At 38.7% G+C, this 246502-nt stretch overlaps 3 protein-coding genes across 10 annotated transcripts in view; all 3 read left to right on the top strand.

The window, feature by feature from the left end:
• The first annotated feature begins 9978 nt into the window (after nucleotides 1-9978).
• On the top strand, nucleotides 9979-74003 carry PTBP3 (polypyrimidine tract binding protein 3). 6 transcript variants are annotated; one of them, XM_039334414.1, is made up of 15 exons: nucleotides 10003-10123; nucleotides 23901-23934; nucleotides 40203-40278; nucleotides 49591-49760; nucleotides 54040-54186; nucleotides 56940-57104; nucleotides 58250-58360; nucleotides 59194-59368; nucleotides 62059-62133; nucleotides 62724-62857; nucleotides 64457-64490; nucleotides 64730-64822; nucleotides 65499-65715; nucleotides 69060-69137; nucleotides 70098-74003. In XM_039334414.1, exons 1-15 carry the CDS (start codon nucleotides 10116-10118, stop codon nucleotides 70228-70230), a joined length of 1650 nt encoding a protein of 549 aa, XP_039190348.1. In that variant the 5' UTR covers nucleotides 10003-10115; the 3' UTR covers nucleotides 70231-74003. The 6 variants fall into 6 exon arrangements, with proteins under 6 accessions (XP_039190349.1, XP_039190348.1, XP_039190350.1 ...); XM_039334416.1 differs by lacking the exon at nucleotides 23901-23934 and adding an exon at nucleotides 41008-41097 and having other exon boundaries at nucleotides 10077-10123; XM_039334415.1 differs by lacking the exon at nucleotides 23901-23934 and having other exon boundaries at nucleotides 9979-10123.
• A 9438-nt stretch (nucleotides 74004-83441) lies between these two features.
• On the top strand, nucleotides 83442-128843 carry SUSD1 (sushi domain containing 1). Of its 3 annotated transcripts, none has more exons than XM_039334411.1 (15): nucleotides 83444-85133; nucleotides 87126-87257; nucleotides 90738-90884; nucleotides 91752-91931; nucleotides 97041-97220; nucleotides 98535-98600; nucleotides 103989-104080; nucleotides 107011-107206; nucleotides 109240-109334; nucleotides 110783-110969; nucleotides 113844-113937; nucleotides 119845-120103; nucleotides 124089-124128; nucleotides 125947-126040; nucleotides 127679-128843. In XM_039334411.1, exons 1-15 carry the CDS (start codon nucleotides 85019-85021, stop codon nucleotides 127698-127700), a joined length of 1899 nt encoding a protein of 632 aa, XP_039190345.1. In that variant the 5' UTR covers nucleotides 83444-85018; the 3' UTR covers nucleotides 127701-128843. The 3 variants fall into 3 exon arrangements, with proteins under 3 accessions (XP_039190347.1, XP_039190345.1, XP_039190344.1); XM_039334410.1 differs by having other exon boundaries at nucleotides 83445-85133; nucleotides 98421-98600; XM_039334413.1 differs by lacking the exons at nucleotides 124089-124128; nucleotides 125947-126040; nucleotides 127679-128843 and having other exon boundaries at nucleotides 83442-85133; nucleotides 98421-98600; nucleotides 113844-113990; nucleotides 119845-119996.
• A 46927-nt stretch (nucleotides 128844-175770) lies between these two features.
• Nucleotides 175771-246502, top strand: part of LOC120304171 (myelin basic protein) — a 133513-nt gene continuing 62781 nt past the window's right edge. The window contains exons 1-3 of the mRNA XM_039334409.1: nucleotides 175771-176212; nucleotides 214279-214351; nucleotides 228516-228609. Coding sequence (XP_039190343.1) covers nucleotides 214304-214351; nucleotides 228516-228609 — 142 coding nt within the window. The 5' untranslated portion in view covers nucleotides 175771-176212; nucleotides 214279-214303. The remainder of the gene's footprint in view (nucleotides 176213-214278; nucleotides 214352-228515; nucleotides 228610-246502) is intronic.

Below are 246502 nucleotides of genomic sequence, written 5' to 3'. Positions count from 1 at the left end.
AAGGACAGCCAAATATTCTCATGTACAGGGCTATAAAGCTAAACAATGTTGTATTGGCTCTGTGTTCATTCCCTTGCACTGCAGAAATTAAAGTCCTCTCTGCCCCATGCTAAATTTTTTTGGTACCCACTGGGGAAAATATAATGGTATTTTCTTATAAATAATATGTTGGAACAACTGTCAATAAGAAAGACAAAAAAGTCTGCATAGTGGATATGGCAGAATCTGGAGACAGCAGAATAACAAGAGTTGGAAGGGACCTTGGAGGTCTTCTAGTCCAGGGGTCCTCAACCCCCGGGCTGCAGCTCACTACCGGGTCTTGAGCCTTTCAGAACCAGGCTGCGGAAATGGCAGGTGAGAGCGTGCACAAGCGCATGCATCCCCACTCACATAAGCTGTGGGTGAGCACATGTCATCCATTTGCATGTGTGCTCTGTGCTAGTGGTGGGTGCACATGCCCGCTGCTCGTACAAATGGAGCTGCATGGGCTTGCCTGCCCTGCCATGCACACTGAACCATCACTCCTTCCCCCCTGCTGGTCCACAAAGCCAAAAAGGTTGGTGATCCCTGTTCTAGTCCAACCCTCTGCTGAAGCAGAAGACTCTACCATTCCAGATAAGCGGCCGTCCGGTGACCTGGACTGAAAATAGAAATAGAACTAGATCAAATGATGCTCCAGATGTTTTGGGATTGCATCTAAGGTGCCTATTACTATTGGTACTACTTTTCTAGTAGAAAGCAAGGATAGTAACAATAGTAATAGGCACCTTAGATGCAATCCCAAAACAATTGGAGTATCACTTGAAAACCATTTGCATTGACAAAGTTGCCATCAGTCAACTGCAAAAGGCAGCAGCTGCCTATCCCATGTTCATTCAGAGGACTCAGTAGGTGGATAGAAATGCCAAATCTAGTCTAAACAACCAATTTCTTCTACTTCCAATAGTATATTTGTTCTTGAAATGCTCCCTTTCATATTGCTTTGTTCTAGAGAGAAAAGTGCCTGGCTTTTCCCATCTAATTTTTCCCAAATGTTAGTTGGGTGAATCTTCCAAAAGTCTGGACTTCAGTCAGCATTTCTGAGAGCACTGAAGCCAGTATAAAATATGTATAATTGTACATATGCATAACTATTAATCATCAAACATAATTTGCAAAAATTATTTGCATTTTACACTCTTGAATTACTTTGGTTCTGAATGGGCCATATAAAAATGCAATTATCAATTTCCCTCTGCTCTTTAAATACAGATACTTAAAGGAGCAAACTGCCCTGTGAAACTGCTGAGTTGCAAATTATAATGAAGGAATAAATAAATATATTTATAAAAAAATAAATTCCCTGCTTCTCTCTGAATAATGACAGTATTATCATGTCTGCTTTCTGAAATACCAGGACTTTATGCAAATTTGATCTATCTGCCTATCTACTTCATCCATGGGTAATTATTTCCTAGCTTTTCTCTCTTTGATTATTCCCAACTGTTGGGATTTCTCTGACAGAAAACTCCACTGAATTCATGGGACATATTTCTCAATAGTCTCTTACATAGTAAGTACTTTTTTATAGCTACAGCTCTACAGTAAATACCAAAAGGAAATAACAGTTAATCTGGCTTCTTTGCTGGAGAGCATTGACAACTTCTTTTTATATACCAAATATAGAAATATTCTCCACATTATTTTAAGTCAGATTTTAAATTTAGCCTTAATAAGAAACATATGTGCCCTGTTTTTTTTTTAAAAAAAAATTCTGAGGTCTATTTGCTAAACTTCTAAGGGAGATTTTTTAAAGATACAGAGATGAAGTACATTTCTTTTTCTAGTGTGCTAATGTCAAAAGCCTGTTTTTTTTACTAGAAAGGGCCTCCAGAAGAGCAACTACAAAAAGCTACCAATTGCTTCTCCACCTCTTGCTACTGTGAGTTTTCATGGAATGCTCATAATGACATCAAAGGTTTTAGATTAGGAAATACAAATGCAGATTTACACATTCCTGAGGAAACTTCTAAAGGGAAATTATGCTAGTATAGTCCATCACAGCAGTTTAATCCTATGTTCTAATAATTTTGAAGCTCTGATTTGGAATTTACAGCCTGATAATGGACACAGACAGAGCTTTTTTTTTGTTTTTGTCATAGAACGCCCAGAACAGAGTTCTGGCACCTATTTTGGATGGAGCCTTGTAGGCTAGGCAAGGCGGGTTGTACAACATGTGTGAGTTCCGGCACCTTTTTTTTTCTTCAAAAAAAAGCACTGGGCACAGATAATTAGCTAGATAGTTCTACCAGCTTAGGTCCTTTTCCAGATTATCCCATTCCAGGTAAAGAAAGCAAATGTTTGTTTTCTAATTCCCTGTTTTATTTTATCTTTGTAAAAAAAACAAACCTCTTTTAATATGTATAAAGTTGGGTTGTAGGGGCATATGTGCAACAACAATTACAGAATATTAACATAAATATTGTAACAGAAAAGATGCAAAGTGGAAGCCATGCATTTACAAATATTCATAAGTATAAAATGAAATAAGTCAAATTCACATTCCACAGTGTGCCTAATTTTGTTTCTGTATCTACACAGTCCTCATTTTGTTCTGATAGAGTATGCTTTCATTCTCAGTTTTTATTTATCTGCTTTTGGAAAACAGTATGATAACCAATGCTGAGTGTGAATATGGTAAGAAATTGGGTAGGTCGATATTTAACAGTCTAATTAATTTATAATACAGTAATATTATTAATTAATTTTGTATTCCCCACTCACTTTTTACTGAACTGAAAAAGCTAACAAAATGTTGACCACGGTTAATGGTTGGATGGGAAACAGCCAAAGAATCCCAGGGCTGCAAATTAGGAGGTAATAATAATAAACCTAACAAAAATATTTAGACAAAAAAGGTCAAATATATTCATATAGTCACTGTAGTTGAGTTTGACCCCCCCCCAAAAAAAATCTACCTTATTTTCCCTATTTTTAAAATTTGCTTGCTTTTGCAGCGCACTCCGATATTCCATTCAAAGACTGGTGTTGCATTCCCTGATTACTAGTTTAAGCATTAGTATTTTTAATCTCTAAAATGTCTTATGTTTCTCTTTATACTACTGTTATTGTTGAACTGATCCCATTTGAAAAAGCATAAACAATTTTTGGTCAAGCACTATTACCTCTAAGCACCTCTGCTTCCATGTTTTATTTAGCAAGATGTCAGCAGGTTTGTTTATGCTTTTAAACATGGGAAGAGGAAAGTAGATAACTGCATACATAGCTACTTCCTTCGTTTGAGTGTTTGTTGTTCAGAATGTCCTTGATGTGCCATAGTTTGAAAAGATTAAGAATATTGCCCATCTGATGATGCTAAAACCCTCAGTCTGAATACCTGGTTTGTTTGTGCACATGAATTTATGCCTTGCTTTGTATTCTTCCCGTTCCACAGGTGCAAATCAAAAACAATTTAAAAATGATTGCCATATATTTATAGCTATTGCTGTAACTGTGTACATGCCTTATAATCAAGCCTACATTGGCTCATGTATTGATGGTTTAACAAACCATTATTTAAAACAAATCCTGGTTTAGCATGATGCGTGAACCACAGTTATGATTGCTTCGTTGGACATTTATCGCCCACTGATATAAAAAATAACTATGCCAGCAAATATTCTGAGTACTAAAGCATGACTGCAATTAAAAAAGAAAACTAAAGAAATATGATTCAGATTTTTAGAACCCTAAAAAGGCTGGCCATTCTGAAAACTAAGCAATCTTGTGGGAAACATTCTATACTAATATATTTATGGGATAGAAGAAATTCAAGGCCCCATTCTTTCTCTCTTACATAAAAGCTTAGGCATCTCTTATCAAAACAAACAGAACTGGCAGCTTCAACAACTAAAATAGTTTCAGACTGAAGCTCCTATCTCCCTTCTGTTTTCTTGATCTAAGGCAGACATCTACCTGCAATTAAGTGCCCATGGGATTCTCTTGTACACAGTCTTTCTTCTTTCAAATGTTCTTTTCAAAAGGCAACTGAACTTTGTTTTTCCTTGAAGACGTTTTGCTTCTTATCCAAGTAGCTTCTTCAGTTCAGTTCCGAAGAAGCTACTTGGCTGAGAAACGAAACATCTTCAAGGAAAAACAAAGAAAGTCCAGTTGCCTTTTGAAAAAGCACCTTTGAAACAACCATGACATTGATGACTATATCCATATTCATTTAGTCTCTCACAGTATTTCAGAAATGCATGGCTCCATGTTCACATTCAGTAAGGTTATCTTTATGGGGGAAAGGACAAAAAGTTATGTGACTACAGATTGATTCTCAACACCACCATGCATTTGAAATCTTTTCACATATCAGGTTTCCGGCCATTTCAATAATTGTTGGATCTTGCAACAATTCTATTCATGGTCGATTCAAGAATCCTACAGATTTCACAGGATTCTTAATCCATCATTTGTGCTACTCTTTCACAGGCAGATCATTTACACACATTAATCTAGGTTTAATTGTGATTTTTTGGGGGCATAATCCAACAATGGATTCGTAACACTAAAGCATAAACTACGGTATGTATTGTAAATTGCAATGCCTAGATTCTCATAAACAATGTTACAACTGAGTTCAGTGTGTGAGTCCATTCTAAAAGTCTGTGTAAATGTCAGGATAGACTGAGCATCTAGCCAAAATGGTATAAAAGTGACAGTGCACACATGATGACATCACATGAGACCATCATCACATCACTTGCCCCTTTATTCACTCCCCCCCCCAAGAATACCTAGAGCCAGGAGTAATTTTTTATTGGAGTAGTATTCAAACATGAAAAATGCAAGCATGATCAATCAATCAACCAATCAATTAATCAATGTTTACTGTTTGACCCAAAACCAAACCAAGTATAGAATTTGTAACTAAATTGTTAGAATATTTTTAAAAAATATTTTAAAAACTGATGCTCTCTTTTGTCTTTGTATTCATTTATTTCAGCCTGGCATAGCTCTTTCACATGTGGTTATGCAAATCCTTATGCATTCTCTTCCCCGTGCATTTGAAAAACAAGCAGAGCGATCTCATGGAGACAAGGCAAGCAAAAATAGACAGTATTATTTATGACAACATAGAAACTTCTCAACTTATCTCAATATTTAGTTCATTTGAATCTTTTTATTAAACCGCATTCTTGTACAAAGCTTCAAAGACTTTTCAGCAGGCTTTCAAATACAATATCTTCATTGGTTAGGTTCTCACAATATAGGAAATTATAGTTTACAAATAATCCTCAGCTTACAACCAGAATTATGGTAAAATGTGCCAGTCATTAAGCGGGATATCATGTGACCAACCTCAATTTTACAACATTTTTGTGGCAGTCGTTAAGAGAATCACCATGGTTGTTAGCAAACACCATGATTGTTATGTGAAGCCATTGTATTCAGCAGGCTGCTTTTGACAGAAATTGGAAGTAAAGGCCAGGTTCTGGCAAAAAAGCCTCATAAATCTTGGTCATGTGATCACAGGATACTCAAATGGCCATAAATGAGGGCTGGTTGCCAAGTGCCTGAAGTACAATCACATTTTTTTGGGGGGGGGAGGTGGCAGCCATCAGAACTTTGAATCAGGAGATGGGTGGCAGCTATTAGAATTTCAAATTAGGTCATAAGTACGTTTGGGGGGGGAGTCTGTCATAACTTTGAACAGTTACTAAGCAACTGTTCATAAGTCAAAGACTAAGCTATATGCTTGTTTACATATAAGTGTCCAATGAGATTAAGATAGTGTAAAAAAAAAAATCTCATAAGCAAATAAAAAAACTGTTGTATAAACCAGGACAGGATGGTTTGCAAACCACTGGTATTATATCTTATCAAAGCATATAAGCAACACAGCTGAAATGTCTTGCTATTGTTCTTCTAGAATTTCCAGCCAATATAGCATTCAGATGAAAATGTTTTAACAGAATAACAGAGTTGGAAGGGACCTTGGAGGTCTTCTATTCCACCCCCCTGCTCAAGCAGCAGACCCTGTATCATTTCAGACAAGTGGCTGTTCAGTCTTTTCTTAAAAGTTCCAGTGATGGAGCACCCACAACTTCTGAAGGCAAGCTGTTCCACTGGTTAATTGTTCTAGGTTGTTTCTCTCCTTCCATCATTTAATTTCCATCCATTGTTGCTTGTCTTGCCTTCTGGTGCTTTGGAAAATAGGTTGACCTCCTCTTCGTGACGACCGCTCAAATATTGGAACACTGCTATCATGTCATCCCTAGTCCTTCTTTTCATTAGAGCTATTTCCCTGCTAAGTATTTGACTACATTATCAAACTGAATAGTCATACTACACACATAATGTCACTGTTTGCCCGTCAAAACAGTACATACATTTAAACTCTTGACCGAACTTGAGAATGACTGCTTTTTTATTTTTTCAGATTTTTATCTTGCCTTTTTCATATAGAACTCATGGTGATGAACATACTAATACTTTTTCCACTTTCTATTTTCTCCAACAACCCTCCAGGGTGAGCTGGGCTGAGGAAGAAAAACTGGCCCAACCAGTCACCAGGCTGCTTTTCATCTCAAGCAGGACTAAAACTCATGGTCTCCTGATTTCTAGGTCAGCTCCTTAACTATTACACTAAACTGGGCTCTCATTTTAGTTATTTTATCATTTTATCATACCTTTATTTATTATGTTATCATTTATATATATTTAATATATTTATATTATTTTATCTTAATTATGAAAATTAAGATTCTGTTACATTTTAGAAGATCATATTTCAGCGATCGTAACATAGTAACCTATGGATCTAACTCTGTAATTTTATAATTTAATAGCCATTGTCATAAACCATGGTTTTGTTATCTAGCATGATACGCAAACTCAATTTCTGTCTCTCACAAACTATAACTTAAGGTATTGTATGGAAAATGTAATTAAAATGATTCAGAGTTCTCTAGTGGAAGCATTTGGGCCCCCTTCAGACATGGTTTAGGCCCAGGCATAATGCAGGAACAGCATCAATTTTTCTAGCTGAATTTTGTTGGGGACCTTGATAGAGGGACTGTATGCTTCTGCAGTTCTTAACCATGGTATCCTTCTGGATTACCTATGAAAGTTGGGGATAGGGGACCCTGTCTTGTTCCTAACTAGAGCAATTCCAATCTCTGGTACTGGGGGAGGAGAGGTCAGCTATTTGTGGTGTGCCCTCGGCAGGTCTTTTTGTGCCCTGAGTTCAGTTGTTGGGATAGGTCATCTGGAGTTCAGGGAGTGATACCATCAATATGCTGATACTTTTTTTTAAACTACCACTCTGGGCCCAGCCAAAGAGCTGTCTGAGTGCCTAGAGCAGGGGTATCAAACTGCCGGCCCACGGGCCAGATGCGTCATAGTGAAACCGCACCCACCCCATTGCCAGCAATGGAAAAAAAAGTTGCAATACATCGTGACATGTCATGTGACATTGTGAGTTTGACACCCCTGGCCTAGAGGCTGTTGAAATCAGGATGGGATAAAATAAGTTAAACCCATGCCTCCTGGTTGCCCGGCCGCGCTCTGCTCCCGGCCACCCTCCTGCCGCACTGGAGCCTCCCCCACGCCACCCGGCCCACCTCCCTTGCCGTCGGAAGCCGCCTCGGCCCTCTGGTGCCCGTCGCGGCCCTGGGGCTGGCGTGCAGGAGCAGCTCCTTCCTGGCTCGCCGGGCTCCGGGCCTCGGAAGCGGCCAGGTGGCGGGCAAGAGGGTGAGGAGGTGGCGATGCCCGCATGTGCGTTGGAGGCCAGCCGGCCAAGCCGGGAGGGGAGAAGCGGCGCCTTCTGAGCGGGAGCTGGCGCTTCAGCTGCGCCCCTCTCGCATGTAACGAGTCGGGGAAGGGTCATGGCGGTGAAGGGCTGCGCAGCATGGAAAGGGGCTCCCACGACCCCGCCGCTGCGATGGTGCTCAGGAGGCTGAAGGAGCGGGCAGGTCCCGGGGGGCAGCTGGGAGAGGGCAAGAGGTGCTGGGATGAGGATGGGGGGCTCCAGGTTGGTGGGTGTGAGAGGGGGGCTGGCGGCTCCAAGGTGCGCAGATCCTCTGCGTGGCTTCCGAGGCCCTGGAGGTGCCGGTGCTTGGCTCTCCGCCAGAGCCTCCCCCTCCCCGGGCAATTGTGCGGAGCTGCTTGTGCGTCCTTGGCAGCACCTGCAGGCAAGGCTGTGTGCCCAGGCTGAAACACCACGCTTTTCCTACTGCTTCTCCTCCTGTTGGTCAAAGGCAGATGTGATTTCCCTTTCCCTTGTTCTTTTCATCTGCGCTGGAAGGGACAATTTGGGCCATTTTATTACCAGTACCTGTTGCTTGTTTTATGACTTGTTGCCTTTGCTGAACCAGGGAAAATTGGTTAAAGTGATCTTCAGGAGCTGCAGAATGCCTCCAAGTAAAGCAGCAGTAATTACCCAACCAATTTTCCCTGCTAGGGCATCTGTGTGTGTCTCCAGATCTTACTGGACTACCATCCCCAGCAGCCCTAAAAAGCACTGTGGAAGAGTGGGGAATGCTGGGAGTTGCAGTTCATCATCATCTGGAAAAACACGACTCTCCAAAGATCAATCCTTCCTTCCTTCCTTCCATCCATCCATCTCCTTCCCTTCCCCTTTAATCTTTCCTTCCTTCCTTCCTTCTTCCTTCCTTCCTTCCTTCCTTCCTTCCCTTCAATCTCCTTCCTTTCCCCTTCAATCTTCCTTCCTTCCATCTCCATCCCTTCCCCTTCAATCTCTCCTTCCCCCTTCAATCTCCTTCCTTTCCCCTTCAATCTTCCTTCCTTCCATCTCCATCCCTTCCCCTTCAATCTCTCCTTCCCCCTTCAATCTCCTTCCTTTCCCCTTCAATCTTCCTTCCTTCCCCTTCCCTCCCTCCCAACATTTTTGAGCAAGGAAGAATAAGCTTCTCCAGTGAGCATTGCTATATTTTTTGTGATTAATCACTATGCTTTAATTATGTTCAATTCGTAACAATGAAAATACACCCTGCATATCAGGGTAGCAAAATTACAGTTACGAAGTAGCAACAAAAATAATTTTATGGTTGGGGGTCACAACATGAGGAACTGTATTAAAGGGTCACAGCATTAGGAAGGTTGAGAACCACTGATCTAAAGACTCAGCTTTTGCAGAGGACTTTTCAAGACTTGCAAATTGTCACAACTTGGATGTCTTTTTAAACAGTGATTGTTGTGTATTATAATTATAAGAAAATACTGTGCTTTGAAGTTTTCTTTTCTTTAAAATTCTGTTGCATTTTAGTAGCAGACCAAAAAATACTGTATTTTTAACATATTCCAATGCGTAGTTATACTGTGAGCGGTCAAGATTTGGAAGCACACAAAAATGTGAAAATTGCTTACACATATTTTAATTTAAAACACATTTTAAAAATTTACTCAATCTGAAAATAAGTGCAACAGTGGAAAAACTTTCAAGATAAATGTTGCGACAGAATTCAGAAGAATGTGTTTTCTTGTAGTGTACATTACTGTCCTCTTTGCTGAGGATTCTTTTTTTTTTTTTTTTTTGCCGTCTGCTATCTATCTAACTGTCTGTCGATCTATCTATTCTCAAAATCCAACGCCCAGAGGGGAAAAAAGCAATGCCCTTAGATCGCACCCCACCCCCCCCGTCACTCCCCCCTCCCGCTGCTGTGGTTGCCGCCTGTTGTTGCTGCCTCCGAAGCGCTCAGGCAAAGCGACCTCCCAGGCAGCCGCGCGCATCTTCTTGCATTTTTCTTCACATTCTCGGGCACGTTCAGTCACGTGCACAAGGCACGCTTCGCAAGGCCGTCCGAGCATAGTCGCCAGCGGCCGGCAAAGCCAGCCGCGCACCTTTCTTGCGTGCTCTCCCTCCCTCCCTCTTTCCTCCCCCCAACGCGGTCGCGCTGATCCCGAAGGCCCGGCGGAGGGGCGGGGAAAGAAGAGGGCGGAGACGAGCAGGGCGTCGAACATCTGTCGCGCATGCGCGTCTTCGGCAACCCCGCCTCCTTTTCCGCCCCTCCTTTTTCTCGTTTTCTTCCTGAGAGCGGCTGTTCGGCTCCCTTTCCCTTCCCTTCCCCCTCACCCTGTCCCGTCCCTCGCCGCTTCCTTCCTCCTGTCTTGCCATGGATGGGTGAGTACCTGCCTCGCCCCGGCCGTTGCGGACGGGCGAATTCTCCCCGCCGCTCGCTTGCTCGCTCGCTGAGGAGAAGGAGGAGACGAAAGGACCCCTCCCTCCCTCCCTCTCCTTCAGTTTCTCGTGGCCGTCCTGCATTCGGTGGCGGCGGCGGCGGCTACTAAGGCTCCGGAGATGCCCAACATCGCGCACAGCTTGAGGGGGACTAGCGGCGGGGCAGGCAGAGTAAGACGCGAGGGAAGACGGCGAGGGAGCAAATTAGGCGAGAAAAAACGAAATGAGGGGGAGTGGAGGGGGGTGTCGTTCCCCTGCCCTCGGATCCTTTGGACTACAGTGCTCATCGTCCACTCCTCCAAAACGGGGGGGGGGAGGCTGAAAAGGGAAGCTTGGGGCCTTGACGTTCTCACCCGGAATAGGACTTAGGGAGTCGAGAATGAAGTCCCCCACCGCCCCTCCTAAGCTCTTGTTTTCTTCCCTCTCCCTTCCTCTCTTGCCCACCGAACCGGGGAGCGATCCCGAGTTTGCCACTTCCCGGTAGGCGTGCGAAGGCGAGGAAGAAACCGGGTTTCCACGGGTTTTTTTTGTTGGTTGGTTGGTTGGTTCCTCCTTTGATGTGGGCGAGGCAAAACCAGACGCGCTCTTAAACTTTCCTCAGGTGTGGCCGGCCAGCCGGCCGGCGCCCATAACCCAGCCCCAAACTTCTTTCGCGCATTTTGCAATTGGGTCCCTCGGTGGCCTTTGTCTCCGTAGGAGAAAAGCCAGCTCCGGGGGTGGGGGGAGGGGGGGGAAGAGCCAATCTCTCTCTCTTTCCTCCCCACCCCGCTTTCTCCTTCCTCTTCGGTTGCGACAATAAAAGGGCGAAGAGTGCGCTGGTTTCTTCCTCCTTCCTCTCCGCTCCCCCCTCCTCCCCCCGATTGTCAGGTGTGGCTTCGACTTTAGTTTTGCTACGGTACTAGGAGTTGCCAGTGGGATCGTTTTCGGAGTTGTGTGCTTGGCCCGGAGGTGCAAACGAAATGTTGGAGCGGTGGGGAGGGAGCAGTTTGCGAAGCAGACGAATGTGGGTATCGGGGATGGGAGGTTCCCACCGAGAGAGCGAGCAGAGTTGTTGTCGAAGCGCGTCACGCCTTTCCAACCGCCAGAGAAGGAATAAGAACCAGGAAATCGAGAACGCCGCCTCAAGTTAAAGGTGGCAGACAGGCCCGAGAAAAGGCTGCAAAACTCGAATCTTTTAAAGTGTTTTTTTTTTTCCTCCCCCGAAAGCAAACAGTAGCTTTCCATAGCAGTATATTGTCCTGCCATGAGTGACAACCGACAAAGCTTGCGAGTGTGATCTTGATTTTTGAACTGAGGAAGTCTGTTAACTAATTGATTGGCACTCTAGTCGCTCATCACCATGAAACTAGACCTTGTTTTTTGTACTTTGGGCTGATAAAATGTTTAAATAATGGCTGAAAGAGAGCTGCTTGTACCTTGGTCTTTGTGCTGCTGTCTTGACACTCCAGTGTTTTGTTTATTTATTCCATTTCTAAAGCTCCTCATCTTGGCCAAGTGACTCCCTGTGACATGACAATTCTAAAACAGTTAAGACAATAAATTAGTAATAAAAGCATCCAAAAAATAACTTCCACTCTGTTTTTGACTGTTTTTAAAATTCATTGAAGTATGTGTTTTAAGTTCTGTAGTTTTTGATAAGCAATATATTTAGGGACCTTTTTCTGAGATAGGATTTCTATTATTCTGAACTTAATTTTCACACTAATATTTCAGTTGAACGTTGTTTGCCTGAGGTGTCACAGTTTTGGCAAGAAAATGGGATTAGAAGCATTTCTGTAGTTAATCCGTTCTAATTCGGTAATACTACAACCTCTTTTCAAATTTATCTAAGCAGGGAAGTATGTTAAGTATAATGAATTGTGAATTTAATTTATTGGTAGTGACCATTAAGTCTAAACAAATGTGAAAATCTATTTTCAAGCCTTGCTGAATATAGGAATATTGTGTATCATATTACTACTTTTTTGTTTAAGACTGCATTGCTAAAACACTTTACTTGAGAAACTAATTATGTAATATGAGATTTCCGAGGAGATAGACATATGATTTTATTATAATTTAAATAAACAGTTTGAAATTCCTGGGTTACCTTTATTGCATTTTTTTCCATTGAACATGTTGAACATTGTATTGCAAAAAGGTAGTATTTCATATTCTGAGAAGCTGAACATAACATACCATCTTGGAAATTTTAAGGAGATATATCAATTATATGATTCGACCGTGTTGAATTTCATTTCTAAAAAGATTCCCAATGTTTTTTGCAATGTGACATTCCCCTTTGTCAACTGTGTTTAATATTAACATAAACATTCCTTTAGGAAATAGAAAACACTAATAAGATTAGCCCACACTTCTTTCCTTGCTTTTTTCCTTTTTTGCATTTTCTTGCCATGTATTTAATATGGCAAAAAAAATAATAGCATGCATGTTTTAATTATTATGCTCTGTGAGCCATCCAGAGGCTACTTGACAGGGAAGTTATATTAAATCTAATAAATAATACATTTAAAGCAAAGGAAGCTGGGATATTCAGGATCTGCGTAAATGTGTAGTGCTTTATCTTGGGGAAGGGTTGTCTAATGGATTAGAATATGTTGCTTGTGCCTTTATATATAGGTATACTGTGGTCCGTGCAAAGAGGAATTGGCCTGAAGCAGGAAATGCATAAAATGGCACTAGTTTTGCTTAGGTAGCTCATTCTAAAATGGGGAATAACCATAAGTGACCTCATAGAACTTTTTGATAATGATTAAACATGATTTATGAAAAATAGATATTTATTTTACTAACGCTGGAACTTTGACAGTCTATTTGAGACTGTGTCCCAATATTTCCTGAAAATCCTAAGGTATAAAAGCCTCAACTATATGACTGATGAGCAGATAGATTTTAAATCTTTTCCTTTTATGAATGTGCTTTAAAATTTGAATGAGGAGGGTTCTTGTATGATTTAGGATATTTTTATGGATATACAGGACACAAGGTGCTTTGCAATTCCTTCTCAAGGAATTCACATGTTATATTCAAATTAAATCAATTAATTATAAAATATTTGTATTTGATGTAACTTGAATTCAGTTTTTTCACTCAAAGAAAATATGCTTTATCTCAAACCTGAAGCAGACACAATATGTTTTAGAAGTTCTGTCAACCTAGCTGGGTAAGCTTGGGTTTCGTAAAACGTAAACCCAGAATGTTTTGGGTGCTTTTTGTTTTAGGCCAAACAAAATCTGGAAGCATCTTACTGAGTGAATAGAATAAGACTAGTGTACCTTGCCCCTCCTCCCTGCCATTGTCTTTGCCCATTTGCTGATATTCTCAAGGTCTTCCTTTCCCTACCCTCCTTTAACCACCAGGTAACTTGACACTTTCTCTTCTGCACATCCTATGTGGTGGCTTGACCATTAGCCTTCCATCACATAGCTACAATTGTTAGCTTTTTCATTTTCTCCAAAACACTTTTGCCAGAATAGATTAGCCTGCACATGGAACACTTCATGGATTGTTTTAATGAGGGTAATGTAGTTAACAAACTGTCATTTATTTCCTTTTTATGTTTTCAAGGTTACATAACTTTCACACCATCTGAAATAAAACATAGTTTTCTTTGTACTATTCAAGGCTATAGAAATAGGTTTTGGCATTGTTATCAAATATTCAGTTTATTTGATCTGTGTTAAGAATTTTAGTGCTCTTATTCTCAGTTCTTCACAAATTCATTTACAAATTTTCATTAGATTAGGTCAGTTTTTGGTAATAGCATTTCAAGCAATCCACTAATGTGTCCTATTGGGCATCTTCTGGGAAAATTAAGTTCTCTGTGCTCTCTTCTGAACAGCTGCTGCAAAATGATTATTGTGAAGTTCTTTTCAATGTATACTATATTGTCTTTTATTTCTAGAGCATTTTGATATCCATATAGGAGGTGCCTAATATAAGCACTACAACTAGGGATGCATAAAACATTCTGGGCATGAATTGTTCTGTATATAGAACAACTGTTTTGGGATGCCTTGTGATCCAACCATTTTAAGTGTGCTTCAGTTATGAGGAATAAAATAGTGTTGTACTGTTTTTTTCCGGAAGCAGATCAAAATGCAACTGATGCAGGCAGAAGAGTTTGTTTTGGACGGGGGGAGCAGGAAAAAGCCAAGACTGAGGGGTTTCTTTGGCAATCATTCGTGTGGAGATTGGTAGTACCAATAAATTGGTAGCAAAGAGAAGGGAAGGCACTGGGTAGATTTGATAAATAATGCATTGGACATCAGTGGTGTCTGAGGGGAGGCAGGAAAAGAAGAGGCTGGGAAATTGGGTAGACAGGCGAGGAAGGTGTGTTTTCAGTGTACAGCCTTGTTCTACCCATTCCATAAAATCACTGGGAACATCTGGATTTTGGCCAAAACCTGGAACAACCAAAACATTTGGATTTTATTTCTTTGCCATGGCTGAATAATACTGGTTAGGCAGAACTTCTGGAATGTAGTTTTCCCTTTTACGTGACCTATAACCTCAAGTATATTCCATTAGCCTGAATATTAGTTTTCTAATTCTAAATGTATTCTCATCTTTTATACACTGGCAATATTCTCTGTAATAAACTTTGTATTAGATATTTAAAATTACTTTGAGAGTTTGTGATAGTCTTTTCTGTAAATATTCAGCAACATGTGCATTTTCTGATTGTTTCAGTAAGAAAAAAGCTGGTTCTTTGATTGATAGACAAGGACAATGTCACAGTGGATATTGCTCTAGCCATCCAGATATAGGTTAGCTACTATTCACTAGATATTTATATTCTACAATATTATACTCTGCTGGGTGAATTGACTGAACCCTATCATTGAAATCTGCATTTTCAACTATCTGGAGAGTTGGTCTATAATCAAATTAATTAGTATTTTTTATGAATTACAGTTCGTGCTACAATTTCATTACAATATTATTCTGTAAGATGGATTTTCTGTTTGCAGCTAGAAGGATAAACTTCATCATCTGACATAGGTGATGTAGCTGGAACACTGCTATCAGATAACTTTGAAATAGAAGACAATAAGGCTCCACTTGACTGAAGCAGCAATTCATAATCCTTGAAACTTTTGAACATTTTGGGGTTATTTCATTCAAGCATCCTGTCCTACTATTTCATTGCTCCATTATTTGCTCTTTTGTGCAATTCTCTGTGTCACCACATAAGCAGCATATTTATTACAATTTCCTAAAAGTGATATTTTATGACCTCCTACCTTTGATTTTAGTCAATAGAAAGCTAACTTCAGGGCTAGAAATTTCTTTCTGCACTGCAGGCAAATGTATATTTTATATTTCACCTTCTTTTCTTCTCTTCATCTCTTTTATAAATCCAAAGTGTATTTCCATTTGAAACTTATACAAATGTATTTTCAAATACTATGCAGTGGTTTTTTTTTTGAGACAAACCTTGCCTTGAGCCTATAATCTAATAGTAAAAATGCTAAGAGTTTGAAAGCAAGCAAATCTAGGCATGAGTTCTTAAAATTCTTAAACTGATTTACAGCAGTGGTTCTCAACCTTTTTAATGCCGTCAAGGACTACTCAACCGGTCGTAAGTCGAGGACTACTCAACTGGTGCAGCACCGTTTGCAGAATGGGACTTTTGGCGGGCTCAGCAGGGCAGAGACAGCCTGGACAATTCCTATTGGCTTTTGAAAGCCAATAGAATTAGACTCTATTCAAGAGAGTCTATTCTATTGGCTTTCAAAAGCCAATAGAATAAAAGGGAGTAGCACAGCTAAGGAAAAGGGGGAAAAAATGGCGGACTGCATTGTTTGGCGACCCCCGTGAAATGGTCGTTCGACCCCAATTGGGGTCCCGACCCACAGGTTGAGAACCACTGTTTTACAGTGATTCAGTGCATTATTCCTGTGAAGGTCATTCTGGCAAAAATGTCAGTTGATTCTAACTGATCTGGAAAAACAGGTTTTGCAGTTTGCCTTCCTCAAATGCAGCTGGGTGGAAAAGATGAGCAGCTTGAGGATGCAGTTGCTTCTTATAAGATTGCAAACAGGGTGGATAATAATTGACGATTTTTTAATTTTTTTTTAAAAAATCATATTTTTATTATCAAATTTAGTTTAATAAAATGCTTTTGGAGTAAAAATTTAAATATAGTTTTCTATTTAATATACATTAACAATTTAATTTACTCAGGATGAAATGGAGCTTAGTTATGTAGCATGAAGCTGTATATTCTGCAATGTTTACATTTTTGGTAAACTCATTCAATGAATCCAAGCTCTACACGCTGAGATAACATGCACTGGATTGATGCATTCACAAAATTTCACAGTAACTATGAGATAAATCATAAAACAAAGCTCAGGAATATTCCTTTATCCCATTGTTTGCAAATCTATGTACATTACAAACTGTATGATTGTTTGAAGAGAAATGCATATGTACCAGGCTCTAAGTGTTTAGTTAAATAAAAGAATTTGAGTAGTTTTCCAAGTATGTGTGATTAACCTAAAATTGGATCTGATATTGCTGTTTTACTAACCTGACAGCTTATTATTCTAAATAGGAAACTTTCATTTTCTTTGCAAATAATATTAAAGATTCTAACTACCAGCAAGAATGAGTTCTTATATTTAAAGAGCACCTGTCATTTCAGATCCATCATGGCAGTTCCTGTTAGCGGGCATCCACTCATCTGCTGCCCGCCACGTCCCTCACCTTGTTGTGTCACTGCTGCATCACCAGCCGTCCCATTAAAGTGAATGGGACTGTCGGTGAGTCAACAGTGGGTCAGAGGAGGAGCTGCTGCGGGTCAGAGATGACAGTTGCTCTTTAAAAATTATGATTTAAATCGAGTTATTTAAATCAAGCCTTTTTACTAGTGATTTAAATCGTGATTTAAATCGACTTGATTTAAATCAAATCCACCCTGATTGTAAATCTAACCATGTTGCAAAATGTGTAGTGTACTAAATTAGCCAGCTAGTTTGAAAATAAATTCCACTGAATATATTGGCATGTTAAATATGATAACATACTTTAAATATCATTTCATTTTCACAACTATAGTTTGCTCTAATATAATCACTTTAATGTGATTATGTGTATTATTCAGATATATTTAATTTTATAGAACTATGATTATGAGACTTGGTAGCACGGCGGATTTGATTTAAATCAAGTTGATTTAAATCATAATTTAAATCATGATTTAAATTACTAGTAAAAAGGCTTGATTTAAATCATCTTGATTTAAATCATAATTTTTAAAGAGCAACTGTCATCTCTGTCCCGCAGTGGCTCTTCCTCTGACCCGCTGTTGACTCACCGACAGTCCCATTCACTTTAATGGGACGGCTGGTGATGTGGCAGTGACACAACAAGGTGAGGGACTTGGCGGGCAGTAGGTGAGTGTATGCCCACTAACAGGTGCTGCCATGATGGGTCTGAAATGACAGGTGCTCTTTAAATGTAAGGATTCATTCTTGCTGGTAGTTAGAATCTTTAATATTATTATTTGCAAAGGTTTCCTATTTAGAATAATAAGCTGTCAGGTTAATAAAACAGGGATATCAGAACCGATTTTAGGTTAATAGATTAATCATACATACTGTGTTTCCCTGGAAATTAGACCTACCCCAGCAATAAGACCTGCCCTGATTTTGTGGGGTGGGCCTAATATAAGCCCTAACCCCAAAATAAGCCCTAGTTAGGACCCTGTCCACTCTGTCCCACCTCGCTGCTGCAATGGGGCAGGAGAGCGCATGTTGCGCCACTGCTGCCACAGTGAGGCAAGGCAGCTGGGGGAGGGGGTGGCGCTGCCCCACACACCTCACATCCACTTACTTCAGGCTCCCCCCCCAGCCAGGCCACTCCTTGCTCGGCGACCTTCCCTTTCACTCCCCTCTCGAGCTGGACTATCATGCTACAGAGGATGGGCGGGATAGGCCCGGTCCCCTTCCGCCATTTCGGAGCCAGGAGGAAGTAATGGCGAAAAGCTCCGCTAAAAAAACTAAAACTAAAAAACTTCAGTCAGACCTTCCAACTTCTCATGGAAAAAAAAAAAGATCTCGTGAGAAGATGAGTTTCAAAAGGCTAACAATATGATTTTTTTTAAATTATGAAAAAAGCCTTTGGCAATGATGGCTAATTTATTCCATGGCTATAGCCATCTTTAAAGAAAGTCTACTGAACAGGAGTAGCCTGTTTTTAAAATTTGTGAAAATGAAGCCTTAAGTAAGCAAGTTCTGACAAGTCTGTACTATAGTTGTACATGAAATATATATTCCTCCAATATAAAGTGGAGCCCTCCAACCAATATGACAGTTAGGCGTGATGAAACTGTTCAGCATGTCAGATACTTTCCAGGATAGTAAAATCTGCATTATAATAATGTAATAGTATGAATATGAATGCATATGCTATTAAAATGACTCTGTAGTAGAAATAGTTCCTAAGTATTTAAAATTATGAGTTTCATGAAAATGTTTAAAATTATTTCTTTAAACCTTGATGGCCAAAACATGCCATCTGGTTCCTGTGAAATAGTAAATATTTGTTGAGAAATGTAATTATATTTAGTGGATACTTTTAGAAACCCACAATCCATTGACATTAATAAAATGTAGGAAAATGGGATACTGCAAATGTTGAATGACAAAATGAACTTTAAAAGAATAAGCATAATACAAATATTACAGTGTCTCCTTTCCCAAAGGCTTCTGTGTTGCATGGACTGAAGTTTCCATGTTTTATTCTTCTCGGTTCACCTTTGAGATATGTTAGAGTGAAAGAGAATTAAATATTTAGTTAGTATAAGCAAAGTGGTGAATATATTTGTATACCGATTTAAATAATTGGAGCGGTGGTATTCCTCATTCAGAAGACAAATCCAGAGGAATTTCCCCCCACACACACTTTGATTAATTTCCATGTAGGCTATACCTGACCTTCTGAATTAACTGAACTGATATATTTTGTGTTTCTTGCAGTTTTGGACTACTCCCCAATACAAACTGTTCTGCTTACTATATGACTTTGTTAACCCAGTAACAATTTAAAATTACTCAGTCTTTTTTGCCTTTGCCAAAAGGCATGAGATTTCATGAATGGCAAGTCACTTCATCAGATTCATGGAATGGCTAGACTGATGTCAGATTTGAATTGGGGTAAGGGGAGAGAAAAGTTGGTTATTCAAATGCACATTACACATGAGACAGATTATAAATATTTCATCAATTAACAATTGTTAAATTGTGCTAAAAACCCACTTTGTTAAGACCTTTTGAGTTTGCCTAAAACACGTTTAAGTACATGAGTTCATCGATTTCTCCAGCATGAGGATGGATAATCCAAAGATTGGGTTTCCTGAAGTCCCTTCTACCCAATAGACTGAGTCTGAGAGTTAGCCACGCCTCCCGCTGGGCCGTGCTGCCCCAGTTCCGACTTAGTCTTATACCCAGCAGGACGCATTGGTTCTCTCAGATAGTATCGGGTTTTGCTTTTTCAATCGATAAATTTGCCTCCGCTGATGCCTCTTTTGGCCGGAGGGTGCTACAACGTGTGGTGCCATCCAGAGGGACACATGCCCTGACTGTTTCCCCCCCATAGGGACAGTGTAGGCTTTGGTATGTCCCAATCCATGGATTATCCATCCTCATGCTGGAGAAGGGGTGTTGTCTTACCTGAATGCCTTTTCTCAACATGATGATGGATAATCCACTCCCACCCCTTTGGTGCCTGTCAGGTCCTGTGTCAGGGATAGGGGAACCAACACGTCGGACTTCGCTGCTTTGCCTTCGTCGGAACTGGGGCAGCACGGCCCAGCGGGAGGCGTGGCTAACTCTCAGACTTAGTCTATTGGGTAGAAGGGACTTCAGGAAATCCAATCCGTGGATTATCCATCATCATGCTGAGAAAAGGCATTCAGGTAAGACAATGCCCCTTCTCCCTTATGGTGTTGTTAAAGTCCCATATATCCAAAAATGATTCTTCAAAGCTTGCCATCCAGTGTTTTGAAAGGTTGAAATGCTCTGATATTATTTTGCACAACAATTTCATGATTTGTCCAATGTAGAATTCAGAGGGACACGACTGGCATATGATGGAATATATTGGAGGAAAAGCATGCAAAGGTACTCATTGGGGCCTATGGTAGCAAAACATCTGGGTTTATTACAGGATCTGGTTTCCACGTTGGCACCATTTTCCTGGTATTTTTTTGTTACTTGTGAGTTGAGTAGTTGTCTATATTCAATATGGGTCTGCCACCTAATGCCACCCAAGAAAGCACAATGTCATTTTGTACAGTGTGGGGTGTAGCTCAGAGGTCCCCAACCTTTTGGGCACAAGGGACTGGTTTCGTGGAGAGAGGTTTTTCCACGGTCCGGAGGGGGTGTGGTTTCATGTACTGTCTTCATGGGGTTTGCTTGTTTGTGTGGATCGGTTTCTGGCATGCAACAGACTGATGCCGGTCCACGGACCAGGGGTTGAGGATCCCTGGTGTAGCTTATAAATAATGTTTGAGTGGCTTGAGCTGAAAGCTGCAGGTGACAAGGAGTGGTGTTTTCTGTGCTCTGTCTTTTAATAGGTCATCTCTGAAATTGATCTAGCTCTATTGATTTGTCTAATGAGCTCATTGAATGGGTTCACTGTTATGAATGCCTCTTTTGATTCTGTCAATCAAACATCTGTGTCAAATGGGTAGAACAAATTTGGTTGTAGTATAGAGCCTGGCTATAAATGAGAAATTGGATAGCGTGTTCTGGTTGTTTGCTAAACAGCTCTCTTGCTACAAGGTCTATTCTAATTCCAAAGTCCACACTTAAAACTTTTCAAATGTAAGCAGTGTAGATTAAGAATTAAATATCTGGCTGAAATTTCTGACAATTGAATACTTTAACTGACAAAATTTAGCTGCTTTATCCTTGTACAAGTCTTAAATAACAATATCAGAAGAACCAAATCTTATTTGATAGTTGAGCTTGTAGTCATAACTTTACACTTATATAGTACAATGCATTTCTTAAATTTCTAGTTTTGATTCTGGGCAAATGATCAAATTTCTGACAATGAGCCGAGGTGGCGCAGCAGTTAGAGTGCAGTACTGCAGGCCACTTTAGCTGACTGTGTTCAGCAGGTCAGCGGTTCAAATCTCACCGGCTCAAGGTTGACTCAGCCTTCCATCCTTCCGGGGTAGGTAAAATGAGGACCCAGATTGTTGGGGGCAATGTAAATATATATATATATATATATATATATATATATATATATATATATATATATATATATATATATATATACACATTGCTTACTGGTGTACACCGCTTAGAGAGTGCTTGCACTTAAAGCGGTATATAAGTCTCATAAATAAATAAAAATAAATAAATTATTGCAGCACTTCTAGAAGTTCCTGATAGTGTAGACATACACTATAATATTTCTTTAATATTATATGGATTATTTTCTTTAATTTTAGTTTCATTATCATGCTTAAATCTCTATTTCCTGATTCTGTTAAAATACAGTGTTGTATTATTAATGTTCTTGCTTATATTTTGATAATATAAAAAACTGATCTTTTCTTCAATTTTGGCTATAGAAATGTCTATCTTGCCATATGAACGCTTGGTATATATGTACGTCTGTTAAGTCCTTTAATTTTAGGTAGCAAGAGCAAATTGCAAATTCATGTCCTCGACTTAGAATCATTCATTTAGTGACCATTTGAAGCTACATTGGCACTGAAAAAAGTGACTTATGACCGTTTTTCACACTCACAACTGCTGCAACATCCCCAAAATCATTAGATCAAAATTTGGAAGCTTGACAACTGGCAGGTATTTATGAACAGTTGCAGTGTGCTGGAGTCATGTGATCATTCTGACAAGCAAAGTGAATGGGGAAACCAGATTCACTTAACATCCCTGTTACTAACTTGACAACTGCAGTGATTCATGTAACAACTGTGGCCAGAAAGGTCGGAAAAATTCACTTAACAAGTGTCTTTCAACAGAAATTTTTGGCCCAGTTCTGATTATTGGTTGAAATTACCTGTAATACACTTCTTAGACAGCAACTTTTATGTTTTAATTCCTCCTTTCCATTCAAGCCTGAATTTAGTTACTGCATTGTGTACACTAGAGTTTTTGGCATTCATTTGTTAACGATTTATCTAAGCTTGTTACTAACCTATCTTAGACTCTCCTGATTTAATAAGTGTATTGTTGAGATACTGTGTTAAATTTGCTTTAGTTTATGTCGGCCTTGGGATTATTTTTAATTGGTTTTTTTCTTGACAAGGTCCCATGAGTTCCTGACAGAATGGCTAATAGTTAGGGATTATGAAAGAAATAATTGGAAGCATGAAGACCACCACAGTTTGATGATACCTGTTCAGGAATATTCATTTTTATCCAATAAAGCATAGTTATTTTGTTAGTAATTAAGAAAGAGATTGCATAAAAAATTGTGAAACCATAACTGAAATTACTCGTCCAAGAAATGCATACTGGGAACAGATAATCCTCCTAAATCAAGTTTCTTGTTTGGCAATCTCAGTAGCAGTGCATTGTTATGGTGATTTATATTGTATCTATGACTAATAGAAAAAAGTTAGTTGATTGATATTGCATCATATCACAACAACTCAAGTGTTAGATTTTCAACTTCAGATAATGATATTCTAACTCAGGGGTGTCAAACTCGCCACGTGACGTGTTGCGATGTATTGTGACTTTTTCCCCCTTGCCAGAGCTGTGGTGGGCGCGGCTTCTGCGTGACATATCTGGCCCACAGACCGGCAGTTTGACACCCCTGTTCTAATTAAAGTATGTCTGAAAGTACCAGTGCTGACTATAGTTAATTTTATTTATAAAAGCATATTTTATATCTCCATTTTAAATTATATCTGGGTGTAAGAAAACCAGAAATAATTATTTCAGAAATAATTACACTTCTAATGATATTTAACATAGTTGAATTGTTTAGCTTAATATAATTCAGTCTTTCCTCAACTCCCAAAAGAGGAATGGGATTACAACCTCAGCCAGCATTGACTTAATTTTTGATTTCTGCTGAAATATATTTTCTCAGTCTGGCCTTGGATGTATTAGGGACTGCCCTGCTCCTTGGAGAAGATTGTATGACATTGCTCTTATCTGTTATTTTTCTGAAAACATTCTCCCTAATAGAGTATTACTACCTCTTTCCTATTATTTATATCTACCTTAGCTTTTAAGATGTATATTCTGATAGTAATTCAACTTATAGATAACACATAGAAGAAATTATATTTTTTTCTACGTAGTAAATGGGACCATCCATGAAACTGCAGTGTGCATTCTTATTTTCATAGTTCATTAGATGAATAGTGTTTAGTTCTTCTGGTTCTTTATATATGAATGTAGAGACTTTTTTTCCAAAAAAAGTATGGCATATTTTATCTATGTATGTGCTTGGCAGGTAAATTAGAAAGGCTTTTTGTATTGTCTACGTCTAAAAAAAGGGAATCCTTTAACAATAGTTGTAAAAGTTTTATCTGATTGCTCTATCTAAGCCTCTCTTTTTCATATTGTATGTTACTAAACTGTTCCTTTTCCTTTGCAAAAACATTCCATAACTCATTTCATTCTTATATTTTTTCTTTCTTTAGCTTTATTTATCATTGCCTGTACAATAACTGCTTTTCTAACTTTTCCATTTTCTCCCATTTGTTTTCACACAGTGTTGTTACAGATCTTATAGCAGTCGGTTTAAAGGTAGGAATCTTTTTCTGTCCTTTCATATAACTTGTTATCCACATTTTTATTATTTCTGGATAACACATTGAAACTTGTGCATCATATAATTTTTTTTTCTTGTGGCATTGCTTTATTTCCATCCAATTTCTTTCTTCATGAAGTGGATCTTAGCTCTTTAATTCTTAAAAGAGTTCATAATTTAAGTTCCTTCCAATTCAGCTAAGGATATTAATAACTTAGAATGCATATGTACATTTAACCCCATTCCTGTGCTGGAATGCTGTTCAAAGGTAAGTCATAAAAAGCTACAACCCATTTTTAAACTCTGCTGAAATAAAGCAATCCAAAGCATTAAAAAAGGCGCACGTGGAGCACATTAGCCAGAATCTTACTTTTCAAAGTACTAAAGTAGCCAAGACTTTTACAAGGTTTATGTGGTTGTTGGAAAACTGTCTCTAGCTGTCTTCACAGCCCCTTCACTTTTTTAGTAGTCCAAATTGAAGTGTTTCTGGGCATGCATACAAAGGTAATGAGAGGACAGTGTTCAGATTACATGTGTGAGCTTTGCAAAGGTTTATTTGTTAAATTTATTTGCTGCCCCCGGGGTTTTTTTTGTCATAGAACACTCAGAACGGAGTTCCGGCACCCATCTCTTATCAAAGTAATTCTGGGTGGCTTACAGTATTAAAACGTTAAAATCCTAAAAGATAAATGTTTCTAAAGAAATAAAAATTGAAGTCACCTTAGAAATCAAATGTTTTAAAACATTAAAATTAATGTTTAACATTTCAAAAATGGATGATTTCTTTGTGGCAACACTTTTTGTGAAGCATTGTTTTCAAATGTTTTGTAGATCCACATGATGAATATTTCTCCAACTACTCTAGTTGGAAATTCTAGAATAGCGTTGAAATACTTAAGCACCATATACTGTGAAAATTCTATTGTGAGCTTTAATTTTGAACTACACAAAAATTATTTGCATCCTAATCTTTGCTAAATGTTATGAAACTGGTAGCTTACAGATAATCAGTTTTTATTTATTTATTTATTTATTTATTATTTACTTACTTATTTACATGTTCAGTGGATTACCCTGCCCTTCTAATAAAAAAAATGAAAAAATGAAGTTCCATGTAGCTAACAATAAAAATACAACACAAATTAAAAGCATCATTATGAGCTTCATTAATCAAATGAACTATAAAATACCATTATTTAAATCAGCATAGCCAATGCAAATGGATGGTGTGTATGTATGGTTGCATCCCCTTATCTATCCTATGTTTTCAGGAAAATTTCTATACATAATTTACTGGAGCATTTCAGTTAAATAACTCTAATATATGAACTCACACACACATACAGTTAGAAGTTTCGTTGAAATAATTGAGGGAGATGGGTGGTTAAGAAATATGAAATATAAATACAAAACTGAGGCATATCCTCAGATGCAATAGATTTGTGGCCTTAAAAACAAACGTGTGTTATGACTAATATAAAAGCATAGACCAAATGCATGCTAAATTTTGTTTAAGCTATTTAAGAAGGTGAAGCAATTTATAAACTTGAAGTTTTGAATGCTTCTTAAGCATTCTTAAGAGATGAATGAAAAGAAATTATGCATTCTAAAGAAATAATGTTTTTTATTAGGAGTTTATAGCAATTTTCTTTGCAGATAATGTTTTGTACATAAACAAATATAATTTGTTATTGATTTAATTTAATAGAGCATAGGATTTAAAAACAAAATTAAATTCTGATAATGTACTACAGTTTGAAGTCAAAAAGGCATTGCATCATGAGCTATAGAGAGTTGATTAGACTTATTGTACTGAAATACAAATATTATAGTACTGCTAATGAGTAATATGATTTCATATATTTTGTGTTGCAATTATAGCTTTACAGAAAATGATATATTTACACACAAATGAAAGCACAAATATTCAGGTGGTATAGGGATATTTTTGTTTTTAGATAGATATTCAAAGTAAGGCTGCGTGCACAATTGTGTCATCAGATCCTTGTTAAATATTAGCAACCACATAAATAGTCCTTCTTTAGGATGTATATATCATTATGGCACCCTTTGAATGCTGAAATTACCTTAATTCTAGGGATTTATATAGTATACAGTGTCAACAAAGGGTTAGGTGAATGTGTATGTCTCTGGACTATAGACATAGGACAGTGTAATTGACAGCCATAGAGATAAAACCCTCTATTTACTTTTATTTTTCCCTTGTTCACACCAGGAAGTTAACAGTGTATTATAGCAGAGATGAATTATTTAGGTTCTTTAGGTTGAATGGATCTTTACATTAAATGGTTTTAAGTTACAAGATGCTGAACGAAGGGTGGATATGATTGGTCATCAAAGTTCCGGCAGATACAATGCTCTTGCAGTCACATATTCATGATTTGCAAACTTCCCTGCTGGTTTCCCACAAGTAAGGTCAACAGGGAAGCTGGCAGGAAGTTAGAAGGCATAAACACTTAAATTCCTTGCTTAATGACCCGGTACTCACTTAACAATGGTAACTGGGGATTGCTGGAATTGCCATCACTAAGCAGTGCAGTCACCTGATGTCACGCTTTATAGCTGCATCACTTAACGATGGAAATTCCAGTTCCAATTAACATTATTGGAATTACTATATCCATTTGGATTTTGGGAGGAAGGAGTAATATTACCAACAGCAGACATTTGAGTTTTCTAGCATATCAGCGAGAGGAAAAATGTGGTGAAGCCACCAGTTGAAGGGGAGGGACCCCCGCCGGGGAGAGTAAAGAGACATTCCAGGTTAGAGTCTATTGGGTGAGAAAACGACTATATAGGTCTATATTTTCTCTTTCTCAGGTGAAGGCAGACAATCTGGTGCGATTCTTGTAATATAGGTGATCAAGAATTAAGTATCTGTTTGCTTGTACCTGACAAAAAGCTGTAGATCTGAGAGAATAGTTCTGAAGCCTTATGAGAACCTTCTACATCCAGAATTGAAAACGGCTTGGATTGTTGCTGAAAGGTGGAATAACATAATTCCAAAATAGGAAGCATATATTTAGACACAGTTTTCTAAATATGCCTGAGTTTTAATTTTTAAAAAGTGTTCAATGGCTTCGAGTAAGCAACTTTTTTGTATGAAGAGAAGTCCAGCTGTTTCTTTATTTTTGGTAGCAATATATTATTGAAATATTAAAATAGTCCTTTGTCTTTTCAAAAATGGGAGAGAGACAAGTAGTACCATTTCCAGTCCTCTTGTGACTTGTAGAAGTTGTCATCTGTGTCTGAGAAATGTATCTTTCTACTATGTCTGTTGATTATGATCTGGACGCCATTCTTTACAGTTAACAGCAGAGATATGTAACTGCAAGCTCTGTTGATCCTCTCACTATTATTGCTAAAAATTGGTAGCAGAGGAAATACATGAAAACTTGTGGTAGCCTACCATGTTTCCTAAACAGGGCAATCATTAAGCGAGGACTTTTTGTAGTGTGCAGGTAGTCGTCGACCTACAACCATGCATCAGCAACCATTCCAAGTTACAACAGGCTGAATGGTGGTTACAAACAGACCTCAAGAGTTCCAGCCGTCCCAGCATTCCTATGTTCATGTGATTGGGTGTTTGACAACTCTTTCACACTTAGAAATTGGTTGCCAAGCACCCAGTAAATCATGTGACTGCCATTTGTCACCTTCCCTGCTGACTGCTTTGAGGTAAGTCTCCCCATACTTGCACATCATCCCCAGACTCCTATGCTTGCACCATGATGGTTACTTAGCCCCACACATCCTCCCTGACCTGCACAGTGCCTCTTTCGCACGCCCTTATGCATGCATCATCGTGCCTCTTACACACCCTTCCCAACTCTTCCTCGTTCACACAGTACCTCACTCACACTGTCATTACCCTGCCCGGTGCTTCCTGCACCCACCTTGCAGTCTTTCCTTAGCCCTCCCTTATTCGTGCAGTGCCTCTCTTGCATCCCCACCACCACCGCACCCTCACACACACACCCCTCCAATCTTCTCTAGTACATCATCTCCACACCTCTTGCACACCATCTCCTCGCACTCTCTCTTAATGTGAAAATTCCAGCCAGTTTCCCCAGTGACTTCTCAGTTGTGAGTACCTGGCAGGAAGTTGTCTTGCCTAATGACCCTGGGATTCAGTTAATGATGGCAACCAAGACTGCAGGGATTGCTGTTGCTAAGCGACATGGTCGTGCTTTACAACCACATTGGCTATTGATGAAAATTTCTGTCTCCTGTCCCAATTGTTGTCGTAAGTTGAAGAACACCTGTATTTAAAACAAACGAGAAAACTTTTCAAAGTCTGCCTTTCATGTACATGGTCTTACCTATCCAAGTTCTACCGCTTTGAAATTACCTAATGCTATATAATATCAGATCTTTCATTGGGTCAAGAGGCAAAAGGGCTAAGTAGCAGATTGTCACACACCATCTCCCCCACATTCAAGGTCCATCTATTGAGAGCAAGAGTTTCTTTTCCCCTCAAGCAAAAGTAATCAAGACTTGGAAAAGAAGGATACCGTATATGCCGGCGTATTAGGCGACCCGGCATATAAGACGACCCCCGTCTTTATAGCCAGGCCGCATTCCTAGAACGTCGTCTTATACGCCGGAAACTACCAGTATTTCCGGCGTATAAGACGACCCCCGTCTTTGGCGCCGATTTCAGCGCTCGCGGAAGTCGTCTTATACGCCGGCATTTACGGTATATCAGAAATCAAGAACGCTTCCTTTTGCCAATATTCACATATACACACGTACTATTAATCCATCTACACATACAGTTCCTTTCTTTTTTTTCCACATATATGGTTTCTTAGTGTTCTGAGCAATATAAGTGGCAGACTTCAGGGACAGAAAATGTTGTCTGGTGTGAAACATTTTAGCATTGGGGGAAAAAAGGGACCCATTCTGTAAGAAAGTTTGCAGAGTTTGATGGAAAGTTATTGAAATGGATAATTCCATATCCCTGCTTTAAGGTGAAATTCACAATTTAAGAGATTTTTTGCAAAGAAAGTTGACTTAGAGGACTTGAACTTTCAGAAATTATGCATTCTCTGAACTATTTTTCCCTTAATATGATAAAAAAATCCTTACCTCTCTTGCTGTGCTCCTCGCTTGAGAATGTTTGTGTCTGAGTGGAGAATACTGTATTGTCAGGGAGACACAGCAGAAAAAGAATACTGTATATATAGGACCCTTGGTCTCTGCAGGTAGACTGCACTGCCTTTCAAATGATGGTAATTTATTGCCAATAAGTATCTTGACCTTTCGTTTAGGCATACTAGGTGAAAGTCAACTTTTGGATATAATCAGAAAAATAAACAATAGAATGCTATATAGATTACATGTAACTGCTTTTAAAAAATCTATTTTCTTGCTGAACAGAATTTCTTAAAAGCTTATTTTATCTAGTCTAATACTTTTAGTTACATAGGTTCCATCTTTTTCTTGATACCATGAACTTTATTTGTTTGATTAAAGATACATTTTCATTCTAGATTTGCTGGTGTTCTTCAGTCCATTTGTAATCTTCTTCATCCCTTCTGCTTGTTTTAGAAAAGATTTGTTATAATGTGCAAATCTTAATATGGAACAGTGAACATCTTAAAAGAATCTTTGTTCTTTTCTAGCACTAGCATTTTCATAAGTACTTGTTATCTTATGTTGGCAAAGTTGCTATCTTCTTTTAGTATTGAGTTGTTCAGTATTGTTAATTTTATTGTGTTCTAACCTGGAAAAGAACTCTCTGATGGCATGGATTATTTTGGAAGGAGGAATAGGTAAACTGATACTCCAGGATTCTCTTAGAATTTGACTTGTGCCATTCCAAAATAGCAGGGCCAGTAGCAAGGGATTATGTTTTATACCAGTGGTGGCGAACCTATGGCATGAGTGCCAGAGGTGTACTCAGACCCCTCTCTGTGGGCACACACGCCGTAACCCCAGCCTCGCCTCCCCTGCAGACCCCTCCTCACCAGCAGCCCCACCCAGAGGAGAGTCGCCCCCAAGCATGGCCTAACAGAGCAGTGCAGCCAAAGACATGGCATATGGACAGCTGGGACAAGACTCCGCCCTCGCACCGCATCGCGCACAGGTGATGCTGCAGGACGCAGGCGGACGGCGTGCCCACCATAGCACTTCTGGGCGATCTGCGGCGGGCCGTGGAGGCGGTGGGTGGCCCTGCGGGCGGGGGCAGGTTTTTGGCACTCAGTCTCTAAAAAGTTTGCCATCACTGATTTATACAATGCAGTCATCTGGAAAACACATGCCACTTCTGATGGCAGAGTAAATTAGCTGAAAGTTCTCAGTGTGACTTTAGTACTGTATATATAGTTAGAAGTGCAAATGTACCCAGTGAATCTATTGTGAGTATGTGTGGATGGATAAATCTTCAGCATTTTGTCTTGTCAAAAAAAAAAAAAAATCGCCATTGTTAATCTCTAAGGCAGGATTTTTCAGAGTTCTATGAACCCCTAGATTTCAGGGAGAACTTGATGGAATTCTGAGAGGGGAAAATCACTCAAACTGCTTCCAGGAATCTTTTTAACCACACAGGTTCAGCAACCTGAAATTGTTTGAAAAACCCTTTTGCAAAAAAAAACCTTAATGAGCTTCCAGCAAATTATAGTTCAAAGTAGTGGTTGAGATTGAAAGAGCATATTATGATTTGGAGATGTGCGGAGATGCATACCACAGCTGTCACGAACACTGTTAAGGAGCTTTTTATCTTTTTCTGGGTATCTGCTTCTCCCCTCTGCAGCTGATAACACAATTCTGGGGAAAGATGTATTAGGTTATCAAACTAAGTAATAAAGCTTTGTCAGAAAGAGGGGATACGTGCTTAAGAGAAAATTTAATTAGAAAGTGATGGTGCTGGATATGTTTAGAATTTTTCTTATTTTATGATTAATAAAACAAATTTTAAATGAAGTTACAGAGTACGTTCCTATGCAGCCATTTGGGAAAGGTTCAGTTCCTGTCATAGCGTTCCTTATTGTGAAAATTCTTGTCAAAAAAAAAAAATTGGATATGAAATTTCTTTTTTTTTTGGAGATTATTTTTTTTAATTTGGTATTTACTTACTTAGTTACAGCTATAGCTATTTGAAGAGTATATTTTCATCAGTCTTTTAATATAATTTTTATGAAAGATTTTCATATAAGTGAAAGTTAAACATGAAATTATATAGAGTGAAATTAAAAAGGGAAGAGGTAAAAGAAAAAGTAGGAAAAGCTTCTTTATAACAGTTGTAAACAAGTTAATTATCTCTCCTTTAAAGTTAACAATATGAATATTTTCATATTCACTCCTAATATAACATATTTTTTGGAATAGTCAGTTGTACACATAAAATTCATTATTTGAGCTCTTTACATTGATTATTTGATACCTTGCAAAAATCTATTGTGTAAAATCTATGTAGATCTATATAGCAGGCAACTATATTAATATAGTCTATGCAGACAGCAATTAATACAGTTTATGCAATCTCTTGGCTTCCCTTTTCTGGCCTTCATAATGATGAAACGGGGTAAGGCTGAACCTAGAGGAGTCATTTAGGATGCTATTGGATTTCCCAGTTAAGCAAAGCACAGAAGATACTTTTGGAGACGTCATGAATCCATTTATGCCACTGATTCAGAAACTTCTTTGTTTCTTATTTTAACCAATTTGGTAAAAAGAGAAATATTAAGAATATTTTCTCTTTGTGATTGACCATCTGATAAGAATTTCTTGAGGATAAAGTATCTTGATTTTGTTAATCCTATTAGTTTAATATATGGATACTGAATTCATTCCCTCAATGATTGTCATATTTTCTGTGTGTGTCTGTTTAAGACATACCAGATCCTGATACTGATCTAGCAGGAAGCTCCAGTAATTGATCATTAGACAATGGAATTAGCTGCATGCAAACTGTGCCAGTGAGAAAGAAGACTGAAACAGCTGCTCACTCCCTGTGTTAAACTGAGAACCTTGTTTCTAGGGAGATTACTGATCAACCCATAGTAAAATGGGTTGTTGGTTGTTCTGTGAGGCTTGTTGCTAATTCAGGTGATCTGATGTAGTGAAATTGCTTTCTTTGCATAAGTTTAGCTCTTCCACAATATTTTGTTTCTAAACATTTTCTGTATATAGTTACCAAGGCCAAATGTAATGCTAAATGATTCCCCTTTTCATTGAATCTATACCAATACTTGAATGTGCTTCCATTTGGCCCTTCTTGTAAACTGACATAAGTTTAATTTTCTTTCTTCTTCTGAACAGCTTCCTTCCTTCCTTCCTTCCTTCCTTCCTTCCTTCCTTCCTTCCTTCCTTCCTTCCTTCCTTCCTTCCTTTCGCTCCCTCCCTCCCCCCTTCCCAATAAAGTGACACTGCAGTTTACAAAATAGTAAAAAACAAATATAAAATCAGTTAGGCATTCTCTCATACATAGGATTTACTATGATTTGCTAAGTTTGTGGCTGAACCAAATTTCGTTATACAAAATGTAATATCTGTGGAAATAACACTGGAAGCTGTTTACGTGTGTCAAATTATTTCATTATAAAGAGTTTCTAGTTGTCCTTCAAATGGTACAAAAATTAGTGAAGATGGAATTTTTCAATCCAACCATATTTAATTATTAGATTTATATCCTGCCTTTTTTTCAGGAGCTCAGGATGGCACACATAGTATGCCTTTCTGCCTTAAATAAAATAAAATAAATAAATAATAGATTTGTGAGATAATGGTGCATAAGTTTTGAAAAGGGAATTTGGCTGTTTGCATTCTATACAAGTGTTCCAACAATTACAGAACAATTCTTGCTAAATTGGATATTTCTTGACAGTGGAAAACACATAGAAGAAGTCTATAAATGAACACAGTGAGAACGGAGCTTCTTTGATACTTTGTATAATCCATTGTTTGGCACTATATTCATGGAGTATAATGATTGTTTTATAAATTGTAAACTTTTAGATGATAAACATTAGGCAGATTTCCTGAGAAACAAAACTGCAAGTTGTAAGAGAACTATAATGTTTTTTTTTGGGGGGGGGGATTGTTCTGATTCTTCTTTGTCAGAGGCAAGTTCTTTTAGAAATCATGAAAAACGATACTGAGAGTTTTCTTAAATTGAAAATGTAATGCCATGAGCAATACTGAAATGTTTATAATTTTTTAAAGTTCTAAATAGAGAAAAAAATAATTTTATGCCTATATATTCAGATAGTCCTTGGGTTATGATGGTAGTTGGGACCATGATTTCCTCATTAAGTGATCTGGCTGTAAAATGCAGCATCACATGACCACATTAGCTTAGCAACAGAAATCCTGGCTGTATTGGTTGCTGTTGAAAATCCAGGACCTTGCAGGTCATTAAATGAAGACCTCACATGACCGTGTAGGACACGGGAGTCAAATTCAATCGTGTCACGTGGAGTAACAACAACAACAGTAATGATAATAATAAAGTTGGAAGGGACCCTGGAGGTCATCTAGTCCAACCCCCTGCTCAGGCAGGAAACCCTATACCAGTGGTTCTCAACCTTTTTAATGCCGCAACCCCCCAACCGTCATAAGTCGAGGACTAAACCGGTCGTAAGTCGAGGACTACCCAACTGGTCGTAAGTCGAAGACTTTCCCTGCCCAGGAGCGCCGCACATGCGTGGTGCCATCCCCTGCGCCGGCCGAGGCATAGCTGGCAAGTGACAGAGACGGAGCAGGCCGACCACCAGCTGGACCATCAGCTGGCCCAGCCCAAGGGAGGTAAGGCACCTGCCGGAAAAGGGGAAAAAATGGCAGACAGCCTTGCTTGGAGACCCCTGTGAAATGGTCAATCGACCCCAAATGGGGTTGCGACCCATAGGTCGAGAACCGCTGCCCTATACCATTTCAGACAGTGTTTCTATATATCTCCTATCATTTTATTCATTGAGTGTAAAATTGTGAGATACACATGCTATTTTTTTAAAGGACATAGCATGGAAACTTAAATTATCTTTTACTAATTTTTTCTCCAAAATTGTTCTCCAAAAATATTTTTATTGGAGTGTCTTGGAACATTTTAGTTCATTGTTTTAGCTCATATTTTTTTAAATTCCATAAAATCAGTTCAATTTCTTTGGACATACATATGTTTTTTTTTTCTTTTAATCAAAGTATGCAAGATACTTGCTGTTAGAACTCTGCTGGCTAAAGTATTAAATATGTTATAGAAGCGTGTATAACTTATGGTGGTCCAGGTGACTCTTATTGTAGATCAGGGTATAGCAGTAATCTGTGGTGGTTTTGCAGGCCTAGTTAGCAATAAGTTATGTTTAATTGCAAACCTTAAATTGACATTCTCTGCTAATTGAATGTAGATTATTTAGAGCAGTGGTTCTCAACCTGTGGGTCGGGACCCCATTTGGGGTCGAATGACCATTTCACAGGGGTCGCCAAACCACACTGTCCGCCATTTTTTCCCCTTTTCCCTAGCTGTCCTACTTCCTCTTATTGATGGCCACACCCACTTGGGGGTCACCACAACATGGGGAACTGTATTATGAGGTCACAGTATTAGAAAGGTTGAGAACCACTGATTTAGAGCAAAAGAAGTAAGAAAAAAGTAACTGCAACTAATAACTTATGTTTACTATATATTTTTCTTTAATATAAAATTCCTAAAATTAGAAAGAATTTGACCCGTTGGCAAGAGATTGTAAGAATTTTCTTTGTGACAACACATCAGACTAAAGATTGTAAGACTTTTTAAGTATAACTATTTAGAAATAATGCTTTGTAAGCTTCATGAAATAGTGTTGCACTTCATTATTTATCAGTGCCAATGACAAGAATTGATAACTTTTTAATGAATTAATCAACAAAGCTAAAGACTGTAGTGATTAGATCCTCCCCCAGATTTTCTCAAGCAAAATGGAATCGCACACACTATTTGGATGCTGCAGCCAAAGGCATTTGTAGCAGTTTATGTCTAATTCTTCATAGCCGATAGGAGATTGTTTCACTCTGTAGATTTAATATTCTTCAGATACTTTTAGTATATGGTAGCCAGATAATTTCCACTCTTTTTTTCTATCTTTGGAATTGGAGTATGTGTATATTGGGGGGAGGCAATCAGTGGAGAATTTTGTAGTTAATCTTGCATAATTCTGCATCTTCAAAGTTGGAAGATGTTTGATAACCCACGTGGCTTATCTGCTTATAAATCTTGTCCTTTTCTGAATCTCAGTCTCTAATGTCCCTGGGGAGGTTGGGTGGTACTGCAGGCCTTAATTCGTTGTCCTATTTGTACCTACAGCCTATACCCGTGGTAGTGAACTTATGGCACGCATGCCAGACTGGGCATGGAGAGCCCTTTCTGTCGGTGCATGCGCCAGAGGGACGCTCCCCTCCCTCTCTCTACATGCGCCTGACTAGTGGGAACTGTCCACGGCCACCTTCCTCCTCCATCCTCCTCGGTGACGTGCGACCCCCGGCGCTGTGACGACGGCTTCCCTGCCGTTGTTGGCCCATCCATGACCCCCACCTGCCAGGTGGGGAATTGGCAGGTCATCCCGCCGCGCGGCCCCATGCTGCCCACTCTGGGGTCCTTTCCTCCTTTTGCGGCCTCTGCCCGGCGGCCAACATGCCACCTGGCTGAAGCCAGGGACAAAGGCTTCCCTGCTCTCAGCCAGTCTGTGATCCCACCTGCCAGGCGGGGAATCGGCCCCACACTGTCCGCTCCAGGGTCCTCTCCTCTCACGACCTCTGCCTGGCAGCTCCCACCCCTTTTGCTTTTGGGTGCGTTGGGCCGATAGGGAAACTTCCGCAGCTGCGAAGGGGGAAGGCGGATTGCTGCCACGGCCATTCTCTCTGGGCATCCCGAGCGTGGCTGGCGCACCGCTAGGCCGGAGCAAGCATCGGTGCAGTTGCCACACCTAAGGGTCGGCCTCTTTCCACACCACCAGTTTCCCTCCCCAACATGTGGGCCAGGTACCCGAGACGTCCTCCAGGATGGCGGTTCAAGGCCTCGAGCTGCCTCGCATGGCGAGGCCCAGTATTTACAGCGGGCTATGGAGTCCCAGAGTCTGCTGGTCGAGGGGCTGGCAGGCTGTGGCTGCTGACGGACACCATGCACTCACTGGCCTCTGTGCGCGGGGGCTGATAGTATTAGGCAGCACCACTCTGGCCTCTGCCTCACCTTGCCTTGCCCCGTGGCAATGGCGCCCCCGCCCTGCCCCCTGCCTTGCCTCACCCCACAGGACGAGCCTCCTGCCCACTGCCCCACCCACCAGAAACCCCTTGGAACTCCCCCTGCCCAGCTCTCACAAGCGTCCCTCCCCACAAGCAACATCGAGGTGGCCACGCCCACCCTGGCCATATTGATCCAGTCTGCTGTGACCACCGCAGCCACGCCCACGTCCAATAGGACATGCCCACCCGGCACTCAGCGATAAATAAGTGGGTTTTGGGTTGCAGTTTCGGCACTCGGTCTCTAAAAGGTTTGCCATCCCTGGCCTATTCCATATTAAAAGGTTAGGTGTAGGTTATATCCTGCCCCACCCAGCAAAATATAATCCTTCTCATTGATTATGTTTGGATGGCAAGTTAACCCACAACTTTGCTTAGTATTTATCCTCCTCAATATCAAACCCTACTAACTCCTTTAGCAAATAGTAGCAAATTGCTACTTACCGGTTGCAGTGTACACAGTACCCAGAACTCTTATTTGTATCTGTCAGGGAAAGCTGGAGAGGAATGTTAAATCCAAACCCTTGGTTGTTCTTGCTTATCTTGAGAGGAGTAGGCAATAACAATGTGCACTAACATTATGTTTGGTCAACATTAAACAAATTATTGTTTGGTAAAGCTAATACCAAGTTAATATCATGTATGTATGTGTGGCACATTTCAGCCCAAGTAGATTTTATGGTGCTGCTTAAGAATGACTCGGGCTTCAATATTAAAGTCAATTGCTTCTTCAAATATAAATAGGGAGCCATCATTTATTAGTAACTTTGCAACAGTTGTTTTTCTTTTGGAACAAAAGAAATATATATTAGTTCATTTTAAATTGGATTTCTTTCAATTAAAAGTAATATTTTGCAAGCAATATGTATTCTATTAAATCTGGAAATGTTAGTATACTATCCTTACTATTAACACTATATAAAATAAGTGTTTTTGTTAAATACGTTGAATTATAAGGGTCTTCTATGACCAGCTTAATTGTTCTTCAGATAGCAACATTTTTATGAGGATTGTGAGCCTGTGATTTTGTGATTACATAATAAATCCCATGTTATTTACCATTAGTCATATTGTCAGTGACTGTTTTTACAGTTGACCAGCAAATTCGCTGTCCTTGATTTGCTTCCAAGCTGTCATTTTTTAAAACTACACTAATGAGTTTAAATAATTCAGACCTTATTTAGACTATCAGCGTTGCTCATTGAGTTTTGTCCGTTCTGCGTGAGAGAATGAGGATGGGCCAAGATAGAACTGAACAAAAGAAAGCAAATATTGGAAAACCAAAGAAAACTAGTATGCTTGCAGATTCTGTATTATTTCTGTAGGCCAAGAAAGAATCTATAGCTACATATGCAAATAATGCTAAACTATAATTCTTTGAAATGCTGGCTTGTGCTGGTGATTGCTGTTCAATCACCCCAGCTTCTATTCTTCTGCCTTTAGCCATGATGACTGAAGATTAAGGAACTATATGAAGTATCAATGGGAAACTTAGAGTTAATCTTATTTAAAGCAACGTTCTTTAGGCAGATTTAAATCCAGTCTATTTTGCAGTGGGAAAATATAATTTTCTTAAAACTTCAACTTTTCTGGTCAGCTTCAGTGGGCAGCCATTTGACCTTCCACCATTCGTAACTGTGGTGCTTCCCAGCCAAATGGATGTGTAGCAGTTGCATCGTTACTTAATGGACACGTGCCTGCCAAATTCCAGACAGAATGGAGAAAATACTTCTGGTTTACAGGTTGCTAAAAGGAGGACATCCATTATATTATTCATTACTTGTTGTAGAAGGTTTTACAAATCTTATGCTGATTGTAAATTTGATATTTTGCATCTAAATTGTATAAATCTTACAGACATTATATTAAAACATCAAAGCTGAAAGGTTTCTGTTTGCAAAATGGACAGAAACCATGACTTTGGTGGAGATTCGTAATAAAAAATGCATACTTACAATATAATAAGTAGTGCTGTAAAACATGGCAATATTATAATGAGATGTAATTATTGACCAGGAGAAAGTTTAAGCAGCTGGCAATCAAAACTAGGAATTTTATCAAACCTAGTATGGCAAAAAATAATATCATCTGCTCTTTATTTTTAAGATTAGTGCTATATTTTAAAAAATAAAATTAATTGAAGTACGTTTAGTTAGAATTTAGATTTCTAAAGCAAATTTATGCTCATCAGATAAGATTTTGATCTTCAAAATAATTTCTGTCATCTGAGAACAGATCTCAGTACTTTAGTGAAAGTTGAGCCCTTTGTGCTTGAACTTATTGCTCAGATGCAGATGATTATGCATTTTAAGTTTAATTTTAAAAGTTGTTTTGATAATATAAGAATCTTTTTATCATTTATGTATATGTAATTTTAGGATTATAGATTTTTATCTGTGCATTAATTGGAATTGGAATTGTCACCTCTATACCATTGCTGAATAAACAGTCTGATTTTATCCCAAAGCCTCTCTAAATTTATTGAGATCAAAATAGATAAATCACTACCAAATCTTTTGAAAGTATATTGATGCTAATACATGATTAGACATAACTCTGTTTGGCTTCTTTGTAGTGCTGTTATTCAGTTGTTCTTGTGGGAAAACCTCGAATAAGCCACTCCTTTAATCTATAACAAATGAAGCTGGATTCTTCCTCTTTAAGTTTAATGGCATCTTCCAAGAGCAAATCTGTTATGACCTTAATTTTCTCTGAAATGTTAAGCAGTGCCTATAATTTTTATTTAATAATAATAGAAAATCAATTCATAATTTTCATACAGGCACCATAGGTATCATGTATTGTGGTTTGTTGCTACTTAATTTGGTGAATTTGGGATATGGTAATTTTAGTTTCAGGCATTGAACCTTTCCATATGACGACTTATTGAAATACCTGTCTTCTATTTTATTAATATTCACAGCAGTAAGAATTAAAGATGACTTATGACATTATAAGTAGGTACAGTAGCAGCTGAATTGACAAAGTAATTCTCTTGTGCTGATTTTCCTTTCTCTTAGCATATGAAGTTAGATTTTATTATTGTATAATAGATTTCATCACCTGGCATGCTACATGATATATTGTTTCTGTTTCCCTAAAGAGTTGCAAATAAAAGACTTTTTTTTTAATTCAGAAGATTTGTTTTGAATTTTGATGCATCAAGATATTGAAGGAATGTTTTCTTATAGAAAATGTAATTGTGTCATAAAATGATAGCTACATCTCAGTCTACTTGATATTGATCAACAATTTGTACTTCATAGTAATGTTTTGTCTTGCTATATCAAGTGAATATGCATATTTCTGTGGAATATCCAGTTTTATAGGATAGGCAGTTCCCATAAGTTATATACTGCTAGTAGTACGTATACTGTACCAGATAGTTGCTTGTAAAAATAGTAAACCAAATGAGTCAGTATTGCACCATACCTCTATATATCTTGCTTTTTTTTAAATGAAGTGTTGTCCATATGGTTTGTCAGTAATGGTACTGAGATCCCTTTGAGCTTGTCTCCTAATCAGATGTATTGGTAAAAAATGGCAAAAATAGTAGGTTCTCAGGATTTAGAAAATAATTTTGAAATATAAATAGTTATAGAATATTTTGACTTACTTAATCATGTATAGAAGTTGGACAATGGGAACAATGAAAAGAGAACGTGGTATCAGATATGTAGGTGGGGCAGCCAGCTTGTTTGAAAATATAAACCAATGATCAGTTATTTTGAACCAGGAAATAGGAAAAATATATGAATATGGAATCTATTTAGCAAGTACTGTTCCTAAAGTATTTGCTTTTACCTATTGTTCATATAATGTATTGTATTCTTCACCTCAGCATCCTATTTAACTTATAATGCAACACATAATGGAATAAAAATAGATTTTCCATTTATGTTAAATTGCTTTTAATGTCTTTTTAAATTGCATTTCCAACAAAAATGTCTATGCATTAACTTTTGGTAAAAAATATATTCTGTAAATACAGAATGAGTATCAAATATATTTACAATTTTCTTTACAGCGTGGATCTGATGAGCTTCTTCCTTCTGGTATCACATACGGGACTCTTACGATGAGCAATCCTACTCCTACTACTGGTATGATTAAGAATGCATTTTGTGTATGCTCCTATAAATGTTTTCTCAACGACTTAATGTAGGGACAGATAAGGATGGTTGCAACCATTCCAATCTATTTTTTTTTAAAAAAGCAGATGGGTTAGAACTATGGGAAAAATGTCTTACCTGCAAGAGCCGAGGTGGCGCAGCAGTTAGAATGCAGTACTGCAGGCCACTTTAGCTGACTGTGTTCAGCAGGTCAGCGGTTCAAATCTCACAGGCTCAAGGTTAACTCAGTCTTCCATCCTTCCGGGGTAGGTAAAATGAGGACCCAGATTGTTGGGGGCAATGTAAATATATATATATATACATTGCTTACTGGTGTACACCGCTTAGAGAGTGCTTGCACTTAAAGCGGTATATAAGTCTCATAAATAAATAAATAAGAATAAATCAGTGACCATGTTTGTATGTACGGTATCCATTGTTTGCTTATTCCATTATATGAACTGAAAACTCTGGCAAAATATGAGACTGTAGCTTGTTCTTATGTTTTACAAGAGGAACATATCACAATTCTTTATTTTATGAGATGTTAATCATGGATTGAACTAGCTGGGCTAGTGTAGCAGACAGCTGATCCCATAGAATGGAAGCCTAGAAGTCTCAAGATCCACTCCCAGAAGCCTCTGAGTCTTCACATCCTGTTTATGTCTCCTGTTTGTGATAGCAGCTTAGTAGTTCCTGCTTTCCCCATCTGCTTTCCAGGGAGCACTTATCTGGCATCTTCTCCCTAACCTCAGTGTATATGAGTCAGAGGACTACCACAGCCTTTAGTGCTTTTCTGGCTATTAGAAGGTAAACAAAGCAAAATTACTTTAATAGTGTAATCTGTGGTCATGTTACATGGAGATATTTGCCTAGAAACTTCAGTTCACATTTCTTTCCTGGGAAGACAGAGCAATGGAGATATTTTTTTAAAGAAGTAAAATGTAATCCTCCCATTTTCAACTTTAAATACGAAAATACAAATAATTAATGTTGGTAGATATAAATGACATAGCTGTTTATATCCCAGTGATCCAATTATCAGCTTGAAAGAAAAATTATAAAAGTGAATACAGTGTTCTCCAGTACAGGAGATGGATAATCCACGGATGGGTTTTCTCTGTCTGCCTGCTCTTGAGACCAAGTAGCCAAAGCTTGACACGCCCCCACTTCCTGTGGAGTCCATTCTTAACTTGGTCTCTGCTCGGAGAAGACTCGTTTTGGCGTGGCTCTCAGCTTATCAGGTTAGACAAGAAATCCATTGATTGATTATCCCTTGATAATTGGCTTCCCCTTCCCAAAAAATTTCCACCTATAGGAATTTAACCACAAAATTTTCTGGGGATCAGTCCTGATCTCAAACCTAAAATTAAAAAGGGGATTGGTGGGGAGGGAAATTTCCCCACAGATATCAGCCAGCCCCAGGGCTCTGGGGGGTGAAAAGGGGGGGAAGAAGGCATCAGCAGAGACTACTTGCTGAACCTTTTCCCCAACCACTAAGTTTTCCTTGGGATCATCCCTGATCCTATATTAAAATTGAAAAAGGGGGTGTGGGGGGGGAAAACTCCCCACGGATCCCAGTCAGCCCCAGGGCTCTGGAGGTGAAAAAGGGGGGGGGAACAAAGGCATCAGCAGAGACCACTTGCTGAGCTTTTCTCCCCAACCTTCCAAGGGATTTTTTCCTCAAATTGGGGGAAAAAATAACAATCTCCAGGTCCGGATTCAAACTTGAATTCGGATCATCGGAGATTCCCTAGCAGCCCAGGGCAACCGCGGGCGCCATTTTAGTTGCCGTTTTCAGACAACAAAGGCAATCCCTGGCTGGGATTCCCTTAAAACGTCACAGCGCGCCAAATTTAAATCCCCGGGCACAAGCAGCTTCTGGGAGGCTGCGGAGCTTATCTTCAGAGGGAAACGAAGCACAGGAAGGGAGTAAGCCAACCAAGAAACGGAGGCTAGAGAACCCTCCTGGGATCTGCAAAGCCCTTTTTCAGGGAGAAACGAGCTGTGGCTGCCATCTCTTGCCAGAGAAAGGCAAACCGAGCTTAAGGAAGCTCTACATCATATCTGGAATCACTGATAGAGGCGGAATAGGAGCACACAACCAGCGCTCCACCCCCGATACACACATATAATAATAGGACAAAATATAATAATAATAAAAATAGATACATAAATTTTAAAAATAATAATAATAATAATTAAAAAAAAAATTTTTTTTTAAAGCTAAAAATTAAGCGACTGCAGGGCCAACAGGCCTAAAGACAGAACACACAATATTATCATCATCACCATTATTGTTGTTGTTGTTATTATTATTATTATTTTATTATTATTGTTGTTCCTATTATTAGTATAATAGTAATAGTATTAATAAGAATAAATTCCGCTCTAGGTGACCGCCATTTGATACCTGCTGTGTATTAAGTCAGGCCTACAGACCCTTTTGAGGTCGCCACTGATATTTTTTGCCTCCCTTTTCCTTTTTCTACTGGTGCACGTTGCCTGGTCACCTAAGGCCTCCGGGCGGAACCCAAAGAGTGGTTCCAAACGTGCCTTCGGTACCTCCCTCAGCTACCGTGACCTTAGCCCAGAGAGAATATTTTTGTTGTGGTCGGGTGATCAGGGGAACAGTCCTGGTACTTGTTCCAATTTCGCTCCCGCCAATACTTGCCTGCCTGAGCGTCTTCTCAGTTTTTCTGGGACTGCTCAAGCGGAATGGAGGGACCCTCGTTGCCTCAATCCATGAGCACGACCCCTCCACCTCCCAATTACGGCTGCAACACACCTTCTGACCAGAAGGCGGCAGGCAAGTGCAAAGCGAAGACAAAACACTCACTCAAGAGGCCCTCCAAGTTGGCGGAAAAGCAAGCCAGCCGTAGGCACCAGGCCCTGGAGAAGGAGTTCTCCAGAGCGCAGAGGCAGGCCCAATTGGAATTGGTTCAAATAGCGGCCACCGAGATGGAATTACCATTGGGTCCATCCACATCAACCCAGAGCGCGTGGTCCATTCCAGGAACACCGCAACCACTGGATCCGCCATCTACATCAGCCCAACAGACAAACACGGCGGCAGGCACAACCACTGAGTCCAACTCTCCACCTGCGGTCACCACACCCAAAGGTAATGACATAGGGGACATCTGGGCAGATGGACGGCTAGAGGCCCTATTAACCAAAGTGGTGGACCGAGCCCTAGCACAGCGCTCCGCCCACCACGACCAGGGGCCCTCCATCTCAGCCATGCCACACTCGGAACTCCCCTCAGAGTCCTCAGGCATTCAGGAACCCGTCTCCCCGGCCCAGTCCTCCATGAGTGGTTATTCTTCACCACAAGAGGAGGATCAACCTGGGATCTCTATGTCAGAGGATGAGGAACTTCCCCCTGAGCCCCCCTCAGGGGGATTATTTAATCCCAACCGCTTCCTCACGATACTACGCAAGGCCACAGCCATTGCGGACATGGGGACGGATCAGTTTTCTCAGCCGCAAGCGACACCGGCCACCACATCCAGACCCGTATTCGTAGAAAAGGTGACAACGCAACACCATATACCTTGCCCCGCCATTTTCCTGAAAGGGATCAAGAAGCCATGGGACTCTCCCGCTTCCTTCCCATCAGTGAGTGGTACGGACAAAAAATTATACAGCACTGCCACAGACCTCAATGAGGCCTTAGAAATTCCTAAAGTAGATGAAGCCTGGACCCCCTTGGTCTCCCAGACAGCCATGGCTGGGGACCTAGTGGAGGCCCTTAAGGCAGATGACAAAAAGTGGGAACAAGCCTTTCGCAAAACCCACCAGACAGCGGCATGGGCCATCAAAGCAGCCACCTCGGCCTCCTTTTTTGTCCGGGCCACCCTCATCTGGTTGCAACAACTACAAACCATAGTTCCTATGGAGGACATACGAACACACCAGGACCTGGCTAAGATGGTAGCAGCCACGGAATACGCTGCAGACGCAACGTTCCAATCGGCCATTTTTTCATCCAGATCCATAGCATCCAACATAATTGCCAGGAGAATGCTATGGCTAAAACACTGGCAAGCTGACACCAAGGCTAAGTGGCGGCTAGCGACCGCCCCTTACTCAAGCAACGGTCTGTTTGGGGAGGCCTTGGACCCCTATCTTGTAGAGAACAAAGACAAGCGGAAGGTCATGGCACACTTGAACAAAAGGTCAGACAAACGTACCACACCTTACTTTCGTAGGCAGTCCTTTCGCCAACCGACAACCACGCCTATCAGTCAGGCACCCAAGCCATTCACTCCCAGGCAGAACAAACCGTACGGCCGCCCCTACGACAGACCGGGGTTCCAGCCCAGACAACAAAACCAGTCGAGACGACCCTTTCGTGGAACGGGTCGTCCGTACCGGAAGACAAAATGACTCCTACATAGACCTACCCATTGGAGGAAGACTAGCTCACTTCTTCCACCAGTGGGAGCAGACCTCCACGGACAACTGGGTACTACAAACCATCCAGTCCGGGCTGTCCCTGGAGTTCCTGGTCACACCCCCAGACCGACTCATCAACTGCTCGGTCTCCAGGAACCCCACCAAACGCAAACTCATGCAGGAGGCCATCCAACACCTGTTGGACATTCAAGCAATAGAACCGGTCCCAGCGGAATACAGAGGCAGAGGATTTTACTCCATCCTCTTCGTGGTTCCAAAGACTTCAGGAGGATGGAGGGCAATCCTGGACCTAAAAAACCTCAACCGCTACATCACATACAAAAAATTCAAGATGCAATCCCTTCAGTCCATCCTGGGAAGCATCAGAGAAGGAGACTTCCTGGCATCGATAGACCTCACGGAAGCCTACCTTCACATCCCCATCCACCCAAACCACCGCTGGTTCCTACGTTTCTGTTACGGGGGAAAACACTTCCAATACAGAGCTCTCCCCTTCGGTCTATCTTCGGCACCCAGGGTATTTACCAAGATACTAGCAGCGGTAGCCGCCAAACTGAGAAAAATCCCAATACGCGTCCAATGTTACCTAGACGACATACTAATCCAAGCAACATCCCTACAGCTCAGGCGGACGTAAGGACCGTCATTCGCGTCCTCCAATTACACGGATTCTCAGTAAACTTTCAGAAGAGCCAGACAGTTCCCTCGTCCAGGCTGCTGCATCTGGGGGCCATGATAGACACAACCAACTGTATGGTCTATCTCTCCCAAGACCGGGTGGCCGGCATCAGGGAACTGGCTCGCTGGGTTCACAGGCAACGTTCAGTTCCGATACTAACACTTTCCCAATTATTGGGCAAGATGGTGTCGGCCATAGCCATTGTACCCTGGGCCAGGCTCCACCTACGGGAACTACAGTGGTTTCTGCTCCCGTACCAACGGCAGAACACCAGCGCATCCAACCACCTAGTCAGGGTCACGGCACAAATCCGCAGGGCGCTACGCTGGTGGTGCTCTCGGGCCGTGACCAAGGGGTCACCCTTCAAGGAACCAGTCAGAGTTACCATCACTACAGACGCCAGTCTGTATGGTTGGGGAGCCCATCTGGACTCCCAGTTTGTACAGGGACGTTGGTCCGCCACGGATCTGAGAAACAACATCAACTGGCTAGAACTCAGGGCTATCCACCTAGCCTTGCAACAATTCAAAGACAGAATCAGAGGCCACCACGTTCTAGTCCTAACAGACAACGTAGCAGCCAAGGCGCACATCAATCGGCAGGGGGGGACCAGATCAAAAACCCTGATGACAGAGTCACGACTCCTATTCAGCTGGGTAGAGCCCAATCTGAAGTCACTAAAAGCGGAACACATATCGGGGGTCAACAACCAGCAAGCGGACTTCCTAAGCCGCACCACAGTGGACCCTTCGGAGTGGGGGCTACACCCGAACTTGTTCCTAGACATCTCCCGCAAGTTCGGGTACCCGATCCTCGATCTGTTCGCATCATCAGACAATGCCCAGCTCCCCAGATTTTACTCTCGTTACTTCAACCCGCGAGCAGAGGGGACGGACGCTCTGAGAACTCAGTGGCCTCAGGGTCTGCTTTATGCCTTTCCCCCACTACCACTCATACCGGCGGTCATCCGAAAGCTGATTCAGGAGCGGGCAGAAGTGATCCTAGTAGCACCATATTGGCCACAGAGACCGTGGTTCGCCGACCTGATGAACCTGTCTCAGTCGCCCCCATGGAACATTCCCCCTCATCAAGTGTCCCTACACCAGGGAACCATCAGTCACCCGGAACCCCAATGGTTACAACTGACCGCCTGGCACTTGAGCGCCAGATAATGGCACAGGAACTATTCTCTCCCGGGGCCATTACCATAATTCAAGCTTCACGCCGTCCGGCAACAAACCGCATTTATGACTCCACTTGGAAAAATTTTTGCCTTTGGTGCAGGGAACGGCAGTTTGACTTACACAAACTCTACATCCCTCAGATAGTAGATTACCTCTTGGAGGGACTAGACAGAGGCCTCGCCCCCGCGACCATCCGCAGGCAAGTGGCGGCCTTGTCCACCCTCCTCACCTGCACGGATTCGGTTCCCTTAGCTCACCACCCCAGGATCCGCGCCTTTATCAAGGGCGCCTATAACACCAGACCTCCAGTAATTCACAGGTACCCGTCCTGGGAACTACCGCGAGTCCTTCACGCACTCACTCGGTCACCATTTGAACCATTGGCGACCGTTTCCTTGCGACACCTGTCGCTAAAGGTGGCGTTCCTGATTGCCATCACATCGGCCAGACGAATTTCGGAACTGGCCGCACTGTCAGTCAGAAACGACCTATGCATTTTCCACAAGGACAGGGTGGTCCTTAGGTTAGATCCTGCCTTCATACCGAAGGTGAATTCACTCTTTCACAGGACACAGGAAGTAATTCTCCCAAACTTCTGTCCAAATCCAACACATGACCGGGAGCGGCAGTGGCATACATTGGACGTCTGCAGAGCCTTGCGGCGTTATATAAAGCGTACAGAACCCTTCCGCAAATCGGAGGCCCTATTTGTGTCCTTCCAAGCGGGCACCTTGGGGCGGAAAGTTTCCGCGGGCACCATTGGAAGGTGGATCCGAAGCTGTATCGCAGAAGCTTACAATGTATCATCCCTGCCGCCCCCAAGTCATCTCACAGCCCATTCCACCCGAAGCGCTGCAACTTCGGCGGCATGGGCTACCCAGGCGTCAATCGAGGAAGTTTGCAGGGCCGCGACATGGTCCTCGCCTTCCCCGTTTATACGACACTACAAGATAGACCGCTTTGCATCGGCGGACGCCTCCTTTGGTAGGAGGGTCCTTCAGCAAGTTGTCTCAGAGATCAATCTACCGGCCTTGATCTGTTTCCCACCCCTTGGGACAGTGAGGCTTTGGTACGTCCCATCCGTGGATTATCCATCTCCTGTACTGGAGAAGGGGCGTTGGTCTTACCTGAACGCCTTTTCTCAGTACGGAGATGGATAATCCACACCCACCCCAAGGCCAGCAGGCCGCTAGTAGGGAGCTGAGAGCCAATACCTCGTCAATCATCAGCCAATTCGCCCTCGTTAAGAATGGACTCCACAGGAAGTGGGGGCGTGTCAAGCTTTGGCTACTTGGTCTCAAGAGCAGGCAGACAGAGAAAACCCATCCGTGGAGTATCCATCTCCGTACTGAGAAAAGGCGTTCAGGTAAGACCAACGCCCCGTCTCAGCAGACCCCCATATAGCAATGGTTGCATACAAATGGCATGTTCACTCTTGAGAGAAGAGATACTGCAGTTTAATATTACAGGGAACAGAAAGATTGTAAATAAAACAATTATCTTCATGCTCACCCTGAAGAATGGGAAGAGGTGAGGATGTATACAGAGAAATATAAACACCCAACTTGACTTAATATCACAAAAGTAAAGAATCTAATTGAAATTCCTGGTTAGATCACGGCCAAAATAGCAATTTGCTGAAGCAAAAGTTCATCTTGCTTCATTATTTGAATGTACTGCAGCTTTTGAGGGAGATTCCTCTTTAAGCAGGAGCTGTGAAAAAGATGATGTATCCCAGTTAAATTCAACTTCAGTCCACGGATTCATGACAAAGTGTTTACCTTCAGGTCTGCTCCTGGTTTAGTAAAAGGACAAGTCTATTTTTTTCCAACAGAAAAGCAGAAGTAACCAGACTCTATACAGGACCCTGAGCGTGCATCTCTCCCAAAAGGGAATGTCTATTGTACATATGAGCCTAGGAAAATGAATATAGGTTTCTGTACCCACAGCTTGTGCAGGCTACAATCACAAATTACTGGAAGATGGAATGTTGTTTTGAGAATTCTATATACTGAAGTAGTCAGAATTTTGAAGGCACTCTATTTGGGAAAAGAGGCTGTGTTTAACCTTGCAAATTAAATGAGAGAACCTTGTTATAATAAAAAATAAGTCTCGGAAAGCATCTTCACATGTAGCAAATACTACATTTTGAATCCTCTCTGTTAACCATTTGGAACGTTAAAATTTGACACAAAATGGTTTCTAAAGTTCCTGGTCTGATCCCAGGACAGATTAGTCTGATACCGTCAGACACATGTATAAACCACTTCCAATTATTGTATTTTCTCCTCGGTAATTTGCTAGCCAGTTTTCTAGGCAGGTTGAGCAGCAAATGGAGTCATTTTCATTTAAATTGGAGACCTTAGTAATGGCAAGCTATTTCCTGCAAAGGCAACCTGTGATTACTGTGCATGTGCCAAGTATGCATTTCTGGCAAAAACTGACAATGCTTGCTATTGTATTCTTTTTCAAGATGCACAAAACCTTATCTGTTGGTGTAGCCATACTACTGTATATTTTAGCAAATGACCATAATATTGCTTAATCGCAGTTAATTATTTTTTGATTTTCTCATTCTTAATCATTTAATCACTTTGATTTTTTCCAGCACTGTTATTCCTATACCTATGTTTAAGTCCCCAGAAGACAATCAAATCACTACATCCTATACTTGTAAATATTTCTGTAGAAGAAGACTACTAGTAGCTGATTCTGCTTTCATAAATCTTCTGACTGTTGGTTCAGTCTGTTTGCAAACATGCCAAAACAAAACAAAGTTCAGTGAAATATGCTGTGCTGCTTAACTAATCATAACTAGAATTGTAAATTTCTTGTGTTAATTTTTTTCCTATACTAAAGCAAAAAAAAAAAAGGTGAACAAATTAACAAACAAGGTACAAGTTACTATTATTGATTCTAGTTAATCTGAACCAATTTTAAATTTTGGAGTTTACACAGCAATCACCCTTTGTACTAGGTATACTTTATATGCTGAAGCACTTTGTGTATATGTTTTAGCTAATGGGAATGACAACAAGAAATTTAAAGGAGACAGATCTCCCTGCTCACCTTCTCGAGTTCTTCATCTGCGTAAAATTCCAAATGATGTCACTGAAGCAGAAGTAATTTCTCTAGGTGTACCTTTTGGCAAAGTTACTAATCTCTTGATGTTGAAAGGAAAAAGCCAGGTATGTGCAATGTTTCGCATCATATAAGCAACCACAGAAAATAAAGTGATGAATTTGGCTGATACCTTTGGAATTATTAGTTTTCACTATCACATCAGCAGTGGCACGTAGGTTTTGGCTCAGATAATAAGTTAAATATCCTTACTTGAAACTCGGAAATAACTTCTAAATGAAACTTTATTTTTTTAAAAAAATATCTATTTTACTTTATTTTATTCAATTTGTTGTTGTTAGTTGCGAAGTCGTGTCCGATCCATTGCAACCCCATGGACAACGTTCCTCCAGGATTCAATTTGTAGGGCTACTCATCTCAAACAAGTGACTCTGGGCCACGAACGATCATAAAATAAAAATCTGAATTATAACTACAATCCTAAAAAATAAATACATACAGTGGCCAAGAAAAATATTTCAATCTGTAGATATTAACATAAACAGGAAACGGGGCCTTTCACATACATGGGACCCCACACTTGGGCACATTAGTGGTTTTTAAGACATTGCAAAAGGCCAAAGGGATCAGGGCCATCCTAATAACTCAGAGAATGTTTCCGAGGGCAGGTACCACAGCAGAAAAGCATGCCTCCTGGTCCCTGCCAGCTGACATTCCTTGGCTGACGGGACTTGAAGCATGCCCATCTTGCCAGACTGGATTGGGCGGATAGAAATAATTGAGAGAAGACAGTCCTCAGGTAACTTGGTTCCTGTCTACAGGTAGTCCTTGACTTACAGTCATAATTGAGACCAAAATTTTGGTTGTAAGTTGTAAGGCACTCACACATCCATTTTGCTGAACCACTGCAATCCTGATTCTCCTCATTGCAGTCATTAAGCAACTGTAAGGCTATTATGTGGAGTGCATAGTGCCAGAGTGGTGGAGGTGCTTTGCAAATGAAAAGGTGCTTTACAAATCATGTTTATGCAGGGATGTCAAACTCGCAACGTCACGTGACGTGTCGCAACATATCGTGATTTTTTTGCCATTACCGGCAATGTGGGCGCGATTTCGCTATGATGTATCTGGCCCGCAGGCTGGCAGTTTGACACCCTGTATTAATGTGAATAAAGATCCTTTTTCAAAGCATTGAAGAAGTTGCATCTTTTGGAAAGCTCTTTGGTACCTTAAAGTTTCTTATTGGTTCTTAGTACGTGCAGTATCTGTGGAGTGCCCAGCTTCTTCAATTTGATGATAATCTCAGGCAACCCAATAAAATATCCATGCAAATCTGCTAAAAGATTTAGCTCCTTTAATGTTTGAAAGGGGCAACTTCACCAATGCCTAGACAACTAAATCTTTCATATGTTTCAGACTCCCTTATTTATTTGGAGGAGACTGGATCCAGATTTACACCCAAACATTTGTTTTGATTTTGTGAAAAGGTATCAGTTTCAGCATAGTTATTTGATTTTGAAAATGATGCTATATATTCTAGCCCAATGTTTCTCAACTTTGGCAACTTTGTAAAACTTGTGGATTTCAACTTCCAGAATTTTCCATTGGCATGCTGGGGAAATTCTGGAGTTGAAGTCGATATGTTTTAAAGTTGCCAAGGTTGAAAAACACTGCTATACCCAATCAAATAGGTGGCAAGAACTTTAAATCTAATTCAAAATTAGGCCAAAAGCTATCCTAAGAAGGGAATCGGAATTCAGCAGTTGCTTCAAATATTCCCATAAAGTTTATTCTTCTGGAATATAGTTCCATTAAAACTATTAACTGCTTGTTACGTCTAATTTGTGAACATTTTTATTGTTGCTAAAAGTTAACAGCTACCAGCTTCATGAATTATTTAATTGTATTTAAAATATTCAGTGTCTCAACTAAAAAAAACACATAATTCATGATTTGAAGCATTCCACTGGAATAATTGCAAACTGCATTTTGTTTTCTAGTTATGAAAGATGTTAATTAGAATGTACAAAATACTGGGTAGATTTCATACAAAATGAGAAAATGTGGTTTCATATAATTCATGTGTTCCAAAGCTTAGTATTGAACAACATATCACTCTTTCTTCCTGTCTACAGTAGATGACAACCATGAAGTTCAGTATTAGTTATAAGATACCATCTTATAAAATAAAGCACCATCCCTTCAGTATTTCTTACAAGAAAAAAACTAGGTTTTTTGTTCTATTGCAGCAAATTAAAATTTTTTTTGCAAAATCATTCCTGCTGTTGTTTTACCATTTAGAATTGATTAAAAAAAACCTTCATTAGTTTTTAGTAATGCCCTTTTGCAGCATAATATTATGCATTTAGGATTGAGATGTGAAAGTAAATTGGATTTAGTTATATATTTATAAATGTGTATTTCCATAAAAGCAGCCTATGTGGCCACGTCAGTTTGCTAGATGTCTACTTGGCATAATCAAATACTGGCTTGGCCAAGTTTTACAGCTTTGCTTTTTTATTTTTTAAAGAAAATTTTATTGATTTTCTAGTTTTACATTTAAATATTTGAAAAGCAACGTGCAGCTGAATTGATCAATAATCCAATAACATTCAAATATCTTTAGTACAGATCACAAACTATTACATTAAATATTTCCTCTCTTTTGCCCTTGGTATTTACTATCTCATATTTAAATTAATACAATTCTTATTATATCAAATAAATAATAAATTAAATAAAAATAACTTTCTTACATTTATCAATAATTTTTGGTTTGTACATATCCTAGTTATTTTAACATTCAATCTTTTTAGACAATCAATGTCCTGGTTAGTTTTTCCCAATTTTAGTTTCCCATTAATATTTAAATTTAACGTTTACTATTTATAATTTCCAAGTTTTAAATAACCCCAATTCCCTTTATTCATCAAAGATCTAATGTTCACCATCTTACATCAACTGATTAATAATACAATATAATATTCTTATTTTCTGGTAATTTCCAAATATCTTAAATTTAGTAACCAAAATTTATCTTATTTCAATATTTAATACTTCCTCTCCTTTTCTCTTAATATCTACTATCTCATATTTAATTTTTATTATTACCACTAAGTAAAAAGATATTTATAACATTCATCGATAGATTTTTAGCTTATATATATCTTAATTACCTTTACATTTAAACTTTATAAGCAAATCAATGTTCAAATTTAACTGTTAATATTTATACTTCCAAGTTTTAAATGACCGAAATTTTCTTTATCTCAACTCATAACAATATCTAATATTCAAAGTACACATCTTATCTATTTGAGTATATTCTATTTTAATTCTCACTAATAAGTCAAAACCCCAATTTTCTTCAGTCTTATTCTAGCTTTCTTTCTTTGCCAAATCGTCTTCCATGTCCGTGCTTTTGAGTCATCAAATAAATCTCCCTGTGTTGTTACGTATATTGTTTGACATAGAAAAAAACATCCAGCAGCCATTTTTTTGAGAGGACTAACAAATCGTCTCTCTATTTTTTCATCTCGACATAGTTGTCTTGAACTGTTTATCTTCTCTTCAGTCTGTTCTTCTTGATCCTCAGGTTTCTTCTGATTTATGTAGGAAGTCTTTTCCCCTTTCCATATTGTCAGTCCCTTTTCTGAATTTTCCATTGACTGTATTTGTTGATCCAGTTGAATCCTCTGTCATAATATTTAATTGTTTCACATTTTCTGTTATATTCTGTGTAGTTGATTTTTTAGTTGTAATCAAAGTTTTGAGTTCATGTATCTGGGCTGACATCTTGTTCTTTTCTGTAACCTCTTATTTCATCAGTAGCAGTAAGAATAGTTTGGTAAATTGCTTTCAACATAACAGGTTTTACAGCTTTATTATTTATATCGCTAATAAAGAATTGAGAGCCAGTTTAGTGTAGTGATTAAGCTAGAAATTTGGAAACTGTAAGTTCTAGTTCTGCCTCAGGCAGGAAACCAGCTGTATGACTTTGGGCCAGCCCTAGGAAGGAAGCAGTGGCAAACTACCTCTGAAAAGTAACTATTTGAGGTAGTCACCACAAATCAACACTGACTCAAAATCAGACTCACAGCTCCAACAATCCCCCCCCCCGCCCCCGAAACTTTCTTTTAGGCAACTACATTTTTAAGTGAGAAAAAAATAGAATTAACTTTGGGGAGGGCTTGATGGTAATACTAGTGCAGTTTTTGCTACTTTATTTCTATCCTTTATGAACTGCTGTAATTTGTATTGACTTATGGTACCTTAGAGCAAAACAGTGTCATACATGACAGTACTGCAGATGACACCTGTATGTATTGCATACTTCCCCAATTAGGGTAGTGGTTTTTCAGTCAAGATATTTCTCTTGTCTTTCAGGCTTTTCTAGAAATGGCTTCAGAAGAAGCTGCTGTTACTATGGTGAACTACTACACTCCTGTTACACCTCACCTTCGCAGTCAGCCTGTTTATATTCAGTATTCCAATCATAGAGAACTTAAGACTGACAATCTACCCAACCATGCTGTAAGTATGCTACTTCTGAGTAAAGTATATGACAGTGATGGCGAACCTTTTAGAGACCGATTGCCCCAAAACATGATACTATCATACAAATGTTGGCATTGTATACTTGCATTCTAATTTCTGATGCAAGTAATAATTTATGCTATTAGTGTGATAATAAAGTCATGCATTTTGCATCATTTCTACCACCCCAGCAGATGCCTTTGATTGTATATTACTAAGAATGACCCACTTCATTATCATCATCATTATTATTGCCACTTCATCTTCTTTTTGGATCTGTGTGTGTGTAGGGTCTCAGTTTACCAAAAGGGTCATGAATTATCAAGAAGTGGTAATTCTGTTGCTCTAATTCAGTGGTTCTCAACCTGTGGGTCGGGACCCCATTTGGGGTCGAATGACCATTTCACGGGGGTCGCCAAACCACGCTGTCCGCCATTTTTTCCCCTTTTCCCTAGCTGTCCTACTCCCTCTTATTGGTGGCCACACCCACTTGGGGGTCACCACAACATGGGGAACTGTATTATGGGGTCACGGCATTAGAAAGGTTGAGAACCACTGCTCTAATTGCTTGTGGAACTGAGAAATTTTACTATTTGGTATTTCATGTAATTATTTTTGCTTCCTGTTCCAAATACCTTATTTGATGTAACAGTAATATTTCATTATGGAATTCAAGATATCTAGTCTTTCTTGTCCTTTTTTCTTCTCAAATTATCTGTTCAATATATATTCAGTTTTGTTCAATCCAAATTCTGGCAGATTACATAAAAGAGAAATATACTTTGCCCTCTCAGATGGATGAAAATTGAAGAAAAAAGACTTAGCTACTTGAACCTGGAACTGAACATCTTTGTGAAAGTATGCATTTGGGAATATACCTGCACCAGGAGAAGTTCCATTTTAGCTTGTCTGAGAATAATATGTTAACCAAATGCCTATAAGAAATTTATGTATGTGATCTGGAGCATCCCATAGTATCCAGTTCCTATATGTGGATGATCATCTTTGCCCTCAAAATAGCTTTACTCCAATTACCTCAGCCACATATTAAAAGCAAACTGCATGGACATATCTATTCAACACGGCAAACAGACAAAACTGTAAAGACTTTGAAGACTTAAAGTAGTAAGCAGTGAATTAATCAGGAAGACAATTTTCTTTCAATTCAAGTGTGAAGGTTCTAATAGCATTCTTAGGAATTCTGTCCTTTTCACTTTATAGATCTTTTATGTATATGTTTTGTTCATTTGTTAGCATACTCTCCCACCTTTCATTCTGGAGCTTAAGGTGGCATGTGAATTGCTTCCTCCTATTAATTTCCCACAACAACTTTATTATGGGGTAATACGTTGGGCTGAGAGAGAATGACTGACCCACCCAATGAGCTTCCATGACTGTATGGACTTGATGTGGATCTCACTGACAGTCACCCCAACACCTTAAATACTGGTAGTTCTTGATTTACAACCATTTCTTTAGTGACCAAAGTCACAACGGCACTGAAAAATGTGACTTATGACCAGTTTTCCCACTTGCGACCATTGTGGCATCCCATGGTCATGTGATCAAAATTTGGGCACTTGGCAACTGGCATGTATTTACGAGACTTCCATTGTTCTGTGGTCATGTGATCATCATTTGTAACCTTCCCAGCTGGTTTCTGACAAGCAAAGTCAATGTAGGGGAGGCCAGATTCGCCTCATGACGGTATGATTCACTTAACAACTGCAGTGATTCACTTAACAATTGTGGCAAAAAAAGTTGTAAAATGGAGCAAAACTCAGTTACCTGCCTTACTTGGCAACAGAAATCTTGAGCTCAATTGTGGTTATGTTGAGGACTACCTGTATTACACCTATTAGGCCTCTGTTATATTAGACTTTGAGAAACAAAAATATTGCATAATTGGTATTGGGAAATGCCAAGAGGAACAGTGACAGAATAAGTGTGGAATTTGAGCAGGGAGCTTTGCGTATGTTTCTGTTCAGGAACAATTTATTCTTATTAAACTTTAGATAAAATTTGTGCCTTGGCTATGGTGAAAAAAATCTGATGAACAATGAAGTTCCATATTTTTGGGAACTAAGGTGAAGCAAAGTTAACTATTCTGCTGGAGGAAATTTTGTTATTTGTACTTTTATCCCACCAATTCAGGAGAAAATGGAATTTGCAGATCAGTTTGAAATAGCCTTAAAATTCATATTCTGCTGGAGTAATTGTCTTATAGCAGCAAGTGCTTTTGGCAAGAAACCACTTGAAGATGGTGGATCATAGCAGTCTCTAAGATTCATTGAACATAGCATTTCAAGATGATATTTGGAACTCAACATGGAAATAGAACAGGCTGTAGCAGGCCTCTGATAAGTCTATTTCTTTGCTAGAGCAGTAACTCTATCATCTGTAGCCATATTTCTTACAACTTACTTCCTTGTGTTTTGCTGATGAAGTTGATGTAGGAGAATGGTGCTGATAGGGCACAGTTGAATAAACTTTTGAGCAAATCTTACTTTACCTTATATAGATATTCAATTATTCCAAAAGCTTAGAACATGTTTGAGATGTTTCCATAAACGTGAGATGCAGCAGAATGAAAAATTAGTAATGTACTATGACTGAGGTAGATGCAAAAAAAAGGAAGCATAAAACCATCTCCTGGAGTCCTACTGATTCCTGTAGGATTTTGTTCTGACCATAATCTGTATTTAATGTTCTTAGCATATATAATAGATAAACTTTTATCTCCCTCTCAGAGAACTCAAGCTGCATTGCAAGCAGTGAACGCTGTGCAGTCTGGAGGCATGGCCCTCACAGGTGCTCCAATGACTGAAAGTGGTCTGCCTCCTGGTCAGAGTTCAGTTCTTCGAATTATTGTGGAAAATCTCTTCTATCCTGTTACTCTAGAAGTGCTATATCAGGTATAAACAAATGTTCTTCTTGTTGTAATTACTTATTTGGATATATTTGGCATTAAGATATGGCTATTTAATTGTGTTTTCCCCTTACCAAATATCTTAAGCCCAGAATGAGTGTCCTTCCTCTAATTCAAATGAAAAAGTAATAAAAACCAATTATTTACTAGAGAATAACTTGCATACTGTAACAAATATCACAGACAGCACTAGTGATTCAACCAGCAGGATCATGTATATCTATTTCCTTCTCTGTTTCTTGTACACTCCATATTAAGTATTTGCTCATGAATTGAATTCAAATCAGGGAGCACAATGAATACATAATAATGCGATTCTGTAGAATTGAAAGGAGAAACTGGAATGAATAAATTTTGTTAGATCATAGCTTTAGGGTACATTTAATCCCAATACTATATTATTGTGGGTTATTATGGTGGTGGAAAGCTTTTGAATGGCCAGGTTGCAAATATAATACCTCTCTTTGGATTATTATAGCAGCCATGACCAAGAGTTGCATAGCAGCTTTGAAAACCATTTCTGACAATCTCTGCCTGTTTGTTTTGTTTGCTTTACAAAATGGAAAGCTGCTTTTTTCCCCAATGAAGCCAAGCAGATGTTCACACACATGCATATGGAAACAGCTAGGAATAACTTCCAAAACACCTGCATGAGGCTTGCAAAGGACACAGCTGCTTTAGCTATTCAAAGAGAGATTCTGTGTTTTGTGTTGCAAAGCAAATCCTTTCAAACGTAGCCTTGTTTTGTCATTTGTACATATTGTCAGAACTGCGCTACTCTTTAGTCTTTAATGTGATTATTTACCTTATTTACATTAAATATTGGGGGGGGGGGAGCCTTTCAAGCTTAAACAGTAATGTAACTGGCCAGTTTAACTAAATTATGTTTAATTATAATTTGTATATATTGAAGAAAAATCAGTCTTTATTATTTTTGTTTTTATTGAGAGAACTGTTTCACTTATGAAATTTGTTATAACACCCATTAATACCATGTTCAGAGTGCTACACTTTCAAATTACAATAAAAATCCTCATGCCTATAAATTTAGATTGTTTGAAATAATCATTATATCTCAAACTCCCAAGAAAGTATTAATGCATGAAATGACTGTTTGAACTTTTTATTTAGATCTTCTCCAAGTTTGGAACAGTTTTGAAGATCATAACCTTTACAAAGAATAATCAGTTCCAGGCCTTGCTTCAATATGCTGATCCTTTGAATGCACAGTATGCCAAAATGGTAACTTTGCGAATAGACTCCTAATATGCTTGCATTGTAACCGTTTACTGCATGTGAAATGCCTTATTTTTCTGGTGCTATGTCACAGAAGTATTATGCTGCAATTTTACAGTACAAAAATACTGTGCAATCATCATTTCATATAGCTATTTCTTTGCATTACAGTATAATATATTTCTTTGAAATTCAGAGACTGCATAAACATTATAAACCATTTAAATGTTGGTAGAGTAATGTGTGGAATGCAGCTTTCCAAAGGCCTATTTCACTGTCTGTCAGAGGTGCCTACAATTTTCTCCCATCCTTTTTTCCCCTTTACCACTGCTGCAAAAAGAAGCAGATGCTAACATGATTGTTCCAGTTTTGAAAGATTACTCTGGCAAGCCTTTAGGACTGATAGTAAAAACTTTTCAGAACAGCTCTGCAAGTTCTAAACAGGTGCTCCACGAAGGCTATTTGATTAATTATTCAAATCTTTCAAATTTTCTAATAGAGCCGTGTACCATCTAATAGCTATATTTTACTAACTTGATAGCCTCAGTGATGCAACATAAACATGATGGTGCGTAGTCTCAAAGAAATGTAATTTCAAAATGATACTTTGTGTATAATTTAAGTATAACAGAGTTACAAACTTCTGGCAATATGGTCCCTTTAGTTTACAAAGCACATAAAACAATGGGCCAAAGCAACATTGAGAATATGAACTCATTTGCCCTTTGCTTCAACCAGAATGTATGTTCACACTGCAACTGTGCATGTATTTATGTGATCTAAATTCCAAAAAATCCTGGAAGCATTTCACAACCTCAACTTTTTTTATATCCCCATAGGCTCTGGATGGTCAGAATATCTATAATGCCTGCTGCACTCTTCGCATTGATTTCTCCAAGCTAACAAGCCTTAATGTAAAATATAACAATGATAAGAGCAGAGACTTCACACGTCTGGACCTTCCTTCAGGGGATGGGCAGCCTTCACTTGACCCTAATATGGCTGCTGCTTTTGGTAAGAACTCTTCCTTTGTCGTTGGAGATAGAACAAATTGCTCCTGCCTTTTACCATGGGCTACTGAGGTTTTTCTTTACACAAAGAGACATACTGTTATAGATAACAGCAAAATGTGCTTCCCGTCATTTGGAAGAAGTGGCTTTGAAAAATATTGATTATTAATATAGGTTAACTGTATTAGATAGGAGTAAAATGAGCCGTCATTTGGAAGTGGCTGAAAAATATTGATTATTAATATAGGTTATGATGTTAGATTAATAATTATATTTTTTTAATTGTAGCACTACTGCTTATGAATGGTATCTCAGTTATGAAATTGTTAAGAGCCAAAATTGAGATTCTCTTTTTGTACTTTTTGTGTCCTATGCATCACTGAGGATATGAAAGAGAGTTTGTCAAATTTGGGCCTTAAAAAAAAGTGGGGGGACATTTTCCCCTGTGTATTGGAAGTAATGGGCAAAAATTCATTTTTACAATTTTGCTTTGTTCATTCTTGCATAACCTTTTGCCAGCATCTGTTGGAAAACACCACCAAACTTTTCTTCCTTAACTAACCCAGAAAAACAACGAAGATAAATTTTGCTTCCTCTTATTTCAGGGGAAATTTTATTTGTAAAAAAGTGAAGGACACTGACTCTTTACACAGTTCTGATGAGGCTATAATCTTACAATAATGTTACTGTACTCTAGAAGGTAATTATTATTGTTGTAGAATTTGGAACGGAAGCACTGATGGCTTCTTGCTGTCCCGTCCATTTCCAATTGATAAAGGTGTTGAGTCCAGCATTGAACTCATAAACATTTGGAACTGTATCAAACTTTATCTTTATCCATACATTCTCAGTGTTAAGCAATAATCACTGTCAGCCTTGCCCAGAAAGAGTACTTTTGAAAATAATCGATATACTGTATTTTAATTATATTTAATATATTGGGGTTTAACGTATTGATCTCAAGATAGCTCATAATAAAAACATTTTTTAAAAAAGTCTATTTCTAAAGTAGGCAGAGAAAAAACTCTTAACCCTTTCTTCTGAAAGGGCAGTGAAAACCATTCCCCCTTGCAGAAAGGTATTCTTAGTTCTTTTATATGGAGGTATTCTGTAGAAAGATATTCTTAGTTCTTTCTCTTCTGGTTAGCCATGGTATTCTCTAAGGATAGCCCATTAGGAATTGAGCTCAGGAACTAAAACAGGAGCTTTAGGAATTTAATCTTCAGAACTAGAACAGAACCAGATTATTGAGAATGATATTTATCTTAAATTTAGCCTGGGCTTTGTAGTTTTCTCCGTATTCATCCAGGCAGGTGATTGATTGCTACAGACTTACTCAGTTGGGAGCACCAGATGAGCAATGTTCAGGCAGAAATTTGTCCTGGAAAGAATTTCCCAAACCTTGCATTTGTATTTTTGTGAGCAAGGTGCACTCTGATCCCAGACATTTTTGCTCACAATAGATGAATGCAGGATTTTGTGAATTTTCTTTCCTCCTGTTCATCTGTTTCTATGATTAAGTATCTAAATACACAAAACAGCTTCAGTAAACTCTGAACCTAAGCTTAAAGAATTAGAAGAACAGGTAAATAGCAATATTAAGACGAGAAAACATACTCACATTTTCTCTCAAGCAGCCATATGTTGACCCAGTGTCAAGTGAATTAATTAATTTGTTAAGCTATCCATTTGTGTGATACTGCAAAGAGAGTTTACATGCTGTATGCAAAAACTCTCTTCTGTTCTTGGGTAGAAATACAAGGTATTGTATGTATTTGATATCAGTATTCACGCAGGCCCTATCTGGCTGAATAAGCTCTTTGTTATTGAATGTTTGCATAATGAATTATAATGGAGAGCAGAAGTGTAAATTAAATGATGAATGCCTATATTGCCAAATACAAGTCACAATACCAATGCATGCTGTATTATAACTATAAAATATATAGTGTTTTGCAGTATTTGTGTAATTGCCATATTGTGACTAAAGATAAGAGGTTTAGGAAGCTATTGAGTTCAGACAACATGAAAGGTTGTAGTCCTGAATGTGGCAATTTCCTGCTGTTTCCAAAGCATCATAGCTGTAGCATGTGAATTGGCCTCATGAAATAGAGCCTACTTGATTTCTTTGCTCAGTGCTTATTTCCACAAATCATATTCTATGTTTTGTATAAGTTGCTGTAGTTAAAAAGGGTACTTTCAATCAGTTAAGTAATCTTCAGAGAGTAAGCAATTGATAGCATGAAACAGCTGCTATATTTTTCCTGCTATTCATTGGAGGTGGGGGAAAAATGAATAGTATTATCTAATTGTCTGATTTAACACAAAAAGAAAAATGAAGCACTTGGCCCTTGTTAATAAACTACAGACAACATTTTACATGTGAACATGCTATTTGCACTTGGGTTTTGGTTCTTAAGTGTCCTCTCAGAGAAGCAGATCCTAAAAGGCCTATTGGAATTACACCAATATTGAGGAAGAAGGTTGTACAGCTATTATTCATCACTTAATTGCCAATATAAGCTTCAATTAGAAGCAGAGCAGAGAATCACACAAACTGAATTGAACAGGGGATATATTCATCCCATGCAATAAGTCTAAGACAAAAATCTGTTCCTTAGGAGTTGAATAACTTTTTACTTTCTCTAGAAATCAACCTCCTGCAATCTGGGCTAATTTGTTTTCTTTTTTCAGGCACTCCAAGTATCATCTCCTCACCATATGCAGGGGCAGCTGGCTTTGCTCCTGCCATTGGCTTCTCCCAAGCAGGTAAAGTCTTTCTTAGTATCGTAAATATCTGATTTTCTTTCTTTAATATTTCATTTAGGTTTGTTAAATATTTATATATGTATTAAGAACCAAAAGCTGACAAATGTGTTGGCAGCTTTTTAATGGTGTGGATCACGTGTTGTTATTTTATTTAACAGCACATTAATGAAGCACTAAAAATAAAGCTTTTAATATTGCTTGACTATTTTCCCATTCCTGATGTTTTGAATTCCAGTTAGAAAATTAAGTTATTCGATTGTAATTGGGCAGGACGATATAAGAGAATGTTTTATCCATATCTAACTACTAGCAGGAAACACGAGAATCAAAGTCTTGAGTAATATGGCATTTTGAAGGAATCCTTCTTCCATAAAACACGGGGAGAAGTTTAAAAGATTGGGATGAGAGTTTGATTTGATTCAGTTTGCTGTTTCGAAATGGAATTTAGACATAAGCTATGATATTTAATCCAGTGAGGAGAAATAGATTGCCATGCCTTTCCAGATTAGATTTACTTTTAACATGAGAAATAAAAATGAAGTTACCTTTGTGTTTACTGAAATGCTTTTTGGGACTCTTGGCTGTTCCAGGTTTATCGGTCCCGGCTGGCGCACTTGGTCCTCTTGCAATTTCCACCTCTGCAATGACTGGGCGGATGGCTCTCCCAGGAGTTACAGGATTACCTGGAAATTCTGTGTTACTTGTTAGCAATCTTAATCCTGATGTAAGGCTAACACATGTGCATATGCCACAACTCAAACATAGCTTTTGTTTTAATCGTTTTTATTCTTTTGAAAAAGAAAAAAAGTCATAAACCCACAAAAGAATATATATCTTAACATTGTAAACAAAAAACCTGATATGTATATGCTAATGTGACATTCATGTCCTTAATTAACATCTGCCAGGGCACTTGAAAACAAGGAAAGGGGGTAATTAAACATAGAAACTAATATATACAAATATTAAGTAATCCTCCGAGTTGGACTCCTACTGAAGTATTTGCTCAAATAAAGAAAAAGAGGTAAGCTCTTCACATCATTGGATAATGCACTGAACATGAGAGTCATTCCAACCCTGTAGTTATCAAGGTTTGTATATGTATGTGCGTGTGTTTATAAAAGCAGTGACATTTTCCATTGTCTTCCTATCACTTTCTGAATAGCTGGTAAAAGACTGTAAGCTTCCTCAAAAACCACTGATTCTTTCAGAACAAACTCAGTATATTAAGTAACTTATTTTCAAAAGGGAATATGATAATGCGTATCCTCATTGTTAACAACCCATTATACTTTTACTATTAACTGAACTTGCCACTTTTTTTCCTAAAAAGTTGTGACATGCAATAGTATTTTTTAATTAATTGTAAATGTATAATAACGTGACATATAGCCAGAATGGCCTTTATTACATTGCTTTACCAGACATTCCAGTTTCTTGTGCTGTACTCTTTTCCCAATAAAAATGCATTTAAATTCAGCCATAGATATATAACAAAGCTAATTTTAATAACATTGCAGCCCCCAGTATCTCATTTTAAACTTAGTTGAACTGCCACCTATTATAATTAAATTTATATTATTTGTTAAAATCTAAATAATCACATGGCCTTACCAATGAAAAACATGGATAAATGATGTGAATTATATACAGTACTACAGTATAGAACAGTGATGGTGAACCTTTTTGAGACCGAGTGCCCAAACTGCAACCTAAAACCCACTTATTTATTAAAAAGTGCCAGGGCCGCATCAGTATTGTGGTGCCCTCAGGGGGTGGGGGCGTGGCCCACTGGGTGGGTGTGGCTGTGGCGGTCATGGCAGACTGGGCGTGGCCGGAGTGGCCACCTTGATGTTGCTCATGGGGGGGACGCTTGGGGCTGGGCAGGATTGGGGGAGATCCAGTGGATCTCTGGTGGGTGGGGCAGTGGGCAGGAGGCTCGTCCTGCAGGGTGAGGCAGGGGGTAGGGCGGGGGTGCCATTGCTGCGGAGCGAGACAGGGGCAGCTGCTGCCTGACACCATCAGCCCCTGCACACAGAGGCCAGCGAGCACATGGAGGCGTACTCTGCCACCTCGAGCTTGGTAGCCAGCTGCTTCACCTCCTTTATGCTGGGTGAGGCTGCTGCTCCAGGTGCCAGCGGCGGCCTAATGGACCTGCGTGAGCTGGTGGCGGCAGGTGTGCCCAGAGAGAGGGCTCACGCGTGCCATAGGTTCGCCACCACTGGTATAGAATATGTTAAAACAAACATACACAGTAACTATAAGATAATTCCAGATTTACGAATTACACAGTACAAAATTATTGTCTTGTTATTCTGTGCAGGCAATCACACCAGATGGGCTTTTTATCTTGTTTGGTAAGTTTAGTTTCTATATACAGAAAATACATAACATTGTTTGAGAAGCTAATATTTCATGTTGAAATACAAATTGTAATTGGTTTGTATTCTTAAAAATACTGGGTGACATCTATATATTTGTTGGTCTATGTATAGGAACCTGATTCTTTTGTAAATAATTAGAATCTATCTGACTTGTAGATTTTCATATCTATGTTGTTTTGTATATATGAATTCAAATGCATTTTACTTTGCAGGTGTTTATGGTGATGTCCACCGTGTAAAAATCATGTTTAATAAGAAGGAAAATGCCTTAGTTCAGATGGCAGATGCAACTCAAGCCCAACTAGGTATGAACAGTGCTAATCAAATATAGTGTGATTGCATTGTACAAACTGCTTATTTCATTTACTTTATAGGAAACATCTATGATTTTCCTTTTTTAAAAAACATACAGCAAAACTCTTAAGAATTGAAGTTAAATGTTACTGCTACTTTTACCTCTACAACAAGATATTGATTTTCATTTGATTAAAAATTCATTTGATTATTTTTTTCAACTGAAGATTCTTTAATGGGAAGTTAATGCACGCTTCATTTTCTATACTTTATTAATTGTGCATAGTGATCTGCTTCTCTCATAAATAATAATTAGAGTACACCTGATCCTAATTCAGAAACATTATAAAATGAAACAGCCATGGTGGTGCAGTGGTTAGAATGCAGCATAGCAGGCTGACTCTGCCCACTGCCAGGAGTTTGATCTTGACCGGCTGAAGGTTGACTCATCCTTCCATCCTTCCAAGGCCGGTAAAACGAGGATCCAGATTTTGGGGGGCATTATGAAATGATATATAAACCTAAGTGCTATTGCTATTTTTGCTATAAGCGTAGTTGAGAATTAGCAAAAAGTGAATCTAATATAATAACTGATTATTGGAACAGATCTTTTAAAAGTACCCCTTGGTACAGTATCTTTTTATTTACTTTCCCCCAATCTTAACTTCATTGTCTTAAATACTTCAGCCATGAATCATTTAAATGGACAAAGACTATATGGGAAAACACTCCGTATTACACTCTCAAAGCATCAAACAGTACAGCTCCCTCGTGAGGGTCAAGAGGACCAGGGTCTAACTAAGGACTATGGCAATAGCCCTCTGCATCGCTTTAAGAAGCCCGGCTCCAAAAACTTCCAAAATATCTTCCCTCCATCGGCCACTCTTCACCTCTCCAACATTCCGTAAGTACATCCAGATATAAGGAAGGGCTTGCTCAAGAGGGCTGTTGTTTTCTCCCTCCTTTCCATTCAGCCTAAAAATGTGATTTGTTGCCCTCTTCATCAGATGTTTGACGGAATCTGCTGCATCATAGGCCAGTTCAGGATATGAGTAGCTGATTTGAGAGGTTGGTAATGGTAACACGCTTCTGAGTTTATGATAGGGGCAAAAACTCACACTTCTGAGTTTTAAGAGAGCATTTCAAAAAAGGTGTTTCTCATTATATTTGGAGCATCCAGAGACCATTGTATTATTGTCCTGCCAATTTTATTACCAGGATATGATAATATTGCAAAAAAAAAAAAAAACACCCTGAATTTAAACATTTGCACATGGGGTTGTTTCATCTGAAGTTTCTTTTTGCCAGTAGCAGTTTGTGCTATATGAGAGGAAAGCTTATTTGGAAAGCTACAGGTATCTGAATCACAGAATTCTTGTGCCTGTTTATAAGTTGTAGTTTCATGTGCATAAATTAAATAATTTCTATAGTAGATTGGAAACATCAGAGTGGTGAAATCATTAATGCCAAGAACCTTTTTTTATTTTTTGCCCTAAATACGACTCAGCGCTGTCTCATTGCAGTGTTTACCATAAAATGTATTTATAATGCCACAAGCCTATAAAAAGCTTTAATTATCTGTGAGACAATAAATAAAATTTCAAAGGAGTTTATTTGTTTACAGTCAGGGACCAAAAGGAAAGCAGTAAAACTTAGCTAATAAAACTAGATGAGAAATTAGCATATTAAAGATGGTAGACTAGTGACAATCATAAATATTGACAATCTTCTGTGCAAGGCATATTTAGCCAGAACATCCAAGCTTGAGCATAATTCAAATCCAGCATCTTCTAACAGCAATTGCACTTGAACAAAATTTGACAAGTTTTGAGAATAGAAATATCTCACTAGATTGATTTCTGAGGAAAAGGTGTGCAACTTAAGATCAGGCTAACCTGTACATTTAATAAGTAGGGAAATATTAACTTGGAGTGTCAAGTGCTCCTAGGGTATAAAGGGAAGCACAATAAGACATTTAACATTGTTGCAGTGATCTCATTCAAACATGGCCAGTTGCACACTCTGAGTGTGTGATGCCTTTTATACTATAAATGTAATGGCAAAAACTTAAGCCTTGTTGTAAATATTAAATAGGAGAGACTAGTGGAGAAAATGTTAGGAATAGCAAGAAGTCTACTATATTATAGGCCCCATTTGTAATCTGAGACTTCATCATTCTACATATCCAAATCAAATTTAATTTGACCTGTTTCCCTGGTCTAAATATTAGCAGGGATTGAGTTGAAAGTCTGGAGGCAAATCTGGGGTTATACATTTTTCCAGGAGGCAAATGTACCTACAAGCATTAACCGAATAAGGGACCTATAGCAGAAAATCCATGTTAGTCTATATTGCATTTTCATGCTGGTTTACCCAGAGACACAGCCCAGTTCCAGCCAAAGAAGTACTGTATATGCCGGCGTATAAGACGACTTCCGGAAGCGCTAAACTCGGCACCAAAGACGGGGGTCGTCTTATACGCCAGAAATACTGGTAGTTTCCGGCATATAAGACAACGTTCTAGGAATGCGGCTCGGCGACAAAGACGGGGGTCGTCTTATACGCCGAGTCGCCTAATATGCCGGCATATACGGTACATTTGGCATCGAATGAGGAACATAAGGCATGGTTCTGATACATTACATAGTGCCTTAGCTCAAGGGAATTTGACTCCTACAGGAATAAAGTTGTTTCTATTCTTGGCCTTCATAATCTAAAAACTATTGTTATATTTTCAGAGGGAAATGTATTCATTTGATGCAGTGACAAAAAATCCCCTTGGCAACTTTAATACTAACCCTCTATTACAGGGGTCTTCAGACTTGGCCCTTTTATGACTTATGGACTTCAACACCCAGAATTCCTCAGCCAGCGTGCCTGGCTGAGGAATTCTGGGAGTTGAAGTCCACAAGTCATAAAAGGGCCATGTTTGAAGACTGCTGCTCTATTGTGTCATAAACAGTCATGGATTGGTGTCACTTGATGCATCTGATACTGTAATGGACCTTTGAATTAAAGTGCTATCTACTCATCCTTCAGTTGGCCCAAAACAATGCTGATAGAACATACGCTGTTCCCCAGACCAGCATTTTCCAAACATGGCAATTTCCAGATGTAAGGACTTGCAACTCCACAGTGAATATGGCCACTTATGAGAATGCTGAGAGTTGAAATCTATACATCTGGAAGTTGCCATGGTTGGCAAACACTGGCTCAGGAATTCTGGGAGTTGAAGTCCATGAGTCATAAAAGAGCCAAGGTTGCCTAGCCCTGCCCTAGACAATCCCTATCACTATGCTGAACTTTTCTGAGTTAGTGCTGGAGGTTGTTTTGAACTATGAACAGGCCAATTCTTATAGGCAAGATGATTCTCCTTTCAGTACCTCACAAATCAGTAGGGAAAATATCCACTAATCTGCAGCAAAATTGGACAGAGTCTTGCTGGGTTTCACTGAATTCACTTCTCCGCTGTTCAGAGTAGCTTCTGGGAGAAAAGAGTCAGATTCTGCCTTGATTGTGCAACAAGCTAAATTCTGTCAAAGCAGAAAAATGAACTAGCTGTGTAAAAATCTCCCTGCCTCTGTTTGCATGTGAGTAATTGAAACTGACAAATGGAGGGAACAACAAAATAAGCACACACACAAAAAAAGCCCAATTCAAATTTCTTATTTATGTTCTGGATACTGCAAGGAGAAAAAGTGGATCTGCTCCTTCTAAAAGTAAAAATGCTAAAGGGAAATAATGGGGGGAAAAATCCCTTCTTTCCCCAAATCAAATAGTTGTCCCTGTTCTTTACTTGCTGAAAGCCTGGAGAGGAGTTTTCAAAAATGGAGGTGGGGTGAAAGATATGAAAAGCATTCGGGAAGCAAAAGCACCATAGCCAGAGCAAGAGCTGCGAGAGAAATAGCTGCAGTGCAGGCTGATTAGAGACCTGAGCAGATGGGCCATGCCAGCACATCCCATCACACCCGACTCCATGATAATTGGTAATGATTTTATGTATCTTGAAACTGTATTTAGATAATGCCAAACAAGGAGGCTAAAAATAGAATTTTTATACTGGTCCTGCTCACACTTGCCTTACTTATGGGTTTGCTTATCTAATGAGATAAGAATATCCTGAGGAAAAGTGGGAGATTGATGTCATCAGTACACGGTTATCTTATTAAGTACAAATGGGAAGAATATTTTTCTTTTTAGATTCCATGAATATTTGCTAACAGTTGGGCACTTAATTCTATGTTACAGGCCTTCTGTCACAGTGGATGACCTGAAGGATCTTTTTGCTGGTACTGGGTGTACTGTGAAAGCCTTCAAATTCTTTCCGTAAGTTTCTGTACATTGTGTAAAGAATGCATTCTTGTCATCCATAAGAATAGGAAAAGATCATATGATATTGAATTAATATTGGTTGACCTCTTTGAGGGAGGGAAAGGAACATAGTTACATAAACTTAAAAGCTTGGTTGTATCTTTGAATTTCTTTTTCTGAAATTAAAAACATAGAACTGGGAAGCTGAAAAGTGTTTGCTTTAACAGAATTAACCGTAGCATGCTTTAGCACAGGGGTCATCAACTTGTGATCCACGGCCCACTACTGGGCCATTGGCTGTTGGCCACTGGGCCACGTGAGTGGCTGGCCAGTGCACACGCATGTGCACGCGTGCAACCTCCCCACTCACACTAGCACTAGAAATGCCGTGAGCATCGGGTGGGCGCTAGCGTTGCCATGGGTGCACTCCCCTCATGCTAGTGTCATGGCGTTGTGCAGGCATTAGCAATGGTGTGAGCGTCAGGCGGGTGCTAGCATCCACCAGCACCCCCCCACTTGAGCTAGCGACGTGGCATGCCGGTGCTATTGTCACTGCAAGCACAACATCCCCACTCACGCTATCATCGCAGTATTCACGGGCGCTAGCATCGCCTGAGCATCGCATGGGCACTCATGGTTCCATTTGCATTGCGTACACAATCACGGCCCCATTTGTGCGTGCACAGCCTCGTTTGCACAGGCGTGTGCTCGCATGCATAAAGGTGCCTCCACCTCACCCATCCCCCCGGGCCACCAATCCTGAAAGGTTGGGGACCCCTGTTTTAGCACACTGAAATAGAAGGGGGGGGGGAAATCAGAAATAGTCTAAATAACAACCAAGATTTTTAGCATTGTTTTTCTCTTGCAATGTAAGCAGAATGAAGAACCTTTGAAGATTTTTAGAAATAAGTACTATACAGGCAGAATGGTGCATTATAAATATATGAACTTATTTGTTACCCTTTTTGCCTTCAGAAAAGACCGCAAAATGGCTCTTATCCAATTGGGCACTGTGGAAGAAGCAATCCAAGCCCTCACTGAGCTTCATAATCATGATCTTGGAGAAAATCATCACCTCAGAGTTTCCTTTTCTAAATCTACAATCTGAATCTTATGCATTGAGGAGTTCAACGCGTTGCCGTTAGTTCCAGTAAAAACTTTCAGGCAGAGACCATAATAGGCCAAACCAAGGCGGCATCCTTGAACAATGAAACTTGTGTGCGTCATGTGTAATTCTGTACATTGTAACAAATCGTAGGTTTATCTTTTGCTATAATGGCAAATGGTCCTACACAAAGTTTTCTGTTAATAATCTTACCTTCTTTAGCAGAACCCTTTTTTGGGGTGGGGGGTGATTTCAGGAACATGGTCTAAGCTTTTATTCCCAGACAATATTTGTGTTCCATGTCAAACAATGTGCTTGATCGAATGTTTTAAAAATATTTTTGGCAAATTACTTTATTCATCAGTTACATCCAAAATATTTTGGTGGGAATAGTTTTTTTTTACCAATTAATGTTTTAATCATTCTCTATTGAAAATATTGGAGGAAAGGCAGTGCCTTATTTCTCCTTGGAGTAATGTAATGATATCCAATAAATTCTGTAACTTACACAGATAAATTGTCCTAAGGTGACCCCGTTGACAGTTCTAACTAGGCATTAAATCACGTTTGAGAGATAACTGTTGTTACTATGAGATGAAGTGTAATGAGATATTGGAGAAAATGAAAGAAGAAATATGTCCTGATTTCAAGTTTTGTACATTTTTTTCAGAAAAATAATTGTTTACACTCCTAAAAAAAAATCAGGTCTGTCATATGGTTTGACAAATTTTTAGAAAGGTTATTTTTTTGGTAAGGTCTTGTTTAAACTTATAAAACTAAACCTCAAGGGTTTTTTGTACCACTATAATCTCTAATACTTAAATCAGAATTACTATGTATTTACTTAATTTCTTATGTGCCTTATTATGTGCTTATAAATGATATAATAGTTTAGAGTTTTATCTGAAGTATCTTTAACTATATTGTGGCTTTGTGAAATTTTTTCCCTTTGTCTTAGTTTTTAAACATTTGGTGATTTTAAAGATGTTTTTAATAAGTAATAGTCAAACCAGATTTTGGTGCTTTGGTATAGGGATGGGTAGGTTGGGAATGAAGATAACTCAGTGCACCTGCTTCTAGGCCTCTTCACAACATTTTAGGGGTTGCAGTTGAGAGATGTCCTTGTTGGGCTTTAGAGAATGTTCTCAGTTTCTGGTTGATATCTAACAGTTGATTTATTGACTCTGAGAATATTTTGTCTCAGGATTCTTTTCACCCAACAGTAATGGGCTTGTTGTGCTCAGTGCAGATGGGCTTACATTCATAAATGTCAAAACTTCAGGACTGAACGTTCACTCCTTTTTGGAGAGAAAGATGCAATCTTAACTATTTTTTGTGAAATATAGGTATACTCAAGTTATTTCTATGATTGTAATACAATGTTTTTAGAGGGGGTCTCAAGATGTTACGTCTACTGAAAAAAAATGCATTGTTTTATAAAATATTCCTCTCGTCAATAAGGATGGTTAATCCTTTCCATGGATTTGAAAATGGAGACAAAGATTTAAAAAAAAGAAATGGCATGTGACAATATGAAGCGTGCTCATTGTCTTTGGAATGTTTAGTAGGTCAGATCGTTCTGTGAATACCAGCTTTTGCTTGGCAAAAAGAATTTCACAGCTTTAGATCAATCTCTAAACTCCTTTAAACTGATAAAATTATAAGTTACTTTTGAAATGCGAGTTCCTTACTAACATTGCTGTAGCATGAAAGGATACGCAGTGAGACACTGGCTGCCTTAAATTTATATAGTTGTGCGTGGAAGATAGTTTGTTGATAATCACAGTTTGGACACTTGATTAGCATGTGTATGTTTTGTTTTGTCAACATGTATGTTTCTTCATGTAAAGCTACATTAGTGTCCAGTAAGATCTGAACCCATTTTAGCTATGACTTGCAGCTGTTTGAAAATAATAAGTCTATTAAAACAAGCCAACTCTACAGTAGCAACACATTTTCTTAGTTTAGCAAAGTGATTGAAAGGAGTGTCTGATTCGGGTATGGCACATGAGCCTTAGTATTTCCCTTCCATGCTATCAATTTTAACGAACCATGGCTCAAAATAAGTATGTTCAGGATGACAGCCCCTTAAGCCATTAAATAGCTTCTTGGATTAGAGAAACAGTAAATTTGCCTTGTATTGTAACTTGCTAAATTATTTTTAGGCTTGGTCACCATGTGTTTAATGCTGCTACAGAGAGGGGTGTAGTTGGACTTAATGAATGTAACTGAAGCAGGAAAAAATGAGAGTGAGCATTAACATGTATAATATCAAGAGTGTTTTGTGTGTGTGCGCGTGCGCGCATGTTGTATGTGAAATACCTTATTTTTTATGCTGATAAACATTGCAAGCATTTAATTTATTGATTTTACTAATCTTAAAAACAATTTTGTAGTGTTAAGGGAAATAAATGGTCAATTTAAGATTTAAAAAAATACCATAGTTCCTATAAAACTTCCTACTTTCAGTCTTGAGTTTTAGACCTACAATTATAGTTACATGCTGGCAAATGTTTTGGATTTTATTTTGGATATATTCTTTTAGTGAGGTCTCTTCATAATTCCATTATATTCTGTATAAATCGTGGTTGTAGTGTATGTGTGTTTAACATTTTGAGTTTGATTTTATTTGTTTTTTTCCATCAGTTGCAAATATAAGAAAAGGCAGTACAAACTTTGCGTTTAAAACAGGAATTCCATTTATAGCAATAGTTAGCTTAATTTTCTCCTTCTGTGGAATGTTTTAGAAGGCAACCTCTTGAATTTGGATTAAGATAAAAACAGATACTACTATTTTCTTGTCATTTTATTCGTTTGCTGCAGAACATTAGCAACAAATGTTATCATAGAATAGCAAGTGACTTAATTAAGGATGTGGTTATTGGGTAACATATTTTTTGCAGATATTGCCTTATCAAGCACCTGAGTATAGGAAATTAATTTTCCAAATTATTTGATCATTCTCATCACTTTTTGTTGTCAGGCATTTTTTTTGACCTCTAGAATTTGGGTTGAAGAATTGAAGGTAATTGTTTTTTATCAATGTATAGAACATATTTATACATAACAGCAGTAGCAAAGGTGCCCTTTTAGTAAACTGATTAGTGCCTTTTATGAAGGGGGATTTGCAGTTCCATAAATCAACATTTGTGATGGAAATGCTTTCTAAATAGGGAATTGTGGCACGTTCTTCATCTGATAGCAATGCATCAAAGCTAAAATGCCTTCAGAAACAACCAAGTTCAAACCTCAGGACCATAGAGGGACTAATTTGAAACAGTATTGGCTCAGGTTTTCAATCAAATAATTACCCACAGTCCTTAGGATTCTTATTCCCAGAGGTAAAGCCATAATAGTTTAACAATGAAATGCAAACTGGATATCTTAGACCAGAGGTCCCCAACCTTTTGAGCACCAGGGACCGGTTCTGTGGAGATAGGTTTTTCCGCGGACCAGAGGGTGCATGGTTTTGTGTGCTGCCTGCATTCTGCGGATAGGGCTTTGTGCGGACTGGATGCTGGCATGCCGCAACCCAGTACTGGTCCATGGATCAGGGGTTGGGGACCCTTGTCTTAAACTATGAACTAGGGGAAAAAATAGACTATTTGTTTCTTTCAAAACTGTCTCGAGAATGATAACTGCAGTATGTCAGCAGAGCTGCAATCTCTTACAGTGTCTTCATACCATGCATTCTGCCTTTAGTAATAATTGGTATATAGGTGCCCAAGTTTTAATATGGTTTAATTTCAGTATTGCCCTACAATTTTCTATCCAACGTATTTGCAGGTTTCTGAATGTCAAAACAACATTAATTTGAAGCCTTGCCCCAAGTTGGTTGCCTGTCCTGTTTTTCACCTTCTGTACTCTGACTGTGCTTGAAGGATACTCTGTAGGCTCTGTGTGCCTATATTTTCAAAAGTAGCCTTGAGTTGTCTGTGTAGCACCTTTTCTTTCAGACTAAAAGGCTCCACTTGCAATGGATACTTACTCTAAAGTTTAGCATGGAGGGGAATTTTGTGAACCAAATCCATTGCTGCCTATTTAAGTATGTCCAAGTAAGACCATAGTGGTACTTCTGGGAATAGCAAATCTGAGCTGTGCCATTGCAGTCTTCATCTTGTCACAAATATAATATAATATTATATTATATTATATATATATATATATATATATATATATATATATATATATATATATATATATATATATATATATATATTTTGCTATTTTCAAAGGAGCAGACCTGAGTAGATAACTCTATTAAAGCCATTTTGTTTGCCTTGACACTTTTGTGGACTGGTAATTTTAATTACAACTGCCAGATTTGAATTATTATGCTGAAAACTGTTGAAGTTTGCACAAATACGTTTTTGAAGCAAACTCCTAATTGTCTTTGCAAAAATATGTATGTAGTATATGAAACTGTTCTTAATTTTTAAAGCAAATCTTAACAATTAGGAATTATTTTTTAAAAATCTTAATTTCAGGGTTTTACAAAGAAGAAAACAAAATGGGACCAAAGTTTATGTGCCTTCAGTAGATTCTGTATTTTTTTTCTTTGCTATCTCTCTCAGTCTTTAAAATCAGTACTCTTGTGTTCAAGGAAATGTGTATTTATATAGACTAAAATACCAAATGACCCATGAACATATAATGTCCTTATGTGCAGTTGATTGCTTACTGTTTAAGTTTATAACTCGTTTGCTGTCTACCATTGTAACATGAACCATGCTGCACCATATAGGAGTTCAAGACATCTGGCTTTACAGTTCTCACAATAAGTTTTAACCTGGAAAATAATAAATTAGTGAGGAGGATACTTCATCCTCTTTTGTAAGTGAGCTCTTGCAAAAATTCCCATTCTTGGATTAATGTGCATTATTAGTGAGGATAGGAAGAAAAATCGCTTATGCTTTTAAATTCATCTCTTTGATTGTGTTTTCATTCTTCCCCCCAATTCATTCTCCAGTTTCTGGAGAAACAATCCTCCCACTTTCTCAAGATACGGTTGCTGACCAAACAAAATGTTGCATTAGATTGTCACCTCATTTGCAATGACCAAAGATTGCTTGCTCTGGTTTTACTGAAACATCTTGCCAGTTCTGTCCTTGAGGTATTTTTCTTGAAAGACTCCATGTAAAGTGGCCTTTTATGTGATTGTATGTGGTGAACACACTAATCAATGAAACGAGAGACAAGATTTTCTAAAAATGTGAACCAAATAACATGGTCTAAGGGAAGGGGGTATATTCAGACAAATAAAGGCACATAATTACAGGAGCCAGACATTCCCTAATTTTTCATGTGTTCACAAATCCCTTTTTAAGTTTGTAAAAATATTCATCTAACAAGAAAATGCTGTAAATATTTGTAACAACATTTTTTTACCTGGCAAAAAAAAAGGTTTTTGGGAACAAGTATAAAATGGTTTTATATTATTAATAAAAAGAACATCAATTGTCTTGTATATTTTGATAAGCAACAGTACCAGCTTTTGTTTGTTAAGCAGCTTGTGGCATTGGAAGGGAGAAAGGATTCCGTGTTGTTGAGATGACTTGATGTTATAAATGCAAAGAAGTTGAAATATTAAAGAAACCTATTTTCTAACTGTGTAGTGCATGGTTAATTTGAATTTCTGTACACTGCCGTTTTATTCCATTTCTTTTAATTTTTGTGTACTTGCTGATTATTACTTGAGTATCTACCTAACTCTTTTTCTAAAACTCTAGTTGTAGCATGCCTCTTAATAAATGTCATGACATCTGTACTCTCAAATTTTTCTGCGTTCTTGTCTATTACTTTAGGTTTCCCTTTTTAATTGTTAAGCTAATGTCTGTCTCTATTTGTGTTTCTTTCTTCTATTGCCCATCTATACTTGCTCTCTTTGGGTTTTGTCTCAAGTCTTTGATAGTCATGTTTTCACAAAACCACCGTATAAAAAGTAATATATGTTACAAGACAAATAATTTACTGTTTTGTTTTAATTTGTTCTGGGACAAATACTTATAGACAAAAATAGTGATCCAGTTTAGTTCACACGCCATCTGAGCCTACTTAACAGCAGAGAAAGTATAACAGAACATAGTTCATTCGTTACAAGTTATCACTTGCCACCCCAAGCTAGCAAACATGAGAAACATTTTGCCTCTAGTAAAATATTCTGAATTGTTTTCTCCTTGTTCATTTCAGAAAGTCAGAATTCCATCACCAACCTCTTAACTCTAATCTGTTTCCTTTGGGTGAGTGGCTGGAGGAAAATAGGACAAATATTTTCTTTGCATTGACATTTAGCGAAGTCCCAACAGAGATTATTTTATATTCTTGCCCCTCTCTCTTTGGACACCAGATTGGCTTGCCATTCCACTAGACCCGTGGTTCTCAACCTGTGGGTCGGGACCCCATTTGGGGTCGAACGACCATTTCACAGGGGTCGCCAAACAAGGCTGTCCGCCATTTTTTCCCCCTTTGGCCACGCCCCTGGCACCCGGTGATGTATAAGTGGTTGGGGGTCACCACAACATGGGGAACTGTATTATGGGGTCGCGGCATTAGAAAGGTTGAGAACCACTGCACTAGACTAAAGTCATGCTATTGTATTTGCTGTACACCAATGCTGTGTTGTTAAAGCACACAAGAATAGCTGATTAACTTACTATATGAATATTCCAAAGGTCATGAAAGCATTTGCAAAACTGTTAACAGCAGTGACAAGCTAGCTAGGAATTTATCAAATGCCATTGCATTATCCAGCTGTGGTCACAGGAGACTGCAATGGTGACATATGTGGAGTGATATCGTGCAAATGCAGCAATGACATAAATCTCTCCCATTTCTCCTTTGTCCTCCAGCGCATCCTATTATCTCTTTTCTCAACATTTTTATGTGTCCAAACTCTTGCACACAGACCCTGATCGCCATTTAAAAGTACCCTGTGCTACAAATGTGTTTGATGCTTATTTCTTATCTTGAAATTACTAGGTAACCTGGTTTAGAGTCTTTGCTCATTCTACCTCAGAGGCTGACTAAGGATGACATCAGAAAGGGCTTTTTATAGCATCCCTGTGAGGGAGATGGGCAATTCAAAAATGTGATAAAATAATCCTGAGCTCTTTGGAGGACGGTGAAAGGTATGATATAAATATCAAGAACTGGAAATTCAGAGTTGTGCTGAAGCATGTTCGTTCCCAGCTCTTGCACTCCTGATGTTAACTTTGCAATAAAAAAAGTTAGGGATGGGGAAAAAAGCTGAAGCACAATGGGGCAATAATTACACTGCACAAGGGGTTCTTGATGAGAACTGCAGTGATGTAACAATTGCATCCTGCTTTCATAAGCTGCCCAGTTACAGTATGTTCCAGCTCCTTTAACTTATGGGAAAGCTGTGGAAGTTTTGCAAAGTGTAAAAGAAAAAAGAATAGACCTCTATTTTCCTTTTGTCAACGTTCTATGACTAAGGTCCCTAAATAACCTCCAACGGTATACTGGATATATGAAAATGGGGACTGGGATTAAATTGCAATGTTGGATCATCCAGTTAGAATGCATCCACTATTCTTCTGCTAATTCTGGAGTAGTAATGTTAACTTTAATGTTAGCCGCCCACAATTCACACACACCTACAAGCACCCTTCTTTCTTGGCTTCTCTGTGCTTGTGGGCCCTTCATTCACATGCACCCTATATCATACTTGATAAGCTTCCCTTCACTTGAATATACATCCACCAGCACCTTCCTTTCTGGGCCTTTCTGCACTCCCATGCATCCTGTGCTTTCTTCCCCCAGTCGCCTTGCACTCCCACACATGTACAGATCCACCTGCAACCCTCCTTGCTGCCCTTCCTGTGCTCACAAGCAACATGTCCCTTCTTTCCCAACATGCACCACAGCACCCCCTCCGCCAATTTGAGCACTGCCTCCCTCCATTCTCCCCCCGAACAGAGCTATCTGCACACCATACCAGCACACCATACCAAGCCCAATTTAAGGGCAGAATACAGATATGATTTAAAACAAAGCGGGTATGTGCCAGAGAGAAAGGGACTTATGCCACTTAAGGGCATATATTACATATTTATAATATACATACATATACATATGTGTGTGTGTGTATATATATATATGTGTGTGTGTGTGTGTGTATTTTTATATAAAAATAAATAAACCCATGTTTTCCTGTTTAGGTAAAGAAATATCTCTGAAATGATGACCCAAAAGGTCACAGGTTGTTTAGTAGTCAATTGGAGATTTTCAAGTGCATCAGTAGATACTGGAGCCTTTTTCTGAGTGACCTTGGCTGAGGTGGTAGAAAATAAGAGGAGACAACTGGGCACTTGTGCAATACAGCCCTTGTTCTGGCAATAGCTGAATTGATACACACCATTTTTTGAGAAGAGGACAAAACCATGGTTTCTCCTTTTAGTTCAGTTGTTCTAGCCTTCATAAATTATTATACAAGTTTTGGCACTTTCCATACATTTACAAGTCAAATATTGGAAGGTAAAACTGATGAATTATCTTCTTTTTGCACACGTGCTTTTTGACCCAACATCACTCTGAAAAACTTCCAGAGAGACAAGGCATTCTCTGTGAGAAAGTCGAATAAGGGATATTTCTGTATTTATCATGATTGATTGCCTCTATTGAGAGCTAGTTTGGTCTAGTGGTTAAGGCACCAGGCTAGAAAGTGGGAGGCCATGAGTTGGTCCAGTCATTCTCTCTCAGCCCAACCCACCTCACAGGGTTGTTGTGGGGAAAATAGGAGGAGGAAGGTGTGTTGGATATGTTTGCTGCCTTGAACTATTTGCAGGATACAAATAAATAAATAAATAGAAGCCATCCCAACTTGGTTTGTAAGAAAAGAAAGCCTCTCAACTCTGTTGTTAGTGAAAGTGCACTTTACTAAAGCAGAGTAGCAGAGCAGGATCTGACATTTTGCACCCAAAGCATCTAGTGAACTTTTCCTTCCTCCCAACCTTTCCCTTGGTCAAACAAATTGTTTTGGTAACAGATCCTGGTTTTGAGGGCTAAATGGAGGCACATTCCATTCCATGACCTTGGAACGCCCAGTGGCTCTCACAGGACGGAAGAACTGTGGTTTTGATTCCCCTTATTCCAACTCAGCTTCACCTCTCCCGCAACTCCCTCCCCCTATGATTTATGGCAGACTGGCATCTGCATGGCTGATGCGGCAGGATGGCAGCCCTGACACCATGTGTCTGTCATTCCGGAAGTCCGCTCTGGGACTGGGCAACAAAATATTAGCTACCAGTTCTGCCAAACTGGTGCAAACTGGCTGAATTCCCACCACTGTATGTAACTGTTCTAGAGAGCAGCATTTCCTAGACTGGCTAAATTTCAACTTACAGAATTTCCATCTGTTTGAAAGGATTCCAAAGCAGCTTACGATGTAACAAACAGCCAGCAATTTCTGCTATGGGGCTTCTAATTTAAAAAAAAAAAAAATTACACAAGAGGAATGAAGATGAAGAGGGAAAAGGAAAACTGAAGGGTCAATCGTTAGTGTTTCATAATTTATTTTTTAAATTAATGTTTAAGCTAAACTAAGAGTATAAAAATACAAGCAATCCCCAATGTATGGCCAGAATTTCCCCTGCTAAGTGAGTTGTGCCCAATTTTATGAACTTTTTTTTTGCCGTGGTCGTTAAGGGAATCATTGCAGTTGTTAAGTAAATCCAGCTTTCTCTTTGTTTGTTGGAAGTTGGCCGGAAGCGCGAAGAGCAGTTTTAAGTCACTTTTTTGGGGTGCCATTGTAACTTTGAACGGTTGCTAAACAAATAGTTGTCAGTGGAGGACTACCTGTGCAGATGTATATTGCTGCATTAAAATATAATATGCCTTTAAAAATAACGATAGTAAAAAAGGAGAGTAACTGTCTGAGGCTTAGGTGACTGAAGTATATCTTCAGAACAGACACTGGGGTCCCACAGATAGCAGGCATAACGAGGGAAATGACCATTTCTTGCTTTTAATTCTAAAGGCTGAAACAATAGATGTTAAGGGAGCCTATTAGAGGTCTCTATAGTTACAGTTCCTGCATCAGCATCATTAAAAAAAAAAAAAACCTCACCAGGCTCTGGGAGAGAGAGAGGAAGAACTCTGGTGAAAACAGGAGGAAATTTGAAATGCGCTTACAGAATGCTATGTCCAGCTGTCCCAGGTTTTTTATTGGACGTGGTGTGTTTAGATACTAACTTTAGCCATGTATCCTTGTCTTAGACTGTGAGGGAAGGTTCTTAATAGCTTTGCTGTTGTGTCTGGCTTTGCTTAATATTCCTATATACTGTAGCATCACTAGCTTCCTTTTTCCTGTAGTAGTGTGCTGGCTTCACTTGACGGCTATTTGTACAGTTTAAGTTAAATGTAGCACAACAATTGCATGCTAAGCAATAAACTCTGTCCATGGAACAGAGATGTTGCTTAACATCATAAGGTTTGCCCTATTCCCTTTTCAGTCAATGTTATTACAGGAAAAATGCTCAAGCATCACAATAACCACTGAAGCATTTGGATGGGAACCGAGACTCCAGCCGGTTCCCTCCCCCCCCTTTCACACACATACACACACACACACACACACACACACACTTTTTCATTTCTATCTGCTCCAGCACACTTTATTGCTTATGCTTGCCTGGTTGTCTAATCAGCAAACCAGGAGGCAATTGTTAATTAATCTGATTACAACCAAGCCAGAAGGACAGTATTTGCTCTTTATTTCATGTGCACAATAGCAGTCCTCTCATCATGCTCCACTGTTCTCATCTCAGCCCTTCAGCAGGAAGCAAATGACAGCAAAGCGTATAAAAATAAATGTTAAGTTCCATTGTGAATGGGTAATCTGTATTCACTGGGGCTCTGGGCTCACTTCCATTTATCTGAGTTAGAGAAGAATAATTTTTATTGCATTATTTTTTTTTAAGAAAAGGCAACTGCTGCCCAAACCATTCATGTCTTTCATATTTATTTGGTAGCTTGCAGTGTAGAGATTTATGCCTTTTTTTTTTTGGTTTAGTTTTGTTATTTTTGTTTTTGCTTGGAAGAATGTAAAATGTTGAAGGGCACAAGAGATATTGTTAACTTGTATTATCCTTTTAAAGACAAGACTGTAATGTTTGAACAAAAGGTTTTCTGCAGATTTCAGTGCCAAAGCTTTCCTAAGACTGATTTCAAAATGACCAGTGTTTATTGGTGGGGACATCATAGGGACATTTCAGCAAACTGAGAGTAAACCCCACTCCTTACTAGCACTGATGACGTTCCCTAGCTTGGATCGACATCTACAAGAAAACAACCAAGTTCAGAGAGCACCAAGGGATCTGTCTACCTGCGTCTCAGATGGAAGATTAGATTGAATCTTTCACTGGCCAGACATTTGTGTTAATTGAGGGAGTGGCACATACAGGTACCCCCAAATTAGCATTAGCAAAGTCAAATAATTCTGCTCCAGTGCAATATGTCACGACACAACACAAGAGGGTTGTTGTTTCATTTCTAACAGTGTTGATGAAGGATATGAAGGCTTTATGGAATGTTCTACTGAAACTGGGGAGGTTAGCTGGTAGAAAAATAAAAGGAAAATAGAGTTCTCTCAAAGTTCTTTAAAAAAAAACAAACCGCCCCCAAGCAAAATATTCCCATCCACTCCCTACCAGTGATACCATATCACTACTTTGCCATCTATATCCCCTTGTTTCTGGCTTGTAAAAAAGAGCCCATTCAGGAACTTCTCGCCAGGATGGGGCTGCAAAAGCCATTAGTTAGTTTTCAGTATGTAGAATTTATAATTCTTTACCAGGTGAAATAAAAAACCTTGAGGGGACAATATCAGATTCATAACAACCAATTTTAACCATCAAGATCAGTTTTATGGCCATTTCCTGTCATTACATGTACCTCCTAATGTTCCTAAATTGTCACACTCAACATCTCTTAATGGTAACTAGGTTGGCTGAGGCCGCTGTGAATTGTAGTTGAGTAACAGGGTAAGCCTTATTCCTCTCCTCCCCCCTGAACTGGTTCTTCTCCAATATGGAAATCAATCCTTCCATTTAGAACTTTAGACCTTGGAACTAATGGTTTTGTAAGAGCTTCTTCGGAAGCTTTATTTTGTTGCTTTTATTTTTAAGCACACTTGTAATGTTTTTCTTCTCTTTCTCCCCTTCCTCCATCCTAAATGTCACAACCACTTCTGTACTTGTGATGCAGAACAAATCAAAAACAATGATCAGAACGACAGGAGTAAAAGGGAGTCTGGTTATGCTTTCCAATGCTCACGGCGGAATAGCACTTGGGTTTAGAAAATAACTCAGTGAAATGTGAATCTGAAATCCATATTTTTCCCTGCACTAGTCTGTGAAAGCAAAAGTTGGACATTTGAAGAAACAGAATAGAAAGTGTGTTGATGCTTTTGGACCTTGGTGCTGGAGAACATTCCTGAGAATATCATGGCTAAGAAAGCACATCATTGAACAAATCACTCCATAGCTATCATACTTCAGAGGCCTCATATATCAGACATACTTGAAAAAGACCTACCTCTCTTGAAAAAATCTATTATGCTGGGAATGGTGAAAGAAAAGAGAGCAACCAAAAACAAAATGTATGGACTCAACTACAGTGGGGATAGGTGTACCATTCAAACCCCTGAAGGATAAGTTGGGGACGGATCGTCCTGGAGAGAAAAATCTATCCATGTGCTGACTAAGAATTGGCACTGACTTGATGGTACCTAAGCAAGAAAGCAAGCTGTAATTTATAGATTTATCTGGAACACTGTTCCAGATGACCACTTGACTAAAACATATTAATAATATTGGGGAGGCCATTTGTAACTGACTTGATGGTACCTAAGCAAGAAAGCAAGCTGTAATTTATAGATTTATCTGGAACACTGTTCCAGATGACCACTTGACTAAAACATATTAATAATATTGGGGAGGCCATTTGTAACTTCCTTGTCTCACACTTTATTGGACTACGTGGGGAATTCTTGAGTTTTGATACTCAGCAAAATCCTAGCTGCACCATTCAGGAAATGGCTGCATGACTCTGCAAAGATTGATTGTAGGCAGATCCTTCTTGGACAGCTACTCCTCAGGTACCTACCTGTAGAGAATAAGGGAGATAACCTTGACATAAATACGTAGGAACTGTTACGTAGTCAAGGGGGGGTGGAACATTTTTAAAAACCTGAGAAACAAAATAATATTCAGAAGTGATTTAGGCAAATGCCTCTCTGACTTCCTTCCCTCCCGGATTCCTGGAGGAGAGGTACAGCACAGACAGACTTGAAAATTCTGTCATCAAAGCTTACCTCCATAAAGTGTAATTCTACTCTAACTGTGGAGTTGATTTTCTGCTCTAGTCTATTGAGTGTAGTTAATGTCGCCTCTATCTTTACAGGTAAGATTGTCAACATAAGTTATATTTAGGTACTGATTGTAAACAGTAAATGCAAAAGCTGTTTCCACACTTGTAAAAGGAAAGGTTGCCAAAGGCAACACAAGAGATCCATGAGCAAATTACATTAGAAGTCTCAAAGCTGTTTATTTGTGTTACATCAGAATCCCCACTACCTTTCATTGGATTAGAACTGCACTATTGAAGGTGGTTTTTTTAACACACAAGGCAGCATGTGCTGCTTTCTTGCTCAATTTGAAAACTCTGCTCTAAATCATACTATTATCAGTTGCACCTTCTGGAGAAAGGGATAAGGAGGATAGAAATACTCCCCAAACCTTTAAGAAGTCCCTGACTGTATTAACATGTTTTTTTGAAGTGTGATTATCTGAAAAAGAAAAGGGATTACAGTACCTGCTAGAAAAAGAAATATCATACAGCAATGAAATGTATGAAATCATATAAGAAACCACTATACTATCTTCTTTCTGGCTGGTAGTTGAAAGTAACTACTCCCTTGTAAAGTCAACTGATACTCTTATCAGTACAGCCACTTGGATAGAATGACCCTATTGAAAAATAGTTCAGAACTGAAAGATCAAGATAACATATTTTGTTGTTTAAACCCTTAGCTGGTATCGGTGGGAGAGTTTACATAACAACGTATATTATATTTGCAACTTTCTTTTGGGGAGCTTCATCCTTATTTTTTCCAGCTGATTAATTCTGCTGAAAGGTGAGAATTTCCAATAGTCTCTGCTCCGACACTCTCACTTTAGAAACGGTATTGATGGACTCCTCAAAAGACTTTGGATCTCAAACACTTGGCAAATCGATCCTATTAAAAAAAATGAAAACAGTGCAGCCAGTTCCCAGCCTACTAATTTCACTTTCCCACTCCAGCCATGGGCAAAGTGGGGAATGTGTGTGTGTGTGTGTGGGGGGGGACCTTCCCAGGTCTTCAATTCTGCAAACTATAAAAGGCTTTTGCTGCAGACTCAAGGGCAATAGTTAAGCTCGTTGGGGGCTCACAGAAAAAGAAAGCCACAAAAGGGAGGCGGAAGAGGGGGTACTTGAGTGGCGATGGGGAGCAATTCAGATGCCAGGAGGCTCGGGGGTCTAAGGAGAGCACCCAATGGACGGGGCAGCAAAGATCGAGCCAAACAACTTCCCACGCTCGGCGGGACTGAGCGCTTCCTTCCTGCAACTCACAAAGGGTGATAAGCGACGGGAGGAAGGGGGCAAAGACAGATTGGAGCTGAGGGAGGAGGAAGTAGAAGGTGACCGCGCCTAGGCCGGGCTTCTCTCCTGCGCCAGGGCCTCCCGGAGCCGAGACGAATTGAGGCGGGAACCGGTCGCTGCAGGAGGCGACATGAACTCGTGGCCTGTTGGGGCCAGGCAGGGCCGTCCGCGTCCCGACTCCCTGCTGCTGGTCTTGTGGGCGCTGCTGCTTCTGACCCGCTATTCGGCGGAAGAGAAGAAACGGGGTAAGCGTTCACATTGAATCCAACACGTCGGCTCAGTTTAGCGTTTAATTCGGAGCACCGCTCCGGCTCCAAGATCTTGGCTTTTGAAGCAGCCGAGGCCGGATTCGGCGTAGGGTTGGGTAAATTACAGGCGGAGCCAAGGATAAATTTTGACGAAACATTTGCTGCTTCTCTCTCTCTCTCTCTCTCTCCTCCCTCTCTCCTAATTAATAGAAATATTACTCGTTATGGTTATGGCTTTTTTCAACTTGATGTAAAAAGGCTGAGGCAAGTTATCCCAAGGTGGCAAAATATTTTTTTCCTGACAGAACAACTCATAAGTGGAACGACTTGCCTCCAGAAGCTGTGAATGCTCTAACACTGGAGGTTTTTAAGAAGAGATTGGACAAGCATTTGTCTGAAATGGTATAGGGTTTCCTGCCTGAGCAGGGGTTGGACTAGAAGACCTCTAAGATCCCTTCCAACTCTGTTATTCTGTTATTAAGCAAGGCTGCATCAAGTCCCTAGAACAACATGATAAAGCAACCCAGATGTTGACTTCCAGATGTGAAGTCAAGGCCAGTCACCTGCTTACTCTTCTGCTGTCTGACTGAATAGTGCTGAGAGAGTATCTCTGGTCATGTGTAGAATGCACATGGATAAATGGCTCAAGAATGCATCAGGTGTCTGTTGTTTGGAGGGAAAACCTATCTGAGTAGTATATAACAATGATTTCTACTTTTTCATTACATTTTCCCGACATATTCTATTTTCCCCTAACTTTCAAGCATCCTTCTGTTCAGTGAGTAAAAGTACCCTTAAAAAAAATACAACAGTGTCTCCCTTTTCACAAGATGGGCCCTAATCTCGATAGAAAGAAACCCCAAATATAGCAGTGGCAAACTATGTGGAGAGAGAGAGATGTTTGTGAACCATTGAGCTTGCCCAACATCTCCAAAATGAGGATGTTGTCTTACATGCTAAAAAGTGGGTGGAAGCCACCTAGTACTTCATGCCAAATTGCAAAATTTTCTTCTAGATATGTTATGCAAAACTTCCCCAGTCTGCAAGATTTATATGGGGAGCTTCCAGCAAACCCAGCCAGTTTATCTAGTAGTGAAGGATGCTGGGAGTTGCAATTCATTAACAGAGGATGCCAAAATTCCCAGCCTCCCTTGTTTCTTTAGGTGATTCTAATGATTCCTAGTGTGCACACCTTTTAAGCTGATACTATTTCCAAATCTTGGTGATTTCTGGATGTGTAAACTTCAAGTCCCAGAATTCTCAGCAACAAATATGCTGGCTAGGGAATTCTGGGAGCTGGTCCACATATCTGGAAGTAATCCAGTCTGGGAAACACTGGTGTAGATCATCTTTCTTCCAAATGTGTTGCAGTACAGTTGAGCATGGATAGCCAGATAATCTTTTGGCATGCTGATTGCTGATTTTAGATTTAAGGATCATAATCCAGTGCATTGTATTGTTATTAACTGTCATTAACATGATATGATTTATTCTCACAACAGCCTTATGAAATAACTTAAACTGCGATAAAGCAACTGGCCCATGAGGGATTGAATCTAGGTCTCCTCATCTGACAATCCTAATCTGAGAATCCCTTGTGTGTCAGTATCCCCTGCTATTTACATATTGGGTGCATTTCTCTTACTGCTTTATTAAATTAAATCCTGCATTTCATTGAGCCCAAAGCAATGTACAGAACACTAAAAATTCTAACAATTTAAAATATTTTATTCTAATGCGTTTTAAAATATATGCCTGCTTTTTCTCTTCTTTCCTACTCTTTCCAAGTTTACCCTGTTTTTTTTAGGTTTTCAGGTTTACCCTATTTTTAGGGTACACTCAGTTAATTACTGCGCCTAGAAGTCTCTTATCAGGTCTCTTTTTTGGGATCCTAAGGTTCTGTGGAAAAGTTTGAAAAATGTGGTCTAGGTTACTAAACAGATTATCTTCCCATCTTAATTTACCCCCCCCCCCTTTTTTTTTTTGCAGAAAACACCAGAGATGTAATTTTTGATGTTTGTGCTACTTGCCATGCAAATGCCACATGTGTACAAAAAGATGGCAAAGATATCTGTGAGTGCAACTATGGATTTATTGGAAATGGGAGAACAATCTGTCATGGTAGGTGAATATTTGCAAACTGCATCCACCTTAGAGAGTTCTACAGCAATATGCTTTTAAATACATTGAAAATGAAAGTCAGATCATGGAGGCACAGACCACTGCCTTGCAACTAGGGACCACAATAACATAAGCCAAGGACTACCTGTACCCATTTTGTTATGTAGATTCCCAGCAAATAGTAAGAGTGAGATCAACCTGATCCATTGCTGTTTAAACATTGGAATCGATCCTTGTAAGTCTCTTCACCCATTTCCCCTTAACTCCCTCTCTCATTCGTTCCTAAGGCAAAAACAAGGGCTGTTTTTTTTTCTTTGTCCAGGCACTGGGGATTGTGAGGGTAATTTGTTTTCCATCTTTGATCTGAAAAGTTTTTCTAGCCTGGGCTATTATATTGGGGAAAATGGGTCCTTTTTCAGAGCATCTGCTCTACACTCACTGTAGGTAGTCCTCGACTTACAACAGTTCATTTAGTGACCTTCAAAGTTACAAAAGCAGTGAAAAACATTACTTAACCACCGTTGCAGCACACCCCCCCATGGTCACATGATCAAAATTCAGATGCTTGGCTACTGGTTCGTATTTATGACGGTCGCAGTGTCCCGGGATCATGTGATCAGCTTTTGAGATCTTCTGACAAGCAAAGTCACCGTGGAAGCCAGATTCACTTAACAAACGTGTTACTAACTTAACAGTTTCAGTGGTTCACTTAACAATAGTGGCAAGGAAAGTCATAAAATGGGGCAAAACTCACTTAACAAATGTCTCACTTAGCAACAGAAATTTTGGGCACAATTGTGGCCGTAAGTCGAGGACTACCTATATAAATCTTTGGCAGCCTCCATTCTCTGAGGAAGCTAGGAGGTAATGATGTGATTAGAGGGATGATTATATATCTGGCAAGTTCAATGTCTGCCTGCCTCCTAAGACGGCTTTGCAAATCCTTCCTAAGAAGCATCTCTCGGTATGCTTCTTTTAAAACTCCTAATAAAACTCCTCTCTTTCATTCATCAAAGCAGGCACCTTTATAGGTTTGCCTTTCTGCTTCAGGAGCTGCTCCCACAGATCTCTGCAGGCCTGTCCATGCACATTTTTGGATTTCCTTCCCCCCCCCCCCCGCCCTGTAGATCAGAGGCTATGCATGGCTGTGCAAGCAGAGACAGCTAGGAACAGCTTCTCAAGCTGCCACATGAACCTGGGAAGAAAGTGGCTACTTTAACCATTTGAAGAGAGGTGCTTTGCCTGTACTTTCTTGTGTCATGTCGTGAAGCCCTTTTGAAGATTTCTAAACTAATAATAATTTATTAAAGGTGTATGCTCCCAATTTTAATTGGGCAGTTCACAACAATAAAAAATTACATTAAAATCAGTAAAACGTAAAAGATAAAGGTAGAAGACAAACGATGCTAAGTGAAACAGATGGATGGAACGAAGGGAAGAGTCTCACTCACCTTAGCTTGATATATGTATATGTGACATATGTATATCTGTCCTTTGTGTCTTGATCAGTGCATGCTTGAGGACCTTAAGCGCGACACCACGCCATTAATGTTATTAGTTTCTGGGCAAGATTGTTTAACTTGTACATATTTTAATTTTGTATTTTATATTTTAAATTTTATATTGTATAGTAAGCCTTATTTTAATTGTGATGCTTCTGACATGAACACAGGTATTCCTCGACTTACAGCCACAATTGAACCCAAATATTTCTGTTGTTAGGTGAGAAATTTGTTAAGTGAATTTTGCCCTATTTTTCTTGCCACAGTTGTTAAGTGAATCACTGCGGTTGATAAGTTAGTAACCCGGTTGTTAAGTGAATCTGGCTTCCACATTGACTTTGCTTATTAGAAGGTTGCAAAAGAAGATCACCTGACCTTGGGACACAGCAACAGTCATAAGTATGAACCAGTTGCCAAGCATCTGAATTTTGATCACATGACCATGGGGATGCTGCCAAGGTCATAAGTGCGAAAAACGGTCATAAGTCACATTTTAGTGCCATTGTAACTTTGAATAATCATTAAATGAACTGTTGTAAGTCAAGGACCTCCTGTAAATGGACAAGCAAACTCAAGATTGGAACTTTAGTAGGGCTTTGATGATGGTGGGGGACATTTGTTCTTTTATTTACAGACCTTGTCGAGGACCACATTGCTGGTGTTTTCTCAGTTTCTCACATGTCCAGCACTAAAATGTTTTTTGCTGAACAAATTGCTCGGTAATCATTTCTAGCATGCAGTTTTCAGTTATTTATTTCACTATGTCATCACTTCCTAAAATTGCTGCTTCTTCTTAGAAAGATAGACAAGTTAATTCAATATGGATCTAAAAATAGAGTATAAGTCAGACTTTTGATGTGACAAAATTTCTGAACCATTTTTTCATGCATTGTGGTCAGGATTTTAAAGAGTCTCAAAGAGTCTCTAAGTTCAACGAATGGAGCTTATTGCTAGTGCCGATGCTATCCTCATACACACATAGAAACATTTATTCTCGCCAGCCTGAGACATAAGTTAGATTGAGAGACGATGAATTGTCTGGTATCATTTAGCTTATTAATCAAGAAGGGACTAGAATAGATGCCTCTTATCTGAACTGCAAGAGCCCAGTGACCACTAGATGGCAGCAAAGAGATGCCGAAAACTTTATTCCCTTGCTGCCATTTATGGTCAATAAGATCTTTGTAACCAAGTTCCTGTCAAACACAACTGCCTTCTGCTTTGATATATTTATTTTACTTGTATCATGCAAGCAATCTAATACTCAAGGGACCAATGTCCAAGGAGGAGAAGATTCCTGCTCTTTTATTCACATGGACAAACGGTCTATGGTTTGTATCAGAACAGATCTTCTGCTATCTTATCTTTTTTGATGCTTCCTGTGTAGCTGTGTTTGAAACAAACATTTTTTTTTTTTTAAGAACCAGTCACCTATCTTATCCTTGGGTCGTCAAACGTTTCCATACGTTTGCCTCACCTAACAATTTTTCTCTGGATCATATTTGTTAAGCATCTTACACAATTTTCCCCAAACTCATATCCGGTTCTTCCATTATCCACATTCACCAATCTGTAGATATGACAGCTCAGATGATGCTAGTTTATAATTTCTAACATACATAGTATCCCTTTCATTCATAATTAAGCCTATACTTTCACTTCCCTGAATGTGTTTATCAATTCCACTTCCAAAAATCAGACTCTTTATTCAGAACTATTGTATCCTCTCCTTTTCAGTTAGTTTTGCGCTCTCACAATATACATAGTTTTATTTCACTTGTTAATTCATGCTAATTGTAACAAAATAATATTGCCTACTTGGTCCAGATTAGATGTATATGTATTATACTGACACATATACATGGGATATTTTCATCCATTATTAGAGTGGTAGAACAATATTGGTCCTATTATATAATACGTTGTACTCTTTATTAATTTGATTAATCTCTATTATATATTCTAAATATATTGTCAGATAAAAATGAATGTCTTTCTGGCATTTGTGGAGAGCACGCTGTATGTCATAATACACACGGAAGCTATTACTGTGTTTGCCATGTAGGCTTCCAGGCCTCCAATAAACATGGAACATTTATTCCCAATGATGGCACAACATGTATAGGTAAGTACCGCAACAATAAATCATTCATATGTTTTTCTGTTTTCATTTAATTTAAAGAGCACTTGGTGCAATTAGTTTTTGTTTTCAGTTATGGATTGTTTTCACTGTGTATATTTTAAACTTTGTGAGCAAAATACATTTGTGTCTGATTCTCTTAAAGTCTCATATAATTAATAGATTAAACAGTGAACGTAGTGCAAGTTAAATTTACATCTGCCATATTTAGCAGAAACAGTAAAATATACTTGTATAGTATTGGCACTGCATGGATCCTCCTTACGGAACACTACTTAGCTCTGCTAAAATTAATATATTACTTATTTATTCTTTGGATGTGTCAGAATAAACCACACTAAGTGTATTCATTTCTTTTTCCCTTATTAGTTCATCTTTCTGTTCTTAAGGTTTGCATTCCTCATCTGTCAATAACACATTTCTTACATTTACTGATTATCAGTTATCTAAACATATCAAGATAGAATATATTGGTTTAAAACTGCAGAAGGTGCTCAATGTCTTAAAACTCCATTTAATTTAATTTTTAATTTATTTTTTCTTATATTACCAAGGAAAGCAGTATTTTTTTCACAATAAGTCTGAGTCTGCTACAGATCTGAACCCTGTAGGGGAAAGAACTATTCACATGGGAAGAGAATGCCATTTCCTTCAAAGTTGCTTTTCTTCTTAAGCAAGTGAAATTCTTCAAATTTTGTTCACTTGGTGGCGTTCCAAGGATTTGATTCTGAGGAAAATGAGACTTGGAGTTTTATATTTTCTCTCAGAGAACGCCAGTTGATAGATCTCGGGAAGTCAAAGGAATTGGGGAGAAGCATCTCAAATTTTATTTTTCCTTTCACTTTACTGCAGTTGTGGATTGTGGACCTCCACCTTATATTCCAAATGCTCTGTCAGCTCCTGTGGATAGAACCACTTATGGAAACCAAGCCCTTTATACCTGTCAGCCGAATTATGTCCTTGAAAGTGGGAACTCAACTGCGGTTTGCAATGCCAAAGGAAAATGGGAAGGTGCAGATATGGTGTGTAAAGGTAAAGAGAGCATCTGAAAAATCCATTGATAAATCTAATTATTCCCATGAGAGTATCACTTGTCAGTCCATTTGAAAAAAAAAAATGGTTCCTTTAAACCTCACAGAAATTTATATAATTCCAAGATTTTCTATGTTGTACCTGCCCAGGAAAACCATACAATGCTTCCCAGGTCCTCTAGATTTTTTAAAAAATTACCTGTTATTATTGGGTTTTTACCCGTCCTGTTTAATATGTAATTTAAAGCAGTGAACTTACCTCCTGCCTCTTATATTATTCTTAATTTATAATAGAGGTAGAGATTATAAACAAAACCATGCATTCAGTACTAGAAACACAACTTTTTCCCCTTGTTGTTTTAAAATAGGGATGTCCAACTTTGTAACTTTAAGACTTGTGGACTTCAATTCCCAGAATTCCCTAGCCAGGAGGGCTGGCTGGAGAATTGTGGGAATTGAAGTTCACAAATCTTAAAGTCGCCAAGGTTGGACAGCCCTATTTTAATCTTGGCTGATTGTTGTTGTTTGATTGCCTGTTGCTTAGGCTAGCCTAAGACTGTAATGCGAAGGAGAGAGTTCCCCAAAAATTTTTCCTAGAGAAGCAAAATGATTTGGCAGTTGACTTTTAGTTCAGCATCTCTCTGTGATGTAATGATAATTGAGGCTTTTACCTTTCCTATAGGAGACAATCCTTCCCCATTAGCAGGGTTGAAACTGTGCTGTCTCTGTAGGTCAGAGATAGCATTTTATGATCATTCCTTTTCTTTCTTCTCCTGGCATCAGCCAGCTGAGGCAAACACCTTACTGTGCCTAATGATAGCATCAGCTCTATTTATTTATCTTTATTTCTAAAAACAACTTTTACTATGTTATTTTAAAATTAATTTTAATGAATATATCGTGATGTACTCTTTGGCTCTGACATACTGATCCAGGCTTGTTTGTTTACATACTATTTTCATATTGTGCTTCAGTTATATTCTCACAGTGGTTTTCATAAAGTAGAAAAAAAATTAAATGTATATTAAAAAATCCCTAAACCTATAAAGCACAAAAGCTGTATAAAATAGTTAATAGGATTAAAACTGTATCAAAAAAGCTTAAGGGAAAAATGCCCTTTCCTGAGGCATTTAAAATATTAAATATTAAAATAGCTGTTTTGATTTTTTTAATATACTACAGATTAAAAAAAGCAAATAAATATGCATAAAGCATACCTTCTCATATTGGTTATTATTGTTACATAAACTACGGCCTTTTTGGAATTTGTTTTTACTGATAGACCCAGGATGTTGTCAACTCATAATCTCTACAAAATGATTTTATGTGCAGCTCAGTTAAAATTTAGATGCTGCCTTTGTTTTAATAAGTAATAATTCACAACATTAACTTTTTAACAATAGTTAATGGTTTATTGTTCCAAATATGCCTGATTGCATGAACTGAAAATGATTCTTTTCCAAACATAATTCTCAGAGTTCACTTAGCAATAAAAGGAATAGGGATATAGGAATTCCAGCAAGAGAACTAATTTTTCAATGTGGAACCAATTTCTTTCTGTGTATATCAGGACAAAGACTTGTTGAATCTCTTTCTCGTAGCCTTATTGTGAACTGAAGGCATGGTGGCTCCCTTTCTTGATAACAGAGAAGTCTACAGCTAGCTGTTTACATAACAGTCAATTGAATCTTTATCAGTCTGAGAACCAATTTTTACACAATCTGTGGTTAATCACCACAGAAATGAATTTCCCCAATACCTAATTATAACTATAATAGAAGAGAGAGGACTGATAAAATATAAAAGGTATTTCATAACATGGTATCTGAATATGGCTAGTGCTAAGCTACTTTCAGAATATTTCATGCAGCTTTCTGAAACTCTTTATACCATTTATATTGAAGTAATGGGTATAACAGCATAACTGAGCTTTTTGAATCGAATTTCCTCTTTTGGAAACCTTCTGAGACTTCGCATCCTAGCCCAGCTTTCAGCCTTCAGTTACTTGGTAGTTCACGCTGCCACCATTTCTACTCTATTGTGTGCCTATCCTGGCAACTTCTCTCTAAACCTACTGGGTGTGACAATTAGAGCTCTGTGTTTCTATGCTGCCTGTTATGGTGACTAAAAGGTAAACATGAGGGGGGGAAAAACAAGATTAGAAGAGACACAGCTTCTAGATTATATAAGAACTTTGGTGGTGCAATGGTTAGAATGCAGTATTGCAGGCTGACTGCCTACAACCTGGAGTTCGATCCTGACTGGCTCAAGGTTGACTCAGCCTTCCATCCTTCCGAGGTCAGTAAAATGAAGACCCAGATTGTTGGAGGCAATATAGTAACATTGTAAACTGCTCAGAGAGTGCTGTAAAGCACTATAGAGCAGTATATAAGTCTATTGCTATTGCTATATTTCAGGCCACAAGATATTAATGAAGAAAACAATAAATCATCTTGGTCACAGCCTGAGGGAGGAATAGAAAGGAACACTGAGTTGACCTAAAATATCTTATTTCTATAAGAAATAATCAGAAGAGACAATAAGGGCTAAGAAGCAACAGATAAAGAGGTACATCCTAACACAATTTTCTGCCTAGATTTCTGCTTATTTCCCTGTACTTTAATCAAAATCTCAGAAAAACTGTGTTAGTTATGTCTTTTTCCTAGCCCTGATATTCAACTCCTCACTTTGTTCTCTCTCTGATTCTGCCTCAAGATTTAAAATAATCAGTGAGATTCCTAGGTGAGGTTCTGTGGTGGACCTTTTGTCTCTGAAGTAGCAGATCAGTGAAGTGAACACTGGCCAACACTGATTTCTGATCAGTGAAAGTCTTTCCCAATGAAGGAGAGAAGGAGAGATCGCCCATCTGAGTTCCAAGCAGCTGCTCCTCAGGAAGATATTGAAGAATGGAGGTCTTGTGGTTTCTCATGAGTAGAGCAGCTACTGGGGTCCATGGGAGAAACACCACACTCACACTTGCAGTGCACAAGAGGGAGAAGAGGGAGGAGTTGAAAGCTGACTCCTTGTGCACTGGCCATGTGCACTAGCTATGCTTCACTTGTGGATGTGGATTGAGAATGTCTGTAATCTGTTTAAGAAGATGGAAATTCTGTGCCTGAGCTAGCAGCTTGTGCAAACTGCAGACAGAACATGTAGCCTATTTAAAAGAGATATAATAGGACAACTAGCTTGATGTCATTTAGGAGTACTTGTGAAGTAGACAATCATGCTTAACCTTGACATGCACACATTATTCAGTGAATATGCCAATAAAGGAACATATATCCATGTGTGGTAGACACTGTCCTGCATTACTGAATCCACTTTGCCTCAGGGTTTCTATGGATCACTGGCGTCTTTAAAAGGTCTCTGAAAATGCATCACACCTTGCTTACTGTCCCTTAAACATCCTTGAAGTTGTACTGCAGTGCATCTAGACCATCTGTCCTCCCCTCCACACATGCACCCCATAGTGGCAAGTCCTTTAAAAATTTAGAGAGCTCTGAGAGTACTGTATTGAATTAGTTGTAGTAGAAGACACTCAGCAACTTAGCCTCTTCCTCTCTAACTGTTAAGCGTGCTGCTTATTCTCTCTCTGTCTATACCCAGTCTTTTAAATTCTAGTTTCATTTCTCCTCCTCTTTCCCAATTAATTTTTTTTTAAGATCTCCAGTTCCAATTTTTAAACGTTTTCTTCCATGTGTTCTTTTAAGTTCTATTTTTAAGTTCTGGAACTCAAACAGGACTGTGGTTCCCACTGACTATGTGATAGTCTCAGTCTGACATGTTGTCCTTCAAGATATCTCCTGCTGGCTGAAGAAAAGGACTTTGTCTCAACACTGATCTGGTTATGTCACTGAACCCAGAAGCTAGAAATAAAAGCAACTTCTGAATATTATCTTTGTTAAAAAAGAATTTTTAAAAAAGAGGAAAAAATGTGGGGGGTTTTTGGTTGTGATAGATAGAACAATGGCCCAAAGTTGTATTCAGGATTATGATAAATGATACATTCATCAGTTGAAAAGCAGCTATGATAGTCCTCGACTTAGGGCCACAACTGAGCCCAACATTTCAATTGTTAAATGAGTTTTGACCCATTTTGTGACCTTTCCCCCACACAATTGTTAAGCGAATTATTGCAGTTGTTAAGTGAATTATACAGTCATTAAGCAAATCTGACTTCTTCCATTGGCTGGGAAGATTCCAAATGGTGATCACATGATCCCAGTATAGTGCAACTGTCATAAACACATATCAGTTATCAAGTGCCCAAATTTTGATTATGTGACCATGGGGATGCTGCAAATACTGCAAAGGTCAGAAGTGTGAAAACTGGTCATAAGTCATTTTTTTCACAATAACCAAATAACAGAGTTGGAAGCAGGAAACCCTATACCATTTCAGAAAAATGGTTGTCCAATCTCTTCTTTAAAACCTCCAGTGTCGGAGCACTCAAAACTTCTGAGACCAATTCATTCCACTCATTAATTGTTCTAACTGTTAGGAAATTTCTCCTTAATTCTAGGTTGGTTCTCTCCCTGATTAGTTTCCATCCCTGCCTTCAGGCGCCTTGGAAATTAGCTTGACTCCCTCTTCTTTGTGGCAGCCCCTGAGATATTGGAAGACTGCTATCATGTCACCCCTAGTCCTTCTTTTCATTAAACTAGACATGCCCAATTCCAGCAACCATTCCTTATATGTTTTAGCCTCCAGTCCCCCTAATCAGCTTTGTTGCTCTTCTCTGTACTCTTCTCTTTGTTGCTTTTCAGCGCCATTGTACAGTCACTAAATAAATGGCCGTATGTCAAAGACTACGTGTACTGAATTTTCTTAAATGAAAACAATAGTTAAACAAAAGTTTATATCCATTGGTAATTGTTTATCAGTGGCATGGGTAATGTTGGTGAAATACCTCCCTTCAGCTCTCATAACTCAGATTTTGTGAACAGATTTGGGAAGCAAGAGATGGAAAACAGAAGTCCCATTGCAGTGGCAAGGGTCTATTTATCTGAAGTCAATTATATAAATCAATGTGACAGGTAGTTTCTTATTAAACTATTTGATATGCATTCCATTTTTAATACTCATATTTTTGTTTTATCTTCTTTAGAAATAGACTGTGGAAAACCACCGAGGCTGCCAAATGCAGACATTATCTGGGATAATAGCACAACTTTAGGGAGCACCATATACTATAAATGCAAAGATGGATTTCAGTCTTTTGGAGAACATAATTTTTCAGAATGTAAAATATCTCACAAATGGGAAAACATTACTTTTGAATGCAAAGGTAAATATATTATCTGTTACTTTTGTTTAAATATTCTTTATGGGTGAATAAAATCAAATGTCAGCCCCAAGTCTAGGGTCATACTTGATTCCTCTTCTGCAGCCTCTGGAGCAGCTTCTTACCATACGGTCCAAAATTGGTGACACAATCTTAAGAGAGTAATGCTGAAAACTGCATATACCCTAACAAAGGTTAATATTTTGAATGTATAAAAACACTCCCCTCCTCAATAGGAAAAAACAGAAAATTCATTTCCCACGACATAGTGACGTGACCTTGCCCACATCCTGTCCATTGTCATGGTACCAGGAGGCTGCTTTTACATCATAAATAAAATTTTCTTTCTGGGGGAAAAATTCTCATGATTATTGTCAAGTTGTTCATGTCTGATAACTTGACCAGAAACTAGTTTAGAATCAGAATGGTTGCATGAAAAGTACATTTTCGGCAGATGACTCTCATCCCATCCATTCCAATGGCTGATTCATAGTTTCCATTTTATCTTTGGTTGTAGGCAGATGTTCCTTATCCAGACAACCATATTTTCCTGCCAACATTACATTAATTGTTTAACTGTTAAGCATTAACTGCTGCAATCATCTACCCACTGAATGTAAGTGTTTGCAACATGGAAGCCTTCACGTATACAAGTGTTCATACACTGTTTTCTCTGTCACTTCACATGAAACCCAATGTAGCTTCATGCTGCAAACATTTATGCCGAATGTACGTATCTCTGTGGCCAGTGCCACTGAAATGCTACTGGTTGCAGGGGAGTTTTATTTGATGTTTTTGAAGACTCCAGATAACAAATGTCTAAATGAGGCTAATATTAGGGTCACCAGATCAAGGCTGTAAAATTACAGACAATGGTGCGCCTTTCATAGATATTATTCATTTTACTTATTGTCTTATTTCCACTTTATCCTTAAAAACCAATCCCCAAAGTAGGAAGCTTATTCTTGTCCAAAGCTGATTATAGTCCATTGACTGGGAATTAGAAGGGAGTTTTATAGTAGCGGTTTCTCCACCTTACCCTGCTTGCCACAGTTAGTGGGAATTCGAGACAAATTATAGAACATAGTCCAAATATTGGACTGTTAAAAAGAATCCATTTTAAAAAAAGGAATAAACCCTCATGATGTAGTACAGTATTGCCAAGTGTATTTCTTAATAAAAATTCCTCCTCATCCCACTTAGAAATCACCTGTGGCCAACCTCCTGTATTGTCTTTCTCAAACATGATATGGGATGGGTCTACTCATCCAGGAAGCACCGTAAAATACAACTGCGTGAAAGGTTTCTATTCCACAGGGACAAAAAGTCATTCTGTTTGCACCAGAAATGGATCTTGGGAAATGTTGGATTTAAGCTGTAAAAGTAAGTGCCTAATGAAATCCTTAGTATGATTGTTTTAGAAGTTGTGTACATGATTTATTTTATTTCCTTGTTACATTCACAATGTTACAGTGGGAATATCACTCTGAAAACAGAAGGAGAACAATATTACAGGTATTTCCTGATCTATGAACAGAAGCAATTTGTTTGAATTCCCAAATATCTGAGCTACAATTTCAATTTTTTCTAAGAGATCTTCCAGTTCCCCAGAATTCATTTAGAGTCACTGTGTGTGTGTGTGTGTGTGTGTGTGTGTGGCAGCTGGCAGCCCTTGACTGATCTTTTTAGATTCAGAAGCTAAGCTAGGTTAGACCTGGTTAGTGTTTTGATGGAAAATCACCAGAGAATTCTAGGATTTTGGAGCCCAGATTGTGAAATAGAAAAGACATCCTGAAAAGGAAATGCATGGATGAGTCCATATTAATTGTCAAAAATTGAGCTTGACTTAAGGCTAAATCTGTCTTTTCTTTTGAACATCCTCAATCAGCCAGTTTAGGAAAGGCAGGTCTACACAGTCTCAAATTAAGATGCATAAGGACATAGTCATTTATATGTGTAATTCTAACAAAAAGGTTCTGGACAAAAATAGTAGACCTAGAGCTGAATATTTAGAACAATCCTCCCCATAGCCTGATACTATATAATATTTTAAATTATAAGACCAGCTATCAGATTAGGTCATAATTAGTTTTTAAAAAAATCTATTTAGTAGTTAATTATAGCACTGACTCTCAAATTTTAAATAACAATATCCTAAGGACAGGGTTAATATTAATTTACTAGATTACTTTACACTGTGATATACTGTAGGGGGACCACTAAGTTAAACTACAGTGAAATGAAGTGTATTATCAATGACACATTTGCCATCCCAAGTTTTTCCCCCAATAATTTTATTAAAAATTACATTTAAGAAATAAAGGAAATACAAAAAGCTAATGCAGAAATACATACACACATGCATACAGAGAGAGCAAAAATTGGAAGAAAAATTTCCCCCCTTCATCTCTAGCAACATTAATATCTTATCACTCTCTCTTAAAATACAAAATACTTCTACATTCCATACCTGACCTGATTTTGTATAAACCCATCTCTAAATTTTTAATTACCCTTATTAATCAGGAAAAGTCCACTAAGACTTAACAGAAATGATAACTTAAATATTTATATTTCTCCACTTAAGCAAATTTGCCCCAACTATCTCTTCCAATACTCAAAATACAACCCCAATTAACAATTAAATATTGTAATAGATAGTTTTACAAACGAACCCATTCCACTCTATTAAACATTACCAAAACTAAGAATCATCATCCAATCCCTATGAAAAAAAACCCATTAAAGATCACCAGGGATAACAAGCCATTATTTTAATGCCAATCAGGTAAAACCAATTTTGCATTTTTATTTCTTTCCACCAGTGATCTTTAAGTCTCACCAACACAATTCCAACAACTACTTTCTTGTAGTATCTTTGCCTCTTTCAGAATTCTTGTCATCTTTATTAAAATCCTTTTGCAGTCCCATTGAAACTGCTCCCACAAAGTCCAATCTAAAAAATAATGCACATCCTTCTTTTGGTTTATTATTTGTGTATCTTTTAACATTTTAAATTCATAATTCAATTTCATTTGTAAATCCAGTATTTCCATCTCTTTCTTATAAGGTGTAGTTTTTAAATCCACCTTAAAGTCCATTTCAATTTCATTCAATAGGGTTTCTTCCTCTTCAATAGTACTTTTTATTTCCATTGTAAACTTCAAGAACTTCTTGGACCCAAACATAACATTTCCATTAAAATTTCACTTAAAACCATCTAAACTTTTTGATTTTCTCACCCAGTCACTCTTCCTCTTAATCTCTTTATAAGACTGGTTTGAAAAGAAGGATTGTTTAGTTTTTAAATGGTACAGTTTTGTGCTTTTGCATTTTAATAGAACAATACTGGCATCCAGTGGCCTTCTTTATTAACAGCACGCATATGATATTACAGATTGAAACTAAACAGGGCACAGACATAATGTGAAGTTAAGAGAATATGATTCTTCTGGAGCTCCAATATCTTGCAAGAGCTTCATTTTCAATAATTCACAGAGGAAACCTTTTGGTTCACATTCATTGTGGTGGGGAAAAGTGAAGCTTATTATTTTGCCATATATCTGTGCCTATTGGAACTTCTTTTTTGATCTGGAAGAAATAGTGATGTTTGATATCATGCTTTAGATTAGTGATTTGAAAGATAAGAATTAATTACTTATTTATAAACTGAAGCAGAATGTGCTTTTAAGTTATGTATTTAATGCATGTTGCATTTAAATACTACTGATTGGCATTATAACTTCATCTTTACTGATTTTTTTTGTTTAATCAATTTAATTACTGTTTGATTTGCAGTAAAGTATACTTGAACTTTATATTCCTAAATATGGAAATAGTTTGAAGTGATTTCCAAACTCTTGCAGTATCTAAGACATATTTCTTCTGTGTGCATGTGAGTGGTGAAGGGAGAAGGAAAATTCTATACAGGTAATCCCCGAGTTACGAGCATTCACTTAGCGCTTGTTCAAAGTTACGCAATAAGCACCCCCTAGTGTTTACGAGCAACTCCCAAAATTATGAATGTTGCAGCACCACAGCAGTTTTTCGCCCTTACGAATGGCTGCAGAGGCTCTGCAACATTCACCCTAGTCCCCCCATACTCTCCACAACTACTTCCCCCTCCCATTCTGCCGTGCCGTATTCACTTACCTTGCAAAAGTCCTCTTGGCTGCTGTTTCTCCTCTCTGCCTCTTTGAGGGAGAGGAGAGTCCATGGAAACTCCTGGGTGCCATAATAATTGCGTGAGTTCAGGCACCCATCTTCTTTTGAAGAGAACCGGTGCCTGAACTCTCACAAGATCACAGAGCCCAGAAACCTTGATTTTCAGGGCAAAAAGTGTTTGGGATGCCTGTCTCCTGCTCCCCCCAAACTTCTTTCCGCCATCGCCAGAACACGTTATAACTTACGCTGTGCTGCAGTCATGTGATTTGTGATGTTTTTTGACCAGCTTCTGGCATTTTTTGCCAATTTCAGCAAAAAGCATTCGTTCAAATTAATGGGTTCACTTAATCATCACAGCATTTGCTTAATAATCACCAAGAAAAAGGCCAGAAAATTATTTTCAGTCATGATGGAAGAAATGGTGAATTGAAGACTGCTTGATGAAAAACTAACTGAAAACTGCAGTGGAATAAAAAGCCAGCATGTAGATCGGCTCTTTGTAATTCCTCCCCAGACAAAGAAAGAACTTGAGATCACTCACAAGTGCTCCAAACAGCTTCTTCTTCTGGGGAGACTGTAAGACAACCATCTCCAGAACTCTTGGAGACAAGGGAATAGCTATCTTGCTATCCTGCAGTCTGCACCTTTGAACAGACACTGGGTTCACCTACTTTTTGTTCTAATCACTTTCAATGATTGTTTGTTAACTGCTTTTCATCTGTTAGGAAACTTTAGATTGACAAGTTTAACTGTGCTGGGATTGTTAAGTTTCCTTCAGTCCTTAGCAAAATAAGCTTTAAATACAGATTTAAGGACTATTTTTTTTTCTGGAATAAATAGCAAAAGGATGATTGAAACGTTAATTTTAGAAAGTTACAAACAAGATTTTGGAATTAATTATAAAAAAAACACGTTCCATAGGAAAATGGTTTGTTTTGAATTCTTTAAAAAACATACTAAGATAAGGCTATAAAAACTCACACAATAGAGGGAACTAAAAGGAACTAAAGATTACAATTAAAGAAGAAGACTACTCAAACTTACAAATGCTGAATGAAGCAAAATATTTTAACATTGGACATAACTAAAGGAAATTTTTGAACAATGGAGCCAGAAATTAATTTTAAGAGTTTTCGCCTCTGTAGAAAGTTGTGATTAAAAGATGCTAGAGAAGAGGAACAAGTGTTACCTGAGATGATTGAGACTGATTTGAAAGTGGATTTAAAAATGTCAGACTACAAGGATGATATGGAAAAATGTTACACTGAACGTACAAAAGAAATCAGCTTATGTTTTAATCATTAAAAGGCATATACAGATAATAACTAAGAGAGTCACCTGGCTAATTTTCTTATATTGGATTAAAAAAAGAAGCTTGTTAAAGCTTTGAAGAATTTTGTGAAAACGGACAAAGAAAAAATTAAAAGATATTACATTATTTAAAGGGACAAAAGATCAAGATTCATATTTATGACAGTTGCAGTCTCCTGGGATCATGTGATCACCTTTTGCAACTCTGACAAGCAAAATCCATAGGGAAGCTAGATTCACCTAACTATGTTACTAGCTTAACAACTGTAGTGATTCACATAACAATTGGGGCAAGAAAGGTCATAAAATGTGGCAAAATTCACCGAGCAACAGAAATTTTAGGTTCAATTGTGGTTGTAAGTTGAGAACTATCTAACTTTTCAGCTTTTAATAGGCATTTGGTTGACCATCATGGAAGAGTTTAATTAATAATACTAATAACACTAATAATAACAATAATAACAATAACAATAATAATAGAATACTGAACGAATGGCGTGGTGGCCTAGTTGTGAAGACACTTGCTTCCCACTTGGAAGGTTGATTGTTTAAACCTAGGTAGCAGCAGATGTTTCTCTCTTAGGGTGCAAAGAAAAAAATATCCAATCAATAAATGCTCAGCTCCATCCAATCGCCCTGACTCTACCCTGAATTAAAGGACTACAGGGTCATAAAAAGAAGAAAAAAATAACAATACTGGACAAGATAAGGCAGTGGTGGCGAACCACTGGCACGGGTGCCAGAAGCGGCACTCGGAGCCCTCTCTGTGGGCACACGTGCTGTTGCCTTAGCCTTGCCTCCCCCCGTGACCCTCTCCTCTCCAGCAGCCCCCCTGAAGGAGAGTTGCCCTCAAGGATGGCCCACACGGAGCAGCATAGCCAAGGACATGGCAGCCAGGCAGCGTAGACAGGATTCTGCCCTCACACCCCATCGTGCAGTTGATGCTGCAGGGCGCGGGCAGAGAGTGTGGTCGCCATAGTGCTGCTGGGCTGCCTGGGCGATCTGCAGCAGGCCCTAGAGGCGATGAGTGGTCCTGTGGGCAGGTGGGGCAGGGGATGGAGGGCAGAGCAGGGGCGGAACAGGGAAGTGGAGTGGGGCCGGGGCCAGTTTTTGGCCACTCGGTTTCTAAAAGGTTCGCCATCACTGAGATAAGGCTTTGATTGCTCTTCTTACATTCTTGCCATTTTAATTTACAATTGGTTAGCAGTACATGATCAAAATAAGACATTGGTTTGATAAATGACTTTTTCATAAAAGTTTTCTAAGTAATGTATATGCTTTTTTTTGGTCTTGTAGAAGTGCAAGACTTTGTTAATGTTACATGGAAAGATCCTTGTGTGTCATGGAAGAGACATTACGGAAGTGCTGGAGTAAATGAAACCTATCAAGTTCGTGAGACATTTGATATTTTCTGTCTTGAAAAGATAAAATTGTCTTTGTTACTTATTAACACTTTATACACTCATACCCACAGACTTTCTACATACAATATAAACATTTATTAAAATACTGGTTATAAAGGCAAGTCATTTTTGAAATGGAACTATTTGGATGGCTATAGTTTTCTCTAGCTGGGCAATGGATAGCATCGTTCTGCATTCATTGTAAATATTCTGGAGACAATTATACTTCTACTTCTAAACTGGGAGGCTTTCTAAACTGGGAGGCTTTGGTAAAACAAAAACCATTTTTAATGCAGATTTACTATCTTGGTCTAGTTTCTTGCTGTCTTCAGAGTTATAAAAATATATCTACATTATAAAAACCTTTAATTTTTTGCCAATTTAATTGCCATGCCCTCCCAGAGGATTACCATGTGGACAGAGACAGCCAACTTGCAGCGGCCAACTCACCACAGCCAACTCGCTACGGGCAGCTTGCTACAAGACAACTCGCTGCGGGATAAGAGTTACACTAATATCAAAGACATCAGGTCTTCTTGCTATGTGACCAGCCCATTTCCATTTCAATTCTTTTACTTTCCCGATGATATCATATACTTCTGTTTGTTCTCTAATCCATATGCAGGTCTTTCGATCTTTTTTAATGCACGCATGTATCTTTCCATGACTCTTTGCGCAACTCGTAGCTTTTGTATTGATTGTGAGGTTAGTATCCATGTTTCACCGGCATATGTTAGAACATGTAGTAAACACTGATTGAAATTTTTTCTCTTTGGGCTTAGGGGGAGGTTGTTCTTGAAAATTATGCTTAGCTTGTTGAATGCCTGCCAGCCACATTTAAACGTCATTCAATTTCCTTTATTGTATCACTTTCCATTGAGATTCATTGGTCAAGTTATATGTAGTGGTCTACTATGTCTAATTCTTCTCCAGATATAATTTTTTTTCTTTCTTTGGTGAATTTATTAAACATAACCTGGCTGTTTTTCAGGTTTATTTTTAAGCCAAATGATTCTCCTGCTTTGTACAGTTCTTGTATGTGTCTTTGTAGCTCTTCTGGGTCCTGTGAGAAGAGAACAACATCACACAAATCTGAAGTGATTTAAATAGGCACCATTAATTTTTAATCCATCTTTTGCCCAGTCTAATTTGCGAAATACTTCTTCAAGGCAGGCTGAGAAAAGGATAGGTGATATTGTATCACTTTGTCATACACTTTGTTCCACGTTGATTTCCACTTTAGGATCATTAAGGCAAATTGTTGCCAGTATTTTTTCATATATTGATTGTAGTAATTTTTTTATAAGCAGTGTCCACGCCTTGGTTGAGCAATGCATTAATTATTGCTTGCTGGAATACTGAATCAAACAACTTTTTGTAGTCGATGAAAGCCATGCACAGAGACATGGTGTACGTGCCTTTCAATGACTTGCTAAACAATCTGGATGTGATCCATTGTGCTGTAGCCACTTCTAAACCCTGTCTGCTCCTTTGGTTGTGCATCATTTAATCTTCTCAATATTCTTTTTGCTATTAAATTGATGAAAACCTTAGAGATGACTGAAAGAAGGCTTATTGGGCTATAGTTCTTTAAATCATCTTAGGCCCATTTCTTGTGTATAAGAATCACTTCAGTATTTTTCCATGCATCGAGTATTTTTTCTTCTCTGAGGCATCTCAAGTACAATTTTGCTAGTATCATATAAATTGTGATCACCAGTTTTCAGCATTTCAACCGTAACACAGTCATTTCCTGAAGCTTTGCCATTTTTCATTGATTTTATGGCACTTGATACTTCCTTCACCAGGATAGGTGGCATTTCCTCTTTCATGGGTATTGTTAGTTTTGAGTGATCTTGATCTTTGTATAGCTGTGCATAGAATTTTTCAGTTATTTTTAACATTTCCTGTCTTGTTCTGCACACAAAGCCATCTTCACGTTTTAATGCAAAAAGCCTTCTTTCATATATTTATAGTCTTGCATTTTGCTCTGTTGATCTCTTTGTTTTCTTCAATTGCCTTTTTCACAAGCTTTCACACGTTGCTTCTTGGATACGTTTTCTTATGGTCTTGCAAAATGAAATTTCCAGTATTCTACATTGTCTGTCATTTTTTTCAGTAAATCAATAGTTTAAATCAATATTTTTAAAAAAAATTATTTTAAATAATTAAATTGAATTGTTAACTTGTCCCATGGTGAGTTGTCCCGTGGCAAGTTGTCCCGCAGCGAGTTGACTGTGATGAGTTGGCCACAGCGAGTTGGCTGCGGGCGAGTTGTCCCATTCCGTGGTGAGAGGGTTCAATGTCATAAGGGTAGCTCTGGGAGTGATGCCAGCAGGAGTCTGAGCTTCTGATACAGTTACCCTTGCTTGTAGGAGCAAAAAAAGGAAGGCATGAAGCAAACCCCATGGTGGGATTCAGCTGGTTCGCACCACTTTAGCAGAACCGGTAGCTAATTTTTTGTTGCCCAGGCCTAGAACAGACTTCCGGAAGCAGTATCCACACAGAGAACCATTGTTCACATTTTGAATCCCTCCACTGAGCAAACCCATAGTGATCTTTTGGGCAGATGGTGTGAAAATAGTAACTATGCTTGACAAGGCTGAGAGAATTTGAGAAAGGGAAAGATAGCAAGTGGATGGGGTTAAGCAGATTACAGAAAGAGATGATGAGCCTTCATCCATGTATGTACCAAAAGTTGAGCCCAACTCAGTGTCACGCAGTTTAACCACTTGCCGTAACTTTTCTCTTCAAATAACTTTGGGAACCTGTATTGTGATGCTAGTTTTGCAGAACTACAATCTCTAGAATTTCTCTGGAGATTTGGAATTGAAAATTTAAAAATATTACATTATAGAGATAGACCGCAGACTCCTGCTTTTTAGAATTTATTTCTCTTTTTTTCTTGCTAACAGGTTACTGTGTTGATGCTAGGAAATGAATCAAAGGAAATGACAGATATGTTGATCAAACCTCCTGCCACTGAGCTGGCTGTAAATGTGTGTTTGCAATTACAGCAACACACAAATTACACTGTGGAAATTATTGCAGACTCCATTAATTTGCTTTTACGGTTGAGAATAGCACATCCAGTAATTCATCCAGTGGCTGGTAGGTTCTGTACTCCTAGAAAATATTAACATTAGTAATAAATAGAAAATTTGCCTTAAATTATTATTGTGGTACACAAACTACTCTTCCAGATCTAGTGATAATAAGAAAGAAAAGGAAGTTCAATTTTTTTCCCCAGTATATTGCACTGATGTTGATACTTCTCTCAGGGGGAAAAAATGTTTGTATTGTATAGAAATGTGATTCTGAAATGTACATATAATGACACAAAGTGGTTTAGAAGCAAATAAGTAAAGGGAGCAGCCTGGGAGGGAGCAGAACCCAGGCTCTTAAAATTGTATGTAAAAAATGATCCCATATTTGATTTTTTATATACCTGTGCAATTTGGGACAGTTTTAAATAATTAATTGCCTTGGAAAATTGAAATCTGTGTCTCTTAGAGAGCTTTAGATTCTACTTCTAAGGCTATAATTTCTAGAGTTCTTTGGGAAATGGTAGCAACTATTCCATCCATTCATTTGGAGTATGAATATTTCCTAAGATAATTTTGAAGAAAAAAAAGCATTCTTTGTGACTTAAAATTACAATGAACATGACAAGAACAGGGTTTATTAATATAGTATTTCCAAATAACCCAGATATCGTTGTGCAATTCTATCACTTTTGGAGGATAGCAAATAAGATTTAGCAAGCAACATTGTTTCTGTTTAAAGAACATGAACACTTTTTACTAACAAAATTAAAAGGTAAATGTAATGTTTTCATTTAATCGTTATGCTTTACTCCTGTGATTTGCCATTGACTTTGATGTTTTTTTCAACTTTCCAATGCACTCTATAGTCCTGGTACATCTTAGTAATCTCCTATCCTGGTATTAATCATGTCCAGTGCTTTTCAAGATCAACCAAGATTAATTAGCTAGGTGGTACTTAATTTGGCTGAAATATACTGTAGAATTTACAGTGCAAAATTGGATAGTGAATTGTGGAGTTCTTGGTGTTCTCTGAAACTGGTTGTTTGTTTGCAGATATTTTATTATCCAGCTAGGTAACATCTTCAGTAAGTATGGGCTTTGCTCTCTATTTAGATATTTATGCAAAAAGAATAGATGTTCCTTGATGCAAATTTGCTTACATGCAAATTTCTCTCATTTGCATGCTTTCTGAAGCATTTGATGCCCATATGTGGTTCCAAGAAAAGAGAATATCTAATTCAATATTAAACTGTGCAATCCTTGATATTGTCTAAACCTGCAAGGTTGTTTGCTTGCAGAAAATGTGCAAATAGGAGAAATTATCTCTTCTCTTCTCTCCTTTCCTCTCCTCTCCTCTCCTCTTGAATGGTGAATTGTTACTCAGTGATTAATTTAATGCATTCACTTAATGCATTAAATCAATCCATTAATGTAAGAACAAAAATTTGTGGTCAACTTTCAATGAATGAATGGAACTAGAATTAAAATGTTACTTGGAATGCTGTGGATTGAAAAGAAATCTTGAGAAATTGCAAAGTTAAAGCACTATGCACAACAATAATGAAGTAATGACGCTTCAATGAAGTTAGAATTGGGACTTGAACAAGAAGAGGTTCATGTAAGAGATTTACTAAAAAAACAAGTACTACTTCTGATCAGGAACCAAATATTCAGAATATGATTCAGAGAGGGAAAAGAGCATTTCAAATACTGGATCAAAACATACATTCACAGGCTGAGAAAACCGTAGAGCAAAAGAGCAAATAGACTGGAGGATAAGTATACTGTATGTGGTATTTAGAGACAGGAAGGGCAGTTTCTTTTGATTAGAAGTAATCAGGCAAGATAAGCAGCCAATAGGGAATGTCTTGGCTAGAATTTTGGGAATTATATTTCAGTAACATCTTCTCTGCACTTCAGTGTTTTGATCTGAAAAGACATATGAGAATCAAGAAAAGTAGCTCTAACTTACCAGTTGTTTTGGCCTCAGGCCTATGCTTTTATATATTAATGCTATATCTTTATTAATAAATAATTCCAATAAAAATAATATTTGTATTTAGTTTCAGTGTCTTCTCCTTCCCTTTTTCTTTCCAGAAAAGACAGTATTCAACAACATTTCCATATTTAATGACACCTGTATTAAATGGCAGAGAGTCCCAAGAAGAACACAGACTGAGGAAACCTACCTAGTAAGTTAGGCACAGTTGTAACTGAATGGAAAATAATGGAAAAACTTTGAGAAATACTTTTTTTCACACATCTTTTGATGGTGACGTTGTTGTCTGAAATACACAGACTGGCCCATTATCTCTTCAGAGTCATAGGCTTTGTTGATTTTGGTAGCTGTTTAGCTGCCACTTCAGAAGTTGAAGTGGAAATACAGGTAGTCCTTGACATACAACTGTAATGGAACCTGCCCGTTATGGTTGTATGTTGTTACAGTCATAAATTGGGTTATCATGTGTGATCAACCCTGCTGCAAATACCAAGCAGAAGTAATGATGCTTCAATGAAGTTAGAATTGGGACTTGAATAAGAAGAGGAGATGGGGGAGATGGGGGCAACCATCAGTATCAAGTTAGAACTTCCTTTTTCTAGGTTCGTCAAAACTTCAAAGAGTTGCTAAGTGACCAGTCATAAGTTGAGAACTTGTAGGAGTAATGTAGATTTATGTAAGGAAAGATGTTTCATTTTGACTGAAGTCCTTTTGTCTGATAGCATAGAATTACAAGTATTCTTATACCTATTATGAAAAACTATTATGTTATGCCTTTTTCCTTCGTAGATTGTGATAAACTGTATCAAGATTTGCATAGGCCTGTAAGGTATAAAGCAAGGACCCTTCAGATGTTGCAGAACTACAGATCCCAATAGCCAGCCTTTAAAGAACAAGACAATCTATCTCTTGACACAGAAACATGTGAAGGGGGGAATGGAGTGGCCTTGTGTGCTTCCTGGGTCTGGTGAATGATTTGCACATGCAGCCTTTAACTTGCTCATGCATGCATATCATGGATTGTGAAATTGATTTTTTTACTTTTTCCTCTCTACCTGGTGGATTGTTCTTGCCATAAGTCTGAACAAATCACTTTCAAGAATTTTGAAATAAGGCCCAAGGCATGGATTATTTATCAAGAGCCATGGTGGTGCAGTAGTTAGAGTACAGTATTGCAGGCTAACTCTGCCCACTGCCAGGAGTTTGATCCTGACCGGCTCAAGGTTGACTTAGCCTTCCATTCTTCCAAGGTCGGTAAAATGAGGACCTAGATTGTTTGGGGCAATATGTTAACTCTATAAACCTGTTAGAGAGGGCTGTACAGCACTAAGAAGAGGTATATAAGTCGAAGTGCTATTGCTATTGCTATTTAGTTTGGCACTTTCTGGGTTTTTTCCCCTGTCTTCCTCAATCCATACCTTCCAGATGATTTGGAATGATCCATGTTGGCTGGGGATTGTAGTCCCAATTGATCAAGAAGCATCAGGTTACGAAAAACTGCTTATCCATCATTTTTTCTCTATTAAATTAGACATTTTTTCAGTACACTTATATTTAGACTGTCCATTAGTGTCATACCTGTTTGATTCACAGCATAATCCACGGTGTCAGATATGTTTAATTATGCATTTCTTGTTATAGATTCACCTAGTGGGTCTACGCTGGTATCAGGAGGAATTCAGTCATAAAATGATTCTTAACTTTACCACAAATTCATGGAATCCAGAATTGTGCCTCAATTTATCTTCAGGCAGCAATTACACTGTAAATATCTCCACTGCTGACCTAAATCATAATGTCCCCCTCCATTTGAGCATCCCATTAGCAGGTAATGCCTTGATTTACACTTTTTTTCTTGTTTTTCTTATCCCAAGGTGGTTCCTTCAGTATGAGAATCTATAGCAGTGTTTCTCAACCTTGACACTTTTAAGGCATGTGGACTTCAACTCCCAGAATTCCACAGCCAGCATTGCTGGCTGTGGAATTCTGAGAGTTGAAGTCCAGATGCCTTAAAATTGCCAAGGTTGAGAGACATTGATCTATAGCAACTGAATATACTTGACATTCTCCAGAGCCCTGCTTCCATGTTTGATTAAATAATTTTATATACAGTCAATTTTTCAATATTTCTGCAAAAATAAGACCTCAAACATGGCCTGTTCTCACCAGGAATCTTATTTGTACATAAGAAGCAAGGTAGAAGATCTTTAAAAGTTAATAAAAGTGGAGCGTTATTGCTGAACAGTCCTTCCTCCAGTGGCTCTTCATCCCTTATTAATGAGCATGCTTGCCATACAGAAAGCAGCCTGGGCATAGTTGTGAAGCAGGCCCGTTTCCAGCAAAAAAACATTGCAAATTATGGTCATGTGGGATGCTGCAAACAGTCGTAAATGCGGCCCGGTTGCCAAGCACCCCAAATTCAATCATTGGTTGTGGGAAGAGCAGCTTTTGGAACTTTGACACTGGGTCATAAGTAGCTCTGGGGAGGTCTGTTGTAGCATCAAACTATCTGTCCTGTTTCTTCTCTTTCCAAAATTCCCATCCCAAATTATATAAACTGAATTTGAAAATATCCAGAAGACCAAAGGTTGGGCAAACTACTAGTGATTCAGAAGGAGTTCAGATTGGTCCAGAAGGGAAACAGAGCATGCCAGAGTTCTGCACAATATTTTATTTTTGAATCAGTGAGTTTTTTTTATTGAAAATTTTTAAAAGTTTTTACAAATAAGGAGAAAAAAAAAAAAAAAAAAACAACCCTACCCAACCACCCCAACCCTCCCAGTCCATCCCCCCCACCTTCCCAGAGCTGAATATAGGCTTGATTAAAATTTCTAAAAATCTTAAAAAAAATTAAAAAAATATAAACCATTAATATATCTAAATACATTACCTAAGCTTATAAGATAATTAACAATAATATATATGTAAAAAAAAACAAAACATAGGTATTAAAAAAAAGAGAAAAAAAATTACTTAAAAAGAAAGAGAATAAAAGAGAAAAGAAAGAAGAAAAGATATATATATATAAAAAAGAAGTAAAATAAGATGAGATAAAAATAAAAAATATAAGGAAAGAGAAGAAAAAAAATACAATCTATAAAATATTAAAATTTATATATAGGTTATTGAAAAACTAAGTAATATTTTTTTATATCCAACTTATGTTGTATAAAATCTATCCATTTTTCCCATACCGCAAAAAACTTCTCTTGCGATTGATCCTTTAAAAAAGCCGAAATCTTTGCCATTTCCGCCAAATAAGAAACTTTAAAAAACCATTCTTGCAAGGTAGGCAAAGATTCCTTCTTCCAGTATTGCCCTACTAACAACCTTGCGGCTGTGATTAAATTTAACATCAGTATAACCTCCTTAACATCACAATCAGTAACAATACCCAACAAAAACAATTGTGGGGTAAATTTTACCCTCCTTCTAAAAATTCTTTGAATATTCCACCATATCTTAATCCAAAAAGCTTTTATATTTTTACACGACCACCAAATATGATAATAAGTAGCATCCAAACAACCACATCTCCAACATTTAGGCTGTAAGTCAGGATACATACGAGACATTTTTTGTGGATCAAGGTGCCATCTATAAAACATTTTGTAAAAATTCTCCCTTAAGTTCTGGGCTTGTGTAAATTTAACATTCCTCACCCAGATGGTTTCCCAAGTGTCTAGTAGAACTGGTTCACCAAAATTTTGTGCCCATTTAATCGAATCAGTCAGTTTTATTCATCCCTATCATATATCAGGTACCAAAAACAATTTAAAATTAAAATAATATTCCCCCAGGTCACTGGGAAACTCTTCGAGTGCCATCTGTAATCTTGCTGAATCCATCAGGTATATTGAGTCTTTCTAGAGTGCCCTGTGGATATAATTATTAACGCATAACAGAATTAATGGTGGTCAGTGGTTTATTTATAGGACAAGGACCAAATAATGATAAAATGCATACTGGCAGCATTTTATGTACTAAGAAAGGTATATAAAATATTACTGATTGCTCTCTCCCAATAACAACATGCTGTTAAATGTAATTTACGTCTGTTTGGGTTTTTTAAAGCTTTGAGACAATGGGAAAACTTCTGGTCGATGAGAAATATTCGTCATTTTTTTCCTTCATATAGAGTTTAAGGACTGAGGTTTGGGGCCCGTATGAGGAGATGGGCATTTTGGGAGAATAGACAGTAGTTGCCAAAAGTACTGGCAGGCTAGGCTTTTTCAGCCAACAGATAAAAAAATCTTTTGGTGTAGACCAGTGGTTCTCAACCTTTCTAATGCCACGACCCCATAATACAGTTCCCCATGTTGTGGTGACCCCCAACCACTTATACATCACCGGGTGCCAGGGGCGTGGCCAAAGAAAAGGGGGAAAAAATGGCGGACAGCCTTGTTTGGCGACCCCCGTGAAATGGTCGTTCGACCCCAAATGGGGTCCCGACCCACAGATTGAGAACCACTGGTGTAGACTAAGCTCATTTTTATAAATAAAGCTGAATTTTCTGTTAACAGTATTTTTGTTCTATTTTATTGTTGCCAGATCTGTTATGATTTAATTTTGCTGCTTGCAAGTTGCTTTGGATTCCTAATGAAGAAGAGTATGAAATTTTAAAAAGAATGAATGAATCAGTGCTGAATGAATAATTTTTTAAAAATGTTATAATAATAAGGACCGTGTATTTTTTTTTTAGATCCACCATTGCCACAAGTAGAATTCAGATCAGCACAAGGCTTTATACCATTATTGAGCTTTCTGAAAGCTGAAGGAAGAAATGGTCCAATCAGGTCTCTGACTTTTACGCTACATATTTCAGACACCCAACAACACTTACTTTCATGTAATTGTTTTGGTTTTTTTTTAATGTTACTGGCTCTGATTATTTTGTTTCCTCTCCTTTCAAATATCAGTATTATTCAAGGAAGTGTTAAGTCCTCAGCTTAACAACCATTCATTTAATGACCTTTTGAATTTACAATGGCACTGAGAAAAGTGACCTGGTTTTCACATTTACAACCATTGCAGCTTTCCTATGTTTACGTGACCAAAATTTGGGTTTCGGGCAACTGGCCTGTATTTTTGACCGTTGCCCTGTCCCAGGGTTCTGTGATCACCATTGGTAAGCTTCCGACAAGCAAAGTCAGTGGGGGAAATCAGATTCGCTAAACATCTGTGTTACTAACTTAACAAGCACAATGATTCACTTGACAACTGTGGCAAGAAAGGCCATAAAGTGGGAGAAAAGTCACTTCACAACAGCCTTGCTTAACAGTAGAAATTTTGGGCTCAATTGTGGTCATAAGCCAAGGACTACCTGCACCTCAGCGTAATTGCATGAAGTCTGGGCAGCATTCAAAAAGAAGGGCTGTTTTCTGTGAGACTGTTGTTGAAATGGGTAAGCTGGTATGATTGTCTCAGAATGCTTCTTAGCGGTGCTAGCTACCGGATTAAGGGCAAATTTGCTTCTTTGCAAAAGTGGATTTAGGGAATTTAATCTTGTTCATCGAAATAACCCAGTGAGGTTCATAATTGATTTGATCCTTCCATTTTTAATCTTTTATATTTATTCAATATATAAAATACAAAGAAAAATAGAAATAAGAAATTAGGGGAAGGAAAAAGAGAGGGGGAGAGAAAAAAGGTGAGATATAAAGGAAAAAAGAAAAAAAAATACATTGACTTCCAACTCTTTTTAGCACAATGTAAGATAAAAATACTCCAGCGTCAACTTTTTGCTTTTACATATTGGTACAGAGATCCCCAGCCTTTTGGACACAGGGACCGGTTATGTGGAGAGAGATTTTTCCATGGACTGGAGGGGACATAGTTTTGTGTGCTGCTTGATTGTGCGGCCCGGTTGCTGGCATGCCAGTGCCTGCTACCGGTCCATGGACTGGGGGTTGGGGACCCCTGCATTAGTATATAACTAGCCATTTCTATAACAACAAAGCTATCTGATCGACAAAACTAAAGTCAAAATTTCATTTTTTTTCATCACAATCCCAAAATCCAGAAGTGATATACAAGTGAAAAAAGTACTTAAATATATTCTCCTCTTTGAATAAAATGAACAGTGTACTCATTCCTGCTTTATCTTCCTTGCTATGGAAATAGTGTGTATTTCTATTTGCACCTAATAATCTTCGTGAACTATCACCATTTTTATTAACAAGGTTCACTGTATTCTTTCAGATTCGTTGACCTTACAGGGAAAAATACTCTTTTTTCTTTTTACCCTGCTAAACTTTTCTTTAAACACATTTCTAAAATCAAAACTTTCTAATGCAACTTTTTCTTTAGCTTCTTAATTGATTTGATGCTTAATCTCCTCAGTCTAGGTCCAAAATTGTAGCCACTGCATGTAAGCATCACTGAGGGACCCAAGTATTCCAGCCTTCAGTTAAGATTAGGCCTTCAGAACAGAGAGATGGCTCGTATTTCCATTTGGACAACATAGAAATGCATTATGAAAAATAGATATCCAGTAATATGTGAGCTTCTTCTGTAGCACAAGTGATAGTTCTACAGTTATTTGTTCTTTGCAAATCCTTAACTGGCTTTCATTAGTACAGACAGTCCTTGACTTACAACAGTTCATTTAGTAACCATTCAAAGTTATAACTGAAAAATGTGACTTACGACCATTTCTTTCACAGTTATGACCTTTGCAGCTTTCCCATAATCACGTGATCAAAATTCAGATGCTTGGCAACTGGTTCATACTTACGACCGTTGCTGTGTCCCAAGGTCATGTGATCACCTTTTGCGACCTTCGGATAAGCAAAGTTAAGGGGGAAGCCAGATTCACTTAACAACCGTGTTACTAACTTTTTTTTTTTTTATTGAAAATTTTTAAATTTTTACAAAAACAAATCCCCTTCCCATACCCCCCCCAACCCTACCTCACCCCCCTCCTCCCCAACCTCCCAAACCCTCCCCTAGACTTCCCAGAGCTGAATACAGGCTTAATTGAGAAAAAAACTTAAAACACTTTTAAAACCTAAACAAATTTAAATACAATCATCATTCTATATAAACTCCCTCCAAAAACGCAAATTTAAACATTACTTTCTTTGAATATCTATAGCTATAATGTAAAATCTAATTTCTCCCTCTTTCTTTATCCTAATACAAAAAGATAAACATATAAACCTTTGTTGTACCATTAAAACTAAATACTCTTAGAAAACTTAAAGTAAATACATATTTCCTTCAATCTTCATCATCTTCTCACCTATCCAAAAAAAAAAAAAAAAACTTAAAAATCCTAAACAAATCTAGACACATTTAGTTAAACAAATTATTTTCTCTTAAAAATATTAATAATAATATTTAAAAGCTTGAAACACTTTTAAATCCTAAACAAATCTAAATACAATCATCATTCTATATAAACTTTCTCCAAAAACACAGATTTAAGCATTACTTTCTTTCCTAAACAAATCTAGACATTTAATTAAGCAAATTATTTTCTCTTAGAAATATTAATAATAATATTTAAAAACCAAATTTAAGCATTACTTGAAACTTAAACAAATTATACTCCCTTCGAAACACAAATTTATTAGAATCCCCTCACTGAAATAAACAAATTATAATCCCTTCAAAACACAGGTTTAAACAATATTATCATTAAAGGTTTAAAACTTAAAACTGAAATATATTATTATCCCAAAACACATATTTAGACATTACATAAGACATTTTCCAAAAACGATATAAGTTTTACTTCTCCCACAATCTCAATAGTAAACTTCTTGTCTAAAGTTCTCATTCAATGTCCATAATTTTCTGTCCAATAACCAGTTGCACCCACTATAAACACAAACTTCTTATCTAAAATTTTCATTCAATATCCATAATCTTCTGTCTAATAGCCAGTTGCATCTACTATAAGCACAATCCATATTGGTCTCTCTTGCCCGCAAGCATCGAAAAAAATGCGTGGAATTCTGCCCTTGAAGATCGCTCCAAAGAGTTTGTAAGTCCTGGTTGACCCACCAGCTCAGGAATCAGTACCTGTGAAACTTCCTCAACCTCCTTCTTCTGTTGGTCTTTCTCTTTACATTTATATGTTACTTTTTCTTTACATTTATATGTTGCACAAGTCTCAGGGACCGATACCTGTAAAACTTCCTCAGTAAATTCCTCCTTGTGTTGATCTTCACAGTTGTAAGTTGTACAAGTTATCCTCTGCCCGTTCCTCTCTTGTTGGTGCCCCTCAAGCTGAAATTTCCCAATTTCGATTTCAGGCAGCAATTCCACCCTTGAAGATTGCTCCAAAGACTTTGTAGGTCTAACTTCTCCCAGAGCTACCCTTGAAGATTGCTCCAAAGACTTTGTAAGTCCAACATCTCCCAGAGATTCAGAGACCGCTGAATATGAAACTTCCTTAACCTTCTTCTGTTGCTGCTTTTCTTTGGAGTTATGTGCTACACAAGTTGTCTTCTGCTCCTCAATCTGGACTTGTTGAGACCTAATAGATGGCGATGCACATACCCCCAGGACCGAAGTATAAAAATCTTTTGCTTGAGAAACAGTATTAAGTCTATGACATGTCCCCAGGTAGTTCACCACCATTCCAGTCGGAATATCCCATCTGAATAGAATTTTTCTCTTTTTAAGTTCATTTACTAGAAAAGCAAACTCCTTTCTTCTTCTTAAAATTTTAGATGGGATCTCCTTAAAAATTATGACATCTTGTGAAGCAATTTGAAATCTCTTCTTATAATAGGCTTGCACAATTTGATTGCGTAAGGATCTTTTACCAAAGTAAATTACCACATCTCTTGGCAGATTCTTCTGTGCTGCCACCACAGAGTTAACCCTAAATAATTTTTCAATTTCACTAAGTATTCCCTCTTTTTCTTTATTCAAAATCAATGCAAAGTCCTTTGCAACCATTTCTTTCAAATCTTCTTGCAAAGACTCTTCCAGGCCTCTGATTCTTAAGGCATATTCCATTTGTCCATATTGAAGCATAAGAATCTCATTTTCCATTTCTTTTTCCATACTTTCAATTTTCCCCTCCATTATGTCCACTTTTTCAGCTACCTCTTCCACATGGGAGTTCACCTTTTCAAGAACAGAAGCAACTCCTTCTAAAGCCAAAACAAAATCTTGTCTCAAAATCTTATTATTTTCCTCTAAAATCTTTTTCATTTCTGCCCTAATTTGAATTATAACATCTCCCATCATGTTTTGCAAATCCTTCATAGTTATTAGCTGACCCCCAGAAGAGGGTGAAACTGTTGATTTAGAAGCTGTAGAAATCCCTGGACGCTTTGGAGCCATCTTAAAGAAAAACCTTTAGCCCTTCTTAAAAAATTATAAAAATTCCTTCAAAAATCATAACTCCCTCCAAAGAAGGTCATTATAATAAAAAGAAAAAAGGGAAAAGAAAAAAAAAAGGAAGAGAAAAAGAATTAAAAAAAGCTTTACTCCTTCTTAAAAATTGCAAAAAATTAAACAGAAAAAAGTCCTTCAAAAAAGAGTCATTACAATATAAAGAAGGGAGAAGAATAATAATAATAATAATAATAATTAAATAGAAAAAGTCCATTCCAAAAAAAAAATACTTAGAGATACCAAAAACAACCATTCCAATCATAAGAAAATAAAAAGGGAAAGGGAAAGGAAAGAAAAAGAAACACCAAAAAGCCTGCCGGTCAGCATTCTAACTTCAAAAAAAAAAAAAAACACCGAGAGATTTGCCGATCGCCATTTTACTTTCCCTTTCAACAGAGAAAAAAAAAAATAAAATAAAATAAAAAGAGAGAATAAAAATAGAAGCAAGTCTTAAAACTTAAAATCCAAATAAATCAAAGAAAGCAAAAACTAAATCCTCTACTCAGCTCTGTCCGTTTATAAAAAAAAAAACTCACCAGTTCTCTTTAAGCACGGAGGTGTTTGCAGCGGCTCGTTTTGTCCCTGAGGACAAAAACAGCTGGGAAGCGGAGACAAGTCCGAACTCCGTGGGAGCACTCCTTTCACCCCCCCCCAAAAAAACTTGGGGGGTGCAAAAGAGGCTCTACCACTATTCGGACACTCTCTACCCCCCCCCTTTGCCCGGGAGGGGGATTTTGAACCGCTGAACAGCTGGTGTCTGCTGTTCATAGCGGTTCTTACACTTGCCCAGGAAAGACAACCGTGTTACTAACTTATCAACCACAGTGATTCACTTAACAACTGTAGCAAGAAAGGTCGTAAAATGGAGGAAATTCGCTTAACAAATGTCTCATTTAACAACAGTAATTTTGGGCTCAATTGTGATAGTAAGTTTTGGACTACATGTATCGGTCAGGTGCTTAGGATTTTAGATTGCTTTACTATAATATTATCTACTGTTCTATTACTTGCAGTTTTATATATCCACACTTAAAAAAAGAGAATGCAACCTGATATCTACAAAAGAGGTTTTCGTATGTTCATAAGTTTTGGCTTGTTTTTGTTACTTTGCACATGCACAAAAAGCAGATAGATGACTTTTGTTTGTGCAGGAAGTACATTTATTGCCTCTTGTGGCTAGGGCTGCAAATAAGATGGATCAGGTGTACACAAATCATTTAATGTTGGTCATCTGAGCAACGACATTGAAAGCAGCATCTTGAAGAAAGTCAGGCTAGGCTGCAAAATTCAGTAGCAATAAAAACAGTTCTTAGCATGACTTGATGCTTTTATCTTCCTATTTCTAGTTCATACCAAGTGATTGTCATTCCTGGGATTCCACTCTGCAACTTTAATTGCAACTCCTTGACCAACCTCTCCTACTTCAGCAAAGGTTCAGAATCTGATAGCTATGTGACAGCTGAATTCTTGGCCAAGAGCATTCCTGAGAACAGGTTAAGCTTTGTTCCTGGAGACCGACTATATTATGGAGGATTTTATAACGCTCCCTTGAAACCAAGTAAAGCATACTGTATTGTACTTAAGACTGTCAGCAAGTGGAACAGGGTAAGAATACTGTTAAAATTCTTCCCATTCTTTTGCTTCATTTATATTTCCATTTCAACAGATTCCTGGGCAGCTTGCAAAATAGATGTTGGTAATAAAATAAATTGAAAACAAACAATTTCATACATGACCATGCCAAAAAGTATAATATTTAGAAGAATGCAAAACAATTGAAACAATTTACGGAGAATTAATTTTTTTAGAAAACTACAGAAATTAAACATAGATATAATTTGTTTGTAAGAGACATATAGAAAGACAATATTACAATGTTGGAATACCCAAAAATTGGGACACTTTACCATGCATCAGTGCAGCAGAAAAAAAGAGGTGTAGCCATATATATTAAAGAGACAACAGACTCTAAAATGAAGGAAGAATTGTGATGGTAGAAATATTTCTACATCAAAAACAAACATTGTTGGTAGCAATATGTGCACCAAATAATAAACAGGAAGAATTTTATCAAAATCTCCATAGAAAAATAATAGAAATAGAGTATCAAAATATTTGCTTAGTAGGAGATTTCAATGCAATAGTGGATGGGACATTAGACTACAAAAGTAGCAAAACAGGAAAAGTCGAAGAAAAAGATTACCTAAGACTTTTTTTAATACGATAGAGGAAACTGGAGTACAAGATGTCTGGAGGGAAATTAATCCAGGAAAATTACAATACACATTCTATTCAAATAGTCATAAATCCTGGTCCAGAATTGACATGATTTGGATGACATCTGAATTGAGGACAAGTATGCAGGAGATTGAGATAGAACCAGGTACATGGGCAGACCACAACCCCTTAAAAATGACATGGAGAAGAATACCCAAAAAAGTTAAGATGGACTTTGAATCAATCTATATTAAAAGAAAAAGAATTTATAGAACTAGCAACAAAAGAAATGGAGTTTTTATTTAAAGAAAACAAAAAAGAAGATACAACATTACAAAACGTATGGGATACAGCCAAAGCAATAACATATATGGCGAAAAAAAATAAACAGAAAAGACAACAATACATATTATTAAGGGAAGAATTTCCAAAATTAGAATCAGAACTGCAAATGAATCCGCAAAAGAAGATTCTGAAAATTGAAATGGAAACAATAAAACATAAATTAAATTTGTTGGATTCAGAAAAATTGGCACAGCAAATAAAAAGAGCAAAACAAAACTTTTTTGAAAATGCAAACAAACCAGGAAAATGGCTAACTTAAAAAACAGAAAAAGAAATTGATAAATAATTTAGTAGATGAAAAAGGTTGCCTACAATTTAAAAACGAAGAAATAAAAAAGATAAGAATATTATAAGAAACTGTATGATATAGAAGAAATTCCAAGGGAGAAAGTGATTCAATATCTGGAAGAAAATAATCTTCCAAAAATTTCAGAAACTTTTAAACCAATCCTAGAGGAAAAAATAGCACTAATGGAAATAGCAGGCTATAAGAAGACAAAAAAGGAGAAAACACCTGGGCCAGATGGACTACCAACAGAGCTATATAAATCTTTACAAGATATATTAAGTGAACCGTTGAAAGACATGTGCAATGAACTTTTGTTGGAAGCTAAACTCCCAAATACATGGACAGAAGCAAATATTTCCTTAATACCAAAAGAAAATTCAGACTTGACACAGATAAAAAATTACAGACCGATATCATTATTAAATGTGGATTATAAATTTTTTCTTCAATAATAGCAGAGAGACTGAAAAGATTTTTAACTGAATTTATACATTTAGACCAAAATGGTTTTTTACCAAAGAGACAAAAATAATTTAAGAGTGATAATGGACATATTGGAATATTATGAATTGCATCTTTATTCTTATATTGTAATGGCTCCTCTCTAATTTTTCTCAGTATTTTATCTCTTGTTGTTTTCTTTATGAATCTTACATAAACTTCTCTGGGTAGTTTATATTTCTTTGCATAGCTTGAGTTCATTCAAAATATTTCATCTATCTCCATTTGTATCTCTGCTCGGTCTGCTTTCAAAGCCTCTGCCAGTAAATCAATAATCACAACTGCTATATCTTCTTCTCTGTCTTCAGGAATATTTTGAAATCTTAAATAGTGTTCCACTTTCTCCATTTCTAAAACTGTCACCGCTTCTTCTAGGTTTTGATTTGCTTGTTCTAATTTTTCATTTTCTTGCATTAGTACTTCCATTTTTTTATCAATATCATCTGATTTATTTTCCATTTTCTGAATTCTTTGTTCATTTTTAACAATCATTTGCTGATGAGCTTCAAATTGTGTCTTTATATCCAACATTTGTTTATTTAATTTATCAAAATTACTTTTTGTCTCTTCATGGTTTCTCTGTATTGATTCTTGAATTAACTTTAATGTGATTTGCATCTCAGTTTGAGCAGTTCTTTTTTTCTCACGCTGCATCATTGTTTCAATAGTTCCCTGGCTTGTTGGGCTAGATGTTCCAACAGAAGATGCAGAGGAAGTTTTTTTCATAAGTCTAGTGAGATTTGATGGACTCATTTTTTGAGCCAACTATCTTAGGCTAAAATCCAAACCGTGAAAAGAGCCAACTACTTTAGGCTAGATCCAAATTGTCAATGAGAAAAAAACAAGAGAAAAAAAGAGAAAAACGCCAACTGTCTTAGGCTAAAATCCAACCATAAAATTGAGCCAACTACTTTAGGCTAAATCCAAATCCTCCAGTCAAATCACAAATGTAAAATGCCCACTGTCTCCAAATAATTCCTGTTTTGGTTATATCCAGAGTCAACAGATATAATTGTAGAGAGTCTTTTCTCATGCAAAGTCATACAAAGGCACTTTGTTTACACCAGGTGTTGTTTCAAGGTCAAACACTTTTCAAATTCTTTTATTGTTTAGTATTATTGTAGTATCTCCTTTCACTACTAGATGTCCTCATACACTGTATTGTCTATATCCAGCTTTAGAAGAATTTTACAAAGTTTTCTTTTAAAGTTCTTTGTAAGTTATTTACTCTAGAAATTAAATCCAAAAAGATTTTCCACATCCTGGAGCTTAAACTGTCTTTCTTTAAGTTGATCTAAGTTCCATTTTTAAGTATTCTTTTATATTCCTTAAATTCCTTTCCCCTCTTGTAATTTCTTGCCTCTTTTAACTGTCTTCTCCCATAGTCCTTCTGGGGTCTTTACTTCATAGTTTTTTCCCAATCAGGGGGTCAGTATTTCTGAGTCCATAAGGAAAAGGAATAAAAAACAGGCTCACCCAGCTTCAGCACGCTGTTGACAATCAGCTGTTTGGCGGAGCACCGTAGCTTCTCGCTTTCCCCCCCGGCTGACGATGACTTGGGCTGCCTGTGCTTACCAGGCAGCCTTTCTTTCGTACTTTAGAAAGGTTTCTTCAGTCTGTCTGGACCGACCACCATCTGGTCCAGACTCCTGAAGGTTCCCTTCTTCGTTGCCCCTCCAGGGCAACTTTCCGACCCCTTGGGGTTGCCGGACCGAACGAAATCAGGCTAAGAAGCCAGAGCCCCTGTTTCTTCCACACATAGCGTCAGACCGGAATCGCAACTGGCACACTTTTACTATGATCTCAGCAACCTATGGTCAGGTGGAACTAAAGATCAGATCAATTCTAATTTTTGTTTTAATGAATATTTATTGTATACTAAGAAAAACTGCATACCAAAAGATGGAGAAATGAATATGTAAAAATAGTTTTTTATTGCTTTATTTGCATATTATGGCAGAGTGCCATGCAAAAATGTAGAAATTCTGTGAAATGCATGCAAATATATATATATATATATATATATATATATATATATATATATATATATATATATATATATATAAAAGTTTTAAATTTAAATTGTGAGACTGGGTAGAAAAATGTAAAATGATATATAAGAAAGTGAGGAGCGCCTGTGTTCTAAAATTTAAAGATCTGCCCATCCTTATTGAGAATTAGAGTTTTTATGTATTGAGAAAAAAATAATGTAAATTTATGTGTGTCTTTTTCCCTCAGATGAGAACACAGTCCTGTGTAATATGGGCCCATATTAGAGGTAGGTTTTCTGCTGAAAAAATAGTGCTGCACTGTTGAGGCAAGGAGACAAAATGATAGGGAAAAAAAATTGTCAAGTGAACTACTATTAAATTTATTATCACCCCACACTGTTGCAAATCTAGATTTAAGAGCTAGACACATTAACATCAATAACTCCATAACAAATTTCTAAACAAGCTACATTCCTATGAGGGAAGTGTGTAGTGGGGTGCCCCAGTGCTCTGCTCTGGGCCCAGTGCTCATCGAAATCTTCATCAATGATTTGGATGAGGGGATAGATGGGGAAGTCATCAAATTTGCAGACAACACCAAGCTGGCAGGAATAGCCAACACTCTGGAAGATACAAAAGGATCTTGACAGACTTGAACATTGGGCGCTATCTAACAAAATGGTGAAAAAAGTAAGGGCCCAATTGGCAAAAGGTTGGAAACATGCGGAAGGAGCCTTCACCCTGCAGTGGATAGACAATGGCTAAAATGATGACATGCAAATCACATTCAACTGAACACTGAGGCCTAGGCCTACACAACACATTAAGTCAGTGGTTCTCAACCTTTTTAATGCTGCGACCCCCCAACCGGTCGTAAGTCGAGGACTACTCAACCAGACGTAAGTCGAGGACTACTCAACTGGTGCAGCACCATTTGCAGAATGGGACTTTTGGCGGGCTCAGCAGGGCAGAGACAGCCTGGACAATTCCTATTGGCTTTTGAAAGCCAATAGAATTAGACTCTATTCAAGAAAGTCTATTCTATTGGCTTTCAAAAGCCAATAGAATAAAAGGGAGTAGCACAGCTAAGGAACAGGGGGAAAAAATTGGCGGACTGCGTTGTTTGGTGACCCCCGTGAAATGGTCGTTCGACCCCAAATGGGGTCCCGACCCACAGGTTGAGAACCACTGCATTAAGTGAAAATGTGGTTTGCTAATTTAGGATGTAGTGTATAGCATAACGTAAAGTGTTTTACGAATGATGCTTTGTAATTGAAATGTCTTGAATGATCCCAGTCAACAGAAATCTATTCTGAAAACTGGTTCCCTCATCCTCAAAGGTTTCCCTCTCAGTCTCTTAAATATGGGCCATGATGTGTCACATTTAATTGTAGGAGGAAAGCTACAAGCCTGTCATATCCCAAAATTAGGAGTCTGATGGCATCTTTTTCCAACTAACAAATGTTATTAAAAGGCATAGCTCGCTTTATCAGATGCAGTGGAGTGGCTCAATTGATATAAGATTGAAATTGCGATGAGGATGAAATTGTCAGTGGGCAGATCTTTTGTGGATTGCTGGAATGTTTTTTTCTTTATGGAGGACCATTTGCAGTTATAAGTTGTAATTTGGTCGTGGTTGCAAATGTTGAAATTCATTTGCTTATCTCTTCATGAACTTTCCTGCCCATCCCCCCCCCAGAAACAGTTCAGATTTTTGACTCATTGTTGTTTTTTGTTTGTTTTTGGAGGTAATTGCATCTAATCTTTGTATGTAAGAGAAGGCCTTCATGTCAGAACAAGGAGCCTCTCAATTTAGCTTTGCCTCCATCTCTGATATTCTTCCTATTTTTTTAAATAACAACTAAAGAGCTACACGCAGATCTGATGATGGTTTTTTTGCTTGTACTTGACTTGTACAGCTTGTTCAGTGCAAATTGCAGCGCAAATTGCAGATCAAATTTCTGGGCAATTCTCACTGCAAAGTATGGGAAAACAAAGAATAAGGTGTGTGTGTGTTTCAAATGGTTACTGACTCTTATTTTCTGAGTTCCTTTATTACATGTTTTACAATTGGTAAATGCTGTTTTATTTTTTCTTTCTTTCAGATATATCATTCCCAATACAGCATTTGGATATTGTTATTTTAAGCTCAGTTGCTGCTATCAGTACCATCTTTTTATTATTACTCTGCCTAGCATGGTAGGTAACATTACGTGACTTACTTGAAATTCTACTTTATTTAAAGTCAAAGACCAGTTGTTCCTTTCACAATGCATTCAATCAGATAAGCAATAATTGATTTATAAAGATAAAATTCTCTACCAGTCATATAATTAAACCCTGTGAGCAAAAAATGCAAAAGCTGATTTATATATTTTCCTTAGAAAAATGTTCTAGGAGTAGTATATTGGCCATGTCACTGATGCTTTTCACCACTCAAATTATTAAAAAGAAGAAAGAACAATTTATAGTTTACTAAGTCTCCTTGCTGCAAAATGAATAAGACTCTAGCTAGGGAATAGTTGGGGAAAGGTAGGAAACTGAAAAGTTTTTTTGCCTGCTTATTAACAATGGAATTAGTGGAAAGCTATTTTTTTCACATCTTTAACTGTCTTGGATTTCGCTGCCCCTTTTGTCTATTTTTTTCTCAATACTTTTGTAAATGTTGCTAATATTTTATAGAATAGAATAGAATAAATACTTTATTTGGCAAATGTGATTAGACAGACAAGGAATTTGTCTCCAATGCGGAAGCTCTCAGTCTACATGCAAAGCAATAGAATCATCATCATCATCATCTCAATAACAGGGTGGAATAAAGAAGATAATAATAAGACTAAATGATAATACTATAGCCATACTACATGTGTAACTATAGCACTAACAATAGCACTTAGTCTTATATACTGCTTCATAGGACTTTACAGCTTCGCTAAGCGGTTTACAGAGCCAGCCTATGGCCCCCACAATCTGGGTCCTTATTTTATTGACTTCAGAAGGTTGGAAGGCTGAGTCAATCTTGAGCCGGTCAAGATTGAACTGCTGGCAGTCAGGAGAGTTAACCTGCAATACTGCACTCTAACCACTGTGCCACCACAATTATGCATAGACATTAGACAGCACTATGAGAATTAGGTGCTCATCAGATTGATGGTCTGAGGGGAAAAACCTGTCCCTGTTGTTTTGGCATGCAGTGCCCTGTAGCGCCATCCCAAAGGGAAGAGTCAAAGCACTTTAAGACCAAGATGTGAGGGTTCTGTAAATAACTTCTCAGTTCTCGTTCTGACCTGTGCAATATATAGTATACGTGCAATATACAATATATGCAATATACTACTGTATATCTATCTATCTATCTATCTATCTATCTATCTATCTATCTATCTATCTATCTATCTTATCTATCTAATCTATAAAATTATAATATTATATGACTACTCTGAAGCGATATAAATAATAACTTTATAAAAATTCACCTATTGGTTTTTCTAGTGTATTATAAAAGTATATATTCATGTAAAACTCTTAATAGGATCTGCCTGTATGTTTGACTTTTTCAAAATTATTACTTGTGTGAATCTTGTAAAACCTTATCGCTAGAAATATTATATTCTGCCGCTTTATAAGGCATTCAGACAGATTATATATTTGTCAACCAAACAAACATGGCAAATTTTGCTGCTGAGAAAGCTAAGCTGCTCAAAATATCAGTTAACTACATTTCCATTTAACTAAATGACTGCCCTAGTTACTTTGTCTTATTTTCTGTATTTCTGTGCTTCAACTGGTTTAACTGTGTTTAACTCTTTTCAATCTTTCCCCAATGTTTTTCTGCAGCAGCACATTCAACTCCAGCTGAACCACTAAGGAAATGTTTTTGATAGACTGGATATTTATCAACTGCTATCAATACTGCCCAGGAAAGCAATGCATTCTGCAAACGAATTCTGCAAATGCTTTTATCTAATGGGTACAACTCCTGATCATTTGGAAGAGAATAAAAACAAGCCACAGAAATATGGACAATCCTTCAGTACTCAAGAGGAGGAAATCCATATGCAAAATACTATCTCCCGCCTTCCCGTTTAGAAAATGGATTTTGATATCTTGTTTTCTTCATGTAGTTTTCAGTCTTGAAGCTTGTTATATTTGTTTACACACATACCCATTTTACATCCATAGCAAACTTGTGTACGTTCTGTTTCAGTTCATGTTAAGACACTGAATTTATTTTTGGATGGGGAGTTACTGAATATTTTTAAATAAGAACCTTTAGTAACTCTTCTTTCAAAAATAAAATAGAACATTTATATTAGAGGCCCAAGTTAAAACCAGAAATACACATTTCCGAAAATCATGTAAAGTTGAATTTGTTTTCTTTTGAAATCAAGAGGACTTTTCCCTTTATTTCAGTAGAATCTATCCTTACTTTTGTAATTTGGATCCACTCAGTAGGTGTTCATTTCTACTGAATTGTTTAATGGGACCAAGCTAAAAAGTTAGAGGATTTTTTTTTTACCATTTCTCATGATTTTCGGAAAATTTTACTACTTTCATAATTTGCAACTTCTCACATTACACTTAAAATTATGATGGAATGTTTTTCAAAGGGTTTTTTAGATTAGATGTTTTGTAGCTTTGTGCTGCAAATAGCTCACCCCTGGTGTTCAATGATCTGTCAAAAAAATAATAATTGCATTTTCTTTTCAAAAGTAAAATTATTTCAAAACAAAAAAACCCAAAAGAATTTTACAAGCAAAATGCAAGAGAAAAGACAAGCCTCTTCCATGGAAGAAAACGTTGGGCAAATTGGAAGCTATATTTCAACCCACTCTCAAATCCAGGGAATTTCTAATTGAGATGCATTTGTCATTAGAATTTTTTTTTAAATGTAGTTTTTGATGTACGATTTTAAGAAATAACTGATAGAAAGCAGTTAAGCAGAAATGTTTACAGAACTTTGATGATCACTTAATTATTAAAGAAAAGCATTTATTTTTCACTGCGTTATCCTTTTCTTCCTTATTTTGAAATGTATTGTCATTTTAGTAATGTTCCACATCATACAGCTTTCCTTCCTGAAGTAACCAGGCCTCTGTATGACCTGTTAGAACAGTAAGAATATGTATACATTCAAAATGATTCCAGTTACAAGTAACTTACATTATTTTATAAAATGTACTTTTTTTTTCTCGCTCACTCGCTTTCCAACCAAGTTCATTAGCTATTGTATATTACACTCCTTGGCGCTTTGATAAATTTTGGAGCCCTCTCAGGCTCTTAGTATCACTAATGTCTAGATATAAATCACCTCTGGTGAATCTATTGATTATTTTCATCTGTAAGATGGTACAATTCTGCAAAGAAATCTAGAACTTTATTGCTATTTTGTCCTAATTTTCCGTCACGGCACCCACATCCCTACTGCAGGCATCAGGAATTTTCTTCCCTGGGCACCTGATAGGATCAATTTTTAAAAACACCGAGCACCATTTTTAAGCATGTGACACTGGCATTCATTGGAACTTGAATAAAAAAGAAAGTGCTCAAGGAGAAAATCAATCATATATTCATGTTATTTTTTTCTTTGGGAAATTGGAATTACAAACCACAATTTGTCAGTGCTGTATAGCTTATTAATGCTGGACAGCAATAGCAATATCACTTAGACTTATATACCGCTTTGTAGTACTTTACAGCCCTCTGAGCAGTTTACAGAGTCAGCGTATTGCCCCCAACAAACTGAGTCCTCATTTTACCTTCCATCGGAAGGATAGAAGGCTGAGTCAATCTTGAGCCAGTTAGTAGAATTAGCCTGCAATGCTGTACTGAGCTACCACAGCTCCTAGCAGCACCTTTATCCTGATTTATCCACCTTTATTCACCTGGGTAAAGTAGTACCTTAATTCAGACTTTCTTCCCACCTACAATACAACTTTTCGCTTTTTCTACCACTAAAGTAATCTTTAGATAAAGCCTGATTCACTTATAGTTCCCTTCATCCCAGCAATTACTTTGTGGGTATGACAAGGCTGTAATCATTTAGGATACATATCAAGCAAAAGGTTGAGGCTGGCTGCTTAAAGACATTTCTGAGCCAAATTGAGTTTACAGAACTGATTGTGCTGGCATAATAAGGCAAAATAAATCACTCTGAGCAGGATGTGGCCTTGTTAAAAGTTATTTTAGACAAATGTATTAACAAAGCCATCCACAGGCCCCAACCAGAGGGTCATATCAGCAAGGTGTACATATTAGGTTGACAGGATGCCTGCTTGTTTTGCGAGATAACAGGAACTTTTTAACTGGAAAAGCTTGGTTCCTTTTGGCCTCTTCTATTTTATGCTAGGGACTAATAGGTTTATGGAAATTCTCAATCATCAAGGTCATGTTTTTCCCAATGGTGCTTTTTCAAAAGGCAACTGGGCTTTCTTGTTTTTCTTTGAAGACATTTCCCTTCTCATCCAAGAAGCTTCTTCAGCTCTGACTGGATGGTAGGGAATGGCAACTTTAAGACTCGTGGACTCCCCACCATCCAGTCAGAGCTGAAGAAGCTTCTTGGATGAGAAGGGAAATATATTCAAAGAAAAACAAGAAAGTCCAATTGCCTCTTGAAAAAGCACTTTTGGGATTCCTAGTAATGGGATATTTGCAATAACCCTTGAGTATCACTCAGTAAACATAGGATGGCAGACATAAATATCTAAACACTCCAGTTTCAATGTGAAGAGAGTGATTTTCATAAGAGAACATTCCCTGATTCACATATGACAACTGTAATTCCATCACTTGCGAATAGTGATGGAAACCCGCAGGCTTATAGTTACAGCAGAAGTCCTGTCTTAACTTTGGAGGATAATTGAAAAGTTATTTATGCATGGTGGGCTCCATCAAGATAGCAGCACCATCTCAAGGTATCATCTCTCAAGATCAGGGAGGCATAATATCTTTTGTCAGGGTTGCACTTTCCCAGGGCTGCAGGTAAAAGATATTAGATGGGCACAACACTTGAGAGGTCAGGGGCCTCATTTTGGCCTCCTTGCCTTCTGAAGATGTGCAATTGATCTTCTGCTGTTACTATGAAGTTACCCATACCCAACTGGAGTAATATCGCATTTATGGCATGTTTTTATTTTAGGGTGGGGGAGTAGCAATATGGGAGTGGGGCTGGGTGAGCTCTAGGAAATAAACTGTTCTCATCACCCTTAAAGACTTCATATCCCTCCAGACAGGAACCCCACTGCAGTTTGACAGTTTAATGTTGGATTTGATGGTGCAACATGGAAGCACTGACGAAGCAAAATCAGGGAGGTGGAAGGTGGGTTGTGGATGGCCCTTTCTATTGCACATGATCTTTCTGAAGGAATGTAGCTCTAAAGCAGGGGTGGGGAATGATGGCCTGTTTATAATTTGTGGATTTCAACTCCCAGAATTCCTGAGCCAGCAGGAATTAAAGTGTCGAGAGAGAGCTCTTTTCCCTCAGCAAAGCATCCCACAGACATATTGTAAGAGAACACAGTGCTTATGGAATTTATTTGAAAAGGTTTGTTAAACTTTTCTGGTTTCTTGGTTTGTTTTTACAGAGAAGGAAAGGCATTGGGTCTGCCTTTAATTTCAATACAACATACATTTCAATTTCATTGATGTATACAATGGCATTTTATAATGAGAGGCTCCTATATGTTGGTAGGTGTGACAGGTTTTCAAACTAACAACACGTGTCCATACTTAATTCCACTTTTTTGAATTCTCCCAACTCAAAACTCAGGGCATTTTCTGATCATAGTCCACGCTGTTGGGCTTTGGAGAATTTGCCTCCTTGGGTTACTTTGTTTTCCCCTTAAAGCAGTGGTTCTCAACCTGTGGGTCAGGACCCCATTTGGGGTCAAATGACCATTTCAAGGGGGTCGCCAAACCACGCTGTCCACCATTTTTTTCCCTTTTCCCTAGCTGTCCTACTCCCTCTTATTGGTGGCCACACCCACTTGGGGGTCACCACAACATGGGGAACTGTATTATGGGGTCACGGCATTAGAAAGGTTAAGAACCACTGCCTTAAAGTATTGTTTGTATTGTAAACATTGGGCTTCCTCCAAGCAAGCTGATGCTCACTTTGTATAGAATATTGCTGTTTTCTTACAGAGTGATCCATATTAATATTTACATTTTAAAACAGAAGTCCCCAACCCCAGTCTGAGGCCTGGTACTCGGCCTCAGACCATTTGGAACCAGGCCGCAGAAGTGGTATGTGAGGGTGTGTATGCTTGTGCGCATGAAGCTGCATTTGTGACAATGGTGTGTGCATACAAAACCATCCCCTCTCTCCCCCCCCCCCTGCTGCCGACATTGCTTCCCCTAGTCCACCAAGCCAGAAAGGTTACATACCGCTGTTTTAGATGGGAACGATATTTATGCTTCCCCTTCCTATGTGTATTGATTGATTGATTATCTGCTGTAAAGTTGTTTTCAACTCCTGGAAACCATATAGATAGATTTTCTTCAAGATAATCTATCCCTTATCTGGTCTTTCAGGTCTCCCATTAATAGACTCGTTTCCACGGTAACTGAGTCCATCCATCTTGTTGATAGTTCAGGAGTAGGCAACTTTGGCTCTTTTATGGCTCAACTCTTTCTGGGAGTTGAAGTCCATGAGTCATAAAAGAGCCAAGGTTGCCTGCTCCTGTGCTAGTCATTGTCATCTTCTCATTCCTTGCACCTTTCCCAGCTTTAGGGGCTTTTTCAGAGTGCTGGTTCTTCATATAGATGTAGTCCTCAACTTACAAAGCCTAACTGAGCCCAAAATTCCTGTTGGCAAGTGAGACGGTTATTAAATGAGTTTTACCTCACTTTACAACCTTTCTTGCCACAATTATTAAGTGAATCACTGCAGTTGTTAAGTTAGTAACACGGTTATTAAATGAATCTAGCTCCCCGCAATGACTTTGCTTGTCAGAAAGACAGGACAGTGCAATCGTTATAAATATATCCCAGTTGCCAAGCATCTGAATTTTGATCACATGACGATGGGGATGATGCCACGGTTGTAAGTGGGAAAAACAGCCATAATACTTGTTATGGTTCGGCTAATGAAACACTTCAAAGAACTTCCAGGCATTGATTTTCCTAAAAGTCATTTATTGTTACAAAATGTCGGCACAGGTACAACGGAGGCTTTATGCTAAGATCTAAGTTCTCTTCCTCTGAGCAGTTAAATTATCAGCATGTTCCCTCCCTAAATTAGCTGTCATATATCACATTATCCAATTAGTGTGAAGGTCAAAGGTTTCCTTCCTCTTTCTTTCCCCTGGCTTTGCCCCCACCCCCTTCTGCTCTGTATTAACCTCAAAAATACCAGACAGTTCTGCATATTGTCAAAGCAAGAATATACAATATTTGCAGCGTTGACAATACTATTGTAACTTTGAACGGTCACTAAATGAATGGTTATAAGTTGATGCTTATCTGCAATGTGCATGAAGTAGGATAATTTGAGCCTGATCATTTGTGGCTTGAATGAGAACTCAACCTGGATGATTTCTTTGACAATCCATTGGTTTGTTTTCTTGTCTGCCCACAGCATTCTCAGTCTCGTCAATGCCAAATTCCAAAGCTATCAATGCTGTTTCTATCCTGATTCTTTAAAGTCCAACTTTCACTTCCATGGAGAGTCACAGGAAATACCACTGCTTGCATGATTCTGATTTTTGTTAAGTACGAACACGTAACACATTAATAAGAATTAACAGAAAGGTCGTTGTTTCCTTCCACAAGTAAAAAAACCTTGTTTGCATTGCCTCCGCCTCACAATATTCATCTACAGCTCTCTTTGGGTCTCCATATTACAGGTAGTCCTCGATTTATGACCACAATTGAGCCAGAATTTTCTGTTGTTAAGTGAGGCATTTGTTAAGTGAGATTTCTCTATTTTATGACCTTTCTTGCCACAGTTGTTAAATGAATTACTGCAGGTGTTAAGTTAGTAACACAGCTGTTAAGTGAATCTGGCTTCCCCCGTTGACTTTGCTTGTCAGAAAGTCGCAAAAGGGGATTGCATGACCTGAAAACATTGTAACTATCATAAATAGAAGTCAGTTGCCAAGTTCCTGAATTCTGATCACATGGCCTATGGGGAATGCTGAAACGGTGGCAAGTGTGAAAAATGTTGTTTTTCAGTGCTGTTGTAACTTTGAACAGTCACTAAATGAACTGCTGTAAGTAGAGGACTACCTATAGTCTTTTTCTTACACACACACACACACACACACACACACACACAAACATACACACACACACAGAGAGAGAGAGAGAGAGAGAGAGAGAGAGAGAGAGAGAGACAGAGAAAGAGAGAATTAAACGGGTCATGTAATCCAGTTTATTTGCACACAGAAGGCCTTTGGAGGACAAAATGTGGTGGTATCGTATTTAGCCTGTTTTTCTGAATCCCTTTTGATGGTTGTTATGTCCCGAGCCTTGCAAACGGCTCGGGCGTTTGCAGGCAGTCCCGGGCAGGTGCAAAGCTGCCCGGGACCAGACAGGCTGTCGCCAGCGCCGTGTGCATGCGCGGGTGCTGGCGCGGGAAAAGTATCGCATTTACCCGGGAAATGTCTATATAAGAAGTTGGGAGGTTTTGGGAGCTGCTGAAGCCATCTACTTGTAAGCTGAACGCAGAATAAAGAAAACTGAGAACTTCAACTGCTTCTCGTGTCTGCTTCCCGCCAAGGACTCAACACTGGCGACGAGGATGGGATTGGCGGGTAGCTGCCGAGTCGATGCCGTTCCGCCGCTCAGGACTCACTTGGGTAAGCTTACACTTCTTCCTTTCCAGGCGGTCTCCTGAAGATGGCGAAAATCGGAAGGCTTTCGGAATTCGACGTCTCACATCCAGAGCGGTGAGAGTCATACGTAACCAGGGTGGAGAACTACTTCAAGGCAAACCAAGTGAGGGAAGAGAGCTTGAAGGCTGCCACCCTGCTTTGTGTTTGCGGCCAAGACGCCTTCGACATCGCAGAAAACCTTGCAGCACCTGTTCCAGTAGAGTCTGTAAGCTACGCAGATCTGAAGAAGCTACTGAAGGAGCACTTCCACCCCAAGATGTCCGTCATCGCATGGCGCCACACCTTCGAGCAGAGGGATCAACGGCCCGGTGAGTCGGCCAAAGAATTCATCGCCGCATTACGGAAGGCCGCCAAGCACTGCGAGTTCAAAGACCTCGAAGAACGACTGAGGGACCGATTCGTGTGCGGGTTAAGGCATCGAGATCTACAACAGAGACTTTTCGCTAAAGAAGAATTGTCCTACCAAGATGCCTTAAGGGAAGTCACCGCAGAAGAAGCAGCAGGCGGCGCTGTCAAGAACATGCGGCCGATCAGAAACAGTCCAGAGGTTGCATCCGTGCACCAGGAAGACGTCCAAAGAAACTCCGAGGAGGATCCGGACGAGGAAGTCGACCGTCTCCACCCCACGAAGGAAGAAAAACAGAAGGGAAGCTCTTCAGCTCCGCTCAAGTGCATCGGCTGTGGAGGTCGCCACAGGAGAACCGACTGCAAGTTCCGCTCCGCTACCTGCCGGGCATGCGGCAAACAAGGACACATTGCAGCTGTGTGTCTGGGCCGACGAAAGGTACAACCTCAGGAAGAACTGCGCCTGAAAGGTACCAGATTCCCCAGCCAGAATAGGGTAGGGTTTTGCGCTTCGCGAAGAAGCATCCTTAGGACAGGCACACACAAGCCCATTAAGAAAAAGCTGTCACTCAAGGTGAAGCTACAAGGGGTTCCATTATCTATGGAACTAGACACAGGGTCTGCCTTTTCAATTATCTCCTTGCATACATTTAGGAAGATTTGTTCCGGTAGTGGAACTCAGGCCAAGTTAAGGCCTTCTGACATTGTGTTAACAGATTTTCAAAATTCAAGAGTGTGTGTTAAGGGGGAGGCCACCCTTAACGTGCAATACAAGAGTTTTGAAGGTCCACTAGACTTATTAGTAGTAGGGGGTGAACGAACGAGTCTCATAGGACTCGATTGGTTTGAGGCCCTGGGGATACACGTCACAGGACTCAACAGCTTACAAACACTCGACCTACAGGAAGTCTGCAAAGAATTTGCAGATGTTTTCAGCCCCCAGCTGGGCACATTCAAAGGACCCCTGTGTCCTTAAAGCTAGACCCCACTGTCACTCCCATTAGAATTAAAGCAAGAAGGGTCCCTTTTGCTTTAAAAAGTAAATTGACACTGAGTTAGACAAACTGATCCAACAGGGAATCCTAGAACCTGTTGATTCCAGTCCTTGGGAGACCCCCATTGTCACGCCTCTAAAGGCAAATGGGGACATTCGCATTTGTGCTGACTACAAATGCACTCTGAATAAGGCATTGCAGCAACATGCCTATCCTGTTCCTGTGGTCAGTCATATTCTGGCCTCCCTCAAGGGGGGGCGCGTTTTTGCAAAGCTTGACCTAGCTCAAGCTTATCAACAGCTGCCTGTTGATGATGATGCTGCTGCTATAGCTCAGACTATTGTGACCCACAGGGGAGCCTTTAAGGTAAAAAGGCTGCAGTTTGGAGTGAATGTCGCTCCTGGGATTTTCCAAAGCGTAATGGAAAACACACTGCGGGGCATACCGGGGGTTTGCCCCTACTTTGATGATGTCTTAATTGCAGGAGACTACACACACATTCTAGCTGAAAGGCTAAGGGCTGTTCTGTTAAGATTCAGGAAATCAGGCCTCAAGCTCAAAAAAGACAAATGCAGATTGGGGTGCCTTCTACTGAATTTCTGGGGTTCAAAATTGATGCTGCTGGGATTCACCCTGCTGAATCCAAACTGACTGCTATTTTAGAAGCACCTAGGCCAAAGTCCAAGGCCGAACTTCAGGCCTTCCTGGGCCTCCTGAATTTCTACAATTCTTTTCTTCCACAAAAAGCTAGTGTAGCTGAGCCTCTTCACAGGCTACTAGACAAGCAAGCAGTGTGGCAGTGGTCACAAACGCATGAGGGTTGTTTTAACAAAGTCAAGGCTTTGCTCACTTCTAACAGTGTACTTGCACATTTCAACGAGTCCCTTCCTGTGTGCATCGCTTGTGATGCGTCCCCTTACGGGGTTGGAGCTGTCCTGAGCCACCTCAGGTCTGATGGAACTCAGGTTCCTGTTGCATATTACTCCAGAACATTGTCTTCTGCTGAGCGCAACTACGCTCAGATAGACAGGGAGGCTCTGGCTGTTGTTGCTGGAATTAAAAAATTCCATGACTTTCTATATGGCAGGCACTTCACGGTCTTCACTGACCATAAGCCTCTGCTGGGACTGTTTACCACACGTAAGCAGGCTCCCCAAATCATTTCCCCTAGAATGCTTAGGTGGTCTATTTTTTTGTCTGCATATGATTTTTCTTTACTCCACAAGCCTGGAAAAGAAATGGGCCATCTGATGGCCTCAGTAGATTGCCTCTGCCAGTAGTAGAAGCTGACCCTGCGCCAGCTGTCAACATTCTATCAATCCAAGCCTTGCCCGAGCTCCCTTTTAGTGCCAGGGATGTTGCCGCTGAATCAGGTACAGATCACACACTTTCACGTGTCCGTTCCTGGGTTTTGTCTGGTTGGCCTGAGCACTGCCCTAGTCCTGAGTTTCAGAATTTCTGGTCCAAAAGGAACGAGCTGTCCCTTTCTCAGGGTTGTCTGCTTTGGGGAAACAGAGTTGTCATTCCCCCCTCAATGAGGACTAGGGTCTTAGAATCCCTCCACGAGGGTCATCCTGGCATTGTTTGTATGAAGGCTCTTGCGCACAGCCACTTGTGGTGGCCTGGTTTAGATAAAGATATTGAGGCTAAGGTGCATGCATTCCACCTGTGCCAATGATCTCGCCCAGAGATGCCCCAAGCTCCCGTGCACAGATGGGAGGAAACACAGTCCCCATGGTCTAGGGTGCACATTGACTACGCTGGACCCTTTCAGGGCCAGTTCTTCTTGGTCCTTGTTGACAGCCATTCGAAATGGCTTGAGGTTGTACCTGTCTCATCCACCACCACTGCAAAGACTATTCAGGTACTGAGGGGGATTTTTGCTGCACACGGGCTTCCAGATGTCATTGTGTCTGACAACGGCCCTCAATTCACTTCCTCCGAATTCCAAGCTTTCTTACAGGCAAACATGATTCGTCATGCCACGTCTGCACCCTTCCACCCGTCCACCAACGGTATGGCTGAACGTATGGTGCGCATCACAAAGGATGCATTGAAAAGACTCACCTACGGGGACTGGCATCACAGGTTGGCTGACTTTCTCCTTTCTTATCGCACCACACCGTCCACTTCTACAGGGAGAAGCCCAGCTGAACTTCGTTGGGGGCGTCAACTTACTACTAAACTTGACCGGTTGCATCCGGACAGACTGCCTTCATCTACCTCACATCCTAGGGCACCTAGACAACTACTTGTGGGTGCCCCGGTTTGGGCTCGCAATTACGGGCCTGGTCATACATGGGTCCCCGCTTCTATTTCCAGGGTCACAGGTCCTCTCTCCTACGAGGTAGCCCTGGACAACGGTCGTGTCCTGCGTCGGCACATCGACCAACTCCGCCCTCGGCGGGACTTTTCAGATGAGACTCCTGGGTCTTTTCCAGGGGGGGAGGGGGACCCTTTGGAGCAAAGGGAAGGGCACGAGCTGCTGCCCATCTCCACTGATGGAGCCACAAACGGCCCATCCCAGGGTTCCGCGAGAGCTCCGAACAAGAATTCTATGAGCCTACCTAATTACCAGGCATCCACGCCTACTCCAGCCAGGGAGTCACCCCGGGGGCATACTCACTTTCCACACACATCACACAGCACTCCAGTCACGGAGGATACCCGGGGGCATCCCAACAAATCATTCCCCGCAAGAGAGCTGGCACACAATCCCCAAGGTTGGCCTGACCTTACCCCAAATTCTACAGGGGGTCAAACATACAGGGAGGTGGTCGAGGAACCAAGTCCCGACTACAACACCTCTAGCCCAAATCAGGGAGTAACTGAGTTTTGGGAAAGTACAGAAACCCACACAAGCCCGGACACAGAACGGGGTTCAGGGAATGGACAGCCTCCTGACAGGTCTTGGACGGACCTAGGAGGTTCAACAGAGACGCCCAGCAGTGGCTATCACTTCAAGGGGCCCGAGGGTCTACAGCTAGGCAGGTCAACCAGGTCACAAAGTGACAGAAGCCCTGGCCTGACGAGCCCGGTGGGCGAGCAAGCAGGCCAGGCAGCGGGGCACAGTCCTTGGAAGGCACCAAGGCAAAATAAGGAGAACAGGCTCACATCTCCCTCCAGTCAGGGAACTCATGCTAGTAACCCAGAGCTGAGAAGGTCACAGAGAGCAAAGAAGTCTCCTAAATACTTAGAGGATTACATAACATTGCTGGCTAAACAAAAGCCAGGTAACGATAGGAGCACTGAGAAGCAGAACACTGCATAAAATAAATGATTATATGTTGGTAGTAGTTTTAGCCCGGGGGAAAGGGGTGTTATGTCCCGAGCCTTGCAAACGGCTCGGGCATTTGCAGGCAGTCCCGGGCAGGTGCAAAGCTGCCCGGGACCAGACAGGCTGTCGCCAGCGCCGTGCGCATGCGCGGGTGCTGGCGCGGGAAAAGTATCGCATTTACCCGGGAAATGTCTATATAAGAAGCTGGGAGGTTTTGGGAGCTGCTGAAGCCATCTACTTGTAAGCTGAACGCAGAATAAAGAAAACTGAGAACTTCAACTGCTTCTCGTGTCTGCTTCCCGCCAAGGACTCAACAATGGTGATGGTAAAGATGGGCTGAATTTTAAATAACACATATAGGAGCATTATGACATGGGAAGTTCAATGAGTAGAATATACCATTTCTCTGGGGAGCATGGAAGAAAATTGACTGCTGATGCGGAAGTATCCTAAAAAAAATTGAACTGGTGAAACTGAGCCCAAAGGCAGGAGAAGGGGATGAAAAAGTGGCTGCATGGACAATTGCATAAGTGCAGGTCATACATGCTGGTAACATGGCAGAAAAGTACAGGTAATCCTCAACTTACAACAGTTCATTTAGTGACCGTTTGAAGGAACTGAAAAAACGGGACATGTCCATTTTCACACTTATGACCACTGCAGCATCCCCATGGTCATGTGATCAATATTCAGATGCTTGGCAACGGGCTCATATTTATGATGGTTGCAGTGTTCTAGGGTCATGTGATCATCCCCTTTTGCAATCTTCACAAAAGCCAAAAGGGAAGTTCAGATTCAGTTAAAATCTTGTTACTAACTTAACAATTCACTTAACAACTGTGGCAAGAAAGGTTGTAAACCGGGGAAAACTCACTTAGCAAGTGTCTTGCTTAGCAACAAAACTTTTGGGCTCCACTGTGGTCGTAATTCAAGGACTACCGTTAAGATTTTTCTTTGATAGATTATATATGTATCCTGGAAATGGCCAGTAGGTGGCGCATTCTCCCTGGGCACTGAGCAAGCATTTAGGAAAGTATGAAAAATGGGGGGAAAAGCCATTGTCAGTTTTATGAGCAACCTGACCCTGACGAAATAGAAGTTGGAAAAACAACCACACTTTTCATGTGATGTGCTGTGAGTCACAGTGGTGCTCAGCTGCTGCTTTGAGAAGCTGATTTGGCCCTGATAGTCTTTTAGTCTCTATCCAATCAGGGCTCTTTCTCAGGCTTTGAGCAGTGCCTACCTTAAAACAAACCTCCCATGCTCTGTTGTAACCAAACCATTAATAACTTTGATGTGACTCTATCTACAAGATTTCCTCTGCAGAGGATGTGTTCTATCTGTGTATCTATTTCTGCTTGGACTTCTTTTGTAGGCATTCATCACTGCTCTATAGAACCAAGCTGAGCCCTGGAACTTGATATATTTCAGCTTGTGTTTCCAGAGGGAATTAAAAAGAATATGTCCTCTCAGGACTGTAATATATTGACTAAAAAAATCTGGTTTTACGATTGAGAAAAAGGTGAAATATTTGGGGGTTATGTTGACAAATGCAATACACAAAGCTGTTTCCAAATAATAATGTGCCTTTGTGGAATGATATTAATGAGAACTTCCTAAGATGGGACAAATTGCATTTATCATTATTGGGTAGGATTTCTGTAATTAAGATTAATGTCTTACCAAAGATGCTTTTTCTGTTTCAGACATTGCCAATACTTGCAGCTGATATTCCATTTAAATAGTGGCAGAGGGATATTTCCAAGTTTATATGGCAAGGGAAAGACTTAGATATAAATTATTGCAAAATGCTAAGAAAAGAGAGGGTTTGAGTTTAGCAGATTTGAAATTCTATTTCAACATTTGTTGTTTGGTCGGTGTTACGTATTGAGGTTAATTTATTTGGAAACTGTTGGAAACGGCCAAAAGGCTGCACCTGCTTAAGCTCCAGACTGACTGTCTACATCAGTGGTTCTCAACCTTTTTAATTCCGTGACCCCCAACCGGTCGTAAGTCGAGGACTACTCAACTGGTGCAGCACCGTTTGCAGAATGGGACTTTTGGCGGGCTCAGCAGGGCAGAGACAGCCTGGACAATTCCTATTGGCTTTTGAAAGCCAATAGAATTAGACTCTATTCAAGAGAGTCTATTCTATTGGCTTTCAAAAGCCAATAGAATAAAAGGGAGTAGCACAGCTAAGGAAAAGGGGGAAAAAAATGGCAGACTGCGTTGTTTGGCGACCCCCGTGAAATGGTTGTTCGACCCCAAATGGGGTCCCGACCCACAGGTTGAGAACCACTGGTCTACATGTTAATTAGCTTGTCTTTAAGAGGGAAATACTGCTTTAATTCTATTGGCTGCTGCCTAGTGGTGAGCTGTATAAATAGTAGTTAAGCAGCAGTTAGGGCTGCTTCTGTTGTGAACTGAATAAAGAGTTGTTGTTGCACCATTCTCCTCGTCAATACCTCACCGAACTAGAAACATAACAGTCTAGGTAAAAGAGTGGTTGAACTTCCAGAATAAGAAGCTACTTGATTTAGAACAGACATGTCAAACTCACAATGTCATGTGATGTTGCATGACGTATCGGAGCTTTTTCTCCATTGCCAGCAATGGAGTGGCTGCGGTTTCCTGGTGATGCGTGTGGCCCATAGGCCGGCAGTTTGACAAGCCTCATTTAGAAGGTCGTGAACTAAGATTTGGATAGCACTGTTATTTATGGTAAGAAAAGTTAAAATAAATGTTGATTTTAACAACCATTTTGTTCTAAGAGTTTGGAATAAATATAAAACAAGATTTTCTATAAAGATGCCTCTCTGGGTGTCCCCTGAGGTAGCCTTTTTCAGAAAAGAGATGGTGGCTAAGCTGAACTGGTAGACTTATGATAAAATAATATCTTTCTGATAATGATAGTGATGAACATATTATTGCTAAGGTCTATAAAATGTTATTGAAACTGAATTTGAAAAGTAAACATGTAAAGCTTCATTTGATTCAGTGGGCAAGGAATTTTGGACATTTACTGACCATTCAAAGTAACAACGTCACTGAAAAAAGTGACTTTTTAAACATTTTATTGAATTATAGAGTAAAATACAAAGCAAAGAGTAGGACACAGTGGGGAGGAAAAAGGGAAAAGAAAGTGAGGGAAAGAGGGGGAAAGAGAAAAAAAGACACTGACTTCCGACTTCCTCTGTTGCAGTAGAATAAAAAGTTGTTGAGCCACAACTTTTTACTTTTTCACAATAGTATAAACTGGTCATTCCTGCAACAACAAATCAATCTAATCGGTGAAACCCAAAATCAAAGTTTCATTTTCTTCTACCTCAAGCACAAATCCAGAAGCAGTCTCCACGTAGAAACAAAAGTACTTGTATTCTTTGTCTTTAACCAAAACAGTCAATTTAGCCATCAACTTCTGTAGCCATTTGTCCATAGTGGGAATCGAGATGTCCTTCCATTTTTGTGCATACACTAATCTTTCTGCCGTCAACATATACAGGATCAAAGTTCCATTTGTTTTCCCAAGTCTTTTTCCATTAGACCCAAAAGAAAAAATTCTGGTTTCATATTTATTTTTACTTTAAGGATTTTCTGTATCAAAATGTGAATCCTTCTCCTATATTTCTTTGCTTTATCAAATGTCCACCATAAATGGTAAAATGTTTCTTTTTTACCTTTACATTTCCAGCATTCATTTAAAATACCTTTATAGATTCTGAAAGCTTGTCTGGTGTTAAATACCAGCAATACATCATCTTATAGAAATTTTCTTTTAAATTGTAGTTCAATGTACATGTAAATTTTAAACTTTTCATCCACATATTCTCCCATTGTTCCAGCATCATATTATAACCAAAGTTTGTTGCCCATTGTATCATACAATGTTTTATATGTTCACTTTCCAAATTTAATTTCAATAGCATTTTATAAGCCTTAGCAATAATATGTTAATCACTGACACACTGCCCCTCGATTTAAGAGTAGGGTCACTCGAGTTGAAAAGTATTATTTTACCATAGGTCCACCAGTCCGGTTTCACAACCGTTTCTTTTCTTTAAAAAAGCTTCCTGTGGGGATACCCAAAGAGGCAGCTTTGTGAAGAATCTTATTTTATATTTATTCCATATTTTTAGTATGGCACGTCTAGTGAAGTGATCATTAAAATCAACATTAACTTTAACTTTATTGTACCATACATAACCAAACCTTAGTTCAGGACATTCCAAATCAAGTAGCCTCTTATTCTAGAGGTTCACCCGTTCTTTTGCCCAAGCCAGGCAACATGCCTCAAAATACAATTTCAAATCTGGTAAAACCTAACCCCTGTTTCCATAGCATCTTGCAATAGCTTATATCTAATTCTTGGTTTCTTCCCTTTCCATATGAACTTGGAAATATCCCTCTGTCATTGTTTGAATGGGACATTAGTTGAAACTATTGGTAATGTCTGGAACAGAAAAAGCATCTTTGGTAGAACATTCATCTTGATTACAGAGATGCTACTTACGACCGTTGCTGTGTCCCAAGGTCAGCTGATCTCCTTTTGCGACCTTCTGACAAGCAAAGTCAATGGGGAAGCCACATTCACTTAACAACCCGGTTACTAACTTATGAACTGGAGTGATTCACATAACAACAGTGGCAAGAAAAGTGGTAAAATGTGGCAAAGGTCACTTAACAAATGTCTCACTTAACACGGCATCAGGAATTTCCTTCCTCGGACACCAAAATGGCTCAATTTTTGAAAACTACATAAAGCACCATTTTTAAGTATGGAATTTAACCCCGAATCACGTTCTGATCTCTGTTTTTACATTTGGGTCAAAAAAAAAATTTCACCTCCGGAGCACAAAAAACCCTGACCCCGGCATCAGGAATTTCCTTCCTTGGACACCAAAATGGCTCAATTTTTGAAAACTACATAAAGCACCATTTTTAAGCATGAAATTTAACCCCGAATCTCATTCTGATGTCTGTTTTTACATTTGGGTCAAAAAAAAAAAAATTCACCTCCGGAGCACAAAAAACCCTGACCCTGGCATCAGGAATTTCCTTCCTTGGACACCAAAATGGCTCAATTTTTGAAAACTACATAAAGCACCATTTTTAAGCATGAAATTTAACCCTGAATCCCATTCTGATATCCATTTTTACATTTGGGTCAAAAAAAATTTTCACCTCTGGAGCACAAAAATCCCTGACCCCGGCATCAGGAATTTCCTTCCTCGCACACCAAAATGGCTCAATTTTTGAAAACTACATAAAGCACCATTTTTAAGTATGAAATTTAACCCCGAATCACATTCTGATGTCCGTTTTTAAATTTGGTTCAAAAATTTTTTTTCACCTCCGGTGAAATTTAACACAGAATCCCATTCTGATATCAGTTTTTACATTTGGGTCAAAAAAAAAATTCCACCTTTACCAGAGTGGGAAATATACTACCAAGCATCAAGCTTAACTTGGGTAAAAGGTTGGATGGATTTGAAAAATACTAGAGTTTTAACAATAGAAGGACATGACTTGCAACCAGGGTGGCAGAGAGCTATTTCCAAGGGAAAGACTGAGATATAAACCATTGCAAGATGCTAAGGAAGGAGAGGGTTTGGGTTTAGCAGATTTGAAACTATATTTTGATCCTTGTTGTTTGGTGTGGGTAAAAGAGTGGGTGAACCTCCAGAATAAGAGCCTACTTGATTTAGAAGGCCGTGAACTAAGATTTGGATGTCATGGATATTTATGGTATGACTAAGTTAAAATATAGGTTGATTTTAACAACCATTTTGTTTGACGTGCTATTCTAAAAATTTGAATTTCAATGTTAGATATGTTGACGGCAGCAAGACTACTTTATACACAAAAATGGAAGGACATTTCGATCCCTACAATGGAGGAATGGTTTATGACCTTTTTTCACACTTATGACTATTGCAGCATCCCCATGGTCACATGATCAATATTCGGACGCTTGGCAACAGGCTCATATTTATGACAGTTGCAATGTTCTAGAGTCATGTGATCATTCTTTTTTGCAATCTTCTGATAAGCAAAGCCAATGGGGAAGTTCAGATTCAGTTAAAATCTTGTTACTAACAACAATTCACTTAACAACTGTGGCAAGAAAGGTTGTAAACTGGGGAAAACTCACTTAACAAGTGTCTCGCTTAGCAACAAAACTTTTGGGCTCCACTGTAAAAGATTTTTGTTTGATAGGAAAAGGCTAAGATCAGTCATCTATCCTGGAAATGGCCAGTAGGTGGCACATTCTCCCTGTGCACTGAGCAAGAATTTAGGAAACTAGGAAAAATAGGAAAAAAGCCATTGTCAGTTTTATGAGCAAGCTGACCAGATAGAAGTTGGAAAAACAACCACACTTTTCATGTGATGTGCTGTGAGTCAGAGTGGTGCTCAGCTGCTGCTTTGAGAAGCTGATGTGGCCCTGATAGTCTTTAGTCTCTATCCAATCAGGACTCTTTCTCAGGCTTTGAGCAGTGCCTATTTTAAAACAAACCTCCCATGCTCTGTTGTAACCAAACCATTAATAACTTTGATGTGACTCTATCTACAAGATTTCCTCTGCAGAGGATGTGTTCTATCTGTGTATCTCTTTCTGCTTGGACTTCTTTTGTTAGCATTTATCATTGCTCCATAGCACCAAGCTGAGCCCTGGAATTTGATATATTTCAGCTTGTGTTTCCAGAAATAAGAAAAAGAGAGAATGCTAATTTTTACTGTTGAGCTTTAACACAATGACAGAAAGAGAAGGTACACACACACACACACACACACACACACACACACACGCAATTATCATTTTACATTATATACGTGATTGCAAATGGCAATCACAGGACTTCAATGCAAAGATGTTTCCACGTGTTCAAAATGCAGTCATGTATCTGGGGGACCGGAGGCAGTGTGACTTTTTACGACAACTGGAAGTGCTTTACAAACCATAAGGCACCATTCCAAAGCTGTTATTATGACTGGTCTTAGTCAGGGACTACAAGTAGTCCTCAAATTACAACAGTTCGTTTAGTGACTGTTCAAACTTACAATGTCACTGAAAAAAGGGACTTATGACCTTTTTTCACACTTACAACCACTGCGGTAGCCCCATGCTTGGCAACTGACTCATGTTTATGACTGTAGCAGTGTCCCGGAGTCATGTGATCAGCTTTTGCATCCTTCTGGCAAGCAAAAGCAATGGGGAAGCCAGATTCTCTTAAGAACTGTGTTACTATCTTAACAACTGCAGTGATCTACTTAACAACTGTGGGAAGAAAGGTCGTAAAATGGGGCAAAAGTTACTTAACAAATGTTTCACTTAGCAACATAAATTTGGGGCTCAATTGTGGTGATAAGTTGAGGACTAAATGTATATAGCTGAAGAACCTCTGGAAGTGTCAGGTTACCATCAATATTGTAACTGAATACTAATTCATCATATCCCATAGAAGAATGGGACAAAAATGGGACAATACTGAGACAAAGACGTTTGCTGAAATTCTGCATTTATTCAAAAGTTCACCCTATTCCTAACAAAAGTGTAATGAAAATAGGCCTAAAAAAATTAGTGCATACAAAGTCTTTTTTAGTTTTATTGTATACCATGTTGTATGATTATTATTCTACCCACTGAATGGTGCACTGCTAGCTAAAGGAAAATAATGGTGGTAAATGAGCAACATTATTTATTTAACTGTTTATTTAACAAAAAAGTAGATAAAATGATAACATTCAAAAACCCCATAAAACAACACCAATTTGAAAAATGATCAAACAACAACAACTAGAAACTTCCTCAGGGAAAAGTGGCTCTTCTCAGGGCTCCACGGGTGGGGCTGATTCCACCCTCCATCGCCGTCCGTCTATATGCAGATAGAATAACAGAACAGAATACCAAGAGTTGGATGGGACCTTGGTCCAAGTCATGAACACATTGTTCCCAGCATCGCCTCCATTTGTCTGCTGCGCTAAAATAGCAGCCCATCAAGAAGGGCGAGACTGCCTTCTTGTTAGTAATAGAGCTGTCCTTTGCTGCTCCTGCTTTTTCTCTGCCCTATCTGTTCTTGGATGAGTGCAGAAAGCAGTTCCTCCTCCAAACTAATCATCTGCAGCTGCGTGCTTTCCCAACCGGAAGCCTCAGGGCTATCCTGCTGCACCTGTGCTTCAGCCAAATCACTCTCCACTGGCTGCTCGGAGGCATTGACCAACTCACCTTTTGATGGGCCTGGGACTGGTTCATCCTCCTCTGATCTGCCGTCTGGAGAGGCGTCTGGGGGAGTAATCAAAGGCTTTTCTTAGAACCATATGCTTTCTATAAAAGTACAAACACTTTGTTCTTTCTGGAGTTACTTTTGATGCTTTTTCTGGGGTTTTCTTAGTAAGGACACTGAAGAGGGTTGCCATTTCCTTCTCCAGTGGACCATGTTGGGTCAGCACTCTGCACTATGACCTGTCTTAGTTGAGTGACCCTACATGGCAGAGCTCATTGCTTCATTGAGCTTTGCAAGTCTCTTCAACATGACAAGGCATTGATCTACCAAGAGGCTAAAATAGGTACCTCTTTTAATTAGAGACTGAGGTCCAGGGAGTCCTCCTCCAAACTGCTGAGATTCTCCAGTGTGGTTTCCCCTTCTTCAGGAGAATCCTGTGAATGACAATGATTCTTCTTTAGCCATCAGTGAAAAGAGACTCAGAATTCCTAAAAGAGGTCCTATTGAATCAGGATCCCCATCAGGAACATGTTTCTGTTGCAATCCCCACCCCTAGCGCACCCATTCCCTCAGAAATGTAGGCTCTCTACAGGTAGGCTGCTGTTCCTGGAGCCCACCTGGACTTCCATCGAATCCTGCGAATGACAGTATTGAGGGTAAATCCTAAGCTTTCTGCATCCCAATAAGATTGCTCAAGGACAAGGTGTGTTCAGGCCTCATGTGCCAACAGCAAGAGAGCCTCCATCGGCCCCATTGCCATGACTTTCTTATTTCTGAGGTGTATGTCTTCTCCCCAATAGGAGAGAGCTGCTCTTCAGCCAGTAGGTCTTCTTCATCCTGAAATAACAATGTAAAGATTTTGTCTGTTGGCACCTCCACAAATCTGCAGAGACAGGGCTTCTTCTTTTAGTGGGGTAGAGCTGTTCAGACCTTACCGATTCATTGCAGGTTTCCAAAATGGGGGGGGGGGGGAGTCGTGGCCTCCAGTGCTCTTGCTCTTCCTCTCCGGGGAGAGAAACAAAGGGGCCAAAGATCAAAAGTAGCCACGGCCCCTTTTTAAAAAATTGGTCAGGTGGAGGCTCTAAGAATCCTTCCAGCTGGCCTGCCAAAGGGGCTGCCCTGAGTCATTCTTCCTTTAGCAGAGGCAGAGGGCAGAGATGCCTCCCCTCTGCAAAGATTTCACCCTTTGAGATGTTAACTACCTTGATAAGCAGGCACTGCTTTCCTCCTGCACGTCTCCCAAACCATCAAGATCTTTCTACGAATCCAAAAGGCTCCTCTTGACTTTGCTAGGCTGGCCAGCTTCTCTCAAGTGAGAATTCCTGCCTTTCCCCACCCGGTTTTGAGGCATGAACTCTGACTAGCCATGTCGCATAACCGTCCTTACCCCTGGGAAGGAAGTTGTTTCTCCATCAGACACATGAAGATGTGTCTCCCATTCTCCCTGCTGGTCGTCCTGTTTTTGTGTCTTGACGGTCCTGACCAAAAGATGAAGGTGACATGTCAAAGAATATCCATCTAAGTCTGCCTCTCCTTTCTAAGATCGTCCATTCAGCCTGCCCATCTTTTTTCCTCTGCAAGCCCCTTGGGACCGGAAGCCCTCTTGTAGAGAGGCTCTTAGAGACCCTGCAGTCCATCAATGGTGTCCCACCCTGCCCAGGGTTTGAGGAAAAGGGGGGGGGGTGCCTGTCTTGAGGCTCAGGAAGGTCCTCTACGTTGCTCTTTACGCAGTAGAAGAGCACCGAACATCTTTTCCCGATGTTCTGTGAAGAGACGCATGACTTTCTCCCCTACTACCAGTTTCTTACTCTAAAAAAAGTCATACAGCCATGACCCCAAGCTGCTGTTGGTCCTTTCACTGCACGAAGGGAGAATGGGCAGCTGGGCCCTGGTTGGTGGCTTTTCAGGGAAACTGAGAACATTTTGCCTCGGCAAAAAGGTAAACAATGGCCACATTCTAAACCTGCCCAAGGAGGGCAGCTCACCTGGGTTTAGGAGTGTCTGGGCAGCCCAGTGGCTGACTCCTTTGGTGGTCTTCGGTCTCTGTCTTTCATGTGGGAAGTTGTCTATTCATGAACAACAGAGAAGCACAATCAGTGTGGCACAAAGCACAAAGGAATCATACAATTCGAGGATGGATGGGACTTTAGTCCAACTCCCTGCCCAAGGAAGGGCTCCTCCTACTATCCCAGACAAATGATTGTCCAATCTTTGTTTGAAAATCTCCACAACACAGCACACACAACTCTTGGAAACAAGCTGTTCCACTGCTTAACGGTTCTCACTGTCAGGAAATTCCTCCTTACTTCCAGGGTTGGATCTCTCTCTGACGAGCTTCCACCCACTGCTTCGTGTCCTTCCTTCAGCTACTATGGAGAATCAACACCCTTTTCCCTGTGACCTGCCACCATGTCTCCCCTCGTTCTTCTCTTCAAGGGGCCCTGGAAGCCAACTTGCTTCTCTGCTAGGCTGCTTGGGCAATTTGAGCTTCCTTAACCCTTTGGGCCAGCACAACCTGGCATGTCTTGCTCACCTGTTAGAAAGTTAGAGAAGCTGGTTTTCCTCAGAGTTTGAAGGGGACTATTGATGTTTCTAAATATTTTTTTGCACTGGTGCTATTTCCACATAAAGAGCAAGAATCAGTAGGGTTAGGTAATATTCCATTGTTTGCAGAACTATCTGCAATTTTAAAAAATAATCCCATACTAGGTGGAGTGATGATTCAAAGTAATTTAAGGGATAGAAAATTGGGTGGCACATTATTGTGGAATTAAGTAGGATGGAGTATTGTGGAAGAGGAGTTGGCTGACTGGAATAGCATGTTGCAGTGTGAGATAAGTTTATCTGAGTTGCAAATCTGAGATGTTGCATTGATGGCTCTACCTGAGCAAAAAGGGATTTGGGCAAGAGAATAATGAAAATAATGACAGAAGGATAAGTTTCAGCCTACATCATATGAAATATGTAAATGGCTACACGGTACTTAGCAGTGGCCATAGGGCTGAACAACCCTTCAGACAGAAATATATTTAATAAAGAATGGTCATCTTCTCAGGATGATAATGCCATTGCATGAAAACACTTTTATGCAATTTAAATGCAAGAACAATGGTGAACTATAACTGTCCCTATTTCTACCTCAAACAGAGGTAAGCAGGGATGTATTCTGCCACTCCTTGCTTGATTTCTATATGTCTATGGAGATTCTCAGTCATCCAGGTCGTGGTTGTCCCAAAGGTGCTTTTTTGAAAGGCAACTGGACTTCGTTTTTTTTCTTGAAGAGGTTTTACTTCTTCAGAACAGAAGAAGCTTTTTGGATGAGAAGCAAAACCTCTTCAGGGAAAAAAAGTCCAGTTGCCTTTTGAAAAAGCATCTCTGGGACTTTAATTTCCATAGCATCAGTATTATTTTGACCTTTATTAAATACAAATTCCATCCCCAGTCCTCATCTACTAGCTAGCCTATTTCTGTTTTGCTCTGTGAGGACAATGCAACTGTTCGACCTATATCTCCTCTTGGCCTTCACAGTTGCCAAGATACACTAGCATCATTTTGTTTTGGGGAAAATGTAGAAATTAATTATTAATAATTAAAGCAAAGGTCCTATATATTTTTTTTTAACCAAAAAGTTAAAAAGTGTTTTGGCCTTTCTTATATTTGGAAAGAGTCACTTGTTGAGATGGGTGGCCATATAAATTGATAGACTGAATGAATAAATAGATTTTATGTTAAATCTATAGAGCAATTCAAGAACTTTGAATATCTTCGTAATTCACTTCCAGCCATCCAACTCTGGAGTCACCATATAAGTAAGCTTTTGTTTAGAGCACAAAAAAACCTCAGTATCAGAGCCGTAAAGAGCTTGAGGTACCTACCGTAATCAAATTATTTAAAGCAAAAGTTTTCAGTTTTCTACTGCAAGTTCTGCAACTCTGTATTTAACTAGGATGCATCAGCCTTTGGAGCAATTCAACTTTTAAAGATTCTGCTTTGTGTCCCTTGATCAACTACATATATACTCCCTTACCTGGATCTTAATTGCATGCATCTTTTCTGAGGCTCGCTTGTGGACTTAAATTCTGATTAAAATTGAAAAAAAAATTGAGCCCAGCCTACCCATTTAGATGTTTAATACCTTTCTTTAAAAAAATAGATTTGAATTTGACTTATTGCAGGAGCCTTCTCACCCACCCCAGCCATATGTTCTATGGAGTGTAGATAAAGTCATGACATAGCTTAAGTGGGAAGTTTGGGGCTTAGATGTCCAAAATTATAGATAAGAAGTTTCACCCCTCCATTATCTCAAGCTTATGTGTGTTCTTTTTTTCATTCCTATTCTTATCATATTTTCTTGCCCTACATAAAAAGGTTTCTTTGTTGCTGTGATTTCATGGCCTGGCTCTTAATGGTTACTGTGGGTACATATTGTACCATATCATATCTTCTCCTGATCACTTTTGTGTGTGCTCAAAGAACAAGGTTGAGTCTACCGCACATAAGCTACTAAGTGACTTTTATATTAAACTGGTATCTTGAAGTCATTGAAGCCCTTATTGGTAACTTTTCTCATTACAGATCAGCCATTGCGAGATCAGCAGACTGAAATACCATCAAAAACCAGTGTGTTTGCTCTATAACTAGCTACACTCAAGTTATTTATTTATTATTCAATTTCTACAGCTGCTCATCCCAGTCAACGACCCCGTGCAGCTTACAGTTCAAAAAATATATTAACGATTAAAACACTAAAAACATTTTGAAACAATAACAAAACAATAAAAACATCCAAAATAGATATACCTAGGAGCCAAGATACTTGGCCAGTTAGCAATACAGCCAGGAAATTGGGCCCTTAATAAATTCAGTGCCTCAGGCTTGGGAACATAGTTTTTTGGGGCCTTATGAAAAACTAACAGGGTTGCAGCCATTCTAATCTTCAGAGGATGTTCCACAAAGCAGGGGCCTATTCACTCAGTTTTACATTTGTTGACTGTTCTATTAATCTGTGTATAGAAGCTTACCACTTGTTACAGTATTCTTTAGTCGAGTTAGATTTAGCCCAGTGCTTCTCAATTATTTTCTGTCATGCCCCCCTAGGAAGAAGAAAACATTTCGCGCCCCCCCCGCGCGACTGTCTATCCAATCGGGTCCTTTGCGTGTGTCACGTGCGTCCAATATGACAGTATTTGCCGAGGTCAAACGAGCCCCCCTTTACAGAGCCTCGCGCCCCCCCCTGAGGGGCCCGCCCCACTATTTGAGAAGCACTGATTTAGCCCAACATATTGACCTTTGCTAGGTAACAAATGCCCCTGTTTCCTTCCTTCAATTATTACTATAGTTCCACAGAATTGGATTCTTTTGGTCTATGGCCATTTGGCAAATAAGTAAACAAAGGAGTGTAAATATGGCCATTCTAGGAAAAGGCAGAGGGATATTTCAGACGCAGGATTCTGTCTTATGCCGCCTAAAATAGGCTGCTGACCTGTGGGGCAGGAATGATGGTTTCCTTGGCTGTTGTAACATTTCATTTTCATTCTTAAGCTCTAGCTTTGGGACACTTTAGTCCTAGCAGATTTTATTACATCGCAAAGATAGGGAGAAGCCTATGTGCTCATGCAGACCTGCCTTTTGCTTCAAAGATAAAGGATTAATCCTCCTGAAATTGAGCTTCAGGGGAAGACTCTGTGTGCATCAGATATGTGAAGAGTATACTTCCTCAAGTTCACAACATAATTGATAGGTATTCCGATCTCCACCTATGTTTAAGAAGGACAAAAAGTTTCAACTCATTACTGACTCACCAAGTTCTTATTTTTCTTAAATGAATGTGCATAAGTGTGATTTGCACTCCTGACTTCAGAAACTATGTACGCTGCAGTGGTCAGTTTGGAAGGTAATGCTCCGAGTTGTATCTGTTTCTCTCAAAGAAAGCAATGTAGAGCAGCTCCTTCCATAATAAATAATTTTGATTAAGGTTTTAGAGAAGAAGAATTAAATGAAGTTTGGTGATGATAGGAAGGATGTGGAGAATCATGACTCTAGTCTGAGAAAGAAATAAACCTTTTTCTCTGATGCCCTCTGATGGAATTTTTAATATAGGAATATTTGTGCTTTTATAGAATATTAGTTTGCAAATGCTGCTTCTGGAAATGCATGCACCATCATGTTAAAACTACACTAAGGATCTGGATTGACAAAATTCAAATAGACACTGTGACTAGAGGATAGAAGTTAGTGACTAGGTCTAGGAACTGATCCCACAAACTCCTTGTAGCTGAGGGTTTCCAGATATCTGAACAAACAAAGGAGGATATGGACAATTGGAAAGAAGGACAGAGGAGGGTGGGAGAGGAATATACTGTTTGCCTTAATTGGCACCCACAACAAAATTTACAGTGAAAATGGACTTTTTATGAATGTATTTTTTCCAGTATCAGAAAGACTGGTTTTTTCTCCCAATTGTAACATTTTTCCAGTAAGTCTTTATTTTCAGGAACATATGCTAGCAATTATATAGAATCATAAATGGCATTATTTCAAGCTTTACTACAAAAACCCATGACAAATCACACGATCTACAGACTCCAGTGATTGCAGATTGGAAGGTGCTGGATTAAAGCCAATTAGCGGGATCAGGAAATAAACTAAAGAATGTAAATCTAAACTGTCGAGTCTGTCAACAGATGAGAAAAAGAAACTTACGAAGTCAAAATTCATTAAAGTTTGAATGACTACTGTGCTGGAAATAGTCCAAAAAAAAGGACAATACAAGTTGGCGTATTTGCAGACTCTGCTGGCTGAGAAGTTGACTTGGCAGAACAGTTGGCTGATTGATAATAGAGATGTTGTTGTCAGTTCTTGCAAAAATTGGGAATAGAGAATTCTTGAATGATATGTATACCCAAGCAAGGATTATTATGTCCCATCTTGGGATATAAAGTGGCCTCTCTTTTCATGTTTGATCCCCCCCCCTCTGTTTGGAATAGGTATTTGTTATGTCCCGAGCCTTGCAAACGGCTCGGGCGTTTGCAGGCAGTCCCGGGCAGGTGCAAAGCTGCCCGGGACCAGACAGGCTGTCGCCAGCGCCGTGCGCATGCGCGGGTGCTGGCGCGGGAAAAGTAACCCATTTACCCGGGAGTTGCCTATATAAGAGGCTGTGAGGCGTTTGGGCTGAGCTGAAGCCATCTTCCTGTAAGCTGAACGCTGAATAAAAGAACCTGAGAACTCCAGCTGCTTCTCGTGTCTGTTTTCCCGCCAAGGACGCAACACTGGCGACGAAGGTGGGATGCCTTGCACTACCTGGAAAGGAAAAAGTGTAAGCTTACCCAAGGAGTCCTGAGCGGCGGAAGAGGAACGGTGTTGACTCAGCAGCTGCCCGCCAATCCAGTGCGCATTCGGGGGTAGGCTGGCTGATAGACCCGTCTCCTGAAGATCCGAAGATGGCGAAAATCGGAAGGCTTGCGGAATTCGACGTCTCACATCCAGAGCGGTGGGAGTCCTACGTATCCAGAATGGAGAACTACTTCAAGGCAAACCAAGTGAGGGAAGATAGCTTGAAGGCTGCCACCCTGCTTTGCGCTTGCGGCCAAGACGCCTTCGAAATCGCAGAAAACCTTGCAGCACCTGTTCCAGTAGAGTCTGTAAGCTACGCAGACCTGAAGAAGCTGCTGAAGGACCACTTCCACCCCAAGGTGTCCGTTATCTCATGGCGCCACACCTTCGAGCAGAGGGATCAACGGTCCGGGGAGTCAGCCAAGGAATACATCGCCGCGTTACGGAAGGCCGCCAAGCCCTGCGAGTTCAAGGACCTCGAGGAACGACTGAGGGACCGATTCGTGTGCGGGTTGAGGCATCGAGAGCTACAACAGAGACTTTTCGCTAAGGAAGAATTATCCTTCCAAGACGCTTTAAGGGAAGCCACCGCGGAAGAAGCAGCAGGCGGCGCCGTCAAGAACATGCGGCCGATCAGAAGCAGTGCAGAGGGTGCGTCCGTGCACCAAGAAGACGTCCGACGAAACTCCGAGGAGGATCCGGACGAAGAAGTCGACCGTCTACACCCCGCGAAGGGAGAAAATCAGAAGGAAAGCTCTTCAGCTCCGCTCAAGTGCATCGGCTGTGGAGGTCGCCACAGGAGAACCGACTGCAAGTTCCGCTCCGCTACCTGCCGGGCATGCGGCAAACAAGGGCACATTGCAGCTGTGTGTCTGGGCCGACGAAAGGCACAACCTCAAGAAGAACGCCTGAAGGGTACCAGAGTCCCCAGCCAGAATAGGGTAGGTTTTTGCGCTTCGCGTAGAAACATTTGTAGGACAGGCACACACAAGCCCATGAAGAAAAAGCTGTCACTCAACGTGAAGCTACAAGGGGTTCCATTATCTATGGAACTAGACACAGGGTCTGCCCTTTCCATCATTTCATTGCATACATTTAGGAAGATTTGTTCCAGTAGTGGGACTAAGGCCAAGTTAAGGCCTTCTGATATTGTATTAACTGATTTTCAGAACTCAAGAGTGTGTGTTAAGGGGGAGGCCACCCTTAACGTGCAATACAAGAGTTTTGAAGGTCCACTAGACTTGTTAGTAGTAGGGGGTGAAAGAACGAGTCTCATAGGACTCGATTGGTTTGAGGCCCTGGGGATACACGTCACAGGACTCAACAGCTTACAAACACTCGACCTACAGGAAGTCTGCAAGGAATTTGCAGATGTTTTCAGCCCCCAGCTGGGCACATTCAAAGGACCACCTGTGTCCTTAAAGCTAGACCCCACTGTCACTCCCATTAGGATTAAAGCAAGAAGGGTCCCTTTTGCTTTAAAAAGTAAGATTGACACTGAATTAGACAAACTAATCCAACAAGGAATCCTAGAACCTGTTGATTCCAGCCCATGGGAGACCCCCATTGTCACGCCTCTAAAGGCAAATGGGGACATTCGCATTTGTGCTGATTACAAATGCACACTCAATAAGGCATTGCAGCAACATGCCTATCCTGTTCCTGTGGTCAGTCACATCCTGGCCTCTCTCAAGGGGGGGGCGTGTTTTTGCAAAGCTTGACCTAGCTCAAGCATATCAACAGCTGCCTGTTGATAATGATGCTGCCATAGCTCAGACTATTGTGACCCACAGGGGAGCCTTTAAGGTAAAAAGGCTGCAGTTTGGAGTGAATGTCGCTCCTGGGATTTTCCAAAGCGTAATGGAAAACACACTACGAGGTATACCAGGGGTCTGCCCCTACTTTGACGATGTCTTGATTGCAGGAGACTCCACACACATTCTAGCTGAAAGGCTTAGGGCTGTCCTGTTAAGATTCAGGAAATCAGGCCTTAAGCTCAGAAAAGACAAATGCAAGATTGGGGTGCCTTCTACTGAATTTCTGGGATTCAAAATTGATGCTGCTGGGATTCATCCTGCTGAATCCAAACTAACTGCTATTTTAGAAGCACCCAGGCCAAAGTCTAAGGCCGAACTTCAGGCCTTCTTAGGCCTCCTGAATTTCTACAATTCTTTTCTTCCACATAAAGCTAGTGTAGCTGAGCCTCTTCACAGGCTACTAGACAAACAAGCTGTGTGGCTGTGGTCACAAGCACATGAGGCTTGCTTTAAAGAAGTCAAGGCCTTGCTCACTTCTAACAGTGTTCTTGAACATTTCAACGAGTCTCTTCCTGTGTGCATCGCTTGTGATGCATCCCCTACGGGGTTGGAGCTGTCCTGAGTCACCTCAGGTCTGATGGAACTCAGGTTCCTATTGCATACTACTCCAGAACATGTCTTCTGCCGAGCGCAACTACGCTCCGATAGACAGGGAGGCTCTGGCTGTTGTTGCTGGAATTAAAAAATTCCACGATTTTCTATATGGCAGGCATTTCACGGTCTTCACTGACCATAAGCCTCTGCTGGGACTGTTTACCACACGTAAGCAGACTCCCCACATCATTTCCCCTATAATGCTTAGGTGGTCTATTTTTTTGTCTGCATATGATTTTTCATTACTCCACAAGCCTGGGAAAGAAATGGGCCATGCTGATGGCCTCAGTAGTTGCCTCTGCCAGTAGTAGAAGCTGACCCCGCGCCAGCTGTCAACATTCTATCAATCCAAGCCTTGCCCGAGCTCCCTCTTAGTGCCAGGGATGTTACCGCTGAAACAGGTACAGATCACACACTTTCACGTGTCCGCTCCTGGGTCCTGTCCGGGTGGCCTGAGCACTGCCCTAGTCCTGAGTTTCAGAGTTTCTGGTCCAAAAGGAACGAATTGTCCCTTTCTCAGGGTTGTTTGCTTTGGGGAAACAGAGTTGTCATTCCCACCTCAATGAGGACTAGGGTCTTAGAATCCCTCCACGAGGGTCATCCTGGCATTGTTCGTATGAAGGCTCTTGCACGCAGCCACTTGTGGTGGCCTGCTTTAGATAAAGATATTGAGGCTAAGGTACACGCATGCCACATGTGCCAACGATCTCGCCCAGAGATGCCCCAAGCTCCTGTGCATAAATGGGAGGAAACACAGTCCCCATGGTCTAGGGTGCACATTGACTACGCTGGGCCCTTTCAGGGCCAGTTCTTCTTGGTCCTTGTTGACAGCCATTCAAAATGGCTTGAGGTTGTGCCTGTCTCGTCCACCACCACTGCAAAGACTATTCAGGTACTGAGGGGGATTTTTGCTGCACACGGGCTGCCAGATGTCATTGTGTCTGACAACGGCCCTCAATTCACCTCCTCCGAATTCCAAGCTTTCTTACAGGCAAACCTGATTCGTCATGCCACATCTGCGCCTTTTCACCCATCCACCAACGGTATGGCTGAACGCATGGTGCGCATCGCAAAGGACGCCTTGAAGAGACTCACCTACGGGGACTGGCATCACAGGTTGGCTGACTTTCTCCTTTCTTATCGCACCACACCGTCCACTTCTACAGGGAGAAGTCCAGCTGAACTTCGTTGGGGGCGCCAACTTACTACGAGACTTGACCGGTTGCATCCGGACAGACTGCCTTCATCTACCTCACATCCTAGGGCACCTAGACCACTACTTGTGGGTGCCCCGGTTTGGGCTCGCAATTACGGGCCTGGTCATACATGGGTCCCCGCTTCTGTGTCCAGGATCACAGGTCCTCTCTCCTACGAGGTTGCCTGGACAACGGTCGTGTCCTGCGTCGGCACATCGACCAACTCCGCTCTAGGCGGGACTTTTCTGCTGAAACTCTGGGTCTTTTCCAGGGGGGGAGGGGGACCCTTTGGAGCAAAGGGGAAGGGCAAGAGCTACTGCCCATCGCCACTGAGGGAGCCACAAACGGCTCGTCCCAAGGTTCTGCAATTGCTCCGAAAGGAAGTCGTGGAGCTTACCACACAACAGGCACTCACGCCTACTCCAGCCAGGGAGGTACCCCGGGGGCATACTCACTTCCACACCACTGCACACAGCACTCCAGCAACGGAGGATACCCGGGGGCATCCCAACAAATCATTCCCCGCAAGAGAGCTGGCACACAATGCCCAAGGTTGGCCTGACCTTACCCCAAATCCTACAGGGGGTCAAACATACACAGAGCTAGTCGAGGAACCAAGTCCCGACTACAACACCCCTAGCACAAATCAGGGGACACCTGAGTTTTGGGAGAGTACAGAAACCCACACGAGCCCAAACACAGAATGGGGTTCAGGGAATAGACAGCCTCCTGACAGGTCTTGGACTGACCTAGGGGGTTCTACAGAGACGCCAGCAGTGGCTATCACTTCAGGGGCCTGAGGGGCTACAGCTAGGTAGGACAACCAGGTCACAAAGCAACAGAAGCCCTGGCCTGACGAGCCCGGTGGGCAAGCAAGCAGGCCAGGCATCGGGGCACAGTCCTTGGAAGACACCAGGGCACAGTAGAGAGAACAGGCTCATGCCTCCCTCCAGTCAGGGGACTTATGCCAGTAACCCAGAGCTAAGAAGGTCACAGAGAGCAAAGAAATCTCCTAAGTACCTAGAAGATTACATAACATGTTGGCAAGACAGAAGCCAGTAAACAGTGGGAACACTGGGGAGCAAATTGTCGTGTAAAATAAATGTTGTATGTTGATAGTAGTTTTAGCCCGGGGGAAAGGGGTGTTATGTCCCGAGCCTTGCAAACGGCTCGGGCGTTTGCAGGCAGTCCCGGGCAGGTGCAAAGCTGCCCGGGACCAGACAGGCTGTCGCCAGCGCCGTGCGCATGCGCGGGTGCTGGCGCGGGAAAAGTAACCCATTTACCCGGGAGTTGCCTATATAAGAGGCTGTGAGGCGTTTGGGCTGAGCTGAAGCCATCTTCCTGTAAGCTGAACGCTGAATAAAAGAACCTGAGAACTCCAGCTGCTTCTCGTGTCTGTTTTCCCGCCAAGGACGCAACAGGGGACATGATAGCAGTATTCCAATATCTCAGGGGCTGCCATAAAGAAGAGGGAATTAAGCTATTTTCCAAAGCACCTGAAGGCAGGACAAGAAGCAACGGGTGGAAACTAATCAAGGAGAGAAGCAACCTAGAACTAAGGAGAAACTTCCTGACAGTTAGAACAATTAACCAGTGGAACAACCTGCCTCCAGAAGCGGTGAATGCTCCAACACTGGAAGTTTTTAAGAAGAGACTGGACAGCCATTTGTCTGAAATGGTATAGGGTTTTCTGCCTGAGCAGGGGGTTGGACTAGATGACCTCTAAGGTCCCTTCCAACTTTATTATTATTATTATTATTATTATTATTATTATTATTATTATTATTATTATTATTATTACATACCTTCTGTGTCATTTGGTATGATTTGCAGTAAAGCCTTCACTCCATTAAATGGGGGGATGTAATCTGAATAAAATGTGTCCATTTTTATCCAAGGTTCATTAAATCCAGGTTTTACTGTTAAAGCAAAATTATACCAATTAAGGATTCACAGGTGAATCCTTAGTGCTATCTATGGAGAATCTCTGTCATTCAAGTCATAGTTGTCCAAAAGGCAACTGGTCACTCTTTGTTTTTGTTTGAAGACATTTCGCTTCTGAATTAAGAAGTTTCTTCAGTTCTGACTTAATGGTGGAAGGATTTATATTCCTTGCAGTCATCTGGTTGTTAGCACTTTTTCTGAGAGTCATTGAGGGTACTTGGGAGGTTTATCTGTGCCCTCAGGGTCACCTGAATAGTGTAAATGGGTGTAGAGCACGCTGGCTGAGGAATTCTGGGAGTTGAAATCCACAAGTCATAAAAGGGCCAAGTTTGAAGACCCCTGGTGTAGAACTTTCTTGGAACTGCTGAAAGGACTGTTGTCTTATTGCCATCAATAGTCACTACAGTTATGATGCTATATTTTTTCATAGAAAACTGGTTTTTCACTGACCTTTTACTCTCTGGATGGTTAGCTGCTCAGAAGCTCTTGAATTTCTTGCAATCAACTCTTCTCTTTTATTATGGTGAAACAAATTACCACCATCTCATGATTAAGGGGTGGGATAAGAAACTGAGAAAACCAGGTTCCAATTACCCTCAGTCCTGGAAGTTGACTGGGTGACTTTGAGGCAGGCACTTTTTTTTCTGCCTGTCTATGTCATAGGATTGTAATGGTGAAGTAGGACAGGAGGAATGAGAACTATGTACAGCATATTGCTCTGAACTCCTATATATAAGATGGGATATAAATCAATATCAGCTTCAGTATCAAGTCACTCTGTGAAATGGGTGGAAATTTGATAAATAAATAAATTTTATTTCTTGTGTCCTTCATCCTTTATTTGAATGACTGCACTAGGCAGACCTACAAGTATATAAATGTGGATATCTCCTTTGTGTGGTTAAAATCAACTATACCAGTTTTCCTTAAGTAGGGGCTTTCAGATATATTTCACTTCAATTCTTCTTCCAACTTAAGTGAAGTTTAGACAAATTCTTTCTTGTAACAATGCTGAATAATAATAATATTTTTTAAAAAATAATCATATTCACTTGTGGCATTAAAGGTGTCATTAGGCACCACTATGTAAGGAAACAACCTAAATAAAGCATGGAACTGCAAGTTAAGTTCCATAGAAAATATATTTCTGAGCTCTGGAGCATGCCTGTGGATCAGGTTTTGGGGAAAAACATGCTGAATACTTAGTTAAATCAGTAGCAAGTTTCACATATGTGAGTCCTTGCTTGAGTAGAGTTTACAAGTAAAGTATCTCCCCACACAAAGTGATTTTGAGCTATTTTAGTTTGTCTTTGTTTCATAGGATGAAAACATCTTGTTTAGGAAATCTGATGACAAATTTTTATAAAAGGTTTGGTTCAGATTTGAAAACCAAGGATCAAACCAAAAATTTTGTAGCTATGCAATTTAATTCATTAAACCCATCCTAGGGCAGAAGCATAATTCTGTACTTACATGGGTTTTGTATTAAATAATTATGGAGGCTGTTATTAGAACATGCAGATAACACACACACACAAAAGGTACTTGAGATTATAAATTGACCATCCAATCCTGGAATTAAGGCAGGCCAAAAAACTAATCTATAACACCGAAGTAAAAGTTGTAATTAAACTGCACTGTTTTAATTAGGATTATGTTACAAACCACACCATTTTATCATGGCACTTACATCAAGCTGGAAAGAAATTTCAGCTCCTTTTAAATGTAATTTGACAAGATCTGGGCATGTAGGCAACTGCAGAGTTTATAAACAGCAGCTTATGTCAGAAGTTTCAGAGAATTCTCGCATTTTTTGGCAACTATTCTGAGCATTCTGCCAATACACTACGAACATTAGTAATCCATAAATATTAATGTTGTTGTCCATGTTTATATTTTATAATGTTGACCTTTGCACAGAACAATCCCAGTAAATTTTCAAGATCTTTATAGCATTTGCATCCCACTGTTTAGCGTTCTCTTCATTTCCATTCATGTGTCAATAAAACATGGACCGATTAAGGAAGACTCAGTCTGTTCTATGTACAGTACGTGTATTTGGAAGAAAAGCTTATTAGATTCAATAAAACATTTTCTCAAGCAAGACTAGGTAATCCTAAAAATTTATTTCACAATAAAAATCCTAAACACAATGGGAGTCAGTATAATTCTCAATCTATTGTGCTACCAGGATTTGGGAAGGGGAGGGGAGGATCCATGGATTTGTTTTTTATGAAACATATGGATAGTAGCATTTATGAGGTAAAAAAAATAGGGAAAGATTTATTTAAAATCTGCCTAACCATATGCCAGCTGCTTTGGCCTTCCAAAGCTGTCTTTCAAAAATGGATGATTTGTATTTTACTGCTATTTTATTTCCCAGTAATAAAGCAAAATTAGTTTAAGAGAAAATCTAATAAAAATAATAATTGCGGCTCATTGATTTTCCTTGATCTTTCTGCAATGTACTCAGTTTATAATCAGTTTTGTTGCAAGTCCCAGAAGAAAACAAGCAATTATTATTATGTTCCCAGTTCATGATTTCTATGAAAAATTCATATTTTGTTCATATATTTAAATACAGCTTAAAACTATTAGAATTATTGCCTGATGGATAAAGATATAAACTTCAACCAGTGTTGTAATACCCACTCAGTCATAAAGCCCACTTTGGCCAAGCTGCTATAATCCAGCTTTATCTAATTCAGAGGTTATTATTAAGGGTAAAATAAAGAGAGAATAGGAAAACAAGTAAATGTAGTCCTCATCTTACAATCACAACTGGGGCCAGAAGTTCCATCGCTAAGTAAAGCAGTTGTTAAGTGAGTTGCAGCCCATTTATGACCTTTTTTTATGTAGATGTTAAATGAATTAGCATGGTCATTAAGTGAATCATGCAACTGTTAAGTGAATACAGCTTCCCGCATTGACTTGGCTTGCTAAAAGCCTCCTGGGAAGGTCACAGATGGTGACCAGGTGAACCCAGGAAATTGCAACTGTTGTGAAAAATTTCAGTTGCCAATGGCCTGAATTTTAATCCCATGACTGGACGAATGGTGTAATGGTGGTTAAGAGAAATCACCCTTCACAAGTCATTTTTGTCAGTGCTGGCAGAACTTCAAAGAGTCTTTAAAGAATGGTTATAAGTTGAGGACCACTTGTATGTTGCTTTAAGGAAATGTAACCTATAATCTATAAAAACTGTAAACAGCATCAATAGATAACTACATTTTTTTAGCCTATAGAGGGAAAAGTTGGATAAGTTCTTGTTTGATTTTGTACTTATGATTCTGGAGGGACTCACAAACTGGAATTAAACTTTGTTCCTGGATACAGGATCAATTTCTCATCCTAGTTCCGATGAATCATGTAAGTAAGAATTAAGTATGTACAGAGCTAGACATCATGACCCCATGCATCCTTTTCCCTCCCTCCAGCTACATTTGCAGCCACAGGCAAGGGAGGAAGAGAAGCAACCTAGATTAGAACTAAGAAGAAATTTCCTGACAGTTAGAACAATTAACCAGTGGAACAACTTGCCTGCAGAAGTTGTGAATGCTCCAACACTGGAAGTTTTTAAGAAAAGACCATTTCTCTGAAAGGGTATAGGGTTTCCTGCCTGAGCAGGAGATTGGACTAGAAGACCTCCAAAGTCCCTTCCAACTTTCTATTCTATTCTATTCTATTCTATTCTATTCTATTCTATTCTATTCTATTCTATTCTATTCTATTCTATTCTATTCTATTCTTGCCAGTTTCAGAAATGGCATATCTAAAATTCCTCCGTTTTTGCTGGTTGGCATTTGGGCATTTGCTGTGAGAAAACCATCTTCTCACTTGGAGAGTTCACCCAATCATTAACAGTGTCCTCCCAACCAGCAGAAGCTGATAGAGAAGGGTCTCCCACTCTCTCCAGCCAGTCATATTCAGCACTTAGGACTGCATTCTTGCTTTTTTATTTTATTTCAAGGACTGGTACTCTGTCCTTCACAGAGTATAAAAATGATGAAAAATTAATTCTTCCACCTGGCATTGAACTTAGTACTCTCTCTGTAGTAGCACTTGTCTTCTGGAATGAGGTTCCCCTGAGATCCAGAGGGCATCCATTCTGCTGTTGTTTAGAAGAGCCAGGCCTTTAGCAAAAGAGAGGGAGATCTTTCACTTCATTATCCTTGTCATCTTTTATCTTTATTTTTCATGTTTTGTTGTAATTTCCATTTTTGATTGTTGCAGGCCTGCCCAGAATCAATGAGAGTTGGTTTGTATACAAATTGCCCACCTCCCAACAACTCTGGACAATTGCAGGTAAACAATATTAGAAGCCAAAAAATGAAAAGTATAAATAGATACTGTAAAAATGAAGAGCAAGGTTAGAAAGAGGCATAGAAAATTACATGGGAATAAAAAAAAATACCCTTGAGCTCAAAGGGGGACTTTATTCACCCTTACTAGGGTGAAGAGCCAGGTCTTCAAGGTTCTTCAAACACTAGCAGGGTGAGGATCTTGGGGGAACCTTATTCCAAAAGGCACAGGCTGTTACAGAGAAGGTGTGCTTCCAGGGTCCCAAGATATGGCATTGTTCAATCAAAGGAACCTAGAGTGCCCAAACCCTTCCAGATCCAATAATAAAAAAGTTAACCAGATATTGCATTTCATTTCTTAAACACACCAGACTCACACCAGAGGGCTACATTGGAAGTGCAACAAGGAATCTGAAAGATTGTTTTGTACAAGTGGAATTGTACTATTTCCAATTGGGAGTAACTCTTTTAAAACCTTAGCTGTACACCAAACAGATGCTGGAGCTCACTTTGTCAGAGAGTAGCTTTAAGATAAGAAAGATAAATAAGGACTCTTGGATAGACAGAGAGTTCTGATATTTGAGCATTCTGGATTACTCCAGATGAGCACTTTTTCTGCCAGAGATCTGAAAAGCAGTTCCAAGATATTTAGAGGCCTTACCTTGTTTAATTTTGTGGTCGTTTAGCTGCCACTGTAGCAGCAGTGCTAAATGCCACGTTAAATGCATAGTTAATCTTTAATTCTTTATTCTTAATGTAACTCGGGAGTGATCCTAGGGCATGTCTGAAACATGGATTGACATCAGCATATAGCAGTCCGGATTTAAACAAATGAGCTAACTTTTCAGATAGGCAAATAAAAAATTGATATAGATGTTAAGCATTAGTAATGCAATGCATAAGCCTGCCTTATTCATAGATAAATAATTGCTTTTCCTCTCATTTAGATGGTTATAAACTGAAATAAAGGTTTTGGGACTTTTTGTATATTCCGGTCAACTAGTCAGCTGTTGGATTTCCTACAAGTTCAAGTAAGATCCAGGGAGAATTATTGAAGACATCTGAGGATCATTTTGACATTATGTTATTTTTTCAACTGAATTTTTTAAAGAAATTTTATGTATATCTCTTTCCTTAAATGGCTTTGGGTGTTTGCGAAGATACAATAAAAGTATTCATCAACATGTGATGTTAGAAAAAAAAAGGAAATATTGAAAACTCACAAGTTAGGGCCGAGTCTTCTAGCAGAGATCATCACAAACTTCTCCCTCTATACACGAATCTATTTTTTGACAAATGGCAGAATCCAGCATCTTTGGCCAATCTTGCAAAAAGCTCAATACTGACAAATCTGATTAATGTTAGGGTGGGAGAGAAGCAAAAAATATCAGGATCATAGGATAACTTGGGAACTTTAAAAAAAACTCTTGAGAAAAGAAATGGCAACACACATCCACCCTGTTGCCACATAAAAATAGATGAAGGATATGAGGAGCTGAGCTTAACTTGAGGAAATCTTTAGTTTTTAAGGACACCGATTATTTCAACCAGGTAATCACCATCAATCCTTGTTCTGTTTTAGAAATTGGCATAAGTAGGTTTTTTGAAATTGGCTATTACGGAAATGAGTTCTAATTCTGATAGGAAAAGAAAAAGTGTTCTGCAAATTTCTGGAGCTCTGGATTTCCTCTGAGCAGAAAAAATATATCTGCAACTGATCAAGTGAACCTTCTGACTTCCTGGGTATTTAATACACCCCCGAGGACTTAATGTCTCTGGAATGATGGACCTGTTAAAGACAACACATCCCTTTGTCACCTTTTAACCACATAAGTGCAAGAACAACAACTTCCACCATGAGTTTTTCTCCACAATTTTCTTTTCAAAAATGAAATAATTTCCAAGGTAAATACTCATTAGAATTAATAGAAAAAACACAGGGAACAAACTCTGCCTAGCACTATGTTATTGGGATAGATTAGAACTTGCGTACGGCAATCATCAGTTCCAGATATGAGGATTCTGATTCTGGCACAGTTTGATATTGTAATGTGTTCTTTTTGATCAACAACAGCAAAAGAAACTATTCCTTTGAAGATTTCCTCTGTATCCAAGACATTTGCTATCGAAGAACAAGGACCAGATGGGGCTTTTTTTCAAGATGTAAAATAGCAACATGCAGTTTTGCAATTAACAGGAAGGATAGAAAGAGGAAATGACTCTTGCATACCAGATGTACTAAACAAGAATAGCTGTTGAAAACCTGGGCCACTTTCTCCTTCTGGTTCTCCTCTTTCTTCCATCTCACCCTCTAAAATTGGAACAAGGTTCTGACACTGAGATATTAAATAATTTGTTAGAGCTTTGTTTCCTACATTGTGATAACACTGGCAGAGGAGTGCCCATAATTTGACTGATGCCCAACCCCAAAGAATAATAATAGCAACAGCAATAGCATTGAGTCTTATATACCACCCCATAGTGCTTTATAGCACTCTCTGGACAGTTTATAATATAGAAGTATTATTTGCATATTGGCCTCAACAATCTGGGTCCTCATTGTACCAACCTCAGGAGAATGGAAGGCTTAGTCAACCTTGAGGCTCATCAGGATCATACTCCAGGCCATGGAGAGAATTTAGCTGCAATGCTGCACTTTAACCATGGTGGCTCGGTGATTAAAATGCAGTATTGCAGTACTGCTGACTGCCGATTGTCAGCAGTTCGAGTCTCACCGGCTCAAGATTGACTCAGCCTTCCAAGGTCGGTAAAATGAGGACCCAGATTGTTGGGAGCAATATGCTGATTCTGTAAACTGCTCAGAGAGGGCTGTAAATCACTGTGAAGCAGTATATAAGTCTAAATGTTATTGCTATTGCTATTAACCACTCTGTCCACCAGGGCTCTGGTTTAGAAAAGAAACACTGTTCACATTAGGAACTTATTACACTAGCTCCATTAGGCTTTTCATTTCATCACATGGCATTGCATGCCCTGGCTATATAGTTCTCTGTTTGCTATTGGTGGCTCTGTGACAGAAGGGATGAGAAGGCACAAAGGAAAAGGTAAGGATTTCCCATGTCCAGTCTTGTCTGACTCTAGAGGGTGGTGCTCTGTCCACCCAGCATTTTCCAAGGACATTTCTGTAGTGGCCAGCATGGCTATAAGCTGAGGTGCACTAACACTGTTTCTTTTCACCCAAGTGGTACCTATTTATCTACTTGCATTTGCATGCTTTCAAGCAGCTAGGTTGGCAGGAGCTGGGGCAAGTAATGGGAGCTCATCACAACACACAGCACTAAGGTCTTGAACCTGGGCTGTCAGCTTCCCAGTTGACAAGCTCAGTGTCTTTAACAGCTGAGCCATCAGGCCCCCTGTAGGATGATGCAAACCACAATACTGAGGCAGTGTCATTGAGCCTTTAGCTATCCAAATGTCTGTTGTATCAGACATTTGCCACTTCTAGCAATGGCTGACATGGTTGTAATTTGCCTCCTTGGTCTGAGTGACTCTGTGAAGGTTTTCGTGAACCATACACTGAATCATAGAATAAGATAGACAGAATAATGTATCTCAGAATAATGGAAAGAATGTAATCATTCTTAGAGGTTACCTATCGCAAAATGCTCCAAAGCCTGAAATTCCTGAAAAGGAATGATTTATGTATAATTCACTATAGCCAGCCTCTAGATCAGTAAATGGTCTACTAGGAGTAACTGTGTCTTACAGGAGCATGGAGTACAAGCCTGCACTGTTTTATGCTGCAGGATCCAATCTGAGTCAGTCACTGGGACCAGAGGTTTAAACTTCCAAGCTTACACGGTATACTTATATATGTTTATATGTTTATATATTGTTCCTGTTGTTCTTAGGATATAATAATCAAAAAATGACAACCTTGGCCGTATCTATGCAATGAAAAAAAACCCATCTCACTGAAGGTATCCACAATCTGGAATGTAGCAGCAGAAGAAAATTAGATGTGTTTATAGCTCTTGCATTGCGCTACCCAAGTACTCGTTACAAATTGGCCAAATCAAGGGATTGCTTGCAGACACACCAACAGTGTAGTAGATTAATTGGTAGGTGCAATACATGGGTGAAACATGTAGTATTGCAGTCTTCCATATAACTGATGGTGGCTTGCTGGGGACATACTATACCAGAGGTGTCAAACTGCCAGCCTGTGGGCCAGTTGCATCATACGGAAGCCGCGCCCACCCCAGCTCCAGCAATGCAAAAAAAGTTGTGATACATCATGAAACGTTACGTGACATTGTGAGTTTGACACCCGTGTACTATATGAACCTCAGAAGTCATATGGCAGGCAGGCAGGCGATTATAAGTAAACAAGTCCTCCTCAAAATATGCAGTTCTCCTATCTAGAGCTTTTAAACAACAGAGACAATGATATCCAGGAATATTTCAGTTTTCCACTGTGTTAAATGAGCCCACAATCTACAAGCCACACTAGGGTCATAGTGATTTTTGTTTTTCGGTGGGCAATATGCATGGATGACAGGCCATGGAAATTCTCAGTGTTAAGAAGGAAGGAATCCATCAAACTCAATTTATGTAGATTTGAAGCAGATTAACATTTTCAATCATCAAACTAATCTCCATGACAACTACTGTCTTGCCCAGGCCAAATTAGTTGATCAATTATCAGATTGTGACTGCTACTCATTTCTTGGAGAACTGTATTCCTGAAAAAGGATGGCATATATCATGCAGATGGCATATATCATGGCAATCCAACAGTCTATACTATTAGCTCAATCTTAAATCAGCACCCAAGTCCACATAAGCTATCCCAGGGTATGGCTTCATGCAGGCTAGTGAGCATCAGCCTGCTTCCAACCTGGGTTAAAGAATTTCAGCTTGCAGTCATAGATGACACAGTGAAAGGCCACAGATGTATTTGCTGCAGCTGTAGCAGCAATCGCTGTAGCTTTTTTTTAATCTGTCTCTTTTTCCACCACTGATTCCAGAAAACATTTTGATCTCTGCATTCAGAGTCACGGTCATAGTGCCAAATGGCATATTTAAAGTTCTGTTGTCTGTTCCCAACTTGCCTGACGACTTTAGGACATGCTAAGTGGAACATTGGTTGGCACATAGAGTTTGATATCAACAAGAAGCACATGTTCACAATGAATGCTATCACCTACTGTCAGCAGAATGGCAGTCTAATTTATGGTATTAAATAAACATCCTCTTGGGTTTTCAGTCCTTTCTTCATTATGCAGTTAACACCACAACTACTCATGGCATTGACATAGCACATGGCTAAGACCCTCATTGTTGGGGAGTTCATGCTGTTCCCAGCAGCATCTTCCTCTATGAGAATGCTATCATTTTGACAAAGAAATAGTTGTCACTTCTGATTGCCACCAACTAAATCAAATGTGCTGACAATGTAAGTGTTGACTCCATTTAGAACTACTATGTTAACTCTGCAAGCATGTAGAAGCACAGGTTTAGATCCAAGGGTCAAATTACATGCTGTCAAACTATTGTATCCTATGGTTGATTTTATTTCCCAGCAGCTGCTCAACTAGTTCTCATGAAGATTAATCAAGCTGAGTGTGAGGGACAGAGGTATATCCTCGTTATCTAGGGAAGTATTCAAAAGCATCACTCAGTGGACTCATTGAAGCATGCCAGTACAATTATTAGGAATTACAACTGGCACACTGCACATGGCCTCCAGAAACATGGGGACAGCTGAGGAACTGACTTAATAAATTGTTGGGTTTTCCCCAATTATGCTTTCTACATACTTACAAACCTCAGAAAATAGGATTCACCACTTGGCATATTGTGGTCAAGTCTTAGAATACAAAGAACAAGAATACAAAGCAACATTCTGTATACGTGACAACACACCCAAAGGTAATTTGGAGAGTATATCCAGCTAGCCATATAGGGATGCCCTGCAAAATGTTTTTGTTCCTTTGGGGCAGTCTATACTGTATCGGCATATGTCTGTGTTTTACTGCCACCAACAAGTAACTTCTTTCTCCAAAGTTATCTAAGAAAAGGATACTAAGCACACATGAAGAGGGCTCTATTTTGGTGGCAGAATGATATGGTTGTATATGGGCCCGGAAATGGATGTATAGGGGTCAAAAGGGGGAAATGCCACTGTTTGCAAGATTTTATGCTGGAGTCTATACCCTCACGATCTTGGGTCATCCTGGGGAGCAGCTAGGACATGCTTATGAATCCTTCCAGCTGCTGCTGGTAGAGATTAAATGATAGTGAACTGTGAGGAATTGATGGCAATCTGTCCTCTAATGGTGAGTCCAGGTACCGTAAATATATGTGAGAGTCTAATATTGTTAGACCTTGAGCAGTCTTACGTTGTCTGAAAGTTATGATGCTTGCTCAGATCCAGACATATCCCTGAGGAATATTTCTTGCAGAACTTCTGTGGTCACACACAGCATATCCTTCCTTTTGTCCACCCTGCTGTCTGACTTGTTCAGCAGCTACAGAATTAACTGTACATCATTCTACATCAGAGGTGTCAAACTCAATTTAATTGAGGGCCGCATCAGCATTGCAGTTGCCCTCAGGGGGCCGGGTGGGTGTGGCCAGGGTGGGTGCAGCCTACTGAGTGGGCATAGATGGAGTGGGTGTGGCCTACTGGGTGAGCGTGGCCAGCTCTACATCGTTCCTATCAAGGGTGCCTGTGGGGGCCTGGGCAGAAGTGGGACAGATCTGAGGGTCTCTGGTAGAAGGGGGTGGGACCAGGACCACTTCCAGGTGATGATGCATATCTTCATTCCTCACAAAGGGTGACACCTCCCCAGCATGCACCCAGAGAATGGGGCCGACATTGCAGGGGCTGGTTCTTCGCTGTTTCCAGATGGCCTTGTGGAGCTAAGACTGAATGCATTTCAGCATAGATGGCCACCACAAAATTGTACATTGGCTCCTTCCTGGCTGGCCTGGGCCAGGATCAAGCAGCGAGAGCTGTTCCCTCACTGTTTCCAGGATGGCTTCGCGGGCCACATGAAACCACTTTGCGGGCCACATCCAGCCTCCGGGCCTTGTGTTTGACGTGTCTGTTCTACATGCTCAGCCACAAACTCTCATAGCAGGTCTGTGACCCAACCATTGCAATAGTGAGTGGTATCACTGAAGTGCTAGGTGGGAAGTTGTGGGTATGAATACCAGATCTCTGGCTTGGAAAAGAAAGTGAGAAACGTCAGGCTACATGGCAATGGAATGGGACAATTTGCCGCTGCCAACTAGCCACCGCCAGTTCTCCAGCACCAAGTTGCCGTTGCCATCCATCACAGGACAACTTGACACAGCAACACTGCAGGGATAACTCGCTGTGGGAGCCAGATGATTAGGCAACCAAGCAAGTATTACAATGCTCTGAGAAAGCCAGTTGACAGAACCACAAGAGAGAGGATGAATGGAAGACTGGGGAAAAGCAGAAGCAAACTTTGTCTACTTCCCTTGCCACTTGCCATAGTTGCAGTCCAGATCCCAGCTTAAATTAATGTCATCCTCTGTGCTCAGGAAAATGGACTTCCTCTATAATTGTGGCTATTCTATGAGACAGATTCTGTCTCTGAAGTGTATATAGCTTTCATAAAGCTTTTAAAAAACATTGCTCTGCCTGCAGGCCCTGTTTTGGATACTTATTTATTCCCCTTGTTATTCTTTTATTATTTTTGATCCTATATATTTTAGCTTTCATAAACACAGATGTTTAGGGCCTACAGTAATTCATTTCCTTCTGCAGTAACAGATGGCAAACGCCACAAGAGCCATTATTTTGAAAGAGTCTGCCTTTAGGGAAAAATAGAAACAGAATCTATGGCCCACATTCTTCTAAGATGCCTTCTTTATGAGCAAGCTAGAGGCCAGAGGATTACTTCACTCATTTAGACACTTCCCTTCCTGCAAACCCACAAAATTCTATCTCCATTTTCTCCTGAAAATGCTCTCTTGATGTTACAGCTCAAGTGACAAAATTATGCTCAGAAGCTATCCAAAGACAAAAGGACAATAGATAGGCAGAAGTAGGTCTGCATAGCTACATAGCTAAAAAGGGTGTGTCTTTACACTTCTTAAGTTGGCACACTTTAATTCTCTTAGCTCTTTTTGTTTAGCTTTCTTTTGGATAGATTTTAAACTAATTTTTAATGTTATACACTTCGATTCCACATAGGAACAATATTCTACAATCTTTTAAATGTTATATGGTATTTATGTATTGTACTAGTTAATGACCATAATAAATACAAAACTAAGCCAATCCTAATGTGTCAGCTCTCTAGATTTACTTTTGTGACTGAAGTGTCATACAAAGTGATGGACAACAAACAAACTAATGGTTCATTCAGTGCTCATTACAAAGAGGTATGATGGCTCAGTGGCTTAATGATGCTGGAAACAGTCTTTGCCCCACCTCCGGTTCTTGTGAAGATAAGAAAGAGAGAGGGAGTATACCTGCAAGATTCTGTTGCTATTTATTTATTTACCAAATTATATAACTGCCCATCTCTTGAGAAGAGACTCTGGGCTGCATATAATAGTACTATAGTTTTGCAATAAAAGTTATACTGCCCCCCCCCCCATCAATAGCTAATTATTGCTTTCATGGAAGCACTGATATGGGTGCTGGAGCCTGGGGAATAGAACAGATCGTGCAAGTTTTATCACTAGATGAGCCATCTACTGAAGTTATCTATCCAAACTTCCATGTAGTTTCTTTCCACATCTCCACCTTGATCAATACTGAACACCTTTGAATGGCCCAAGGAGGAGGTCTTCAATTATTATGGTTTCCAAATCTTTGTACAGCAGTACAAATGTTGCAAGTTTCTTGCCACTGAGTGGTAGAATGAGTGGTGGAAAACTGGGAGCTGTTGGAGGCTGCAAACCACCCCCTTTAGAGACAGGTTAGCATTGCTATGACAGATGTGATACAGCCTATGATAAAACAGGTATTTTGCATGATCTTGCCTGGAACTTGCATTGTGACCCTCCCTTTTCTTGTACTCCAGTTACAGTGCCTTCATTTTTGTTGCATTGCCAAGCTTGGTGATCTCCTGGCTTGTAGCTCTGCTACTATGCATTCAAAATGACTGAGGTATTTAAATTGGAGTTTTTATTGAACTTTGGCTTTGCCCCAGAGTTTAGAAAGAGTAAAGGTTTTTCCTTCCTCTATGTCAGGAGTGTCAAATTGCTGGCCCGCAGGCCGGATGCATCATAGCAAAACCATGCCCACCCCATTGCCGGCAATGGCAAAAAAGTTGTGATACGTTGCAACACGTGATGTTGCGAGTTTGACACCCCTGCTCTATGTGGTTCCATGGAACCACAGCTCTTGTAATGAAGCCTGATTCTGGAACAAGTACAGGAAGACAGTGTAACAGAAAGCAGAAGTGCAATGGCAAATGACAGGCAAATGGATTGGAAGATGAGGCAGCAGAGAAAATGTTTTCAATTGCTGGCATGAGAAATTGAAGGGATAACTGCATATCAGGGAAAGCAAACAATGACCGCAGTGTTCCTGTTCTCGAAAATTTCTCAATGAAGTGGCTGTTTGGTAACATTTCCATAATCTAGCTCTCTTCATATTCTCTTTTATTAGCCATAGCAATGGTTAGATTTCCTTAACCATTCCTTCTCCATATAGGGTGCCCCATATAGTGGCCCGACTGCAGATGAAAATGATGGAACAAAGCATGAGCAGCAGAGATATTCCTAGAGAGCTACCTCTGGCTTGTCAACTAGCAGTCAGGTGCAGTAGGCCTTGGGACTGTACAGTCATCCAGTTGACGGAACAGGAGATTGACATAAGTAACTTGCACACAATGAATGTGAAAATTACAGAATAGCAGTGCAATATCAGTAGCCAGTAGTGATGAAATAAAGAAGAAATATGTTTTCTGTGGTGTGACTACAGTTAACTATAAAAAGGGAGGGAGGGAGGGAGGGAGGGAAGAAAGGAAGGAAGGAAGGAAGGAAGGAGAGGAGAGGAGAGGAGAGGAGAGATAAAGTGTTGAGAAAATGATTACTCAATACACTCCTGACACAGGCAACTCCAAAATGAGCAGTTTGGGCAGTGGCCATGAAAAGGGATGTGTCCTGAAGTTCAGCTTCAGAACCAATTGGTGGTCCTCAGCGTTGCTATGTAGATTATGTAATCCTTGGATATGGCTTAATGCACATCAGCGCACCATATGATGACCACGTATTAGAATTTGCTCTGGGTGGAGATAGACAGTTCATCATTGAATTAGTGCCAGGGTGTCTCAGCCATGGATTGATTTCAGAGTGCAGGTGGGGGGCATGCAGCCATGACATTTCCAAGCGGTTGGAGGCATGTCTTTGCACTGGGGATAGTAACTGTTTGGAAGTGTCTCAAGGATCAAACTGCATCTTACATATAAGGCATCAGCAAGAAGCATAGTATCTGCTCCAATCTCCTGTAACTATCATAGCAGGTGAATGAGAGCCCATAAAGTTGAGACACATTTTTTACTGGCCAAGATAGCCAAAACGACCGTCTTCTGAGGCACAGATGGTTCAACTCTTCATGTCAAACTGTGCGGAGCTTACTGGAGGACACATCACAGGACCGGCGCTTTAGTATAAAAGAAATGTATATTTGATCTTTCTGGTCTCCCGCCTTTTACAAAGAGCCAGTGACGCAATTTTGAACTCTGTACTTTACAAGAGGAGGGAGTCCTTTTCAAGTCGTCACTAGCATGGGTTCACTTAATCCAGGAAGCCTGCCTCGCTCTGTTGAGGATCCCTCGTCACTTGACTGGCTGGGCCCCACACTTGCCCCAAAGTCTTAACACGCGTGATGCCCCCTTCCCCCCCCCCCTTTTTTTTTTTTTAGGATAGCTGCCGACTTCACATCCCGGGGCTGGGATTTCTCCCGACCCTTAATCCCCTACCCCATAAAGAGAAAGTCCTGCCCCCCCCCTCTCCGCCCGTGTTTATATTCGCGCATTTCGCTCTGCTCTTCCTGGTTTGCGCTGGAATCGTCTGCAGGAGCCCCACCCACCCCTCGGTGCTCCAAGAGCTCCGCACACCCCGGGTCGGCGCGAAGGTGCTTCGGAAGAGAGAAAGAGCGGGGAAAACGCTGCCGCGAATAGCGTGGCCGAGAGCAGCTCCCCGGTTCTGGAAGGAGCAGCCCCCAAGCCCCTCTCTCTCTAATCACGGGCTAGTGGCGGCAAGCGAGGACATCTGTCATTGTGACGGGCCAGCAGCTGCAAGCAGGCGCTCCCGCGGGGACCTTTTAGATCACAAAGCTCCTCTCACCTGCACGGCCAGGGAGAACAAATCTCTCTCTCTCTCTCTCTCTCTTTCTGGACTGACTAGGCAAGGCAGGTCACGCTTCGAGAGGCGTGAGGGGAAAAGGAAGAAGTGGCTTCCTCTGACTGACAACATTTACGTTATTGATCGGCAACGCCGGGCAAGTTGCGGGGAGCCGATTGTCGGGAGATCGCCCCTCAGCCTCATTTCTTCCGGTAGGCTCCAAACCTGACCCGCCAAGCTCCCCTGACCTTCCACTTCCCAAAGGCCGCCTTTTCTCGCTCTCTCTCTCCTTCTCCCCCTTCCTTCCTTCTCTCTCTCTCTTCCTTCCTCCTTGGAGATTTCCTTCATTGTGTGGCTGAGCTGCGTGGAGGGGAGTCCCCTCGGTCTCCACCTCCCCCCCCCGCTCTCCTGCTTCTCTGCTTTGGCTGGTGGATGCTGAAGATCCCCCGGAGCAAGCGAGGCCCAACCGAAAGGAAAAAGGGGGGGCAAAAGCAAGCGGGAACATCTTGGGTGCGTTTCGACAATCTTTCTCGATTTTTTGTCCCAGGGTTGTTGTCTCCTCGGTGGGAGTTGCCCGAGGCTTTAGGGAAGGAGGGGGGCAACAAAGCTGGGGGGGGGAGGGAAGGTGGATTGTGACAGGCTGCTGAACATCTGGTTGCAGCATTGACATTACTGGGATTAATCTCGGATTAAACAGTCTCCCACGCGTGACATCGTATATCTCAATATTGTGATCTGGCTTGCTGAAACGGGGAGGAAGGCTTCTCCGTTGTGTAGTCCGTTTCTGAAACAGTCATAGGCAGAGAATGCAAGTTTATTGTCTCTTTTCCTCTTGGCCTAAAGGTGCAAGAAAGGTTGGTACTTTGCTGTTCTGTGTATACTTTGGGGCTTGGGACTGTGGCATCCCCTCCCACCTCATCTCACTCCACAGCTACTTGGCCATGGTTGGAGTACAGTGATGTGAAACATCATGGTTGCATTCACTTGCAACACCAAACCAGGTCAGCGAATGGCTCAATGCTGCATTCACATATGCTAAACTTGATTAGTGCTGACATCAAATTTTGTGTATAGGGGGATAGTATTTTTGTGAAAATCCAGCTGTTTGCATTAACTTATGGCTCGGTGTATCGTGCAGACCCCCAAAAATGGATTAATTCAAGAATGTTTGTGTTGGTCATTCAACCTGAGGGTACCTTGTGCGTGCTGGCAGTATGACCTCTTGACTTGAGATTGTTAGTAAAGAACTGGAAAGGCCTTCCAGGTAAGTTCACTATATAGTGGATGAAGCTGAGCAAGGCTTTTCCTATGGGCCAAGTTGAATTTCAGCTCCCATTCTCTAACAGTAAGGGGCTATAACAATGTAAATAAAATTTTGTCCTAAGAAGAAAAGAGAATTCAGAAGCTGGACAGGGAGGAAGCGGCCCTGATCCCTTTTGGCTGCAGATTGCGGTCAGTTAATGGAGAGTCTTGTAACTGAGTTGGTTGAACGAATGAATGAATATAAACTTTGTGCCAGCCTGTTGAGATTTCTTCTTACTCAAATGGCATCATTAGAAGAATGTGTGTTTGCTTGCAAAGTTGGCATTTCATGATTTTGTGAAAAAAGCTGGAAATAATCTTCAGCCAAATTTCATCAAACAGAAAAAAATGTTTTGACAGGTGCCATGCAATTAAACTAGAAAAGAAGAATTAATTCATTTCTCTTCCTGTCTCCGCCACCATTGCTACAAGATCTTTTTTGCTTTGCTTTGGAGTTATATCTTCCTGTTCTCAAAAGAAAACAACTTAGTAATACTTCTAACTCAGTAACTTTCTTTAGGAGTTCCTGCTATCTTTAGCCAATGTGGCAGTGACAGCAAAGAATCTTAAACCTGTAGTGCATTAACTTGCAGGCCCTTCAGTGCACTGACCGACCTTTATGACTAGTTTGCAAATTTCTGCTGGTATAAACTTAGCAGTAAGTTGGCTTTTCGAAAACACCTGTGTTACAGGTACCAATCTGCTTACTGGCAAATTATAAAGTGTTGGTTATGGTTTTTAAAGTAGGCTTGCATACAGTTGCTACTTATTTGTCTTGACAGAGTTTGGGGTCATGCCATTTCTGTAGCTGGCAGAGGTCTCTAGAAAGCTTTCCTTTGAGGGGATTTACCATTGTGTTGGGTTTTTAAAAGACACAAATCACATTTTTTAAACATGCTCTTACTTGGGTAATGTAGTATTATTCTCTGGTTTGAACTTCAGTTGAATTACTGTGAATCTCTAAGACATTACAGTAGTTAATGGCCTAAAATATCTTCAGTTGAATTCCTGGACAGTTGGTGGATTTAGTTTTCTTGACAATAAATGGAAATGACTTGTGAATTCTTCTCAGTTGTCTCCTGTCACAATGTCACCTATAGCCTTGGAAGTTCTACTCACATACTAACTAGCTTTGATTCTGTTATATATAAATGCATTATCCATAAACAAAATATTTCTCATTTTTAATGAGAAAAAATTAAATTCTAAAGAGCTTAAGAAAGAAATTACCTGCAAGAAGTTCAGCCAGAACTATATAGTAACTCTTCATATAACAATATTGACTATATCACAGATATTCATAAAAGAATGAGACTGAATTGAATAATTTGCTGGCATCTTATCATGCTTTGAAAGATAGGTCATTAGTTTTATTTTTGTTGTATGTAAACATAGATTATATTAATGATTCATTCATTTGTTACATACAATCAAGTTGGTGTCAACTCTTAGTAACTACATAGATAGAATTTCTCCATTATGATCTATCTCTAATCTCATCCTTTAAGCCTTCCAACAGTGCACTAATCACCACTGTAACTCAGCCCATCCACCTTGCTGCTGGTTGTCCTCTTTCCTTTAAAGGAAAGGAACTTTCCCCAGCTTTAGAATCTTCTCTAAAAAGTTATGTCTTCACATAATATGTCCGAAGTAGACTAATTTGAGCCTGGTCATTTCACCAAACTCTGGGTTGATTTGTTCAGCAGTGTTCTATAACACTACTCAGTGGTGTTCTATAATGCAAAAGTTCAAAAAAAGTATCAATATTTTTCCTATCCTATTTCCTCAAAGTCCATTTGTCAATTCTATACTGTCATGGGGAAATACCATTTGCTTGCACTATATACATCTTTGTAGGTATAGACACAAGATCTTCATAGCTGCTCCACCAAGTATTAGTCTGTGGAATATTTTTTGTCCAATTGTTCCTTTATTATTTTGGATGATTCCAAAATGTAGAAACTATCACTTTGATGTCTTCCCTATCAATTTTAATTGTTAACAATTAAACATTAACAATTAGAGGGAGAACAAAAGAATCCAATTTATACCACAGCTGAAAATAGTTTCTGTTCTTTAGTGATTTAATTGTTTAAACTCCTTTTTTCCCCCAGGAGTCTGATTTACAGGTGTGTGTCAATTAGGATTTTTATAAAAATCATCAACTGAACTGCCGAAATAAAGTCAAATATAGACAGGTGCCAAGAGATACAGAAAAAAAAACTAACGTCTTTGTGGCCAATTTGTAGTTATCTAGATTTCTTCAGTCCAAAATTCATGGCCCTACAATAAAGTTTACCTTAAGCATGAAGAGGGGCCTGGTATAGGCATTAAAAAAAAGAACTCTCATTCTGTAGACATGTTGTGTTTGGATTTTTTGTTTTTTACAAAAAATAAACTATAACATGAAACAATTGATAGCCATCTCACATGTTTTATCTTCTAATTTTGCACATTTAAAACACCTGCTCTCTTGATGAATGGAAAAATTGGCTATATATTGGAGAGAGGAAGCAATTGCAGAGCCGATTAAGATTAAACACAGAATCACATTGAAAGTATCACTTATGCTACAATATATGTCAGATGAATACAGTGGTCTAATAACTATTTAACTATTACTAAATCTCTGGCTGATCTCAATGACAATTATTTCTAAGTAGACTTATAGAGGATTTCATTGTAGAGAAGATCACCTGTACAATTATACATCTGGCCCAAACGTACTTTTCTAATTCATTATTTTATTGCTACTACATTCAGTCTGATCATTTTGCTCCTTCTCATAGTTTTCCCAGAGCTTACCATAGCGTTCTTCCATACAAAGCGTCTCCCTTCTGCTGGGAAGAAAGCAGCAGAAAACGAGGCTACCATTTATAGAACAGAGAAGGGAGACAAGGGCCGATGCAGAGGGCAAGAAAGTGCGGCAAGAAAGTGTGGTAGCAGCGACAGAGGGCTGGCGGAGGGATACCAGGGCTGCTGGAGGGAGGCAGCAGGGGAGGCTTGTGCTCCCAGTGATGGCGCAAGCCATGGGAGAGTTGGCAGAGAAGGAGGAGGCAGCTGCCACCGGGCAGGTGATCTGCAGGATGAAGCAAGGGTGGCAGGGATGGAAGAAAGCAGGTGCAGTTCTGAAACGGTGGAGGGGGGACCAGGTAAGACCGATCCTCCATAGCCTGGCAGTCCGGCTTGGGAGGGAGTGAAAGGGAAGAGTCCGAGGCAGGTCACTGAACGGAGAGTGGCCTGGATGTGGGAGCCCTGAGGTAAGCGGGTGTGGGGTGCCTGGGGCAGCTCTACCCCCCCCCGCCCCAAAATAAGCTATTCTCTGAAAATAAGCCCTAATGCATTTTTGGTTCCCCAAAAAATGTAAGACTGGGTCTTATTTTTGCAGAAACATTGTATGTCATTCCCCTCCTCATTTGAGAGGTGCAGCGGAGGATGTGCTGCTCATTGCCTGCTCAGGGGTCTCCAAACCTGGCAACTTTAAGACTGGCTGGGGAATTTTGGGAGTTTGAAGTTGACAGGTCTTAAAGTTGCCAAGTTTGGAGACCCCTGTCCTATGGTATGGATCACTTCAACTTTTGATGAACCATTTTGGAGAGCACATCCTTCTGCCCTCTCCAGCATGGCCCATATCAGAGCCCAAAGCAGTTTACACTGAAGCACAACACCCATTCAGAAGTCTCTTCAAACTTTGATAAATGACACACCTGATTCATGTTTTGAGGCAACATGAATTCCTTCTTCAAAGCAAATTACATTTCTTCTTTGCTTCAGCTGAAAGAATCATGTTGCCTTCGGGATGTAATTTTTTTTTATTGAAGCAATTCAAGTTCGGTCCTCTTGCTGAAGTCTAGTTTTCAAAAGGAATTAATTGAGAAATCAAAAGATACACAGCTTCACTTCTGACTGAAGTCTGTATGGCCCATTTACATGCTTGTTTTTCTGCTCAAAAAAAAAAGCACAGTAGCTAAAGTTTTGAAGACTTCTAATTTAATTACATTACTGGTATATCTGAAAGCTGACTTATCTTTATTACTTCCCATTTTAAAATTCCGTAAGACCTAGCTAGTAATGATAGAAGTGTCCTAAAGTAGTCATCTGAAATAAGTTGGAAGAGTGTTGTAAACTCTCTGCACACAACTTTTGAGGTGGAGAAATATGCATTATTGGCTTAAATAGTATCTGGCAGATAGCTGTGGAGAAATATTGTGATTCTTTGAAAATAATGGGCTAATAAAGCATGCTATTCTTGACTATGAATTCTGTTTTCAATTTTCAAAATGGCCATTTTAAAATGGCTTCAGAATGGTAAATGATGGTCTATCAGAATTCCCACTATTTCATTCTAAAGAGCTGACTTAACAATCATCATTAAAAGCATTTGAATAATATTTGGAAGAATGGGGATGAGATCATTAATAAAAAATGAGCATTAATACTATAGATCTGGCACACAAAGTGACTTGTAGCCATATTCCTGGCCATAATTCCTTAACACAGAGTATTCTTTCAGAAGCTTGCTTCATCTATTACCTGAGTAATACAACATAAATATATTTTCTTCTAACCATGCCTGATTATCACTCTAAAAAAATTTTGCTTGGCATTGCAAGACTCAAACTAAACCACTAGTCACATTGATATGTCATGCTAAGCTTGATCAATGATGCTTGATTTCTTAATCCTGTAGAAGTGGCTACATAAACATATCAAGACTTGTGGCTAGAGTTGGGAGTTATGGTTTGTTTTTGGCTTCTAACTCTTTTCCAAATCTTAACTTGCTTTAGGAGGGAATAAACCAGAGATACCAGTCTGCATATTATACTAATCAATTAAATAATGTTTTTTCATGATTTATCCTGCTGTTCGCATCGACAAGACAAAGTAAGGAGCACAGACCAAATAGCATGCATCACAACATGATGCTCTGGGCACATGAAAGGTATATATTATTCTCCTTATGAACTGTATATTCGTGATTATACGAATAAATGTTATATCAGCGGTGCTGAGTACAATCTCTTCTCAGATAATCTACTGAGCTCAACATTATAGTTACCTTTCAAACTTCTACACTCTTTGCAAGGTTTGCTTTATTTTTCAAAAGAATGTTAAGACACAATCAAATGTCTTGTGCAACTGCAGGCACAAAAGGCGTGGTTATGCCTTGTGTTAAGAACTTGCAAGAATTATAGAAGAGAATGACAGAAGGAAAAGGAGAGCCTGTCAGTGTGATTGTAGTTTGTCAGGGTAATATAGCCTCCCAACCCATCATATTTGAGATTTACAATGGGTAGTGTGGACTGGAAATGCTGGGAGTTGCAATTCAGCATAACTGAAAGGCCCCAGATGCACAGGCTATATTAAGCTATTATCCAGCTGTCAATCAGCTGTAGACAAGAAAATTACAACATCTTTTGGAATGCACGAGAACAACACCTTAGAACCACAATTACATGATTGAGAGGGTGGACTAAAAACAATTATCAGGATAAAAAGAAAAGCTGCTGAAGTCCACTCTGAAATAATGATAAAAAGTTTGGTTCTCTTTGCCAGTTGGTCTCTTAATGTCACTGCTTACATACCTGCGAGGTAAAGCTGCATGTGGCATACAGCTTTGTATAGCTTCAAATAGCTGGGGATTGGGAATCAGATTATGACCACGGCTTTGGCCACCATTCTGGCCCCAAGGACAATAGCGAATGTAGGGGGCTTGTCTCTTCTTTGCAGTCTTCTAGCTAAAAATACCTGCTGTGCTAACTACTTGTTAAAACAGCATGGAAGGCAGCAACAAGAGTATCTGCGGTGGGGGGGGGGTGTTATTCAGAAAAAAAGGACAAGATACCAGTTTTGCAATGAAAGTCCCATCCTTTTTTAAAAGTCATTGCACACACAATGAATTTTAAGGACTTTTATCACAGAGCTACCATCTGGAGTTGTTTCACATACCCACACACTCCAGTGCCTCTATTATTGCCTTATACTTTGCTTTACTAAATAGCTGGCAAGTAGAAATCTGACTATACCATGTCAGATAATAACCTTGGTGGTTTTAAGGCTGGTATATACCTTTGAGTAAGTTGAAAAACCAGGATATTTGTTGCAAGTTGTTTATTCTTCCCTAAGATGGTTTTATTGCAGTTGCCTCCAACTAATTCAATAATTTTTTTCTTAAGCTATCAGTCATGGTATTTCTCTTGCTTAGTTATTAGTTATTTATAATAAATGATATTTCAGTCTTCATGTTTACTAGTGAGATACAGGTAGATTTCAGTGAATAGAAATACTTGTTTAAGGTAACATAATTCATAAATGGGCAGACTAGATTTTAACTACTCACTTTTACTTAGGCGTTTTACAGAATAAACTTTTAAATTACCTTGCAAGTAAAAATGTGGACCAAGTAGTGATTTGTGACAGTGATTGTTTCTAAAATTCATTCATGAATTAGATAAGTTTGTGAAGATTTTATTAGTTTTATCTATTATTTGAATTTGATCATTAAATCCACAATCTACAGAGATATTGTATCAGCCATATCAATAAAGAACAACAAATATAATTGTATCAAAGGGACAACCTCTAGACAAGGTTGTATTCAAAAGTATATTTACTAAAATGAGGACTACTCAGTACAGTGGACTTATCCCCAATAAATGATTGTAGGACTACATGTGCTGAATATAACATATCTACTCTGTAAACAGAAAAAAAGTTCTACATATGTATGTAGCCTTTCCATACTTGAAATATGTTTGCTATCTGGAATGTGTTATCTTTCAAACAATGGTTTGGACAGCTAAAGCACTAGATTGAAAACATGTTGACTTATTTAAAATTGCTTGTTGGCTATTTTCAATTGCACATTTTTTAATATACAACTCATTGTAAATAATGTACAAAAATTACAATGTGACAACAATAAATTATTGTTGTCATCAAGCAAGCAGAAACCGTCACCTACTAGACAAATCAAATGATTAATCCTTCAGTGAGGTTCATATGATTGCTTTATTTTTAAATTATCATTGAAGTCCAGATTCTGTGTGCTTTTAAATTTAATGCTGTTTCCCCCCCCCCAAAAAAAACTGGGCCAATTATTTCCATTTCACTTGCTGCTTCCTTTTGTATGCGCAGCCTCAAAAGTTATGATTTTTATGTTTTCCAATGTGATCTACAGCAGTGAAATATTATGAAACTAGCCAACCAAACAGTTGCAAATAAGATTAACCAACAGTCACAAATATTCTGTTCATTATTGTGTTGGCTTCTTGTTTGGTTCAGTTTCAGGGCTCTTTTGGAATACTAAGCAAGTATGCTAATAATCTCCATCTGGCTCTATTTCGTCAACATCTCTTCCTTCATCTGATATTTTTCTTGTATTTTACTAGGTGTGAAGGTTTCTGCAAGAGTCAACACATAAAGGGCATCCTTTTCTTCCTCAATCCTAAAACCTTCCCTTCTCATCCTGTACTTGATCATTTAATTGCAATTGGAAGAGCAAAGCACAGTATTGTTTGCCCTTTATTACTTTAACATAAAAGAGATAAATGTCCTGTATTATTTTTGTCACATTTCTTAATCATGTATTGTATGTGCAAACTAATGCCTGCCAAGTTTTGGGATTACAGTATAACTCTATAGCTCCCAGAAAGCAGTGGCTAGGGACTGTGAGAACTGCCTTCTCAAATAATTAGACATTAGTTGGTAGCCTATACATAAGCCTTTAGGGACTCAGGCTAATTTTGCCTATTTTTCATGATACCCAGTTCATGAACATGATTTGCCTTTCTCTTTGACCATATTGGGCTTTTGGAATAATATTCACCTTTTAATTTAGGTACAAAATATATTCCTTTGTATCCAGAAGCCTTCCAATTACTTCCAACAAACATACCATAATCTTGAAAGAGTGCAGAAAAGAGCAACAAAGATGATCAGGGGACTGGAGGCTAAAACATATGAAGAACAGTTGTAGGACTTGGATATGTCTAGTTTAATGAAGAGAAGGACGGTGGGTGACATGATAGTAGTGTTTAAATATTTGAGGGGCTCCCACAAGGAAGAGGGGGGGTCAATCTATTTTCCAAAGCATCTGAAGGCAGGACAAGAAACAATGGATAGACTCAAAGAGAGAAGCAACCTAGAACTAAGGAGAAATTTCCTGATAGTTAAAGCAATTAATCAGTGGAAGGAGTTTCTTCCAGAAGTTGTAGGTGATCCAACACTGGAGACTTTTAAGAAATGATTGCACAGCCGTTTGTCTGAAATGGAATAGGGTTTCCTGCTTGAGCAAGAGATTGGACTAGAAGACCTCCAAGATCCCTTCCAAATCTGTAAAACTCAGATTCCCATTCAATATAGACTCTAAAACTTCATAAACTGCATATGGAACTTTCAGCTAGAATTGGGACTGAATTGTATTGAAAAAAATGGAGCAGCATTGAGATACTGTGCCTTTGAAAAACAACATCAGGATTGTTCATTCCATTTGTAGTAAATACTGTAGTATGCCAAAATAAAACTTTTCATGCAAAGATGTAAGATGTACCTGTCTGCTCTCCAAAATGGGATCACTTAATTATTCATGTGAACAGAATGTTTGAAGAGCATGTGTAGCAGCTTGCAGCAGAATTGCTTAAGGAATGTTTTAGCAAGTTTCATTAATGTGGTCACTTCTTGACTTGCATTGGGTGTGGTCTTGTTTGAGATATGAGAGGAAAAAGGTCACGCCAGTTGTCAATGTTTGAGAAAGTTTCTGATACAGCCCGCCTGCTACAACGTAGTATTGTAAGCAGAAAATGCATTTGTCAACACCAGACTAGCAGAATAGGATTTCAGGACTAGAAGCCCCGATAAGGGAAAGAACTGAATGTAGGGAGGGAGTAACTGAAGTAGAACATACAGTCCTCAACTTACAACCTTAATTGGGATTTGAATTTCTGTTGCTAGGCAAGGCTATTGTTAAATGACTTTTTTCTGATCAGCGAATCACTGAGCTGTTAAGTAAATCATGCAGTTGTTAAAGAAGTTTGACTTCTCCTCTTGATTTTGATTGCCAGAAACTGGCTGGGAAATAACCCCAGGACATTGCAACCGTTGCAAATATATGCTGGCCCCCAAATTTTGTTCTCATGACCAAGGGGATTCTGCAACTATTATTAAGTGTAAAGACCTCATGTAAGACACTTTTTTCAGTGCTGTGATGGTCACTAAGCAAATGGTTGTAGGTCAGGGACTACCTTTATATACAAGCGATTGGAGAAAAGCCATATGATTCAGATTAGGGTAATACCTCCTTTTCTATGGAAAACTTTTAAGTTGTGGACATTGTGTCTAAAATATATAAAGTACTTGTTAAAAAAGATAAGGCACATCTTTTAATCTATGTGTTCATACCAGATAAATGGAAGGTATGGTTTAGTAAATTCTAGAAAAAGAGACAGAAAGATTTGAGTTGGTTTTTGACCTGACTTCTAAGGTTTATTTCTTAAATAGATGTGTGCTGAACATTATTCTACTGATAATTTTAAATTTCAAAAAAGTAATATAACTCTGATTGACAGTTAAGACTTGACTGGATAGAAGGTTGAACAAGAACTAAGGAACACATTGTCCAGAAGTTATTGGAGGAAAACAGAATTAGGAAGTCATTTGTTTCATCTTCTAATCTAGGTCATGTTTATTATATATGGTAAGCATCTCAGGTCATACAAAAGAGCAAAATTATCTCAGCAGGAATGTTGAATCTACTTTATGTAATATGGATGAAATAAAAAGCTTTTCTGGATTCCTGAAATTATCAAAATCAAACACAAGAACAACTGATTATACCTAATTATTTTCAGAAGCTGACAATCAGAATTGAATTGTTTGGATAATACAAGTGATCTAATGGTGCTTTAAGGTCATTGGCTGTCTCAGTATTCTCTCTTTTCCTCATCCTGAGTATTTGAGAAAGAAATTTGCAAGCCTCAAAAGTATCAAAAGAATTGCTGGTCACTGCATAGCCAGGAAATCGGTCAATTAAAAAAAAATGGTTGGCTGTATGGAAAGGAATATAGTAGTCCTGAATGTACATTTTGAAGATATTCATAACATAATCCATAAATTTTCATGCTGGATACATTTGATACTATAAGAGGATCTTTGTCCACCTCATCAAATCTTATTCGATATGGAGTTGGAAATAGTTGGAAAGAAAAAAAATAACATTGACATATATGAAAGATACCACTCAGCCAGATCTAAGCATTTGGCTTTCCAAATGCTGACTTTTTAGTTCTGTTATCCTTCATTCCTAGTCAGTGTCATCTGAAGGTTAAATATTTCCCCTCTTCTCTTATGAAGAAATGTGATTATTCAGCCTATTTTTTCTCTAGTTTTTTTTATGAAATAGGTAGAGAAATTGCCTTAGGGAGTTCGAAAAATTGTAAGTCTTTCCAAACTCAAATGTTTGTCCTTCAGTTACTCAAAGAATATTATGTTGTGATTTATTTTGTGATTTGATTAGAACCAATGCATCTATAAAAATGCACACGATGGCAAGTGCTACAGAATTATAAAATGTTAACTAGCTAATAATGAAAGCAGATGTTCCAAAACCATATGAATATAAATAGCACAGAAAGTAAAGTCTTCATTTCCCCTCTGGAGAGCTCTAGCTTTTAGAGAACATCTCCTTTAGCACTGATTTCTCTTTTGTATCTACGTTTTATGCAGAGCTATATATGTGAGGATCTATAAATTGTAAGTATTAATAGGTTATAGTTTGTAATTCTACATGAAACTGATCGGTTGGAGTTGGATCTCTATAGTTATCTACTAATCTTTGAGATTTTCTTTGCAACCATCCTTATTTGAATAACATTATCGGATGATGCTCCAGGACTTAGTATTTCAGAGGAAAACAATACCTCCCAGTGAAATTAAAGTCTGAAAAGTTTATTATGTCTGTAGCTGGTCCAATGAAAAAATGTACAAAATAGATGGTTTGCATCCATCCAAGAAAGGGACTGAGTTACTTGGCAATAAATTCACAGATTTTCTGGAGGAATATTTAAACTAAAGGAGGACAGTAAGTTAATTGATACAGAATATCCCTGTCCCCGACAATCTAAAAAATATAGGTTTATTGGTGCATGTAACATAGATATGTGTGTGGACAAGAATATCAACCTTGCTGTCAAGCAAAATCAAGCTTTTAATAGTGAGTGCCACACAAAGTGCACTAACCAAACAGGTGGTAAAAAATAGAGAAACTCAGGCATCAGACAGGTTATGTAAAAAGTAAACACAGGGTCAGTCATAAAGGACTCAAATGTCTATACACCGATCACAGAGTATGAATAGTAAACAGGTTGAACTAGAAATTCAGGTAAATGAGGGAAAATATGATATTGTTGCCATTACGGAAACATGGTGGGATGAAACCCACAAATGGAACACAGAGATAGAGGGATTTAAATTATTTAAAAGAAACAGACCAAACAAAAGAGGAGGTGCAGAAAACAGAATTATTAGCCTGGGATATAGACCAACATTAAGCTATGAATCCCCTGACATATGTTTCTCCATACAAATGTTTTTCACTTTTAAACTATTCATTTTCCTACAATAATGATGCCAATGGCTTAATGTATGATTTTATTTCATAGTGTTTGTTTTACGCAAGAATGGCATATCACTGTTACTTTAAAGTTGTAGTCTATGCTACTAGCTGAGCACTTAATTTCTGTCATGTTGAACAGAATATATCTCTCTGATTCTCTCACGATGGGCATCTAATTTTTTTAAAAAAAAAATGACACTCACCTTTAGGGAACATTCTTGGTTTTCAGCTGACTTGTCTGCACAGCGAGCAAGATTTAATCCACTGATTCAGTAACAGCAGTGGCTTTTGCATTGTACTCTTTGAAGACATAGCTCCCCATTGTCCTAGAGGAAAACAAAGATCACATGTGTAAAACAAGATGGTTAATTCAGCAATTTATCCATTCTTTTCATTTTTCTATGTGTGTTCTTTTGTGAAAGGCCTTGACTGTTTAGAGTCATTACTACATTCTCTGTAAAAATATATTATCACACAGAGTAATAATCAGGTTATATTGGCCTATACCAGCTATATAATCACTTCACAGGAATTTTGATGGTATGTCGTGTGTTGACATTGATCTTTGATTATATTCTGATTTACATAGTACCCTAGATTGATTGCATGTGTGATTATTTGCAGCATATTATTCAATTATCAATTGAATAATGTTGCAGGTTTTTAAAATAAAAGAATGGGACAAGAGCAAATTATTCCTAGCTGTATACATCTTCAAACCTAAAAGAACATAATTCTGGAAGGATTAAAACAAGGATATCTTACATTCACTTACTAAGTTAAATAACAGTCCTCTTGGATGAATAGAAGAATCTGCCAAGGCAAGTGTCAGCAGTAACAAAATCCAAAGTCTCTCCATTGATTCTGGGCAGCCAATGAGTTAATCAAAGACTCTTGGGATGAGAGTCCACAGCTATCTGGAAGTTGCAGTTTATAAAACACATTGTCAAAGTCACATAAATCCTTTCCAATGAACGCATCTCATGAAAACATGTGTTAGTGATAGCAAACTTGAATTGGAAAGAAACAGCAAATTACTGGAACTTTCTCAGGATTCAAATATTTGTTATGCAATCCTGGGCTAATCAGCCAGTAAGATGCATGTTGATAATGCCTAGCAGAATTATTATTCTGAATCTAGACATGTAACACTGCCTATTCTAAACTGATCCTGACTGAGAAATATGGGAGACATGTCAAGAAATAAGTAGTATTTACAGAGAAAAACCAAACACTCTGGTAAGGTCTATGCTAGTTTTAGTTTAACAATGAGCATGACATTTCTCTGCAAGGATTTGAGAAAATATGAACAGACTGATATGATTCCTGCATATTCATTTAAATATTCTCATGTAATTAGGAATAATAAATATATAAGCCATGTTATATCATAAATAGGCACACATTTGTTTTCAAGAAGATTCTTTACACTGCAACAGCCTAAACAATTTTACACAGCTGATAATTGTTTTTCACCATTTAGGACCATGAGGAAGTCATGCCAACTCATTGGCTTAGCCAGAGTTTATGACAGAAGATTTTTTCAAGACCGTGTGAATATGCCTCATGCTTTTATTTGCTTATCTCAGGGTCAGTCATAAAGGACTAGTAAACACAGGGTCAGTCATAAAGGACTCAAATGTGTATACATCAATGCACAGAGTATGAATAGTAAACAGGATGAACTAGAAATTCAGGTAAATGAGGGCAGATATGATATTGTTGCCATTACAGAAACATGGTGGGATGAAACCCACACATGGAACACACAGCTAGAGGGATTTAAATTATTTAAAAGAAACAGACCAAATAAAAGAGGAGGTGGAATTGCTCTCTATATAAGAAATAACTATATCTCTACAGAAGAAATAATAATAATAATAATAATAATAATAATAATAATAATAATAATAATAATAATAATAATAATAATAATAATAAAGTTGGAAGGGACCTTGGAGGTCATCGAATCCAACCCTCTGCTCAGGCAGGAAAACCCTATACCATTTCGGACAAATGGCTGTCCAGTCTCTTCTTAAAAACTTCCAGTGTTGGAGCATTCACCTCTTCTGGAGGCAGGTTGTTCCACTGGTTAATTGTTCTAACTGTCAGGAAGTTTCTCCTTAGTTCTAGGTTGCTTCTCTCCTTGATTAGTTTCCATCCATTGCTTCTTGTCCTGCCTTCAGGTGCCTTGGAAAATAGCTTCACTCCCTCTTCTTTGTGGCAGCCCCCTGAGATATTGGAACACTGCTATCATCCCCCCCCCCCTGTCCTTCTCTTCATTAAACTAGACATCCCAATTCCAGCAGCCTTTCCTTATATGCTTTAGCCTCCAGTCCCCTAATCATCCTTGTTGCTCTTCTTTGTACTCTTTCTAGAGTCTCAACATCTTTTTTACATTGTGGTGACCAAAACTGGATGCAGTATTCCAAGTATGGCCTTACCAAGGCATTGTAAAGTGGTATTAATACTTCACGTGATCTTGATTCTATCCCTCTGTTAATGTAGCACAACAGTGATGAAAACTGTCTTGAATGCATTTGGGTCAATATAAAAGGGGGAAAAATGGCATTGCCATAGGTGTATACTATAGGCCACCCAACCAAACAGAGGAAATAGATGAACTTTTTGCTAGTCAGCTAACTATGGTATATAGGAAGCAGATCACAATAGTAATGGGGGACTATAGTTACCCTGACATCAACTGGGAGACAAACTTTGCACCAAGTGGATGATCAAACAGATTCCTGTCAAATCTAGCAGACAACCTTGTCTGCCAAAAGTAGAGAAGGGAACTAGGGGATCAGCCATATTGGACTTAATTCTCACTAAAAGAGATGAAATGATAGAAGGTGTGAAGCTACAGGAACCTTGGGGGGGAGTGATTATGCAATATTGGAATTCAACATTATGTAAGCACAAGCAATAGAACACAGTCAAACTAGAGTCTTGGACTTTAAGAGAGCTAATTTCAATACACTTAGAGAGAGCTTGGAAAGGATTCCATGGATGAGAATCCTCAAGGGGAAAACAACTCAAGAAGCTTGGGAAATGTTGAAAAGTGATATTATAAAAGCCCAGTCTAGCACATTACCAACGAAGAAGAAAAATAAGAGCTCTCAAAATAAACCAGTATGGCTGCATAAAGAACTCTCTGATAAATTGAAAGATAAAAAGGACAAGTATAAAAAGTGGAAAGAGGGGCACATAACTAAGGCAGAATATCAGCAAATAGCCCATGCCTGCAAAGATGAAGTGAGGAAAGCTAAGGCTCAAAATGAACTAAGGCTTGTGACCAAAGTCAGAAATAACAAAAAAAGTTTCTTTCAATGTAAAAAACAAGAAAAAAAGTTAAGGAAATGATTGGTCCATTAGTGGGGGAAAGTGGCAAGAAGGTGACAAGCAACAGGGAGAAAGCAGAACTATTTAACTCATTTTTTGCATCTGCCTTTACACAAAGGGAAAAAAAACAGTCCAACCTATCAGAAACAGTACCATAAAAAACAGATTAGAAACACAAGTTAAGATAGGCAAGAAAATGATAAGTGAGCACCTGTCCAGCCTAGACAAGTTCAAATCACCAGGACAAGATGGATTACACCCCAAAGTTCTCAAGGAACTGGCAGATGTGATCTCAGAACCACTGAACTATATTTTTCAAAGATCCTGGAGCACTGGGGAACTACCAGAGGACTGGAAAAGAGCTGATGTAATTCCCATCTTCAAAAAAGGGAAAAAATAGATCCAGGAAAGTACAGACCTATCAGCCTGACCCCAATACCTGGGAAGATTCTGGAAAAGACAATCAAACAATGAATCAGTGAACACCTAGAGGCAAACAAAGTCATTACTAAAAGCCAACATGGGTTTTCAAAAATAGATCGTGCCAGACAAATCTTATTGCATTCTTTGACCAAGTGACAAAATTAGTAGACCAGAGGAATGCTCTGAATATAATTTACTTGGACTTCAGTAAAGCATTTGATAAAGTAGATCACAACCTACTACTTGATAAAATAGAAAAATGTGGGTTAGACAGCATCATCACCAGATGGATTCATAGCTGGCTAACCGGCCGTACTCAGTGTGTGGTCCTCAACGGAACTGCATCTACATGGAAGGAAGTGTGTAGGGTTCTGTTCTGGGCCCAGTGCTCTTCAACATCTTCATCAATGATTTGGACGAGGGGATAGATGGGGAACTCATCAAATTTGCAGACAACACCAAGCTGGCAGGAATAGCCAACACTCCAGAAGATAGGCTTAAGATACAGGAGGATCTGGACAGATTTGAACACTGGGCACTATCTAACAAAATGAAATTCAATGGTGAAAAAAGTAAGGTTCTACATTTAGGCAATAAAAATCAAATGTACAGGTATAGTATAGGTGGTACCTTGCTCAATAGTAATAACTGTGAGAGGGATCTTGGAGTCCTAGTGGACAATCACTTAAATATGAGCCAGCAGTGTATGTTGCAGCTGCCAAAAAAAGCCAACACAGTGCTAGGCTGCATTAACAGGGATAGAATCAAGATCATATGAAGTATTAATACCATTTTACAATGCCTTGGTAAGGCCACACTTGGAATATTGCATCCAGTTTTGATCACCACAATGTAAAAAAGATGTTGAGACTCTAGAAAGAGTATAGGAAAAGCAACAAAGAGTACAGAGAAGAGCAACAAAGATGATTAGGGGACTGGAGGCTAAAGCATATAAGGAAAGGCTCCTGGAATTGGGTATGTCTAGTTTAATGAAGAGAAGGACGAAGGGGGACATGATAGTAGTGTTCCAATATCTCAGGGGCTGCCACAAAGAAGAGGGAGTCAAGCTATTCTCCAAAGTGCCTGAAGGCAGGACAAGAAGCAACGGATGGAAACTAATCAAGGAGAGAAGCAACCTAGAACTAAGGAGAAGCTTCCTGACAGTTAGAACAATTAACCAGCGGAACAACCTGCCTCCAGAAGCGGTGAATGCTCCAACACTGGACGTTTTTAAGAAGAGACTGGACGGCCATTTGTCTGAAATGGTATAGGGTTCTGCCTGAGCAGGGGGTTGGACTAGATGACCTCCAAGGTCCCTTTCAACTTTATTATTATTATTGTTGTTGTTGTTATTGTTGTTATTGTTATTATTATTAAATTTTTAGCTCTCTTATCTTGATGTTTTTATTCTCATTCACTCTCCTCCCCTGTCCAGCTCACATAGAGTGTTTGTGGAAGTCCATAATTCTTGGTTAAGAGTCTTGGTTAAGGAAATGTTAATCATGGCATGGTTTATCCTATGCTGATTTAAAGAAGAAGGTAAGGTCACCACTGCCACACACAAAAAAGTATGATGCTGCAAGCAGGATTGCATTGAGTCATGCTGTTTGGTCTAGTGATTAAGGCACCAGGCTAGAAATCAGGAGACTATGAGTTCTAGTCCTACCTTAGTCATGGATACCAGCTGGGTGACTTTGAGCCAGTCAACTCTCTTCAGCTCAACTTAATTCTCAGAGTTGTTGTGGGAAAAAAGGAGGAGGAAGGAGTATCAGGTATGTTTGCCCCTTTGAATTACTTATAAAAATAATACAGGCAGGATTTAAAACAAATCTAAAAATACACATGGCCAAAATAGTGGCTACTGAAGTAAAATTTCAATATTATACAAATTAATATATTGCTGATCTGCTCAGAACTGAATTATTTATTTAATCCTTCTTAAAAGTGATTGCATGCATATGTAAAGTTCAGACTTAATGCTACTTTCCGTTGAAATGGAGCTTAAAGTATATAATTGTCCTTAACTCCAATTGATTTTGATTGTTCTGTTTATTCAGGGCTAAATCTAAATTTCAAGAATGTTGTTGTGTGTTTCTTCTTGAACCATCAGGAAACAATGGGAAAATGCCAGAACTGAGCAATTGAATGATGGTTTAGACTGATTTAAGATCAATATCTTTTTGTTTAATTAGAATTAGCAATGTACTTTATTAATATAAATAACTACTTAAAACTTTGAGTAGCTATGAAAAGAAAAGACCTTGTGTAAAGGTTAATTTAATCTTGAAATTCACAAGGAATTTGCAATGGTTCTGTATCTGGAAAATTTTGCTGAAGAGAAAATGAAAATGTCATCCATTTTATCAGTAGTAAAGTAATATGTCATTGATGTTTTTTCCCTGTGTGATGATTCTCTTGAGGAGATTGTAATTAATTCCAAAAAGAAAAAATATCTCCAGCTTCTAAAATGTCCAATTGAAAAGTTATTTAGTATACTACATATTTGGTTGAATAACTCAATTGCTAACAAATATTTTTTCACAAGTTTACATAATAAACTGGCCATTAGCTTTAAACGATAGCAAAACTAATCATAATTTTTAAAAGATATATTCAAATTGGTGAAATTAAAACATATTCTACCTTGGAGAAAACCTTTCAGATCAGACTGCTACCCACAAATTACCTATACCTTTCAATGGGCATACTAGCTAGAGATGATTTGGAAGCTTGGGACCAGTTTGGGAAAGTCTGTCTTAGCCAACTAAAAATGTATAAACTAAATAGCTGGAGTTTATAAAGGATTTAAACATTATGATCGGGTCTGTCTTTTTCTCAAATTAATCCTAGTGAGTCTAACAATTCAATTTTTTTGTTGTTGTTTACAATCTTGATGGTTTGCAAAATCTGTTAAAATCAACTCTCCAAAACTAGATTTCCACGAGAAGGGGGAGATGATCTTGTTGTATCCCATGCTTGACTTGAACGTGTGGATCCTTAAGTCCTCTTCTTTCAGCCCAATCTATTACTTAGGATTCTTACGGGGATTATATTAAGGAATCCTCTTCATCCAGGTAAATTGACTTGATCTCATTGAGGGAAAGGAGTTATAAATAAATAACTTGAAGTTTCAGTTATATTGGAAAGCTTTTTCCAAAAGGGTAGAGGACACTGTACATAGTCTTCCTTTATTAAAATCCATAGTATTGTTGGTCTTTTTTTTCAAAAACATTGAGTAGATTCATGATATTTGTGGAATTATGAGAGTAGACAAAATTGCTCTTTAAATTCGTTGACAGTTGCAAAAATAAATAAAAAATAAACAAGCTTTTATAATGGAAAAACATGTGTTTTGTGTATGAAAGGTATTGAATGAGAGGTTGCACTGCCACACATTCCATACACTATGCAATGGAAAACTAATTTTCCAAAATTACTAAACCATTCAAAATAATTTTGTCATAAATCATGAATGGGCAATTTGCAGCCCTTGACTTAATTTCATGTGGAGCTGACTGGAGAAGTAGTCCACATGCAAATATGGTTCAGATGTTGATCTGTCCATTTCTAGGCAAGTGGGTGTCATAAAGAGAACATGATTGTGAGGATGGGAAGAATATCAGATAGAATGGAATTATAATGTAACCCAGCCTACCTCTGGTTTTGCCTCTGCTAAAATAGCTTGCTTTATTTCCTCCCATCAATTCCATGGAAACTTCACTAGATGAACCATAACGGAATGCAGCCCATAGAAGAAGAAAAGTTGCTCACCTTATTGAAAGGGATGGATATGAATTGCAATGACTAAGTTTAAGATGTTTTTATTTATAGAAATTTTAATGACACCTTAGTTAACTTTGCACCAACCTTTTAGGCATAAACTCCTGCTTGATCAATCAATGATATGGATGTTATTACAGTTCAGTTCAAGACCTACAATTTTTTTTTAAATGTATGAATTCTTTATACATCAGCCCTTGTTTCCCCAGAGTAGATTTCATAATTATAGTTCAGTCTAGAGCAGGGTTTGATGCTAAGTAGAAATGGTCCAAATATCACTACCATGACATCACAACTACATCATTTTAGGCTGTATACTCTGTGCTTGAGTTCTCTTCTCATGAGTTACATCGTAGATGCTTTATGTGGGGTTTTCATAGTAGGTTGGATTGTGTAAAATCATGAATATGATGCATGAAGATTATAATTCTAAAAATTTTAGGGAGAGACTTGTGTGCCAACTCTTTCACGATTGCCAGTTGTTTTTTTTCTTGTGAGATGTTATGACAGAGTTGTGTGTGCAGAATGATAGTATCAAATGTCATTCTCTGTTAAAATTCAATCCTATGTGTGTAGGTACAGTTCTTTTTCAGAGTTGAAGTTGGAACAGTTTTATATCTGTATATAATACATTTGTTCATGAAATGCTAATTGTGTGGGGAGATTATTTGAGTGTTATCTCATCACACAATTAGCATTTTGTGAACAAATGTAATAGGTTCCAACTTCAAATCTGAAAAAGAACTGTACCTACACACCCATTCTCTTTCAGCCTCACTTTCTCTGTCTTACACCCAGCATACTGTACATCATATACAAAACAATGCTCAAAGGGTAGACCAAAAAACTGACTGATAGTATTTGCCTTAAGATTAGATACAACCTTGAATTTTAACAGAGAATGACATGCAATATTATCAAAAAGTGTTAATGCAGTGACTTGGCTAAATTCCAATTCCTATCTAAAGTACTTCCTACAGCATGAGATGAAAAAATATGTCATTATTTGTTGTCCTGGATAAAAAAATAAGTCCTCCATTCTCAGACCTCTGAGGCGAGGAACACCTCTGATAGACAAACCATTCCCACCCACCCCCCTTAAAAACAATCAAATGACCCAAAACTTTTGGGTTTTTCAACATTTGCCCATTTCATTGCAGATTTCAGTGGTGTGCAATCTTAAGATGGGGAACAGGGCCAAAATTAATTTGCTGAGATCCATTTGCAACCTGTGGTTCCAATTCCTGGGTTAATTGGCCAAGGAATTCTGGTTGCCTTTTGTTTCTATGACTTCGTATTGTGGTAAGAAGAACCCATAAATAAATAACATACATTTGTGTACAGAACCCCAAGTCCTAACAGTGCTGCTAGGCTATAGTTGCCAGCAACTCGACCAATATGGCTGGTAATGGCTAGTAATGAGAGATGTTCTCCATTCTGTTTTGAACATCTGGAAAGTTATGGGCTTCACTGGTCTGGTTTATATGCATATTGTCTTTTCAAGAAAGTTCAGAGCAGTATGTGAAGTAAAGTATATGATTTTGAGAGACAGCTCCCTTACAGACCTAAGGGAAACATATAATGTGCTCCTTCTTTGGTACCAAACATAGATGATGATGATGATGATGATGACGATGATAATGACAATGACAATAATGACAATGATGAAGAAGAAGTTGAAAGGGACCTTGGAGGTCATCTAGTCCCTGCTCAGGCAGGAAACCCTGTACCATTTCAGACAAATGGCTGTCCAGTCTCTTCTTAAAGATTTCCAGTGTTGGAGCATTCATAGCTTCTGGAGGCAGGTTGTTCCACTGATAAATTGCTCTAACTGTCAGGAAGTTTCTCCTTAGTTCTAGGTTGCTTCTCTCTTTGGTTAGTTTCTATCCATTGCTTCTTGTCTTGCCTTCAGGTGCTTTGGAGAATAGCTTGATTCCCTCTTCTTTGTGGCAGCCCCTGAGATATTGGAACACTGCTATCATGTCACCCGTCATCTTTCTCTTCATTAAACTAGACATACCCAATTCCAGCAACTGTTCCTTGTATGTTTTAGCCTCCAGTCCCCTAATCATCTTTGTTGCTCTTCTCTGCACTCTTTCTAGAATCTCAACATCTTTTTTACATCATGGTGACCAAAACTGGATGCAGTATTCCAAGTGTGGCTTTACCAAGGCATTGTAAAATGGTATTAACACTTCACGTGATCTTGATTCTATCCCTCTGTTAGTGCAACCTAGCACTGTGTTGGCTTTTTTGGCAGCTACAGCACACTGCTGGCTCATGTTTAAGTGATTGTCCACTAGGACTCCGAGGTCCCTCTCGCAATTACTATTGAGCAAGGTACCTCCTATACGAGACATGTCAAACTCGTGACGTCATGTGATGTCAAGCAATGTATCAGGACAGTTTTGCCATTGCTGGCAATGGAGTGGGCGCGGCTTCCAGATGACGCATCCGGCCCACGGGCCAGCAGTTTGACACCCCTGTCCTATACTATATCTGTGCATTTGGTTTTTCTTGCCTAAGTGTAGAACCTTACTTTTTTCACTGTTGAATTTCATTTACAGAATCTAATCCAGTTTCTCTCTTGCATAAGTAATACATGACTTTGTGAGCAGACAGCAGCAAATTGTACTCACCAGATTTGGCAAGTGGGTAGTGTTTCTGCTGACTATTGAACCAGCCAATGTAAATTACACAATGTAGAACATGGTCAGCAGGAGAAGCTGAGGCAGGAAATTACTGAATCCAGATGGAAAACAGTGTGGAAGAGATGTGCCAGCTGCCATATACAGCATGATCCTCAAGAGCTTTGTTCGAATGTCAGTCTCTGCATGGGGTACTTAAAAAACAGAACATACACTGTAGTCTGTAGATAGCTGGTAAATTCTAGCTGGAGACTGCAGAGAATCATGTATTGTGCTTAGTACGTGCACAAATGCAAATCAGTTTGACACGTGTCCTACAGTACAACAGCATTGGACATATTATGTATAATGGCCTTATTAAAGAAATGATGATAGCAATAACATTCTCCCAGCTTGATTACTACATCATTTATTTTACTCACTGACCGGTTGCCGCTTGAAATTAAACATTCATAAGGTGATGTCAAAAAAATTGAGAAAATACATATTACATGTGTTTTAATATCTTTTAAATGTTACTTTTACGCTGTTTTTTGACTTCTGATAATTCATCCCAATAGCTTTTTCTGTATTGCTACATCTGTCTGCATTATTTAACTATAATCTTCTGGAATTGCTGTAACATGTCGCAGTATTTCCAAATCCTAGGCATTTATGAGTTGACCTAACACTATTGAAGTTTGTCAAGAAAAACATAAAATTAAATTACATTTTCTAGGATAACTGCAATTATTCTAAGAAGCCACTGCTGTTAACTTTGAAAATATACAGTATAAGTCCAGAGCTTTTTTCCCATTACTATATAAGAAATATTATCCCTTCTTGACACTGAGCATGTGGCTTTTATTTGAACTTCACAATTCATATATAGATTATATTTCATGGATTGCCCAGCCAATTACAGAATAATGGAGTTGGAAGGGACCTTAGAGGTCCTGCTCAAGCAGGAAACCCTATACCATTGTGGACAAATGGTTGTCCAATCTCTTCTTGAAAACCTCCAGTATTGGGGCACCCACAATTTCTGAAGGCAAACTATTCCAGGGGTTAATTGTTCTCAGTATAAGTTTCATCCATTGCTTCTCGTCCTGCATTCAGGTGCCTTTGGAGAATAGATTGACCCCCCTCTTCTTTGGGGCCGTCCCTTAGATACTGGAACATTGCTGTCATGTCACCCCTACTCATTCTTTTCACTAGATTAGACATGTAATTCCTGCAATCATTCTTTGTGTTTTAGCCTCCATCCCCCTAATCATCTTTGTTGCTCTTCTCCTCACTCTGTCTAGAGTCTCAACATCTTTTTTATATCGTGGTGACCAAAACTGGATGCAGTATTCCAAGTGTGGCCTTACCAAGGCATTGTAAAGTGGTATTAACACTTCATGTAATTTTGATTCTATCCCTCTGTTAATGCAGCCTAGGACTGTGTTGGCTTTTTTTGCAGCTGCAGCACACTGCTGGCTCATATTTAAGTGATTGTCCACTAGAACTCCACGATCCCTCTCACAGTTACTACTGTTGAGCCAGGTGACATCTATTCTGTACTTGTGTATTTTGTTTTTCTTGCCTTAATGTAAAACCTTATTCTTCTCTACATTGAATTTCATCTTAGACAGGAAGGGTGATAAGGAAGCAAAGGAAAGTCTGTTTTATAGAGTAGCCATTATGGCTTTCTTGGGTAGGGTCAACTAGTTTGGGAGTCTTCTCTGTATTATTTATCTCTTCACAAACAAATTGCAGTTTGTACAATCGGCCAAATGTTGGATTTATGTACAGATGAGTGAAATAAAAACCTATGGATTCCTTCTCCCAGAGTTATGATCCTTGCTGAGAGTGAGAATTGAAGTCCATAATTCTGGAAGATACCTAGATTGCAGGAGGCTGATTTGGGCTATTGATCTTGAGCTATTGCTCAAAGCTCATTACAGTTAAATTTTCTTCACAGCCTGGAATTGTCTCTCTGTGTGCCCAGATCTAATTCTTATCTTGTCTCTCACATTCATTGCTCACTCAAAATGTTGGTTGTATTCTTAAATCTGTACCTGATTATTTTTTTAATTTCACCACATTTGGAATTTCTCCCTTGGCTTTATTGCTAACCAAAACCACCCCTCATTGTTTTGCCAACATCATAATTGTTCACATCCTGGCTCAACTAAATTGGGGAGTTTCCCTTCATGATACAATTCTCAGTCAACTTCTCCTCCTGGTAATAAATTAACCTTTTTTTCACTCTGCTATCAATTAAGCAAATTGGAAAATCTTTTCTCAGCTCAGAAGCAAAAAGATTGTTCCTTTGACCTTTGATAGACATCCAGACAAAATGTACAATTGGAATGTTTCTTAGTTTTATAGAAATTACTGTTGAATACCAATGAGCAACATTTTTCGTCCTCTTAGCTTCCTAAAATTCTAAAGCAGGGGGTTGCAACCTTGACAACTTTAAGATTTGTGGACTTCAGCTCCCAGAATTCCTCAGCCAGCATAGGACTTCTGGGAACTGAAGTCCACAAATTTTAAAGTTGTCAAGGTTGCAGACCCCTGTTCTAAAGGCTTGCCTTGCTTGAAACTTACTTTGCACCTGTGGATTTTGATTATGTTTCATTACCATAAAAGAAAAGTATGTTATCATCCAGATGGCTGCATTTATTTCTCTGAATTTTGTTAGGCTTCACACAGAGACACAGGCACACACACACACACACACACACACAGAGAGAGAGAGAGAGAGAGAGAGAGAGAGAGAGAGAGAGAGAGAGAGAGAGAGAGAGAGAGAGAGCAATTAATTCTGTTAAAACTTAATCCGACTCAACCAGACACTTTGGCATTGTAATCTGTGAAAGGTATGAAGTTTCAATTACTTCAAAATCCAAACCAAGTGAATAGAACTGGTTTGGATTTGAGTAAAAATCTCTTTTTTCTTTCCTCATTCTTTTTTAAATTATGAACTAAATACAAAATATAAAGGAAAAAAAATCACAAAATTGAAAAAAAGAAAAGATTTGAATCAAAATATTTCTCAGGCACCAACCTTGTGCCTGCCAGATCTGGGGATACCGTTCTCGGTCCCTGGCCCCCTTCCTCTCTCTGTGGCTCCCTGCTTAGTCGGGCCCGCTTGGTGCTCTTTCCACTTGCCTCTGATTGACGACTTCTCTTGACCGGCTCGCTGCCTCTCTCTGCCATGACGGTTGCTCTGGTCTCAACCTTGGCAAAACGCCCCCTCAGCGCTGTAGTTCACCAAGGGAGTCTACAGAGATAATTCAGCCCTAGAGGGGAAGGGCGGGGAACTGATGTGGGCACCCCGATCACTCAGGATCGATCAGGCCCTCCCCGGTTGGAGCTGCTCTCTGAAGCGTTGGCCACCGATGATCGAGTGCTGCCTTCCGAAGAAGGTTCCAGGCAGCCTGGACTCCGGTCACACCCCAAAAAAAGGCCTCTGGTGGCTTTAGCCACGCACAAAATGGCCGCCGATGACTTTAGCAATAATTAAAATGGCCGCCGAGGCTTCGGCCCCACTCAAAATGGCCGCCGGGGGCTTCAGCCACAAACAAAATGGCCGCCGAGGCTCCAGCCCCACTCAAAATGGCCGCCGAGGGCTTCAGCCACAAACAAAATGGCCGCCGAGACTTCAGCCCCACTCAAAATGGCCACCAGTGACTTTCGCCACTCCCAAAATGGCCGCCGCTGGCCTCAGCCACCTACAAAATGGCCGCCGGGCTGAGCCACACCCAAAATGGCCGCCGGAGGCAATTCAAAATGGCGGCCGCCAATTTGGCGCCTTAAAAACGGCCCGGAAAACAAACGGCCGTTGGAAGGAGGCCTTGAGGCCCGGGGTGGAAGCTGCGACGAGCCCTCGTTCGGATGAATCGCCTGGGCTCCTTAGCAGCTGGTGGCATGCGATTAGGCCGGCTGAGCTCCGAAAATTGGGCCGCGCCCAATTTCTAACCTGTTGCTGTCGGCTGAGATCGAGGGACCTGGGAAGGCTCCCGTCCGGCCTAACGAGGCTCGACGAAGTTGCGGAGCCCTCAGTGCGATCGGCAATGCCTCCGACGATCAGCTGGCAGTCGGAGGATCGTCAAGCAGCTCCGGATGAAAACGATGTGATTTTGAAGGTTTGAACTGCTGTCCTTAACTGTGGAAACTTCCCCCCCCAGCTGGGAGGGGGTGTGGGTCTGTCAGCCTAAATAGGCTTCAGACTGGTCTAATTGATCCTTTTTCCTAGCTAATAATCAATTCAAATCAATAATAAAAACAATTAATACTAATAGCCTGAGCTAAGTAATTAAATGGAATTTAACAGTCTTCTGCTCCAGGAGCGAAGACAAAACGCGTCTTAGAGCAAATAGGACTAAGTCTAAAACTGGGGTGCACTTGGCACAGAGGGGGCGTTACCAATTTCAGACTTAGTCCAATTGGAGCAGATAGATTAAGACAACCCATCCGTGGGTTCTCCATCCAATCATGCTGGAGAACAATTAATTCTGTTAAAACTTAATCCGACTCAACCAGACACTTTGGCATTGTAATCTGTGAAAGGTATGAAGTTTCAATTACTTCAAAATCCAAACCAAGTGAATAGAACTGGTTTGGATTTGAGTAAAAATCTCTTTTTTCTTTCCTCATTCTTTTTTAAATTATGAACTAAATACAAAATATAAAGGAAAAAAAATCACAAAATTGAAAAAAAGAAAAGATTTGAATCAAAATATTTCTCAGGCACCAACCTTTACCACAAGTTGCTTTTTTAAATTGCGCATTGATGTAATTTAAAGAAAACCCTAAGACTCTAACCAATTCTTTATGCATATCTAAAACAGCATCTGTAAAAATAAAAGTAACAGATATCAACTTGTAACAATGTCAAACAAAACATAATAATTTTCTAGTACCAGTCACAGGTACTAGGATCTCAGCCAATATGTTAAAAATATCAGGGCGAGATGGGTGGCATATAAATAAATAGATATTTAATGCTGATAGAGACAAATTATTGGTCATTTCTCTCCCATCTCCATAAAAGAACTGTTTAGTAAGTGCTTGATTAAATAGATCTTGGATGGACCTTCTCAAATCTAAATGTACACATATAAAATCCTAGTTGTCATTTATGCATGAGTAAAATAGATTTGTGTAAAATCTCTTTTACATATATATGACATACATAAAATATGTAGAAAAAGTATGTGTAAAAATCCCATTCTCTTTTGTGACCTATATAGAATATGCACATGTAAAATCCCATTCAAATTTAATGTACATTCTGCTTTAATGCATCTCTTCTATCACTTTAGTCTACTAAATCAAGGGTTTACTGCATACAGAACATTTTTATTAAATAGCTGCATTCTACTGCAGAAAAGGCAATTACCCATTCCTGTTTCAGATTTATTCATACAAACGTATATTGACGCAAATGCATTAAACCACTGAACAATTAGCCATTGCAACACTGATGGAAAGCAAGATGCCATCCTACCTTTGGTCCAACTCCAAATTTCCTGAATTGAATGTTATATAATTGCTTTGCAGTACAATTGTTCAGGGCCACCTTCATTTTGCTGATTTTATTCCCATTGCATGGTTTTGCATTGATCAATTTAAGTTATTGATACTAGTGTTTAATGCAGTTATTCATTTCTCTTGTCTATCCAAGCAACCATCTTGGTTTGATCTGATTGATAAATGCAATTAACAAGACTATATTTTTTTCAGTTCTCTTTTTACAGATTGCTGTATTCTGTTTCTGTGCATATTAGGACTAAAGTCCCCAGTTATGGAATTCTCTTCTCCCCTGATCTGGCTCCTTGTATCTTTAGATAGAATAGAATTCTTTAGAGAACAGAATTCTTTATTGGCCAAGTGTGGTTGGACACACAAGGAATTTGTTTCCGGTGCATAAGCTCTCAGTGTACATGCAAGTAATAGTGGTAATCGTGATCATATACATGAAAATACATTCATCATAAATCGTGAAATACAACACTTCATCATAAATCATAAGATGCAACACTTAGTGATAGTCATAGAGTACTAGCTAAGCAAATAACATAAATCATACTAGGGTACAAAAAAAATGAAAAAAAAACCAAACTACAATATAAATTGTAAGATACAAGCAGCAAGTTATAGTCTTAAGAAGATAAGGATAGGTAATAGGAAAGATGAAGAATATCTAGTAATACAGCTTTACTAGTATTTTGACAGCGTTGTAGGAATTAGTTGTTAAGATGCATGTAATAAAGATGTGAAATCTTATTTAATAAAGCAGATTGATTGATGGAAGCCCTTGTGAACATTTCTTGAAATGGAGAGTATTAAAATTAATTTTTATTTTTGAAAAGTGATCTGCAGCATTAGATCGCAGGATATCCTGTTTAATGTTGTGTGCCATTTTTATATATAGTGAATATTGATTTCATTGCTTTTGGATAATTTTAACAGTTATTTCTTTTTACTTATTTTTGATTGAAGTTGGGTATACCAGTGTGTGTGTGTTATAAATAACATTTTTGTTCGTTTGTCTTGAGAATTAACGAAAGAGCCAGTGTTTTTCAGACCAGATTGGGCAATTCTGTTACCTTCTCAATAACAATTCAACTTGAAGATCTCCAAGAACTGCACAAATTGTGCATTAATTCATGGAGAGAGCAGAATATAAAAAAGAACTGTAGACTTAAGCTACCATGGATGTAAGAAACATTTATACCCTTACATGCAGGCAGGGAACTGTTTCATATGGTTTCATTCTTGTCAGCAGTAACTGAGCTTGTCAGTATCTAACTGAGCTATCTGTGAAACCTACCATATCTTCGTCTAGGAAACAGGTTCTGTAAAAGAACAACTCTGTAATTTATTACCACGTTGTGAATAAATAAATCTTATAATACGGAAGCTTAGATAGTAGCATTATCATCTAGCAATTTATTTATTTATTTGAAATGTTTATATGGCCACCTATATTATATGAAACAACTATTGGCATATAACAATCATCATCGACATCACAATAAATGTTTGGAACTCTTAACACATCATCAAGGTCATAACAATACTCTGTCAATTATATATGTGTATATATACTGGGCTCACCTTACATCTTACCCAATGCCTGAGAGAAGAGGGTGAGCCCCACAGGTGGAGGCTACTCTGTGGAAAAAGCTTTGAAAATAATAATCAGAATAGCAATAGCTTTGAAAATGTTCTTGGAAAAGACAGTCTATAGCTTGGTACAATGCCTACTCTTAAAAATTCTGATTGCAGGTGCAACAGCTTTTTGGTATGCAAACGGATTTTCTCCCTTGACAGAGAGGAGACAGATTTTAATTCTCATAATTAACTGAGAGAGTCAAAATCTTCTTAAGAAGCCACCCTCATCTATGTCCATTATGCCATGAAGTATTTATCTACCATATACGTGCCAGTTAGACCACATCATATAAATTGCAACAGTTACTGAATAGTAAGTATACTGTATATCAGGGATATTTAAAAGGGTTTATTTATTCCAGTCCCTTATAGAATAGAACATAACTAGAGCGTATTAGATGGATATATAGTCAATATTTGTTGCACAAAGTATTTATCATTCACAGGCAGTCTATTTCACTGTCCAAATATTATACACTCTAATAGCTTCTTAAGAAAGTTCTTAATGTTTAGTACAGAGTTGTTTTTCTTGGTTTAAATTATGGGTTCGTACTAATAATAATGGACATAGAATATTTTAGAGGCTGCATCTGACCTTGTGCAAATGTGCCCCAAGCCCCATCAATCATTTTCCACTGAAATATTCCTTCTCTATCTTACATTGTTTTAACCATACTAATGCATGGCTGATTTATTTCAGTTGACTTTGTAAAGATTAAGCCAAATTAATGGATGTTAGCAGGTTTTCTATTAGAACTATAATAATAATAATGATGATGATCATGATAAAGTTGGAAGGGACTTTGGAGGTCATCTAGTCCAACCCCCCTATACCATTTTGGACAAATGGCTGTCCAGTCTCTTCTTAAAAACTTCCAGTGTTGGAGCCTTCACTGCTTCTGGAGGCAGGTTGTTCCACTGGTTAATTGGTCTAACTGTCAGGAAGTTTCTCCTTAGTTCTAGGTTGCTTCTCTCTTTGGTTAGTTTCCACCCGTTGCTCCCCATTTCCCAGAACTCATCAGTGTTTATCCAAATGGAGTAGAAAATTCTGGAAGATGAATGATGGTTGGGAGAGAATTAAGTTGCAGAAGGCTTTATTTTGAGAAACAGAAGAAGCAATGCTTTCAGTTCAGTGATCTATATTGGTTACTTCACTGTTTATCTTCTCCAGCCTTTTTAACAGGCTAAACAAAATAAAACAAAAATATAGTTGAAAACCTTCAGAATCTTGTAACCATGTGCCTTTGGAATAAGGCATGTCTGAATCACACTGAGAAAAGGGAAGTGCAGCCAGGAGGTATGCCTTTGCATAGATAACAAGCAATTAAATGTTCTCATCCAAGACAGCAAACAGGAACTCATGTGGTTAGTTTGAGTCTAACTTTTTTTAAAAGTCAACTTTAAAAATACAGGGTACAACAAATGAAATATACTTGATGCCAGTGCCATTAAAACCATTCTAATCATCTGCTAATTTATATAGAAATAAATGACTAAGAAATGATGTGATGGTTCATACAGTGAAAGCCATGATGGACTTATTATAACAAAAGTATGGCTTTATGTACTATATAGTTCCAAACTTTAGGACAGGGATCTGCATTTTGTGGTCTTCAAATATTGCTGGAACACAGATGACTGCATTTGTGAAAACTTAAGTGATAGAATTATATTTAGCAATTTGTTTTATTTCCAGATTGAAAACTACTGATTTGCATCAATATATTTCAGTATAGTTCAATATACTAACAAAGTGGAAGTGTTCTTGATATTAATATATTGGTAACAGTAAAAAATGATATATATGATCCTTTAATACAATATCCTATGGATGGATATACATTTTATTACCTGATACTTACACCAGGATTTGCATACATGAATGGGTCATCAAAAGATCAAAGCGGATTCCAGTGGAATTGGTTCACCTGTGTTGTTGTTATTTTTGTTGTTATATTTCTATCTTATTTAAATTATTTTAACACGTTTTGCAGATAGAAATTTAAGAAATGACAAAATAGAAATAAGGAAACACGTAAAGTAAAAGCTACAAAAACAACCAAAGGTAAAAGAAAAAAGGGAAAACTTCCATATATGTCAGATATGTTAAACAGATTTCTAAATCTACCTTGGGGAAAAGAGTAGTTAATGATTTTCTAACATTGCAAAATATCTCTAAAATCTCATGCCACAGAAAAACATACTGAGTTGTTTTTTTTATGAATAGATAAACTTGCCCTCTCAAAAATGAGTGAGTCGTTTCATTTGCCAGTCAGGAAATACAGTGAAATTGTTTAGATAGTGATAAAAATAATCCTGTGATGTGCTGAGAATTGTCCTTCAAATGTACCCTGTTTTGTTTTGCTGCAAAAACAATTAGTCTTGACAACAGATTAAATTAAATTCATTTGGGGAAAATGATGGTATTTCAGACTGCTTTCATATTTCATGCCAACTTACCCAAAATGTGTTTGGGCCTCTGCTGATTTGCATGATTGTGGAAATAACTGCAAAATGTGGTAATTATGCAGTATTGTGGTTCAGTGACAAGAACAGATGAAGGAAGTGAACAGGGCGGTTAAACTGGTTTCAAACAGACCAGGTGGCAATCCTATTATAAAAATATTTTTCTTATCTCTCCCATATGTGACTGATTGTAGCAACCAACATTCTTCCTCTGTAATTAGAGGGGGGGAAAGTACACGTGCAGAAGGGCAAATGAGTCCATTACCCAAACATATTACAAGAATTTCATTCTTCTTATGTGTTAATAGGGGATGAAGATTGAGTCTATAAGTTTGGAGACAAGCAACTTTGTTTTATTCAATGATGATTGAAAGTGCTGCCTTTACTATGAAAAAAACCCCAACCTTCAATCCTGCAGGTTAAGATTCTGCAGCTAAACCCACGGTTATACCTAATGAGTTCCAATAACAAATATCTGCATTAATTGCATAGGGGCTGTTCTTTGCATGGTGGGCCTGCATAGGTGGTACTATTATCTTTCTTGAAGTGACTTGTTTCTCTCCTCCCACCCCCATTTGCATGTCAGGAGGCACATCTGCATTGTTGCAGGAGCATGGAAATATGGAGCAAACATACCACATGTCTCTCCCAGTGCATGAAGAACGCAAGGATAAAGATAGGTTCACAGGAATATAATGGCAAGAGTGGTCCTATTCTCTCAGTGCAATTGTTAATAGTATAAAGATGATATCTAACTAGAGCTATTTTAACAACAGAGTAGAAATGAAAAAGGTTAGTATTGTACTATTATTACTTGTACAAAAAAAGGTGGAATGTCACCCTTTCTCCTAGTTCCAGGAAAATAATATTGTTAATGCAAGTGATTACCTTTGATAGGCTCACTGAGTACTGAGAAAACTGAATTTATTTGATATAACTACGGAAAGCTTCCCAAATCTTAGCTTGGACATAATTCTAAAACATGGTTCAGCTTTATTAACTCTTTTCTATAACTCCTTATGCTTAGTATGTATTTGGAAGCAAATTCGATCTTGCTTTTGTTGTGGCTCATTAATATAAATTCATAAAGCTATTATAAATTAGACAATGTTAAATTTGGACTCCAGCCCTAGCTAACATTACACTGGATGCAAACTAAGTACATTATGTCATTTTCAAACTTCCTAATAAATTATAGTTAGTGTTTGAACTGAAAATGTTTGTCCAATCAATAGTTGGAACCATTGAATGTCACCTTTAATCCACATTTTCAGGAAATGAAATGCATGAGGAAAGACTGAAAAGTTTTAATGGCCAAGAACTGCGTTTAATGGCTTTGAGGTCCAAGGATCTTAGAAAATTATAATCATGGAGGTTTTTCTGGTTGAGGTGTCATTTTATTTGGATTTTTTTTTTTCATGGTTCTGGCCACAACAGGAAGCAATCTCTAGCTGATTTTGGGTGATTTCAAAAAATGTAAGCAAGCTTGGACCATATTAGTACTTGGATTGGAAAACCTCAAGAAACCTGAATTCTGTAGACTAGCCTGGCAAGTTTAAACACATGTGGAAGAAGGTAACAAAAAAAAACCCAAAACACTTCTATGGTGCTGACAAGAAAACAATGTGGACATGTCCATGAAATCATCAGTTAACAAAATTGACTCAAGTAAAATTTTATCTTTAAGCTATTTTTTTTTTCTGTGTGTGATGGAATGGAGCTGACTTTCAGTTTTCATGCTCATGTCACCAGACTGACTAGCAGGATTTTTTTAGGGAACTCTTGGGGAGGGCATAGAAGAGGGGTTAAAATTAACTTACCTCTGTGCTAAACCTAGGAAGGGAATGAGAACAGGGATGTGTTAGACCAGGGGTCCCCAACCCCCGGTCCGTGGACTGGTATTGGCCCATGGCATGCCAGCAATCGATCTGCTCAAACAAGCAAAGCCTTATCCGTGGGATGCAGGCAGCACACAAAACCATGCCCCCTCCGGTCCACGGAAAAACCTCTCTCCACAGAACCAGTCCCTGGTGTCCAAAAGGTTTGGGACCTCTGTATTAGACCTTGAATAGGTCAAATAACTTGTCTGAATCTTTAAATTGGTTGGCTGCATTTTCCACTGCAAAACAATTCATCTGTTTTTAACTCACTGGCATATGGTCAGAATTATTGTGAAAATAGTTTTTCCACCAAAAATAAAATAATGGAATTTGCTATTAATAAATCCTCATTAAAAATTAAAATTCTTTCTGTGGTTTTAGACAGGCTATTGTTTATGGCACTATTAAATGCTTCATTTGAATAAAAGAACGTTTAAAAGTGATGTGTTTGACTGTTAGAATCCTTACTCTAAGGATTCCTTTATTTTTGATTTTCATGTTAACAGTGGAGCAGCTTGCAATGTTGTTGGCATCAGTGCAGAATTATTTCTGCAGAATTCTGTGTTTTGAATTCATTTGATAAATAGCTGGGGTTTCTTGGATGAAGATCTTAATACCACGAGCCATATTCTCTTTTTTAAAAAAACAAAACAAAAAAACATTCCTGCTCATTAGCTGTGTGGAAGATTATTTTTAATCAGTGTGTGTTGTGTGTATATGTGTGTATATAAAAACTATATATATATGATATGATTTCATATAAAGTGTTTCTACTTCAGGGTAGGAAGATTGAGATTTTAATGGGCACACAATGCAAATTTATGCCTTAGACATTGTTTAGCGAATACTTTGGTTATGAAACTCACTACTGATATTTCTCTGTTCTCTCTGTACTATCCCATACTCTACAATTACTTCCTTATGTATTAGGAAAATGTCCAAATGTCCAAAAATAAGGTTTTTTTAAAAAAAAAATGTCAGATTTCAAATATCTTTCAGTCACAGTACTGCCAGGACCAAAATACAATGTAATTTGCTTCTATTGCCCTGATGCTAAGCACATTATTACAGAGTAGAAATGGGCAGTGTGATGTCAGGTAGTCGCCATTCGTGATCTTCGGTTGGCTTCCCCATTGACTTTGCTTATGGGAAGCCTGCAGTGAAGGTCGCAAATGATAATCATGTGACCAAGGGATGTTGCAGTCTTGTAATTGTGATCCTGTCACCGAAGACCCCAATCGTGGTCATGTGACCACCATAAATATAAGCTTCACATTTTCAGCACTGTCGTAACTTCAAATGATTGTTGAATGAATGGTTGTTAAGTGAGGATTAATGTATAACATCTGGGATGGGAGTTTTTCTTATCACTTTGTTCAGGCTGTGAGGATGGTATTTGTTTTTATAATTACTTTAAGCCTATTTCATAGCATGCCTTCCCAGTTTTCCCTTTTCAGGATGGCAATTTTTTTAATTGAGTCTTTGAAAACAGTGCTTAGAATTCATTTAAACACACACACACACACACACACACAAAAAAAAAAAAAAAAACCCGTAAGCCACTCAGAGTCTTTTTGGAGTCAGGCACTTTTGTAATCCAATGATTAAATAAAGAAATTGTTGGGCTCAACTTTCATTTGTTTTTTCTCTTTTCTGCTTTGTCCAATCTTTTGAGCACCATCCATTTTTCTCTTTCACCTTCCTCAGTCCTACTTTCAAAAATATTTTAGATACTCTTGGTAAAAAATAGGAATCCCTTGAAAGAATCAGTTGTACTTTTTGGAATTTACTGGGGAAAACACAACCTTTTAAAAGTTTATTGGCAATAATTAAATATGAGCAAAGTTGGCCCTCATTCTTCATGTATTGCCAACTGCTCTCATTTACTGATATTTTAATAGCTCTCTTGAATACTGTACTACAAAGACAGAAAATTAACTGCTTAACGTTTTCTTGTCTGCCAACTGCCAGACTTGGCTTACTATTTATTATTTGATCAATTGGATCAGTCAGCACTGCTAGCATTCATATGCCAGATTTTGAAAATGAAAGGGATGTAGGGCACTTGGTAACGCTTCCTGATCATTTGAAGCTTGACAAAATGCACAGTTATTAATGAATTTAAAACCATTCTCATGGTGGTTTTAAATTCATTAAATGCATTTTATCAAACTTCAGTATCATTGAGCAAGTTGATGAAAAAATAGCGAGAACCTTCAGAAATATCCTATGCACTATCTATAGAAAGACTTACGGCCACAGCTGAACCCAAAATTTCAATTGCTAAGTGAAACGTTTGTTAAGGGAGTTTTGCCCCATTTTACAAACTTTCTTGCCACAGTTGTTAAACGAATCATTGCAGTTGTTAAGTTAGTAACACAGTTATTAAGCGAATCTGACTTCCCCATTGACTTTGCTTATCCGAATGTAGCAAAAGATGATCACGTGACCACGAGGATGCTGCAATAATCATAAGTGTGAAAAATGGTCATAAGTCACTTTTTCAGTGTCATTGTAACTTTGAACAGTCACTAAACAAACTGTTGTAAGTCAAGGACTACCTATAAATAGGGCAAACCATCTGGCACAACCGCCCTTACATGAAACAATATTCTTTCTGTGTGTGTGTGTGTGTTTGTGTGTGTGTGTGTCTGCACGCCCGTGCACAAACATGCACTGGCCCAGAAAGTTCACCTGAATGGTTTTTTCCAGCCTCATTCAATTTTATGAAAAACATTTTCTTTTCTTTTTCTTTTTTTGAGAAAAATAAATGTCAGGTGAAATTCTTATGGGTAGATTCTGAGGTACTTATATTTACCATAGTTTCTGTGTGGAAAAAAAAACATGATTTCTTTGACACCTTTTATCACAATCTAAATTAAAAGTTTAACAACACTCTGAAAATAAAACAGAAAAAAAAGGAAAGGTTTGGTACAGGTTTTGATTCAATTTCAATATGTTTCTAATATTTTTTGTCACATCAATATTTTAAATTTATTTTAAATTATGTGGCCTCGTGTGTAGATAGCTTGACATTATTGGATTAAAAAGAGGAACATGAAACAGTTGTCAAACTTGAAACACTTTTCAATCTTCCATATGTGTTCAATGGATAAATACATTCTTATACTGGATGAAGTTTATCTCCTGTACTCCTCAAAACCAAGTTGTTCACACCAAGGTATAAAGAGATATTGTTGGCTTTTATTGGATCAGTTTAATTTAGTGCCATAATGATCAATATCAGACATACCAATTGTCAGATTTATCAGTGATCTACATTCTAGTGAGGTTTTGCTTCAAAAGAATGCTTTGCAAATAACTTAGGACTAACCTCTTAAGCACTACAATTTCCTTTGGTCACTATAGCTAAATTTATTTTTTCACAGGGATGCTGCCTTATACCAAAGGAGGACATTAATTGGTTGCAATGATGGTGGGGGGTGGAATGGGGGAAGCATTTTAAGTTTCATCAGGAGTTTTTCCAAAGGCCTCCCAGGTATACTTGAGACTGAGCCTGGAGCATAGTATGAACTATAAAAACATAAAACTACATGTTCCATAATAGTATATAGAAGCTTATAGGAGGTATAAACTTTAGGACAATATAGTGTCTAATTCACACTTAAATCATTGTGATGCTTCTAACCAACTTTTTAAAAATTATTCTTCTGTTGTAGCTCTGGAAGGAACATAGAAATCGCCATGGGGAATCAAGTTCGAAAACAGGATCCAATGACTGAGAAGGCAAAGGTAAGGAAAAGCATCGTCCTTGATATTCTGCAAGTAGGTCAGTGTTTGGAAATACATGTTACAACATGATTTGTAGGTAAAGTCATATCATTACAACACCATAGTATTTCTCCAAATCAAATAATGGCTACAAGCTCAAGTATCTTCTTGGATCTCATGTTACCATCATTGTTTCTGATTTTTTTTAAAGTGTTAAGCCATCTGTAAACAAATATACATAAAAAAGCATAACACATACAAAATAAAAAGACAAAAAACAATAGTAATTACATACATAGTCCAAGTTCACCTGATTTTGTACATTTACTGAAAGGGTCAAGGCCAGTCTTGGGGATTATGGTGTTCCAGGGGGTAGGCACTGCAACATGAAAGATGTGCTTCTGGAATTCCATATGAAGGGACCTCAAGGGTGTTCCTCCTGGCAGACTTAATATTATAGGTACAAACAGCTAGGGAGAGGCATTCCTGTAAATAACCTGACTCCATGAAATAGAGGATTTAATAAGTGATAACCATCACCTCGAATTTCACCTGGAAGCACGCTGGGAACCAATGCAGCTCACAGAGCAGAGGTATGACATGGGAGTACTGAGTTTCCTTGTAACTGTGCTGCTGCATTCTGGACCAGTTACATAATCTGAATACTTTTCAGTGGCAGCTCCAGACAGATTGCATTGCAGCAACCCACTTGGGAGGTGCTTAAAGTATTACAATGCTCTATGTGGCCTCGAAAAGGTTCCAAAGGCTCTCTTATGTGTGAATCACAAACCAACCTGCAGGAAGCAAGTGTTAAAACATGCTTTATGACACAAGCTCTGTTCTTTGAGTACTGGCATGCAATGTTGCAATGAAAATATAAAGGACAATTGTTTTTGTCATGTCAACACAACATGTTTAGTCATTTTGGCAACGTTAAAGTTTAGAACAGTTGCCTGTGATTAGAGAAATCAAGATGAAGACCAATGATAAAAGCAGGGATGACTTTAGCAGATCTTTCTGTAGATTGCAGAGTTTATGAAACCCTAGAAATCTTGTGAAACTCTGCCAGGATGAGGCGAGTCATTAAGCCAATACATATCTACGAGAAAAGGACAAAAAATGTTTTCTGTCCAAAATACTTTCATTTCAAAAACTCTTAAAAATATTTGAATATGACATTCTCCCAGCAGCTAATATGATTCTATCTGAATCACAATCTAACCAAGAGCAAATCCAATCTACTTAATCATAAATTAGTAGTGGGAATCTATGGATTTTACTGATGCGTCACACAAGATTCACACAGATGGCCAAGGGCTTCTAAAAAGCCTGCCTACTTAAATCCAGTTTAAAACCAGACTAAAGGAGGAGATGAGGAACAAGGACTTGTGACTACCCCAAAAACTATCTCTAGCAATTTTGAATTATTATTATTATTATTTTTTTTTGGATCAGTCTTCTTCAACTCCACTATTGTCAGTTCCATTGTTGCTGAATTCACCAAGTCAGTTCAGTATCAATTGGGTTACTCTTAAATCCCAGGATTAAATTTTAGAGGGAGAATTCATGCCAGGATTCCTTTCTCCAAGCTTTCTTTTTACTCATTCAGACCACATGAATCAACCACACACACACACACATATACACACACACACTCGCACCAATCTTGAAATTGATAAGTTTGAAGCTGGTAGTCTTGTGATCCCCCCTATTTGTTGTATTCATCTCAGGAACAAAAGAATTCAGTGAAAAACTATGCTAAGTTATATGTATCAATATAAAGTGGGTCTCATGCTGAGAATTATTTAAGCTGTGGAAGGGTGATTTATGCCAATTACAATTGAATTACCTTTAAAAAAGTATCAAGCAAAATACAATAGGAATTTTTACAGGCACATGAAGGTAGTCAAGTTACTTTTCAAGTTAAGCTCAAGTGTTGGGGGGTGACTTACATAGATGCATCCATGCTTTTTTTGGGCATAATGTAGAAATGGTTTGCAATTGCCTTCTGGAGGAGATTATCAGACTTTCTAAGGCTTATCTACATCCTTATCCAATACTAACTAGATTTGTCTCTGCTATAAAAAAAACACATGTTCTGCCTCCCATCTGGACTGATTACCAGTAGCCATGGTGTGGTTTTAATTTTAGAACTTTAAACTGTATAGTAATATAAATATTTTGAATGAGGTGAATATCCCTTCCAAGTTTCATTACTGAAGTATGAGTTGAATTCCTATCAAAATGTCATCAATCCAGGCTGTTGTTGTTAAAAGTGTCTTCACAAAATCTTTACAAAGTCTTCTTCAAAGTCTTCTTCAATCACTTCTTTGTTTCTAAAAGAGTAAAGAAATATTTTTGAAGTACTTGTACTCTTGATAATTAGTCAGTGATTAATAATTGTAGTGAAAAATGTAATGACAGGAAGTAGCAGCTTCTTTGTGGTTTCAGGTGACAAAGCTGGCAGGGAAGAAAATGGGGGGTTGAGTAAGTGTTGTTTTCTGTATTCAGCAGGCTTCAATATGCCCTCCGTGCTCTTTTTTCCCCCTCATATTATCATTATACCTAACACAAAAAATTAGAATAAACTCGTCAAAAAGAAATAAATTTCAACTAACTTAAGCTGACTATTGTTCATACAAATAGAAAGGCAGAGTGTAAAATTGACCATAACATTAAAAAAAATAACAATTTGGGTTTTTTTAGATTATTCTTAACATTGACTTGTGAGCTCCAAGTTATTTAAGTTGGCCTTCTGACCCAAGGATACCAACTCACTATAATAGAATGTTCCAGCTTTTGATATTTTACCAGGAGTTATGTGAAAAAGAGTTACTGCAAAACAATAGTATTTGTGTGATATAGCTTGTTAGGCTTCAGGACATCTCAGCAATAAATTACAGCTCTTGTGTAATCCTTTATTCAGGTTTTCTCTGGGCTGTAATAGAAGTTTCTTAGAAAAAAAATCACATGGATTAGAATCTTTACTTGATAATGTATTATAAATAAATCAAGGGAATATAACAAGCATAGTCTGCCTAGGCCTCAGCAAAGCCTTCAACACAGTCTCTCATAACGTACTTCTTAATAAAAGGGTGAAATTGATCTAAATTAGATTACTGTTGGATGGATTCATAGTTAGCTAAATTACCACACCCAAGGAGTACACATCAATGGTTCCACTTCAACTAAATTTTAAGAGTTTTGCCTGACAATGTAAAATGTGAATGGGAAACAAACTAAGTTTGTGCAAACAGTCCCCTTCCCCCAAATAAAACTTATATTTTCTTTGAGGTTAGGCAAGAAATGGAGATATCATTTCCTTTTAATAATGATGTTTTCATCTGTATATCAAATGAAAAGTTTATAAAATAAAGCCATTTATGAAAATAAACAAAGAAAACATTTAAAATTATGCTTTTAATGGAAAGGATGAACTTGACTATTTTTGTCTAAAGCCAGAATTCTGGTTTCATTTTGTTTCATAAAACAGCTAATCTCATTCAATAAAGTCAGGGGAGGGGGAAAAAAAAAGAACTGGTGTTTCTTTGCCTTAAATCAGCTTCTCTCAAATTGTTCTTAAAATACTGCAACTTGAAAAACATTGGCAAATAGTAAATTATTTTTGATGCCCCCTTCACAATCCATCTCTTCTGTTCTATCCTGCGTTTTGGTACTTGTAAACCCTTTTCCACATTCTTTTGTTCTGTCACCATCCTCCCTTCCCCTCCATGGTAATTCTCTCTACAGACCAAGGGTTTGTTAGATGTTACAGCAGTGCATAAAAGCCTCCTGCCCTCTAGCAGAATTATATCTCCTTCATAGAAGGTTCTGGAACCAATCAGTTGTTTTGCGTACAGTGTACCATTGCATCAGAAGAAAGACATTCTCTGGCAAACTCCATGTACTGTTTCATGACCCTCTTAGGGGGTTACCATTTACACTTAGAGAAATTATGTACTACATATTAATGCTGATGTGAGAAGAACAAGATACCGTGGATCCAACAGCACGTTTTCCGTGTACTTGAGAGAAGCTAATTTAATTATAGGGGATCTTAAAGATTACCTGTTTTACACAGAAATCCTATTTTAGGTGTATGGACAGAGGTATAATCTGAGGCAGTGGTGGGATTCAGCCGGTTTGCACCACTTCGGCAGAACCAGTAGCTAATTTTTTGTTGCCCAGGCCCAGAATGGACTTCTGGAAATGGCATCCACACAAAGAACCGGTTGTTCACATATTTGAATCCCACCATTGATCCGAGGGTATATGAATTGGTTGCATTAAAAAAAATGGAAGGTAAGAGAGGTTGACTGAATAGACTGAATTTCCTGCAAAATAAGGAACTAGCATGGTTGTTTTAAGAATAAAGTGAGTAAGGGAACTTTTGTCTCATGGAGAAATGCAGTCAAGTAAACAGACTGAATAATACGTGCTGATCTGTTTTTTTTCCACAGGGTAAAATGACTTGACCTCATTCAGCCTTGATTCAAAGCTTATAACTTCTACAGAACTGAAAATTGTTTAAAGCAAATTTTTTTAAAGTCAAGGCACATCTCATGAAGTAACAATGAAACATCCATTACACTGAACTTAAGTGGTTAAGAAGCACACTGCAAAGCTTGACCTCAGTTAGAGTCCACTGTTAGTCTAATTATCTGAGAGGGCATGTGAAGAGAAAAAAGAAAAGAAAAGAAAAGCGGAAGGAAGGAAGGAAGGAAGGAAGGAAGGAAGGAAGGAAGGAAGGAAGGAAGGAAGGAAGGACCTGCTAATGTCTTCATGGTTTAGTTTATAATCAAAGTAAAAATTCTTGAATTTTGTACATGCACGTCTTAATTTAATTGTAATTAAACTTGTTTTAAATATATATTCCTACAGCTATATTAGCTAGAATTTTCTTAGACAGCACATACGATCAGAGTCACATTCTGATTCAGATAATAAGTTTATTTATTTCTTAGATGTATACCCCATTTTTCATTCAGAAGCTTAAGGCAACATGCAGTGGGGATCCATTCTACTATTTCCACACATACAACAACAATCCTGTGAGATGGGTTCAAGGCAGACATATAATATATTCTAAAAAAAGAAAAGAAATGTAGAAAATTCACATTCTAAACCAAGAAAAAGCTAATTGTGCCATCTAAAATGCTTAGTTAATGCAACTCAGTACATATCCAAAGTCTTTTCATTAGCATTTTTCTATTGCTCTGGTTGTCTTTTGCAGCTCTAAGGACAATCTAATTGACCTCCTACATTTTCATCATCAAAAATAGTCTTGTAATCTGAAGTGCTTTGGTGCTATCTTCTTATTGTGTACTATTTGGATTAGACAAGTACATGAAATGGGAAATGAAAAACCAGGCTGAATTTTGGTGGAACTAAACTCCCTAGTTTGGTAGCATCTTTTCAGTCAAATAAAGGAATGCTGATATACTTTATCTGTCTATCCCCACCTCCTCTGCACTGATTTAATCCTGTTCTTCCACTGATCTTCCCAGCACTTTCTTTTCCTATTCTAAAGGCATTGGCAATTAAGTGGAGGTACAGAACAGAAGGCACCGATATAGGTAAACCTATTACCATTCGACCATTCATTTAACAACCACTGCATTCTAAGTTAGGATAGTGCTATAAAAAGTTATTTATGGCCTGTCTTTGTACAGACAACCATTGTGGCATCCAGGCAGTCATATGATCAGAATCGGGCACATGGTAACTAACAGGTATTTTCAGTGGTTGCAGCATCTTCAGATCACATGATCACCAATTGTGACCTTCTTAGGGGGCTTTTGACAAGCAAAGTCAATGGTGGAAGCCAGATTCACTTAAGGACTTCATGGTTTGTTTAACATCTGTGGCTTAAAAAATTCATAAATAAGCCACAATTTACTTAACGACTGCATCGCTTATCAGTGGAAGTTCTGGTCTCAATTGTGGCAATATGAGTGACTAAAGATGCCACATTCAAAGCCAAGGACAATATTTGATATTTTCACTCAGACATTTTAGCATTTACTCAAATCCTGAGAAACTGATGTTTAAAATGTGTTTTGGAATATTTTAATATTTCTAAATTTTCTGGATGAAGCAGGAATGACAGGATTTAGGGAAGTTTCTGATCTGCATTTACTGAATTTCTAGGATAGCCAAGTTGCCTAACTACCTACCTTCCTTGTTTGACCAAGGGACAAATCAGATGGGAAGATGTCAAGTACATGGGGCGAAATCAGTGGAAAAGGGCTCCTAGTAAAAATATCTTTCTTGACAACCACACGCCCTCAGGGTATGGGGTGGGGGAAGTAAGGAAACAGGGAAACCTAATCGGACTGTGGCCATTACTATGCCCAAAGTAGAGGGAAGGATTCTTAAAACTGCTTTCCTATCCCACTGGTTCATGCCCCAAAATCAAGCAGTTGAAGGCTTCAGTGTATGGAATCCTTACGAACATGAAAACTGAAGAAGTAATCAGACCATGACAAGAACTCCCAGTATGAGTTCACAGCAAAAATGAACACTCATACAGGAGTAACCCGCACTGAATGAAGTGAAAGGACCTTTTGAATAGATCTGCTCAAGATTGCTCAAGATGTCTTCTCATATAGTGATGGAGAAAAATAAGTAGTTTGACTTAATATTTGAGATTTTTGCCCAAAGGGAAGCAAATAGGATTTTCCTTCATTTTCAGAAAATAAATGCAGAACAAGCTGTAAAAATAGCCTTCCATGTTATACTACTCACACATTTCCATTAGGTACAGCAAGCCATCATTTTAATAAACAAACAGGTAAATTAAATACCATTTAAAACCCATTTTGTGCATGCTTATTATTTCCCATAACATTTTTCAGTCAGTTCTCTATTTGTTAGGATCTAAGGGAGACTTTGTAAAATGGATGGATTAGACTTAATGGAGACTCACTTTGTTTAATTCTTTAAAAAAAAAAAAAAGATAGTCCACTAATTATTTTGAAGGAGGGTTAATCTCTAAATTCCAGTGGTGTAATCTTGGAAAATTCCATGTTTCAGGAAAAAAAAGACTGGGAGATACAAGTCCAGGGTATCCCCCAAGATGATTTCTCTGATTGCTTTTTGAGCAACCACATGATCCATCTGAAGTGTTAAAAAACACACTTTTTAAATAGTGTAGATATACCTTGCCTTTTCCTTTTCCAAAATGATTTCTAGCAGACCAGGAATGTTTATTTGGAGATGAGTCAGGTGTCACCTGGGAGTGGAAGGCACTCCTTGGTATGGTATTCAAGTGAATCATTTCCTTGTGATTTCAGTGTCCTCATGGGAACTCATAACTGATCTCCCATTGGAGGAGGCATGTGATGGCTTTCTACTTTGCTGCATAGCTGAGGTTCACCAACCTTTTGCAAATCTATTGTTCTCATTGCACCACTACACATAGCAAATATCCTATTTTAGTAGTTGTGACTCTTACTACTTTTAAATTGTCTGATTATTAAGCAGTATTACACATGCATATAAATACACACAACACATTCTACTCAGTGTGCCTGGCTGAGGAATTCTGGGAGCTGAAGTCCATAAGTCATAAAAGGGCCAAGTCTGAAGACCCCTGTGTTTGACATTCTAATGTCTATGGGTTATACATCATAAATGTGGAATGATCGCTGCTTTCTTTTCTGACCTGATCTGATCTCCTAAAAACTAAAGTGAGGAATCTGATGACAAATTATTTAGGATAAAGAGATTCTAAGAAAGACACTTGAGGAAGGTTTCAAAGAGAAAAAGAAAATGTCTATGTCTCTTTTTGCAAAACACATTTTTTTCTTCTTACATAAGCTGTTAATACAGCGGCTCTAATGTTTCTTTAAACTTTGCAAAATGTTCTTCCATTATGATATGGCAATGGCTGTTACTGAAAGGAAGACAAAAAATAATGATAATAACGAAATGTTCAATGTCTGTGTAGGTAAGAAAAGCAGAAATCCCATTAGCTTGTTCACTGTTTAACCAGGCAGAAAAGGAAATCATTTTTTTTAAATCATCTTTTTAGATAATAGGTAATGTTCTGTAAAGTGACTATGTCTGTTGATAACAGCTTAGAATATCATGAATGACTAGAAAGGGAAAGATTAAAACTCATAAGACATCATGGGGCAGCAGAGAAAAAAGACAGTCCAAGCAGGTTCATAGCCCAAAGGCTTGTGAAATTGTTTCAGAAGTAAATTTAATACTATAGAATCATTACCATTAGGTGACACATATATTTATTTAACAGCTTAACTGCCAAACTAGTCTATAAATAACCAACCTTTCTAGCATCTGCAAGGTTTTTATCAGGAGGGAAGTCAACGAGGTAGGACAGGGTTCTTCAAACTTGGCTGCTTTAAGACTTGTGAAGTTCAATTTCCAGAATTCCTCAGCTAGCCATGCTGAGGAATTAGTTGCTTCAATCTAATTAAGGGCTTATTGGCTGTGATGATAGAAAGAAACCTCATGCAATACATTCGGTTAATTAACTAATTTGTACCCTTTTTTTTCATGACATCTCTGGTGTTTAATGTGAGAGATTTCTTCCACAGCAGTTTAAGTGGCTTCTGATGTTTGGAAAATGGGACAAACCCATTAAAAAACCCTTAGAAACTCTGGTTCTCCAAATTCAGAGAAACCACCTATGACACATACAATTTTATAATACTAATTTTTCCTCACTACTGTCTATATCAGAGCTATACCAGTGCCAGATAATCTTATAAAGAGAGCACCAGGGGAGCTACTATTGTGTTGTAGCTAACTCTGACAGGGACAGAAGGCTTCCATTCTGGGGACACTGTTGTTTTGTAATTCCACTCACTTTGACATTTGAGAAATTGAGAAGGGGGAGGAGGAAGAGGAAAACAGCTTTGCTTGTATCTTCATCTGTTGGCCTGTTTCCCTTGCAAGGTTCCCATTTTTCTTCATGTGTACAGCCTGATTCAATTTCTTTTCTAGGCATTTTTTTTAAAAAAATGAAATAGCCATATTAGTCTTTATTTCTGATAAATAGGCCTTCATTTATTTTAAGTTTAGATTTGCTTGCTAGAGTCATTTTTCATTTTATACTATTTATTCTTCTGGCTGTTTTAAACCTTACTGCTTATTTATATGTTTTAATTGTTTCTTCTTTTTTTTTTGTATTTTTAAAGCTGCCCAGAGTCTAATGGAGTAAGCAGCCATAGCAAATTTAATAAACTGAACTGAATTGAATTAGGCAGCATACAGTGCCACTGAATGAGTAAATAATATTATCATACAAAATTTATTTTCTGTGCTTACATGATGAATTAAGGATGTCTTAAGATTAATATGCTGTCTCCAGGACTTTTTTTGACTAAAAGAAAATTCAAAAAACATATATAATGGGAAAGGTTGCTTAACCCTTTTCCTTTAAAATTCTTTTCTCCTTGCACTTTAAAGATCAGGTATCAGTTACAAGAATTTCAAGATTGTTTGTTGATTAAACCTAATATCATATAACAAAAACAGACGCCCTGCAGAACAATTTATACCAGTCATGTAAGAGTCAACGGGATTCATTTAAGCAGGTAATGCTCAAATTATATCATTTGTTTTACTCCCACATTCCAGCCATAGTGTCACAGATGATTGTCATACAAGAACTCAGATACTCCTAAATAGTAGAGATAAATTATTCTTCTGAAAAAAGACTGCATAAAACAATTGAATGAAAATTCATCAGTTTCATCTTTGCCATTTAAAAAGTATTACCACTCACCTTGGCAGCGAATCATATAGAACAGAGGTTCCCAACCTTTTGGGCACCAGGGACCGGTTACGTGGAGAGAGGTATTTCTGCGGACCGGAGGGGTCATGGTTTTGTGTGCTGCATACATCTTGCAGATAGGGCTTTGCTTATTTGTGTGGCCTGGTTGCTGGCATGCCACGGCCCAGTACCAGTCCACGGACCGGGGGTTGGGGACCCTGATATAGAAGGATTGCCTTTTATTTTCATGCTGAAAAACTGCAAATTCTGAATAAGCAAAAGGAGCACTTGAACATGTGAGAACCACTAAGGGATAAGGCTTTCCATAGCAAAGTTATTCTTCCTTGCAGTATTATTATTAAATATATATTCCACTCTTCCCCATACATACAGAGGTAGGAGTTTCCTTGAATTATTTCTGAGGCAGTTTTGATTCAACAAACACCAGTGTCAATTATGTTAATTATGACTTAAATTATGAAATTTAAGTCAGGCCAGCAACCTTTCTTTCCAGACAATATCACCCAATTTGTGATTTTGCTTTCAAAACAGATTAATGAGATACTCTTATTTTATTTATTTTTTTCTTTTAAAAATGTTTCTATTCAAAAGAAAGACAATTTTTAAGATGTTAGGATGTAAGTACTTAGGATGGATCCTATGGTGCACGTGTGGAAGCAGTTGATGAGAGAATGATTGTCCTTTCTCCTACATCTACCCTCATCCCCACCCAGATCACGTTTTGAAGCGCATAGAGGATCGTGGAATTTTTGGTGCCCTCTAGGCTTGGTTGTTTGCTTGCAGACATTTCATCACCCAACTAATAAACATCATCAGTGTGAGTAAATGTTTATATATAATAGCTTGATCCGCAAGTTTAGGCAAGGGTGCGCTTTCCTTCTTGGTGGCTCATACTTGATTAAAGTATTGTATTCTCCCTGTTTGCCTGTAGTTGATCCCTTCTTATTGGCATGTTGGTGCTGGTTTCTAGTCTTGTTTTCTTCCTAGTTTTTTTTTAATTGTCTCATTTGAATGGTATGTAAATGTAGAGCTATAGAGAACTGGAGGAGAGAAAAAGAAGAAAGTTCCACTCAAAAGCTTTGGTTTCTGCTCTTCTTTCAAAGGGTAAATTGAAATATAATGACAGTACTGATGGTAATATAGTTGTAGGGAGAACTTATTTTGCATTTGAGGCTAACTGCATTTGTGAAATCTTAAGCTAAACTTTGCTGGTGTGGGAATTAGTTCAGGAGTTTGCTCATTTGTACATTCTCTTGCATTGCCTTTTTTGCTTTGAGTATGTAACTTTTCTATCTTCTGGCCTGCATAGTTTTATTCCATATTTGTTTAGATAGACATTAGCTCTTTGATTGACTCTTATAAAAAGTTATGTCTGTATTTTGGCTTTCTTATTTAATATATAGTGGTATGCTGAACTGACTTTTGCACATGGCCAACACATGATCAAATTTGGAAATATTCCTAAACTAACTGTTGGAGTATCTTCAATTTATGGGAATCAATTTCCAATTTAATTTGGATTAGAATAAAAACCATGTTAATTAAATTTTAGTGGAGATCTCATTGTGATGATATTTAAGACTCTCATTAAAATGAACCATAAGCTTGTCAGGAGCCTCTCCAGCCCACTGAGTGAGTATGAAGTGAATATTATTTTCTTGCTCTTTTCATTAATTACAAGCAGTGGCATGTAGTACATCTTAGGGCATTAATAAAGAAAATTAAACATCTGGATTAAAGTTCTGTTCAATTCATTCTCCATAGCTGAAAACATTCAAAGTGTCTGCCCAACTCCAGTCCATCTAATATGCCTATAATGAGCATCCCAATTTATTGCAAATCAGGGACTGAATTGAAATGCAGAATGAAGCACATCAAAATTGCCTGTCAGCGGCACAATCTTACATATAATGTATTCAATTAAATAGCTCCACTTTGTCTTTAGAAAGCCAGAAGATTATTAATATAAACAGTCCATTTGTATCTTTTTTTGTTTTCCACACATCATACAATCAGAAAATATCACTAATGAAGGAGTTTTAAAGTTTTAACTTTAATAGCTATATGTTGCATTTCCAAAACTTGGAAATTAAATGGTTGCTTTTCTTTTCATCAGCCTTGATGAAACATAGCATCCTTTCCATAGCTGACATAATTTGTTAATGGTTCTAACGGTGCAAACGTTGGTGAATCACCAGTCTCAAATCACATGCACACATACACCCTGTTATCGCTCCTTGAATTTTAACTACTGGTTAGCATTTGGACACTTGAAAGTGTTTAGAATGTTGTATATTTTTGGGTAATTTGGTGTGGTCTTAGTATGGAATTGGGGCTATTTTGACTTTTTATCTGTTAAGTGATACAATGCAGGTAAAGATATATCAGTATTAAATAAGCAACAGAATTTGGTTCAACTCCATTCTACTTTTCAATGGTTATTCAGTGATGAATGGCAGTCGGCATGGAATTTATCTCAGGATGTCTGTGGCTTGCACAGATACAGTGCACAAAGCATCCAAGACCAAGAGGTTATCCACAGCTAAGCAATAATGTGTAATTATTTTTTAATGTGATATGTGAACCAATACCTTATGACTTCTTGGGATTTGTTTGCCTTATGCCATCACCTTTTCCCATCTCTCAGAAAATAATGAACTCACAAATATCACCTAGTTCAGTCCATCTCTTTTAAAATTGCAAAGAAAACATCTGATTATTTAAAACACTTTTAAGAGAAATAACCCATCAACAGTCCTTACATACATTGCATTGGGTCAAATCTGAATCACTCTTACTAGTTATTTTGCCACTAACATGGTTCTAAATTTTTTAATCTAGGAGTTGATTTAAAAAAAAATCTTTAAAACATTATAACTTGTCAAATAATGTTCTTTGAGTGCATGCTTTTTATTGGCACTGTTTAAGAAATGACACTCTTTGCTTTTTAAAAAAAGTTGGAAAAGTAAAGTACAATGAAGACAAAATGAGGTGAGACAGTTTTAACTATACAGAGCAGTGGTTCTCAAGCTGTGGGTCGGAACCCCATTTGGTGTCAAACAACCATTTCAGGGGGTCGCCAAACAACGCAGTCTCTCTCTTGAATAGAATCTAATTCTATTGGCTTTCAAAAGCCAATAGGAATTGTCCAGGCTGTCTCTGCCCTGCTGAGCCCACCAAAAGTCCCATTCTGCAAACAGTGCTGCATCAGTTGAGTAGTCCTCAACTTACAACCGGTTGAGTAGTCCTCAACTTACGACCGGTTGGGGGTCGCGGCATTAAAAAGGTTGAGAACCACTGATACAGAGGAAGATTTGGTCTTAAAATCTGCTTCATCAAGTTCTCTGAGAGCTACTGAACATGCCTGTTAGAGTGTATTCATATTGGCTTATCAGTGATAGAATGTAATATTGCAAAGCAGATTGAATTAGAGTATCACTTCTAAAAGACCTACATGCTAACTGCTGAGTCATGCTGCCCCTTAGTGGGGGCCAGTTCCAGTTCACAATGGGATAAAGAAATATTCAAGAACTTGTGAATAGTTATGCCTTTGTTCAACACCTTAAAAGCAAAAAAAAAAGCAAAAAAAGCCTCTTCCCTACATATATTTGTAATAATTTGATAGTATCAATCTTATAGCTGTGTCCCAGCTCACATGGAAGTCTACACTGAAGTTCATGCAAACCTTCTTCAGCTGAATCATGAAAATCAGGGAGAGGAAAGACTAAGATGGGCATTTGCATCCCATTCTCTGTCCAAATTGAAGCTGAATGCCTAAGGAAGATTATGCTTATTACTCCCCTTGGAGAGAAGTAATGCAAAAATTTTCATCTCAAACTTACTTGGGATCAAAGATTAAACTTGAACCTTGATATCCTTCTTAGTGGATAATAAATATTGCCTAAGACAAGAGCAAAAGCGTCAATATTCTTTTATTTAGGGTTATCACCTTCATCTGATTGCAATCAACCCCCCCACCCCAATCTAACCAGAGCACAAACATTCTTGAACCGTCTTTCAGACCAGACTCACTTTTTAACCATAAAGGCTGTGAGGTAATTTAGCTTGAAAGCTGGAGCAGCTTGACTAACAAGGGTGGAGATTCCAATATCATTATGCAAACCCACAACCTGAACAGCAGTTAGATAGCTATGTTTAAACATGGGTTTAATACATATCACGGGAGGGAGAGAGAGTCCCATTTATGCAGCTCTAGTATCCAGTTAGCTGAATAAGCATTAATTCTGTTATAATTTAATGTATTTTCCTGGCTCTTCCAGTTTTTGAAATGTGGTCCAAACATATCAGAAAAGGCCAAACAGAGCCATCACCTGAAAAAGTTTGCACAATCCTGATTTGCTAAGTAGCCAGTTTTTCTTATGAATATCTTTTTAACATCACTACAATATATCTTTTCAGAATACTAATGAAAATGCTCAGGAAGCTGAACATAAGGATAGCTCCAAAGCAATCCCGTTAACCCAGGAGCCTTCAGAAGACAATGAAGTTTTTGGTAAGTCTCCTAATTATTTTTCACACCCAAAAAATCATTTGGTATAATAAACCTGAGATCCTGTTGCAAGTTAAATAAAATCTCTTGGTGGAGATTTACAAAACATGGCAAGTTCACATCTTCCAGAGTTCCCCAAACTTTCCGGGTTGGCAGCCCAGAGTGGTGGAGCGAAAGGCGGATGATTTTGGGGGAGGCACAAGTGCATGTGTATGTGCGTGTCCTCACGTGAGCACCCATGGTGACATGCAAGTGGGACTGCAAACACCTGTGACAATGCTTGCGCAGGTGGGACTGTAAGCACCTGCAAGGCTCGCATGAGTGGGGCCACGAGTGCCTACAATGAGACTCGTGCAAGTGGAACCACAAGCGCTTGCAATGATGTTCATTCGGTCACTCACGCAGCCTGGTGGCAATTAGACCATGGCTCAGTAGTGTGCCATGGCCCACAGGTTGGGGATCTCCGAATTAGGATATCACTTTTACAAGACCTACATACTAACATATAAATGTGGAGGAGTATGCCATCACTGTGTCTGCATATATTCAACAGTGCATTGAGGATGTCTGTGTCCTTAAAAATATTGTTGTGAGGGCTAATGAAAAAAACATGGATGACATATGAGGTTCACAAAATGTTGAAAGCACGGAATGTGGCTTTTAAATCCAGCAATATGCTGGCACTTGGGACAGCCAGAACCAATTTGAAAAGTGCCATAAAAAGAGCAACGCCAAGCCCATTGTCAGAAAGTTCAGAACTTTTTTCATGACCTGACAAATACCAGGCATATGTGGTAAGGCCTCCAGGTCATTACAAACTATAAGGTGTCTCAATGGTATTGTAAGGGTGACACAGACTTTTTAAATGAGCTGAACACATTTTGGGGAAGATTTGAGGCATCAAATAGCACCCCTGCAAGGAAAGCTGTGCCCCATCTTGATGAGCAAGTTCTTAGCTTTGATGTCACCTCTGTCTGGAGAACATTGTGGAAAGTTAATATTTGGAAAGCAGAAGGCCCAGATAATATCCTGGGCATGTTCTTAGGTTATGTGCAGACAAGTTGGCTTGTGTTCTTACAGATATTTTCAATCTTTCATTGCACAGGCAATGGGTCCCATCGTGTTTTAAGACTGCCATTATTTTGGCAGTGCCAAAAAAATCTACAATTACAGGTCTTAATGATTACCATCCGGTTGCACTTACATCTATTATTATGAAAAGTTTTTAGAGGCTGATAAAAGATATTATTGTATCCAACCTCCCTCCAACATTTGACTCCCTTCTGTACAAATCGCTCTACAGAGGGTGCTATTTCTTCTGTTCTCCACTTGAACTTGACTCACTTAGAGGAAAGAAATACTCATCTGTGAATGCTGTTTGTTGACTTCAATTTGCCGTTAAATACAATCATTCCTCAGCATCCAGTAGACACTGGGCCTTTTAGGTTTTAATACTCCTTTGTGCAATTGAATTCTTGATTTTTCTTATTAATAGGCCCCAGTATGTGCAAATTGGAATTAATATTTCTAACACCATTTTCTTGAGCACAGGTTCTCTTCAGGGCTGTGTCCTAAGTCTGCTGTTGTTCATCCTGTTGACCCATGACTGTTATGAAAGATTTGCCACCAACCATATTGTGAAGTATGCAGATGTTACAACAGTTGTGGGCCTTATTCAGGATGACAATGAGGGTGCTTACTGCAAGGAGGTAGAGGGCTTGGTGAACTGGTTTGATAAAAGCAGCCTCATCTTAAACGTAAGGAAAACTAAAGAGATCATTGTCAATTTCAGAAAAGGCAGGCACAGCCACACACCTCTATGTATTAATGATTCACTTGTAGAGGTGGTTAGCAGCATCAAATTTCTGAGTATGCAGCTAATGAGTAGGCTAGCTTGGTCACTCAACAGTGAGACTCTTGTGAAGTGGGCATAGCAGCACCTGCATTTTCTGCGTCACTGTCCTTACCATTTTCTATACAGGGACAATCAAGAACATCCTGTCATATGGCATTATTGTCTGGTTTGGAAGCATAACTGCTTCATACTGGAAGGCAATACAGAGAGTGGTGAGGATGGCAGAAAAGATTATTGGTAGTTCACTTCCTTCTATGCAGGACATAGCATATAAGCAATGCTTGAGCAGGGTCCGGCAGGATTGTCTGGGATGCTACACATCCTCTTCATGACCTTCTTTTCCTTGTTACCTTTTGGGAAGAGCTTTGTGGTATCCAAAGCAGAACATCTAGATTCAGTCACAGTTCTATTCCATATAGTATCAACCTTGTGAACTCTCAAGTTTAGGTATATATGTATGTATATAATATGTGTATACAACTATTATGTATGTATATGGGTAGATATATATTTTGTTTTGAGAGCAGGCAACCAAATTTTATTTTTAATGTGTGCCAGTGTGTTCACAGTAAAAAATGACAATAAAGGTTATCTTATCTTTAAAAAAAACTCAGCTCAAACTAGGAATGGGTAATCTTTTGAAGCCCACACAGTGGCAAGGTTATTTTACAATGTAGGGTTGCATCATGGCTATGGATAGGATGTTCTCTGCTTGCTTCTGATTTGTCATGGATTTTTTTTTCTTTATTTTGTTTTAAACCAAGTTAAGCCGATGATCAACTGTTCCACAATTTTCCATATTTTCAAAATGGAATGAAACCAAAATACAGTAATTTATTCTGACTTGTTGTGAAATATTATGAGGGTCTTCTGTAAAATAACAACTCTTCTGAACCACCTAGCCTGTTTGGGATGTTCTTGTTCTTTCTGTCAATGAGTTCTCCGTTCAGCTGTAAGAAAACAAAAAATAAATATTTGGTATTTCTACTTTAACAAAACTAATGGTAATTCTGAGATACAAGGAGTAGTTAGGAAATTGTAATTCATTATTTATTTCATTTGATGTAGCACTGCTCAAATACAGGATAACTCCGTACAGCTCACAATACAATGAACAGAATTAAAAACTAAGACATGAATAAAACCAAACAAAGCAAGAACCACTAGAAAAGAGGAAATAGTATAAGATGTCAAATCTGGCAGGGCACACAGAATGTATACCCCCAATATCCAGCAAGCTGCTCCAACCACCATGGCCCAAGGCCTAAAAGAACACAAGATATTGACTTATAAATCCAACCAAGCCAAACTGCTAGATACAATAAGGAGTTTATTGACAAAGTTGAAAATAAAGTATATATAGAAGAAATAAAGGGAGACAACAGACAGAACTTAGTTAAATTAATTATGTGGCACTTCCTTGAATAAGACCTTGGACTTCATCACAGATTCACTATAGAGAAAATGGCTCAAGGCAGATCTTCTGGGCCTCCTGCTTAGATGTTCCTATGGAATCTCATTCCTACTCCCATTCGCTCTCTTCTTACTTCTTAATCTCATCACATCTCTTCAATGTTACAGAGTGTGGAAAATAATTAACAGTCAGCCTCTTTTGAAGAGAAGAATTGCTGCTTTCTCCAATCAATGAAAATGTTGTATCTCTAATGTTCTGGATCCAGTCAGTAAATCAGAAATTAGTAGTTAAACCCTAACAACTCTTGAGGGAATTATGAAGGTCATCCCTGCTTTGTATAAATGGAATTAAACAGGAAAGACTATTCTGAGAAAAAAAAATCTGCTCAATTTTGTTTAATCAGGCCTTCCAGCATGGGGTCAATTTATTAGATGCTTTAGCATGTACTGTTATTCCAAAACAACCAAAACAATAAAAACAAGCAGGAATCAGGAGAAATTATTGGTGAAAAATTGGGGCACATATTTCGTATCATGAGATTGGTACTTCTTGATATGGAGCCTATCAGCAATTAGTCCCATAAACGTCAATCATTAGATATATTCCTTAGAGGTTTTGGAAGTTCTAGTACCACAAGTGCACCAGATTAGGAAAGGTGCCTGGGATTTAAAAAAGAAAAAGAAAAAAGGAGAAGATATAGCGCGGATGAGACAATTCTGGCAAGTGAATGGCGATTATTTAGTTCCAGTCTGGGATACGTTTATTTAAAAAAAAGTTTTGTTCAAGCTTTTCATTTAGGTTTCTGACCAAAGTCCAATCCAAGTATTTTACTTGATTGTTTGGAATATATATTTGGAAATAAAATACATTTCTAATTGGCTAAATAAAATAAAGAAAGCTAAAATATTCCACCATTTGAGGTACAGTTATTATTTGAAAATTAGAGAAACCATTAGATGCTATCCATGTAAATAAAGAAGGTTTGGGGTTTTTTTAGGAAGCGACTGAGCTGTGTTAATGAAGAGTAAGTCAGGAACTAGTCAGAAGGGGGAGATCTATGTTTACATTTTCTCAAGATCACTTGTGTGTGTCCAGTCGCTTGCTTGTTTAAAATACCGTAACTCCCACATGAAAATTGATGGAATTTACTCTGAGGGGAATATGTATCACTCCACACTAAAGTCATGTTTTAGTAGATACCTATCTTGCTGACTAGGCAAATCAAAACATTTATAAAGTTTTAGCAGTTTAACATTTATTTGCATGATAACATTTAACATTTGCAGAAACAAAATGTGATAACCTATCTGTGTTATCAGCTTTTCTCTACATCAGTGTTTCCCAAACTTGACAATTTTAAGGCATGTGGACTTCAACTCCCAGAATTCCACAGCCAGCATTGCTGGCTGTGGAATTCTGGGAGTTGAAGTCCACATGCCTTAAAATTGTCAAGTTTGGGAAACACTGCTCTACATGAAAGGTTTTCTACTAAAGGAATTTCATCTTGCCTGGGATATTTTTGTTATGAAAGACTGATAACCCTGAGGGCAAATGTAATAGTAGGAGAGCTGGGTTAGCCCATGGCAGCAAAAAATCAGAAAGCTGGTAACACTTTTTTCAGCTTCCAAATTTTTTAAAAGAATTAAGCTCTTGATTTTTTTTATAGCCCAGAGAACAGAGAATCCCTGCCACATAAGAACTGGGATATTAGGCAAGCTATGTTTGGAGGTAACTGCTTTTATTATATAATAATTGTTTTCTCAGTTCCTACTTTGGGTATGTTTTTATTCTGCCTATCTTTTAGGAGCTTTTGTTGTTGTTAATTGCGAAGTCGTGTCCGACCCATCGCGACCCCATGGACAATGTTCCTCCAGGTCTTCCTGTCCTCTACCATCTTCTGGAGTCCATTTAAGTTCACACCTACTGCTTCAGTGACTCCATACAGCCATCTCATTCTCTGTCATCCCCTTCTTCTATTGCCCTCAATCTTTCCCAGCATTAGGCCCTTCTCCAGTGAGTCCTTCCTTCTCATTAGGTGGCCAAAGTATTTGAGTTTCAAATCTTTTAGGAGCTACAAGGTTCAAAATTATCCCCTTTCCCAATTTATTCTTGCAGAAATTCTGAGAGACTTTGCTGAGCTAGTGATTAGCCCATTTAATCCATTATACTATAACACTAAGTTTCTTAAAGTTATTGAGTGTGTTTGAAGGGAAAAAAAACTCATGGCTGTTAATTGGAAAGAAAAAAAAGAAAGATTTTTGCTATTATTTTGCTGTTTGCCTTATCTTCCCCTGTTGAAGTTATGTAGTCAGCAGGAACATGAGCAGGCTTGATGCTACACATTGAATCCTTGACAAAGGGAGAGATGTCTAAATACTGGATAATAATTTTTGATACAGGGAGCTGAGTTGATATGAATTGATCTCTGGTGACCCCAAATTTATTATCTTGAAATAGTATATCATCTTTTCTTAGGAGTTGAAAATATTTATTAAAATCATACATTCTGTGAATTAAAGTTGAAATGGTGATTCAAATGTCCTTGTGAGTGCTTGATTTTAGCTCGATGAGAGTCTTCTTAATATAATCAAGATGTTATTAAAAATTCAAAGACAGATAAGGCTATTTTTTTCATTTTGCTTTTGTTTCAAATAATTAAGTAACATTTCTAAAGTCATGCAAATACTGAGCATTTTATAAAAAGGATTATTTTTAATCGTTGGAAAGACTTTAAATATAGTGGCATCCTTCTTCCTCTAGCCTATTCTATTTTCCCCAAACAGTATATACAGTACATAGTCATATCTTAGGAAATGTTGAATGAATGAAGCCTCACAGATTAAGGCAAAGATTCAATGCTTCACCTCCTGCTGTTGCAACATTTCTCATAGAAAAAGGACATTTTGCCAAGCTCTACCCAAAATGGACAATATATGGGAACAATGTGGCTGCAGAGTTTTGCTGATGCTTCTTTGTTGCTCTCTCAGTGTTCAGACAGATGAACAAATCACAATGCACACTCATTATGCAAATTATAGTGAAAAGCTCTGTATTTAAGCATAACTCTTCATTATAATTGTTTTGAATTAGAAGTTGGGATCAGTTGCTTCCAAGCAAACCAGAATCGAAAGCTAACTTCATTTACCTCTACCACATTTGATCTGCACTAATTTAGAATTCTTCTACCACAATATAGGTTTAATAATTAAGTTAGGTAAATGAAGTCTACCACCAGGGCCTCTGTTTTGATGAGGCAAGTACAGTATCACTTATTAAGTGAATGAATCAAGCATTGGATGACAAAATTTCACCTATTGATTTCTTGCTAAGAAATAAAGTTTGTGTGTGGGTGTATACGAAAGAGAAAGAAATAAGAGAAAAAAATAATTCCAATAGTATTTGGAATTAATTATAAAGAATCCCTTAATTCTTAAAAAAAAAAACCCTGACTTTAAAAATTGGATACGAGGGAACTAAAAGGAACTAAAGATTACAATTAAAGGAGAAGAACAGCCAAAGTCAATTTACTAATACAGAATGAAGCAAAAATGTTTAAGATTGTGTATAATGAAGCATATATTTGAACAATGGATGTAGAAGTTAATTTTAAGAGTATCTGCCTCTATGTTTAAAAGATGCTGTGGAACAGAAACAAATATTATCTTACATGATTGAGACTGATTTGAAAATGGATTTAAAAATGATAGGCTACAAGAATGGCATGGAAAAATATGTTATGCTGGACATACAAAAGAAAGTGGCTGAAGTCTTAATAATTTAAAGGTATATATCAATATCAAACCAGTTTGTTATCTATATTGGATTTACCCAAAAGGCATGTTAAGGCTTTGAAGAATTTTGTGAGCAGGGATTTGTTTGTCAGTAAGAGATCAGATAAAGGAATAAGATGTCATTTGTTGTATTTTAAGAGAAGGTGATAAGTTACTAAAATTGTTTGTACTTCTTTGTGATGAGGGAGAAGTCACTTTATATATTTTGAGCCAAACTCAGTTCATCCCCATCCAGACCTTTATAGCCTCCAGGCACTTGGAAGGATCACATCAACATCACTTGCCTGGCCAGGGGTAGAGATGTATAGCTGGATATCTTCAGCATACTGAGGATGCTGTACCACATGCCATCAAATGGCATAACCCAGATTCATGTAGATGTTAAGGAGAAAAGAGGAGAGACCTCACAATGAAGCATCCCACACTGCAGAAGCCTAGGACTTGATCTCTCCTCATCCTCCAACACCAATTGAATCCTGCCATGGAGAAAGGACAGGAACCATCCAAAATCATTTCCCATTACCAGCCCCTGAAGCTGGTCGAAAAGGATACTGATATTGAAAGCGATTGAGAGATCCAAAAGAGCCAGGACAGCTGCACCACCCCCATCCTCAACCCTCCAATGTTCATCAGCAAGCTCAATCAATGACATCTCAATGCTCTACTATAGTGCTATACATTAGACCTACCTAATTTACTGAGGTGTTCCTAGTTTTATATCCTGTGGGGGGTTTTTTTAGAAGACACTTTTTTCAAAAAGTAGAATTTTTGTAAATGTATATAGATTTAGAACAGTGGTCTTCAAACTTGGCCTGCTGGCTGAGGAATTCTGGGAGTTGAAGTCTGCAAGTCATAAAAGGGCCAAGTTTGAAGACCCCTGATTTAGAATTTAAAAAGTAAGCACTGCAACACCAATGGTGAAAAATTAATTGAAGTTATTTTATGTAGTATTAGTACATGCTGAGTTTTGAAGCATATCATGTGCATTATGCATTCAGTACATTCTCGGGCAATGATCCGCAAGATGAGACAAGGGAGCACAAATGAAAGGGAGTGAGAACAAGACAATTTACCTGGGTAGCCTAATTGGCAAGCTTGATGGACTTGCTGTGCAGTGGATGCTGGCAGTGAGGTTATTGCAGTTCATGGCAATCTACTTGCTGGGCAGCTTCTATTGTCAATTAGAAACATAATTGTTCCTTGAAAACAAGCCGCAGCATTAATGCCAAGTGGTGACAGACTGACACAAAGCTCATTCTGGTTGGAGAGCAGAGAGGGGCTGTTGCCAGATTGTGTCATGCTCACAGGACAATCCTTCTCTGTTTTTATTCATTTTACAAATTTTAATGGTACTATTGCACACATTGTCTAAATATATAATAATTGTTATGAAAAATACAGTAGAGTTGAATATATTTACTTGCGAGAAAGTCCCATTGAATTCATTGAAATAATTGTGTATAATGATTTAGCTTTGGCTGTGCAGTGCTTACTCATTTTACTCTTATTACTAGTACTAATAATATTTATTTTTTACAAAACATACAAATTGGAGAGAAAAAAGTTACAAAATTCACAGTGTGTGAGTGATGAAGAATTGATTAGTTTACCAATCAGCTAATCAAATTTAAATAAATATTCATTTGTAAACTAATGTTTTGTGTATGTATGGGTGTACAGATGCATGTGGGAATCCCTAATTTTTCTCATAGCTTGGTACTTAATATTTTCTTCCATAAAATGAAGCTATTTCTGTGAAGAAAATAGAATTTTGCTCAGAGGACCTCTCCCAAATATTAAAACTTAACATTCAAGGGAATTATATAGAACTTAAAATATATCATCTGAAAGAAAGAAATTTTGAATGAAGGAATGTTTTTTCCATATTTCCACCTGAAAAGCTTCTTTAGAAGGTTAGGAACCACTCCTGATTAGTGAAAGAATGGGAAATTGAATAATAGGAAACAGAATTTTATCTCATTAACATCTGTAAGTTGCAAAATCCAAACCCTTTTATTTTCCTGTTGCAGTGGTTAACACCTCATCTCAATCTTCCAAAAAGGCTTTCAGGTTACAAATGTAGGTCTATAATTTCTTCAGTGATTTATGGAAATATCTAAATATTTCACTCCCCATTTTGCAGTTCATCTGACTCTTATAAAGTCCAGTACTATTAGGCAATCCATGGAGTTCATTCCATCAATTTCTTTTTCAAAACCGGGAAGATTTTCTGATTTCGGATTTGTTATGCATAGTTTTCAGTGTAATGCTTCCTATTCCATTCCAGCTAACAATACGCACCTATATCTAGGCACAAAAACAAAACAAAAATCTTTCATTCCACCCAAAACAGATGGAGTTAAGCCCATTCCTGTGACTGATGTGAGCTCTAAAATAAAAGTGAAAACATTCTCATACAGCTTGGATCCTATCTGCTGTCACAGAGATCTTAAATAATTAATTACACAAACTTGAGATCCTTTACACTTGATACCTAATTATGAGGATTTCAGCTGAGAAAAAAGGCACTGCAGTAGATTGGGAGGGAAATGAATGACAGACCTTACACTCAGGCTCCAGAAAGCATCTGTTAATGAGAACAAAGGAAGTTGTCTAGCTTGTACTCTTCTCAAGTAGAAAACATCTTCACTGTGCTATACTTTGTGCAACTGTACGTTCAGGGCAAAACCCAGCATGATGAATATCCAAGACTTCGCTCAGCATGTCAAATAGCTCCCAATTGGAGCTGGGTTGTCTTAGCACATTTTGAAGAACATCACCATCTAAAAAAAGAAGCAACATCTGACCATTACATCCTGATATATGAACAAAACTCTGAATTCAGTGGTATTATTGGTGAGATTGAATCTAAATTGCCTCTTCACCATTGGTACAGTAAATGTGATTATTATCCATTCATTTTATTAACAGTGATGTTTAAAATTAAATTTAGGTAGTTCATTCATTGTGAATCTCTTGTGTATGTGTGTGTTTTCAAAAGTAAATCCTCATACAGCATCACAGATCCTATCTCCTCCTATAAACAGGAGAGACAAAGCAAGCTGTGGTTTAAAACATCTTCCTATCAACCAAGATGCTTTAAAAGCTTAACAATAATAATTGGAAATAGCAGAATTCCCAGAAGTTACAGTTAAGGATCCCCAGGGTCACAAGTAACTTAGAGAGGAGTTATTAATTATTTTTCAACATGATCAGCCTTACAGTACATAGATATTGGGAAGATAGTCAAAACTTGTTCCAGGTTTTACTGCTCTCTGCTTGTGCAAAACACAGCAGCGATAATAAGTGCCAGAAAATGTTAAGATGTCTTGTGAACTATTGGTCAGTGTTTCATTATTAAAAGTAAGTGGTACATTTATCACTTGTTCAATCATAGTTCAAGTGACATCAGTTCAATCAGTTCAAGTGACATGGGGGGGGAGGGATGTCACACAAATTATTTTAGGATGCACTAGAGCAGTGTTTCTCAACCTTGACAATTTTAAAGCATGTGGACTTCAACTCCCAGAATTCCACAGCCAGCATTGCTGGCTGTGGAATTCTGGGAGTTGAAGTCCACATGCCTTAAAATTGTCAAGGTTGAGAAACACTGCACTAGAGGTTTACATTGTGATGTCTATTTCCTATCCACATCTTGAACATGCATATAACCAAGCAGGAAATGGCAAAATGGCAACTTTATAGAAAAATAGTGATAAAACTATCTACCCCCCCCCCCAAAAAAAAAAGAATTTCAGCAGATTATTGACAATGCAAAACATGAAGACCATTCTGTTCAGTATAGCCTTTTATAGAATAACAGAGTTGGAAGAGACCTTGGAGGTCTTCTAGTCCAACCTCCTGCTCAAGCACATAATTTCAGACAAGTGGTTGTACAATCGCTTCTTAAAAACCTCCAGTGATGTGGCACCCACCACTTCTGATGGCAAGCTATTCCACTGATTAATTGTTCAACTGTCCAGAAATTTCTTCTTATTTCTAGGTTGTTCTCTCTGTTTAATTAGTTTCCATCCATTGCTTCTTCTTCTGCCTTCAGGTAGTTTGGGGAATAGGTTGACTCCCTCTTCTTTGTGGCAGCCCCTGAGATATTGGAAAACTGCGATCTTGCCACCCTTAGTCTTTCTTTTCACTTGACTAGATGTAATCAATTCCTGTAACTGTTCTGCATATCTTTTAGCCTCCAGTTCCCTAATCATCTTTGTTGCTCTTCTCTGTACTCTTTCTAGAGCAGTGTTTCTCAACCTTGACAATTTTAAGGCATGTGGACTTCAACTCCCAGAATTCCACAGCCAGCAATGCTGGCTGTGGAATTCTGGGAGTTGAAGTCCACATGCCTTAAAATTGTCAAGATTGATAAACACTATTCTAGAGTCTCAACATCTTTATTTTATATGGTGGTGACAAAAACTGGATGCAATATTCCAAGTGTGGTCTTCCTGAGGTATTATAAAGCAGTACTAAAATTTCATGTAATCTTGATTCTATCCCTCTGTTAATGTGGCCTAGGACTGCATTGGCTTTTTTGGCACACTGCTGAATTTCAGAGAAATGTTTTTAGAGAATGATAAAAAAAATACTTTGGCATAGTATTCTGAACCTAGATGAAGACTGTACCTTACTATAGTTCCCTTTTAAGCCAAGGGGGCATTTTTTCAGAAGATACTTCAAAAGCCACAAAACATTTCTCTGAATTTCTAGGTCAACCTTGGCAATTTGAAGATACGTAGACTTCAGCTCCCAGAATTTCCTGACTTGAAGTTGAGGGGAATTGAAGCCCACATGTCTTAAAATTGCCAAGGTTGAAAAACACTGCTCTTGATCAAATGAAAATACTGCCGTTGTAGTTAAAACAATGTAGGTAATCATTTGTATAGAAAGTGATGAAATCTTTGGATACAAGCATGGTTAGTTCATGGAGGGTTTTCTTAAATGGCTCAGCCAGTGACTGGTCAAGCAGAATTCTTATCATTTCAGTAGAACTACATCTAGGGAGAAGAATTATTTTGAAATAATATCTAGGCTTATTAACAAACCATTACATAGCATCTCCTTAAGGATTTTGTTTAGAAGGCAAATTGTAAAAATTGAAAAGAGGACGACCAGCAGTAAGGACTCAGTTACCATGGTGATACGTGGATATTTGGAAGACCTGAAACACTAAATTGAGGATAGATCATCATGGAAAAACATCTATCTACTGCATGTAGTTGCTAGCAGTAGAAAATGACTTGGTGGCATATAATCAGTCAATCAATATAGTAAAAATTAGTTCCAGATTGTTATTGGGTTCTTTATTTTTTATTTGTTGTTTTAATGAAATGATAGAAAAGAGAATTGAAAGGAACTAGTATTTACAGCTTCATACACTAGCACTTGTGTAGAAATACCCTGGTGGTGACAAGACGGCAAATCCCTGTGGATCCTTGATAATACTCTTCTTTATTTCAGAGACATTCAGATAAGTTTCTCACTCCAGTCCCTTCTTGATGCTGCTCTTGTCTTTTTTACAACTTCAATGAAATGCTTGATTTATCGGGTTTTCTTTCTGAATGCACAGCTCAACAGGGTATATATAAAGACCCATTATACTGTAGTAAGAAAGATCAGATATTGCTCTCTTCCCAAACTGGCTTAGTTTGGGGATACAGTCAAATGATTTTCTTTTGGCATCTTTTTCTTGGATCAGGGCAGAATTTTCCAACCATTTTCTAGGGATAACTTGTTTCAAATATAAGTGTATTGTTATATTTTATACTTGGGAAAATTTGTTTGCTTACTGAGTTTGTGGGCCATCCTATTCCAGACAATTCTGGGAGGCTTTACAAATCTAAAGCAATTACAAATATGTAATAATTCCAGCCATAAAACAATTACTAGATGCTGCTTCCAAATCAATTACCAATGAGAGCAACTTAAGAAATGTATTTGTCATTATCAGTCGTAACTGCCTGTCAAATGGCCTATAAAGATTTCTTGAACTTTTCAAGCTCTTAAAGGAGGCTTTCCAGTTTCCAGATATCTCCATACATCTTGGTTGTGTTTGATACAATTAGCTCAGAACAATTTAGTTACTTATTTCAAAATAATACACTTCTCCTTTAGGCGGTTCAGTGGGCTTTTTTTTTTTTTTTTTAGTATTGTGGCTTTCCAGGTTATAATTATTAAGTTGTCGGAATTAAAATGAATGAGAAATAATTACATTACTTTTACTAAATTAAATATTAAAATTCCACTTAAATAAAATATTTTTCCACGTTGAGAATGCAGTTTTTGACAGTGAACTCTAACCCTAATTAATCTTCTTGGCTTGGAAAAAAATGTATATTTTTAAAGAGCTTCTTCTGTCCAAAAGAAAAAGGGGAAGTTGGCATGCAGATCACAACCGAGGTGGCGCAGCAGTTAGAGTACAGCAGGTCAGCGGTTCAAATCTCACCGGCTCAAGGTTGACTCAGCCTTCCATCCTTCCGGGGTAGGTAAAATGAGGACCCAGATTGTTGTTGGGGGCAATGTAAATATATATATACATTGCTTACTGGTGTACACCGCTTAGAGAGTGCTCGCACTTAAAGCGGTACCGTAAATGCCGGCGTATAAGACGACTTCCGCAAGCGCTGAAATCGGCGCCAAAGACGGGGGTCGTCTTATACGCCGAGTCATCTTATACGCCGGAAATACTGGTAGTTTCCGGCGTATAAGACGACGTTCTAGGAATGCGGCCCGGCTATAAAGACGGGGGTCGTCTTATACGCCGGGTCGCCTAATACGGCGGCATATACGGTATATAAGTTTCATAAATAAATAAATAAATAAACAAACAAACAAACTTCTGAAATTCTTCCCTCTGGGATGTTTCATCAGGAGAGAGGTGGATTGAGACTAGAAGAGTCAGCAGCATTCTGAGTCACTGCCCCTCCCAAAGACAGTTATTTCATTTTTCTGGATGTGTGTTCTCTCCATCCTTAGAACTAGTGCTTTTTCAGGCTCTAACCAGTGAATTCTGAGGATGAACTAGATCCAAACATCTGTACGGAATTTGTTTCAAACATTCCAGAATGACATGCAGAGGATGGGAATTTAATTTCTTTTTCCCAATCCCTTGACCAGAGTGGCCATGGACGTCACCTTTATTTTCTTCTGTGTGATGAAATAACTTGTGTGTGATGAAATAACTTGCCCATGTAGGAGTTTGTCTGCAAGTGAGCACCAGCAAGCGTAGGATGAGTTGCATCTGCACCACTCTTGGTCACATGTCCAAGAGAAAAGAGGGAGGGATCTTGGAATGAAATGATCAGCAACAAGGAATTCTAATGGGGAGGGATTTTTTTCTGGAATAGTTGTCTCTTAAGCTGAATCCAGGCCATTTTTAAATTCATTTTGCCCTCTTTTTTTCATGATATGAGATCTGGTGTTGTTCTGTTCTGTCCTCAGCTTATTAACCTGCTGGCTATCAAACACAGTTTGTGTAATTTCTTTTCAATATTCTATAAGGTTGGAAAGAATGAAAAATATCTGTGAGATGGAGAATGTCAATTTAAGAAAAAAATTTTCAGATGCAGCAAGATTTAAAAAAAAACAGTGAAAAGGTTGCTCACAAATTTAATTTTTAGATCAGCAGCGTCCGCAGGATCCTATTGCATATTGAATTGAATTGAGTGTCACACTTCAAGCTTTATCCTTTGGGACATGTGTATGGCATGACAATGCCAATTGAAGAGGCCACAGCTTGCATTGCAAGTTTTGTCCCTCTGATACTCTGTCTTCCACCTTTAATGTTACTGATTCAGATATTTATAAAATCTTACGAGGTAAGGAACCTGTAGCCCTTCAGATTCTCTTGAACTCTCAATCCTCATATTGGTAGAGTTGAGGATGCTAAAAGCTATGGTTGACCAACCTTTGCCAGAACTGCTTTACATTTTTAAAAATGAAGGATTTGGCTAGACCAGGGATAGGCAACCTTGGCTCTTTTATGACTCTTGGACTTCAACTCCCAGAATTCCTGAGCCAGCCATGCTGAGGGGAATGGGAGAAGTTTCCATGTTGAGCCATGTTGGCTCAGGAATTCTGGGAGTTGAAGTCCACAAGTCATAAAAGAGCCAAGGTTGCCTACTCCTGAGTTAGACTATAACTGAAAAGGATATTGCATCGAGCAGAATAAAACTAATTCACAGCGCTGTCATTAGCAGTAAATGCCATTGTGCTTGATTTGGCTTATCCTTGTTAAGTAGAAAAGTTATACAACTACATAGTAGCCTATGCAATAGTGGTGAATAGCTGTAGCTTGGGTGTAGCATGAGGGTGAAGTTTGTGGGTTGGTTTCCAAATGTTTCATTACTAGGCTAGGTAACATCTTCAGTGGTGTTTAGGGGATGTCTGTGTCAGCGCTCTACTGTTTATAAGGGCTTCGGGTGCGGGTGTGTCAAGTGAGGTTCTTGTGGTGGGTTAGGTGTGAATCATCAGAGAGAGGCTTGTGATGGGTATTTGATGAGGTTACTTCAGGTCAGGGTCATTGGAAGGTGTGAGGCATCAATGAGAGGCTGGTGATGGGTCTTATGATGGGGTGATTACATCAAGTCGGGATCGTTGGAAGGTGAGCTGCTGGGGGGGGGCTTGTGTGGGTTGGTTGAGGGTTGGTGCTATCTTCGGTTGGCTGTGCGATTGATTTGGATTCTGAGGGGTTCATAGGCTGTTGTAGATCAGTGGTTCCCAATCTTTTCTGTATCCTGCACCCCTAGAACGCTTCTGATATATTCTCACACCCCTTACAAAAGTTTGAAATAACGGCAACAAATTATGCATATACACTATAATTTTGAAACTTCTAAACTCAAGTCTCGCACCCCTGGTTGGAAACCCCTATTGTAGGTCAATATGTCTGTTGACGGAATTGCTTGTAGAGTGCCAAGCTTCGATGAACTCATGAGTGTGGTGGGTGGTAATTAAACACCACTGAAGACGTTACCTAGCCTGATAATGAAACATTCGGAAACCAACCCACAAGCTCGGAGAACGAACTTTCACCCTATAGTAGCCTACGTTATAAAGCTTACCATTATAGTACCTAACAAGTCAGAATGGGTTGTAATTTTATGCAAACATTTAAATAACCAGGCTTCCATTGATTTAAATTGCTGTTACTTCTACATTAGTTCATATAGTTTGGTAGACAACCATAGATGCAGTTTTTTAAAAAGCAGAAAATGAAAAAGCTGTTTGCTTCGTATGTTTCCAATTGTAGTTTTCCATTCCTGCTGAGGTGGATTAGTACTCACATAGTCACCTTCATTTTCATTTAATGTCTAAAACTAATCTGAAAGTATATGATTTTTCCTAGAAATATCACTTAAAGATTTATTTTGTCCCAATAACTTTAAATTGTTTTGTTTGTTTCAGTTTGTTTTGATGTTGAAGCCAAAACATCAAAACAAAAGTAGCAATTTGTGAATTTTTATATAAGTAAACTGATTTTCATTTTAGTAAGAAAACATTGTACCAGCTGCTCTGTTTATACCTAGTCAACCCTATTTATTGTAAGAAGATTCAAGCCATTCACTGTATAATTACATCTGCTTTTATATGAATTGACTGTTTACTTGGCTTATTTTCAAAATTCATTTCCAGGATGAAATATTTTCTGTGTTCCAAGTCCACATTAGCTAAGGCAGAAAAAAAAAGCATTTTATTTTGTATTATGTTTACAAAGTTTTTATCTATTGGACTTTCTCCCTATAGAAACCTAAGAAACTGCCTTATATCAGATATAGTCAGAGACCTGTCCATTCTCCTTTTTAATTTTTTTTCAGAGGTTTCTTTATCCAACTCCTTAAATAATTGTTTCGGATGGGTTATCAGGCAAAATCAAACTTACAATAAAATGCTATTCTTTTAACTGTGTAAAAGTTATCCCAAGTTCCTAAGACATTAGCAGAAAGTCTTCATGGTTTCAGTTCTCTGCCCTTTGTAAATTCAAGATTTAATGTGGTCTTTGAACTGGTCCCAACATGGTTGACTCTAATTCTCACAGGGCCCTGAGAAATATGTGAATACACAGAATTAGTTGCAAACAAAGTATACTTTAATTAAAATCCTGCATCTGGGGAGAAACTTAACATCTTGGTACACACTGTTCAGTACAGTTTGTTGTCTATTACTGATAAGATGATTCAGAGAGATCCTCAAATAGGCTTCATCAAAGTCTCCTGCATCCTTGGCAAGATATCAAAATCATTTTGCTTAATCCCAGTGCAAGAAGATTATATCACTGTGTTGATTAAGTTTGTATCTACTAAACCTGGATTCTTCGTACATCAAATATGCTGTGCTGTGGTGCAATGGCCTTTTTATCTGCTGAAAAACATCAGCTAAATAAAAATCCTTAGCCTTCCGGTATGCCTTCTGTAATTCTGTGTGATGTAGATAAAACAATGCTAACTTGCTATCTTCTTAGTTTGATTTATTACCTGTTGCTCATCATCGCACATAAACCACAAGGGTTATGTATAATTCATTTTTTGGAAATTTGAAGTACTTCCTGTTAGTTTCTGGCATTGCCTTTAGAAGCATGAGAATCATTACATTGTTCAGCACAGAGAAAGATGGGGAAATTCTGGAGGAAGAACATCCCCCTTCCCTTCCATGCCACCTCTCCTACAAGATCCAGGAAAGCCAGTGCTGAGTAAAGTAGGGTAGAGTAGAATAGGTGGAGTGGAGTGAAAGAGGAGAAGAGAAGAGAAGAGAAGAGAAGAGAAGAGAAGAGAAGAGAAGAGAAGAGAAGAGAAGAGAAGAGAAGAGAAGAGAAGAGATTAATTGACCATG

The sequence above is a fragment of the Crotalus tigris genome, unplaced genomic scaffold, assembly GCF_016545835.1.
Source record: "Crotalus tigris isolate CLP2741 ecotype Arizona unplaced genomic scaffold, ASM1654583v1 scf7180000017630.2799268, whole genome shotgun sequence".
Classification (NCBI taxonomy): Eukaryota; Metazoa; Chordata; class Lepidosauria; order Squamata; family Viperidae; genus Crotalus; species Crotalus tigris.
This window is presented reverse-complemented; position numbering and strand designations above follow the sequence as displayed.

Coding starts and splice junctions, on each gene's coding strand:
- PTBP3 (XM_039334414.1), top strand. Junction 54,187..56,939: donor ACAATCTACCCAACCATGCT/GTAAGTATGCTA, acceptor TCTCCCTCTCAG/AGAACTCAAGCTGCATTGCA. Junction 64,491..64,729: donor TGGGCTTTTTATCTTGTTTG/GTAAGTTTAGTT, acceptor TTTACTTTGCAG/GTGTTTATGGTGATGTCCAC.
- SUSD1 (XM_039334410.1), top strand. CDS start 85,019: ATGAACTCGTGGCCTGTTGGGGCCAGGCAGGGCCGTCCGCGTCCCGAC. Junction 85,134..87,125: donor GGCGGAAGAGAAGAAACGGG/GTAAGCGTTCAC, acceptor TTTTTTTTGCAG/AAAACACCAGAGATGTAATT. Junction 97,221..98,420: donor CATTACTTTTGAATGCAAAG/GTAAATATATTA, acceptor CATCCCACTTAG/AAATCACCTGTGGCCAACCT.